This window comes from Ornithorhynchus anatinus, chromosome 13 (genome assembly GCF_004115215.2).
Source record: "Ornithorhynchus anatinus isolate Pmale09 chromosome 13, mOrnAna1.pri.v4, whole genome shotgun sequence".
In the NCBI taxonomy this organism is placed as follows: Eukaryota; Metazoa; Chordata; class Mammalia; order Monotremata; family Ornithorhynchidae; genus Ornithorhynchus; species Ornithorhynchus anatinus.
The window spans coordinates 24,660,796-24,890,766 of NC_041740.1; the positions used below are offsets into that span (position 1 = coordinate 24,660,796).

At 46.1% G+C, this 229,971-nt stretch overlaps 1 protein-coding gene, 1 long non-coding RNA gene, 2 other non-coding genes and 1 pseudogene across 6 annotated transcripts; 2 read left to right on the forward strand and 3 right to left on the reverse strand.

The window, feature by feature from the left end:
- Positions 1 to 9,308: 9,308 nt before the first annotated feature.
- On the reverse strand, positions 9,309 to 17,562 carry LOC114815941 (annotated as a pseudogene).
- A 257-nt stretch (positions 17,563 to 17,819) lies between these two features.
- Positions 17,820 to 74,910, forward strand: LOC114816269. The gene is made up of 3 exons (XR_003764032.1): positions 17,820 to 17,906; positions 18,298 to 18,455; positions 74,741 to 74,910. It is a non-coding gene; the product is annotated as an uncharacterized LOC114816269 (long non-coding RNA).
- Positions 23,737 to 183,483, reverse strand: LHFPL3 (LHFPL tetraspan subfamily member 3). Of its 3 annotated transcripts, none has more exons than XM_029078413.2 (4): positions 183,013 to 183,483; positions 72,400 to 72,636; positions 30,991 to 31,018; positions 23,737 to 24,678 (listed from the first exon to the last, which is right to left on the reverse strand). In XM_029078413.2, the coding sequence occupies exons 1-3, from the start codon at positions 183,416 to 183,418 to the stop codon at positions 31,002 to 31,004; spliced, it is 660 nt and encodes a 219-aa protein (XP_028934246.1). In that variant the 5' UTR covers positions 183,419 to 183,483; the 3' UTR covers positions 23,737 to 24,678; positions 30,991 to 31,001. The 3 variants fall into 3 exon arrangements, with proteins under 3 accessions (XP_028934246.1, XP_028934245.1, XP_028934247.1); XM_029078412.2 differs by having other exon boundaries at positions 30,971 to 31,018; XM_029078414.2 differs by lacking the exon at positions 30,991 to 31,018.
- On the reverse strand, positions 80,381 to 80,518 carry LOC114816285. The gene has a single exon (XR_003764050.1). It is a non-coding gene; the product is annotated as a small nucleolar RNA SNORA7 (small nucleolar RNA).
- A 29,086-nt stretch (positions 183,484 to 212,569) lies between the features above and the next one.
- LOC114816338 lies at positions 212,570 to 212,707 on the forward strand. The gene has a single exon (XR_003764101.1). It is a non-coding gene; the product is annotated as a small nucleolar RNA SNORA7 (small nucleolar RNA).
- Positions 212,708 to 229,971: the final 17,264 nt, after the last annotated feature.

Genomic DNA, 229,971 nt, shown 5'->3' on the forward strand with positions numbered 1-229,971 from the left:
AACACCGCAAAGGCAACCAAGACTGTCCGGTCCCTGGCCTCCCAGCGCCCTCTACCGGGTCCCCAACCCCCTCACACAACACAACACACACACACACACACACATTTTGCATTCCGACACAACTCATTTTGCACACACCCAGTCTCTCCCACAAGACTTTCACACCCATTATTGGCATAAGCCCACGTGCACGCATCCGGTTATCTTTGGTCCCCCCCCCTTTCTACACACACATACATCCCCCACACAGACACCCCCCCGCACACACACATCTGTGCACGCCCCCACCGATAAAGGAGGAGCACCGGGACCCTGCCGCCCCTTGCAAGGCAGGATGTAAACCACACACCAGGTTGTTGCTTCCACGCAGGCGCTCGGTGACTCAGAGGAACTCACAAGGGTGACATTGTGCATCCCTTTCTGGCCCCTTGACAGGTATTTTCCTCCTCGGGGACACCACATTTAGTCTCTTATTTACATAGAAACCCACACCTGTGTTTCCAAAGTGGCCAAAGAGTCCCAGGCCGCTCAGTACAGGCAGCTCCGTCCCTTTGCCCGTCGGTTTCTCGCCGACCGCTCGGACCAGCTGCAGATCGAGAGTCACCCAGAGGTCATCTAGTCCTGGGCCCAAATTCCTTCCGACAGAGGAAGCGTCAGAGGGCACGGGTTCTAATCCCAGCTCTACCACTTGTCTGCCGTGTGACCGAGGACAAGTCACTGCACTTACCTGGGCCTCAGTTCCCGCATCTGTAAACTGAGGACTGAGACTGTGAGCCCTATCTGGGATGGGGATTATATATCCAGTAGGATTTGCTAGTATCCACCCCAGTGCTTATTACAGTGCCTGGCACGGAGTAAGCACTTAACAAATACCATAATTATTATTACCAATCAATGGTATTTATTAAGCACCAATAATAATAACTGTGTTATTTGTTAAGCACCAGGTATGTGCCACGTGCTGCTCATTGTGGGCAGGGAATGTGCCTGCGTATTATTGCATTGTACTCTCTCAAGCGCTTAGTACAGTGCTCTGCACACGATATACACTCAATAAATACAATTGATTGAATGAATAAGGAAAGGGGACTGTGTCCAACCTGATTAGCTTAGATCTACCCCAGTGCTTAGAACAATACTTGAATACACAGCAAGCGCTTAACAAATGCCATCATTGTGAATATTATCATTAAGCACTGGGGTAGATACAAGGTGATTGGTTGGTCACAGTCCCTGTCTGACATGGGATTCCCAGTCTTCATCCCCATTTTACAGATGAGGTAACTGAGGCACAGAGAAGTGAAGTGACTTGCCCAAGATCACACAGCAGACAAGTGGTGGAGCTGAAATCAGAACCCAGGTCCGTCTGACTCCCAGGCCTACGCTCTATCTATTATAATAATGTTGGTATTGGTTAAGCGCTTACTATATGCAGAGCACTGTTCTAAGCGCTGGGGTGGACACAGGGGAATCAGGTTGTCCCACATGGGGCTCACAGTCTTAAACCCCCATTTTACAGATGAGGTAACTGAGGCACAGAGAAGTGAAGTGACTTGCCCACAGTCACACAGCTGACAAGTGGCAGAGCCGGGATTCGAACCTATGACCTCTGACTCCAAAGCCTGGGCTCTTGCCATTGAGCCATGCTGCTTCTCTGTTATGTGCAGGGCACTGTTCCAAGCACTTGGGAGAGTACAATAAAAGCCAAGCCACTTGCAGACTGGAAACCTTCCTCCTGCCCTGAGGTCAGACACTAGGCGATCTGGGTAAACTATTTCCATCTCCCGTAGCCCCTGAGGTCTAAAAGTCTCTTTTCTGCAGATTCTGAGGGCTCAGATCTTCTCCCAGGCACAGGATGCAGTGAGGGTCTTGGTTTGTTGTTTGTTCACGGCATTTATGAAGCGCTTACTATGTGTCGAGCACTGTACTAAGTGCTAGGGTAAATACAGGATCATCAGCTCAGCCATAGACTGTGAGCCCCATGTCGGTTGGGGACTAAGTAGGAGGGGGAACAGATATTGAATCCCCATTTTACGAACGAGGAGACTGGCGCCCAGAGAAGTTAAATGACTTGCCCCAAGTCATACAGCAGGCAGATCTCTAGGGGGCAGGGAATGTGTCTGTTTATTGTCTATATTGTACTCTGCCAAGCGCTTAGTACAGTGCTCAGTAATAATGTTGGTATTTGTTAAGCGCTTACTATGTGCCGAGCACTGTTCTAAGCGCTGGGGTAGACATAGGGGAATCAGGATGTCCCACGTGGGGCTCACAGTCTTAATCCCCATTTTACAGATGAGGGAACTGAGGCACAGAGAAGTTAAGTGACTTGCCCACAGTCACACAGCTGACAAGTGGCAGAGCTGGGATTCGAACTCATGAACCCTGACTCCAAAGCCCGCGCTCTTTCCACTGAGCCACGCTGCTTCTCCAAGTAGACAGTAAGCACTCAATAAATATGATTGAATGAATGAAAAGGTGGTGAAAATCGACCTTGAGGGACCCCCCAAGGCAGGCTGGGGAGATGGAGGAAGAAGAGAAACAGAGACAGAGACAGGGAGAGAGCGAGGCCGGGGCCGGGGAAGATGGGGGGGAGGGTTGTTGTTATTTGTCAAAGAGAACTGGACAGAGCCAAGAGGGGAAATGTTTTCCTGCTTCGCATAGGAAATAGGACAATGGGCATTAAGGTTGTTTATGAATAAATAAGAAAAGTGCAGTGTTCCTAGGAAGCCATGGGTTCACTGGCTACAAAAAAAGACCCATGAAAATATTGTAAAATGTGAAAATGTGAACACGCAGAGTGGCTTAGTGGAGAGGGGACGGGCCTGGGAGTCAGAAGGTGATGGGTTCTAATCCTGGCTCCTCCAAATCGCCTGCTTGTGACCTTGGGCAACTCACTTCATTTCTCTGTGCCTTAGTTACCTCATCTTTAAAATGAGGATTAAGACAGTGAGGTCCGTGTGAAAGATTAACTGTGCCCAACCTGATTACCTTGTATCTACCCAAGCACTTAGAACAGTACCTGGCCCCTAGTATGAGCTTAAGAAATACCATTAAAAAAAACACTGTGTGCAGTATGCTATACTGTGCTCTGGGAGAAAATGCAAAGGTGGGAATTGGACTTGTAGATTGTGAGCTTCATGAGGAACAGAGACTGAGTTTAAGTGGGGAGAAAGGATTGGAGACAGAATGGGAGTGATAAAACATTTAAAACATAACATAAACAAATAAACCAAATAGGTTCAAGTCTCCAGTGACGGAGGAATCCGAGAACACGTGAACTCCCTAATGTCACTAAAACTGGTTGAGATTTTGTCGGGTGAGAATGGGGGTGGGTGGCGAAGGTGGATGAGATTCTGAGGGCTGTGAGAGCAGAGCGGTGGTTAAGGAGAGAAATTGAAATCCCTCCTCTCTCCCCTTGCCACTCCCAAGCCGCTTCCTCCCATGCCCCTCACTCTGGGGTTAACCATCTATTTACTGGATGCCTGCCATTTTTGCAGAAATTCAGTTTTACATCCTCAGAAAAGACCCTGTATATGCACATTCACAATCTCTCTTTCTCTCTCTCTCACTCACACACACCTACACTCCTCCACAAAGCCACTCATACAAACACATGCCACAGAGCACCCTCTGCATCCTCCCCACTGGACCTCCACACTGCCCCCGACACAAACTTTTCTTCATGACACGGAAGATCCTCCATCCCAACCTATCTCCACCAGCCCAGAGGGACAGAGAGAAGCAGTCCCAACCCAGTGTCTCCCTGACAAAACCTCGGTAAGAATGGCCGCTGTTGCTGGAGCCCGTGCGTGCAGTGGCCATGGCGTGACCGTGGACTCTGAGCCGCCGGGAGCCTGAAATTCCGCTCCTCTAGCCACAGCACCCTACTGATTTTTGTTTCTATCTTGTGTATCGGTCCTTGTCTTTTATGTTGTCTTGGTGCTCTGTTGTTTCAACACTCCTTGTGGGTCTGACTCCAGGCCCCTCTCCCTTCTTAGAGTCTTATTCTCTGAGCCCCTTGAGGGGTAGTTACCGTGTCTGATTTCCACTGATGTATTCTTTCTCAGTGCTTAGGACAGTGCTCCGCACAAAGAAAGCACTTAATAAATACTAGTACAACTACATGAATGTGCACTCACACACTCCCATACGTCGACTCTTGTGCAGACTCCACCAACAAAGTTCTCTCCTCCCACACCCCAAAATATTATTGGGCATCTAAGGGCCAGGAGACCGGACCCTCCCAAAATACTTTTTTCTGGCATAAAGAATTCTAGAATAAAGATCCAGAGAATTTAAAACAATCTGTAAATGGCTTTATCTGCAGGGCAGATTTCCCTGGGTCATTTTAAGTGGGTTTGATGAAAAACTCCGATCTTGTGGAAGGAAAATGGGGGAACTTGAAGCAAAATTCTCTACTACAAAGGAGCCTTTGTGCTTCATTCATATATAATGAAATATTCATTTGCCCATTGCTGAATAGAAATTTGAATCTCATTTCCTTAGTTATACAAACTTAGGTTTGTCCAGAGATCCTTGCTCCAAAAATACCAGTCTTAAGGCAGGTTTAAAAATTAGGTTCTTAGGATGCAGAAATTTTCTGTGCATACGGGTTCCATAATCATTTCTGATCTTGCTGTCAGCAGTGGCTCACTGCGAGGAGGGCTCGGCAGGCCTTTCAGACGTGGGATGGGATCCCACCTGGAGCCCAGAAAATCCTCTACGCTATCTGTGAACCAACGATAAATTCCTCCTCCAAAGCCGAATAAAAAAATTTGCAAATAAAGTTAATAAGCCTTTAGGATGTAAAACAATATCTTGTTGTCAGATTATTCTGTGGTGTTCCCCATTGAGAAGAAAATGAGAAAAGCATCGCTGACATTCTTAATCATCTCATTAGGCTCAAAGGAGATCTAATTTACCTAGGACGCTTGTTTCAATGACTAAACTCATTTTCTTGGCTAGACAGTTGGGTTAGAGAGGCTTGGCATAAAGCGGTTGGCCAGGAGGAGATAAACAAGAAAAGTTTGCACATAAAACAAGGCAAGACAGTCACCCAAACCATGGCCAATCCCATACATGGCAAAACTGCTTACTTTTTTAAACAAACAAAAATCCAAATTCATATGTTCAACTATTTTTCCACAAGTCCATGTTGCTCCCCCGTTTGTGTTATTATTGGCAAATAGGGAATTATTCAGCTGCCAATAGAGATTGATTTTTTTTTTATTGTCCTGAAAGTAGCAGTGGGACAACAAGACCGAATGCTCAGGGGCTAGATGGAGTCTGAAGCCTGAACCTTGTCCTTAATCTCAATTTATTCTGAACTTCCCAAGTGCCTAGTACTCCCAGGCCTGGGCGCTAGCCACTATACCATGCTGCTTCTCAAATACAGTATAGATGGTAGATATGTTCTTTGCCTAGTGGATAGAGTACAGGCCTGAGAGTCAGAAAGACCCAAGTTCTCATGCCGGTTCTGCCACTTGTCTACTGTGTGACCTTGGGCAAGTCACTTCACTTCTCTGTGCCTCAGTTCCCTCATCTGTAAAATGGGGATTAAGACTGTGAGCCCCATGTGGGGCACGGCCTGGGTCCAACCTGCTTCGCTTGTAACTAACCCCAAAATTTAGAACAATGCCTGGCACATAGTAAGCACTTAACACATACCAGAAAAAAAAGGAGCTTCCTAGAGTCCTCTGTTACTGCTCCGGGTCTTTTTTTCTTATCATCATGAGAATCACAGTTTATTTCGACACCTTGGTGAGCTGAGGCCCTTCTGAGTCTGGATAGTGTAGTTGGACTCTTCTTATGGAGGGCAGCTGTTTACTCCGAATCACAGAGGAAACTAAACAAAACAAAAACGTTTTCCTTAATGTGCTTTCCGTGTTTGGTAATATTTGCAGTTCCCGAAACAGTTGTGGATAGGCTGAGCTGGCTGTTCCACGGAATTGCTCCCAACATCTGCAGTTTGGAGGGCGAGCGCCAGCAGCCACAGGATAATCGGATTGCCTGGTCAGGAGTCTCGGAACAGAGTGGGGAGGAGGGGCAACCAATCTGCAGTCAAACTTAAATCTTATCAGATGGGTTCTTGGTCAGGGCTTCCACACTGCCATTGGTGGTGAATCCGGGTGGGCCTGGGCCTGGGAGTCAGAAGGACCTGGGTTCTAATCCCAGCTCCGCCACTAGTCTGCTGTGTGACCTTGGCCAAGTCACTTCACTTCTCTGTACCTCAGTTCCCTCCTCTGTAAAATAGGGATGAAAACGATGCGCCCTATGTGGGACAAGGAAAGTGTCTAACCTTAATACCTTGTATCTACCCCAGTGCTTAGAACAGTGCCTGGCACATAGTAAGTGCTTAAAAAATACCACAATTATTTTCCTTTCTGGCCACGCAAGCCAGGGCTCTACAGGAGAAACTGGTGGTCTCGCCGATAAATTCAGGGGCCCACACTGATAATAATAATCATCATAATGATGGTATTTGTTAAGCGCTTACTATGTAATAATAATGGTGGTATTTGTTAAGCGCTTACTATGTACCAAGCACTGTTCTAAGCACTGGGGTAGATACAAGATAATCAGGTTATCCCATGTGGGGCTCACAGTCTTTAATTCCCATTTTTACTGATGAGGTAACTGAGGCACAGAGAAGTTAAGTGGCTTGCCCAAGGTCACACAGCAGACGAGTGGCAGAGCCGGGATTAGAATGCTTGTCCTCTGACTTCCAAGCCCGGGCTTTTTCCACTAAGCCATGCTGCTTGACACATACAATTACTATTATCATTTCCTCATCTGTCTCTGAGGTTGACCTCCAGTTTTCAGACATGGAGAGTGGGGCTCAGAGAGGTGAGGTGTTTTTTTCCAGAGTCCCAAAGCCTCCGAGGTGGGGGATCCTGGCTCCCAACGGAACGAAGCTCAGCCCCTCTGCGTTTCCAGCCCCCTCTCTTCAGGCCTGAATTAAACCCATCTGCTGGCTTTCTCCAGGAGGCCCTGCGTTTCTAATAATAATGACGATTGTGGTATTTGTGAAGTGCTTACTATATGCGAGACACCAAGCGCTGGGGTAGATGCAAGATAATCGGGTTGGAGACAGTCCCTGTCCCACATAGGGTTTACAGTCTTAATCCTCATTTTACAGATGAGGGAACTGAGGCCCAGAGAAGTCACCCAGGAGGCAAGTGGCGCAGCCGGGATTAGAACCCAGGTCCTTCTGGCTCCCAGGCCCAGGCTCTAGCCACGAAGCCTCGCTGCTGCCCTAACCCCGGCAGCGGGCTGCAAGCCGCCTGAGATGAAGTCCTGCGGTTTCCCGCCCCAGGGCTCCAGAGGCCTCCACTCAGCGAATCCAGGACGAACATGGACTCCTAAAGTGATGCCGGGGCTGGAAGGAGCCAAGTGTGCTACCCTGGCCCCGGGCCCACCGTCCACCCTCCCGTCCCCCACTCCTCTTCCTCTTCCTCTCCTCTCCCCTCCTCCCCGGACCGGGCCTCCTCTGGATTTCCAGGCCCTTCCCGTTGTCCGGAACGAGCCGGGCCGAGGGCCGTGTGCCAGACCTGCCCCCAAGGCTCCTGTTTTACAAGGTTCTGGCAGGAGCCGGGGAAACCTCCCTGCCTTCTGCGGTTTGGGGGCTCCGTTGCCACGGTTACCCCGGCCACGTTGCCGTGACACATTTCCTCTCTACGAGGCCGCGGCGGGGGCGGACAGGGAGGGGTGGCTAACCCGAACCGGCCAAGAGGCCTCCCCGGCCGGGCCTCCGCTCGGCTCCGCTCCGCTCAGCATTCCTCCACGAACATCCGGACGGGGGAATGACCCCTGGTATGCGGTCCCAGCCTCCCCCAAACCCGGCCCCTCCGGGGCCCAAGAAGGGGGGGTAACTCTGCCGCTTCTGAGATTTGGGAAATGGGGGCCCCAAAGTTGCTGTGGGAGGTTCTCTCCATCTTCCCAGCCCTGACAAATTTGCTCCACCGAATGAGGCGGGGGAACCGGGAGCTCCTGGAGCCGGGGAGGGAGGGATGGAGGTGCCCGGGACTCCCCGGCCCAACCAGGAAGGGGCCTTTGGCCGAGCCCGACTCTCCCTCCCAGGCCTGGCCGGGCCCTATCTTCCTACCCTGACCCCTCTTCCTCTGATCGAGGCCACTGGCCTCACCGGGCACAGAACCGAGGACGAGTCAGCTGGGTCGCGCTCCTGAGCACGGTGGGCTTTAGGGGAGGGGGAGGAGGGCAGCAGCTCCACTGCTGGCATGTCAAGGGCCGAACATGGCTGCTGCTGCCCTGCCTCTGCCCCTGCCTGCCCGAGGGAGGGGGGTACCCCACACACGAGGCCTTTGCTAGCGGACCTGGCCAACCCAGTGGAAAGGGCGCTTAGCCCATGTTTGGGGTGAAGGCGGGGGGTGCTGCAGGGGGCACAGACGGCATCACATTTCTTTCTTCTTCTTCTGCCTCCTCCAGCCTTGTCCCCCGGTTTCCCCAGTCCTGTGGTCCTGGTCAAGGGGCAGTGTCCAGGCAAGGCAGTTAATAAACTTCTCTGCCTCTCTCCCTCTTTCTGCCTCCCACCCGCTTCCTCCCCTCACGTAGTCTCTACTTTTCTCCCTCTCCCTTTCAGCCTACTCCTTCCCTGTATGTCTGTCCCGAGGTGACCCTGGGGTACCGACCATCTCAAGGTCAAATGCTATCTCGTGACCTCCTGAGCCAGCAGGCGGAACTCGGAAGTGAGGGTGGAATACCATCCCCACAACCCAAACGGCCAGATTGACAGTTCAAGCTGGGAATACAGAAGGTGCCCCTTGCCCCCGTGCCAATCAAATTAGGAATGCAGGAGGAGGGAGGGCAGAGATTGGATAAACTGAGGCCGGAAACTGGAATGGCCTAAGGGCATAGGTGATAAATACCTGCCGCCTCTAACCTTCTGTGCAGAGGAATGGGACTTGCAGATTCAATAGTATTTATTGAGCGCTTACTATGTGCAGAGCACTGTACTAAGCGCTTGGAATGTACAAATCGGCAACAGATAGAGACAGTCCCTGCCCATTGATGGGCTTACAGTCTAATCGGGGGAGACAGATGGACAAAAACAATACTAATAGTATTAACACGTGCGGAGCTATTGATAATGATAAGAGTGTTAGCAACTAATGATGGTAATAATAATACTGATAATAATAAGGATAATAGAATGGTTCCTCGGGGAGCCGTTGAGCAGAAGAAGGTCGGCTCCCAAGAGCCGAGAAGACAGATGAGCGTGGCCCATCCGTTGGACGCCTCCTCTCCGCCGAGCCCCGTCCCGAGGGCCGGGCCGGAGCGGGGCCAGACGGTCAGGTCCCCGTTTTACGGGGGACCGGGGCCTGGGCAGCGAGGCCACCGTGCCCGGGGGTGCCTGTTGGGGTGTGGACGGGGTCGGACTGAGGGCCCGCCAAGGGCCGGGCCCAGGCCCATCTCTCGTGGTGCTGTCCCCTCCCGGGCGGTCGGTACGGCGGTCCGCGCCCAGGAAGCGCTGGGGAAATCCGCCTGAAGGGCTGATGGAGGGCCCCCCCGCCTGGCAGACCCGGCCGCTCTTGCTTTGGGGGCTCCGCGGAGAAGAGGGGAGGGAAAGAGGTGGTCAAGCGGGCGCTACCTGCCCAGGTGAGGCTGGGCCCCCCGAACCCCAGGTATCTCTGGAGACACTCGATGCACTCGCCCTCCAGATAGCCTTTGTATCGCTTGGCGATGGTCCCGTCGGCCTCCCACTTGCGCTTAGTGTTGAGGGCCCCGGCGTCCGCCGCCGTCCAGCTCAGCTTGGCCTTGTCCAGCGCGATGTAGTCCCGCCCATCATAACCGTACTGCATGAACCCTTCGCCAGTGATGGTGTCCTCCCGCAGCTAGCAGCCATACAGCCCCTGAATGGTGTGAGACCCCTCCTTGCTCTGGTTGTAGTAGCGCATGATGTTCTGCAGGCCCACGCGGAAATTCTGCGCCCCGCTCCTGAAGATCTCTGTCTCCTGGTCCCAGTATTCCCGTCCTCCGTTGTCCCGGATCCACGGGGTCCGCGGCTCCGCCCGTCCCCGTCCCCCGTCGCCGGCGAACCTGACGAACTGCACGTGGTCCACGTAGCCCTCGGACGTGAACTCGGAGGCCCCGGGGCCAGGCCGGGTCACTCCGGTGGTGAAATAGTACAGCCGGCTGCAGGTCGCCTCTGTCCAGAGCGTGAGAAGGCCGCTCTGCCTGCACCGAGTGAGGAGCCGTGGGATGGGTGAGTGTACCGTCCTGCTGAGCACTCATGGGGTTGGAAGCCAGACGCTTCACCATGGGTATGTAATGCTTAAATGGATTTGATGTCTAAGTGGGTGCCTCCCCAGTGGGACGTGAACAGGGTGGGAGCTAGCCGCCTCACCAAGCGCGAGTAACACATAAGTGGGTAACGCATAACTGGGTTTAACGCATAACTGTATGTAACTCGTAAGTGTATGTAACTCATTAGTGTTTAACGCATAAGTGTATTTAACGCAAAGGTGGATTCCTCCTGGTTGGGGCGTGCACGTGGTGGGAACCAGCCGCCCCACCACGTTGTGAGTAAATCATAAGTGGGCCCCGGTACCCGCCCACACGCGAGTAACATACCAGTGTAATCCTCCCTTTAGGGAAGCTCTAACAAAGGGGAAACTTCCAAAAGGGGAAACTTTAACACCATATTTCTCCCAAAAGGGAAGGCCGATTTGTCGCGTCTAAATAATTAATTCAATTCGCCCACAGAATAAATTTTATACAAACTCAGGTTTTCTATTCCCGGCCTCTCTCTCTCTCGCTGTGCCGATTCTGAAAGAATCCGGCAACGGGTGACAATGTCCCTCTCCTTTTTCTTTCCCTCTCCTCTGTCCTTCTTTCTCTTTCCCTCTCCTCTTCGTCTCTCTCCTCTTTTCTCTTCTTCTCCTCTCCTCTCTCTCTTCCTCTCTCACTTCTATCCTCCTCCTCCTCCTCCCTTGTCCTCTATCCCTCTCCTTCTTTCTGCCTCTCCTCTCTCCCTCTCCCTCCCCTCCCTTGTTCTCTGCTCTTCTCCCTCTTCCTTCCTGTCTGCCTGCCTCCTTCCTTCTTCCTCTTCTTTCCCCCTCTCCCTCCCTTCTGTCTCGGCTTTGCTTTCTCTTCTCCCTCCCTTTTTTCTCCCCCCTCGCCCCCCGCTCCCCCACTCTTCTACTTTACCAATCTGCCACCCCCGCCAGATGCTAGAGGGAATTAACCCATTCTCAGGGACTCTCCCCTTCCTATCTGGAAAGCTGGGTGTTGGTGAGTCCTCTGAATTGTTTGGACTCCAAAGTGGCAGGATGGACCACCCCCCTCGCCATGACCTGGTAACAATGACTTGGCCCTCAGCCTATCTGCTTACTCTGCCTGCCAGACACTCTTGGATCAGGAATATGGCGCCAGCATGCCAAGACCCAGGCTTCACATCAGTTCTCAGGGGCCCTGCCCTTTCATTCATTCATTTAATCATATTTACTGAGCGCTTCCTGTGTGCAGACCACTGTACTAAGCGCTTGGGAGAGTTCAATATAAACAGTAAACAGACACATTCCCTGCCCACAAGCAGTCTTACAGTTGAGAGCAGCAGCATGAACTAGTGGCAAGAGCACGGGCTTGGGAGTCAGAGGATGTAAATTCAAATCCTGACTCCGCCACTTGTCGGCCGTGTGATCTTGGGAAAGTCACTTAACCTCTCTGTGCCTCAGTTCCCTCATCTGTAAAATGGGGATTAGGACTGTGAACCCCACATGGGACAGTCTGATTACCTTGTATCTACCCCAGCACTTACAGCAGTGTTTGGCACGTAATTAACACTTAACAAATACCATATTTCTTATTCTTATTATTAGAGAGGGAGACAGACATTAATAGTTTGCCTTTCCGCATGTAGGACATGTGCCTTGGAGTGGGAAACACGACTGGCAGGGGAAATTCAGTGTTAGTCGTCCCCCCCCAAGCCCCAGGCTCCGTTTCAGAAGGCCACATGAGGGATTTAGCTTCTGGATTTACAACCGGTCTCTGTCTAAGCTCCTGGGAGCAAGCAGTGTGGCCTACTGTAAAGAGCATGGGTCTGGGAGTCAGAGGACCAGCAGCTTGCCAACTGTGTCAATTCGAGCAAGTTACTGACTTCTCTATGCCTCTGTCTCCTCATTTGTAAAATGGGCATTAAATGCCTGTTCTCTCCCCGGCTTAGTCTGTGAGCCCACTTTAGGACAGGGCCTGAATCTGACTTTATTATCCGGCCTAGTGGATAGAAAACCAGCCTGGAAGTCAGAAGGACCTGGGTTCTAATCCCACCCTGTCACTTGTCTGCTTTGTGACTTTGGGCAAGTCACTTTACTTCTCTAGTCCTCAGTTCTCTCATCTGTAAAATGGGGATGAAGACTGTGACCCTCACGTGGGACAACCTGATTACCCTGTATCTCCCCCAGCGCTTAGAACAGTGCTCTGCACATAGTAAGCACTTAACAAACACCAACATTATTAGTAGTACAGGGTCCTGCACCCAGTAAGCGCCAATAAATATGAATGAATGCCTTGCACACAGTAAGCACTTGATCTGATTGCATGAATGAATGCCTGGCACGTAGTAAGTGCTTAACAAATGTCCTTTTTAATTTTTTTCTGCGTGGCCCACTGATTGATTATGGGTTAGACTGTAAGCCCGTCAATGGGCAGGGACCATCTCTGTTGCCAATTTGCCAATTCCAAGCACTTAGTACAGTGCTCTGCACATAGTAAGCGCTCAATAAATACTATTGAATGAATGAATGAACAAATGTCCTTTTTAAATTTTTCTGCGTGGCCCCCTGATCGATTATCAATTAGACTGTAAACCCGTCAACGGGCAGGGACCGTCTCTGTTGCCGATTGCCCCTTCCAAGCGCTTAGTACAGTGCTCTGCACATAGTAAGCACTCAATAAATACTATTGAATAAATGAATGAACAAATGTCCTTTTTAAATTTTTCTGCGTGGCCCCCTGATCGATTATCGATTAGACTGTAAACCCGTCAATGGGCAGGGACTGTCTCTGTTGCCGATTGCCCCTTCCAAACGCTTAGTACAGTGCGCTGCACATAGTAAGCACTCAATAAATACTATTGAATAAATGAATGAACAAATGTCCTTTTTAAATTTTTCTGCGTGGCCCCCTGATCGATTATCGATTAGACTGTAAACCCGTCAATGGGCAGGGACCGTCTCTGTTGCCGATTGCCCCTTCCAAGCGCTTAGTACAGTGCTCTGCACATAGTAAGCACTCAATAAATACTATTGAATAAATGAATGAACAAATGTCCTTTTTAAATTTTTCTGCGTGGCCCCCTGATCGATTATCGACTAGACTGTAAGCCCGTCAATGGGCAGGGCCCGTCTCTGTTGCCGATTTTCCCCTTCCAAGCGCTTAGTACAGTGCTCTGCACAGAGACAGCGCTCAATAAACACTATTGAATGAATGAATGATTAGTGTAGTTGTTGCTATGGGGACGGGTTGACCGGAAGCGCGGGAAGGCTCCCCGGAAGTGGGTCTGGGGGCGGGGGGGGGGGGCGGCCGCTCGCGCTGCCGCGCACTTCCGGTGGGGCGGCGGAAGTCGGCCCGTGGCGCTGAGGGCTGAGGGAGAGGGGCGTCGTGAGCGGGGGGCGCTCAGTCTAGCCACACCCAGACCCCCTCGGGCCCGGCCGCCCCTCAGACCCAGCTCACGGCCCAGTCTGTGAGGCCCTGGCGGGGCGGGGCTTGTCCCTTTCGGGTGCCGAATGGCCCTTTCCCAGCGCTTAGTACAGTCCAGTCACACAGGAAGCGCTCAATAAATACGATTGAATGAATGAATGAAGACATCTATGAATGAATACAGCTCTGTGACCGTGGGCAAGTCACTTCACTTCTCTGTGCCTCAGTTCCCTCCTCTGTAAAATGGGGATTAACGGTGAGCCTCAAGTGGGACAACCTGATGACCCTGGATCTCCCCCAGCGCTTAGAACGGTGCTCTGCACCTCGTAAGCGCTTAACAAATTCCAACGGTATTATCTCATTTATTTAATCAACTAAATTTATTGGATAATTTAAATAATAATTTAAATTGAATAATAATTTAACGATGATAATGTTGGTGTTTGTTAAGCGCTTACGAGGTGCAGAGCACCGTTCTAAGCGCTGGGGTAGGTACAGGGTCATGATGTAGATGAGGGAACTGAGGCACGGAGTTTATTAAATAGCAATACACCATTAAACATTAATCAATAAATATTAATTTAAGTGAATCAATTAAATTTATTTGATCAAATATTTTCAATTAAATAACAACAATAATAATAAAGTTGGTATTTGTGAAGTGCTTACTAGGTGCAGAGCAGTGTTCTAAGCGCTGGGGTAGATACAAGGTCATCAGGTTGTCCCACGTGGGGCTCACAGTTTTCATCCCCATTTTACAGAGGGGGGAACTGAAGCCCAGAGAAGTTAAGTGACTTGCCCCCAGTCACCCAGCTGACAAGTGGCAGAGCCAGGACTCGAACCCATGACCTCTGACTACCAAGCCCAGGCTCTTTCCATTGACCCACGCAGAGCACTGTACTAAACGCTGGGGTAGATACAGGGGAATGAGGTCGTCCCACGTGAGGCTCACAGTCTTCATCCCCATTTTACAGATGAGGGAACTGAGGCACAGAGAAGTGAAGTGACCTGCCCACAGTCACACAGCTGACCGGTGGCAGAGTCGGGATTCGAACCCATGACCTCTGACTCCCAAGCCCGGCTCTTTCCACTGAGCCACAATGCTTCTCTAATGTTGGTATTCGTTAAGCGCTTACTAGATGCAGAACACTGTTCTAAGCGCTGGGGGAGACACAGGGTCATCAGGTTGTCCCACGTGAGGCTCACAGTCTTCATCCCCATTTTACAGAGGGGGGAACTGAGGCACCGAGAAGTTAAGTGACTTGCCCACAGTCACACAGCTGACAAGTGGCAGAGCCGGGATTCGAACCCATGACCTCTGCCTCCCAAGCCCGGGCTCTTTCCACTGAGCCATGTTATATTAATGTCTGTCCCCCACCTCTAGACTGTGAGCTCGTTGTGGGTAGGGATGGTCACCGTTTATTGTTGTACTTCCCCTAGCGCTTAGTACAGTGCTCTGCACACATTAAACACGGGTTCTAATCCCTGCTCAGCGTGGCTCGGGAAAGAGCACGGGTTTAGGAGTCAGAGGTCATGGAGCGTGACTCAGTGGAAAGAACCCGGGCTTGGGAGGCAGAGGTCATGGGTTCGAATCCCGACTCTGCCGCTTGTCAGCTGACTGGGCAAGTCACTTCACTTCTCTGTGCCTCAATTCCCTCATCTGTAAAATGGGGATGAAGACTGTGCGCCTCCCGTGGGACGACCTGATCACCCTGTATCTACTCCAGCGCTTAGAACAGTGCTCAGCACATAGTAAGCGCTTAACAAATACCAACATCATCATTATTAATCCCGACTCGGCCACTTGTCTGCTGTGTGACTTTGGGCAAGTCACTTCACTTCTCTGTGCCTCAGTTCCCCCATCTGTAAAATGGGGATGAAGACTGTGAACCTCCCGTGGGACAACCTTTCATTCATTCATTCATTCAATAGTATTTATTGAGCGCTTACTATGTGCAGAGCACTGTACTAAGCGCTTGGGATGAACAAGTCGGCAACAGATAGAGACAGTCCCTGCCGTTTGACGGGTTTACAGTCTAATTACAGTCTAATTAAACAGTGCTCAGTACATAGTAAGCGTTTAACAAATACCAACGTCATTATTATTATTAATCCCGACTCCGTCACTTCTTCGCTGTGTGACTTTGGGCAAGTCACTTCACTTCTCTGTGCCTCAGTTCCCTCATCTGTGAAATGGGGATGAAGACTGTGAGCCTCCCGTTGGACAACCTGATGACCCTATATCTACCCCAGCGCTTAGAACAGTGCTTGCACATAGTAAACGCTTAACAAATACCAACATCATCATTATTATTAATCCCGACTCCGCCACTTGTCTGCTGTGTGACTTTGGGCAAGTCGCTTCACTTCTCTGTGCCTCAGTTCCCTCATCTGTAAAATGGGGATGAAGACTATGAGCCTCCCGTGGGATAACCTGCTTCCCCTGTATCTACCCCAGCGCTTAGAACAGTGCTCAGCACATAGTAAGCGCTTAACAAATACCAACATTATTATTCACTTCTCGGTGCCTCAGTTACCTCATCTGTAAAATGGGGATTAACTATGAGCCTCATGTGGGACAACCTGATTACCCTGTATCTACCCCAGCGCTTAGAACAGTGCTCAGCACATAGTAAGCGCTTAACAAATACCAACATTATTATTATTGCTATTATTATTATCATGAGCCGGGCCGTGGCTCGCTAGCGACGCCGCCTGGCCACCAGCCCTCATTGCGCAGCCGCGGTTCAGGGCCCGCCCTGAGGAGCCTCCTCGCCCCCCCGGTCCGTAACTCACTAGCGACACCGCCTGGCCATCAGCGCGTACTACGCCCCACCCGGAGAAACCCCCTCTCCCCCCTTACCCCCGTGTCCGCGGCTCACCAGCGACGCCTTCTGGCCACCGGCCCGCACTGCACAGGCGCGCTTCGCGGCCGGCTCGGAGAAGCCTCCTTTCCCAATCCGTGGCTCACCAGCGACACCGTCTGGCCAGCAGCCCGCACTGCGCAGCCGCCGTCCACGACCGGCTCGGAGACGCCCCGTCCGCCGCTCACTAGCGCCGCCGTCTGGCCATCAGCCCGCACTGCGCAGCCGCCGTCCACGGCCGGCTCGGAGGCGGCCCGTCCGCGGCTCACTAGCGACACCGTCTGGCCACCAGCCCGCACTGCGCAGCCGCTTCCAGTGGTTTTCCCGCAGTCAGTCAATCAATCACGCCTATTGAGCGCCTCCTGTGCGCACAGCACTGTATTAAGCGCTTGGGAGAGTACAATATAACAGGCACGTTCGTTGCCTATAACGCTTACAGTCTAGAGGGGGAGAGAGACATGACTAGAAATAAACTTACAGTGGTGTACATAAATGCTGTGGGGCTGAGGGGGGGGGTGAATAAAAGGAGCTAGTCAGAAGGGAGCGGAAGAAGAGGAAATGAGGGGTCAGTCAGGGAAGGCTTCTTGGCTTCAATAAGTCTTTGAATAATAATTATGGTATTTGTTGAACACTTACTATGTGCCAAGCACTCTATTAAGCGCTGAGTGGACACAAGCAAATCAGGTTGGACACAGTCCCTATCCCAAGTGGGGCTCCCAGTCTCGATCCCCATTGTACAGATGAGGTAACTGAAGCCCAGAGAAGTGAAGTGACTTACCCAAAGTCAAGGAAAACGCCAACATTAGAGGGCTGTGAGACAGGAAGGTTGTTGGTGCCGTCTACAGTGATGGGGGAGGACAGGGTTTGGGTGGGAAGATGAGGCGTTCTGTTTTGGACATGTTAAATGCGAGGTGACGGTGGGACATCCAAGTAGAGATATGTGGAAGGCAGGAGGAAATGCGAGACAGCAGAGAGGGAGAGAAATCAGGGCTGGACATGTCCATTTGGGCATTGACCTCATAGAAGTGCAGGTTGAAGCCATTGGAGCAAATGAGTTCTCCAAGGGAGCGGGTGTAGATGGAGAATAGAAGGGGACCAAGAACTGAACCTTGAGGGACCCCCACAGTTAGGGGGAAGGAGGCCTGTATCGGATGCACCTCTATTTAGGGAGCCAGAGGACCCCAAGATCAATAAAATTCAGGCTGAGGGCCCTCTCCTGCGCAGGCGCAGTGCATGGGCACCGCTAGCGCGCTCCACTGCGCATGTGCATGTCCCATAAAAAAGTCGCCTGCCGGACAAAGTCGAGGGCGGAGCAGGTCCTTTTCGCTAAATTCATTCAGTCGTATTTATTGAGCGCCCACTGTGTAATAAAAAGAGCTCAAGATGGTAAGTCCTTGTGCTGGCCAAAGGCTGGCTGTTGCCGAATTGTAATAATAATAATGTTGGTATTTGTTAAGCGCTTACTATGTGCAGAGCACTGTTCTAAGCGCTGGGGGAGACACAGGGGAATCAGGTTGTCCCACGTGGGGCTCACAGTCTTCATCCTCATTTTACAGATGAGGGAACTGAAGCACAGAGAAGTTAAGTGACTTGCCCACAGTCACACAGCTGAGAAGTGGCAGAGCAGAGGTTGTATATGCCAAGCGCTTAGTACGGTGCTCTGCACACAGCAAGCGCTCAGTAAATACGATCGAATGAAGAGGCTTCCCACCCAATCTCTTTTATATTTATTCTGCAGAAGAGCTGATGCTATTTTTATTTTCAATTTCCATTCTAGTTTGCTCTGCTGCCGGCCCCTCCCTCGGGAATAAAATTCTTGGAGGCTTCACGCTCTTAAGGCAGGGCAGCACGTGCATCCCAGTGCGTGCACCTCGCCAGCGAGCTCTACTGTACATGCTCCGTCGGTGGATACTGCTCCCAGAGACACTTTCAAAGGTACCTTATTTTGCAAACTTGAGACCACGGGTGCGTCGTGAAGCACAGCTCAAACTGTTAAGACCGTTTGTTTTGGCCAAAACCTCCCCACCCAACTCCGCGAGTTCGAATCTCCTTTATATTGACGGCATGTATTGTGATATATTGTGGGCAGGAATGTGTCTCTTGTTATTTTGTACTCTCCCAAACGCCTAGTAGTGCTTTGCGCATAGTAAGCGCTCAATAAAAATGAATGAATTAGCACTTTATTTCTTTCCATCCTAACTTGTTCTACTGCTGGATTGCCCCCCCCCCCCTTTTCCTTTCTACTTTCCTTCTTCCCACTCTCCCTCCAGCCCTTCCACCTCCGTCTCTATTTCTCTCTCTCTTTTTCCACTCTCAGAGAATCGAATTTGGAATGATTTTTCCTATTTAGGGGAAGCTGAAGTCTCGACTAAGAATAAAATTCTGCCAGGTGACACTCCTGTGCAAGCGCAGTGCCTGGACCCCCCCTAGTGCTCTCTACTGTGCATGCTCCTCCAGTAAACTCAAACCCACCTTTCCATTTTAGAGTTTTCTGTGCCTGGTAAAATCTAGGGCGAGGGACCAGCCTTGTTATTTATGCATAGCTCAAACTCCTCACCTCATATTTTGGCGAAAGCGAGTTGGAATCTCATTTACATTATTTCTACAGTAGGATGTGATAGTAAAATTTGTATTTCCTTCTCTGCTTGCCTGCATGGTTGCTGGGTTGGACTGGCTGGACTAGGCTAGCTGGATTACACTGGGCTGAAAGGCCAGTACTCGGCTGGGCTGGATGAACTGGGCTGGACTAACTGGACTGGGCTCAGTGGAAAGAGCACGGGCTTTGGAGTCAGGGCTCATGAGTTCGAATCCCAGCTCTGCCACTTGTCGGCTGTGTGACTGTGGGCAAGTCACTTAACTTCTCTGTGCCTCAGTTCCCTCATCTGTAAAATGGGGATTAAGATTGTGAGCCCCCCGTGGGACAACCTGATTCCCCTATGTCTACCCCAGCGCTTAGAACAGTGCTCGGCACATAGTAAGCGCTTAACAAATACCAATATTATTATTAGACTGGGCTGCTCTGGCTGGGCTGGCTACACTGGCCTGGGCCAGTTGGGCTGGGTTGGCAGGCCTGTACTTGGCTGGGCTGTCTAGGCCGGACTGTGCTGTCAGGACTCGGCTGAGCTGGATGGACTGGGTTGGGATGGTGCAGCTGAGCTGGGCTGAGCTAGGCTGCCTGGAATGGGCTGATTTGGCTAGACTCCGGAAGGCAAGGCTGGCTGGAGTGGGCTCGACCTTGCAGGCAAGACTGGGCTGGTGGAGTGAGCTGGGTTGGCTGTACTGGCCTGGGCTGGCTGGAGGGGCTGGGGAAGGGAGCAGGGAGGCAGAGAGCTATTTGGCAAAGAGCTAATCACAGAAAGCTGCTGGGGTGCAGAGAGCTGGGGAGGAGGGATCTGGGGGGGCAGAGAGCAGGGGGACAGAACAAAGGTATAGAGCACGAAGGTAGAGGACGGGGTGGAGAAAAGGGAAGCAGAGAACGGGGAGTAGAAAACAGGGGGGCACAGAGATGAGCGGCACAGAACAGGAGGGCAGTGAACTGCATCGGAGAGCCGGGGGCAGGGAGCTGAGGAGGAGAGACCTGAGCCGGTCGAAAGCTGAGGAGGAGAGCAGGGAGGCAGAGCAGAAGGGAAGAGAGTGGGGGGCAGAAACCGGGGCAGCAGAGAACCGAGGGGCAGAAAACTGAGGGCAGAGATCTGAAGAATCTAGAGCAGGGGGAAAAGAAAAATGGGGGGCAGAGAGATGGAAGCAGAGAGCTGGGGAGCAATGACCTGAGGGATTGGGGGGGGGAAGAGGAGGGGGAGCACAGAGCAGGGGGGAGGGAGCTGAGGGAGAGAGCAGGGTAAAAGAGAACCGAAGGGCAGGGAAGATGGGCAGAGAGAAAGGGGGACAGAGAAGAGGGAGCAGAGGACAGTGGTTAGAGAGCAGGGAGGCAGAGGACATGGGGAAGAGTATATTTATACTAATGTCTGTCTCCCCATCTAGACTGTAAGCTTATGGTGGGAGGGAATGTCTGTTTATTGTTATATTGTTAGTATTGTTATATTCAGACAGATAATTCCTCTCCCTCACTTAGAAGCCTTATTGAAGGCCCATCTCCTCCAGGAAGCCTTCCCTGACTGAGCCCTCCTCTTCTCTTCTCCCACTCTCTTCTGCATTGCTCATACTTGCTCCTTCATTCATCCTCGCTCCCTTCCCCCTGGCACAAATGTCATGGCATAGTGGCTAGAGCAAGGGCCACTATGCCATGGGTCAGAAGGTCAAGGGTTCTAATCCCAGCTCCACCACTTGTGCTCTTTGGCCTTGGGTAAGTCACTTGACTTCTCTGTGCCTCAGTTACCTCATCTGTAAAGTGGGGATTAAGACTGTGAGCCCTCTGTGGGAAAGGTACTATGCCCAACTCAATTTGCTCATATCCACCCAAGTGCTTAGTACAGTGCCTGGTATATAGTAAGTGCTTAATAAATGCCATAATTCGTATACTTATGATTATATCTATATATATCAGTTATTTATATGAGTGCTTACAGTGTATCAAGCCGTGTGCTAAGTACTTGGGAGAGTAAGAGTGTGGGCTTGGGAGTCAGAGGTCGTGAGTTCTAATCCTGGCTCCACCACTTGTCAGCTGTGTGACTTTGGGCAAGTCACTTAACTTCTCTGTGCCTCAGTTACCTCATCTATAAAATGGGGATTGACTGGAGCCCCTCGTGGGACACCCTGATTACCTTGTATCTACACCAGCACTTAGAACAGTACTTTGCACATAGTAAGCGCTTAAATACCATCATTATTGTTATTATTATTACAATATAACAGAGTTGGTAGACATCTTCCCTGCCCACAGGAACCATATGGGGGTAGGTTGGGACTGGATGCTTGTGGGTGAATGCGAGTCCCTACGGACTTGCTCTGCTCTAACTAGTCTCCCCCAAAGCACCCAGAAAGAATTAAGAGAACCCTGGGGCCCATTCCATTTCAGCTCCACACCACTACACTCTGCTCCAGTGCATTCCACTCCATCCTGGAACCATGGAGAGTCAACAAATTCCATATCAGTGCTTGGGAAACACACCTGCTCCTTCCTGCCCTTCCCCATGTGTGTGTATGTCAGAGCTGCCCGGTCATGGGAGACTGTGGAACGTTGGGCCGCTGAAATGTTGGAGTAGCTGGAATTCCAACTGGATATCGTCCGGGATGCCCTTCTCTCTCCTAAATGTGCAGGACGGTTATGTGGTTTGTGTCCAGTGGAGAAGAGGGAGAAGGAGAAGAAGCATGGCCTAGTGGAGAAAGCACGGGCCTGGAAGACAAAAGGACCTGGTTCTATTCCCGGCCCTGCCATTTGCCTGCTTGGGTGACCTTGGGCAAATCACTTTGCTTCTCTGTGCCTCAGGTACCTCACCTGTAAAATGGGGGTTAAGACTGTGAGCCCCATAGGATACGGGGGCTCTGTCCAAACTGATTAAATTATATCTACCCCAGCACTTAGTACAGTGCTTGGCACGTAGTAAGTGCTTAACAAATACCAAAAAGACAAGACAAGAGTCAGCCAGGAACCGAACTTAGCCCAGAGAAATGTGTGCCCCATGGAGGCTGCAGGGTCACCAGTGGAGAAGATGGCAGTCGCTTCTGGGCAGAGAAGTCTGTGAACTTCAGTGGAAACCAGTGATTGCTCAGTGGCAGAGAAGCTAGTGGAATCTAAGACTACAGTGATTTTGGAGGAGTGATATTTCTGCAGTCAAAGCAACCTCTCCTTGTTCCCAGAAACAAGTCAGAGAACTCACTCTCATTCTAAGTTTTTAAGTCCTACAAAACTTTCAGGTTGACCTTTATTAGGTGCCATAATACCAAGCATTCTTTTAGTAACAAAAACTTCTTTTTATTTTTATTTTTTTACAGAAAGTCAGGTATTCCAACAATTTTCTTTACATTTCCTGGACCTTAAAAAAAATTACACACAACATTTTGGACGCAGTACAATGGAACGGAATGGGAAAGGGGGTCACTTTTAAAAAGATAAAAACGGACTTCCATACTTCGTTGACATTTAACAATTTACAGATCTGGAACAGTTTGCTTTGTGTATGTACAAATGGTACACGTCACTGACCAATCTTCAGAGCCCAGGGGCCCGGGGGGTGGGGGCCAGGGTGGGGAGGTCCGTGAAATTAGATTAAGGTTTGAGGGCGACTGCTTTAGCGATCTGTCTAAAAGTGCCTTGACAATACCTAAAGTTTCATTGTTCTCATCGGGGAAATCATTTGATTTCTTTGTGCGTCTTCGCCGTTGGGCCCGTCTTGACAGTTGCCACCGGGAGAGGGATCTCCAGTTGGAACGGGAAGTTCCAGATTCAGTGGCGACGTGGGCCAAGGGGCTGGGATGGGGGAAGAAGGTGGTGCTAATCATTTGGGGATCAATCATGGTCCGGAGTGGAGCCGAGACCGGAAACCCCAACTGGTTGAAGGTGGACAGTGAAGGCATTGAATGATATTTAGAGGACAGAGAAAGCCAATTTCCCCACCTCCTTCCTGCGGATTGCTTTGCCTGCCTTTCTGGAGCATGTTTCGTCAATCTGGGGAGTCGGTTTTCCAACAGAAATGGCGGGAGGAGATAAGCATCGTCGGATGTGATCTGTCCGGCACTTCCAGCAACGATACTCTATTTCACTTTGCTCCGGGCCTTGACTTCGTATGCTTGGCCCCATGGGTAGGGGTCGGGAGATGGGACGACTGGATGATCAATGGGGATTTGCCGATTGGACGGCAGCCACCAGTGGGTTGAACGTGCAGGACCGTGTTTCTGACCCAGCCCCTTGGGCGGTTGGACGTGAGAATGGGGGCTTGAGGGGGTGTCTTGCAGGTTGTAGCTGGATTTCTCAGGGGGTGGGGTTTGGGAAGGAGAGAGGAGGAGCAGGAGGAAGGCAGAGAGAAGAAGGGATATTGGTAATAAGATTGGCTAATGGGACACTATCACCGCTCCACGTCAATGAAACACACCCGAATGTTCTGAAATGACCTTTCTAAGTACTCTGATCTATCCCTAAGGCTATGTAATTACGGATTCTCCTATGTTAGAAGTAGGCTTGTTCATTAGACTTTTTTTAATTAAAAAAAAAAGAAATGCTAGATTCAGGTCAAGATAAATATGAGCTGGGTACCCAGGAGTCACGTGAGAAACTCAGAGAGGTGAGATACCTACTTTTCATTGACTATGCATACCCTAGGAAGAAATAGAAAAGTGTTTATTTAACAGCAGCCTCTATATTACATCTGAGCATCTGAGGGTTAATGGGTTGTCTACATTCTCCAGAAATTCCTTGATCCGGTTGCTTGAAAGGTAGAGTTCTAGGTTGCCGTGTTGCTTGGAGGCTTGCTTGATTGTTCCAAAACACTTGCTTTCCGCAGAATCAGTCGATGGTATTTATTGAGCGCTTACTGTGTGCGGAGCTCTGCACTGAGCGCTTGGGAGAGTATGATGCAACAGAGTTGGCGGAAATGTTCCCCACCCACAGCGACCAGCTGAAGTATTGGAAGGTGTCAGAAAATTCCTCAGGATTAAGTTTGGCAGACGCGGACACCGTAAAAAGTTGGGAGCTTTACACTGGTTAACTGAATACTTAGAAGTAATTACACGGGGAAATGAACCAAGTGCAGAGATCGTGCTGGAAAAGAAAACATTCAGCTGTCTCACGAGACACTGTCTCTCTGTAAACGACACTATTTAGACAAGAGGGGTTTTCAACTGGCCGTCTTCAGGACGGTCCAAGTTTAAAGCTGTTGGTGTTTCGGTTTAATTAAAAAAGATGGTTTTACAAACCTCTTCGGTACGTATGTAGATTTTACACGTCATTCAAGCGACAACTACATCCCCCTTCCTAAATGTATTTCCCCCGTGTGACTTCTCATGCACTTCTCTGAAGATCTTACCCAATGACAGTCTCTAATGAGCTGGTGGTTTAAACCGCGATGGCGTTTCTATCTGGAAAAATCACTTGCCGACTCTGCCGGTTTAGATGGAGAGGGCGGGGGCCGGTGTTTTCCATGCGTCGGCGATCATCTCCGTCTGAGGTCCTCTCTCCCAAGCGCCTTGCCGTTGGATGTTGATGTACAAAAGCTGATACTCGTTTTGTTTTGTGCTCATTCTAGAGAATAGTGGCTTAGCAGAACTGTGTAAAAACAGAGAGAAGAGGTGTCACCGTTGACCAGAAAGATGCAGTGAGGACAATGAATGGCCAGCACGGGCTTGGGACTGATGGGTTTTTGGTGGGTTTTTTTTAAATGGTATTTGTTAAGCGTTTACTATGTGCCAGACACTGTTCTGAGCGCTGGGATAGATACAAAGTAATCACAGTCCCTGTCCCTCATGGGGCTCACAGATTTTACAGATGAGGTCACGGAGGCCCAGAGAAATGAAATGACTTGCCCAAAGTCACACAGCAGACAAGTAGCAGAGTCGGGATTAGAACCCACGTCCTTCTGACTCCCAGGCCTGTGTTCTATCCACTAGGCCACGCTGCTTATCACTTCTGGCTCCGCTGGTCAGCGGAGATGCACCTACTGTCTCCATTGGGGGAGGAGGTGGGGAAGGGAGGGGAGGGGAGGTAGAGTGGCATGAATTTTTCTTCCCACACGGGGTTGGAAGGATGTGGGGGAGAGGAGGGAGAGGTCAGGAGAAGGGAGGGAGGGAGGGAGGACGGAGGTGAGAAGGGAAGTGCCAGACCAGAAGCAGTTTTAACATCAGACTTTGACCACACCATCGATTTCCTCTACTCCCACTCCCTTCTGCATCACCCTTGAACTTGGATATCCACCCTTTGTTCACCCCTCTCTCAACCCCACAGCCCTTATGTCCCTATCTGTAATTTATTTATTGATATTAATGTCCGTCTCCTCCTCTAGACCATAAGCTCGCTATGGGCGGGGAATGTGCCCACCAATTCCTCCTCATTGTACCAATGCTCTGCACTTGGTTAGCGCTCAATTAATATTATCAACTGAGTCATTGTAGAGCAGTGCCCTGTGCAGCATTCCAAATGGTTTTGAGATTCTAGATTGCAAGGTCATTTCGAGACTGTAAGGTAATTGTGGGCTTGGATCCTGTCTACCGACTCTGTTGGTACTCTGGTTAAGTACTCTGCCAAGTGCTTAATACAGTGCTCTGCACACAGTAAGCGCTCAGTAAATAGCACTGTTGGATCGATGGATTGATCGATTGAGACCCGGACCTGTGAACCAGCACCTGGTGGGCTCCTTGAGCTTTTCTGTCGGCGTCACTTGCAGGCTACCGACAACATCCAGTGGCAAGGCAGGATCTGAGCAACAGAATCCTGGAGCAGAGCCAGCCTCTGGGCCTCAGCACAGCTTCTCTGGGGTGGAACATGTGAGGAGAATGGATGGCAATAAAGGCTAGAGAGAAGCAATGTGGTCTAGTAGGTAGAGCATGGGCTTGGTATAGAATCCCCATTTTATAGTTGAGGAAACTGAGGCACAGAACAGTTAAGTAACCTGCCCATGGTCACACATCAGACAAGTGGCAGAACTGGGATTAGAACCCAGGTCCTCTCACTCCCAAGTTCATGCTTTAACCACTGTTTCCTTTTGATGATGAAAAGAAGGAACTCTTTTCAAGATGCTGTTGACGATGATGATGATGTCAGTATGGGATCCTGGCTGGAATTCACCTGTCCTCACTATAACTTTTTCATTTGTTCTGGGCCCTGGTCGGTGATAAAGAACTGGGCATAAGGGAGATAATCTGAAAAGAAGAGTTGAGGCCAGAAAGTATTGGAGGGAATGTAGAGAAGCAGCATGGCCTAGTGGAAATTGAAAGACCTCGGGGTCAGAGGACCTGGGTTCTAATCCCGGTTCCGCCACTTTTCTGCTGTGTGACCTTGGGCAGGTCACTTCTCTGTGCCTCAGTTATCTCATCTGTAAAGTGGGGGTTGAGACTGTGAGCCCCATGTGGCATAGGGACTGTGTCCACCCCGATTTGCTTATATCCACCCCATTGCTTAGTACAGGTCTGGCACAAAGTAAGCGCTTAACAAATACCACAATTACTATTATTATTGTTAGAAAGACCTCCCATCCTGGTTGACCTCTGTGGGTTGGGATAATAATAATATTGAATAATAATGACAATACTTGTTAAGCTCTTACTCTGTGTCAAGCACTATTCTAAGCACTGGGGTAACTACAAGTTAATCAGGTTGGACACAGTCCCTCTCCCACATTGGGCTCACAGTCAAAGAAAGATTTTATCCCCATTTTACAGATGAGGAACTGAAGCCCAGAGAAGTGAAGTGACTTGCACAAGGTCACCCAGCAGACACGTGGAGGGTCAGGGATTAGAACCCTGGTCCTTCTGACTCCCAGGCCCGGGCTCTTTCCACTAGACCATGCTGCCTCTCCCAGTCTCAACATTCCAGACACCCTGGGAAACCACAGAGCCCTGTGCAAACCTTTGAGTCATTCACCCCCAACACACCAAATATCAAGTCTCGAGCTCGGGAACCTGATTATGCGCCTGGCACCACCATACCCAGACCCGGAGGCTGCGGACACCAGGCTTCATTTCCATTAATCAGCGAGGAAGAGCTCCCGTAAGGTTCCGTCGCTTGTACGAGGGCTCGCGTCTATTTTTAACACCGTCTGCCACGGGCACGGGTAAAAATAACCCTGCTTAGCATTTCATTGATCATGCACGCAGTTCAGGAAGGAAGCTCTGTTTAAGCTTCCTCCGAGAAGAAATCCCTTTTACGAGCTCAGACTGTTTCTGGGACCGCTTTAGTCTCTGTGTTAAAATGTCTTCCGTGATATAGTTCGCTGGTGCCTAGAGCTGCATCCAGAGAAGGGGAGGGAAAAATGTAGTCACCACTGTGACCAGTTTGAGAGTTGGACTGTGTTTGTTTGGAGAATGACTGGTTTTCCTGACCTCTGGTTTCTGTCCTGACTTTAAGTCCCCTGCAGGCCACAGACCCTGGCTAATTCTCACCAGTGTATTGTTCCCCAGGCCTTAAGTCCAGTGTTTTACACCTGGTAAGGGGCCAATTAATCAATCAGTGATGTTTATTGAGTGTTTCCCTCGTGCAGAACACTGTATTAAATGCCTGGGAGATTTTGTAGACTTGTTCCCAGCCCACGAGGAGCTTATAGTCTAGAAGGGAAGGCAGATATTAAAATAAATTATAGATATGTGCATAAGTGTGGTGGGACTGAGGATAGGGTGGCTATCAAGTGATTAAAGGGTATGTATCCAAGTGCATAGGGAGAGGGAGTAGGGGGAATGAGGGCTTCTTGGAGGAGATGTCATTTGAGGAAGGGTTTGAAAGGTAGGGAGAGTGGTGGTCTGTTGTGTATGAATAGGGTGGGACTACCAGGCCAAAGGGAGGATGTTGGCAAGGGGTTGGCAGTGAGCTAGAAGAGATAGAGGTACAAGCTGACATTAGAGGAGTGAACTGTGGAGGCTGGATCTGAGAGGTGAGGTAGGAGGGGAAGAGCTGACTGCTTTAAAGTCAATTGTGAAGAACTTCTGTTGGATGTGGAAGTGGATGGGCAGCCACTAGAGGTTCTTGAGAAGTGGGGAGGACTGAATGGTTTTTTAGAAAAAAGATCTGGGCAGCAGAGTGAAGTGGGGAGTGGGGACAGACAGGAGGCAGAGAGGTCAGCGAGAAGGTTGGTGCAGTAGTCAAGCTAGGTTAGAATAAGTGCTTGGATCAGTGTAGTAGAAGTTTGGATGGAGAGAAAAGGAAATGAATACTCGTTTCACTCCTCCTCCTCTTCCTCCTACAAATAGAAATTATGGTATTTGTTAAATGCTTACTATGTACCACGCACTGTTCTAAGCACTGGGGTAGATACAAGGTAATCAGGTTGGACACATTCCCTGTCCCACATAAGGCTCACATTCTTAATCCCCATTTTGCAGATGAGGTGATTGAGACACAGAAAAGTGAAGTGACTTGCCCAAGGTCACAGAACAGAGAAGTGGCAAAGCCAAGATTAGACCCCATGCCCTCTGACTCCCAAGCCCTTACTCTTGCCACTAGGCCATCTTGCTCCACTAGGCCATGCTGCTTCCTACTGTTTATTCCAGTTACCACATGGAACTCAGTTTTCCCATCAGGGAAATGGGACCATAGCACTTACCTGGAAAATAGGTTGCAGGCCATCAGATAGAGGATTGAGTGATACATGGAACCTTGGTTCTCCAATCTTTCAATTAACCATAATTATTGAGTGATTACGGTGTGCAGAGCACTATACTACGCACTTGGGAGAATACACTGTAACAGAGTTGATAATAATAATAATAATAATTATGGTACTTGTTAAGCGCTTTTTATGTGCCAGGCACTGTTCTAAGTGCTGGGATCGATACAAGTTAATCAGTTTGGACCCATCGCTTTCCCACATGGAGCTCACATTCTTAATCCCCATTTTAGAGATGAGGTAACTGAGGCCCAGAGAAGTTAAGCAATTTGCCCAAAGTCGCCTAGCAGATGTAGCGCAGTCAGGATTAGAACACAGGTCCTTCTGATTCTCAAGCCCATGCTCTATCTGTGAATCCACAAAGTTTCCTGCCCACAACAAATTTACAGTCTGGAAAGACTGATATCCAGATTAACATTCATTCATTCAATCGTGTTTATTGAGTGCTCACTGTTTGTAGAGTACTGTCTAAGCACTTGGGAGAGTACAATAGAACAATAAACAGACACATTCCCTCCCCACACTACTGGGTTGTACCTCAAATGGCTTTGAGGACCCTTGCAGTAGAGCTTCAAAGGCTACTATTGGCTGGAGAGGCCTTGGACACCCCAATAGTCTGGTGCCTGGGAACAGAATTCCTTGGTACTCGATCAATTAATCAATCAATCCATGGTATTTATTGTGTACTCACTGTGTGAACTAAATGATTGGGAGAGCACAGTGCAACCGAGTTGATAGACAAGATTCCTGTCCAAAAGGAAGCTTGCAGTTACAAGGAGTATGGACTGCCTGGAGGATTGAGGGTCCACATCAGCAGGAAATGTGTCAACTGATTGTTGGATTGTACTCTCCCAAGTTTTAGTACAGTGCTCTGGACACAGTAAGCGCTCAATAAATATGATTGAACGAACGAATCACGCCAAGCCAAGGGAAGAAAGAAGGTTGCAGTGGGGCCTCAGCTACTGGAGAGATCAAAAAAGCAGCCCACTGCTTGCTGGTCTAAAGAGGGTTGCCCGTTGCTCTAATCACCACTATTTCCCAGGGTGGAAGGGTTAGTCAACCAGTCAGTTATATTTATTGAGCACTTACTGTGTGCAGACCACAGTACTAAGTACCTGGGAGAGTACAGTAGAGCAGTATGAGAGACACATTCCCTGCCCACGGGCTTACAAAGATACTGCATGTCATCATTCTGGCTCAACCCCTCTGTCCAGGCAGCTCAGGAGTCTCCTCCACCCCAGTATTGGGTTCGGTTCCTCTTCAGCCCAGCACTTGGTAGACTTCTCCTCCCCCATTCCTGGATCCAGCCTTCTCCCTGCCCAGGACCCTGAACTGAAGCCCTTGATTTCCCTCTTCTTCCCTCACAGACAATATGACCTCCTGGTAATCCTACACACTGTGGTTTGGGGTTTCTCTCTCTTCTTGTGGGGGCTGCTTTGCTGCATGATAGCTCCTTGCCAGAACAATTACTTAATAATATTAATAATAATAATTGTGGCATTTGTTAAGTGCTTACTATGTGACAGGCACTGTACTAAACACTGGACGAGGAGGAGGAGAAAGGAGGAGGAGAAACAAGATTTCTCCCATTTTTCACTCTCTCTGCCCCAGCTCGACCCTCCATATCTCTCAGTAGTGGCCATTTTCTCAGTCTAGATCTTCTTTATGTCTTCTTCTTTCACAATCAGTGGATCTGCTCTTAGGTATTGTTGGCAAATACATGAATGAGTAGAGAAGAATAGAACCTTCCTTCTTGGCTCATCTTGCTCTCCCACTTGCTCGGCAGGATGGCATTTCCATACCCTCACCCCAGTACATCCCCGAAGAAGCTTCAAATGGCCCATCTGGGGCTGGGCACTCAGGATGCGAGCAACGGTCCCCTGTGTGAAGGCATCACCCCAGTGGGGGAAGTGGCCAGATTCTCAAAGCTGACCCCCGTGGGGTGTCGTGGGGACCTCCCACCTGCAGCTCCACAGAAATCCTGGGTGCAGCCCCCGAGAGAGAGGATCAGAACCCACCAGACTCTGCCACTCTCTGGCTGCTAGGTGGTGCTCACAATGGGCCTGGGGCCTGAATTGCAGACAGGTAACGGGAACGGAGATGAAAGGCCTACTCCCGCAAAGCGGCCGTTCATGCCAGCCAAGCGCCAGGGGCAGGATGGCGGGAGCGAAGCGGAAGGCATGCAGGCTGATGAGGCAGAAGCGCACACAACACGGCTCACCCACGGCGTGCCCCGCGCACACTTACGCTGTTCGGTCTCACGCTACCTTGGTTTGCGTTAAGCATTTCCGTCCTCTGAGCGGTTGCGAGGGAAAAACAGAAGGGTTAGGAGAAACCGAGTTCTAGCTCACCCATCATTGCCCATCAAACCCGGCCCCATCCTCAGAGGCTCCGTTCTCTGCGGGAGAGAATTCCCGGGGCCTGATCGGGGGGAGGGAGGGAGCGAGGCACAGAGGGACCAAGAAACCGATTCAGTAGCCATCCAGGATGCCCAGAAGAACAGGAGGGCAGGGCTAGCTGGGGTTCAGCGATAGTCATCGTCGGTAAAGTTCCCTTTTTCACACCCTTCCCCCTTCCTGGAACTCTCTGCCTTCACATCCAGCAGTCCACAGCCCTTCCCAGCTTCAAAGCCTTTCTGAAATAGCACTTCCTCGAGGAAGCCTTTCCTGATCGATTTCTCAAATATCTAACTGTTACTTCAGCGCTTCTGTGACATTTTTAACCACTTGTATGCTCACAACCTCCTCTGGCATTTATGGCCTTATTTTCTTACTCTATTAAGCACTAATTCATAAAACATAGCCCCCTTTCTGTCATCCTCCTATCTGTAAATTTTTTTTTGGGTCTATCTCCTGGCTAGTTTGCAAGCTCCTCGAAATCAAGGATCACATCTACTAACAGTTATTGCCATTGTTCTTGTCTGTCCATCTCCCCCGATTAGATTGTAAGCCCGTCACACGGCAGGGACTGTCTCTATCTGTTGCCGACCTGTTCATCCCAAGCGCTTAGTACAGTGCTCTGCACATAGTAAGCGCTCAATAAATACTATTGAATGAATAACAGTGTTTTACTTCCCCAAGCATTTTGTACAGTGTTCTATGCAATGCAGGGACTCAATCCGTCAGTGGCATTTGTTGAGAGCCCACTCTGTGCAGAGCACTGTACTAAGCGCTTGAGAGTACAATCTATCAGTATTAATAGTATTGATTATATGCCGATGATGTTCTCCCTGCATATCAGTGCACTGCAATAGCTGCACTGCATATCACTCCAGTGCAAGTCACACTGCACGTTACCCCAGAGTGATCTTTATGACCTTTGTGATGGTCATAAAGCAGGGTCTCTCCAGTGTGATAGCCCATACCGCCTGACACTCCAGTGTGATAGTCATAATGCAGGTCATCCCAGTGACTACTGTACCCTGCCACTGAGATCATCACAGAGAATAATAATTATTAATAATTATGGTATTTGTTAAGTGCTTATTATGTGCCAGGCACTCTTCTAAGCGCTGGGGTGGATACAGGGAAATTGGGTTGGACACAGACCCTGCCCTACATGGGGCTCACAGTCTCAATCCCCATTTTACAGGTGAGGTAACAAGCCCAGAGAAGTGAAATGATTTGCCCAAGGTCACACAGCAGACAAGTGGCAGAGCAGGGATTAGAACCCATGACCTTCTGATGCCCAGGTCCGTGCTCTCAGAGTGTTCGATAAATACTATTGCTTGACGGATTGTTACAGTAGTTCCACTGTCTCTGACTCCAGGGTGTGTCACCTGGCCTATCTCTCAGGGAAAATTGCCTTGTATACTCTCCAGGGACCCTGTAGTCTCACTGACTATTACCCAGTGTGGTGTAGTGGTTAGAGCACGGGCTTCAGAAGATCATGGGTTCTAATCCCGGCTCCGCCACATGTCTGCTGTGTGACTTTGGGCAAGTCACTTCACTTCTCCGGGCCTCAGTTACCTCATCAGTAAAATGGGGATTGATACTGTTAGCCCCGCATAGGGCAAGAACTGTGTCCAACCCGATTTGCTTGTATCCCCCCAGGGTTTAGTACAGTGCTTAGCACATAGTAAACGCTTAATGAATACCACTGTTGTTATCATTAGTCACTTTACATCCTTCTCGAGAGTGGTCAGGCTCGTGTCCTGTCCCATTTCCATCACTTCAGGGCAGAAGGGGATGACATGGTGGATAGAGCTCGGGTCTGAGAGTCAGAAGGTCATGAGTTCTAATTCGGCTCCACCACCTGTTTGCTGCGTGGCCCTGGGCAAATCACTTCACTTCTTTGGGCCTCAGTTCCCTCATCTATAAAATGGGGTTTGCGACTGTGAGCCCCACGTGGGACAGGTACTGTGTCTGATCTGATTCGCTTGTATCCACCCGGGCGCTCAGTACAGTACCTGGCACATAGTAAGTGCTTAACAAACACCACAATTATTATTATTATTATTATTATTACTATTAGTCATCTGGCATCAGAAGAGATCTGGGAGGGGAGGACAAATCCTAGCAAGCAGGGATTGCTGGGGAAAGACCACCGGGGGCCCGGGACCTGTCTTCAATCAATACATCAGTGGTACTCACTGAGCTCTTATTATGTGCAGAGCCCTGTACTAAGCGCTTGGGAGAGTACAGTGCAACAGAAGTAGTGGACATATTCACTGCCCATAACGAGCTCACAGTCTGGAGATGAACTTACAGTCTGCAGCCGAGTTTACAGCTTCCTCCCAGGGTCACACATCCCACCTCTTGCTGGCCTGAGAACCGCCACTGGACAGACTTACTTCATGGTATTTGTTAAGTGCTTACTATGTGCTAGGCACTGTACTAAGCACCGGGGTAGATACATGTCAGTCATTTGTATTTATTGAGCGCTTACATTGTGCAGAGCACCCTGCTAAGCACTTGAAAGAGGACAGGAGAACAACAAATAGGCATATTCCCTTCCCACAACAAATTTACAGTCTAGAGGGATTACAAACTAATCAGGATTAACACAGTCCCTGTCCCCCATAGAGTTCACAGTCTTAATCTCCATTTTACAGATGAGGTAATTGAGGCATAGAGAAGTGAAGTGGCTTGCCGAAGGTCACACAGCAGACAAGTGGCGGAGCGGGGTTTAGAACTAGGTTCTCTGATACCCAGGTTCGTGCTCGTTCCGCTAAGCTGCTTCCAACACAACTATCATTTTACTATAAAATGTGTCAGGGTGTCTACCATCGTGTTCGGGTTCTCTTAGCTCTTACACATTTTCCCCAGAGTACTTACTCTCAATGATAAAGGCTACTTTGACGGATCAATAAACAGATTTAGTTGCATCGGTTGAGCAAGCGGCCTATTTATAACACTCAAAGTAGAAAACCAGATGCGGTCGCTAGGCTTCCATTTGAGACGCTCAAACTTGATAGCTCAGCTGTCTCATTCATTAAAAAAAATTAATGAGTATATCCTACTCGATGAATATTTTCATTAAACAGAGCCCTAAGAATGTTATTTACTGTACTTGCCAACTTGCTTCCCAGGCGACGGAAGATGATCCTGGAAACTATTAGCCCTGACTGATGATACCAGCTGCCTTGTCCGGTGCAAGGTGCAGCAGTGAAATGAAAGAGAAGCAAAACTGAATTTTAATAAAAATGAGTCGAGAGGGTTTGCAGGGAGCCTGCCCTGCTGGATATTTTGATTTAATGTTATTTAGAGAACAATGTTTTAGAAGTGATTATTTAATCCTCCCAGCACCGTGGGAGACAGGGAAGAATTATTATCTTCATTTTACAAATGGGGAAACTAAGATCCAATGAGGTGAAATCAGTGGTTATGCAAGCCAGAGGCAGAGCCATGATTATTATGCTCACTGCACTGCTGCTCTCAGCTCCTTCTATGCTGCTGTCCCCTTTGCCGAGTACAAAACCCTCCTTTTTTATTGTATTTGTTAAATGCTTCCAATGGTTGAAACTCTGTAGTAAGTGCTGGGGTAGACACAAGGCAATGAGGTTGGACAGAGTCCCCGTCCCACAATAGGGTTCACAGTCTTAATCCTCATTTTACAGATGAAGGAACTGAGGCACAGGAAAGTTAAGTGACTTGCCCCAGATCATTCAGCAGACAACTGGTGGAGCTGGGATTAGACCCAGGTCCCCTCACTCCCGGGCCTATGCTCTTTTCACTAGGCCACACGGCCATCTGAGGACTGTTTCCCCTCTCTCCTCCGTCTCTCATTTCTTCCTTCCCTTTCTCCCTCTCATCCTCCCTCCTTCCTTCCCTCTTTTCTGCCTTCCCTATCTCCCACTCCTCTCCTGCCTTCAGTTCTTTCCCAAGACTTTTCTGTGTTGAGCAGAAAAGTGTCTCCGAACTCCTACTGCCTCCTCGGACTTCCACAGAATTTTCCAGTTTCATAGATACTGTAGATCTAGTAAATATGTACAGAATGGTACATCCCTCCAGACCGTAGGCTAGACAATGACGATGAAGACGATGCCAGTGATGGTGAGATTCCATCCACAAATATGAGTCTATCTCACTGCCTACCCTTTGCCCCCATCTTGCCTCTGCCCCGGAACTCCCTCCCCATTCACATCCAACAGACGATAGGTCTTCAAAGCCTTCTTAAAATCACCTCTCCTCCTAGGAGCCTTCCCCAACTAAGCTCTCATTCTGTGTCACCCTTACAATTGGATTTATACCCTTTATCTCACCCAACCCTCAGTCCCACAGCACTTACGTACATACCCCTAATTTATTTTAACGTCCATCTCCCCGTCTAGACTTTCAGCTCCTTGTAGGCAGGGAACGTGCCTTCGGACTCTGTTATAGTGACCTCTCCCAAGGACTTAGTAGTGTTTTGCACAACGTAAATACTCAGTGAATGCAATTGATTGGTATTAGTGAGGCTGAAAAGACCAAAATGGGAGTCAGAAGGACCTGGGTTCTAATCCCGCCTCCCCACCTGTCTGCTGCCTGACTTTGGGCAAGTCAATTAACTTCTCTGCCTAAGTTACCTCATCTGTAAAATGGTGATTAAGACTGTGAGCCCCATGTGGGACAGGGACTATGTCCAACCTGATTAGCTTGTATTCACCCCAGTGCTTTGTAGAGTGTCTGGCACATAGTAAGCGCCTAAGGTATTTGTTAGGTATTTGCCCATAAAAAAGGGCAAAAACCAGAAACTGCCTTTCAGTTTACTTGCCTGTGAACCTATATCTTTTCTGCTCTGATGGGTTGATCCTTCAGAGGGCCTGTTTCGTTTTCGAGCCTGTCTCTGAATATCCCAATTTTCCTAAAACCTCCGCCTCCAGGAGGGGAACTAATCTTCCAATTTCTGTTGGCCGAGGTGGGTCTCTCAACAGCACACCAACCGCTCAAAGGATTCATTCAGTTGAGTCCTTCTGCACAGATTGCCAGCTCCTGCTCTGGATAAGCATTAGTCAGTCCATCAATCAATAGTATTGACTGAGCACCTACTATGTGCAGAGCACTCAACTAACAACATTGGACTGTGCCTTTTCTAATCCCCTCAGGATTGTCCTGACCTGTTCCTTTGTTTTCAAGTTTCTGAATAGGTTTTCCCCTCCTCCATTATACCTATCTTTGGGGGCCTCATCGACCTGCCTCCGTTAGGGGCTGACTCCCATAGAATATCGATTTGCTTTCCAAGTACCTGGCTGTGTTTTCCTCCAGCTTTTTCTTCGTTTGAGAGAGGAGGTTCACTGAAGGAGACAGCGGGGAGGAAGGAAGACTGTGAGCCCTGTGTGGGACAGGGGATATGTCCAACCTGATTAGCTTGTCTCCACCCCAGTGCTTAGAACAGTGCTTGATACATAGTAAGTGCTTAACATACCATTAATATCGTTATTTATTGCTAATAATAATAATATCCTCCAGGTGTTTGATGTCCAACCAGGTGGAGGGCTTGGATTTGTCTTGGTGATCAATCTACCAGTCGATGGTTTTTATTGAGCGCTTACTGTGTGCAGAGGCCTCTCCTGTTCCTTCAGCGGAAGCCTTCATGGTATCAACCGATCCAGCGCTCAGCAGAGCGGCTGACAGAGGGGACCCGTTTCCCCCTCCCCACCAAGAGGCTTCACTGCCGGATGAGGATCTAATCAATAAGGTGCCGTGGCTCAGATCTGGACACAGTTTAGTGGCTACAGCATAGGCCTGGGAGTCAGAGAGACCTGGGTTCTAATACTGGCTCCACCACATGTCTACTGTGTGACTTTGGGAAAGTCACCTCACTTCTCTGATGAGGGCCTCAGTTACCTCATCTGTAAAATGGGGATTAAGACTGTGAGCCTTGTGGAACAGGGACTGTGTCCAGTCTAACTTGTCCAGTCTAATTTGAATCTACTCCAGTGCTTAGAATGGTGCTTGGCACATGGTAAGCGCTTTACAAGTACCATAATTATTATTATCTCTGCCGCCCTCTTCTTAGTCTGGGGCAGATGGCGGACCAACCCTGGACCTTCTGTCTGAGTGGACAAAATAATAATAATGAAGATGATGGTATTTGTTAAATGCTTACTGTGTGCCAAGCACTGTTCTAAGTGCTGGTGAAGATACAGGGTAATCAGGTTGTCCCGCATGGGGCTCACACTTTGAATCCCCATTTTACCGATGAGGTAACTGAGGCACAGACAAGTAAAGTGACTTGCTCAAGGTCACACAGCAGACAAGTGGCGGAGGTGGGATTAGAATCCACATCCTCTGACTCCTAAGCCCATGCTCTTTCCACTAAGCCACGGGAGATGGGAGCCAGATCAATTTTTCTCCCAGTGCTGGGTGGGCCAGTGCTTTTTTCTTCCGCTTTTTGGCATCGCAGAGATCTGTGAGGTGAAGAAGACGCCAATGATAGTCCCCTTGTCAGCCATTGGGGCCGTGGGGAGCCCCTCTTTATTTTATTTGGGGTGCGCTGTGATGGAGACAGTCGGATCCATGACGAGGGCCCGGGGCATCTGTTTCAGAGCCCAGGATCAGTAGATGAGCACTAATGCCTCAGATTTGTCCAAAATCTCAGACGAGGGTTTGACTGGTACAGGAAATGGCCGACAGGACCGGTGTTAAGGGCTTATTAGAGTAAGGAGCGCTTAGTACATTGCTTTGCACACAGTAAGCGCTCAATAAATATGATTGAATGAATAAAGAAATCCCCCTTTAAAACCCAAATGTCAGCCGATGTTGTTTACTTGTTTTGGGCCGTCCCTTTTTCTAAGCATCTTTCTTCCTGGAGAGTCACCTCCTGTTTAAGAGACGACTCCAGGTAGAACCGCCTCTTAAATCTCCTTTATTAAACTGATTAGTGTTGACTCCCTTCGGAGTTCTGAAACTTCTTCCCGTTGCTATAAAACCTGATTTCCAAAGCCGCTCCAGCGGCTTTAGCCCGAAGCAGACATTATCCTATAAATTACACTATAGATTTGCCCAGCATGGACTTAGGGACATTAAATATCCCATAAGTGCTTTAAAATTAATTTGATCTTGAATGGGTCTGGGTGTGAATGGGTTTCGACATAAGCCTTTCAATTTTACGCTCCACTTCAGAGCGTTTTCAGAGTGCAGACCGTAAATCAACGGTTTTAGGACCTGGCCACTCTGCCTCACAAAGAGATGTCGCTAGCGAACTAGAGAAAGGAAAAGCTTCAGGGAGCAGAATTTCCACTCTCTCCTGCCCCCTTGGCCCCTGGGGTTTGATATCCCTCTAAAGAGCCAGCCCGAAGCTTGGAAAAATTAGCTCGCTATGGGATGAGTTAATGAATAGTCACTGGCCTCTGCGGGAGACTTAGATGTGCTGAGTTCCAAGTCTGCTCTAAGAAACAAACTAGTTCCTGCAGGATTTCATCAAGTAGAAGGTAACTGATTTCTGAAAAGGATCAAGACTTTTATAAAGGAAATGAATATAATAATGGTATTTGTTAAGTGCTTAGGATGTGCCAATCTCAAAATACAATATAAACAGATTAGACAGCCCCTGTTCCACAAGGGGCTCACAGACTAAGTATCAATCAATCAGTTGTGTTTATTGAGTGCTTGTGCAGAGCACAGAATTAAGCACCTAGGAGAGTATAATATAATAGAGTTGCTAGACAAGTTGCCTGTCCCCAATAAGCTTACAGTCTAGAGAGGGAGAGAGACATCAGTATAAATAAATTACTAATATGTACATAAGTGCTATGGGGCAGAGGGGTAAATGAAGGATGCAAATAATAATAATAATAATGTTGGTATTTGTTAAGCGCTTACTATGTGCCGAGCACTGTTCTAAGCGCTGGGGTAGACATAGGGGAATCAGGTTGTCCCACGTGGGGCTCACAGTCTTAATCCCCATTTTACAGATGAGGGAACTGAGGCACAGAGAAGTTAAGTGACTTGCCCACAGTCACACAGCCAACAAGTGGCAGATCTGGGATTCGAACTCATGAGCCCTGACTCCAAAGCCCATGCTCTTTCCACTGAGCCACGCTGCTTCTCCTGTTCAAGGGCGTTGCAGTGATCCGCAGCTGAGTGAAGTAAGGATTGAAGTGTGGAAAGACAGGCAGGGAGGTCAACAAGGAGACTTGTGAACCTCACGTGGGACAGGGACTGTGTCCAGCCTGTTAAACTCGTATCTACCCTAGCGCTTAGAACAGTGCTTGACACACAGTAACACTTAACAAATACCGTAAAAAAAAGGGGTGCTGATGCAGTAATCAAAGTGGGAGAGGATAAGTGCCTGGATTAACAGGGTACCAGTCTGAATGGAAAGGAAAGGATGGATTTTAGCGGGTGTGAAGGTTGAACTGACAGGATTTGGTGACAGATTGAATATGTGAATAAATAGGAGGGAAAACAGATATTAAATTGCCATTTTACAGATAAGGAAACTGAGGTCCAGAGAAGTAAAATGACTTGCCCAAGATCACCCAGCAGGCAAATGGTGGAGCTGAGATTAGAACCCGGGTCCTCTGATTCCCAGGCCTGGGCTCTTTCCATTTGGCCACGTTGCTTCCCAAAGAGCTTGTACTCTAACGGGGGAGAGAAACATAAAAAATATTTAAATACTTCTCATAAGTATAAACTTCTCATAAAATGAGAAGCAGCGTGGCTTAGTGGATACAGCACGGGTCTGGAGGTCAGAAGGACCTAAGTTCTAATCCTGAGTCCACACCTGTCCACTGTGTGACCTTGGGCAAGTCACTTCACTTCTCTGGGTCTCAGTTACCTCATCTATAAAGTGGGGATTAAGAATGAGTGGGCCTGTGGGATGGGACGGTGTCCAACCTGATTAACTGGTATCTACCCCAGTGCCTGGCACATAGTAAGCACTTAACAAGTACCATAATTATTAATATGATTACTTCCAGCTGGACTGGTCACAATAATTGAATTAACTGCTCAGTATGGGAATATATAAATTCACCAGTGCTCGAGTGGGCTGGTGGATATGCACAGCTGAGGGTGCTGGGAGAATGATCAGAGAAGCTGTGTTGGAAGATCTCCCCCATAGGGTGAAAACAATGCAAAAGTAAGGACTGTGTCTTCTACTTTTATTGCATGTTTCCAGTTGTCTAGTACGGAGCAATCAGTCAATCAATGAAATTTATTGAGCGCTTACTGTGTGCAGAGCACTGTTCTAAGTGCTTGGGAGAGTACAGTACAACATCACGGGTAGACACGTTCTTTGCCCACAACAAACTTACCAGAGGACTCAGTAAATACTGACGTTGATGATCACGATGTCTGTTTATTGTTACATTGTACTCTTTCAAGCGCTTAGTACATTGTTCTGCACACAGTAAGCACTCAATAAATACAGTTGAATTGTGTGAATGAATGATGCTCTTGAAAATAATGATCTTATTTGCTGGCTTCTTCAGTGCTGTGTTCTGGGCAGGAATTAGGTGCAGTGAACTTATGCCTTAATGTTACTAAGCAGCAGTCTAGTGGAAAGAGCACAGGCCTAGGAGTCAGAAGGACCTGGGTTTTAAATCCAGCACTGCCACTTGTCTGCTGTGTGACCTTGGACTAGTTATTTAACTTCTGAGTCTCAGTTTTCTCATCTGTAAAATGGGGATTCAATACCTGTGCTCCCTTCTACTTAGACTGTGAGCCCCATGTGGACAGGGTCTGTGTCCAACCCTATTGTCTTGTATTTACCCCATGCTTAGAATAGTACTTGGCACACAGTAAGTGCTTAACAAATGCCAGCATTAAGGAGCTGTGCTTGGCAGGGATGTCATTGGCACTGAAATTTAAGGTGGCAGTTGAATTTAAGGTGAGAAACAGCATGGTCTAATGGATAGGGCACAGGCCTGAAAGTCAGAAGGACCTGGGTTCTAATCTTGACTCTGCCACTTGTCTACTGTGTGACCTTGGGCAAGCAACTTCACTTTTTTGTGCCTCAGTTATCTCATTTGTGAAATGGGGATTAAGACTGTGAGTAACATGTGGGACATGGTCTGTGTCCAAACTGATTACCTTGTATCTACCCCAGCACTTATTACAGTGCCTAGCACATAGTAAGCACTTAACAAATACCCTTAAACAAACCAACAAAAATATTTTATACTCTTGAACTGCCTTTGCTGTAATTTTGCATTCAGCACCGGGAGATCTCTAAAGAGATTGCTTTGGTTAAGATACAAGAAAATAGTACAGTAAGATTCTCCCATAGTGTAGATTTGAAATATTTCCTCTGTGCTTCCCCAAATGAAATTCTTGCTAACACATAACAACGAAGAGCAAACAAACTCTTGCAGGGATTTCTTTGGTTAAAACAAGCACAGAATTTCAGAAGCCCAGAGTTGTAAGGGGCCTGGAGGGGTTTAAGTATTCTATTTATTTATATATGATGCCTGTTTACTCATCTTGATGTTTGCCTTCCCACTTCTAGACTGTGAACCCGTTGAGGGCAGGGATTGTCTCTATTTGTTGCTGAATTGTACTTTCCAAGCACTTAGTACGTGCTCTGCACACAGTAAGCACTCAGTAAATACAACTGAATTAATGAATGAATTTAATGCCCAGAGCGTAATATAGTGCTCTGCACACAGTAAGATCTTAATAAATGCTGTTCTACTTCACCTAAGCCATCCAGTTAGCTATACAATCCCCAGAGCTGCCCTCGTTTCCTCTTCTCCCACTCCCTTCCACATCCTCCTTGCACTTAGATTTTCTCCCTTTATTCACCCCACCCTCAGCCCCACAGCACTTCTCCATAATTTATTTATTGATTTTAATGTCTTTCTCCCCCACTAGACTGTAAACTCACTGTGGGAAGAACCTACCACCTCTGTTATACTTTACTCTCATGAGTGCTTAGTACAGTCCCCTGCCCCCAGTAAACGCTGAATAAATGTGATTGATTGATCTGGGATGGATGGGAATCTGTTCTTATCAGAGATCTCCAGGATGGAGATTCCACAGATCTCTTGGGTAGCTCTTTTCTTGCCTTCAGTTACAAGATGGTATCACTAACAGGGAGATGGCACCCATGGAGGGAGGTGCACCCTGATAGTGCCTGTGGAAATAACGGTAATCCGCCCTTTTCTGCCCCCTTGCCATTCGGGGTGAACATTGCTCAGACACAGCATGGCCTAGTGGAAAGAGCACAGGCCTGGGAAACAGAGGACCCGGGTTCTAATGTCGACCCCATCACAGCGACTCAAGCATAGAACCCTCCTTTTTCCCCTTGCTTGTATCTGTGGTTCAACCTAATTCACAGGGGTTTCTCTAGCCAATAATAAAAATAATAATAATGATAATAATATTGGTATTGGTACGTGCTTACTATGTGCCAAGTACTGTTCTAAGCCCTCGGTCTCGCCTATCCCGCCGTCGACCCCTGGGCCACGTCCTCCCGCGGTCCTGGAACGCCCTCCCTCCTCACCTCCGCCAAACTGATTCTCTTTCCCTCTTCAAAACCCTACTTAAAACTCACCTCCTCCAAGAGGCCTTCCCAGACTGAGCTCCTCTTCTCCCTCTACTCCCTCTGCCACCCCTTTACCTCTCCGCAGCTAAACCCTCTTTTTCCCCTTTTCCCTCTGCTCCTCCACCTCTCCCTTCCCATCCCCACAGCACTGTACTCGTCCGCTCAACTGTATATATTTTCATTACCCTATTTATTTTGTTAATGAATTGTACATCGCCTTGATTCTATTTAATTGCCATTGTTTTTACGAGATGTTCTTCCCCTCGACTCTATTTATTGCCATTGTTCTTGTCTGTCCATCTCCCCCGATTAGACTGTAAGCCCGTCAAACGGCAGGGACTGTCTCTATCTGTTGCCGACTTATTCATCCCAAGTGCTTAGTACAGTGCTCTGCACATAGTAAGCGCTCAATAAATACTATTGAATGAATGAATGAATGAATGAATGAATAAGCATTGGTGTAGATTCAAGATCATTGGGTCCCACATGGGGATCACAGGCTAAGGAGAAGGGAGAACAGGGATTGAATCTCCATTTTGCAGATGAGGGAACTGAGGAACAGAGAAGGTAAGGGATTGCCCAAAGTCACCCAGCAGGTAACGGGCAGAGCGGGGATTAGAACCTAGGTCCTCTGACTCCCAGGCCCAGGCTCTTTCTACTAGGTCACGCTGCTTCTGTGACAGTCTGTGGTCCCAGAAAAGGACGTCCCCAAGACGTCCACAGTATCAGACCCAATGGGCTCCTCACCCTCACCCAAACTTTGAGTCTGACACCCAAGAGTGGCTTAAAAAGGGCTGGGTTTTTGTCACTCAAAGGGGACAAGGACCTTTATCTGCCTTATGCAGTCATAGTACCCTCAGCTTCAGGAGCAAAGTAAGCTTCCCTGGGCTTTTTGAATGTTCAAAATCACACTTTCTTCTGTATTATCATCATCATCAATTTTCTTAATTAATTGTGGTATTTAGGTGCATAATACATGCCAAGCACTGTAGTAAGCACTGGAGGGAGATACAAGATGATCGGGTACCACATGAAGCCCACAGTCTAAGTAGAAGGGCAAACAGGGATTGAATCCCCATTTTGCGGATGGGTGAACTGAGGCACAGAGAAGTTAAGTTATTTGCCCAAGGTCACCCAGCAGGGAGGTAAGTGGTGGAGAGGGGATTAGAACCTAGGTTCTCTGACTGTCAGGGCCATGCTCTTCCGACTAGACCATGCAGCTTCAATCAATCAGTGGTATTTATTGAGTGCTTACTGTGTGCAGAGCACTGTACTAAAAGCACTTGGGAGAGTACAGTACAGTGTTACCTGCCCACAATGAGCTTCCAGTCTAGAGAATTTGAGCAATCGCCTCTAATTGAATCCCAAAGGGACTGGGGAAGCTGGTCAGTATTCTCCCCACCAAAAACCTCACTCTCTTCTACTGTACGTCACTGCTTGGGATAAGTTACCTAAACCATCTGAAGGCTCAAATCGTTCAGAGAGGAAGAAAGACTTTTGTTTTTGCTAGGGAAAATAATGAAAAGCAAAATATTCTTTTAATAACTTTTCTTGCATAATTTCCAATACATTTGCAATTATGGATATGTAAATTGATGACCTGGCGCTCATTTGTCTTTTAAAATTAAAACATCACATCCTCTGGCAAACTGGGTTATCTTAATCAAAATGGAATCACATCTGCCTACATTTTCATTCTTAACTAAAAAAAGGACATTTCACAACCTGCTGAACTAGCTAGACTGGTAACAAACCAGAGACTCTGCCGTTGTCTGCCGAGTGACCTTTGGCAAATCACTTCATTTCTCTGTGCCTCAGTTTCCTCATCACAAAGATGGGGATGAAGACTGTGAGCCCCATGCAGGGTACAGACTGTGTCCAACCTTCTGTCTACCACAGCATTTAGTTAGTGCCTGGAACATAGAGGCACTTAGCAAATACCTTAAGAAAAAAAAAAAGCAGGTTTGGCTGAAAAAGCTTGCCCAATCTTGCTTGGGGTTCCCATTACCTGGTGTTGCAAGCCCAGAAGGATTCCCCCCAACTCTTTAGACTCCCAAAGATCTGGGCTCCACCCAATGAAAATCAAGCCACTCATGACCACTTCTTTTGACATAACTACTCAGAGTATTCATAGAGTAAACCACAGGTGATGCCTGCTAATCAGCTTCTAGCCAATTAGTACTCCTCTGTAGAGCCCCACCATTCTGTAGCAGTTGAAGGGTTAAAGGCACTTTGGAATGTTATCTGTAAATTGGCAAGGGCCCAGACTCCAGCCCCAGGAAGCCCCTTTATCTTAATGGAACTTAGTTCCATATCACATAATTAAATTGAGTTGAGTGGTGGCTTAGAGAGCAATTGTGATCTCACAGTCTTGCCTTTCCAGACAAGAGGCCCTCCCCCTCAAGCCCATCTTATCCTGGGGTACCTTGTTAATAATAATAATGATAATGATAACAATAGGGGTATTTGTGAAGCACTTACTATGCACCAGGCACTGTACTAAGCGCTGGGGTAGATACAAGGTAATCAGGTTGGACACAGTCCCTGTCCCACAAAGGGCTCACAGTCTTAATCTCCATTTTCTAGATAAGGTAACTGAGGCCCAGAGAAATGAAGTGACTTGCCCAAGGTCATATGGCAGACAAGTGGAGGAGCCAAGATTAGAACCCTGATCCTTCTGACTTCCAAGCCCATGCTCTATGCATCATGCCACACAGCTTCCAATCCCTTCCCCACCATGTCCTTCCCAGAGGAGCTGGCTGTTGAGAGAGGTCACTGTGGGAAGGGAAGCAGTGTGGCTTAGTAGAGACTAAAATTCCAGCTCCGCCACTCACCCACTTGGTGACCTTGGATAAATCATTGCTCTGGGTCTCAGTTTTCTCATCTGTAAAATGGAGATTTAATACTATTTCTCCCTCCTCCTTAGACTGTGAGCCCCATGTGGGACAGGAACTGTGACTTATCTGATGTAATGTACTACCCCAGCACTTAACACAGTGCTTGACATACCGATACTGTAATTATTATTATGGATGTTAGGAAACTTTAAGATTTTAAAGTGCCTGGGGCATTTGAGGTTGCCCTCCCCTGTGAGGCTTGTGTTAGGCCACTTAGTTCAGTGCTCTATACACAGTAAGCACCCAATAAATACCACTGATTGATTGATCGATCGATTTATGCCCAGGGGATTCTGCAGCTGCATTAGTGATGGTGGCTGAGGTCGGCAGGGGGAATGTGGCCTGTGGTCTCCTACCTGGGGTCTCCAAAACTTTAGGAGCTCTTCCCCAACTAAGCCCTCTCTTTCTTGCGGTTTTGAAATCCAAGGCTGTGGGAGAAAGTGAACATGCTTGGTGTCCATTCATGGCCTGAGAGTGGGTGTTCTGGGAAATCTCTTCAAGCACAATGAAAGTTGGAACTAACCCTCTATCTTCTGTGTCGCCCTTGCCTTGGATTTGTCCTCTTGAAGCCCTCGATACTCACCCTACCCTCAGGCCCACAGGGCTTATGTACAGATCCATAATTTATTTTAATGTCTGTGTCTCTGCTGTAAAATGTAAGCTCCCTGTGGGTAGGGAACATATCTACTGCCTCTGTTGTACTCTCCCAAGTGTTTAGTACAGAGCTTTGCATGTAATAAGCACTCAATAAATACCACTGATGATGTTGGGGCAGCATCCTGAACGGAGGCAGGGTCTGTCTGGATTTGGGTTTTTTTCCCCATGCTCAGATCTTCTGCGGAGAAGGGAGTCAGCTCTGCCACTTCTCTGCTGTATGACCTTGGGTGAGTCACTTTACTTCTCTGGACCTCAGTTACCTTATCAGTATCTACTCCAGAGCTTCATACAATGGAGAAGCAGCATGGCTCAGTGGAAAGAGCACAGGCTTTGGAGTCAGGGCTCATGAGTTTGAATCCCAGCTCTGCCACTTGTTGGCTGTGTGACTTTGGGCAAGTCACTTAACTTCTCTGTGCCTCAGTTCCCTCATCTGTAAAATGGGGATTAAGACTGTGAGCCCCACGTGGGACAACCTGATTCCCTTATGTCTACCCCAGCGCTTAGAACAGTGCTCGGCACATAGTAAGCGCTTAACAAATACCAACATTATTATTATTATTATAAGTGCATTAAAAAAAATAGGATGAAGAGCAGCAGGAGGGTGGGTTTCCAGACTTCTAGTTTGGTCAGTGGCGTAAGGATGAGATCTCCCCTCTAGATACCCTTCTAGACTGTGAGCCCGTTGTTGGGTAGGGATTGTCTCTGTTGCCGAATTGTACTTTCCAAGTGCTTAGTACAGTGCTCTGCACACAGTAAGCGCTCAATAAACACGAATGAATGAACGAATGAATACCCATCTCTCTCCTGCCATTTTGACCTGAAATGCCCGAAATGTGTGTTTGTGCAGTCGGTATAGCTCATTCTCTGTAACTGCCTATCTGTTCTGCTTTCTAGGAGAACTGAGATTAAGATCTGTCAGCTGCATTTATAAGGATCAAATAAAAGTGACATGAAATCAGATTAGGCACAATGGGAACAGTTCAGCGCTTTGTCAGATGCCTGAGATCGTGTGTAATAAAGGCTGCTGAGGGCAGCCATGTGAGAATGGCTCTCCACCCCTCCAGTGGCCAGCTGGGGCCAGGCCTCTGAGTAGGGGGTGGTCCAGCCAGAGGCGGGATAAAGACGCTGCTTCCAGACTCCTGTGGAATAGGGGGCCCTTCATCTGATCCCCTGATACCCTTTGGGGTAGTCGGGCCCTAGGCTGGTTTGTTGGCGATCGGTGATTGATATATGTATCCATCAGCAGCATTGTGTAGTGGCTTGGGCACAGGCTTGGGAGTCAGAAGGTCAGGGGTTCTAATCCTGACTCCGCCACTTATCTGCTGTGTGACCTTAGGCAAGTCACTTCACTTCTCTTTACACTTCTCTTGTCACTTCAATTTACAGTTACCTCATCTGTATAATGGGGATTGAGACTGTGAGTTCCCACCTGGAACAGGGACAGTGTCCAACCCAATTTGCTAGTATCCACTTCAGCGCTTAGTACAGTGCCTGGCACATAGGAAGCACTTAACAAATACCATCATTATTATCGTTATTATTATTAAAGCCACCCTGGCTCTCAGATTGCTCCTCTCCTCTGGACTCTGGGCTGCCTGAGCCTTGAGCCTTAAGTGTCTCCAGAGCCACTGGAGGATAGTCCTCTCTATGATCTAGCTTGGGATCACATCAGCCAACTCTGAGAAGCAGCATGGTGTAATGGATAGAAAACAGAATTCAGAGGTTTTATCCCGGCTCCACCACATGCCTGCTGTGTGACTTTGGGCAAGTCATTTCACTTCTCTGGGCCTCAGTTTCCTCATCTGTAAAATGGGAATTCAGTGCCCATTCTCCCTTCCCCTTAGTCTCGTATAGTCAGAGACTATGTCCGATCTCTTTCAACTGTAGGTATCCCAGTCCTTAGCACAGGGCTTGGCATATAATAAGCACTTAAATACCACAGAAGGCAGCCAGCTGGCTAGAGAGTCAAGGCTTCTTTGCTTATTTCAGGGGAAGCAGATTGATTGGGACTGAAAAGTGACTGAATTTTTTTTCCCGGTTTCCCAGCCTAAGGAGTCCTTCTCCCTCCCTGAAGATAGAGATTCCTCACTGTCAGCTTAATTGCCAGGTCAACTTGAAGAAAGTCTATGAAATAATTAACAGATTTTAGGGAGAGGTTTTATGTTAGTCTAATGAAAATGGGTCGCTTCGGAAGCTGTATCGATCGCTTTCTGGGCAAGAAGTCTCCAACAGGAAACAGAAGACTCACAGTGGGGAAATCTGCTGGAGGGCCAATGGATCACAAAGCCAGTGTCTCTGAACTCTGGTCTGCAGCGTGCTCTTAGGGTTATAACCTTCAGTCTTATAAGGGGGAAGAGATATCTGGAACTTTATTGTTTACTTTTCACATCACCCTTGAAATCTTCTGATCCCCAAACCATCTATGGTTTCGGCCCTGGCTAATTCAGCTTTTCCCGTCTGGACTTTAAAATACTAAAATAATCTCCCTACCCTCAAATCCTTATTAAAATCACATCTTCTCCAAGAGGCCTTTCCCACCTAAGCCCTTATTTTCCCTACTCTCTCTCCCTTCTGCGTCATCCTTGCACTTGGATTTGTTCCCTTTATTCACCTCACCCTCAACTCTACAGCACTTATGTACATAAGCGTAATTTATTTAATTCATATTAATGCCTGTCTCCCCCTCTAAACCATAAGCTCATGTGGGCAGGGACTGTGTCTACCCACTCAGTTATGTTGTACTCTCTCAAACACTTAGTACAGTATAGTACAGTGTAGTAAAGCCTACAGGACTGTAGGCTTTTTGAGGGCAGGGATCATGTCTACCAACTCTATTGTAGTGTACTCTCCCCCTGTACTGGCCCACCACGTTATCTTGCCTCCACGTTCATTCATTCATTCAATAGTATTTATTGAGCGCTTACTATGTGCAGAACACTGTATTAAGCACTTGGAATGTACAATTCAGCAACAGATAGAGACAATCCCTGCCCACTGACAGGCTTACAGTCTAATCAGGGAAGACAGACAAAAACAATAGCAATAAATAGAATCAAGGGGATGTACATCTCATTAGCATCAGCACTTAGTGCAGTGGTTGGCACATAGTAAATGCTTAGCATCTAAAAAAAATGAGCAAACCGAAAAACCCACTAGGTATAGTGTTGATTGATTGATGGGTGATTAGCTCTCAACATTGTGTGCATGAGAACAGGCAGCTTCTTCGATAATGCAGCACTAAAACCCAAACAGGTTTATGTTGCCAGATAATTTACTCCAGATTCCCTGATTGCATTCCAGCTGAAACATGTACTGAAAGCACGAGTTATGCCAGTCAATCAGTCAATCGTATTTATTAACCGCTTACTGTGTGCAGAGCACTGTACTAAGCGTATAGGAGAGTACAATATAACAATATGACAGGCACATTCCCTGCCCAAAACCAGCTTACAGTCTAGGGGGGAGGCAGACATTAATACAAATAAAATTACAGATACGTATATAAGTGTTGTGGGACTGGGAAGGGGGGATGAATAAAGGGAGCGAGTCAAGGTGGGGCAGAAGGGAGTGGGAGAAGAGTAAAGGAAGGCTTAGTCAGGGAAGGCTTCATGGAGGAGATGCGCCTTCAATAAGTCTTTGAAGTGGGGGAAAGTAACTGTCAGATATGAAGAGAGAGGGCATTCCAGGCCAAAGGCAGGATGTGGGCGAGTGGTCAGAGGTGAGACTGTATCTCTCTAGACTATAAGCTTGTTGTGGGCAGGCTATATGTCTGCTTATTGTTATACTGGACTCTCCCAAGCGTTTAGAATGATGCTCTACAAGCAGTAAGCGCTCAATAAATATGATTGATTGAGATAGACAAGCCCTAGGTACATTTAGAAGACTGGCATTAGAGGAGCAAATGTGCAGGCTGGGTTGTAGTCAGAGAGTAGTGGTGTGAGGAAGGATGGGGAAAGGTGATCAAGGGCTTTAAAGCCGATGATAAGGAGTTATGGTAGAACTGAGGGAATGAAGAAAGGGCAGAACATTCTCAGCCTGGAGCCAATGGGGTTCAGAGGATGGAAAGGTGGAACAAACCAAGATTGTATGTGTTGAGTGATGTATCCTGAACAGGATCTTTGAGCTCACCAAGTTACCTTAGAATAGGGCCTGGACCTGCAGGAAACTGGGAAAAGTTCCATAAGTTTCAGAACGAAGGAAGCACGAGGAGATTTTCAATATCTGAGCTAGCTTCCTCAGCGAAGGGAACGTGGCTTCTTTGTTTCTCATTTTCCGAGCTAATTTTTTCACCCCTGAAGTAATACATTTCTGACCTTGAATGGCCGGTGACTTTCAGATTGGTTCTGATTCGGCTGATTACGCTTGGAAAGCGCCTTGTCTAAGTAATTTGATTTTGTAATTCTGACCGGGGGAGCCCGAGGCCCAGTTCTGGGCTCTCGAGGGAGTTAAGTGCCCTTGGGAAAGTAAAGAATGACAGAAATCGCCCCTCTTCCCTTCACCTGGCCAACAGAAAGCTCCGTTCTGACAGAAGGAGGAATGAGGTCAGAGGAAAGGAGTCTAGCTCCTGTCTGGGCTACTTTCACTAGACTGTAAGTTCTCCCTCTAGACTGTAAACTCTTTGCAGGCAGGGATCATGCTTATTCATTCATTCATTCAGTAGTATTTATTGAGCACTTACTGTGTGCAAGAGCACTCTACTAAGCCCTTGGGAGAGTACAATATAACAATAAGCAGACACATTCCCTGCCCACAATGAGCTCACAGTCTAGAGGGGGAGACAGATATTAGTATCCATAAGTAAACAAATAAATAAATAATAGATATATAGATAAGTGCCATGGGGCTGGGAAGGGGGTTGGATGAAGCGAACAAATCAGGGCGATGCAGAAGGGAGTGGGAGAAGAGGAGAGGAGTGCTTAGTCGGGGACTTCTTGGAGGAGAAGTACCTTCAATAAGGCTTTGAAGGTGGGGACAGAGCAGTTGTCTGTCGGAGATGAGGACGGAGGGCATTCCAGGCCAGAGGCAGGACGTGTGTGAGAGTTCAGTGGTGAGATAGATGAGATCAAGGTACAGTGAGAAGGCTAGCATTAGAGGAATGAAGTGTGCGGGCTGGGTTGTACTGAGAGTGAGGTAGGAGGGGCAAGGTGATGGTGTGTTTTAAAGCCAGTGGTTAGGAGGTTTAGTTTTGCTTACAAACTCTATTGCATTGTGTTCTTTCAAGTGCTTAGTACATTGCTCCGCACAGAGCAAGCGCTAAATAAATACCACAGATGGATTGACTCACAACTTCCCACTGCTCTGTCCGGGCCCCCGATTCACTGGAATGGGGAGAAAACCCCAGCGAGACTTGTGAGAGAGGCAGTCAAGGCACCATGTAAACAGTCCTCAGTCATGAGACCCACTATCTAACAACTTGAGCGTACCATCTTTTTTTTCCCTTTGATATTTGTTAAGCACTTACTATGTGCCAGACACTGTACTAAGCACTGGGGTAGAAGCAAGCTAATCAGGTTGGGCACAGGTCCATGTCCCAAATGGGACTCACAGTCTTAATCCCCATTTTACAGATGAGGGAACTGAGACCCAGAGAAGTTAAGTGCTTTGCCTGAAATCAACCGGTGGAAAGTGGTGGAGCTGGGATTAGAACCCAGGTCCCATGTTGTATCTAGTAGGTTTATTTGAGTTGTCCAGGTGTGCTATTCCTCAGCACAAATTTTGACGGGCCCAGCAAAGCCTCTTGCAGGCTGTGACAACTGCTTTGTGGCCATGGGGAGATACAATCTCAGTGCTTTCCTTGCTTCATCACTGGACTCAAATCCTACAAAGCTTTCCCTCCCACTATGGAGGCAGAACTCTGACAACCTTTAGGGTTGAGCACACAGAACCTGAAAGGGAGAGGAGACAGTGGGCGGTGGGGCGTCTGGGAAAGGAATCAAGAAAAAGAAGAGGAGAGGAGAAAGGAGAGGGGAGAAGGAGGAACAGAGTGGGAAGGAGGGCGGGGAAAGTAAGGCTGATATGTGACAGTGGCCAAGCAGGGTCCATGGCTTTCTTGGACATATTTACTGATGTTTTTTCAGTATCGGCATTGGCTTTCATGCTGGCTGAAAGGCCCAGAGTATCACCACTATGACCGAAGGATTTTAACTTTTCCTCTGCCCCGTCCCTTTTCCCTCCAGCACCAGACTCCCCAGGAGCCATTTCTTCATCTCTCTTCTCTTTGAGCTCTCCTGTTGACTCCAGTTAGGTAGTTCAATTAATCCATAGACAGTATTTTTTGAGCACTTACTGTGTGCGGAGATAAGCACTTGGGAGAGTACAGTACAATAAGTAGACACAATCCCTGCTTTTTTATAGTGCTTGAGACTGGTTATTCTGTGCCAAGCATTGTGCTAGGCACTGGAGGGGATATGAGATGATTAGATCAGACACAGTCCCTGTCCCACACAGAACTCACAGCCTAAGAGTTAAGGAGAGCATACCTTATTCCCTTTTACAGGAAATAGAGACAAAGAAAATGTATTTTTTGAATACTTACTGTGTGCAGAGTACTGTACTAAGTGCTTGAATTAGCAGAGTCTAACTTTAAAAAAAATGCCAGATGCTTCTCTCTTTTTTCCGCTAAAACTTTGTCTCTTTCTCTCCCTCATTCAAGCAATCAATCAGTGATACTTACTGAACACTTACTGTGTGCAGCGTACCAAGTGCTTGGCAGTATACAATTCAACAGAGTTGGTAGACGTGTTCCCTGCTCACGAGGAGCTTACAGTCTTGAGGGGGAGACAGACATTGATATAAATACATTACCGATATGTGCATAAATGCTGTGGGGCTGAAGGTGGGGTGCATTTTTCTCCTTTGGCCTTTGATTCCCCCCCAACCCTAACCCCCTAACCCACTCTTCACTCTACCATTCCCTCTCCTCTGCCTGCCTCTCTCTAGCTGGCCTTTATAGTCAGGGCTGTTTTTTCAGTAATGTTCAAGTGAAAATCCCTGTCTGAAGTATTGCAAATTCCAAATGGGTGATTCAAGCAATAATAATAACAATGATTATTACAATAAAGAATATTGAGCCGGGAGCTGAACTCCACTCTGCATTGACTTTGAGTTAGATGCATTAGGTCCCTGGGAAATAAGAGCAAGAAAAAAAACAGAATGGAGGAGATTAAAGGTAAAGAGAAGTTTTGGTTTCTAGGAAATGAATTTCCACTGCCCCTCTAGGCACTCTTACTGTGATTCCCTATGCCTGAGACTGATAATTCTCGAATGGAAAATGTCTCACTTCTGCCTTCCGATGCTCAGCTTCCCTGAATGTCTAGCTTGATCAAACAAGAAGTATTATATCTCCGGGGAATTCTGTATTCTTTAGGAAAATAGGGAACTAACTGCTCCTCCAGAGTCCAGCTGCCTCTGTTTTCCCCTACTCCCTCTCCCTTCTGCATCACCTTTGATCTTGGATTTGTACCTTCTTTTCACGCTACAGGCAGCCCCTCAGCACTTACACACATATCCGTAATTTATCTTAATGTCTGTCTCCTGCTCTAGGCAGTAAGCTCTTTGTGGGCGGCAGATGTGTCTACCAAGTCTTTTCACTAGACCATGCTCCTTTCCAATATAACAAAGTATAGTACAGTACATTATAACAGAGTTGGAAGACACATTCTCTACCCACGAGGAGCTTTCAGCCTACTTGCTGACCTCCCTGCCTCCTGTCTCTCCCCACTCCAGTCCATATTTCACTCTGCTCCCAGGTTCATTTTTCTACAAAGATATTCAGTTCATGTTTCCTCACTCTTCAAGTACCACCAGTAGTTGCCCTTCCATCTTCACATCAAACAGAAACTCCTCACCATCAGCTTTAAGGTGCTCTAGCACCTTGCCCCCTCCTATCTTATCTCCCTGAAGTCCTGCTACAATGCAACACATTCATTTAGCTTCTCTAACACCAACCAACTCACTGCACCTAAATCTCATTTATCTCGCCACCAACCTCTCCCCCACATCCTACTTGTGGCCTAGAAATCCCTCCCAGTCGATTAGTACAGTGTCCTGCCCCTAGTAAGTGCCCTATAAATATAATTGATTGATCGATGCAGTAGTCAAGATGGGACAGGATAAGTGCTTGGATTAACATGATAGCAATTAGGATGGAGAAGGAATGGCAGATTTTAGCCATGTTTTGAAGGTGGAACCAACAGGATTTAGTGAGAGATTGAATATGTGGGTGGAATGAAAGAGATGAGTCGAGAACAATGCCAAGGTTATGGGCTTGTGAGATAGGAAGGATGGTGGTGCTGTCTACACTGATGGGAAAGTTGGGGGAAGACAGGGCTTGTGTGGGAAGATAAGGAGTTGTGTTTGTACATGTTAAGTTTGAAGTGTCATGGGCCATCCAAGTAGAGATATCCTGAAGGCAGGAGGAAATGAGAGGCTGCAGAGAGGGAGAGAGGTCAGGGCTGGAAATGGAGATTTGAGAATCATCCTCATAGAGATGGTAGTTGAAGCCTTGGGAGCGAATGAATTCTCCAATAGAATACACAACTCCCATTACAACCCGGCCCACATATTTCATCCCTTAACACCAAACTACTTACTGTACCTCAGTCTCGTTTCTCTAACATGATCTCTTGCTCACGCACCAGAACAATGCCATTGTCGCTTCAGGCACGGACTCTTGGGCTGATAGTGCCTCCAGAGAGTGCCTCGCACATAGTAAGTGCTTGTCAAGTACCACTATTATTATTAATTAAACAATCAATTGTATTTATTGAGTGCTTACTGTGCGCAGAGCACTGTACTGAGAACTTGGGCTTAGTACACTATAACAGCACAACAGAGTTGGCAGGCACTTTCCCTGCTCACAGCAAGCTTACAGGCTAGTGGAAAGTTTACCATTTCCACACCCAGCAAGAATATGCTCAAGGCAGGTTGCATGAAATGGGAAATACTCACAAGAACCGTATTTATTACGCACTTGCTATGTGCCAAGGATTGTACTAAGTGTTGGGGTAGATACAAAATAATCATGTCACACACAGTCCCTATCCCAAATGGGGCTTGCAGCTTATGTAGGAGGGAGAACCAGTACTGACTCCTCATTTTGCAGATGAGGGAACTGAGGCAAAGAGAAGCTAAGGACTTGCCTAAGGTCACACAGCAGGAAACTGGCAAACCCAGGATCAATCAATGGTAATCAATTCATCAATCAATGGTATTTATTGAGCACTTACTGGGTGAAGGCCACTTGGGACAACACAGTGCAACAGAGTTGGTAGATACATTCCCTGCCCACAAGGAGCTTACAGTCTCTTCCTTCATTCGATTGTACTTATTGAGCACTAACTGTGTGCAAAGCACTGTAATAAGTTCTTGGGAGGGTACAACACAACAACAAACAAACTCGCCCACACGAGTTTATAGTCCAGAGGGGGATTACAGCAGGCTTTGACTCCCAGGCCTGCGCTCTTCCCACTAGGCCACACTGTTTCTCATAGCACAAGACTTAGAGGAAGTTTGTGTGCAGGACCAAGACAGTTGTAAAGGACACAGTTTTTGAGCCTGAGAAAAGCTCCAGCATTGCCTGCAAATCCCAAGCAGGTGCTGGGGGAAGATGCTCTCTTCAAAAGCAAGGGAAGGTAGCAGCCTCCAGCTGCTCACTGCATTTCCTCTCCCCCGTGCTCCACTTGTCATGATTAAGGACCAGGGCACCCGAGGAGCCAAGCAGGGATTCTGATAAATGGGTTCCGTGGGGCTGTTGCTCTCTTCCCCTGACTCCTGTACAACCAATCCATCTTAAGCCCGGCCGGATCGAAGCTGGGGAGAAGCCACCTGAATCTGGGGGGAGTGTTGGGGCTTAGGATTTTACGTTGACACTTGTCCCATAGCATTTCCCAACATCAGCATCAGTAGCCTAGCATCAGCCCAGGTCGGGGAGAAGCAGAAATAATTACAATAATAATGATGGTATTTGTTAAACACTTACTATGTGCTGAGCACCATTCTAAGCACTGAGCACTGTTCTAAGCGCTGGAATGGGTGCCCTGGTATTGGGGTGCTAGCGTGTAGACCCAGAGAGGAATTTTAGTTACCACATCTGGATCTGCCCCTGTTCCCTCTACTATTCAGCAGTGATGTGGCTCAGTGGAAAGAGCATGGGCTTTGGAGTCAGAGGTCATGGGTTTGAATCCCGGCTCGGCCACTTGTCAGCTGTGTGACTTTGGTCAAGTCACTTAACTTCTCGGTGCCCAGTTACCTCATCTGTAAAATGGGGATTAAGACTGTGAGCCCCACGTGGAACAACCTGATTCCCCCGTGTCTACCCCAGCACTTAGAACAGTGCTCGGCACATAGTAAGCGCTTAACAAATACCAACATTATTATTATGTGCAGACTTGCACAGTGCTGTAGGGTCAGGGATTTGGAATGACCTCTGTATGGTGTCATACCGTTAAGCTGTGCCTTCGACATAACTCGTAATAAATTGTCATCATGTCAGGTGGAATGGTATGGGTTGGCACATTTTTAACTTCTGAATCTTCCTAAAATCTCAGGGCAGCAGTCTGTACCCAGTAGGTACCCAGGACAGTCTTCTCACTAGGCAATCTGACCAGGGAAAGCATGTGGGAGAAGTGCCTTAAAGGAGAGAAATGGGCTCTTAGTAGAGCAAAGCCCATTAGGATCTCTAAAGTCTAGGAAATGGGCTGGAATTCCTGGTTTCCATCTTGTCTGAGGTTTTGATAACTTCTATATTTTTCTTTAAATGGTATTTGTTAAGCATTTACTGTGTGCTAGGCACTCTGTTAAGCTCGGGGGTAGGTACAAGTTAATCTGGTTGGACACAGTCCCTGTCTCACAAAGAGTTCACTGTCTTAATCCCTGTTTACAGATGAGGTAACTGAAGCACAGAGAACGTCGGTATTTGTTAAACGCTTACTATGTGCAGAGCACTGTACTAAGCGCTGGGGTAGATACAGGATAATCGGGTTGTCCCACGTGAGGCTCACAGTCTTAATCCCCATTTTACAGATGAGGTAACTGAGACACAGAGAAGTGAAGTGACTTGCCCACGGTCACACAGCTGACAAGTGGCAGAGCAGGGATACGAACCCATGACCTCTGACTCCCAAAAGCCCGAGCTCTTTCCACTGAGCCATGCTGCTTCTCTAGCCACACTGCTTCTCTAGCCACGCTGCTACTCACCCAAGGTTGCAGAGCAGGCAAGTGGCGGAGCGGAATTAGAACCCAGATCCTTCTGACTCCCAGGCGTGTGCTCTAGCCACCAGGCCACCTGCTTCTCGAAAACGGATTTGGTCCCATGAATTTCAGGAGATTACAGGCAGGGAACGTGTCTGCTAATTCTGCTGTATTGTATTTTCCCAAGTGCTTAATACAATGCTCTGCAAATAGTCAGCATTCAATAAATATCACTGATTGATTATGACCTGGGTTTTTCCAAGGGCACAGAATTAGACACTCTTCTAAATCTACAAGTAGTTTTTGAACTGTTTCTCAGAGCTCAGTCAGGTTTTGTGTCTGTTTACTGTTATATTGTACTCTCCCAACCGCTTAGTATTGTGCTGTGCAGACAGTAAGCACTCAACAAATGTGATTGAATGAATGACACAGTATATTCCTACCCCTATTAAGCCCTCATTTCCCCTGTTCCCACCCCTTTCTACATTGCCTATGCACTTAAATCTGTCCCCTTTAAACATTTGATATCCACCCTAACTAAGCCCTGCTGCAGCTCTTATGCACATATCTATCATTTATTTATTTATATTAATGTCTGTCTCCCCCTTTAGGCTGTAATCTCCTTGTGGCCAGGGAACGCATCTCCCAACTCTGTTGTACTGTACTCTCCCAAGCACTTAGTACAGAGGATGCACAAGTAAGTGCTTGTTGTGGGCAGGGAATGTGTCCGTTAATTATCTCGTACTCTCCCAAGAGCTTAGAACAGTGCTCTGCACACAATAAGCACTCAGTGAATATGTTTGAATGAATAGATGAATGAGTGAGAAGTCTGCAGGCTCTTTGAGCCTAGGAATTAGCCTGTACCAACTCTATTGTACTGTACTCTCCCAAGTGCTTAGTACAATGCTCTGCACATAGCAAGTGCTCACTAAGTACCATTGATTGCTCCCATATTTCTCCAACACATCCACATGTTTTCTGAGTGGAAAAAAGAAGAGATTAACTCCTTCTCAGCATTGACAGTTTCTAAGATTTGCAGCAAAATGTTCTTGAGTCGCAACCCTGTTCCTGCTAGGGTGAAAAATTAATGAACGGTTTGCAAACTACAGTCATTCCTCTGATAGGTGACGGACACGTTAATTATACCGTATTTAGATTTCACGGTGGCATAACCCATTTTCTTTGTTCCTGCCAATTTTCCATGGATTCTCTGGCGGTTTTGAAACTATAGAAAAGCCATTGAGGAAAATAGAAAGATGCAAATGTTGAAGATTGGTTTGTTTGTAATCTCCCAAGAATTTAGTGCAGTGCTTTGCACACAGTAAGCCCTCAATAAATGTGATTGAATGACAATGAAAGTTGTTTTTTTTTTTAAATCTTATCTGCTCTGCCCATCGAAGTTCAGTAATAATACCTTACCAAACCTTGAATTGATACAGGGCATGTATTTTTCCAAAGCAATTTCACATCTGTGAGCTCATCTATCCTTAAATTATCCCGGTGAGGCAAGGATGATTAGTAGGACCAGAGAGGTTTAGTGATCTGCCTAAGGTCACACAGCAGGGCAGTGAGACTAAATCTGAGACTGAGACTGGCCCCACAGCACGTGGCCCCCAGACCTGGATTCTTCTCACTTGAACCACACTTATGGAGCAAGATAATCCACTCCAAGGTTTTTGGGTGTTTCAACAGTAAAACAATAAGGCCTGGTGGAAAGAGCAAAGGTCAGGAACTCAGTAGATCTGGGTTCTATTCCCAGCTTTATCACAGGTCTGCTAAGGAATCTTCTCTCTGTCCTCAATTTCCTCCTCTGCAAAATGGGGATCGAGTGCCTGCTTTCATTCATTCGTTCAGTTGTATTTATTGAGTGCTGTGTGCGAAACACTGTACTAAATGCTTGGGAGACTACAATGCAACAATAAACAGACACATTCCCTGCCCACAACAATCTTCCTCCCTTGTAGACTATGATCTCTGTGTGAAGACAGGGACTGTACCCATAATTATTATTATTATTATTATGACTATCATCATTTTTATTATTATTACCAAGCCCTGTACTAAGTCCTGGGGTAGATACAAGATAATCAGGTTGGACACAGTCCCTGTCCCAAATGGGGCTCACAGTCTGAGATAGAAGGGAGTATGCTTTAATCCTCATTCATTCATTCTTTCAATTTCATTTATTGAGCACCTACTGTGTGCAGAGCACTGTACTAAGCACCTGGGAGAGGACAATACAACAATAAACACACATATTCCTTGCCTATGATGAGCTACAGATGGGGAAACAAAGGCCCAGAGAAGTTAATTAACTTTCCCAAAGGCACACAGCAGACAAGTGGCAAAGCTGGGATTAGAATAATAATAATAATGATTGTGGTATTTGTTAAGCATTTACTATGTGCCACTTCCCTTCTCTCCTTCTATATTCTAGCCCACACACTCCGCTTCTCTGGTGCCAACCTTCTCACTGTGCCTTGTTCTTGCCTGTTCCGCCATCCACCCCTGGGCCACGTACTACCTCTGGCCTGGAATGCCCTCCCTCCTCAAATCCGCCAGACAATGACTCTTCCCCCCTTCAAAGCTCTACTGAAGTCACACTTCCTCCAAGAGGCCTCCGCAGACTAAGTCCCCCTTTTCCTCAGCTCCCCCTCCCTTCTGCTTCACCTCGACTCGCTCTCTTTGCCCTTCCGCCATCCCACAGCACTTATATTTCTATATGTATATATCTATAATTCTAATTATATTGATCCCCGTTTACTTGTTTTGATGTGCATATGTCTGTAGTTCTATTTCTTTATATTGATGTCTGTTTACTTGTTTTGATGTCTGTCACCACCCTTCTAGACTGTAAACCCAGTGTGGGCAGAGATTGTCTCTCCTTATTGCTGAATTGTACTTTCCAAGTGCTTAGTACAGTGCTGTGCACACAGTAAACGCTAGGATTGAAGGAGTGAATAAATGAATAAATGAATAAGCATTTGGGAGAATACAATATAAGAGATTTGGTAAGCAAGTTCCCTGCCCTGTTCTCTGCCCACAAGGAGCTCTGGAGAGGAGAGAGACATTAAAGTAAATTAGGGATGTTATCTTTAAGATAAATCAAGTTTCCCTTTAAGTTTTGGCCATTGCCTGGCTGTTTGCCACCACCCTGCTCCACGCCTTCCTCCTCCTCCTGCTCTCTAGTTCCTCCTTCAAAGGGGCTAGGCCTGGATCTCTACAGAAGCCTTAATTCATGGATTTGGGTGAGCACAATTCAGCAAGAAACCGCCTGAAGCCATTAATCCTCTGTGTAATTAGAAAACCCAGCAGTGGGAGAGAAGCCATCAAACAAACTAAAACAAACAACCTAAAACAAAAAAGAAACCCAAAGAGACAGCCACAGGCAGCAGCACAAGCAGAAGCCATCCTGAGCAGACCGTGGCAGTCTAATAATAATAATAGTAATAGTAATGATAAGAACAACAATAATAATTGTCGTATTTGTTCATCTATCAATCATGTTTATTAAGCACTTACTGTTTGCAGAGCCCTGCATTAAGCCCTGGGGTAGATACAAGATAAACTGGTCCCACATGGGGCTCACAGTCTAAATAGGAGGGAGAATGGGTATTGAGAAGCAGATATGGTGAAGCAGGAGAAGCAGTGTGCCCTAATGGATAGAGCCCAGGTCTGGAAAGGAACTGGATTCTAATCCAGCCTCCATCTTTTGTCAGCTGTGTGACCTTGGGCTAGTCCCTTCACTTCTGTAGTTTATTTATTTCTTTACATTAATGTCTGTCTCCCCCTTCTAGACTGTGAACCATTGTGGGCAGGGAATATGTCTGCCTCTCTCCACCCCTCTACCTACCCAGAATTTATGCTTGTTGTGGGCAGGGAATGTGTCTGTTTATTGTTGTATTGTACTCTCCCAAGCACTTGGTACAGTGCTTTGCACACTGTAAGCACTCAATAAATATGATTGAATGAATGAAATGAATGAACTTCTCTGGGCTTCAGTTACCTCATCTGTAAAATGAGGATTAAGATTATGAGCCCCAGGTGGGACAGGGACTGTATCCAACCTGATTATCTTGTACCTACCCCAGCATCTAGTAGAGTGCCTGGCACATAGTAAGTGCCTAAAAAATACCATTAAAAAGAAAAAGAATCCCCATTTTGCAGATGAGGGAACTGAGACACAGGAAAGTGAAGTGACTTGGCCAAGGTCACAGGGCAGGTATATAGTGAAGTCTTCTGACTCCTAGGCCCGTGCTCTTTCCACTAGGATACCAGAGCAGAGAAAGCTTGTGGGAAGGGAAAAGAGTTCCTTAAAGGCCACGACTTGAGGCATCTGCAATAAACCGGTCTCAAAGCAAGGAGATTTTTCTCCAATGTCACTGTCGAAGACAAATAACGTCCAGGTGCAGGAGGCCTAACGAAATCTGCATTTGGCTTTCCTTGATAAAAGCCTGCAGTTCAATTAAATATCACCCACCAGCCACTGCCTGTCACTGATAAGGACCAACGCTATCTTTAGATCAGCGAATCAATCTTTAGAGCTGGGTGGCACAATTTTCCACCATGGATAGTAAGAAGAATGACCTGTACTAGAGCTGCTGACTGCATTATAGCTTCATTACTGGTGTTTCACTCAGTCCTCGGGTGAGAGCAGGAAATTATGGAATGGCCTTCCCGCATTTCTGTCTCAGTTCCCACCTTGGCAGTCCTCTGATCCTTGAACTGGGATGGGGGTGGGGGATAAGGGGGATGGAGCCCCCTTTCCTAGCTTGTCTGACATTAGAACTTACAGTTTTTTTCACCTTGCTATCTGCTAGGCGGCTGATGGGCCTCAGTCAATCAATCAATCAACAAAATGTACTTGTTGACCACCTACTGTATGCAGAGCACTGTACTAAGCTTGGCACAGTGTTTGGCACATAATAAGCATTTAATAAATGCCTTATCATCAAGAGATTGTATTTATTGAGTGCTTACTGTGTGCAGAGCACTGTACTCAGCGCTTGGGAGAGACAGTATAACAGTTGCTAGACATGTACCCTGCCCACAATAAGCTGGCAGTCTAGAGGGGGAGACAGACATTAATAACAATAAATATATTTACATGAGATGAGGAAAGACTTGCAATGGGATTGTGGGTAAAAGTTTTTTACGATTGTTAAGGGTGTGGGGAGGCAGGGGCAGGAAAGCTATTTATTTCTTCCTTCATGGTCTTTGTTAAGCGCTTACTGTGTGTCACACCCCATCCCTAATTCCCTGGCAGGTGTCATTTCAGTGGCCAACACGTACTGAACACAGGCAGACTAAAGCTGGATGCTGCCTAAATCCACTTCCCTTTCTCACAGGGTGTTTGATAACCTTTCTGGTCCACAGGCAGCAATGCATTTCCCTAATGCTCGTGAGATGGGAAGCTGAGTGATCCATAACAGGGCGTTTCTTTCTGAATTCAAAGTTCATTGAATTGCGGGATCGCCAAGTCTAAACCACCGTCAACGTTTTTATAGAATCAAGCAGGCGACCTGCACCCAATATGCTTTAAATGCTGCCGCTGTTTGACATTTTTCCATGGAATTTTTATAGCCTTTGATAGATAGTCCCCTGAAACAGCCAGGGTTGGCTTAGAGAGCAAATGTAAAACAGGACTGAGAATTTCTGCGGTTCAACGGTGGTTGCTCAAATAAGGTATGGGGAAAGGAGGAAAGAGGAAGATCAGACAATCTGGAAGAGGATTCTCTCTCTCCGGCTTCTTTTTGCAAAAGAAAGGGTCGTCGGTTGCAATCAACCAAACTGTCGATGGTATTTATTGAGTGTTTCCTCTGTGCAGAACTCTGTACGGGGCTGTTGGGAGAGTTCCAATAGACTTAGGAGACCCAGTCCCTGAACTCAAGGACCTTACATTGCAGGGTACTATCAGAATATTGGAAGCAGTGTGGCCTAGTCGATAAAGCACGGGCCTGGGAGTCAGAGGACCTGGGTTCTAATCCCAGCTCTACCGCTTGTCTGCTGTGTGATCTGGGCAAGTTGCTTAACTTCTCTGTGCCTCGCAGAGAATGAATATGACTGAATGAATGAGTGAATTTATGTGCCTTCTAGAATGTAAGCTCGTTGTGGGCAGGAAATGTTTCTACCAACTCAGTTGTAGTGTACTCTCCAAAGCGCTTCGTACAGTGCGCTGCATACAGTAAGTGCTCAGTAAATACGATTGATTGATTGATTGACCAGGAAGGGAGTAGAAAGCAAAACAAAGAGTCTAGTTTTGCTCCTGGGAAACCCCTTGTAGTCCTGTGCCTGGGATACTGGGGATATTTTGGTCACTATATCTCCGGGAAGATAGAATGGGGCTGGAGAAGCATCAAAGAAGGGCAGCCTAGTTGTGCAGGAGGATGGAGAAGCTTGGGTTGAGGACAGAGTGAATTGACAGGGCTCTATCCTCTGGACCGGTGCGGACTGGTGGGGGAAAGGGTTAAAGGAAGAGTGTGGAGAAGGCGGGCCTAGAATGGTTGCTACCCAAATCCTGTGCCATTAGGATGAGGGATGAGAAGCGGTGTGATTTAGTGGATAGGGCATGGGGCTGGAAGTCAGAAGGACCTGGGTTCTAGTCCCAGCTCCCCATGTGTCTGCTGGGTGACCTTGGGCAAGTCACCTCACTTCTCTGGGCCTCAGTTACCTCGTGTAAAATGGGGATGAAGACTGTGAGCCCCATGTGGGACGGGGACTGTGTCCAATCTGACTAGCTTGTATCTACCCCAGTGCTCAGAACCGCGCTTAACAAATACTGTAATTATCATTATTGTTATTATTAACGTGATGCTCACTGCAAGGTCCCTAAACTCTGCCTCAGAGATGCGGCAAAGGAAACTGGACTCAGGTCCTTCCTGACAGCCACCCAACCCAAGCCATCCTAAGGAGCTGGCAGGGTGGAGGGGGTGGGATGGGGTGCTCCCTGGATTTTCAAACACTTGCACTGCTCCTCAGGCACTCACACCTCCGTCCCTTTCTCCCTGGCCCCCGGACATCCCCCGCCCCCACCCCCCCATCTCCAGGTTCCCCTGCTCTGCCCGCACTGCGGAATCGCCCCCATGGGCAGAAAGCGAGCCCAAAAGACGACAGAAGTGGCTTCTGGTGGGTTGCCATGGCAACCCCTGGATATCCTCCCCGAACGGCTCTGCGTGGCCTCCTCTGATCCGCTCACTGACCTCCCGGCCCGCCATCCCGGTGCCTGGAAGACCGGCCCTGGGCTGTGGTGGGCTGGTGAGCTCACAGTGGACTCTCCAAATAACTGATTTGGGGCCAAGCAAAACGCTTTGGAGGCGGCATATCTGCCCCCCCAAGTCCGCCCCTTCTGCTAGCTCAGCCTTGATAAAAGCACAGCTCCTCCAAGACGCCTTCCCCAACCAAGCCCCCATTTCCTCTTCTCCCACTCCCTTGGATCTGCTTGGATCTGCACCCTTTATTCACCCCTCCCTCAGCCCCACAGCACTTATGTTGATATCCTTAATTTATTTACTTATATTAATGTCGGTCTTCCCCTCTAGACTGTAAACTCACTGGGAGAAGGGACAGAGCCTGCCAACTCTGCTGTATTGAATTCTCCCCGGCGCTTAATATAGTGCTCTGCACACAGTAAGTGCTCAATAAATACAAACGATTGACTGATTGGACAACAGCCCTTGTTCTCTTCCTCGGTCCATTCTGTACGTCTGGGCTCTATCTAGCTACAGTGGTCCCTGAGGAAATAGTCTGCCTAGACCAGGGCTGGATCAGCTGCACATTTTTGTTTTCTTTAGAATTTATATTCTAAGGTAGATCTAAATTATAATCAATAATGATGGTATTTATTAAGCTATTCTTGGGTGTCAAGTCCTGGGGTAGCCTAGTGGAAAGAGCATGGGCCTAGGAGGCAGAGGACTTGGGTTCTAATCCCGGTTCCACCAGGTGTCTCCTGTGTGATCCCGGGCAAGTCACTTCACTTCTCTGGGCCTCAGTTACCTCATCTGTAAAATGGGGATTAAGACTGTGAGCCTGTAAGACCTTGTCCAACCTGATTACCTCTTATCTACCCCAGTGCTTAGAACAGTGCTTGGCCCAAACTAAGCAGGCAACAGAGGCCATTATTATTATGATGATCGGATCAGACACAGTCCCTGACCCAAGCTGGGCTCACAATCTAAGAGGTAGGGAGGGCAGGTATCTTCTCCCCATTTTACAAATGAGGTAACTGAGACCTTGTGGTGACTAGCCAAAAATCACTTAGCAGATCAGTGTCAGAGCCAGGTTTGTAACCTGAGTCTCCTGATTCCCAGACTTCTACTCTTTCCTCTAGGCCCTGACGAAATGGGAGAAAGAGCAGAAATGGGCATCTTCTTGTTCATTCATTCCTTCAATCGTATTTATTGAGCACTTACTGGGTGCAAAGCACTGTACTAAGTGCTTGGGGAGAACAAAACAACAATAAACAGACACATTCCTTACCTACAACGAGCTTACGGTCTAGAGGGGGTGACAGACCTTAATAGAAATAAATGAATAAATTACATCTTCTCATTATGGGCAGGGAACATGTCTGCCTACTCAGTTGTATTGTACTCTCCCAAACACTGAGTACAGTGCTCCACACATAGTAGGTGCTCAAAAAATACTATTGATGATGGTGATAGTGATCTTCCACCTGGGCCTCCGCCTGGCCGAGCTCTCCATTGGCCATCTGAATGTGGACTGCCCCCCCCCGGGGCAGAGGTCATTCCAATTATCCCTACTGGGATGACATAGTGGGAGCGAGCGTGGCAGCTCCATTGGAGGCTTGGTCCCAGGCTTTCCCGGAAGCTCTAACTGTCCACACTGGGCGGGAATAATCACAATGGAAAAATACCACCGTAAAAATGCGATAAGACTTTTCTTGCAGAATGGGCTCCGAGAATGAAACCTGAATCCCTTTCTGGGGGAGGATGGAAAGTCAGAGATAAATCTTTCTTATCAATGGTTCCTCTTGAGCGGAAAGAATTCAGAGAGGCAGTTGCTTTGTGCTGCCATCTTAATCCCATCTGGGCCAGGCTGGATTTCCCAGCCTTCGTTGAGCTGTTGCCTTGAAGCCTCAGTGCCAGAATTCAGGTCTAAAAAGGGCCTCGTTGGCCTGAGGTCCTGAGCTGGTTTTTATTTTTTTTAATGGTATTTGTTAAGCACTTAGAATGTGCCAGGCAAGTACTGTGTGCTAAGGTAGACACAAATTTATCAGGGTGGACACATCCCGTGTCCCCCATTGGGCTCAAAATTTTAATCCCCATTTTACAGATGAGGGAAATACGGCACAAAGAAGTTAAGTGACTTGCCCAATTTTATACAGCAGGCAAATGTTTCCCCTTTTCAAAGCCTTATTGAAGGCACATCTCTTCTAAGTGGCCTTCCCTGACTAAGCTCTTCCTTCCTCTTCTCCCACTCCTTTTGTCTCCCTGACTTGCTCCCTTTATTCGCTCCCCTTCCAGCCCCATAGCACTAATGTCCATATCTGTAATTTATTTATATTAACATCTGTCTCCCCCTCTAGACAAAAAGTTCATTGTGGGCAGGGACTATGTCTGTTAATTGTTGGATTGTACTCTCCCAAGTGCTTAGTACAGTGCTCTGCACACAGTAAGCGCTCAATAAATACTATCAACTGACTGACTGCTCATCAGTTCTCTTCACTGACAGCCTTGGGGGTTGTTCATTACAGTTGCACTAAGGGATTCATGGATGCTTCATTCAACATTGAGGCTTTGGATGCCTCCTCAAAGACACAGCTGCCCCTTCTAAAAAAAAAAAAATCCGACCAACCAGGGGTCTCACCCCCAAATAAAGTAGGGGGAAGGAGACCCGAGCTTGGAGGAGCAAGTTGCAGAAACACAAAGCAAGTGTTCAGTTAAAGTTGGAGCAGTCTGACTGCCACTCCAGCCTTGCTCTGAGCAGGGAAGTTTAATCGCTTGAATGAATCTGCTTTTCCCAAGACAGTGTTTTCTCATATACGGGCGCCGGCAATTTGATTGAGTCCTCTGAAACGTTTTCAAGCTGGGCTTCAGGATACCAGCCCTCTAAGGACAAGTGGGCTCTCGTTCTTCTTGCTTTACAATAGAAATTGAAAGGTTATTCCCTCAAGTGCTATCTGGCCAGTCTTGGATGACTTCAAACTCTGTTTCAGAGTAGAAGCCGACCACCAGGCACAATGTACTAGAGAGAGAAATTTCACCGAATCACCTGAGCTAAGAGATTCCAACAGCAGGCTTTCTTTCCACTTTTTTGGGCTGTTCTGAACAACAGTTTCCTGTTCTCACTGTCTAAGGATTGAGGCTGTCAGAGGTTTTTGTTTTAAGAACGAGACCTCGCTGGGAGGGCCTGGTGTCCTGAGGCCTCTGGAGAAAAAGCACATTAGAGTAAAAGAGGCCACTGCTATACTCATCTCTATGAGCCCACATGGGCTTCGTAGAGAAGCAGTGTGGTTTAGTGGATAGAGCATGGGCCTGGGAGTCAGAAGAACCTGGGATCTATTCTCAGCTCCACCACTTGTATGCTGTGTGACCTTGGGCAAGTCACTTCACTTCTCTGGGCCTCAGTTACTTCATTTGTAAAATGGGGAATAAGACTATGAACTCCTTGTGGAACAAGGACTGTGTCTACTCTGATTAACTTGGATATAGTGATAATAATGATAATGATGATGGTATTTGTTAAGCACTTACTATGTGCCAAGCACTGTTCTAAACGCTGGGGTAGATACAAGGTAGTCAGGTTGTCCCACTTAGGGCTCACAGTCTTCATCCCCCTTTTACAGATGAGGTAACTGAGGCATAGAGAAGTTAAGTGACTTGCCCAAAGTCACAAGCTGACAAGTGGCAGAGGTGGGATTAGAACCCAAGACCTCTGAATCTGAGTTGGATCTTACCCAAGCACTTAGAACAATGCCTGGCATATAGTAAGAGCTTAACAAATACCTTAAAAAAAACAGGGCTTGAACTATATCAGATGCCAAAGATCAGGAGCACTACCAGAAAAGCAGGATGCTGCTTTTAGAATATTTATTTTGTGGAACTTCTGGGGTAATATGTAGGGTCACTGAGGGACAGAGAGATTAAGTGACTCAGTAGAAAATTCATCAGCAGAGCTAAAATTGGAACGCCTAACTCTTTAGTTCCTGGTCTGAGGAGCAGTTGGGTCTCTCTCCCTCTCTCTCTGCATGGCTTTGCGGAAAAGAAACGGAGACTGGAAGTGGACAGGCAGGAATCATTCAGCCGATGAAGGGTTTGGGAAGATTTGACTTAGGAGAATGAGACCAGAAGTTAAATATGCACCTTTGGGGTTGGGGTGGGAAATCTGTGGTCTAAATGTATGTTTGTTCTATTCATTAAACTGGTCAGCCCAAATCAATACAGGTCAGGAAGAATGGGTTCAAACCCAAACATAGAAGAGCTCATTAGAGTATCTCTTTGGGCTAGGAACTGAATCTGAGGTCACTCCAGTTTGGGATCTAGAAGCGGTGGCCCTTAAGATGCTTGGAGTTCCCTGGTTAACTGAGTTTAAATTGGTTATAAAAATAACTCGGAGGCTCAGAAACCATTACCAGAAAATGTGATTAGATGTAGGGTGAGGAAATTAAAACAATTGCTGTTCTCTCTGATCACATCTCTCTCTTTCTCTCTCTCTCCATTTTCTCTCTCTGTGTTTTTCAATGCTTCGAGAAGGTGAATCTTCCTGTTGGGGCTTCAGGACTTCTGTGTTATTTTTGTAGCCAATTTAAACCCAGCGAACCGCGAATCTCATTAAATTTTCCACCGTCACTATTTCGGGTCGATACCAGTCTCCCTAACCGATAGGCTGAAATCCGAAATGAGAAATCTCTTTGCGCGGTAAGGGCTGGAACTCATAATAAACGCTAGTTGAGGCCCATTGAATTTTAAGGCATACATTTTCCAAATCTTCCCAGGGGTTTATTGCAGCCTGGCTTTGCCTGAGCCTCAGATCCTCCGACCCAGAAGTGAGGGCTGTGCTGGGTGGGGTGGGGGGTGCTTGGCCTGACACAGCAGAGGAAGAGGTACCCCTCCATCCTTGTCTGTGCCTGGGATCCTCTCTCTGTGTGGCCCCCAGACTTCAGCCAGGGCTGCCACAGGATCGGGGTGGGGCTGGATGGTGGGCAGCTAATGTTCTTGGGCTTGGCAAGAGCCCCCAGGTAGGGAGGAATCATGCCAGGCTGAACTGCCGTCACTGTGGGCATGGGATACCTCCAGGTGGGGCTCTCCCCTCCCCCTCCTTCTGCTCTGGCAAGGGCTGGGGGGCTGGGGAGAGCCTTACCTGGGGCTGGGGGATAATAATAGTAATAATAATAATAATTGTGGTATTTGTTAAGCGCTTACTATGTGTACTAAGCACTGGGGTGGATACAAACAAATCGAGTTGGACCCGGTCCGTGTCCCACATGGGGCTCACACTCTTAATCCCTATTTTCCAGATGAGGTAACTGAGGCACAGAGAAGTGAAATGACTTGCCCAAGGTCACATAGCAGACAAGTGGTGGAGCAGGGACCCACGACCTTCTGACTCCCAGGTCCGTGCTCTCTCCACTATGCATGCTGCCCAAAGCATCTCAGGTTTTGGTCTCCTTGTGAGACGGGGACATGTCTACCAACTCTGGTATTTGGTACTCTCCCAAGCGTTTACTGCAGTGCCCTGCACACAGTAAGCGCTTAGTAAACACCAGTGATTGATTGATTGATCCTGAGAGAAGCGTTCTTAGGAGGGTGAAGCTTCATGGCCAGGTGGTGGGAATTTGGAACCCCAGAAGTGCACTGACGGGTTAATTCACATAACTAATTAGCAGTAAGTCCCTGAACAGACAGCTATCCTGAGGAGTCTGAGAACATCATCCCAAGCAGTTCAGTCCAGAGCCCCATGTCAAAGTCAGTCAGTTGCATTTATTGAGCACATACTGTGAGCAGAGCACAGTATAACAATAAACAAACACTTTCCCTGCCCACACGAGCTTACAGTCTAAAGCAGGAGACAGACATTAATATAAAAGTCACAAGGCACAGCAGGTCAACAAGGAGACACCGCTTCCCATCTCCAAAATTCCAACCCAAGATCGGGGAAGCATCGTGGCCTAGTGGATTGAGCCCAGGCCTGGGAGTCAGAAGGATCTGGGTTCTAATCCCTGCTCAGCCACATGTCTGCTGTGTGACCTTGGGCAAGTTACTTCACTTTTCTGGGCCTCACTTACCTCATCCGTTAAAATGGAGGTGAAGACTGTGAGCCCCATGTGGTCCAGAGACTGAGTCCAACCTTATTATCTTATACCTGCCCCAGTGCTTAGAACTGCGCCTGGCTCATAGTAAGCGCTTAACAAATACTATTTAAAAAAATCCCCTGCTTCCAATCATCAGAGATTCCAGCTCTCCAACTGGAGCCTCTGGCCTATCCGGGGCAGGGACTCACTGCCCTCAAGGGTCTGACACATAGTAAGCACTTAACAAATACCATAAAATCAACAAAAATAAAACCCAAAATGAGGCAGGTTCCATCGGCCAGAACCCTGCATAAGCTACTGGCGCTCCAAGCTATCACATGCCTCCCCTGGGCCCCATTCTGGTAGCTCTGGAATAGCATCTTTCCTCCAGCTCACTGCCATGTCAGAGCTCTCTCTTGTGAGGACTGGCAGCTGCACAAGCCCCGGCTGGCTATAAATTGGAATTCAGTCAATCAGCCCATCATATTTATGGAGCCCTTAAGTGTTCAGAGCACTGTACTAAGCACTTGGGAGAGTACAATATAACCATAGACTAATTCTGGTTTTTGTCAAGCGCTTACTGTGTGCCAGGCAATGTACTAAGCACTGGGGTGGATACGATGATAATAATAATAATAATAATTGTGGTATTTGTTAAGTGCTTGCTATGTGCTAGGCACTGTACTAAACACTGGGGTGGATACAAGGAAATAGGGTTGGACACAGTCTGTGTGCCACAGGGGGCTCACAGTCTCAATCCCACATTTTACAGATGAGGTAACTGAGGCACAGAGAGGTGAAGTGACTTGCCCAAGGTCACACAGCAGACAAGTGGCAGAGCCAGGATTAGAATTCATTGGTTTTGGACACAGTCCCTGTCCCATATGGGGCTCACAGTCTCGGTGTCCCCATGACAGACACATTCCCTGCCCTCGACAAGCTAACAGCTTTTAGCAACCCCGAGATTTCTCCAGACCTCAGGGACTGTGATCAGGCCTCCAGTACGGTCACCAGTAGCTGGAGCCTGGCTAGCTTGGACAAAAGACCCAAGATGGGGGATTCCTGGGGAAAGCTGCTCTGAGTGAATCTGAAGTAGACAACCTAAATGAAGCAATGGACCTGGGAATTAACCAGGGTTCACCAACTGAGAAGCAGCATGACCTAGTGGGTAAAGCCCGGCCCTGGGAATCAGAAGGAACTCAGCTTCGCCCTTTGGGTGACCTTGGTCAAATCACTTCACTTCTTGGGGCCTCAACTGCCTTATCTGTATAATGGGGATTAAGATTGTGAGCCCCATGTGGGGCTAAGGGACTAAGTCCAACCTGATTAGCTTGTATCTGCCCCAGAATTTAGAACAGTGATTGGCACATAGTGAGCACTTAACAAATACCTTTGTGTTTTTTTAAAAAAAGTAGGACAGGGGACAAAGGAAACCAACCAACAGCAAAATGCCACCTTCCAGGGCTATGAGGCCTAATAAACTCATTGTGGGCAGGGAATGTGTCTGTTTATTGTTATACTGTACTCTTCCAAACACTTAGTACAGCACTGTGCACACAGGAAGTGCTCAATAAACACGATTGACTGACTGACTGGAGCACTGTTCGGCCTAGCCAGACCAGTTAAAATGGAACCAGGAAGTGCCTAACAGGGCAAACAGGTGACCTAAGGAGGTGCCCAGTGCTCTGTGGAGACTGCGGACAGGCAGCCTCTAAATCTTCCAGCTCGAGGTTTGTCGGGCTGTGGGATGGGGGTCCCTCAAGCCTTCTCACCTTTGTTTTCCGCCTTGAGCTCCTCCGCCATCAGGCCGTCCTGCCGGTTCCCAAGCACGAACGCCAAGAAGGAGAGGATCAGGGCATCCAGGATCCCGATGATGGCCAGGATGTAGGCCCAGCGAACCGAACAAGCCCCCAGCGTGTACTTGTCTGTCTTGTCACCGCACATCCGTCTGACCTCGGCGGAATCCCAGCCGACCGGAAAAATCATGCAGCCGAGCACCAGGCAGGCAGCTTGGGAGAGGAAGAGAATAATTATAAAAACAATTGTGGTATTTGTTAAGTGCTTACTGTATGCCAGGCACTGTTCTAAACGCCGGGGTGGGTAGAAGCAAATCGGGTTGGACACAGTCCTTGCCCACATGGGGCTCACAGTCTCACTCCTCATTTTACAGATGAGGTAACTGAAGCCCAGAGAAGTGAAGTGACTTGTCCAAGGTCACCCAGCAAACAAGAGGCAGAGCTGGGATTAAAACCCAGCTTCTTCTGATTTCCAGGCCCATGCTCTATCCACAAGGCCACGCTGCTTCTCAGTCCCCTTCTCTTGGAGGGTAGGGGGAGTCCAGATGTGAGATCTTTGCAATTCTAAATTTCCTGGGAGACCCTCCTCCTCCCCCCCGGGAGCCTATAATGGTCCAACTGAACCCCAGGCCCTAGGAAGATGGGATTCACCTGGGACCTTGGAAACGTGTCCTTGGTCCCAGGCCTGTGGCTTCCAGTTGGTGTGGAGTGGGGGTCGGAAGGGGAAGGCGGCTTCCTGAATCCCAAAGAGTTGCGCAGCCACAGAATGGGATGGTTGGAGTGATGCCCGAGAGTTTTTCCAGACATATCTTAATCCTTCCAAAGCCGATTAGAAGATTTTTCTCAGGATGAAAATTGCTTTTAGTTAACAGAAAAAAAAATTGATTTTTTTTTTTGCACTTAAGAGTAGAAATGATTTAAGAAAGAAAATTGACATTGTGGTGCCAACTGAACAAAACAGATGCTCGGGAAATGTGAGCTTTGATGTCTCCTTTAGCCCACATGGGGCACCTTCAAGAAAAGGCTGGATTATGATGACATTAGCACTCTCTCTCTCTCCTCCCTTCCCCTTTCCCCTCTTCCCCGCCTCCCCAGTCCCAGCAATGAGGGTGAGGATTTGGTTTGTAGACATGATAAAAGGGGAATTAGTTTCTGCTGCTAATACTAATAATACCGATTCTAATAATACTAATAATTGTGGTATTCGTTAAGCCTTACTTCGTGCCAAACATTGTACTAACCACTGGGGTAGATACAAGATGATGAGAATGGTATTTTGTCACCATTTTACTACCATTCAATCCAACAATCATTAATCAATGGTATTTATTGCGTGCTTACTGTGTGCATACAAGATGATGAGGACAGGTATTTCATCGCCATTTTACTACCATCCAATCCAACAGTCATCAATCATTGGTATTTATTGAGGCTTACTGTGTGCAGAGTACTGTACTGAGCGCTTGGGAGAGTATAATACCAAAGAGTTGGTAGAAATGCCATACCCACAACGAGTTTACCATCTAGTGCTGTTACTATAGCTCAGTGTCACTTCAGCCCAAAAGGATAGAGAATGTCTGTCTCTCTGTGCGTTTTTTCCCCATGATTCCCCATTGCTCCTGGAGAGTCCCTCGAGAGTTGTTCTGATTGGACAGGTACTTATCAACCTCTGTATCAAGCAAAAACTCCTCACTATTGGCTTCAAAGCTCTCCATCCCCTATGCCCCCTCCTACCTCACCTCTCTTCTCTCCATCTCCATCCCAGCCCGCACACTCCGCTCCTCTGCCACCACGAAAACCTCCTCATTGGGCCTCGTTCTCGCCTGTCGTGCCGTCCACCCCTAGTCCACACCCTACCTCTGGCCTGGAATATCCTCCCTCCTCACATCCGCCCAAACTACCACTCTTCCCCTCTTCAAAGCCCTACCAAAAGCTCACCTCCTCCAGGAGGCCTTCACAGACTAAGTCCTCCTTTTCCTCTGCTCCCCCTTCCCTCCCCATCGCCCCGACTTGTTCCCTCTGCTCTACCCCCCTCCCTGCTCCACAGCACTTGTGTATTTATGTACATATTTATAATTCGATCTGTTTTTAATAATATGTATATATCTATAATTCTTTGTATTTATAATGATGCTAATAATGCCTGTTTACTGGTTTTGACATCTGTCTCCCCCCTTCCTGACTGTGAGCCCACTGTGGGCAGGGATTGTCTCTATTTGTTGCTGAATTGTACTTCCCAAGCGCTTAGTCAGTGCTCTGCATACAGTACGTGCTCAATAAATATGATTGAATGAATGAATGCATCGTCTATTTCCAGGGTGAAGACTCTCCCAGCTATAAGCCATTTAGCAGTCAGGTGAGCTGTCACCTGCAACAGCCAGGACTCATCTGTCTCCAGGGAAGAGTCAGAGTTCAAGTGTCAGCTCCAAGAACATCCCAGCGTTCCTCGCTCCTGTCAGGATGCTTCCAGCTGGTTCACCTGAGAATTCCCATGTAAGTTTCCACCACCCACCTCTGTCTTGAAAATTATGGAATCTTATTCAGTGGTTGCTGGTGGATGAAGTTTGAGTTCCCTAATGCCTGTCACCTCTGCAACCTAACATGGTTTTATGGTTGAGAAGCAGTGTGGCCTAGGGGATAAAACCCAGGCCTGGGAGTCATATGGACCTGGGTTCTAATTCTGACTCCTCCACTCATCTGTTGTTTGTCCCTGGGCAAGTCACTTCACCTCCCTGTGCCTCAGTCCCGTCCTCCAGAGAATGGGGATTCAATACCTGTTCTCCCTCCTACTTAGACTTTGGGACCTGATTATCTTGTGTTGACCCCAGTGCTGAGTACAGTGCTTGGGACATAGTAAGCACTTAACAAATACCACAGTCATTATTATTATTATTATTAAGTGCCTGGCACATAGTTAGTGCTTAACAAATACCACTAAAAAAGAAAAAAGGAGTTTACAACTCAGAGGACTCTGGCCGCAGAGAACAAGTTATCTAGAAAGCTCTAGCTGGCTTGGGACTGGTGGTCTTGGACCCACGGCTAGCTGGCACTGGGGTGTCTGTGGGCAGGGTGCCCTTCTAGAGACGACTACTTACATTGTGCTGCACTCTCCCTAAAGTAAATTTGATTGATTAAGTTTAGCACAGTGCTTGGCACATAGTAAGCACTTAACAAGTAATAATAATAATGTTGGTATTTATTAAGCACTTACTATGTGCCGAGCACTGTTCTAAGCGCTGGGGTAGACACAGGGGAATCAGGTTGTCCCACGTGGGGCTCACAGTCTTAATCCCCATTTTACAGATGAGGGAACTGAGGCACCGAGAAGTTAAGTGACTTACCCACAGTCACACAGCCGACAAGTGGCAGATCTGGGATTCGAACTCATGAGCCCTGACTCCAAAGCCCGTAAGCCCGTGCTCTTTCCACTGAGCCACGCTGCTTCTCCCGTTATTCTATTAAGTGCTTACTATTGGCAGATCTGGGATTAGAACCCAGGTCTTCTGACTCCCAGGCCTGTGCTCTTCCCACACATTTGCAGTATGTCATTGCTTTGACCCTTTGAAATCTGAATTTGTTCTGACTTTCCTTATCCCTCTATCTACCTCAGTTTTATCCTTGAAACCTTCCCGTCCTCTTCTCCACCTAAGTGCTTAAAAATATTATTATTAGTATTAGCATTATCCTGCCTTGCTCTGGCAAGGCTTGAGGACATCCCAGGGGGTTGGAAGAACTCTGCCACTGGTAATAAATAACATAACCGCAGCAGAGCAATAGACCTTCGATAATGTATCGCTGCTTCCCGGCAATAAATTCTACGAGGAATGCTTCATGGGGAGGCAGCCTCCGATTTAAAAAATGACACCGCTTTCTCACCAAAGTTGATGCATCATTCTTTGAGCCGCGAGAGGCTGGGTGGAGTTGAATGCCAGGGTTCAGTTTACACATCAGAGAGGTGAGGATGATTTTGTGGTGGAGGGAGGGAGGGGAGAGGAGGATGTGTTTCTTTCTGTGAGACTTTAAAATCCATGACAATCCATCTGAGATTCACCCTTCCCCCAGGCCCCAGGACTCCCTATCTAATCCCTAAATCCCCTCTGGGCAGGGATTGTCAATACCTATTGTTTTGTAGTGTAATAATAATGAATAATTATTCGTTAAGCACTTACTATGTACCAAGGTATTTAAGTGCTTACTACAAGCCTGGCACTGTTCTAAGCACAGGGGTAGATACAAAGTTATGAGGTTTAGACACCATCCCTGTCATTCATTCATTCAGTGGTATTTTATTGAGTTCTTACTATGTACAGAACACTGTACTAAGTGCTTGGGAAAGTACAGGATAACAATAAGCAGTAACATTCTGAGCCCACAGCGAGCTCACAGTGTAGAGTGGGGGAGATGGACATCAATACAAATAAAATAAATTACAGAAATGAGCGTAAGTGCTTTGGGTCTGGGAGGGAGGAAGAGCCAAGGGATAAATAAAATGACAGATATGTACATAAAGTACTGTAGGGCTAGGAGGGGGGAAGAGCAAAGGGGGCAAGTCAGCTCTAGGCAAAAGGGAGTGGGATATGAGGGAAAGAGAGGCTTAGTCTGGGAAGGCTCACAGTCTAGGTTGCGGGAAGTATGATTTAATCCAAATTTTACAGATGAGGAAACTGAGACACAAAGAAGTGAAGCGACTTACCCAAAGTCACAGAGCAGATAAGTGGCAGAGCCTGGGATTAGATGCCAGGGCCTTCGACTCCCAGGCCTGAGCTCTTTCCCGTAGGCCACACTGCTTCTACTCTCCTAAACGCTTGGTTCAGTGCCCTGTACACACAGTAAGTTCTCAATAAATACCACTGGTGATGATTGATTTGATTCACTGATCCCACAGCTTCTGATGGGCGAGTCCCACTCACCCTGACTCTTTGTAGACTGCCTGGTCTCATAACCTCTTTTCTGGCCTGGCAAAAGTTCTGCTTGCAGGAAACCTCTGTTCTTCCTCACTGGGTGAAAGGTGGTCACTGAGGGGGCTGGTCTCGCTACTCTGCGTTTACTGGTTGGGTGCCGTCGGAGAGTGTGGACCAAACATCATCAACATCGTCATAAAAAAATAAGAGTATTTGTTCAGTGCTTCCTATATGTTGAATGCTGTGCTAAGCACTCGAGTAGATATAATGCAATCAGATAATAATAATAATTGTAGTATTTGTTAAATGCTTACCATGCGCCAGGCACTGTGCTAAGCTCTGGGGTGGATACAAGCTAATCGTGTTGAACGCAGTCCCTGCTCTGTGTGGGGCTCACATTCTCAAGCCCCATTTTACAGATGACGTAATTGAGGCACAGAGAAATGAAGTGACTTTCCCGAGGTCCCACAGCAGGTAAGTTGTGGACCTGGGATTAGAACCTCAGTTCTTCTGACTCCTAGGCCTGTGCCCCAGTGGGGCTTTCTAGTGCGATGAGAGTTTGGGCCAAATTTAGAAAATCAATCAATCAATAAATGGCATTTATAGAGTGCTTTCTGGGTGCAGAGCATTGTACTAAGAGTGCTTGGGAGAGTACAATATAACAGTGTCGGTAGACACATTCCACGCCCACTACGAGCTTCCTGTCGAGAGGGAGTTTACAGTCTGAAGACAGCTCCAGGCTCCCTGGGGAAAAGATGGCCAGAATTCCAGAGAGGGAGGGTGATTCCAGGACAGTTTGGGTCACCACTGGAGACCTCCTCCAGCCCATCCCTTGTCTTCACCAATGTGGAGCTCGTCCCCTCCCTCCACGCCTACACATTCAGGGGCACCCCTTCTCCTCCTTCCTCCGTCCCTGCCCCCCAATTACCGATTGCCAGAAAAGGCCTCACCCATACAGGGGAGGTGGGCATTTTCTGGAAACCTGGCAAGACTTACCCTCTCTAAAAGAAACCCAATATGGCACTGGCTGGGGGGCAAGCCCCCCAGTAAGACTCAACTTCCGATTAGACTGTAAGCCCGTCAAACGGCAGGGACTGTCTCTATCTGTTGCCAACTTGTTCATCCCAAGCGCTTAGTACAGTGCTCTGCACATAGTAAGCGCTCAATAAATACTATTGAATGAACTTCCCTAGGGGCCTTGTTTCCTTTCACTGAAGGCTCCTGTGTCCACTCCAAATACCTGGCATTAGAAGGAGCGGGCAGAAGTCAGAGCTAGGAAATCATGGGATTGAAGACTGTAAGCTCATCTCTAGTCTGTAAGCTTGTTGTGTGCACAGAATGTGTCTATTTATTGTCATATTGAACTCTTTAAGTATTTAGTACTGTGCTTTGCACACAGTCAGTACTCAATAAATACGATTGAATCAAAGAGCAGAGCAAGTGACGTAATAATAATGATAATCATGGTATTTATTAAGCGCTTATTAGGTGACGAGCATTTTTCTAAACACTGAGGTAGATGCAAGGTAATCAGGTTGGTCAGAGTCCATGTCCCACAGGGGGCTCCCAGTCGTAATCCCCATTTTCCAGATGGGGTAACTGAGGCACTGAAAAGCGAAGTGACTTGCCCAGGGTCATACAGCAGACAAGTGGTGGAGCCGGAATTAGAACCCATAACCTTCTGACTCCCAGGCCCTTGCTTTATCATGGTTTTGCAGAGACACTTGAAGTTGAAGCCACTTGAGAATTGATTCTGACCGACTCATTGTCTTTGTTCTTCCTAGCTGTACTTTGTTCTCATCTCCCCTAATTCATGCTGTTCCCTCAATTTGGAGCTCCCTTCCCTCCCCATATCAGACAGACCACAGCTCTCATTACATTCAAAGCCCTCCTGAAATCTCACCTCTTCCAATGTGCCTTCCTCAACTGATGTCCTGGCATTCTGATCCATAGCATCCTTTCAGACCAATTCTTGCAGTTATCAATTAATCAGTAGTATTAATTAAGTGCTTTCTGTTTTATTCCCTCTTTAGACAGAAAGTGGTTTGGAAACAGGGCATATCAAACAGTCGATCAATCAGTGGTTTATACTGAGCGTGAGCAGTGCACTATACTAAATGCTAGAGAGAGTACAATAGAGTAGGCTGACATGATCCCTGCCTTCAAGGAGCTTACAATCTAGCAGGCATCTCGAGCTGGCAAAAAATAAATTGCAGGTAGGGGAGATCACCGACTATTAGGATATGTACATGAGTGCTGTTGGGGATCAAAAGTACAGAACATAAATGCTTAGGTCGGGGAGGACTCAGGGAAAAGAGGGATAAAAGTCGGGGGAGGTGAGAGGTTAGTCAGGGAGGCCTTCTGAGAGGACCTGTGATTTTAGGAAAGCTTTGAAGATGGGGAGAGTGGTGGATTGTTGGATATGAAGAGGGAGGAAATTCCAGATGGGGGGAGGGTGTGAGTAAGGTTTGATGATGAGAAAGTGAGGTACACTGAATAGGTTGACATTAATAATAATAATAATAATAATGACAATATTTGTTAAGCGCTTACTATGTGCAGAGCACTGTTCTAAGCGCTGGGGGAGATACAGGGTAATCAGGTTGTCCAACGTGAGGCTCACAGCCTTCATCCCCATTTTTACAGATGAGGTAACTGAGGCACAGAGAAGTTACGTGACTTGCCCACAGTCACACAGCAGACCAGTGGCAGAGCCGGGATTCAAACCCGTGATCTCTGACTCGCAAGCCCGTGCTCTTTCCACTAAGCCATGCTGCTTCTCATTAGAAGAGCTCAGTTGTAGTGGAAGAGGAGCAAGCATAGGTCTTGCCTCGTCGTACGTTGTCGAGGCGTCTCCCACCCATAGCGACTGCATGGACACATCTCTCTCAGAATACCCCACCTCCATTTGCAGTCGTTCTGGTAATGGATTCATAGAGTTTTCTTGGTCAAAATACACAAGTAGTTTTTACCATTGCCTTCTTCTGCACTGTAAACTGGAGTCTCCGCCCTTAACTGTCTCCCATGCTGCTGATGCCCAATACAGATGAATTTTGACTTGTAGCCAATTACCTTCCCCTCGCTAGCCACAGTCCAAGCTAGGATTGGAATGGGTAGGCCTCTGCTTGTCTCTCCCTCCCATAGCCGAGACTGGCAGAGTCCTGGGAACTCTCCAAGTGCAACCTTGAGAGGGTCAAGGCCACCTTGCTTCCCTTTTTTCATGGCATCCCTCTCCAGGAAGTATCATCATCACCAGCACCACCATTACAGTCGTCACCGCCGCCATCACTCCCATCATCCCTACCGTCACCATCTTGATCATCATCCCCAACATCATCACCACCTTCATCCTCACTACCATTGTCATCATCTTGAACACCTTCACCACCTTCACCATCATCACCATCATCATCTTTATCATCATCACCGCCACCTACACCATCATCATTTCCAGTCAATCAATTGATGGTATCTGTTAAGCACTTCCCATGGGCAGAGCACTGTACTTAGCACTTGGGAGAGTAAAACTACAGTAGCGTTGGTAGACACGTACCCTGCCCACAAGGAACTTACAGTCTAGAATGGGAGACACACATTAATAGGAATAAATAAATTATGGATATGTACATAAGTGCTGTGGGGCTGAGCGTAGGATGAATATCAAGTGCTCAAATGATACAGACCACCGTAAACTATCACTACCTCCACCATCATCATCACAGTATTAATGGAGAGTCCTGGTAAAAGAGAACTACAGTGACTTTCTAGATTGTAAGCTCATTGTGGGCAGCAAATGTGTCTGCCAACTCTGTTGTATTGTACGCTCCCAAGTACTCTGTACAGTGCTCTGCAAATAGCTAAATAGCACTGATAGGTCGATTGACTGGTTGATGGCACTGACCGACTCTGGGTGCAGAGCACCGTACTAAGTGCCTAAGGCCTGTTCGCAAGCATAAGGCCTGACTCTGATCTTGAGGAATGTTAAAAATCAGGTCAAAACACTCAGCTCAATGGGACACTCAGGCTAAGACTTTCCAGTTGAATTCTCGCAAGAGAGTTTCAGAAAAATCTACTATAACTGCTTATAAGCAACAGGACCAGGCCCCCCAAAAGCACATTTTATCTCCCTTTGACAAGTAAATGACTTTAAATCATTCAACTTTACCTATAGCCATCCATCTTTAAAGAAGGGGGCATACATTTGAAGGGAAAACGTTCAAAAATAATGAAATTAGTGTGCAGGCATTTAGATGTAATTATCAAGCTGGCACACTACACATTTCAATTAGGCTTTTCATTATGATACAATTAGCTCAGCATTCACATTCCATTAAGGGTGACATAAGCTTTTCCTCTTTCTTGAGCTTTAACAGCCAAAGTCACTATCTGCACCTTCTTTTCCTCGTGATTCAGGTTGCCGGTTCAACCCTCAAAGAACTAAGGGACCTCAGAAGTAGAGATATCCATGATTTAACAGAGGATGCCTCTGTTGGTGTGATATGATCTCTTCGCGCTGAAATGACTAAAGTGAAATGGAAATGTGAAATGAGAAATAGCGTGGCCTAGTGGAAAGAATACGGGCTTAGGAATCAGGAAATCCGGGTCCTCTTTCTGTGCTCCCCACTTCATTCATTTATTTATTCAGTCGTATTTACTGAGTGCTTACTGTGTGCAGAGCACTGTACTCACGACTTGGGAGAGTAAAATACAACAGTAAACAGACACATTCCCATCCACAACAAGCTTACAGTCTAGAGGGGGAGACAGACAAAATAAATTTTAGAGTCAATTTTTTTCCCAGGCTGCTGTGGATTTTGGTTGAATGTTTTATTGTAATTAGAATGGGGATGTTTATCTAAGAACAGTGTTTTTCTAACCTTCAAGAGTAAGATCTAAACAGTACACAACAAGTCAGCAGTTGAACCCACCCGCTGAGTGAACTGATGGAAGCCATAAAAAAAATAAAGTCAACAAGTAATTATCGCCACATTGGCCACCCCCTATGGCGAGGATTTCAAAGAATAACTTTGTGCGAGGTATCAGAAGAACATCCTCTGCCTCTGTGGGTGGAAGAGTACCTTCCCACAAGAAAGTCACAGTAATAGTTGTAGTAATAGAATTTATTAAGCACGTTGCAAGGATAGAGCACAGTAGATAGAAGATAATCAGATTGGACACAGTCCTGTCCCTCATTTGGCTCAGAGAAGCAGCGTGGCCTAGAGGATAGAGCACAAGACTGGGAGTCATAGGAGGTGGGTTCTGATCCTGGCTCTGCCACTTGTCTGCTGTGTGACATTAGGCAAGTCACTTCACTTCTCTGGGCCTCAGTTACCTCATCTGCAAAATGGGGATTGAGTTTGCGCCCCATGTGGGACAGGGACTGTGTCCAACCTGATTTGCTGGTAATAATAATAATAATATTGGTATTTGTTAAGCACTTACTATGTGCAGAGCACTGTTCTAAGCCTGGGGGAGATACAGGGTCATCAGGTTGCCCCACGAGAGGCTCACAGTGTTAATCCCCATTTTACAGATGAGGTAACTGAGGCACAGAGAAGTTAAGTGACTTGCCCACAGTCACACAGCTGCCAAGTGGCAGAGCCGGTATTTGAACCCATGACCTCTGACTCCCACGCCTGCGCTCTTTCCACTGAGCCACACTGTTTGGTACCCACCCCAGTGCTTTGTACAGTACCTGGCACATTAGTAAGGTCTTAACAAGTTCCACAGTTATTATTATTGGTGCTGGGAAGACTTCCTTCAGCAGGGTCAAATTACTTCTGACGGAGTTAAGTATGGCTGGCTGGAGCAGGGGGAGATTTGGGGTGTACGTTTCTTGCGATCACCATAGGTATAGTAGTAGAGGACTGTCCTGAGTGTCTGTTGTGTGCAGAGCATTGTGCTCATTATCTGCTCTGTGCAGAGCTCTGTATTAAGTGCCTGCTGAGTGCAGAGCAATATATTGAACATCTACTGTGGGCAGCACACTGTACTGAGTGTCTGTTGTGTGCACTGTACTTACCGATCATCTACTATGTTCAGAGCACTCTGCCCACTGTGTGCAGAGCAGTGTACTGACCAACTACTGTAGGCAGAACAGTGTACTGAGTGGCTTTTGGGTGCAGAGCACTGTGCTTATCAATCAATCAATTGAGGGTATTTAGTGAGCCCTTACTTTGTACAGAGAACTGTATTAAGTGCTTGGAAGATCAACTGGTAAGAGCAGAGCTCTATAGTGAGTATCTGTTGTGTGCAGAGCAGTCTACTGATCTCATGGCTTAGTGGATAGTGCACAAGCCTGGAAGTCAGAAGGTCCTGGGTTTGAATCCTTATGCTGCCACATGTCTGTTGTATGACCTTGGTCAAGTCACTTCACTTCTCTGTGCCTCAGTTACCTCATCTGAAGAATGGGATTGAGACCATGAGCCCTGCAAGGGAAAAGGGACTGTGTCCAACCTGATTTGCTTGTATCCGCCCCAGCTCTTAGTATAGTGCCTGGCACATAGTAAGCGCTTAACAGATATTACAGTTATTATCCCTCTAGGCAGTGAGTTTGTCGTGGGCTGGGAATGCATCTGTTTGTTGTTGAATTCTCCCAAGTGCTTAGTGCAGTGCTTTGCGCACAGTAAGCGCTCAATAAATACGATTGAATGACTCTACTGTGGCAGAGCCGTCTACTGAGTGCCTGTAGTGTGCGGAGCCCCCAACTCGGGTTTCCCGAGACAAATCAAGTCAATCGCCACCCTCCAAGGTTACCCACTTCACCTTAAACCTGCCTGATAGATGAAACAGGGGCCACCTGAATTGGAAAATGATTTCAAACTACTCCAGTTTAATTAAATCCAGACTTTCACCATGGGTATGACTCTTAAATATTTATGGGAAAGCTTTTGTGCCTGTTCAAATTCAAATCTGTTTCTATTTTCCAGATATGTGAGTCATAATATTTAGCCTGAAATCCGACTTCGTTCATTCACAATAAAAGACCCGTCAAGGGAAATATTCTTAAAGGGATGGTGTGGAGGGAAATTATATCCTGAATTGTTAAACGCACCCGTCTCCGCCAGCCGGAGTCCATGGTGGCTGGCAAGCCTCTTCAAGCTTTTGTTTCCAATGAGCTCCAGCCCAGACTTAGTTCCCTCATGTGGTTTCTATAAGAGGTCAATCTGGGATCTGGAGGCTGGACCACTCGATAAACCAGCTTGATAATAATAATAATAATAGTAATAATAATAATTGTGGTATTTGTTAAGCGCTTACTCTGTGCCAGGCACCATACTAAGCACCAAGGTGGAGACAAGCAAAGTGGGTTGGACACAGTTCCCTGACCCATATGGGCTCATAATCTTAATCCCCATTCTTCAGAGGGAATTGAGGCCCCGAGAAGTGAAGCGACTTGCCCAAGGCCATTCAACGGAAAAGTGGTGGATCCGGGATTAGAACCTGGGACCTTCTGACTCCCAGGTCCATGCTCTTTTTAGATCCTGTATTTTAATTTTAATTGCCTAGTCTCCCTCCACCTCAATCAGCCATTGATTGATTGATTGATAAAGATATGGAAGTGTCCTGAGGGGTTGTGAGTACTTAAGTGCCTCTGACAGAAAACTCTCCCGCTTGGTCCTGGAGAAAAATGCCCACATTAATCGAGATCACAGGGACCTAGTAAGGCAGGACAGAGTTGAACATGGACACCCCTTACAATTTTCCTAGGAAATCCTGGAAACACTTGATTAAAAAGGAGGCCAGCTTTGAAACAACTCCCTGCATATAATTGGCTTCTGAAGCACACTTGAGGTTTAGACATTTGCTTTTCCTCTTTTGCTTTTCCTTCAAAGCTTTATTAAAATCACCGCTCCTCCAAGAGACCCTCCTCAGTTAAGCCCTCTTTTCCCCCATTCACTTATTTCTGCATCGCCTAAACCCTTACACCTGTACCCTCTAACCACTTGATACTCACTCCGCCCTCAGTCCATAACATTTATGTACCTAAGAAGCAGCATGGCCTAGTGGATACAGCATGGGCCTGGGAATCAGAGGCCCTGAGTTCTGATCCCGCTCCGCCACCTGTCTGCTGTGTGACCTTGGGCAAATCACTCAACTTCTCTGTGCCTCAATTACCTCACCCGAAAAATGAGGATTAAGACTGTGAGCCCCATGTAGGACAGAGACTGTGTCCAACCTGATTATCTTCTATCTGACCCAGCACTTAGTACAGTGCCTGGCACATAGTTAGCACTAAACAAATACTATTAAAAAATTAGCCATCTTACAACCTACCTTCTTGTTATGGGAGAAAAGTGGTTAGGTCTAGGGAAGGAGGGGATGCATATAAGGGCCTTGAGAAGTAGTTGTGGGCAGGGAATGTGTCTTCCAAGAGTTTAGTAGAGTGTTCCTCACACAGTAAGCGCTCAATAAATACCATTGACTGACTAGTCGGGTCAGGTAATAATTTCTGTCAGGCATACCAGCTTCCACGGTCTGGTTTACATCACCACACCGGCCCTTTCTTCTTTCACCCTACTACTACTAATAATATAATAACTGTGGCACACATTAGGCACTTACCATCTGCCAAGCACTGTGTTGATGGCCTCCTCTGACAGTTCCGGGGGCAAGCGATTTGCCCAAGGACACACAGCGGAAAGCGGCAGAACTGGGATTAGAACCTATATCCCCTGGGAAGTGGTTTTCCATGCTCTTTCCAATGGGCCACGTTGCTTCACCGTGTCCAGAAGGTTGAAGTGAATTTATGTTGGGTCTCCTTTGTGTGGGCAGTTTCCTGGTGTGGACATTACCCAGATCACTGAGGGCAGACTCATTTTCTAGCCCATTCCGATTGTGAAGCTTGAGGTGTTGCTAATTAGAGTCAGTGAAGCAAATTAGATTCCGTGTTGTGAATAAAAACCCCAGTTAATCACAGCCAGCCTCGGGAAGAAATGCGAAAGCTCACATATTTAAATAAGGTTTCAAAATATGTCCTTCGCTAGAAATGTGACAGGGAATGTTAAAGGGCTGTTATGGATTACGACATTGGGTCTTGAATTTTCAACTGTCCTCAAGGAGATTATATTCCAGCGGGGTAAGCAGGCCTAAAAGAAATAACCAGTAGGAAGATGTAATAGAGTATAAATTCTTTACTGATATATTAATGTCTGTTTCCCCCTCTAGACTGAAAGCTCGTTGTGGGCAGGGAATGTGTCTGACAACACTGTTGTATTCTCTCAAGCATATAGGACAGTGCTCTGAACCTAGTAAATGCTTAATTAATATAATTGCCTGATTGATGGCCGTGTTGGGAGGGGTTATGAATACTTAAGTGCTCACTAAAGTGGTGCACACAGTCGAAAGACAGAGAGATCCTTTCCACTGTATTTTATGGGTCAGTTCTGGTATTTTGGAAATAGATGAGGATGGAGATTATGGGCAAAAATGACTGAATTAAGAAGTTCTTAGCAGCTGCCCAATAGAGTCAAAGCTCTTTTTAATATGCCCCTAATACACACACTTTTTACTACTCTCTCTTCTTCAATGTCTTTTAAAATCACATCCCCTGTCAGTCAGTCATATTTACTGAATACTTATTATGTGCAGAGCACTGTTCTAAGCACTTGGGGGAATAAAATTAAGAATAAAGAGACACATTCCCTGCCCACAACGAACTTACAGTCTAGAGTGGGAAAGAAATAAATTAAAGAAATAAATTCCAGGAGGCCTTCTCTGATTGTTTCTAATCTCCCCACTTTATATTCCCAACTGTCATGTTAGCACTTCTGCTCCTGATCAGTAGTATTTACTGAGTGCTTGCCATGTGCGCAGCCTTGTACCAAGCACTTGGGAAAGTACAATACAGGAGTTGGTAGACACATTTCTTCCCTCCAGGGAGTTTACAGGCTACAGTGAGTGGTAGACATTAACATGAATTATAGAGAGGGGAAATAGTAAAGTATAAGAATATGGACATGTACTCCTCTAAGCACTTAACTATTTTCAAGCATCCTCCAACCCCAGAATGAATACATTCATATTCTTATACTGTATTAAATCCTCATATCTGAAATTTATTTTAGACTCTTACTCCCCCAACTAGATTGTTAGCTTCTCTAGACTCAACACTCATTGGTACTCTCCCAAGCACTTAGTATAGTGCTCTGCACACAGTTAAGTGCTCAATAAAAAAGCAGAGAAGCCATGTAACTTAGTGGATAGAGCACAGGCCTGGAATCAGAGGGATTTGGTCAGAAGGACCTGAATCAGAAGTGGCTCTGCCACTTGTCTGCTGTGTGACCTTGGGCAGGTCTACTTCACTTCTCGGTGCCTCAGTTACCTCACCTGTAATGTGGAGATTAAGACCGTGAGTCCCACGTGGGACATGGACTGTGTCCAAAATGATAATCCTGTATCTACCCCAGCACTTAATACAGCGTCTGACACATAGTAAGCGCTTAACAAATATAAAAATCAATACCACTGATTGATTGATTGAGGCCAGGTCAACTAATTCAACTGTTTTCTTCCAAGTGCTTACTACAGTGCTGTACACATTGTAGGTGCTCAATATATAGGATTGATTGAGGTCATTGCATTAGCATAAGGAGACAAGAGAGTCTTAATGCCAGGCATTACTTGCTGAGGGCACTTGGGCCTTAGTCCCCACTGGGCGTATGATCTCAAAAGTTCCTGAAAACATTTCAGAACTCACCTCTCCATCTTCAAGCAATTGTATTTATTGAGCACTTACTGTGTGCAGAGCAGTGTCCTAAGCGATTGGGAGAGTACGATAGTACAGATACATTCCCTGCCCACAATGAGCTTACAGTGTAGAGGGGAAGACAGACATGAACATAAATAAAAAAATTACAGACGTATGCATGTAAGTGCTGTAGGGCTGGGAGGGGGATGAATAAAGGGAGTGAGTCAGGGTGACGCAGAAGGGAGTGGGAGAAGAGGAAAGGAGGGCTTAGTCAGGGAAGGCTTCTTGGAGGAGATGTGCCTTCAATAAGGCTTTGAAGGGAAGGAGAGTAATTGTCTATTGGATATGAGGAGGGAGGGCATTCAAGGCCAGAGGCAGGATGTTGGCAAGAGGTCGGTGGCAAGATAGATGAAATCTATCCCCCGACCCCGCACTTCCATACTCGGATGACAGCAGCACCCCTCAGTTCTGAAATCGACTCTCCCCAAATACCTGATAGAAAATTCGAGTTTCCACCTCCCCGCCTCTCTTCGTCTGCTCGGTGGCCCCACTCTGATGAACACTGAGGTTGAAACCACAACCTAATTTTCCTCCCGACAAGCTCAGCCTGAAGTCATCATTGCAGTGATTACTTTGCACCAAACACTCCTATTGACCCAGTGCTGGAGACACCATTGATTCCATGTCCTTGGGGTTTAATAATGGGAGTCCACTCCCACCCCCCACACCCGAAATCAATTGATGCAGATTGCTGTTTACCGATGACTCTGAACCCAGGACTGCTGCCACGTAGAATTGCGGAGTGCTAGAGTACGACATCACCCCCGCATTTTTTCTCTGTGAATGTGGGCAGATGAGTTGTATAATTTGTGATATTCGTTCAGCGCTTATTATGTGCCGGGCACCTTTCTAAGCACTGGGATTACAAGCCTCCTGGGTTGGGCATGGTCCCTGTTCTACATTCACAGGCTGCAGGAAGACGGATGTGTTCCCTCATTCCCATCCTGGGGTCTCCCCACCCTGCCTGGAATTCCCATGGAAACGTAGTCCAGGGTCTAGAGGGGGCTATCTTGCAAGAGAGGTTATTAATATTAAGGATGGTATTTGTTATGTGCCAAGCACTAAAATTAGATTGAGAATATTCAGGTCGGGTATAGTCCCTGTCCCACATTGCTGGGGGGCGGGGCAGGGCGGAGAAGGGCGGGGGGGTGTCTGTTTCCTCATCTGTAAAATGAAAGAAAATATCTGTCTTCCTCCTACTTACACCCTAGGCCCATATGGGACAGGGACTGTGTAAAGCTGATTATCTTCTAACTAACCTATTGCTTAGTACAGTGCTTGACATCTTTCAGCCCACCTACTGGAAGAGGACAGATTTCCCATTTCCACCAGCCTTCTCCTCTCCCCTCATTTCTCAGCCCCACCTCCTGCGTAATCAGATCCCTGAATTTGGATTATCATTCTGGGCACTTTCTGCATTAATTCTCAACTGGCTGACCCTCTTCATCTGTAATTATTACCATGAAGGTTTGGAATATCATTAAATTCTTCTCACTGACTGCATTAACTTTAAAAGGTAATTTGATTAATTCTGCCAGCCACTGGTAGGGAGATTTAACACCTCGCAGAATTTGTGCATTATCAGTATTTTGCAGCCATGAGATCTGAAAGATAAATGCAAGCCCGGGAGACTAGATGAGAGAGCAGGGCTGTTTCACTGAAAGATTTTAAGTAATTTCGTTAAGCTTTAAAAACAGTGTTCTAAATTGTTTTTCTCGGAATTACAAACATATCATTCGTCAGTATTCCCCAGTAGCCCTGATCTAATCATTTGTCGTTGCTGTGGAACCCATGCATTGGTAGCACAAAGAAAAAGGGGCTTCACCTGGGAAAACGCTGGGACCTGGGACCAGCTAGAATTATCATCTGCCTGTTACTGAATAATAATAATAATAATGATAATCATAACAGTAATAATTATTATTATTGTATTTGTTAAGTGCTTACTCTTTTCCAGGCACTGTGATAAGGACTGGCGTAGATACAAGCAAATTGGGTTAGACGTAGCCCCTGTCCCACATGAGGTCACAGTCTTAATACCATTTTAAAGATAAGGGAACTCAGCCCAGAAAAGAGAAAAGACTTGCCCAAGATCGCACAGCAGACAAGTGGTGGAGCCGGGATGAGAACCCAAGTCCTTTTGACTTCCAGGCCCGGGCTCTATCCACTAGGCCACACTGCTTCTCATCGTGGCAGGCTCGTGCATCCTTTCCAGGGCCCTGGCTGTGGAGAGACTCTGGCTGACTTCCCCTACCCAAACACCCTGACTGCACACCTTTGCTCTCAACACAACTCACCCAAGCCTTTGGGCAAAATTGGCACCTGAGTTTCTGGGTGCATTTGGTGGTCCTATTTGGATCGAGTCTCTAATGACACCTTTTTTGTCTCAGATGGAGCCCAGTGCAGTTAGCCATGGGTATTTTTCTTGAAAAATGCATTCTTACAGGCCTGGAGCTTCCCCGGGAGGAGGGGGTGGAGGGAGCCCTTTGTCGTCGTGGTCGACCTTTTTTTGGTGGTTCGGTTTCTTTTCGGCCACGCAGTAGCTGCAAGCAAGAGCCAAGCTCTCTCTGCAGGACCTAATGCATTTCAATAAACTTGTCACTTTATCGAGGCTACGCTTGGGGAGTTTCGAAGACTTGTCTGTGCATTTCTAAAGCATAAATAATTGGAGGTACTTTCCTTCGATAAAGAACTATGTGAGTTTCTAAATCTCCCTTCCATCAGCCTGATGGATGTCGAGAGACATTCTCGTTTCCAGTTCTTCATACTTATCAATCCTTTAGGATTCCCCCAGTTTATTTTTCCACATGGGCACTGGTGGGGAAGGTGTCAGACTCTGAGGTAGATGGAAGAGGAGAAAGCAGGGTAGCCCTGTGTGGACAGAGGAGAGGAACGAGCAGGATTCCTAACTGTTTGGTCCAAGCTGGTTAATAATGATCATAATTGTGTATTTGTTAAGTAATTACTACGAGCCAAGCATTGTGCTTAACACTGGGGTAGATACAAGATAAATTAGGTCCCAGCTGGGGCTCAGAGTCTAAGTATCCACTCCTCATTTTACAGATGAGGAGACTGAGGTACAGAAAAGTTAAGTGACTTGCCTAGAGTCACAGAGCAGGTGAATGGCAGAACTCTGATCTCTCCCTGGGTGGTGGTTCTTGGGCTGTGATTCAGGGTCTCCCCATTTCCATAGCAACCCCCACTGATTTTTGTTTTGACCACCCCGCCCGCCAAAGTGGTCGCTCTAAGGGTAGCCTACGAATTGGACTTCAGATCTGAACTGATGTCCACAAAATTTCCATCACTGCTTTCTTTAGGAAGCAGAGTCACTTCGTGGAAAGAGCATGGGCCTGGGAGTCAGGGGAAATGTCTGGGTTCTAATGGCAGCTCTGATGCTTACCTGCTGTGTGACCTTGGGCAAATCACTTCACTTCTCTACGCCTTAACTTCCTCAACTGTGAAATGGGGATTCCACACCCATTGCCCCTCCTACTTAGACTGTGAGCCCCTATGTGGGACAGAGACTGTGTCAACCACATTAATTTATAGCAGGAGGCGGTGACAGAGTTTGAGGACTCTTCTCTCTTCCTTCTCTTTCCTTCCTCCACCTCCTCCCCTTTGCCCGTTTGCACTGCTCCACTAGCTCTGGGTGCCCCGGTTCCACAATGTGTCTGTTTATTGTTTCAGTGTACTCTCTCGAGCACTTAGTACGGTGCTGTGCACAGAGTAAGTGCTCAGTAAATACAATTGAATGAATGAATAGGTGGGCAGAATTTGCCTCCCGGTTCCCTGTCTTTAAATTCAACTCTGGCCTGAGGAGATGAATGGTGGATGGATAGAATCAAGCTGGAGTTACAGCCTGAAAAGGTGCCAGCCTCAAAGACAGAAAGGAATGGAATCTCACCACTCCCTGAGTCTATTAAAACTCTTGAACTGAATAAATCTCTGCCCATCGTAAGACCAACTCAATAGCCGCATCCCACATGCTCTCCAAATGAGATGAGATGGAGTTCCGCTCAGGGGTGGGGACTAGTAAAACTCTGTTTGGAGGCTGGAGGGAAGGAGCTCTGCTCTAGAACCGGGATGCTAGAGCTCTGTACGGGACCGAGATAGTGGCATTTTGTTCAGGGCCGGGATGATGAAGCCCTGTTAAGGGCTAGGAAGATGGTGCTCAGCTCTGGACCTGGATTCCCCTTGGCTCGCAGGGGAATGTGACAATGAAATTAAAGAGGAATTGCTCCCCCAGTTCTAGCTAGTGAGGATGCAAAGAATAGAACGGTCTCTAGAAGACACTTGCAGATGGGAGGCTTAATTTATAAACTACTAGTTTCCTGCAAACAGCTCTGGAAATGTGGTAGGGTACATATATTTATGTTGTTTCTACCCCCTCCTTGCGGAGCCTTTCCTCTTTAACTTATATTTGGTATACACAAAAAAGCATTTTCCTCTCTCTCTCCCTCGCACAGACACCTGCATTCACACACCCACACACGTGCACACACTGTCACACACACAAGACACACACAGAGAAACACATGTTCCAGTCAAATGAAAATCCTGGTTGCAGGGATTGCCACACTGGTAGTCTGAACCTCAGAATCCCATCATTTGATACCTGGGTGGGACCTGAAAAGTTATGGTAGAGGGAGAAGTGGTGATAATAATAGTTGTAGTACTCTACAGGAGAAGCAGCATGGCTCAGTGGAAAGAGCATGGGCTTTGGAGTCAGGGCTCATGAGTTTGAATCCCAGCTCTGCCACTTGTTGGCTGTGTGACTGTGGGCAAGTCACTTAACTTCTCTGTGCCTCAGTTCCCTCATCTGTAAAATGGGGATTAAGACTGTGAGCCCCACGTGGGACAACCTGATTCCCCTATGTCTACCCCAGCGCTTAAAACAGTGCTTGGCACATAGTAAGCGCTTAACAAATACCAACATTATTATTATTATTATTACTCATAAGAGTATTGACAGTAATATCAGTAGCAATATTAACATCAGTATTATTATTAGTATATCAATATGCAATATTAATAATATTATTAGTATATTAATTAGCTTAGTGGTCTGCAACGATCCAGCATCCTATTGGCCATAGGAGCAGCATGGCCTAGGCCTGGGAATCAGGTCATGGGTTCTAATCCCTGCTCCCCTCCATGTCTGCTGCGTGATCTTGGACAAGTCACTTCACTTCTCCGGGACTCAGTTCCCTCATCTGTAAAATGGGGATTAAGACTGTGAGCCCAATATGGGACAGGGACTGTGTCCAACCTATCTTGTATCTGCTCCAGCACTTAGGACAGTGCCTGGCACATAGTAAGGGCTCAAGAGATACCACAATAACAACAATAATAATCATAGTAGTAGAACAGTGGCAGATCTGGGTTTAGAAGCCAGGTCCTTCTGAATCCCAGGCCCGTGATCTATCCACGAGGCCCCACTGCTTCTCCGCTGATTGGTTGATGCCGCAGGGCCTGGTCTGCCATTTCATTAATTGCCACCATCACTGCCACCTCTCACTCCCACCCTTCTCCAAAGCCCTTCTCTCTAGCTGTACTTAGTACAATGTTCTGCACACAGTAAGTGCTCAATAAATACTACTGAATGAATGTGCCCAGCACTGTGCTATGCACTAGGGTAGATATCATGGCAATCAAGTTGGACACAGTTCCTGCCCCCCCGATGCTCTGTCCTAAGTGTATTCAAACCCGATGCAAGGGTGATTCAGAAGGGAAGAAAATAGGATGGGGAGAGGAGAGGCTAATCGGAGAAGGCTTCTGGGAGGAGATATAATTTTAGTAGGGCTTGAAAGATGGTGTAAGTGGTCTGTAGGATATGAAGGGGGAAGGAGTTTCAGGCAGGAGGGAGGATGTATGCAAGAGGCGGATGGTGCGAGAGATGAGTAGGGTGGTATCAGAGCAGTGAAGTTGGTGAACCGTGTATCAGAGATACAAGGAGCAAGGATATGTAAGGAGGAAAAAGGTGGCTAAGTGCCTCTGCTACCTCATCTGTAAAGTGGGGATAAGAACGTGAGCCTTATGTGGGACAGGGACTGTGTCCAACCTGATTAACTTGTTTCTACCCCGGCACCTAGAAAAGTGCTTGGGAAATAGAAAGCGCTGCACAAGTACAATGGTGATTATTATTATTGCTATGGCATCAACTCTGTCCTTGTCTTGCACACACTACCTCTTATTTACCTCCATTTTCAGGACTCAGTGAATGTCTGGAGACCACAGGGAGATCGGAAGAAGGGCTGGTGGAAAGGCATTCCCTTGTTTCCCATTGCATTCAGAGCTGCAAATGTTCTCAAGGTGGCAAGTGAGAGGAACAGCTGTCCGTACACCAAATTGTCATAGGTCGCATGCTCCAAAATCCCCCGGGAATCTTTCCCAAAATACCAACTCACGCCCCCCCGGAAGTTTGCGAGTTCTATCCTCCCACGGGGTGCTGGCATCCCAAATGCGGCGGTAGGCTCCAGGAAGCTCGAGTTCTGAGCCAAGTTTGGATGCTCAAGTTGGGGGTGGCAGCAGTATTTGTATTTGGCCCTGGCATAGCCCACAGCCTGGCTGCCCGCACGTGGGCGTGAGAATGAACACAGCCCTCTCGCTCCCCCGCGCCCCCTCGGCTGGCATGACGTCCCGACTGCAACCGCGGCCGGCAGAGAAAGGCTGTTTATTAACCCTGGTGTGGATTGGGCCCTCGTGATTCATGGGGTGGTCATTTGGGCCCCATTGGCATCATGGTGCCAGAACAGAGAGTCAGCCAGTCAACTGTATTTACTGAGCGCTTACTGTGTGCACCGCACTGTCATAGGCGCTTGGGAGCGTGCAGTATGATAGATACCTGCTCCTCAGGGGCAGGGGCCACATCTTTTGCTTCGATTATACGTTCCCTATCATCCAGTGTGGCTTAGCAGATAGAGCCTGGGCCTGGGAGTTAGAAAGTTATGGGTTCTAATCCTGGCTCTGCCACATGTCTGCTGTATGACCTTGGGCAAGTCACTTCACTCTGCTTCAGTTAGCTCATCTGTAAAATGGGGAATGAGACTGTGAGCCCCATGTGGGACAGGAACTATGTCCAACCCAATTTGCTTATATCCATCCCAGCGCTTAGTATAGTGCCTTGCACATAGTAAATGCAGAACAAATACCATAATAATAATAATAATCCAGTACAGTGCTCTGCACACAGTCCTCTCCACACAGCAGGTGCCTAATACAGTGCTCTGCATTAGTAGTTGCCAGGGAGATGCTTTGTTCACAGGAGGTGTTCATTATAGTGCTCTGCACACAGGATAGAGTTCCTCATAAGCAGGTGCTTAGCAGTGCATTGTTTACAGCAGGTGCTCAGTAACTGTTCCTCCTCCTGACTAACCAAGGGTTTATCAGGGTAGCCCACTGAGGGCTAAGAAAGGAGCACTGCTGGAAGCCGTCCCCATCCTACAGGGTTCATTAGAAACCCTCCTGGCCTATACTGGCCGGTAAGAAATCCCTAGACCAGTAAGGTAATTCAGAACAACAGGCCACCAATTTCAACTGTGCCAGAGAGCTGATTTATGAGTAATATTGAAGCTAAAAGCAGCTGCACTGGGCTGAGTGATGACTAATGGCGATCTATAAATACCTAGAAGGTGTAAACGGCAAGGAAAGAGGAGAATTATTTAGACCAATGCTGCCCGGAAATAGCGGAAGGAGGGAGGAAAGGGGCAGGGAGAGCTTAAGGTAGTGCTTGGCCCACGTTAAGTGCTCAGCTTGTCAGTGAATCTGGGTTTTTATGTTGGTATTTGTTAAGCACCTACTATGTACCAGACACTATCCTAAACTTTGGGGTAAATACAAGCTAATGGGGTAGATACACTTTGTGAGTCCCATGTGGGGCTCACGGATCTTAATTCCCATCTTACAGATAAGGTAATTGAGGCACAGAGAAATGAAGTGATTTGGCTAAGGTCACACAGCAACCAAGGGGCAGAGCCAGGATTAGCATCCAGGTCCTCTGACTCCCAGGCCCATCGATTAGACTGTAAGCCCATCAAAGGGCAGGGACTGTCACTATCTGCTACCAATTTGTACATTCCAAGCACTTAGTTCAGTGCTCTGCACATAGTAAGCGCTCAATAAATACTATTGAATGAATGAATGATCTATCCACTAGGCCATGCTGCTTCTCAGGAGGGGTTATCAATGTGGCCAATGGGAAGCACCAGAGCAGGATTCTACTAAATGCCTCACAGGACAGTAGTGGCTGTAAGAACCCAAGGCCAATCAACCAATGAGCCTCTTTTGTTTAGTTTTTATAAAAATGGTATTTGTAAAGCATTTTAACAACTTAATCAGGTTGGGCACAGTCCCTGTCCCATATGGGTCTCAAAGTCTTAATTCCCAATTTACAGATGAGATAACCGAGGCACAAAAAAGTGAAGTGAAGTGATTTTGCCCAAGGTCACACAACAGACAAGTAGCAGAGCTGGGATTAGAGCCCTGGTCCTTCTGAATCCCTGTGCTGTGTTCACTTCTCTGTTCAATTCAATTCAATTCAACACTTGGCCGGTGCTGCTTCTCGACATGGCCTAAACTTCAATCACTTGGAGAAGAAGCCATTTCAAGTGACCTCCACCCCCGGCTGACATGGAAGCACCCAGGTCTCTGCGTGGTTCGGTGCTGGAGATGGGAAATGGAGGCTGACCCCGGAGCCACAACCACCTCCGTTGCCCACCCGGTCGGGAAGCGTCTGCCTGAGAGGCCAGCCTCCCTCCATCAGCTGCGGATGGCAGGCCTGGAAGCTCCCAAATTAGGCCTCCAGTGAGTGGAGTGACAGATCGAGGGGCTCCTAGGATTTCCCACCTCAGCATTGTTAAAGCAGGTGGGAGGCAGCCACTAATTTACTGCCCAGAATATGTTGGCCATTGCCATCTGTGAATTCAAAGTGTTACATTCCACAAACCATGCTAGGCAAATGAATGAGTGGCTAGGGACTCCAAGCACCTCCGCATTTGGAAGAGTACAATAGAACAGAGTTGATAGATATATTACCTGCCCACAAGGAGCTGAGTTCAGGAGAAGCAGCATGGCCTAGTGGCAAAAGCACAGGCTTGGGAGTCAGAGGTCGTGTGTTCTAATCTCAGCATCACCACCTGCCTCCTGTGTAACCTTGGGCAAGTCACTTACCTTCTCTGTGCCTCATCTGTAAAATGGGGAGTAAGACTGTGAGCCCCACGTTGGACAACCTGATTACCTTGCATCTACCCCAGTGCTTAGAACAGTGTGTGGCACATAGTAAGCGCTTGACAAATGACATAATTATTGTTAGTACAGTGCTTAGTAAGTGCATAGTAAGACTTGACAAATACCATTATTATTATCGTTATTATTATTTTCCTTTAAATTTTTTTTAATCCATTTTACCTAATTAAGAGAGAAGCTTATTTCACACTGTCATGGTTGGCTAATTGTGACAATGACTGGTTTGGTTTAGCTGCGTCTATTCTAGACTTATTTGAACACATGATTTATTCCTTCCGCTTAGTCATCCATTCATTATCTGGGCTTCCTTTCCTTAGACATAATTTTAGGGATTCACCTCAGTCTCAGCCTTCTCTCAGGGGAGTTTCCGTTTCTCTCACCGATGAATCACGCGAGGATCCTTGCAGGAATCGGAAATCTTAGCCTGATCCTCTGGGATGGGAACCTCCCTCCATGCCCTGAGCTCCCCGCTTTCCGAAAAGGTCGTCCTCAGAGGAGTGGGGTGTGGAAGAGGTATGGAGGCATCATATTTGAGGCTCCCTTCCCTCTAAGGCCTTTCTTTCCAGCAAAATGGGATCCCCTGGCCCTCTCCTGGCTGATGCTGCTCCTTCCCATCATCCACTGCCCCTCCTCTTTAAAATTCCACCAGACGGTGGTACTCGCCTCATCTTTCTGACTGCTCCTACTCAAATTTATCTATTGCTTCCTCTTTCCTCATTCCCTAGCTGCTGGTGGGCAGCAAAGTCATCATCGTTGCGATGGGAGTTGACACACTCTCAAGGAGATAATCATAATGATGGTATTTGTTAAGTGCTTATTATGTGCCAAGCACTGTATTGAGCGCTGGAGTAGAAACAAGATAATCCGGTTGGACCCAGTCCCTGTCCCACATGGGGCTCAGAGTCTAAGTGGGAGGGAGAACACATATTGAATCCCATTTTGCAGATGAGGAAGTTGAGGCCCAGAGAAATTAAGTGACTTGCCTAAGGTCACATATTAGGCAAGTGGAGGAACCAGGATTAATACTCAGGTCCTCTGATTCCCAGGCCTGTGGTCTTTTGTCTAGGCCGCACCCCTTCCTATCTTTCAGCCACTGTCTCTTTGAGGATGACTTCCAAATCTCTCCCTTTAGCCCCAGTACTTCACCTCTGTAATCTTACATCTCCTCTCACTTCCAGAGTATCTCCATTTAGATATTCCATCAGGCACCTCAAACTCAATTTGGTTAAAACTCAGCTCATCTTCCCTCTTAAATCTCTTCCTCCTCCTGATACTGAGTCAGCATTCTCCTAGTCTCTAGCATCTCCCAATTTTGGTCTATATTTCCCTCACCTGCTTGGATTTTTTTTTTAAACATGCATGCATCTCTCCTCTCCTCAAAAGCCTTCAATGACTACCTATTTTCTTTTGCATCATAAAGTAACTCTTGATCATTGCCTTAAGGTTTCCCAGCAGCTCTCTTCCCCCACTTCAAACTAGCTCCCTCTCATTGCTCCACCCAAGCAAGCTTTCTAACTGTATCTTGCTCTCAATTGTCCTGACTCTAACCTTGTGCTCTCACTCTTTCCCCAGCCCAGAATTCCCTTCCGCTTCAAACCAACTAGATCACAACTCTCTGTATCTTTGTAGAACCTCCTAAAATCCTACCTCCTTTAGTTTTTTCCTTTGGTATTTGTTAAGCGCTTACTATCTACCAGGCACTGTACTAAGCCCTGGGGTATATACAAGCTAACCAGGTGGGACATAGTCCCTGTCCCACATGGGGTTCACAGTCTTTATCCCCAATTTACAGATGAGGTAAGAGAGATTAGAGAAGTGAAGTTACTTGCCTGAGGTCACACAGCAGACAAGTGGCTGAGCTGGGATTAGAACCCAGGTCCACTTGACTCCCGGGTCCAGGCTCTATCCACAAGGCCATGCTGCTTCTCCTCCAAGAAGCCTTTCCATTATTTCAAGTTCTGTCAGTCCAACAGCCAAGTTTAACACTAAGCCTGAGGTCAATAAAGAATAAAGGTCAATAGAGTGCCTACTGTGTGCCCAGCATATTTATTGAACTCTCACTGTGCTCCCTTTATTCACCCCCTCACAGCTTCAAAACATTTATGTACATATCAGTAATTTATATTTATATTAATGTCTGTATGTCCCCCTAGACTAAAAGCTCATAGTGGGTAGGGAATGCGTCTGTTATACTTGTATACAGTATTCTCCCAAGCCCTTAACACAGTGTTTTCTGCACAGGAAGTGCTCAATAAATACAATAGATTGTTGTATTGTGATCTCCCAATCCCTTAAATTCAAATGGGCACTTGGGAGAGAGCAATGCAGTAGAGTTGTTAGATGTGTTCCTTGCTCACAAGGAGGTACCTTATAGTCTAATGATGAATATTTAATTGTACATTGAATATTTCCTCCCTGACACCCTGACACTACCAATTATTCAGCCATCTAAGGATATTGTCTGAGTTAGACAGGCAGAAGCAACCAAGGCAAGCGCTTAGTACAGTGCCCTCCATACAGTGACAGCTCAATAAATATCATTGACTGATTGGGTTATGGTGCTGCAACACAGTACCGTTGCAATGCTGCAGTCGTTTTGTCCTGTGTTTAAATAAGAATTCCCTGTCTGTGCTTCACAATGCGCTGCAGCTCTGCCCACTGGTACTGTGCCCCCGGGGGAGGAAAAACAGCGCAAGTAACCCTGTGCCAAGCACTAGCACGTCCATCAATTCCTCAGTTCACTTTCTCAGGCCTGAAATAGCAAAACTGAGGTGCACCTGTTGTTCTCCACGGGAAACTTGTTATATCATTGTTCACCTTCCTGTTCTATTTGTCAGTCACTTACACTTGTCAGTCTCCCCCTTTAGGTTTTAAGTCCCCTGAGGTCAGGGGCTGGTTCTTTTCTTTCTGTTTTCTCCCAAGATCGTAGTATGCAGGTGCTCAATAAACACTACTGCCTGCTACCAGATTGGAATGAGGTCCTGGTTTTTAACCATCATGCCTTATCCCACGGCTCCAGATGAATTGAAACCTTCCCAGTGAATTGAGTTCAGCTCCTGCCTTAAAGGCAGGGGCCAGGTTGATTCGCCGCTAATCCAGAGGTGAGCAGAGGCTGTCTACCTCCTGCTCTCCATCCTTAGTCAGCCCCTGAATCTCTTTCCTGGCATGAGCTGCTTGAATGATTACAGGACTAGAGATGATATGTCCTGGAGAGAGATGACTTCTACGGCCTAGAGCAGCAAGGGGAGGAGGAGCAGGAGAAGAAGGGGAGAGAAGGAAATGATTCCAAATTTGTCTTCTTTTTCACACAGATCCAACTCCTCAGCAGAGGCCAGGTGGCCTCATGGGAAGAGTGCAATCCTGAGAGTTAAAGGATCTGGGTTCTAATTCCAAGTCCACCCCTTGCCTACAGTGTAACTTTGGGCAAGTCACTTAACTTCTCTGTGCCTCAGTTGCCTCACCTGTAAAATAGGGATTCAATACACATTCTGTCTTCCCCCTAGGCAATAAGCCCCATTTGGGACAGGGACTGCATCTGACCTGACTATTTTGCATCTACCCCAGTTCTTAGAACAGTGCTTGCTACCTAATAAACACTCAACAGCATTATTATTATTATTTCCTGCTGAGTGACCTTGGGCAAATTATTTAGTTTCTCTGTGTTTCAGTTTCCTCATCTGTGAAATGGGTATTAAACACCTGTTCCCCCATCTAGTTAGACTATGAGCACATAGGGGACAGGGATGGTGTTCAAACTGATTATCTTGTGTCGAGCCTGGTGCTTAATATGGCCCTTGGCACAAAGTAGGCACTTATCAAATGCCACAATTATTACTAGAAGTGCCCTCTTTTCATTTTGAGACCAGGGACACAAAAAGGGCAGGTATTTTATATGGAGGATGAGGTCTGGGAGGAGACTGGCCTCAAAGAGCTGACAGGCCAGTCGGTCTCCATTTTGGGTCTTCTTGCCTGGGTCTTCTCAGAGGCGTGGGATGAGGGAGGCTGGGAGTCTGGATCAGAAAAGGGCGGGGGGTATCATGCCCACCACCCCTTGGAACGGGAACCCCTGCTCCCAAGATCACGGTCATCAGTAGGAAAGCCTGAGACTGCTATGTTTTGAGCATGCACAAGAATCTCTACAAAGCAGAACTGAGCTCTGGTATTTTCATCCTTTAAATGTTCTTTGTTGGGGTGCCCAAATGGGAATGTTACCCCGAAGACAGTGAATTTGGGTGAAACTCCTACAGAAGAGAAGCAGTGTGGTCCAGTGGGATGGGAGCCTGGGAGTCAGAAGGACCTAAATTCTAATCCTGGCTCCTCCACTTGTCCGTGGTGTGACCTTGGGCAAGTCGGTTCAATTCTTTGTGCCTCAGTTTCCTCATCTATATAATGGGGATTAAGACCGTGAGCCTGATGACTGTGAGACTTTGGGAAAGGGACTATGTCCAACCTGATGATCTCATATCGACCTCAGCACTTAGTACAGTTCCCAGTACCTAGAAAGCATTTAACAGATGTCGTTAAAAAAAACAGGGAAAGTTGGACAACAGCAATGGCAACAAGCAGCCCCCGTAGGCTCGCCTGTCTCCTAGTGTGTGATGGCATGTCTGCTGTTTTGGGCCCGTGTCCCTGGGATCTGCATTTTAGGGATGGGATCGCATCTCAGTAGTTCGGTTGTTGCCATGGTTACCTTCCTACGGAGCCCCCGCAGGCCCAAGCGAAGATGGGAAGGAACAAAAGCACAAACATAGATTTACATATCAAAGCAAAAGTCTGGTGGGTCCAGCGGAAACAGTACTGGTTCAGTTTGGGGATGTGGAGATGGAACTGGGGTTAGAACCCAGGTCCTTCTGACTCCCAGGCCCGAGCTGTAGCCACTAGGTCACACTGCTTCCTGGAGTCTGGGGCGGCTGATGAGCTCCGAGAAGTCAGTCGGAGGAGGGCTTCCCGGAGCTGTAACCCAGGCCTGCCCAGAGCTCGGGCAGCCCTGTGTAGTGGGTGCACAATTTATGGTGAGAATTTTTTCTTGACTCCAGAAAGTGTGAAGAGGGAAAAGGTCAAAACTCAGAAGAAGGCTTTCAAGGTTCCCAAACACACTTCTATAAGCTTACTATGGTCAGAATAGTTGGGAAACTCCTCATAATTGGTTTTAAAGGACTTCACCATTGCCCCCTCCTACCTCAAGCAGCGTGGCTCGGTGGAAAGAGCACGGGCTTTGGAGTCAGAGGTCATGGGTTCAAATCCCAGCTCCGCCACTTGTCAGCTGTGTGACTGTGGGCACGTCACTTAACTTCTCTGTGCCTCAGTTACCTCATCTGCAAAATGGGGATTAAGACTGTGAGCCCCACGTGGGACAACCTGATTCCCCTGTGTCTACCCCAGCGCTTAGAACGGTGCTCTGCACATAGGAAGCGCTTCACAAATACCAACATTATAGAGAAGCAGCGTGGCGCAGTGGAAAGAGCACGGGCTTTGGAGTCAGGGCTCATGAGTTCGAATCCCAGCTCTGCCACTTGTCAGCTGTGTGACTGTGGGCAAGTCACTTAACTTCTCTGTGCCTCAGTTCCCTCATCTGTAAAATGGGGATTAAGTGTGAGCCCCACGTGGGACAACCTGATTCCCCTGTGTTTACCCCAGCGCTTAGAACAGTGCTCGGCACATAGTAAGCGCTTAACAAATACCAACATTATTACCTCACCTCGCTACTTTTCTCCTACAATTGCTCCTGTAATTCCAACCTTTTCACTGTACATCAGTCTTGCCTATCTCACCACTGACTCCTAGCCCTGCCTCTGGACTGGAATACCATCCCTCCTCAGATCCAACAATTACTCCCTGCCCCTTCAAAGCCTAATTGAAGGCACTTGATAAGAGAAGCAGCACGGTGTAGTGTAGAGAGCAAGGGCTGGGGAATCAGAAGGTCATGGGTTCTAATCCAGGCCCTGCCACTTGTCTCCTGTGACACTGAGCAATTCACTTCACCTCTCTGTGCCTCAGTTACCTCATCTGTAAAGTGGGGATTGAAACTGTGAGCCCCATGAGGGATAGGGGCTGTGTCCAACCCAATTTCCTTATATCTACTCCAGCGCCTAGTGCAGTGCCTTGCACAGAGTAAGCGCTTAACAAGTACCATAATAATTATTATTCTTATCTTCTCCAACAGGCCTTCCCAGACTAAGCTCCCCACTTTTCTCTTCTCCCACTCCCTCCTGCAACACCCTCACTTGCTCCTTTGTTCTTTCCCACCACCCAGCCTCACAGCACTTATATACATATCTGTCATTTTTTAAATTTATATTGATATCTGATGCCCCCCTCTAGACTGTAAGCTCATTGTGGGCAGGGAATTGCACTCTACCAGGTGCTTAGTACATGTTCTATACACAGTAAGCGCTCAATAAAATGAATAAATGAATGAAATGGAAAAAATGTTCCTCCTTTTTGGATAAAATCGCATAAGGTGACACCTGACTGCAATGCCAGAAGTGCCCTTTTGGGAGCACAGAGAGGCTGTTTTGGTTGTTTCACTGAAGATTGAGCATTCAACTGGTGGCAAGAAAGGACATTGAAAGTCATTTTTTTTTCTAAAGGTCTTTATCAAGTGCTTACTCTATGCTAGACACTGTACAAGGTTGGACACAGTCCATGTCCCACAGGGGACTTCCAGTCTTAATCCCCATATTACAGATATGTTAACTGAGGCCAAGAGAGATGAAGTGATTTGCCCAAGGTCACACAGCTGACAAGTGAGAGGATTAGAATCTGGGTCCTCTGACTCCCAGGGCTGTGCTCTTTCTACTAGGCCACACTGCTTCCCAACACAGTGTGAAAAGCCATTTGTGAAAGACCTCATGAAAACTCTCCAAATTCTGGGATCATGTCTTTTCTCCTTGTGAATATTTTCCAAATGCTCGGTACAGTGACAATGCTCTGCATTCAGTAGTCACCCAATTCAGCACTCTGCACAAAGTAGCTACTCCAGTCAGTGCTCAGCACACAATTGCTATTCCATACAGTGCTCTAATACAGTGTTCTGCATACAGTAGCTGCCTGGTAAAGTGCTTGGCACACGATAGACCCCCAGTACAGTGCTCTTCACACAGTAGATGCTCAGGTCAGTGCTCAGCACACTGTTGGCACTCAGTGCAGAGAAGCAGCATGGCCTAGTGGAGAGAACACAGGTCTGAGATTCAGAGGAGCTGAGTTCTAATTCCAGGCCTGCCACTTGCCTACTGCGTGAGCTTGGGCAAGTAGCTTAACAGTCCGGTGCTTCAGTTTCCTCATCTTTAAAATAGAGATTCAATACCTGTTCTTTCTCCTACTTAGACTGCAAAGGAAGCAATCTAAGAACACGGGCCTGGGGGTCAAAAGGACCTGTGTTCTAGTCCCAGCTCCGCCACAATACTCTCAGCCACTCGACAACAGTCAGCAAACTCGACAGTCAGCAAACGAGGGACCTTGGACAGGTCACTTCACTTCTCTGTGCCTCAATTACCTCATCCATAAAATAGGGATTAAGACTGTGAGCCCCAAGTGGGATGGGGACTGTACGTCCAATTTGTTTATTTTGTATCTACCCCAGTCCTTAGAACAGTGCCTGGCACATTCATTCATTCAATTGTACTTATTGAGTGCTGACTGTGTGCACAGCACTGTACTAAGTGCTTGGAATGTACAATTCAGCAACAGATAGAGGTAATCCCGGCCCCACAGCGGGCTTACAGCCTAAAAGGGGACACATGGTAATTGCATTACAAATACCATAAAGCAAAACCAAACAATAAGCCACATGTGGGATGGGAACCACGTCCAACCTGATTAACTTGCAACTTCCCTAGTGCTTAGTGCAATACTTGGCTTATAGTTCGTGTTTAACAAATGCCACAACTGCTGTTATACAGTGCTCGGCACACAACAGACAGTATAGTGCTCTGCACACAGAAGACAGTTAATTCTGCTGAGATTGAGACTCTTGGCATTCATCTTGGCATTGGAAAATCACACCTGAGATAAATTCCACAGACATCCACATCTACCTAGCTGGGGTAATCCATCAAAGGATAGACCAGAGTCACTGGGACATTACCAGGTTACTGGTTCAGAAGTGACCAGGGGGAGGAGAATTTTGGTTCCACCCCGTAGCACCTGGGTAAAGAGTGGGAAGATGCTCATTGGTCTGGTTTTTCCCCCTCCAAGCAGACAAACCTAACTTCTCTAGGCCTCAGTTACCTCAACTGTAAAATGGGGATTAAGTCTGGGAGCTCCACGTGGGACAGGGACTCTGTCCAACCCGATTAGCTTGTATCTACCCCAACCCTTAGAAGAGTGCCTGGCACATGGTAAGCACTTAACAAATACCATAAAAAGTGTCCCCCCAAACAAACAAAAAAAACCCCAGCCTACCCCAGGGAATGTGCTGCAAATGACCTCTCCCAGCAGAATCTAGGCTGGGAGGATTTCATTTGTGGTATTTGTTACGTGCTTATTATGTGCCAAGAATTAAGCAAGATAATCAGGTCCCACACAGGGCTCACAGTCTAACTAGGTGATAGAACAGATATTGAACCTCCATTTTGCAGATCAGGGAATTGAGGCCCAGAGAAGCGAAGTGACTTGCTCAAGGTCTCAAAGCAGACAAGCAACAGAGCCAGGCCTAGAACCCAGGTCTTCTGACTCCTGGGTCCGTGTTCTTTCCACTGGGCTCTTTCAACTGCTTCACCCAAGGCAGGCTCACTGGCCCTCAGGCTCAGGGCCTCAGCTACCCCATCTCCATCGAGACGAGAAAGCGTCATCTCCTTCATTGGTTTGGGATGGAAAAGCCATTGCGGTGAGAGGCTAATTGCTGATTTCCTAGACCAGCCACTGGTCCAAAGATAAAACAACTCAGTCTGTTCTGTTAATTTCTTTTTATTGTGGGGGTTTAGCTCTAACTAATGGTATTAATTACCTCAACCGTATTTCCACCAGAAAGCGCACCCAGGGGTACCTCTGTTACCAAGTACTGTTTGCCCTGGAGCTGAACAGAGCTCGCTGACTGAATTGCGGTGAATGAAGTATATTCCAGGAAGGCTTTTGCCAGTCTTGCTTAGTAGAAAGAGGAAAATTACACAACAGGGAAACAAAGAGCCCTAAAGTAGGCTGGGGAAGTCATTTCTCACTTCCTTTGTTCCTGCTACATTGCTTTTCATATAAAAAACAGAATCACTTTCACCCTTCCCTCCATCTGGAATTCCCTCCTGCTTCATATCTGCCAGGCCTTGTCCCTCTTCCTCACCTTCAAAGTCTCCTGTAAAGCCACCTCCTCCAGGAGGCCTTCCCTAATGAATCACCATCTCCCCTGGGTATTTCAGCCCAGCCACTTACAGGTATTCCATTCTCCTAAAACTCAGGGGTCAGACTCTTGCACAGAACCCCGTGTGAAGGAAACTATCCATGGTAATGCCCACCTCATACCCTAAGCCACGGCCCTACACCATCAAGCTGTTTTTCTTTCATCTCATCCCTCTAGACCATAAGCTTGTGTTCTCTGTCCACAACGGGTCTACCATCTCTGTTGTACTCTCCCAAGCACCTAGTTCAGTGCTCTGCTTGCAGTAAGCGCTCAGTAAATACCGTTAATAATATAATAATAATGGTTATGGTACTTATTAAGTGCTTACTATGTGCCAAGCACTGTTCATTCATTCATTCAATCGTATTTTTTGAGTGCTTACTGTATGCAGAGCACCATACTAAGCACTTGGGATAGTATAATGCAACAATAAACAGACACATTCCCTGCCCGCAATGAGTTTATAGCTTACTGTTCTAAGGGCTGGGGTGGATACAAATTAATCAGGTTGGATACAGTCCCTGTCCTGCACGGGGCTCACAGTCCTCATCTCCATTTTACAGATGAGGTAACTGAGGCCCAGAGAAGTGAAGTGACTTGCCCAAGGTTATTGATTGATCCTATCTGAATTCTCACAGAGGTGCATTGTCAGAAGAGCATTCCATAACTGTGTCCTCACCTTCCATTAACACTGTAAAGTGAAAACAGGTGTTTCAGCAGAACAGAATGTAGTTTTTCTATTTACTTTAATAGACAAGCTGCATGGCCTAGTGGAAGGAGCATAGCCCTGGGGGTCTGAAAGACCTGGATCCTGGCTCTGCCACTTGTCTGCTGTCTGACTTTGAGCAAATTACTTCACTTCTCTGTGCCTCTGTTAACTCATCTGTAAAATGGACTGTGTCCAACCTTGTATCTACCTCAGTAAGTGCTTAATATATACCATAAAAACCAGAATAAAAATAAATGGACTTTATTCATCTTGTTGTTATCAGTTGTGCTTCTGAATTTTTTTTCCTGCTCCCATGATATGTATACAAATTCTGCTGGCTTGCTTCTCATTAATTTAGGTGGGAATCGTGCTTTCTGCTTCTGTTATATGCTACCCAAAGCCCAGTACAGTGCTCTGCATACAGCCAAACCTTGATAAATACTAATGATTGTGCTTTTTGTGGATCTGAACAAGGCAAACTAAAATGCATTCCGATTATGTCAGAAATGTGGTTTTGAAACTTATTACTGGTTATTTGAGATTTTGAGCCCCCAAAGGGACAGGGAACCTGTTTAATTTCCACCCGTTTATTTTCTCCCAGTGCTCAGTACAGTGCTCTGCACACAGGAAGTGCTTAACCACTGTCTCGAGTTCCTCTCTTCCAGTTCTCTTCTTGACCCCCTCCAATCTGGCTTCCATCCCCTTCACTCCACAGAAACCTCCCTCTCAAAGGTCACAAATGATCTCCTTGCCAAATCAAACAGTCTCTACTCCATCCTAATCCTCCTGGACCTCTCAGCTGCCTTTGACACCGTTGACCACTGCCTTTCTCCTGGAAACGTTATCCAACATTGGTTTCACTGACACTGTCCTCTCCTGGTTCTTCTCTTCTCTCTCTGGCCACTCATTCTCAGTCTCTTTCACAGGCTCCTCCTCTGCCTTCCATCCTCTAACTGTGGAGTCCCTCAACGCTCAGTTCCAGATCCCCTTCTATTCTCCATCTACACCCACTCCTTTGGAGAACTCATTCACTCCTCGGGTTTCAACTACCACCTCTGTGCAGATTTCCAAATCTCCATCTGCAACACTGATCTCTCTCCCTCTCTGCAGTCTCACATTTATTTCCTCCTACCTTCAGGGCATCTTTACTTGGATGGCCACCCGACACCTCAAACTTAAACAAGTCCAAAACAGGGCTCCTTATCTGCCCACCCAAACCCTGATCTATCCATGATTTTCCTATCACTATAGACAGCACCACTATCTTTCCTGTTTCTCAAGCCCTTAACCTTGGAGTTATCCTTGACTCTTCTTTCTTTCAACCCAGATAATCAATCTATCATTAAATCCTGCCAGTTCCACCTTCACAACATCTACTCTGTCATCGTGATTACTCTTTCGGCTTCCTTGATGACCTCCCTGCCTCCTGTCTCTCTCCACCCTAGTCCATACTTCAATCTGCTTCCCAGGTCATTTTCCTACAAAAATGTTCAGTCCATGTTTCCCCACCAGTGGTTGCCTTTCCATCGCCACATCAAACAGAAACTCCTTTACCATCGGCTTTAAAGCACCCCTTGCCCCCTCCTACCCAACCTCGTGTCTCTCTTATTACAACCCGGTTCTCACACTTGACTCCTCTAATGTCAGCCTGCTCACTGTACCTTGATCTTGTCTACCTCCCCACGGAACTCTAGCCCATGTTCTACCTCTGGCCTGGCATCCCCTCCCTTTTCATCACTGACAATTGCTCTCTCCACCTTCAAAGACTTATTGAAGGCACATCTTCTCCAAGAGGCCTTCCCTGACTAAGCCCTCATTTCCTCTTTTCACTACCTTCTGCTTCACTCTGATTTGCTCCTCCCTGAGCCCCAAAGTACTTACGTCCATATCCTTAATTTATTTATTAATATTAATGTCTGTCTTCCCCTCTAGACTGTGAGCTCATTGTGGGCCGGAAACACATCCATCAACGTGGTTATATTGTACTCTCACAGCACTCTGCACACAGTAAGTGCTCAATAAATATGATCGATTGATTAATAAATACTCTACATGTACCACTATTTCTATTGGATATACCACTGGCTACAGCTTTCCTAAAGCAAACAGATTGCGAATATGACATGCCATGCAGGTGGGTGCTGAAGGTTGGGCTTGCTCTGCTTGCCTTTATATCCAGCAACAGACTTGGCTAAAGTGACCTTGGTTTCCACAGGGAGTAATGTGTTTAACGCTTCTTTGAGACAGTGATCACCTGTGTCCTTACAGGCTAATGGATATCCTGTAGTTTGGGGGATAGACCATAGGCCCGGGAGTCAGAAGGAACTGAGTTTTTAATCCTGGCTCTGTCGCTTGTCTGCTTAGCGACCTTTGGCAAGTCACTTAACTTCTCTGGGCCTCAGCGACCTCATCTGTAAAATGGGGATTAAGAGTGTGAGCCTCATGTGTCCAACCTGATTAACTTGTATCTACCTCAGTGTTTAGAACAGTGCTTGGCACATAGTAAGTGCTTAACAAGTACCATTATTATTATTATGTCTGTTCCGAACCTGCCATTTGTCTGCTGTGTGGCCTTGGCTAAGTCACTTTACTTCTCTGTGCCTCATTTACCTCATCTATAAAATAGGGATTGAGACTGTTGAGCCCCATGTGGGATAGGGACTATGTCCAACCCAATTTGTTTGTATCCACCCCAGCACTTAGTACAGTGTTTGGCACATAGCACTTAACAAATACCACAGTTATTATTATTATTGTGGCCACTACCACAGGTGTTTGGTTACCTGAAGGAATTCCCCCGCAAATATCCACAGGAGCCTTGCTTTGGGTAGGTGGCTAGCCCTCTAGACTGTAAGCTCATAGTGCAAAGGGAACGTGTCAGTTTATTGTTATATTGTACTCTCCAAGCTCTTAGTACAGTACTCTGGACACAGTAAACACCCAATAAATATGAGTGAATGAGTGAATGAATGACTAAGGTCATTGTGGGCAGAGAATGTGTCTGTTGTTGTAATGTATTCTCCCAAGCGCTTAGTACAGTACTCTGCCCACAGTAAGCACTCCAGATGTTCAGCGCGTCGATTGATTCTATCCATTTGCCCTCACGAGACATTTATGTTTCAGGCAGTGGACTTCGATTCTTGAATAGAATACCAGTATCCTGGGCCTGGAGTGTTTCCTTTTTCCTCTGAAACAAAATCCTTTGAAGACATCTCTCAAATGCTTCTACTCTGCCTGGAGGGTTTGTGTTGTTTGTGAAACCATTTTCTGATCTCAGAGTTGCCTATCAATCAGCCTTCCAGGGTTTCACTGCAGGGAAGAGTCTCCAAGAGAAGCAACATGGCTACAGAGAAGCAGTATGGTGTAGTGGATAGAGCACGGGACTGGGAGTCAGAAGGTCATGGCTAATCCCGGCTCTGCCCCTTGCCAGCTCTGTGACCTTGGGCAAGTCACTTCACTTCTCTGTGCTTCAGTTATCTCACCTGTAAAATAATAATAATAATGGTATTTGTTAAACACTTACTATGTGTCACACACTGTACTAAGCACTGGGATGGATACAGCAAATCAAGTTGGACACAGTCCCTGTCCCTTGTGGGGCTCACCATCTCAATCCCCATTTTACAGATGAGGTAACTGAGGCACAGAGAAGCAAAGTGACCTGCCTGAGGTCACACAGCAGACAAGTGGCAGAGGTGGGATTAGAGCCCATGACCTTCTGACTCCAAGGTCCCTGCTCTATTCACTATGCCATGCTGCTTCTCTGGTGAGACTGGGAGCCCCACGTGGGGCAGGGACTGTGTCCAACGTAATTTGCTTGTCACCATCCCAGTGCTCAGTATAGTGCTTGGCACACAGTAAGCACTTAATAAATACCATAGTTATTCTTTTAGAAGGCAATGATTCTGCTCCTCCAGGCATCTTTAGAAATCAGTGCTTTCTTCCTGGGTCTTCTTCCAATCCTCCCTAAAGACGTGAGATAACCTGGAGGGTTGGGGTGGGTGGGGGGGGTCTCTTGTCCCTAAGCTACTGGGGCTGGGAAGACTCCCCGTCTGTAAATGAGGGGTTCCAGGGTCCTGCAGGGAGGGCAGGGTGGGGAGAAGAGGAGGGAGCAGGGATTCTGCCTCTAGGAACTTTCAGGGAATATGTCATCAACTCAATCTCCCTGGTGGAGTCAGGCTGGATTCGCTGAGCATCTCTGGGAGGTAGCTTCTGGTTCATTGGCCACTTCACTTCTCTAATGCTAACCCCCTCACTGTACCTCCATTTCATCTGTCTCACCACTGACCCCTCGCTCACATCTTCCCTCTGGTCTGGCATGCCCTCCCTCTTCAAATCCAGCAGATAATTACTCTCCTTCCCCCTTCAAAACCTTAATGAAGGCACATCTCCTCCAAGAGGCTTTCCCTAACTAAGCCCCTACTTTCCTCTTCTCCCACTCCCTTCTGCGCCTCCCTGACTTGCTCCCTTTTATTCACCCCTATCTCAGCCCTATAGCACTTACGTCCACATCTGTAATTTATGAATTCTGTTAATGTCCATCTCCTCCTCCAGACTGTAAGCTTGTTGTGGGCAGGGAATGTGTCTGTTTATTGTTGTACTATATTCTCCCAAGTGCTTAGCCCAGTGCTCTGCACACAGTAAATGCTCAATAAATACGATTGAATGAATGAATGAATGAATGAATGGCATATACTCCTCCTTTGGTGTTAGTTTTCCAAATTAAGCACCAAAATCAAATTTTTAAATGTCTTTTATGTGCAGAGCACTCTTGTAACAGCTTGGGAGGGCACGCTACACATAAGCATTATTCCTGCCCTCAAGGGGTGTTTAACCCAGCATGGGAAACAGACATTAAACTAAATTACAGATGGGAGACTAGATTTCTGGACTATTATTAGTTCTGTCAAAGAATGTAGCTGATGATTATTTAAGGGGATGGAATTATTGAAGTCAGATTTATTAGGGATCACAATAGTCAAAAGCTGCACAAGTGGGGATAGTATGCAACTACTATGCCCAATTTTGCCTCATTGTATGCAAACAGGGAGAACCGATAAATCAAACAGCCCCAAGCTCTTACTTAAACATGGAATAACTTCGCTCTCCCATATGTCAGTCTTAAGAAGGTAGAAATGTCTCTGGGGAGTTGCAGAGGAGATAAGCAAGCTCCCTCCTCCGTCCTTTTCTGCCCACCCCCCCCATCCTCCTTTACCCTGTTCTCATGGCTTAGTGGATAGAGCACAGGTCTTGTAGTCAGAAGGACCTGGGTTCTGTTCCCAGCTCCTCCAAGTGACTGCTGTGTACCTTGGGCAAGTCACAACTTCTCTGTGCCTCAGTCACCTCATCTGTAAAATGGGGATTATGAGTGTGAGCCCCTTGAGGGAAAAGGACTGTGTCCAACCTGATTAACTTGTATCTACCCCAGTGCTTAGAACAGTGCTTGGCATAGAGTAAGTGCTTAACAAGTACCAATAATAATAATAATAATTATGCTCTTCCTGATTTTCCAGGCGAAGTAGGGATAAGCCTGCTCTAAGCCTCCCCTGACTTATTCCCACAGCAGCTATTCTAACTGGGTCATTGTCATTTACTTATATTACTGTACGCTTCCCCCTCTAAACTGAAAGGTAGTTGTGGGCAGGGAACATGTCAACCAATTCTGTTGTATTGTACTCTCCCAAGTGCTTAGTATAGTGCACTGTTAAACTGTATTCTCCCAAGCGCTTAGTATAGTGCTCTGCACACAGTAAGCACTCAATAAATACGACTGACTGACTGACTCTATGGAGACTGCATGCGTATGTATGCTGCCCGTGGGATGGGCAATATTCTCCTCCCCACCTCAGACGATGATGATGATGATTGTGGTATTTGTTAAGTGCTTACTAGGTACCAGGCACTGTTCTAAGCACTGGGATAGATACACGGTAATCAGGTTGGACACATCCCTGTCCCACATGGGGCTCAGTCTTAATCCCCATTTTTCAGATGAGGTAATTGAGGCCCAGAGAAGTGAAGTGATTTGCCCAAGGTCACAACGCAGACACGTGGCGGAGTGGGGATTGGAACCCACATCTTCTGACTCAGACCCATGCTCTTTCCACTAGGCCATGCTGTTTCTCACAAGCAGGCGGGCCATCACCCCATCCTGGCAATATTATGGCACAGTTAACTGTGAATGATATTTTCACAAACTCTTTACTATATAATAAAGCAGGGTTGTATGCAACTTTAACGGTGCTCCCTTTTAAACAACACTCCTTCTACTCATTTAAAAGTCATTAAAGCAGAGGAAGCATTCAGAGCAGTAAGCTGTAATTCTTGAGTCATTAGGGAATGGATAGTACCACAGAAATGCTAATGGGGTTTCTTTCATCTTAACATAACCTTCCTCGATCTGAAGTCATGGGCAAATAAAATGCTATTAAAACTTGGTGCTGTAGCCCAATTGCTCTGTGGATCACCAGGCCTTTTAATAATAATAATAATAATAATAATAATAATAATAATAATATTTGTTAAGCGCTTAGTAGGTATCAAGCACTGTACTGAGCACTGGGTAGGTACAAGATAATCAGGCCAGACACAGTATCTGTCCCACGTGGGGCTCCTAGTCTAAGGAAGAGGGAGACTCCATATTGAATCTCCATTCTGGGTGCAGGGTCAAGCATTTGGGAGAGTACAATATAACTGTCGCATTCCCGCCCATGACAAGCTTATAGTCTAGAGAGTTGCGTGGATGGTCAGGCCCGCAGATTCAGACATGGGAATTACAATCACAGGTGCCCAGTGGAGGACCATGGGGCTCAGGAGAACCCAGAGATGGGTGCAGGAAGGGTGGTGGGTGGGTGGGTGCTAAATCTCTGCTTCCAGCCAGGGGGCTGGGCTGGGCTGCGTTGAGCCATGGGCTACAGGGGGCAAAGCTAGGCAAGGAGACTTGGCCAATTTGGGCCTGGGAAAACCAGGAAAAGCCCAACCCAGCCCAGTGAACCCAGGGCAGTAAGAGCTAAAGGACGGGATGCAAGCCTGAGAGGTGGGAGAACTGCAACTCTTCAGATAGGGGAGGGAACTAGAGGAAACTGCGAGGAGAACAGATTTGATCAATCAATCAATGGTATTTAAGTGTGTGTTCATGTGTGTGTATGTGGGGGGGGCTGTCCTTCATAGTCTTCATAGTCAAGAAGAAAGCGAGCTGGGGAAAAGAGGGCTTAAAAAAGGAGGGACTCTTGGAAATGTGACCTTAATAATTTTTTTGACTCTGAAAACTATGAAGAACAGACACTTAAACACACACACACACACACACACACACACAATACAATGCAATACAACAGAGCACTTACAAAGTGAATGACCAGGAGCTGGTCATATAGTCTGGCTCAGAGCACACTTGGTACACAAGATGATGGTGGATTCCGTTCCTTAATGGGTTGTTTTTTTTTCAGACGCATAACTTTCTATTGAAGCAATTCAGAACAGCTTGCGGTGGTGAGCTATACAAAGAGGCAATCCTCCATCCAGCCATTAAGCCTGAATAAGCAATGCCCAAGCCTCACAATCCCATGTCCTTGGTGCATTCTGAAACTATGCTAGCCTCGTTCTCTCAGTCGAGTTGGTATTTATTCCCCCCCGTCGTCACAAAAGCCATTTTCTATTTCTGGGAAGAATTTTTTTCCACCATTCTTTGCCCACTGGTGAATAGAGGTGGGCTCCATTTTTATAATTACAGAGTGATGGGCTCACAATAAGGCATTTGTTGTCTTTCAGGAAGCTTGCTGGTCAAGGTTAGCTACCTAGCTGACAATGCCACTCACTGTGCCCGGGGAACTGATTACCGCTCACGCCCTTCTTGTGGCATGAGATGCCACGCAGGTTTCAATTTTGCTTAAAATGGTGAAGATCAGAAATCATTTAAGCATTCAACATTCCCATAGGCTACTCTGTTCATTTTGGCAACCATGATGTCGTTGGCTAGGCAGAGAGGCAGTGCGGCCAAATGGAAAGAGCATGGAAGTGGGAATCAGTTGACCGGGTCTGCCAGTGGCCTTCTGAGTGACTCTGGGCAAGGCAATTAATCTCCCCATGCCTCAGTTTTCCCTTCTGTAAAATGGGGAAGATACCTGATCTCCTTCTAGACTGTAAGTTCGTTATGGGCAGGGAACACGTCTGCCAACTCTGTTATGTTGTCCCAAGTGATTACTACAGTGCTCTGCACAAAGAAGCAGCGTGGCTCAGTGGAAAGAGCATGGGCTTTGGAGTCAGAGGTCATGAGTTCGAATCCTGGCTCTGCCACTTGTCAGCTGTGTGACTGTGGGCAAGTCACTTAACTTCTCTGTGCCTCAGTTACCTCATCTGTAAAATGGGGATTAACTGTGAGCCTCACGTGGGACACCCCGATCACCCTGTCTCTACCCTAGCGCTTAGAACAGTGCTCTGCACATAGTAAGCGCTTAACAAATACCAACATTATTACTATTATTAAAGTAAGTGCTCTATAGATACCTTTGATTATTATCTCTCTAGATTGTGAGCCTTGATAATAATTGGGGTAATCGTTAAGTACTTACTATATGTGAGACCCTGTACTAAGCCCTGGGGTATATACAAGGTAATTGGGTTGGACACAGTCCCTGTCCCACGTAGGGCTCAGAGTCTTAATTCCCATTTTCCAGATTAGGTAACTGAGGCCCAGAGAAGTGAAGTGACTTGCTGAGATCACACAGGAGAGAAGTGGCAGAGCTGGGATTAGAAGCCAGGTCCTTCTGACTCCTAGGCCCGTAGTCTATCCACTTGGCCATGCTCCTTGTCTATAAACTAGAAACTTCCTCCTCCCCAAGAGCCCCAGGAATCAAGCTCACAAGGGTGAAATGTTATCAGGCCACCTTCTCTTGGGCAGGCTACACCAATGTGACTCTGAGCTGCTTGTCCCAAAACAGAATCCCTATCCATGTTTGCTTGTTAAACAAAGACAGCTGATTAGCAAGAACTAGCTGCCCAAGCAAAAACCAAGGCTGTTTGCCATGAAGGCCTTTGCTATTAGTATGCACTGAAATCTGTTATTCATCTCCCTCAGGCACTAATACAAGGGAGTCTTGAGATGCAAAGCCCAGCTGGATTCTGTTTGGGTTTGAAGTAATCAATGGTATTTACTGAGCATTTATTGGATGCATAGCACTATAGGAAGTTCTTGGAAGAGTACAATACAAGAGTAGGAAGACACTGCCCCTGCCCACATCGAGTTTACAGTCTCCAGGCTAGGAGAGGTGACAGCATTTTCAAATGAAATGTTCTGGCTGCAGCAATTCAGATCAGTTTTACGGTGGTGAGCCAGGATGAGCTTCTAAGGGGCAGCTCCTTCAAAGCATTGGACAAAACAACAGAGACCCAATGTGGATTTACTGTGTACAAAAAGTGGCGTGGCCTAATGGATAGAGCCTGGGCTTGGGAGTCAGAAGGACCTGGGTTCTAAGCCCAGCTCCGCCACTTGCCTGCTGTGTGACCCTGGGCCAGTTGCTTCACTTCTCTGTGTCTCAGTCACCTCACCAAAAAATGGGGATTAAGATTGTGAGCCTTATGTGGGACATAGACTGTATCTACCCTAGCGCTTTGAACAGTGCCTGCCACATAGTAAGCACTTAACAAATACCACAAAAAAATTGCTCGATGAGGTTGTGACTACATCAAGTTAAAGGTCTTGGAGTGTATGTGTGTGTGTGTGTGTGTGTGTAGAATATAGGTGTGTTTATATATATATATACTCACACACATACATACACATATATTCTACAAGCACACACATAGTGCTGAGTCTTTGGGTCCCACATTGGGCTTTTTAGACACCTGGACATGCACACACATATAAGCTACATAGCTAAGTGGAAAGAGACTCAGGACACCTGTGTTGTAAGGACACCTATGTCCCATTCCCAGGTCTGCCTCTTGCCTGCTGTGTGATCTTGGGCAAGTCACTTAATACTCTCAGACTCAGTTTTTTCATCTGGAAAACAGGAATTAAATTCCAGTTCTCTCTCCCTCTTAGGCAGTAAGCCCCATGTGGGTCAGGGACTGTGTCTGATCTATAATAATAATAATAATGTTGGTATTTGTTAAGAGCTTATTATGTGCCGAGCACTGTTCTAAGCGCTGGGGTAGATACAGGGTGATCGGGGTGCCCCACGTGAGGCTCACAGTTAATCCCCATTTTACAGATGAGGTAACTGAGGCACAGAGAAGTTAAGTGACTTGCCCACAGTCACACAGCTGACAAGTGGCAGAGCTGGGATTCGAACTCATGACCTCTGACTCCCAAGCCCGTGCTCTTTCCACTGAGCCACGCTGCTTCACGCTGATCTGACTATAGTGTCTCCATCTCAGTGCTTTAGCATAGGGCTTGGGACAGGGTAAGTGCTTAACAAATGCCACCATTATTATCATGAGAGTCAGGACCAGCCCAAGGGGCACAGGTGGTGGTGCCAGGCTGGGTGGGTGGAGAGGTTAAGGACCAGGTGTTAAAACTCAAGGCACTCCTTCCTTTCTTTAAATCTCTCCAGCTCTCTCCCTTACTGATCACAATACTAAGGTGGGTATAATTCCAATACATTTAGTCATGCTTGTCTAAGGTCATACAGCAGGTAAATGGTGGAGGCGGGATTTGAACTCAGGTCCTTTGACTTTCAGGCCCAAGTTCTTTTCACTAAATTATGTTGTTATTAAGATGTCTGGATAATCAGTAAATCACAACCATCTCTTCAGGACTGTAAGTTTGTTGTGGGCAGGGAAAGTTTCTTTTTATTGTTGTGCTGTATTCTCCCAAGTGTTTAGTATACTGCTCTGCACATAGTAAGTGCTCAGTAAATATGAATGAATGGTATTTATTGAGTGCTTACTGCATTCAGAGTCCTATACTATGGGTTTGGGTGTTTCTGGTTCTCACGCCCTTCATTCCAAATTCCTTGCTCCCTGTGAGGAAAGCCAATCCTGTTCAGATCTCTTCCCTTCCCACCTCCCCAACCTCCTCTCACCCCTCCAGATTAAACATTAACCCAGTTTAATGGGTGTTAAATCAGCCTATTCAAAATGGCATCATCTTTTTGCACTGCTGGGAGAGTTAGTACTTACCTTTCTGGATAATTTGCAACATGGTAATGGAAACTATTTGTCATAGGCTGATAATTCATGCTAGGCTCTGAGAAACCACAGGCATTCTTATGGCCTCATCCATTCTTATTACAGTTTAGAAAACTAAATTAATCCAAAGTTTGGGAGTATCAGAGTGGTGAGCAGATGTACTTAAAAGACACTTAAGAAAGTAATCACTAGGGAGTTGCTGTTTGTTCTCATGAAGAAAAAGCCAGTGTCTTATACAAAGGCAAGATTCACCTTTTCTAATTTATTAGCTTTCATTGTAGTGAATAGGTCCTTTTTTCAGTGGCAACAGACTTTAATTCTGCCACCAAGTTCTGCTACCAAGGCACTTCACTATCTGATGATGCACAGATGGCTAAAATAATAGAAAATGGACTCAAAAAAGCCTGCATGACCTTTGGGGATTGAAAAACAGAATGTAGCATTAGGTTTCAGACCAAGGGAAGGTCCATGCAATTGTGGCCATTTGAATATTCTATATGGCTATTAAACTTGCTACAACTACAGAAAGGCACATCTGGTTCTTCAAGCAGTTTCCTGAGTGACAGCTTGGAGCTACGCTTCATAGCAGTGACAGGACTATTAAAAGGAAATCCTTGAACCCATTCAGGTACCTGTACTGAAGTAATAGCCATCTATTCATTCAATTGTATTTATTGAACACATAAATGTGCTGTACTAAGCACTTGGGAGAGTACAATATGACAATAAACAGACACATTCCCTGCCCACAATGATCTTACAGTTTAGAGGGAAAGACAGACATTAATAGAAACAAAATACAGATAAGTGCTGGGAGTGGGAACAATAATGTTGGTATGTGTTAAGTGCTTACTATGTACCAAGCACTCTTCTAAGCCCTGGGGTAGATATAACGTTGTCCCACTTGGGGCTCACAGTCTTCATCCCCATTTTACAGATGAGGTAACTGAGGCACAGAGAAATTAAGTGACTGGCCCAAGGTCACACAGCTGAGAAGTGGTGGAGTCAGGATTAGAATCCATGACCTCTGACTCCCAAGCCTGGGGCCTTTCCACTGTGTGGTACAGAATGTAGTGAGAGAAGAGGAAAGGAGGGCTTAGTCAGGGAAGGCTTCTTGGAGGAGATGTGCCTTTTATTAGGCTTTGAAGATAGAGAGCTCAGAAACAACTCAGCAGTGCAGTGGGAAATCTGGGATTGCCTCCAAGGGAAAGGTATTTTTTCTGCATGTAGCCATCCTCAGGGAGAGGGGCTGGGATCATTTCCTGTCCCCAAAAAACTGAAAAACTGTCTTTCTATCCCTCCTCAGTCACCTGGCCTGCCTTGCCCTTCCAGGTTCAAAGCAGCTGGGGATTGGGGTGATGGAAGACTGGGGCGGATAGGAGACTGGGAGGCCAGAAAGCCAGGAGCCTGGAAGTCTGAGGAGCTAGGAGGCTGAGAGCACACAGTAAGCGCTCAGTAAATAAGACGGACTGACTGAGAGATGTATCCAGGGAGTTGCTCTGGGTCAGAAATGACTTGACAGCATAAGACAAGACTGACTAAACCCCAAGGGAAGGATCAATAGCAGGGGGAGGTGGGTTAGCAGCTGTGAGATTTTCACTAAGGAACTACTGAAGGACCAGTAGTTTTCCTCAGGCCACATGACCTTCCGGGACTTAAAGACCACCAATTCCCAAGGTGGGGCCTTCAGGGAATTCCCTAATGAGTCTGATCACCCACCATCCAGGGGTGCTCACACTACAGAGGGTGTGGATAGCTTTATAAAATACCCTTCACTCGGGATGGGGAAAGAATGGGAGGGTGAGTGGAGGGAGAGGGTGCCTGAGCGGGAAAAACAGTGAGCCCCACCGCTGTCACCCCATTCTCCCTTGGCTTTCACCCCTCTGAAGGATAGAGTCGAACTCAACAAAATCATTTCCTCGGGCTAGAAGTGGATCCTCTCGGATGATCAGAAATGGCCCTATCTCAATTTGAATCTGAAATGAGTTTTCGCAGAGGAGATTAACTCCCATCTGCAGGGCCCATGGCCCCTAGGCGGTCCAGCCCACATTCTGAACACATCTCCCTTCAGGGCTCTCACAACCCAGCCAGAAAACCAATTCTAGGTTTGAACATTCAAAGGAAACTTTCAGCTGGGGCCAAGAAATCTTAAGGAGTTTTTTTTCTTTCGGTTTAGATTAAAAAACAAAATCACACCATTTTCCTTCCAGTCCCAAGAATGGAAGCTAATGGTTTCCGAGCCTCCTTGGATTTTGGCCGCAGCGGTATTTCTACTAATGATCCATGGAGACTGCTCGTTATGACAGTATCAGAGACAGAGACGCTAACACCCCAGCCAAGTGACTGGGGCTTTTGAAATACCTCACGTTGCCGTAATGGTTGTTGGAGACGGTTTGGAACTGTGCAGGGCAAGGAATTAGCCGGAATCTGTGGATTGACAGGCTATCGACTGAATAGCAACCATTTTTCAGGAAAATGACTAAATAAGTATTTTCTTGATGAACGGTAATGTAACGGCTCTAAAGGAGGCATTTTACTCTATTGGCTAAATAGCGTGTGTTTACAAAAATGGGGTAATTATCGAGGCGTCATTATACAGCCCCCTGTGTGTCTGCCAAAGCACCAGGAGAACCTGCGGAGGCTGGGGGAAGTTCTTGGGATTTGGCTCCGTTACATCGAACTCTGGCAGCCCCGCGGTCTCACATGCGTCCTCTGTTCATTGACAGAGTGAAAGAAAAGAGACAGTGAACTTCTATGTGGACATCTTAAGAGTTCCTTCCATTTTGATGAAACAGAGACAGATATGTGTTTGCTGAATTTGCATTTGGGTCCATAAAGGCCTCTTTGGTGTATCTGTGCTGTGCTTAGGATGCTGGGAGCCAGGCATGTGACTTAGAGATTGAACATAATAATAATCCTTGTATTTGTACTATGTACTATTTGTACTACCACGCACTGTGCTAAGCGCTGGGGAGATACGGGGTAATCAGGTCGGGCACAGCCCCTGTCCCACATGGGGCTCACAGTTTAAGGGGGAGGGACAACAGGGATCGAAGCCACGAGAAGCAGCATGGCTTAATGGAAAGAGCATGGGCTTGGGAGTCAGAGATCATGGGTTCTAATCCTGGCAATGCCACTTGTCAGCAGTTTGACTTTGGGCAAGTCACTTAACTTCTCTGTGCTTCAGTTACCTCATCTGTAAAATGAGGATTAAGACTGTGAACCCCATGTGGGACAACCTGATAACATTGTATCTACCCCAGGCTTAGAACAGTGCTTAACTAATACCATTATTATTATTATTTTACAGATGAAGAAACTGAGGCAGAGAGAAGTGAAGTGAAATGAAGAGAAGTGCAACAACAGGCAAACGTTGGAGCTGGGGTAAGAACTCAAGTCCCCTGACTCTCAGATGCTCTTTCCAGTAGTCCACAGTGCTTTCTGGACAGAAAGAAAAATAGTTTGGTTTTGAAATGAGCGATGGAGAAGTTTCCCAAGGGAAAAGACCAGAACAACCTACTTTGAAAGTGCTTCTTTCCCTAAACAAAAAGCAAATTCCTACCAGGGCTTCGAGCCTAGAGTATGAATGGAAGAGAAGAGAGAAGAGAGAGAGAAAAGGGAGACTGGGAACAGGCTGGAGAGAATGCTGAGTGTTTAATTGTAGAGGCACGTTTCCATTCAATCAAGTCGGCTAGCAGCGAGATTCCCAGGCCAAGATGTAGGAAGGAGAAAGCAAGGTTAAAAACATGGGTCTGTTGTCACACTATACAGCAGCTGCTAGGAAATTGTCAACACAGTCACTCAATCAGTGGCATTTGAGTGCTGATTGTATGCAGAGCACTGAACTAAACGCTAGGAGAAGAAACAGTGTGGCTTAGTGGATAAGCCTGGGCCTGGGAATCAGAAGGACCAGGTTTTCAAACCCGACCCTGCCACTTGTCCTCCGTGTGACCTTGGGGAAGTCACTTCACTTCTCTATGTCTCAATTCCCTCATCTGGAAAATTGGGATTAGAATGTAAACCCAATGTCAGACAGATAAGTGCTCTCCCTCACTTCAAAGCCTTATTGAAGGCTCAACTCCTCCAAGAAGCCTTCCCTGACTAAGCCTTTCTTTCCTCTTCTCCCATTCCCTTCTGCACTGCTCTTACTTGCTCCTTCATTTACTCTCCCTCTCATCCCCACAGCCCAAATATATATATATATCTTTATAGTAATGTCTGTTTCTCCCTTAGTCTGTGAGCTTGTTGTGGGCAGGGAATGTGTCTGTTTGTTGTTAAACTGTACTCTCCCAAGCACTTAGTGCAGTTCTTAGCATGCAGTAAGCACTCAATAAATACGATTGAATGGATGAATATGGGATATGGGCTGCATCCATCCTGATTGTCCTATATCTAGCTCGGTGCTTAGTAGAATGCCTGGTACATAGTGAGCATTTAACAAATACCATTAAAGGAAAAAAAAAGAAGCAGCTTCAGGCAGGGCCCAGGGCAACAGGATGGCAGTGCCCTGTGCTCTTAGCCCACATGGCCTGGCCATGGAGACCAGAAGGGTGAAGAGGTCTAAGAGCCAACTAACTCCGTTCTCCCACCTCTCCACCGAGGCTGCATTCAAAAATGAGACTATGCAAAATATACCTTGGCTCAATCAACCAGTCTTGTAGAGAAAAGGGAGGCAGTGTGGCTTAGTGGAAAGAGCACAGGCTTGGGAATCCTTATTTCACCACATGTCTGCTGTGTGAACTTGGGTAAGTCACTTAACTTCTCAGTTATCTCATCTGTAAAATGGAAATAAAATCCTACTCCTTCCTATTGTGAGCATCATGTGGGTCAGGGACTGTGTATAATCTGATTAACTTGTATCTACCCCAGTGCTTAGAACAGGGTTTGGCTCATAGTAAGTGCTTAGCAAGCACCATCGTCATCATCATTCCCAGGCCCCAGGGCCAAGTGTTACTGTACTCTCCCAAGTGCTTAATACCGTGCAGTGCACAAAGCAAGTGCTCAATAAATACCATTGATTGATGATTTTTTGAGAAAACTATAGGTGAGGTCCATATATGTACACACGTGGACACGTGCACCGCCTCCCCCCGCTCCCAAAGTGTGGCCTAAGAGGAAAAGGTATGAATGCTGGGACAACAGGGAAAGGGAAAAGGAAGACAGAGTTTTAAGAATCAAGTAGTCCTTTAATAAGGGGGTGGGGGGAGATGGGGGCAATAGAAGGTGGTGGAGAGAAAAGAGAGATTTTCTTCTCTTTACATCAATCAATCATTTATTGAGAGCTTACTGTATGCAGAGCACTATACTAAATGCTTGGGAGAGTACAATATAGCAAGAGTTGGTGGACACATTCTCTACCCATATGAACTTAAAGTCCAAAGGGGGAGGTGGATATTAAATTACGGATATATACGGAAGCTGAGGGGCTGAGGGAGGGGTGAATAAAGGGAGCAAATCCAAGTGCAAGGGTGATGCAAAAGAGAGCAGGAGAAGAGGAAATGAGGTCTTAGTCAGGGGAGGCCTCTCTAAACTGTAAGCCTGTTTCAGAACAGGGGATGTGTCTATTGCTGTACTCTCCCAAACAATTAGTGCAGTGCTTTGCAAACAGAAAGCACTCAAATGTGATTGAATGAATGAATGTGCCTTCAGTAAGACTTTGAAGGTGGGGAAAATGACTGTCTGGTGTATATGATGAGGGAGGACATTCTAGGCCAGAAGTAGCATGGTTCAGTGGAAAGAGCACAGGCTTGGGAGTCAGAGGTCATGGGTTCTAATCCCGGCTCTGCTGCTTGTCAGCTGTGTGACCTTGGGCAAGTCATTTAACTTCTCTGGTCCTCAGTTACCTCATCTGTAAAATGGGGATTAAGACTGTGAGCCCCACGTGGGACAACCTGATTGCCTTGTATCTACCCCAGCGCTTAGAACAGTGCTTGGCACATAATAAGCGCTTAACACATGCCGACATTATTATTATTATTATTATTAAGTAGGATGTGGGCCAGCGGTCGGCAGCAAGATAGACGAGATTGAAGTATGTGTAACCGAAAGCCCAAACTCCCTTGTACAGGACAACGTTACTTATGTGATCCCTAGAAAGCAAAGCTCAGAGATCGTAACTCCACCACCAAGGACAACAAGTAAAAGATATTTAACATGGCCCCAGGAAACAGTCACTGCACACACTCTGAATTCTCAGTATCAGTGGGAAAAAAAAATCCACATTACTCCAATGCAGGCAGAAAGAGCCAGCTCCCAAACTGTAATTTATTGGTCTGGTGCTCTGGTCCTAGGCTTAGTTGTCTGCACAGATGTGTTTTTTTAAAACAGTTTTCTCCTATTACTTATAAACACCACTCTGATAAAACTGGAAGATCTTTTTTTTAAGGGACTAGCTGTTATCTTCGAATCATTGCCAGAGTTTTAAGGTCCCCTTCTCCATGGCTCTAACTGGGGTAGATACAAGTTAATCAGATTGGACACAGTCCCTGTCTCACAGGATGCTCACAGTAGGAAGGAGTAGGATTTTATCTCCATTTTACAGATGAGATAACTGAGAGTTCCACTTGCTTTCCTCCCCGCTCCCTCACCCACTCCCATAACCCACGTATTGTGGGAACAGACTCCAAATCCTATTATTAGACTACTGAAGAATTAAATCAGATGAAGACCAAATTACTTCCTGGGTACATCATTTCTGGGTGGGAGGGAGCCTTATAACAAGGGATTGAAAACCTGGAAAAAAAATGCGCTCACTTGGGCTGGAGTTGAGGTTGATTTTGCTACATTACAACCCACCCTGCAAATCTGATAATAATAATGGTCCTTGTTAAGCAATTACTGTGTGCCAGGCAAGCTAGTAAGTGCTGGAATAGATACAAGCTAATCAGGTTGGACACCGATAGCCTCAGTCTTTTGTGGGGCTCACAGTCTTAATCCCCATTTTACAGATGAGGAAGTTTTTTACAGATTTTTTACAGATTTTACAGATGGGGAAGTTAGGTGACCTACTTAGGTCACAGAGCAGACAAGTGGTGGAGCTGAAATTAAAACCCACATCCTCTGGCTTTCGGGCCTGTGATTTAGCCACTAGGCCACAGGGCTTCCCTGACTTTCTCCTGGTAACAGGGATATTAACCCTTGGGGCACTCGGAAGGGATGGGCAACCCAGCAGAACAGTGAAATATGAGAATAAGCACAAAAACCCTTCCATTTGAAGCCTCGGATTGAACTGAACCTTTATTGGCAGTCCTGCCCAAGTGAAAATTTGCTTGCAGTAAAGTCACCATGAGAGTAAGAAATATCTCCACCAGGTGACATCTTTGGCCTCTACTGTGAGAGCTGTCTGGGTCATCAGAAATTTCAAAGCTGCCTCCCTGGGGTTCCATGGTCTGTGTGTTCGCTGCAATTACCGGGGTTATTTATAGCCCTGGATCTTTCCAAAGAAATAGTCACTATTCAGGGGATCTCTTGAAGGCTGTAAATCCCTCCCCAACCCCAGTTCTGACTAAACTCTGAAATACCCACCCACCATGAGAACAGCGGGGGTTTCTGAAGAAGATATAGGAGATGGAGAAAGAAGAGAATAGGAGGGAGGAAGGTGAGGAGGAGCAGCACAGGAGTTGGAGCCGGAAGACAAGAGAGACAAGGAAAGAAGGGGCTTAGGGAAGGCCTCTTGGAGGAGATCTGCCTTCAATAAGGCTTTGAAGGTTGGGGGCAGTCAGTGTCTGTTGGGTTTAAAGTGGGAGGGCATTCCAAGCCAGGGGCAGGACATGGGTGAGGGGTCAGCAACGGGTTGGACGGAGAGATGGCGAGACAGATTTCATGCCTCTTACCAGTGGTTGGCTACCAAAATCTGTGATGAGGTGCTCTCATTAATTGCTAAAACCAAAGGCAGAGGGTCCCTTTCCCATCATACTATTCTCCATTCATTAATTCAATCGTATTTATTAAGAGCTTACTGTGTGCGGTGCACTGTACTAAGCACTTGGGAAAGTACAGTACAGGAAGACAGAGTGACAGTCCCTGCCAACAATGAGTTCACAGTTCAGAAGGAGGGAAACAGACATCAATATAAATAGACATTGATATAAATAAATAAAATTACATATCTATACATAAGTGCTGTGGGGTGGGGAGAAGGGGAAAGAGCAAAGGGAGCAAGGCAGGGTGACGCAGAACAGTGGGAGATGAAGAAAAGTGGGGTTTAGTCTGGGAAAGCCTCGGAGGAGAGGCATCTTCCAGGTCTTCCCTGTACTCCCCTCAAAGCGCCTGGCATCTTGGATTCTGCCTAGACCCTCCCCAAGCCCAACTCTGCCTGTCCACCCATCTGCATTCGAGTCTTGGTTCCAGTTCTAAGTCTCAAGTGCTTACTATGGGCCAGGTACTGAACTAAGCTCTGGGGTAAATACAAGCTAATCAGGCTGGATACAGCCCCATCCCATCTGGAGTTCACAGTCTTAATCCCCATTTACAGTGCTCGGCACAGAGTAAGCGCTCAATAAATACAATTGAGTGAATTAATTTTACAGATGAGGTAAAGTCAGTGAGACACATTCACTTCAGATCATTAAAATTCAAGCTTCGGGTGTCAGGCAACAAACCACACAGAAACACAATCAAATGAAAAAGGGGGTGAACCAAAATATATAAAACAAATCCAGGAAGAAAGATGCGTGCCGACAGAAATTCAGTGACTGGGGAAAATTGTATCTTTAGGCAAAGCTTCCAGAAGGAGCAAATGAAAAGAAGAAATAGGTTCTTCCATCTAAGGCAAGAATCTCTGACTGGGTACACTCCCATAAGCATATAAATCCAGGAAATACGTTTGTGGAAATAGTTTGAGTGTCCAGGGAGAGGGACAAGCAGGAAGAAAAAGATGAGCCATTGACGGCAGAATGAGTCTGAAAATGACTCTGTCTTTAAAACCACAGCAGCCCGGAGATGAAAAGCTGTGTTTGTATTTACACCTCTGATAATTTAAGGGAAATGCAATTGCCCTCCCAGATTCATAATGTTATCCAGGGATAAATAGGGGAAATCTGAAGCAAAGATGAGGACTAGTTTGATGAAAATTTGAAAAGGGATTACCCTCTCTACAGATAAAGTATCAAATAAGGTTAATTAACCTGGGATCCAAATGAGGCAATTTAGCTTGTACTGTTGGAAGTGACTAGCATACACAGTGTTGACAGTCTTTTGCTCTGCCCGCGATCAATCAGTGGTACTTTTATTGAGCACTTACTGTGTGCAGAGGACTGTACTAAGCACTTGGGAGAATACAGTACCACAGAGTTGGGAGATATGTTCCCTGCCAGAAGGAGCTTGCAGTTTAGAGGGGGAGCTAGATGTTAAAATAAACTGTGGCTATGTGCATAAAACCAGCCTAACCAACTCTGCTGCTAAAACCCAGTACTGAACCAGGGGCAGGGTGATATTGTTAAGTGCTATGTGTCAAGCACTGTTCTAAGCGCCGGGCTAGATACAAACTAATCAGGTTGGACACAGTCCCTGTCCCACATAGATCTCCCAGTCTTCATTCTCATTTTACAGATAACTGAGGCACGGAGAAGTGAAGTAATTTGCCCCAGGTTCCAAGGCAGACAACTGGTGGAGTTAGGGTTAGAACCCAGGTCCTTCTGACTCCCAGACCCTTGCTGCAACCATACATGGTTTAGCTGGAGCGAACTGGTTTGGGCTGATTTTCTCTTCCTAATCCAAGTTATTTATCCGGCACATCTCCGGACAGAGACGTCTCTCCTGCCGGTGTTGCGGCTGCCATCCCCAGGTGGAGAAACCACCCTCGCGCTCGGCTCGGCTCGCTGCCCTGCTGCCCGGCTTATCGGCTGCCTGGCTCCTCTGAGAGAGAGCCCCTCTGTGCTGCCATGAAAGGCTGCCCTGTTCCAGCTCCCTCTCAGAGGTGACCGCCGCCTTTGTGAGATACCGCAGGTGGCCCTCAGGCTCCCGGGCACCCCTGGCAGCCGCCGGATGGGCCCCCTCCTCTCCTCGGGGACACCGGAGGCTGCGCTGTGGTGAAGGGCAGCTCCTTTCTCTCAGGACACCTGTCCTGTCCCAAGGCCAAGAGGACAGGCGGACTGACAGGAAGCCAAATTGGAAGAGGTCGCCGCCCCCTGCCTTTGGAGAGGGGGCAAGCATTCAGGGGTGGGCGGCCGAACCTCCCTGCCGGCCCTGCCCTCGGCCTCATCGTCCCCTCTGACTCAATCAAGCAAGGAGCGGTGTGATCTAGTGGGTAGATCACGGGCCTCGGAGAGGGACAGACTTGGGTTCTAATTCCAGCTCTGCCAGTTGCTCGCTGTGTGACTTTGGGTAAATCGCTTCACTGCCTGTGCCTCGGTTTCCTCAACTGTAAAATGGTGATTCAATCTCTGTTCTCCCTCCTACTCAGACTGTGTGTGGGACAGGGACTTTGTCCCACCTAATTAACTCGTACCTACTCCAGTGTTTAGAACAGTGTTTGATATGCAGTAAGGGCTAAATAAATACTATAAAGAGAAAAATATCAATTAATCCTATTTATTGAGTGCTTACTGTGTGCAGAGACTGTACTAAGCGGTTGGGAGAGTACAGTGTAACAGAATTGGGAGACACATTCACAGTGAGCTCTTAAATATCAAGAGAAAAATATCAATCAATCATTTATAAATAATAATGATAATTGTGATATTTGTTAAGCGCTTACAATGTGCCCATGTACTAAGTGCTGGGGTGGATACAAGCAAATAGGGTTAGACACAGTTTCTGTCCCACGTGGGGCTTACTGTCTCAATCCCCATTTTACAGATGAGGAAACTGAGGCCCAGAGAAGTGACGTGACTTGCTCAAAGTTACACAGCAGACATGTGGTGGAGCTGGGATTAGTACCCATGACCTTCCGACTCCCAGGCCTGTGCTCTATCCACTATGCCATGAGTGCTTACTGTGTGCAGAGCACTGTACTAAGTGGTTAGGAGAGTACAATGTAACCGAGTTGGGAGACGCGTTCCCTGCCCACAGCGAACTCCTTTCTGTTTTCCTCGCCCATCCTTGCCACGGTTACATCCTGCATACGATTGTCTCCGCAAGTTCAGAAATTTACTCCACCAGATCATTTTTAGCCCCCACTTTTTTTTGAATAAAGTCCCTGGCATCTCCTAGTGGCAACTGTGATTTTTCCACCCCATCTACTGTCTCCCAGTCACTCTGTCTTCTACCTCACCTCCACTGGGGTCAGGTTGTTTGGAGGTCCTTGGCCTCACATTCTATCCCTGACAGGCCCCTACAACTGCAGAGCCCAAGTCCTGCCCCGCTTTCCCCACACCTCTAGAGAAACACTGTGGCCTAGTAGATAGAGCACAGTGCTGAGAATCAGAAGGACATGGGTTCTAGTCCAGGCTCTGCCGCTTGGGCAAGTCACTTCACTTCTCTAGGCCTCAGTTACCTCATCTGAAAAATGGGGATTCAGACTGGGAGCCCCATTTGGGACAGGTACTGTGTCCAACCTATTAGCTTGTATCTACCCCAGTGCTGGAAATAGTGCCTGCCACACAGTAAGCATTTTACAAATACCATTAAAAAAAGGTGGATAAAAAAGTGGAAGTGGAATAGAAACTATGTAATTATGGAGAACATGGAGGATTTTCTGTCACGTAAATGGGGAGAGGACTGGAAAAGGAAGAGAATCAGAGAAATCTAGTCTTCCGTTCTGTCTCTTCTTCCAATTGATCAATCAAACAAGTGGTGGAATTTATTGCGTGTTTACCATGTATACTGTACTAAATGTCTGTGCGAGTACAATAAAGTAGAATAGGTAGGGATGATCCCTGCTTATGAGTTTACAGAGTAGAGGGGGAGTCAGACATTAAACGAAATTACAGAGCAATGTATGTACATAAGCCTTATTGAAGGCACGTATCCTCCAAGAAGCTGTCATTTACATTTTTCCCACTCCCTTCTGTGTCACCCTGATTTGCTCCCTTTATTCACCATCACCCCCCTCCAGCCTCACAGCATTTATGTGCATATTTGTAATTTCTTTCCATTTATATCTGTCTTCCCTTCTAGACTGAAGCTCGTTGTGGGCAGTGAATGTGTCTTTAATATTGTTAGATTGTACTCTCCCAAGCACTTAATACAGTGCTCTGCTCACAGTAAGTGCTCAATAAATGTGAATGATTGATAAAGACTATGGGTTATTATGAAAATCAAAACACTTAAGGAGTACAGACTCATAACGGTTTTTTATGGCATTTGTTAACACCAGGCATTGTTCTAAGCACTGGGGTAGATATAAGGAAATCAGGTTGGACACAGTCCATGTCCCACATGGGGCTCACAGTCTTAATCCCCATTTTACAGATGAGGTAACTGAGCACAGGGATGTGAAGTGACTTGCCCAAGATCACACAGCAGACAAGTGCTGGAGCTGGGATTAGAACCCAGGTTCTTCTGACTCCCAGGAACCTGCCCTGTCCACTAGTTCTTGCTGCTTCTCATGTTCATGAGATCTACTGAGGGTGTTGGTGCAAACAACGTTTTTCCCCAAGTCATCCTTTTATCTCTTAGTCATTTGCATCGAGCCAATTTTGGTGACTTCTTTGGCTGTGCCCAGTGTCTTGACAGCTGCCCAGAATACAGCATCATGGAGAAATGCCCATTTGCTGTGCATGATGGGGATTGGAAGTTTTCTAACTCCCAGGTCTGCTCTGTTTCCACTAAGCTGAGCTACTTCAATACATCATAGCTGCATTCAGAATATTTTGCAGGTGAAAGAAGGTGCTTGATGCTTTCATTCAGGAAAAATGGTTGGCCAATCCCAAGCAGTCTGCCTGAGGAAACTATCCCAACTCTGGAATTGAAATTGCCATGACACTGAATCCTTCTGATACTGGTTCTCCTGTCATGAGCTTGTCTCAATCTTGGGGGGAAGCGTTCTTTATCTCCTCCGCAGTCGTCCAGTATGACAATTACTCTCCACACCGTCAAAGCCTTATTGAAGGCACATTTCCTCCAAGAGGTCTTCCTTGACTAAACCCTTCTTTCCTCTTCTGCCACGCCCTTCTATGTTGCCCTGACTTGCTCCCTTTATTCATCCTCCCTCCTAGCCCCACAGCACTTATGTACATACCTATCATTTATTTATATTAATGTCTGTCTTCCTGCATTAGACTGTAAGTTCGCTGTGGGCAGGGAATGTGTCTGTTGTTATATTGAACTCTCCCAAGGCCTTGGTACAGTTCTCTGCACACAGTAAGTGCTCAATAAATGCGACTGATTGACAGACTGACCGGAAGCAGAGCCTACTCTCTGCTGTTGATGGCGAAAGCACTTTGGTTTAAGAGGCAGGTGTTGCATTACCAGTCGGTCACTCTTTTTTTTTTATGGTATTTGTTAAATGCTTACTATGTGCTAGGCAAGGAGCACATCTTCCAACACCGTTGTACTGCACTCCTCCCTAGAGGTTAGTAAAAATAATAATAATAATAATGGTACTTGTTAAGTGCTTACAGTGTGCCAAGCACTATTCTAAACACTGGGGTAGATACAACTCAAGCAGGTTGGACACAGTCCCTGTCCCACATGGGGGTCACACTCTTAATCCCCATTTTACAGAGGCTCAGGGAAATGAAATAATAATAATGGTATTTGTTAAGCATTTACTATGCGCCAAGTTCGGTTCTAAGCGCTGATGACTTGCCCAAGGTTGCCCAGCAGACATGTGGCAGAGCCGGGATTAGAACCTGGGTCCTTCTGACTCCCAGGCCTGTGATCTATCCACTAAGCCACGCTGCTTCTCAGGGGCGCTCAATAAATACCACTCTTTGATTGGCTAATTAGAGTGCAGATATGAAAGTACAGTCACAGTTTAGTCTGTTGTCTGTCTCCTAGGTAGAAAAAGCCCCCCCTTCAGGAAACCCAATGGAACTTTAGCCCCGTCTCGCTGGGACCCACTGTGCCTTCGAAGCAACACCCACTGCCTACCAAAATCACACCATCTCTCCCTTTCCTTTATTTACTGAAAAAAAAAAATCAATTGTAAACATCAATTACAAGAATAGGTAATCTCTGTGGCATATCATAAAGTGTCTAGACTGCCGATCTCTATACTAGACCGTGAGCCCATTGTTGGGTAGGGATTGTCTCTATTGCCAAATTGTACTTTCCAAGCACTTAGTACAGTGCTCTGCACACAGTAAGTGCTCAATAAATATGATTGAATGAATATTAGCTCTGTCTTGGTGCAAGAACAGAAGGTAATACTACAATCAGTCATATTTATTGAGTGCTTACTGTGTGCAGACCACTGCACTAAGCACTTGGGAGAGTACACTATAAGAGAGTTGGTAGACACGTCCCCTTCCCACAATGAATTTACAGCCTTCAACAGTAATATGTATTATCAGTGAAGCAGCATGTGCTACTGGCTAGAGCACGGGCCTGGGAATCAGAATGACTGTGGCTCTAATTCCAACTCCATGATGTGTCTGCTGCATGACCTTGGACAAGTCACTTCTGTCTCTGAGCCTCAGTTCCCTCATCTGTAAAATGGGGATTGAGACTGTGAGCCCCAGGTGGGACAGGGACAGTGTCCAACCTGATTAACTTGTACCTACCCTAGTGCTTAGAACAGTGCCTGGCACATAGTAAATGCTCAACAAATACCATTAAAAAAAAAATCCTAGCCTAGTTTAATTTCAAGGCAGTTGGACTGTATCTTCTCCCCATCTCTCTCTTCCTCTCAGATTCTCTCTCGAAATGTGGATCTAAACTGTCTACCAAGAATAAGAATTATTACTAAACATTGAATTAAGAAATGATTAAAAAAGTTTAAACTTTCACCTCTGGTTTGCATCTAATTTAAATTCATTTCTAGAATTCTACACAGCTGAATGCAAACCAGGACACATAGCCGGCTAAAAACAATTATGTGTTGAATGAAAGAGTTTCATGTGTTCAAAACGCTACTGATTATGCGTGCAAAGTGCAGTAACATTTCCAAAATGTGGATAAAAATGAGATAACAGAAATAATGAAAATTTAGTGGCATGTTTGAAATGCAAGGCTCATCGCTATTTTAAAACCGATTCAGATTGCTCGCTGAAATTACACACAATATGAGCAATTTCTGGGAAAATGAGTCACAAATGAAATCATGCCACCCATTGCTTTAGCAGAGGAACAAATCCAAACTGGGTAATAGAAGTAATGAAAATTTGGAATTAAAATAATGAAAATTTAAAGCAAACTTTTAAACATCATTTCCTAATTCGGTGTTGAGCCACCTATTTATTAGGCTTCTTTTTTTTTTCCTCCAGGAGCATCAGACAGGGCTTTTGAAGTTAAAAAGCTTGGGTTGGTTCCCCAAACCACAGGGAAGGGAGGACATCGAAGAGAGGCAGATGCCACTCATGTTCCAAGCTGAGTGGTGCTAGTGATTGTTTTTGATGAAAACTCTCTGAGGAGGGGAGAGTGACAACGCGGGGGTGTGCTTTTGTGTGCATTACCTGCAGATGATGAGTTGATTCATCTTTGGAATGGGTAAGCAGTGTGGCTTGGTGAAAAGAGCACAGAACTAGGAGTAAGGAAACCTGGTTTCCTCCACTTGCCTGTTGAGTGACGTAGGGCCAGTCACTTGATGTTTCAGTGCCTCAGTTTCCTCATCTGTAAAATGGGGATAAAATATCTGTTCTCCCTCCCCCTTGGAGTGTGAGTCCCGGGTGAGATAGGAGCTGTCTCTGAGCTGATTGTTGACTGCTTCTGACAGTTATAAGTGCTTAGTACAGTGCTTTGCATGAAGTAAGTGCTCAATAAATACGATTGAGTGAATGCATGCATTAGGAGGCAGCATGGCTTAGTGGAAAGAGCACAGGCTTGGGAGTCAGAGGTCGTGGATTCCAATCCCGGCTCTGCCGCTGTTGAGTTATGAGACTTTGGGCAAGTCACTTAACTTCTCTGGGCCTCAGTTACCTCATTTGTAAAATGGGAATTGAGACTGTGAGCCCCACATGGGACAACAACCTGATAACCTTGTATCTACCCCAGTGGTTAGAACAGTGCTTGGCCCATAGTAAACGCTTAACATAATTATCATTATTATTATTATCAGAACGTTGGATTCGAATGTCGGTTCTTTCAGAAAGGTTCTCCCCTTGTGGCATCAGGGGAGAACTCAGCCCTGCCAGTGAGGCCAGCAAAAGGTGAGCCGGTCCCTGAAGCTAGCCCAACCCCCATCCTGCCTCTGCCCCGATTCTGCCAAGGTCACTGAGTCCTTGCTTTCGCCAGGCTCTGGGCCGGGCATAAATCTAAAAGCGTAAGCAGATCCTTCGGTGGATTCACGTTCTCAGCCACAGCTGCACATTTACAAATGGCTCCGTTTGTTCCCTCCTTTTTCAGAAGACAAAACCCCCTAATGAATTGCATGTGGTGTCTTGGCAGCGTACTTCATGTCATGGTGGTGGTGGCGATCCTCATGGAGCTCCAGACTTACCACAGGGCTCACGCTGCTGAGAAACAGCGTGGAGAGAAAAGCAGCGTGCCCTAGTAGATAGAGCCCGGGCCCGGGAGTCAGAAGGATCTGGGTTCTAATCCCGAATCCACTGTCTGTCTGCTCTATGACCTTGGGCAAATCACTTCCCTTCCCTGGGCCTCAGTTACCTCAACTGAGATTAAGACTGCGAGCCCCTTGTGGGACAGGGACTGTGTCCAACCCGATTTGCTTATATCCACCCCAGAGCTTAGTTCAGCCTGGCACATAGAAAGTGCTTAACAAATACCAGGATTATGATTACTGCAGGGTGGCCTTTATCCTCGGAGTGGCCGCACTTAATGGAAAAGTTCACCCTCTGGGTGGTGGTGAGGTGTACGACAGTCCTGGCCACACCGTGTGCTTACGTGGTGCTGGTGTGTTTGCCGTCGGCTGCCCCGCTGCTGTGTTTCGATTCTTATGTTTTTGTCTCACAATTCTCTTGAAACTTTAGCTCCAACAACAGCCAATCCTTTCTGGATCACAGGGCCTAAGGCCGATGTGTCTGCTTTGGTCATCTCCCAGCTTTCTGGATCACAGGGAGTAAGGCTTGATCTCGCAGGACAGCTGAGTGGGTTGGGCAAAGTCTCAATGCCAAAAAATAGACTTCATTTATTTTTGGTCTGTCTTGCCATTTTAGGTGGAGTATAGATCACAAGTGATGTTGTTGGGGCTGCTCACGAGCAAAGTGTGGTGTTCCGGTAAATCAGTCGTGTGTTTGTGGTTAAGGGTCAGAATAGTGCTGGGGGGAATTCCCTGGGTTACACTCCCTTGCCCTGAACCCCAGAAGTCCTGCTCCTTTGAGCAGAACTCCTCCCGAAAGTCACCATCCCCCCACATCCAAGAGAAGCAGAGTGAAAGAGAATGGGCCTAGGAGTCAGAGGACCTGGGTTCCAAGCCCGGCTCCATTGATTATCTCCTGTATGACCTTGGGCAAGTCAATTTATTTCTCTGTGCCTCAATTCCCTCATCTGCAAAATAGGGATTCAATCCCTGTTCTCCCACCTACTTAGGCTGTGGACCTCATGTGTGACCTGATTACCTTGCATCTACCCCAGTGCTTAGTACAGTGCTTGGCACATAATGAGCGCTTAACATACCACAACTATTTTTATTATCCAAGAGCTTCCCTATCTGAAGGAACCTGGACAATAATTTTGGTCCTCTCTCTTTTTTTCTTCCTGAAATTTTGGGTGGTTTGAAATGTCATTGGCCCATGTTCCTCCCTGAGGTAAAATATAAAAATGCAGCTCGAGTCAAGTGGTGCTCAACACTTTCTTCATCACGCCTTCCCCCTTTCTTCATTTCCTGCTCATCAGGGTTTGCGATTAATAGATTTGATTGCACAAAACACAAGTCACCTTGTGCCTGAGTCATGGGGAAATTCCTTTTTCAGCAAAGTTATAAAACAGTGAAACGAAAGGCTTCAAACAAAATGTTCCATCTCCCCGCAGCCTTACCCTTTTTACATAAGACTGCACAATGCCATTTCTGGATCAATTCCACCATCTGTCCAGCTCAGGACTCTGCCCCTCACAGTGACACCAGGACATTCAGAGGAGCTTGGAGCTTGTACATTCCCAAGTGCTTAGTACTGTGCTCAACAGTAAGTGCTCAATAAGTACCTCTCCCAAACACTCACCCTTAGTCTGAGATTAAGCAGATTAGAGAAGCTCTGTGGCCCAGTGGAAAGTCAACAAGCCTGGGAGTCAGAGGACCAGGGTTCTAATCCTGTCTCTGCCATATGCCGGCTGTGTGAATTTAGGCAAGCCACTTCAGTTTTCTGTGCCTCAATTACCTCATCTGTGAAATGGAGATTCAATGCCTGTTCTCCCTACTTAAGAATAATACTAACTGTGGTGTTTGTTAAGGGCTTACTATATGCCAGGCACTGTACTAAGCCCTGAGGTCGATACAAGCAAATTGGGTTGGACACAGTCCCTGTCCCACATGGGGCTCATAGTCTCAACCCTCATTTTACAGATGAGATCACTACTTAGAATGTGAGCCCCATATGGAACCTATCTTTTATCTACCTGAGTGCATAGTACAGTGCTTGGCACAAGAGTTTAACAAGGACCACAGTTATTAATATTGGCTAGAGAAACCCCTGTGAACTAAGATGAACCATAGATACCACCTGAGCCAAATGGCGAGTTTCATCGATGACATATTTGGCTTGGGCTTTTGGTAGTGGGGAAATGAGGGTGATCAAATCCAGGCCTATGGGTAATGGAGACCAAAGAGACCCTAGGCAGAAGGGAATGCATGCAGGGCCAGGTCCTTCATGGCCACAAGTTTGGGTGCGATCAGCTGCAGTTAGGCGACACTGCAACCACAACCAAAAAAAATTGACAAGTGCCAAGGGGCTACTGTCCTCTCTTAACCTCTGGCCCAAACTCCTAACCATACTGTAACTCCTCCCTTGGTTGACGTTGTGAGGTTCCGTGTTCAACTGTTTTACCCCAAATTAAACCAGAGTTTAGTGGTGTTTGACATTATGGAAAAAAACTCTATGGACTCACTACCGGAACGATTGCAGATGGAGGTGGGGTGTTCTGGGAGGGATGTGTCCATGGAGTCGCTATGGGTCAGAGATGCCTCGACAGCATAAGACTAGACAATATAGGTCCATATAGGAATTTTATGTTATTTTCCCAGGAGGTCTGGAAGTGCTCTTAATTTAGAGCATTAAAGTCTAAGAGGCAATTTTCCCCAGGATACGGTCATTCATGAAACAGCCGGATTTCCAAAGCACACAACCCGGTGTATCACAGTGTATGAGAAGTAGCGTGGCCTAGTAGAAATAACATGGGCTTGGGAGTCAGAGGTCGTGGGTTCTAATCTTGGCTCTGTCTCTTGTCAGCTGTGTGACTTTGGGCAAGTCACTTAACTTCTCTGTGTCTCAATTAACTCGTCTGTAAAATGGGGATTAAAACTGTGAGCCCTGCTAGGGATAACCTGATAACCTTGTATCCTCCCCCAGCGCTTAGAACAGTGCTTGGTACATAGTAAGTGCTTAACAAATATCAACATTATTATTATACTTTCAGAGGCCAAAAGATAGTTTTGCGCATGTGCAGGAAATACAATTAAAGAAACCTTCTCCAAATTTTGTTTTGTTTCCTGTTTCCAAGGGGGAAAGGAGCAAAGAGATGGACTCTCTCGGTGGTGCTCTGCACAGCTCAAATCATACTCTGGGGCTGTTCATTTTTTTCATTCGTTCAATCATATTTACTGTGTGCAGAACACTATAATAAGCACTTGGGAGAGTACAATATAACAATAAACAGACACATTCTCTGCCCAGATACATAGTAAGTGCTAAATACCACTAAAAAAAAAGTCCTCCGTCTCACAGGCCCGTGATCCTTCCACTAGGCCAAACTGCTTCTTTTGGAAAGGGTAAGGCTATGCCAATATGATTAGACGGTCACTGGAACTAAGGCCAGGGTTCTAGCCCAGAGCATAACCCACAGCCACTAAATAACCAACTTTGCCCTCCGGCCCCAGTCATATCCTCTTTCACCTAATAAGCCACGGACCAAGGATCATGGCTAAGTACCTTCAGCCTCTCCGAAATAAGCCTCCATGTTCCAAATACGACTCACGATTCCACGAGTTACATTTCCAACTAAATAATTTCATGTTGAGCTTCACAACACCCTGTTTCCTCTAAAAAACTAGGCTCGTTTTTCTGAAAATCATTCAGGATTGCACCAAGCCCGCCAGCCTTAGTCATTTTGCCTCTCTGATCGTGTCTTTCTTCAATTGTCTTATACCGCATTGCTAATTTCCTATTTAGCAGCTTCCTGGTTGACTTATTAAGACAGTTTGGTGATTATCTTCTTGCAATACATATTCATCATTGTTGGATTAAATACGGTCTGCACATATCATCCCCACTGCAGTGAGATTGGGCAGTATTTATGCCATTTGTATGAGTTCATTCTGACTCTCTTTAAATAAGGTCTGGCTAAAGTCATCAATATTTTTGGTGTACATTTTAATGATGATAATCATTTTGATTTGCTGATGACGGTTCCTGTTAGTCACTAAGTGGTCTGTTCCGGCACTGGTCTATGAGCATAATTCATAGACAAGAATGGAGAAGGGATTTCAGCCCTTCTTAGAAAAGTGGAGAGGCCTAATAGGAAGAGAAGGGGCCTGGGAGTCAGAAGGACTTGGGTTCTAATCCCAGTTCCACCACTTGTCTGCTGTGCGAACTGGGGCAAGTCACTTCATTTCTCTGGGCCTCAGCTGCCTCGTCCGTAAAATGGGAATTAAGACTGTGAACCCCACTGTGTCCAATCTGATTAGCCTGTATCAGCCTCAGTGCTAAGTATAGTGCCTTGTACATAGTAATGCTTAACAAGTATCATTATTTATTTATTTATAATAATGTTTGTCTCCCCCTCTAGCCTGTGAATTCATTGGGGGCAGGGAATGTGTCTGTTTTTATATTGTACTCCTCCAAGTGCTTGCACACAGTAAGCACTCAATAAATACAGTTGAGTGAATGAATGAATTATTTAAAAAAAGCAGCGAGTTTCAGACCATTCATTGATAACACTCCAGTGTGCTAGACAGCCCAATTTGGAGGTGCCAGCGTGGCTCATTGGAAAGAGCACGGGCTTTGGAGTCAGGGCTCATGAGTTCGAATCCCAGCTCTACCACTTGTCAGCTGTGTGACTGTGGGCAAGTCACTTAACTTCTCTGTGCCTCAGTTCCCTCATCTGTAAAATGGGGATTAAGACTGTGAGCCCCATGTGGGACAACCTGATTCCCCTGTGTCTACCCCAGCACTTAGAACAGTGCTCGGCACATAGTAAGCGCTTAACAAATACCAACATTATTATTATTATTATTATTCTTAGATCTGGGGGATCCCTTTCCTGAAGCTCTGTCAGTCAGCAGCTCCCCCTGCCCTCCCTGGGGGTGAAAGGTTCTTTGTCCTGCATGGATCTAGGAGCGCTTTTGCACTGCCTTCTCTAGACTGTGAGCTCATTATTGGCAGGGAATGCTAATTCTTTTGTATGTTACTCTCCAAAGCACTTAGTACAGTACTCTGCACCTAGGAAGCACTCAACAAATACCACTGATTGATTGATTCTACTGCGTCCACAGAGACTTCGTAGAGATGGTCAGGAAGCATTTGACCTAGAGAGGGGACCAGGGACTGAGGACCATCAAGAATCCCCAAACCCCAGATGAGATGCACAGTAATAATTTTTGTATTTGCCAAATGCTTACCATATTCAGGATCTCTATTAAATGATACAGTAAATACAAGAAATTAATGTCAAACTCAGTCCCTATCCCACAAGAACTCACAGTTTAAGTAAGAGAGAGACCTGGTTTTGAATCCCCATTTTTACAGATGAGGAAATTTAGGTCCAGAGGAGTGAAGTGACTTCCCCAAGGTTGCGCAGCAGATGAGTGGCAGAGATGGGATTAGAACCCAGGTCCTTTGACTCTCCAGGCCTGCATTTTCTGGACCAGGCCTCTCTGCTCCGGGCTTCCAAAGGATGCCCACTGAGAACTGCCACCTCACCAACTCTAGGGGTATTTCAGGGGCCTAGATCTGGTGAGGAGAAGAGGGACGGTGTGTGAGACTCCAGGGGCTGGAGTCTGTGCTAATGAGGCCCTGGCTAGTCCATGAGGAGCATTTCATTTCCATCTAGAAGGGGGCTAAAAGTCATAGGCTTTCCATGCCAACGCTGTCCTGCTAATGAGGAGATAGGCAATGGAGTCTTGGGAAGGGGGCGAGAAGAAAGGAGACAGAGAGGAAGAAAGGGAGAGAGAGAAAACTTAAGTGATGGGCTTTCCTTGCCAACACTGCCCTGTAATGAGGAGCTAGTCAATGGGGAGTGAGGTGGTAATGGAGGGAAAGAAGGAGGGAAAGAGACGGTGGGAGAGAAATAGAGAGAGGGAAAAGGGAGAGAGGGAGAGAGAGCACACACAAGAGAGCTGGCTGGCCTCCACTCGTACAGTATTAATTTATCAGGAAAAGGGATCTCAAATGCCATGTTTTTGCTTCCACTTGAAGCTTCTTTGGTAGTAAAATGCCTTTGGAATTCTGAAAAATCCTAAGGCCTAAAATTGTAGAGCACTGTAAGGCAGTATAGTGCTATCAAAATGCCAAACCAGGTAAAGAAAGGGAGTCAAAAGCTTCTGAAATTCTCACCAGTGGCTTTTCTGATACACAGCATCTTATATTCATGGAAAGCATCCCCCTGTAGTCTATAAGCTCCTTGTGTTCAGGGAGCATGTCTATGAAGTTAGTCAGTCATATTTATTGAGTGCTTACTGTGTGCAGAGCAGTGTAATAAGTGGTGGGAAGAGTACAATACAAAGACACCCACCTATCCAAGTGCTTAGTACAGTGCCCTACACACAGTCAGCACTCAATATATAACATTGATTGATGATTGATTTCTTTCCCCCCAGAATTAGAGTAAAGTTTGAGAGCCAGAGCAGACAATGGCCAGGGAGCAGTTAAAAGTATGTGTGTTGGGGGGGGTGTCTCAGCAGAGGGTTCGGAAAGATTGATGGATCAATTGATTAATAGTTTCTGCCCCCCCAGAAACCGGAGCTAAAGGAACATAGTATGAGCAAACATGCTTGGAGGACAGACAGCAATTAAGAGGGGAGTCACCTTCCTTTAGCAGAGGCCTCAGAAAAATTATGATATCTAGATGTCACATCACTAACTGTGTGGAGGAAGGCAAAGAGCTGAGGCCACTGAACTGCAGAGGGAATTTCACAGGATTGAAGGAATGTCAAGAGGGCATTAATTTTTCCTGTTACCCTTTCACTTGGATCCAGTTCATCCTCAGAAGCCTCATTTTCACATACGAGCCCTTCTCACTCTGAAGACCTTTTAGCTAGTAAGTCAGATAACAATTGATTTTAATAGTCTCTACAAATTGAACACCGAATTGCAAACATTGAACAATTGAAAGAAGATTGGTGAGCCGCAAAGCAAATGTTTTCATCAAACCCCTCTAAAAGATGATGGGAAAATGACTAACTCATAACTAGCCAGAACAGGCGGAAATCTGCATTAGAAGATCAAACAAAACTGCTTATAGGTTTGATTTGTTGATTAAGCCTACCTAGGGCCTTTTGTTTTCATTCCTGAGACCTTTCCCTCATGGTTCAGTGATTGAGAGCATATTTACACACTTCATCCTGGATTCCTGGACTGTTATACTTACTGTCATTATTTCACTCTAAGGGAAATATGTGAGTAGTCCCTCATTAGCAATCCCCCCATCCAGCCCCATTACTTTTTTTTAATGGTATTTGTTAATCGCTTTCTATGTGCCAGACACTGTACTTAGTGCTGGGGTAATTAAGAGATCATCAGGTTGGACACAGTCCATGTCATTCATTCATTCAATCATATTTATTGAGCATTTACTGTATGCAATGACCCACATGGAGTCACAGTGTTAACCCCCACTTTGTAAATGAGGGAACAGAGGCATAGAAAAGTGAAGTGACTTGCCCAGGGTCATGTGGCAGACAAGTGACGAAGCTGGGATTAGAACCCATGTCCTTCAGACTCCCAGACCTACGCTCTATTCACTAGACCACTCTGCTTCTTAATTGTTGTTCCTGAGCTGTTGAAGAATTACACAAATAATACAAAACTGTCCTCCCTCCTACTTACACTGTGAGCCCCATGCGGGACAGGGACTGTGTCTGCCCTAATTCACTTGTATCTACCCAAGCACTTAGAATGGTGTTCAATAAATATCATTAATTTATAGATTGGCAGATAGTAAGAGCTTCTCAAATGCCATACAAAAAATAATTGGTTATTACTTTAAACCCTAAAATAGCAAGGGGTGGGGGAGGGGGTAGGGGAGAGAGATGCGTGGGGGAAAGAGAGAGAAATGCGTAGAGGGAGAGAGAGGGAAGGAGCAAAGGAGGGAGGGGCAAGGGAGAGTGGAGTCTAGTACAGTGTTTGATATTCAGGAGGGATTCACTAGTGACACTGTTAAAACTGTTGAGTCACTGCTGAATGACTTGTTGCTCGTTTTGCTCAATCAGTGGTATTCTCAGAAATGAACCCCACTGCTAATCAATCTTAACCACTTAGTACAGTGCTCTGCATGCAGTAAGAGCTCAATAAATACCATTGGTTGATGAAGCACTTGACAGTCACCTCACCCTCAGCCTCACAGCACTTATGTACATATCAATAATTTATTTTCATTGATGTCTGTTTCCCCTTTAGACTCTAAACTCTTTGTGGGCAGGAGAATGCATCTACCAACTCTTTTGTATAGTACTTTCCCAAGTGCTTAGTACAGTTCTCTGCATACATTAAGTGCTCAATAAGTATGATCACTTGATTGATTTCTCAACACACAGGAAGCGCTCAATAAATACCATAAGTACTATTGATTGATTCTCTCCTCCAAGAGGCCTTCCCTGATTCATCCTCTCACCCTATTTCTTCTTCACCCACTGCTTAAGCACTTCCCAGTCACCTAAGCACTTGGGTACTTTGACCCTCCACCATCACTGCACTTATAGGCATATATTTTCTCTCTATTACTTTCTTCTACCTGTATTTCCTACTTGTATCGGTTTCCCTGGCTAGACTATAAACTCCTTGAAGGTAGGGACTGTGCTCCCCTACTCTATCGTACTCTCCCAAATGCTTAATACAATGCTCTGCATGCAGCAAACATTTAACAAATGCTACTGATTTGATTTGTTGGCTTTTTCTTTCAATCTTTCAATAGTGTTTAGTGAGCACTTACTCTGTACTAAGTGCTTGGGAGAGTACACTAGGGTACAATCCCCTAAATGCCTTTCATTTTGTGGGGGATTCTTCTCCAGATTCTGGCCATCTTCTACTGGTTTCTCTCATCCAGGACAAACTCCATTTGACCACCAGTCCGCTTGATGAAGAGCACAGGAGTCAGAATTTAGCCCTTACCACCAATTCCTATTTATCTCCCTCAGTCTTCTGGAAGATTCCAACTCTTCCCAGATTTAGTTACTGCAGAACACCTGACGCTCAGCGCCTGTGTCCCTGCCCCCATCCCGGCTGCATGCTTTTTGTTTTTGATGCCCATCCACCTCAAAGATTACAAATATTTTTCTTCTCTACTGATCTTTGTCCTTTCTACTTAGCAAATGTTAATTATTTTCCGGTGCTTTGAGCAGCGCTGAAATTGATTTGCCTGTTTTGTTTAACAACAGAGTCGGCCTCACTATGATGCCAACTATATTTTCTCCAACCCTAACAATTAGCGGGCAAACAGCTTAGGGGCTAGAGTGATTGCGAGCTGCTGTCTGGAAAGTGTACATAATAATAACAATAATAATAATAATGATAGTATTTGTCAAGCGCTTACTATATGCCAGGCATGGTACGAAGCACTGGGGTGAATACAAGCAAATCGGGTTGGATACCGTCCCTGTCCCACATGGAGCTCACAGTCTCAATCCCCATTTCACAAATGAGGTAACTGAGGCACAGAGAAGCAAAGTGACTTGCCCAAAGTCACACAGCAGACAAGTAGCAGAGTTGGGATTGATTCCCAGGCCCGTGCTCAGTCCAATATGCCATGCTGCTCCCATGATGCTAAGGAAGAAGCGAGAAAAACCGAAGAGAAAAAGAATAATGACTTTGGTAAGGAGAGTAGAATTCAGCAAACCTTCGGGAATTGAGTAGGATCAAGGATGAGGGAAGAAAGTCTGGGAGAGCCGGGAGTGTCAGGAACTCTGAATGTTCTCTAAGAAAGCATGAGAGCAACAAAGGGTATGGTCACTCAGTAGCACAGACCATCTCACCCGGGAGAATTCTGTGAGGTAACTGGACATGCTTCCAGCTTACTTGAAGGAACACTGGAGTTGATATGACTTCCTTCCCTCTCATCATGCTCTCTGCCCCCTGAAACCCAGCAGAGCCCCGCATTCTGGCAGGGGGTTTCCTAGTTCATCTCTGTGGCCCTTTTAGAATTTGAAAAAAAAAGCCACTTGTTTGTGCCGCAGCCTGAGAGCTCTCTAAGTTCTGCCGCAACATTCTTCATGCTTTCTGCTCTGCCTCCTTCACTGTGCTCTGTTTTTCCATGCTAATTATCTTGATTTTTAGAGTAGCCTTTTATTTTCAATTATTTTGATTCTCCCACTTGTGGGGTTTCTAGTCACCTAATCCAATGAACTCATTCTACAAAACAGGAAAATCAAAATGTCCCCGTCGTACCTCTGTCCCCAGTCCACTCGGCTGCTAGATGAAATCTGACAGTGGTAAAGGTGGACACTGCTCCAGAAGGGAGGGGCGAGGTGGGAGATGGGAGAGAGATGGAGGGAGAGCAGAGAGATGGAAGGAGGGTAGAGAGATGGTGGAGAGAAGGGAGAATTATTTTATATTGTACTCTCCGCCCAATAAATACAGTTGATTAATTGATTGAGCCCCTACTTTGGACAGAGCACTGTACTACACTCTTGGGAGAGTACAGTGGTGGGAAAAGACAGAGTTCCTCCCTTCAAGGATCTTGTAATCTCTCTGGAAAGACAGACAGATGCAAATCATCCGCCGTTAGTGGAAGCAAGAGGAAGGACAAAGAGAGAGCTGGTAAAGACAAGTGTATGAAAGGTGAATAGATGGATCAGTGAGTGAATAATAGAGTACGTAAATCAGTCTATCTATAATTGTGACAGGGTGCTATATATATATATTCATAAGAGCTAAGGGTGCTGTTGGAATGACACGATCCACACTTATCCCACCTCGACTACTGCACCTGCATCCTGTATTCTAATCCCGGCTCCGCTGCATGTCTGCTGTGTGACCTTCGGCAAATCACCTCACTTCTCTGGGCCTCAGTTACCTTATCTGTAAAATGGGGATTAAGCGGGTGAGCCCCATGTGGGACAGGGACTGTGTCCAACCCGATTACCTATATCTACCCCAGTGCTTAGAACAGTGCTTGGAACTTAATAAGTACTTAACAAGTACCATAATTATCATTATTATTATTTATCCTCGCTGACTTCCCTCCTTTGGATCTCTCCCCACCCCATTCCACACTTCGCTCTCCTGCCGGGATCATTTTTCTACAAAAATGTTCAGTTCACGTCTCCCCACTCCTCAAGAACCTCCATTAGTTGCCCATCCACCTCCACATCAAACAGCAACTCCTTCCCACTGGCTTTAAAGCCCTCACTCAGCTTGCCCCCTTCTACCTCATCTCACTGATCTCCTACAACAGCCTAGCCCAAATGTTTCACTTCTCCAGTGTCAGCTTGTTCACTTTATCTTGATCTTGTCTATCTTACTGCTGACCCCTTGCTTCCCTTTGGGTGTGTGTGTGTGAATGTAGTCAATCAATCAATCATATTTATTGAGTGCTTAATATGTGTAGAACTCTATACTAAGCAGTTGGCAGGTACGATCCCTGCCCACAACAAACTTACAGACTAGTAGGGGAGAGAGAAGTTGATATAGATGAATAAATTATTGATGTGTTGTGGGGCTGAGGTTGAGGTGAATAAAGGCAACAAATCCAAGTGCAAAGTGTAGTGGGTGCTTTTTTATAGTATTTGTTAAATGCTTACTATGTGTCAAAGACTGTTCTAAGCGCTGGGGTAGATACAATTCATTTAGGTTGGACGCAGTCCCTGTCTCGCTTGGGGCTCACAGTCTAAGTAGAAGGAAGAACAGGAGAACTATGTGGGGTGTGTGTGTGTGTGTGTGTGTGTGTGTGTGTGTGTGTGTTTGTGTGTTTAAATATATGTATTTCGCTTTCCACGTACCCTTGTCAGCTTTCTGAGCATATTTGTCAGAACTCTGAATCAATAAGAATTGTAGCACTTCTGTTATGGGATTCCTTTGAGGAAAGTAAACGTCGTAGTTATTATTAAGTTATTAAATGTCATCCCAGTTGTCATTTTTCATCTGATCTAAAAAACAGTCACATGGCTGTCAGCCAAGTTTGATTTTGGCCCCGTGGAATCTGTTGCTGGATGAGGGACAGGGCGGCAACAGTGGAGGGAAACCGTGAGAAGGAGTGTGGCCTTGTGGAAAGAGCATGGGCCTGGGATTCAGAAGGACCTGAGTTCTAATCCCGGCTCCAACATTTATCTCCTGTGTGACCTTGCGTAAGTCACTTCACTTCTCTGGGCCTCAGTTATCTCATCTGCAAAATGGGGATTAGTACTGTGAGCCCCATGTGGGACAGAGACTGTGTCCAATCTGATTAATTTGTATCTACCCCAGTGGTTAGAACAGTGCTTGGCACATAATAAGCACTTCAATAAGCATTGTTATTATTATTATTATTATTATCATCAACAATAACCTCAAGAAGGTCCAGGGACACATTGCTTCCCTCAGCCCAACCAATACATGCTCTAAACCATGGCTAAAATCGGACAGGTCGGCAATGGGGAGCATTTGGATATGGCAGAGTTATCGATCGATTGATCAATCAATAGTCAATCAGCTGTCAATCAATAGAAAGCAGCATGAGCATGGAAAGAGGATGGGTCTGGGAGTCAGAGGCCCTGGGGTCTTATTGGTGGTATTTTGTTGAGGGCTTACTGTGTGCCGAACACCGTAGTAAGCACTTGGGAGAGTAGAGAAGTATTGAGTTGGTAGACAGGTACCCTACCCACAAGGAGTTTACAGTCTCTGTGGCTGTCAGAGGAATATATGTGTGTGTTGGTATGTATAGGAGGGTTTGTAGGTGATTCTAATTGTGGCTCCATCACTTGTCTGTTGTGTGACCTTGGGAAAGTCACTTCACTTCTCTGGGCCTCAGTTGCCTCACCTGTAAAATGGGGACTAAGACTGTGAGCCCCTTGTGGGACAACCCAATTACCTTGTATCTACCCCAGCACTTAGTAAAGTGCTTGGAACATAGTAAAGCACTTAACAAATAGCATAAAAAAAAAAAGAATGAGGTGGGTGAAGTGTTATTTTGTCTCAGCATCTCTGCTCTCTCTCTCTCTCTCTAATTCTCCTATCTCTGTCTCTCCATCTCTCTCAATTTCTAGCACCTTTTCCCGCCTCCGTCTCTATCTCTTCATTTAGGATTCCTGCTCACTCCCCCAACCCCCCCACCCCAAACCCCTCTGGAAGGATTGCCCGACAACTCTGGATCGACAATACATTATCAATGATCTTTCTATTCACAATTTCTTTTCCTTCTGTTCTATTTAGTAATAACAAATGAGAGTGTTGATGATTTTTACAGAGGATACATTAGTCATTTTTCTGCTTTGTTGGAGTGTGGCCTCTGTCTTGATGCATAAACCACAAATATAACCCTTCTACCAGTCGATGTTTGACTTGCTGGCTACCGGGGACCTGGGAGAAAATACGCAGGACCAGAAGAGAGGAGGGGCAATGAGAGGGAGACAGAGAGGGATGTGTTCATCGTCAATGTGGAGCACATAGTTTGTGCAGCGCACTGTATTAAGTGCTCGGGAGAGTACAGTACAAGAGTTGGTATACACATTCCTTGCCCACAGCCAAGCTTACAGTCTAGAGGGAGAGGCCGATGTTAACATGAATAAATCATTCGTAATATACAGTTTTAGAAGGGGAGCTGCCATCTGGTTTGTGGAACAACAGGAGGGAAGGGGAGAGTCATTGTGCCTTTGGACTTCACTGGGATTTTCCACTTGACTATGCAAAAGTGGATTAAAACACCTTTAAACAAATGACCGAGTCAAGGGATCACTCTTGGGATGAAGTGCTCACTCAGGCAGGATGATGCCCAGCCCAACTTTACAAAGTCTGGGGGTACAGTGTCATGGGTGTGGGTTCAGTGTGGCATAGTGGATAGATTCCGGGCCTGGGAGTCAGAGGTCCTGGGTTCTTATCCCTGCTCTGCCACTTGTCAGCTGTATGACTTTGGGTAAGTCACTTCACTTCTTCGTGCCTCAGTGAAATGGGGATTAAAACTGTGAGCCCCACGTGGAACAGCCTTATTATACTGTATCTACCCCAGTGCCTAGAAAAGTACTTGGCACATAGTAAGCACTTAACAAATACTATTATTATCACCCTGATTATCTTGTATTTACCCTAGTTCTTAGAACCATTCTTGGCAGATAGTAAGCACTTAACGAATAACATTAAGAGAAAAAAAGTGTAGATATATGAGGAGAATGGATGATAATAGGATACAGTGACCGCTGCCATATGATGAGCTGAGACTGAGAAACAGCAGGAAGGATGAGGACTCCTTTTTAAAAAAAAACAACAAACAGGCCAACAGAGCCTCAGAAGAGGCTGTGTCCCAGCTGAAAACTGAGAATGATTACCTGCCACAGATAGATCAGCATGGGTGGGAAGGGGATGTGGCTACCAACTCTGTTATACTGTACTCTCCAAGTGCTTTGCACCCACTAAGTGCTCAGTAAATACCATTGATTACTTGAATGACTGGGGCAACACTGCTCCAGGGAACTGTTGCTCCCTTCCAGCTCTGCTTTTTCTTAAAAATTATATTTCCTAAGCATTTTCTTGGTGCCAGTTATTGGGGTAGATACGATATTGGGAAGCAGCATGGCCTGGTGGATAAAATACGGGCCAGGGAGCCAGAGGACCTGGGTTCTAATACCTGCTCTGCCACTTGCCTGCTTTGTGACCTTGGGCAAGTCAATTCACTTCTCTGTTCCTCAGTTACCTCATCTGTAAAATGGGGATAAGTATGTGAGCCCCATGGGGGCAGGGACTGGGTTCTACTTGATTAACTTGTATCATCCCCAGCACTTAGAACAGTGCTTAGCACATAGTAAGTCCTTAACAATAACATCATTATTATTATTATTCTCTGTGCCTGTTTCCTCAACTGCAGAATTCCTCAACCGCAATACCTGTTCCCCCTCCTACTTGGATTGTGAGCCCCATGTAGGACAGGGACTGTAACCAGCCTGATGAACTTGTATCTACCCCAGTGCTTAGAACAATGTTTGACACATAGTAAGTGCTTAACAAATACCATTAAATATATATATATAAACATATTGGATACAGTTCATGTCCCACCTGGGGTTCACGGTCTAAGAGATAGGAAAAGTGAGTACCTTATCCTTATTCTACAGATTAGGTAACCGAGACTCAAAGAGACTCAGGTTAAGTGATTGGCCCAAGGTCTCACAGCAGGCCAGTGGTAGAGCTGGGACCCATGACTTTCTGACTACCAGGCCGGTTGAGCACTTACTACATGCAGAGCACTGTACTAAGCGCCTGGGAGAGTACAAGACACAGAGTTAGCAGACATAATTCTATGCCATGAAGTGGGGAGTGTGTGATCCTAGCAGGACCGAAGAAGTGAATATTTGCCAGGTAACTCCTCCTGAACCCCCCTCTGCACTCAGAGGGTTTCCTGCCTGCGGATCTGAGTCTCAGTTAGGGCAGGGACTTGGTCCAATCTGCTTATGGTGTGCCTAGCCCAGTGCTTTGCACAGTGCTTGGCACATGGTAAGCATTTATCAAATAACACGATGATGATGATGATGATGATTATAATAAAGTCAGCATTGACATCACTTTTGGGACCACAAGCCAGCAACATCTTGTACGCCTGGAAATTACTCTTCTCAAGGTCTTGCATGTTTTTAATATTTCACACATTCTGACTGTCTTTCAAATCGGGATTTTGAGGAAAGTGGTATTGATTCCTTTTTTTCTGGAGAGAAGGCAGGGCTTAATTTGCAGTGAAAGTGCCAGGGCTATGAACTGCCAATTCCAGAGGTGCCAGGGCTATGAACTGGCAAGCCCCAGCATAAATTAAGCATTAGTCCCTGCTCCCTAACCCCACCCTGCCAGGCCCAGATAGTAAAGGGATAATTTAGAGCCCCCACAGGGAACTTGAGTCTGGTGATGGGACACCTCTCTCAGTTCAGGAATCCGTAAGTTGGGCTGCGACATTGTCTTGCTGCAGTTTGAATCTTTTACCCAGATCAAAGAACTTGCCAGATGGCCAGAGCTGTGTTGGAACGTTTTATTTTTCCTTTTCATAAGTGAAATGAGGTTAGGAGCTGCCAATCCAGAGATGTTGGGGCATATATTAAGCACTGATGAGGAAATTGAGGCCCATAGGGGCTCAGAGAGAGGTTAAGTGCTTTGCCCAAGGTCACACAGCAGGGACAGAAGTTCTTATTTCTAGGGCTTGGTGGGAATGGTTAGGGCTGGCCCTGAGGGAGAGAGAGGGAGTTTAAAGGAAGTAACTTCTGCACGTAAATCTCTCACCCTCTTCTTCGCTCCTTTTCCCCACCCCCAGTCCTGGCAGACCTGGGCCCACCTTGGGGACCAGGCTGTGTATCAAGACTGTCTCTGGGGAGGGCTCCTGCAAGGATGAGATATGGCCTCGTGGACTGGCTTGGGATATGGATATGGCCTAGTGGATATGGCCTGGGCCTGAGACTCAGAAGGACCTGGGTTCTATCCCCGCCTCCTCCACTTATCTGCTGGGTGACCTTGGGTAAGTCACTTAACTTCTCTGAGCCTCAGTTATCTCATCTGTAAAATGGGGATTAAGATTGTGAGCTCCATGTGGGACAGGGACCCTGTCCAACTTGACCAGCTTGTATCTCTCCTAGTGCTTAGAACAGTGCTTGACACATAGTGAGTGCTGAACAAATACCATCATTATTAACATTATTATTATTAATTCAGAGAGGGTAAGGGGAGGCAGACTGTCTCCCACACTGATTTTATATGATTTTTCACATTCCCAGTTTGTCTGCCTGACTTAAGCTGCACCTAAACCTTGGGGCCTCATAGAAAACTGCTTTGAGTTTTGCCAAAAATGACCTCTTAAATTCCCCCTCCCCACCAGAACTGGCCTCTACAGCTAAAACTTTTCTGACTGGTCAAGGCTTCCTCAACTTCAGTTTTAATAATTATGGGATTTGTTAAGCACTTAGTATGTGCCAAGCGCTGTTCTAAACATTGGGGTAGATACAAGGTAATCAGGTTGGACAGAGTCCCTGTCCCAAATGGAACTCACAGTATTAAGCCCCATTTTACAGTTGAGGGAACTGAGACACAGACAAGTGAAGTGACTTTTCCAAGGTTGCACAGTAGATATGTAGCAGAGCTGGGATTAGAATCCACGTCCTCTGACTCCCAGGCCCATGCTCTTTCCATTAGGCCATGCTGTTTGAGCTTAGACTGTTTTTAGGTCCTGGGTTTTCTTAATCAGTTCATCAGTTGATGATATTCACTATGTGTGGAACACTGTACTAATCACATAGAAGCATACAGTAGAGTAAGTAGACACAGTACTAGTTGCTGGAGAAAGACAGAAGAAATGACATGATTCCTGCCCTTGTGAAGCACACTGAATGATGGCAAAGACAAGTGGACATAAATTGATGAAGATACAATAGTCAAAAAAAGTGCAGGAGTGGGTAAAAATTATAGACAGATGAATAAATGACTGATATATAGTTGTCCTACAGATGTGAAATGGGCAACATTGGCGAAGTTCACTTCTGAGCTTTTGTATTCTGTAGTAGTAATAATAACAATAATGATGGTATTTGTTAAGCCCTTACTATGTGGCAAGCATTGTTCTAAGCGCTGGGGTAGATTCAAGGTAATCAGGTTGTCCCATGTGGGGTTCGCACTCTTAATCCCCATTTTACAGATGAGGTAACACAGGCACAGAGAAGTTAAAGTGGCTTGCCCAAAGTCACACAACTGATAAATGGGGGAGTAGGGATTAGAACCCATGACCTCTGACTCCCAAGCCCGTGCTCTTAAGCAAAGCAGCATGGCTTAGTGGAGAAATCCCAGACCCGGAAGTCAGAAGGACCTGAGTTCTAATCCCCACTCTACCACTTGTCTGTTGGGTGACTTTGGGCAAGCACTTCACTTCTCTGTGCCTCAGTTCCCTCATCTGTAAAATGAAGAGGTAGACTATAATCCTCATGTGGGACAGGGACTGTGTCCAACTTGATTAGCTTGGATCTACCCCAGTGCTTAGTACCATGCCTGCCACATCGTAAGCACTTAACAAGCACCACTAAAAAAAAAGAAGAAAGAAAAGAAAAGTTGGGAATGTTAAAATAGTCCATCCCTAACTATGAGGATAGGTGTCGAAGAGAGTAACCAGCATCCTGTTCCTTTTAGTATCAGGGTGCCACTGTCAGAGATGGAATCCTGGGATAAACAGCAATTGTGTACATATCTGTCATTTTATTTATTTATATTAATGCTTGTCTCCCTCTCTAGACTGTAAGCTCATTGTGGGCAGGGAAAGTATCTGTTATATTGTACTCTCCCAAGTGCATAGTATGGTGCTCTGCACACAGTAAACCCTCTAGACTGTAAACTCATTGTGGGCAGGGAATGTGCCTATTTATTGTCCTGTACTCTCCCAAGCGCTTAGTACAGTGCTCTGCCCACAGTAAATGCTCAATAAATATGACTGAATGAATGAATGAGTGAATAAATATGATTGACTGACTGACCATGGGCCTGTCTGAGTAATGGCTTTACTTATGTCAGAGATCAAATGAGAACGAAATCAGTAGTGGGTCTCCATGGATAAGTGTATTCTGGGCCCGACCCTGCAAAGAGTCCATCTAAGGCCCTGTGCTAATCTTAACATTCGACATTATTAAGGGAAGCAGCGAGGCCTAGTGGAAAGAACCTAAGCCAGGTCAGAAGGCCCTGGGTTCTAATTCTGCTCTGCCATTTGTCTGCTGTGTGCTCCTGGGCAAGTCACTTCACTTCTCTGGGTCTCAGTTCCCTCATCTGTAAAATAGGGATTAAGACTGAGAGCTTCAAGTAGGACACAGATGGTACCCAACCTGATTGGTTTGTATCTACCCCAGTGCTTAGCACAGTGCTTGGCACATATTAAATGCTTAACAAGTATCATGAAAAAAAATCAATGCCCCCTGAAAGGTCAGATCAGTGGTCCTCACAGCTTAGTATTCTATCTCTGGAAGTAGCCCGAAGGAGGAAGCTTGCAGTAGCAGAAGAGCATGGGCCTGGGAGTCAGAAGGTCATATGTTCTAATCCTGGCTCTGTTACTTGTCTGTATGACCTTGGGCAAGTCACTTCACTTCCCTGTTCCTCAGTTTCCTCACATGTAAAATGGGGATTGAGACTGTGAGCCCATGTAAGGCAGGGACTATGCCCAACCCAATCTGCTTGTATCCCTCCCTGTTCTTTGTACAGTGCCTGACATACAGTAAGCACTTAACAAATACCATAGTTATTATTACTATTACTATAGCTGCCCTCCTGGACTTTCATTCTCATGGTTTGGGGATGCACTCTCTAATATTGTTATAATTATTATTATTAATTATGTTAATGGGGATTGCCCATGGCATCCAAGACCCACACTAGGGAGTTGCATCATATCACCAGTCCTGTTTTCAAGTCCATCCCAGCACCTCTGCCCGAGGGACAGCATTTGAGACATTGCCACCCCTCCAGCCTACCCCTTCCCCTCCCCTGCCCTGTAAATCTTCAGCAGGGTGACCAGACTGGCTGGCGGCAGATAAAGGGAGATGGGGGGCAAGGGCGGAAGAGACGGGTCCACCATTCCTGGGCAAAGGCTCGCAACCAGGTCAAATTTCAGGAGCGGCTCTCAGGACACGGAGATAAGGGCCCATTCTCACCCCCTAGTTTCCTCTTTGACTGTCTCTATCCTGAGGTTTCTCAGGTGGGCCGAATTAGAATCAAAAAGCCCCAACCAGCAATCCTCCTCTCATTAGCAGGGATAGAGAGACAGACCCAGCCCGTGCTGGTAAAGTACAAGTGGAATCGGTGACGTGGGCACAGCTGGGCTTGCCCCGTGCAGAGGTGGCGAGGGTTGAAGATGATTAGGCCTGTTGGAATCGCCAGGTGGGTTTCGCTAGACAATTACTTTTAAAGGTTGACCTGTATTCATTGAAGCAAAACAGAAAATGGACTTGTAATAACTGCCGCTTCAAAGTCTGAGCTCTTTGATGGCTTATCTGAACCTCAGCTACCGAGCTAAATGTGCCATCTGATGTTCCCAGATATATTTTTATTTGTCTATTCAATTATTCCTCCAGCTCACTCTTCCTGATCCATTTATACTACTTTCTACTGTATCCCTTACCATCATCTTCAAAGCACTTAATCATCTCGCCCCCTCCTACCTTACCATGCTGCTTTCCTATTGCTACCCAGCCTGCTCTCTTTACTCCTCTAACACCAAACTACTCACTGTATCTAGATAATAATAATTAATTATGGTATTTGTTAAACACTTGCTATATGCCAGCCACTGTACCACGCGTTGAGGTGGATACAAGCCAAGGGTTGGACACAGTCCCTGTCTCACATGGGGCTCATGGTCTTAATATCTCATCTATCTATCCACTGACCCCTTGTCTTTGTCCTCTCTCTGGCCTGGAGCTCATTTTTCGTTCATACACGACAGACCACCACTTTCCCCACCGGGATAGGCAGGTCAACTTCAAGACTCCAAGACCCACTACTGTAGGCTGCGCAGCTGAAGTGGGTCCTCGGGTTTGGATAGTCTAAAAGCTGTGTGGTCTAGTGGAAAAAGCACGGGCCTGGGAGTTTGAGGATGTGGATTCTAATCCTGGCTCTGCCACATGCCTGCTGAGTGACCTTGGCCAAGTCGCTTCACTTCTCTGGGCCTCAGTTCCCACATCTGTAAAATGGGGATGGAGACTGTGAGTCCCATGTGGGACAGGGACTGTGTGCAATCTGATTACTTTGTATCTACCCCAGTGCTTAGAACTGTATCTGGTACATAGTAAGCACTTAACAAATGCCACAATTATTTTTATTTTTATTACGTTGTTGTCAGCAGCCCGGCCAAAGAGGTTTATTAGCTGATAGAAACCCTTGTATCCTTCCCGATGACGCCAGAGTGAAGCATGTGCCGAGTCCACCAAGTGATATAGTTCACTAGTGCCCATCTGGACTCTGTAACTCTCTGTGTAATATGACAGGTACCCAAATAGAGCCAAGATCCTTTCTAACGTAAAGATGAAACACATCGAATCTGCTCCCTTGAATTACAACTGATTAAGATGACACATGCATTCTATATCTTCCTGGATTATCGAGAGGGCAGGTCACTGTAACACATTGCTAAAGACTATAATTGGTTTGGATTTTCTCCTCCAGTGTTGGCCAGCATCTTAGCCCCACTTTTCCTCATCTCCCACTCCCTTCTGCGTCACCCCGAGTTGCTCCCTTTGCTCTTCCCTCCCACCCAGTCCCATAGCACTTCTGTATATACTTGCAATTTATTTATTTGTATTGATGTCTGTCTCCCCCTCTCTAGACTGTGAGCTCACTGTGGGCAGGGACTGTCAGTCTTCATTGTTGTACTGTACGTTCCCAAGCTCTAAATACAGTGCTCTGCACACAGTCAGCGCTTAATAAATATGATTGAATGAATGAATGAATGAACGAACGAATGAACCGTTCACATTAAATGGTCCAGACGTGTCACTAGGAACAGCCTTTGTGGGGAGAAAATGGAGGTTTCCTCTGTACGATGCTGATATTTTTCACTCCACTGTGTTTGGCTGTCAGAAAGCTAATTTTCCTAATTGAATTGCTGACAGACAGATGTTTGCCCACCTGCCTGGGGCTAGTGATGATTTATAAGGAGTCTGTAGAAAAGGGGGCTTGTTTTATTTATCTTAGCATACAGCTGGTCTGTACCCTAACAGGTAGCTGGGCTAGCATAGTTAGATATTTATCAGAGAGTCTGAAATAAATTATTCTAAACCATTCACTACATGACATTTGCTATGACCTAGGGAAGCAGCATAACCTAGTGGAAAGAGTATGAGCCTGGGAGTCAGAGCACTTGTATGCTCTGTGTGACCTTGGGCAAATCACTTCACTTCTTTGTGCCTCTTTTTCCTCATCTATAAAATTGGGATTAAGTCCTACTCCATCCTACTTAGACTGTGAGCCCCATGTGGGACAGGGACTGTGTCAAACTAAATTGTTTGTTTGCTGGTAATTGTTAAGCACTCACTATGTGGCAAACGGTAGGTACAAGTCAATTAGGTTGAACACAGTCCTTGAGCCATATGGGGCTCACAGTCTTAAGTAGGAGGGAGAACAGGTATTGAATCCCTACTTTACAGTTGAGATAACCGAGACCCAAGGTCACACAGCAAGCATTTGGCAGAGCTGGAATTAGAACCCAGGTCCTCTGTCTCCCAGGTCCATGATCTTTCCACTAGGTCACATTCCTTCTCTAAATTACCATGAATACCATGATGTCCCTTGGACCCAAAAGAGACCAGATCCTGTGTATCTGCCCCAACTCTTAGTACAGTAAGTTATAGTGTACTCTCCCAACTGCTTAGTACAGTGTTTTGCACATAGTAAGCACTCAATAAATATGATTGCATGAATACAGCACAGTACCACAATTATTAAATCACGATCTGACATAATGGGCAACCCTCTTGGGGTACAGAGTGAGCTTGCCCTACTCACAGTGATCTCCAGTGTTCATGACAATTCCAAGACATTTCCTTTTCACAAAAATGGTCACCGGTCACAGACCAATGGTCACAGAAAAACTCCCAGCTAGAATTATGGATCACAATGAACGTGGAGCCCAGCTGCGCCTCGAGCCACAGAAGGCAATGGCCTGTCTCCTGAAAGACGGTTACTGTCTGCCTATCCGTCATCACTGAGGCTGTTTCAAGATCTCCCGGCCTACTCCTTTCTGACCGGAAAAGCTTCTTAGCTGAAGCAGAGTTCCTCTGTGAGGTTAGAAACAGACCAGATCTGCCATCAGCTCGCTGCCTAACATCCACTCGGTGTGTTTATTTTTTTTAATGGCGTTTGTTAAGCACTTACTCTGTGTCAAACACTGTTCTAAGTGCTGGTGTAGGCACACGCTGAAAAGCAGTGTGGTCTAGTGGGTAGGGCACGGACCTGGGAGTCAGAAGGACCTGGGCTCTTATCCTGGCTCTGCCACCTGTCTGCTGTGTGATCTTGGGCAAGTCACTTCACTTCTCTGGGCCTCAGTTACCTCATTTGTAAATGGGGATTAAGACGGTGAGTCCCATGTGGGACAGGGATTATGTCCAACCTGATTTGCTTGTATTTATCCCAGTGCTTAGTATAGTTGCCTGGCAAATACCATAAAAAAAAACCTATAAAAAAACAGTCTTTCCCTTTCCTGGACCAGTTGGGGCTCTACTTTATGAAAGGTAATCTGTGAAATATGAGTTTATTTGCCATTCCTTGCCTGGAGCAGAGTCCTGGGAGAGTCAGAGGGCTGAAGCCGGGTACTAACAGAAAAGACAGTTCTGAAGAACTGAAGAAACAATATGGTCTAGTGGATAGAGCACAGGCCTGAAAGTAAGAAGGACCTGCATTCTAATCCTGGCTCTGCCACTTGTTTGCAATGTGACCTTGGGCAAGTCACTTTACTTCTCTGGGCCTCAGTTCCCTCATCTGTAAAATGGAGACCAATAATAATAATGATGATGGTATTTGTTAAGCGCTTACTATGTGCCAAGCACTGTTCTAAACTCTGAGCTCGAGACTGTGAGCACCATGTGGGACAGGGACTGTGTCCCACCTGATTTGCTTATATCCACCCTGGTGCTTAGTACAGTGCCTGGCACATAATAAGTGCTTAACAAATACCATAATCATTTGCTGCCTTGGGGGAGATGAAGCATTACCCTTTTGACCCTCCCCTACCTACCCTCTCATCCAAGCACCATGCTATCAGCTGTCTTAAACCCAACATAGTTTGAGGAGATCCTCTGGACAGAGCATTGATTTCGCTTATAGATTTCTATTGATTCTCGGTGGGATGCTAATCGGTGTTGCTGTGAAGTTCCAAAGATAGTGATGCTTAAAAGGGTGATGCTTTCCTAAATAGCAGAGGCTGTTACATGTGAAATTCCCACAAGATTGATTTTTGGAAAAAAGCTGTAATTTTCCATTTGTTTTTGAACACTCTGTCCTATGGAAGAGCGAGTTGAGGAGCAGCAGGGAGAGAAAAGTACCAGGCTAGAGGCAGGACGTGGGCCAGAGGTCGGCGGTGTGATAGACGAGATGGAGGTACAGTGAGTAGGTCTTCATTAGAGGAGCGAAGTGTGTGGGCAGGGTTGTAGTAGGAGAGCAGTGCGGTGAGGTAGGCGGGGACAAGGCAATTGACTGCTTTAACGCCATGGGTGCAAAGTTTCTGTTTGACACGGAGTTGGATGGGCAACCACAGGAGGTTCTGGAGGAGTGGGGAAACATGGCCTGAATGTTTTTGTAAAAAAATGATTGGGGCAGCAGAGTGAACTGGAGTGGGGAGAGAAAGGAGGATGGGAGGTCAGCAAGGAGGCTGATAGAGTAATCAGTAAGGGGCGGGATAGGCTAAGTGCTTGGATTAAAGTGGTAGCAGTTGGGGTGGAGAGGAAAGGGTGGATTTTAGCGATGTTGTGAAGGTCTACCCTATCTCTCTATCTATCTTTCTATCTGTCCTGTGTGCACAGTGTGTCTGGGACTGTGGATCCCCCACTGGCCTGTGAAGCAGCGTGGCTTAATGGCGTTTTGGAACTATTGCTCATGAATTTATTGAAACCTTTCTTGAACCTTCTACTTTACCTCCAGCGTCCCTAAGTTTCCCGTGGAAAATTACATTATTAGATTTTGACCTTTACAGAGACTAAAGAAGACAGCATTGCCCGGAGCTTCTGAGTCTGGTCCAATCCTATCATTCATTCATGCAGTCGTATTTACTGAGTGCTTACTGTGGGCAGAGCACTGTACTAAGCACTTGGGAAGTACAATTCAGCAACAAATCTATCCTCCTTTAGTCTTCACTGTGCTAAAATATAATCTGAAAAGAAGGGAGAATAGATATTTAATCCCCTTTTTGCAGATGAGGAAACTGAGGCAGAGAAATTAAACAACTCTCCAAGGTCACATAGACAAGTGGTGGAGTTGGGATTAGAACTCAGGTTTCCTGATTCTATGCCTTATTCTCTTTCTACTCGGCCACACTGCTTCCACCATGATTAATGACTGTTTTGGGCCTCCCAGACACCGAATCTCCAAGTGGTGATGCCCCAAATTCATGCCAGAGTGGGACGTTTACACCATAGTCTCAAAAAATTCTCAGGGAGAAGAGGAGGAAGGGGCTGGGAAAAGAGCAGCTGAAGAGCAGGAGAAGAAAGAAGCTTAGTACCCAAGGAGCCGAAAGAGAACACACAGAATCTGCCCATCAGATTGTGAATTTTTTTTCACAACCCGAACTTAAAAGGGTAAATGCCAATTCAGGTGCACAGTTGTGCTTCAAAGCTTCCTTGGCTCTCCACCTTCAAACTATAAATTCCAAGAAAAAATACAGGTTTAGAAGTGAGCTGTCAGTACAGAGGCTAGGCCCAGGATATAAGGGAAAGTTGAACCAAGCCTACCCACCCTCTAGTTTTTCTACTAGTCCTCCTCCTCCTCTTATTCCTCTTTTTTTATGGGATTTGTTAAGCACTTTCTGTGTCAGGCACTGTACTAAGTGCTGGGGTAGTTACAAACTAATCAGGTTGGACACAGTCCACATGGGGCTCACAGTCTTAAGCTCCATTTTACAGATGAGGACACTGAGACCCAGAAAAATGAAGTGACTTGCCCAAGGTCACACAGCAAACAAGTGGCAGAGCTGGAATCAGAACCCTGGTCGTCTGACTCCCAGTTCCATGCTCTTTCCAATAGGCCTCACTGCTTCTCTTTCTCCTCTTCTTTTTCCTCCTCCCTTTATAACTTGTCCTCCCCCTTAGTGCCTACCTTTCTCCTCCTAGTCCTCCTTTCCTCCTCTTCTTAATTATTTGCCTCTTCCTCCTCCTTCCCCTTCTCTTCCTCCCCTTACTCCTCGTCCTTCTCCTCCTCCTCATACTTGTCCACCCCTCAATGCTTATTTTCCTCCTCCTTCTAGCCCTTGTTTTCCTCCTCTTCTTCATTCTCCTCTTCCTCTTTTTCCTCCTCCTCCTCCTGTGCTCTATCCATTAGGCCTCACTGCAGAGCCTTGCGTTTCCTCCCAGTTTCCTGTGAAAATGGGCCTTGCTTTCCAGTCATGGCACAGCCTGATGGTAGCTGAGACTGAGGAAGTTGGACACTTAAAAACAAAAACAATGGCTCCAAATGACTGACTATAACGGTATCCCATGCCATATCCCTACCAGACTGGGGATGGACCAAACACTCAAGCAATTGTATTTATTGAGTGCTTACTAAGTACAGAGCACTGTACTAAGTGCTTGGGAGAGTACAATATAACAGAATTAGGAGACACAGTCTCTGCCCAGTCCAGAAGGGAAGACAGACATTAATGGACTTTCTTGACTAAGCTGCCCTCCTTTCTCTCCTCCCACTCCCTCCTGTGTCACCCTGACATGCTCCTTTTATTCATCCCCCCACCCAGCCTCCCAGCACTTACATCCATATTTGTCATTTATTTATTTATATTAATATCTGTCTCCCCCTCTAGATGGTAAGTTCATGGTGGGCAAGGAATGTGACTGTTCATTGTTATATTGTACTCTTCCAAGTGCTTAGTAAAGTGCTCTGCACACAGTAAACCCTCAATAAATACATTTGAAAGAACAAATGACTTGGTAATTTACAATAGATAATTTAAAGATATGATATATAATTTGAAGACCAGATGAAAAAACCTGATTGTCCATCTTAAAACTGAATAGCCATATCATTAGCGAAGCAGCGTGGCCTAGTGGATAGAACACAAGCCTGGGAGTCAGAAGGACTTGGGTTCTAATCCCTGCTCCGCCACTTGTCTGCTGTGTTACCTTGGGCAAATCGCTCAGTAGTATTTATTGAGTGCTTACTATGTGCAGAGCACTGTACTAAGCGCTTCAGTTTCCTCACCTGTGAAATGGAGATTAAGACTGAATTCTATGAGGGATGGGGACTGCGTCCAACCCGATTTTGCTTGTACCCACTTCAGTGTCAGGTACACAGTAAGCAATTAAGAAATACCCCAATTTTTATCATCATCGTTATTATATGATTGTATCTAACACAAATGGTAAACATCAATGGGTGATGATGAAGATGAGGATGAATCACTATACTCAAAAAACCTTTTCTTCCCATCCCTCATGCTCTTTCCCCTCTGTCCCTATCCCTTCCACTACCCCCAACAGAGGGAGTTGGTTCCTTATTTCAGGCTCCAAAGCCCCGGCTGAGAAAATTAGTCCGTTGCAGTCCTCCCAGGATCACCCTTTCCTTCCGTGATTACTTTCTTCGCATAACCCGTTTCCCCATCTGGATGGAATCTGCTATCTTTATTCATACACGAATGAATAATTTAGCACTTTATCTAGTGGGAACACAGAATCAAACCTAAGCTTCAGGAAACATAAATGAAAAAGACTACTGTCATTTGATAAAAAAGACACGTTTTAAATTTCAAGAAAAGTGGAATCCCTGGCATTTGCTTCTGTTCCCCAGCGATCTGCCACCCAATCCTGCCTCAGGGCCCTTAGCTCCATTTTGATGTTTCCCACAACACTGCAGTGTTGAATGCCAGACCCGCCAATATCAACTGCAGCTGTATTTCTTCTAAATCCTCACAGCGACACTCGTAACCTCCTACTGCAGCGCTCGATGGGCACCAGCTCTGTGGTCAATTACATTTATTCCCCGTTGGCTTCTGGGGTGTTCTTTCAATCAATCGATGGTATTTATTGAGAGCTTACTGTGTGCAGAGCACTGTACTAAGCGCTTGGGAGAGTGCAATCCAGCAGAGTTGTTAGACATGGTCTCTGCCCTCATTGAGCTTATGGTCCAGAGGAGGAGATAGACATTAAAATAAATTACAGATATCAATCATTGATATTTACGGAGCGCTTACTGTGTACACAGTAAGGATGTGAGTTGTAATCCTGGCTCCGCCACTTGTCTGCTGCATGGCCTTGGGCAAGTCACTTCCCTTCTCTGGGCCTCAGTTTCTCCAACTGTAAAATGGGGATTCAAAACCTGTTTTCCCTCCCAATTAGACTGTGAACCCCCAAGTGGGACAGGGACAGTGCCCATCTTGATTAACTGTGTCTACCCAAGCACTTAGAATAAAATTATGATATTTTTAAGCACTTACTATGTGCTGGGCACTGTACTAAGCACTGGGGTGGATACAAGCAAATCGGGTTGAACAGAGGCCTTATCCTACGTGGGGCACACAGTCTCAATCCCCATTTTCCAGATAGGATTGCCTCTGTTGCTGAATTGTACTTTCCAAGTGCTTAGTACAGTGTTCTGCACACAGTAAGCGCTCAATAAATACGATTGAATGACTGAATGAATAAGATAACTAAGACCCAGAGAAGTGAAGTGACTTGCACAAGAACACACAGCAGACAAGTGGCTTAACGGGGAATAGAATGCATTACCTTCCGCCTCCCAGGCCCGTGCTCTATCCGCTATCCCGTGCTGTTTTCCCAGTAGATGTGCGGTAAAGTCTTCTGTACACAGAAGACATTCCGTACAGTCTTCTGCACTCAGTTGATGCACAACAATAGTCACCTCTAGACTTCCCTTTCCCTCTGCTCCTCCCCCTCTTCCTTCCCCTCCCCTCAGCACTGTGCTCGTCTGCTCAATTGTATATATTTCTTATTACCCTATTTATTTTATTATTGAGATGTACATCACCTTGATTCTGTTTATTGCTTTTGTTTTAATGAGATGTTCATCCCCTTGATTCTATTTATTACTGTTGTTTTTGTCTGTCTCCCCCGATTAGACTGTAAGCCCGGCAGTGGGCAGGGACTGTCTCTGTTGCCGATTTGTACATTCCAAGCGCTCAGTACAGTGCTCTGCACATAGTAAGTGCTCAATAAATACGAATGAATGAATGAATGAATGAATGAATGACTGTGAGCTTGTTATGGGCAAGAATGTATTTGTTTGTTCTTCTAGAGTACTCTCCCAAGCGCTTAGTACAGTGCTTTGCACACAGTAAGCACTCAATAAATATGAATGAATGAATGAATAGATTTGCAGTCCAGCCCTCTGCACACAGGAGATACGCATTACAGCCTTCGGCACACTAGGAGCTCCATAAAACACTGTTGCTGCCGCTAATAAAATCTCCCTTCAGGGAGCGGTCTGGCAATTCTTCCAGTTACTCTGCATCTAGAAAAAGCTGGCTATCGAAGAAGCCTACTGTTGGAAGTAGCCTGTTGCTGGCAGAGCCTCTTCCCTTTCAGTCAGGCCATCCCCCTGTTCACATCCCACTTGTTTGAATCCGCTCCTCCCAGCGGCTTCAGTGGCTTCAGAGCCTCAGTGTTCTGTATGCTCAGTTTCTTCAGGTGGAAAATGATGATTCAAATACCTGTTCTCCTTCTCCCTTTGGTGATGAGGCCAGGGGGCCGGGGCCAGGGGTGAACAGTGATTGTGTCTAATCTGATGGGGCCTGCCCCAGAATTTAGCACAGTGTTTGATACATAGTATTCGCTCAACAAATATAACAGTTATCACTGAAGGAATTAAAAAAAATTTGTTATTTGTTAAGTGCCAAGTAGAGTTCTAAGTGCTGGAGCAGATACAAGGTAACCAGGTTGGACACAGTCCCTATCCCAGAGGGGGCTCACAGTCTCAATCCCCATTTTACAGATGAGGTAACTGAGGCACAGATAAATTAAGTGACTTGCCCAAGGTCACAAAGCGGATAAGTGGTAGAGTGGGGATTAGAACCCATGACTTCTGACTCCCAAGCCTGTGCTCTTGCCACTAGACCACATTAGATGTCATGCTTGGTAAATTTCTGGATACTGTTCTGTCTCAGCTCCCACACAGGATTCAAAATCTGATGGATACCAAGAAGCCTGGGAGAAAATGATGCAAATACAGAGGTCTACTCCAAATGACGAGCTCTGAAGTAACTGTTAACGCAGAAAGCAGGAGACTAGCTACCGTTAGCCTAAAAACATCCCTCTCCCCTGACACGGCAGGAATCCCATGTCAACTAGCCAGTGATCTGAGTCGACTGTTAATGCTGCTGTTTAATAAAATAGCCGTTACCATAGCAGCCTGACATCACCGATTACAATAACGCAAAGACAAAGAGAAACACTGCTCTGTGTCACCTAGCAATATCACAGAGGGGGTTTCTAGGAGAATTTGTAAACGTGAGAAAAGATTCATTTTCCAAAACTCTATTTTTCCAGCTTCAGTTCTGCTTTATAATCACTCTCTTTGGTTCCAGGCAACAATTTGCTCTTCTCTGAAGGATCACTTATCAAAAGAAAACATACAAAGGAAAGAGACAATGTTACAGGCCCCTTTAAGGTTTGGAAAGTATTGGTGAGGAGGCATGAGGTATCTCTCAAGACACCATTTTATTGAGAATGACCAATTTGATGGTTTCTTGCAGGATGCTCAAATTAATGATTTCTTTTTATTTTTCTTAATGGTATTTGTTAAGTGCTCACTATGATTCAGGTGCTGTATTTTGTGCTGGGGTAGATACAAGCTAATCAGATTGGACACAGTCCACATCGCAGATGGGATTTAGTCTTAATCTCCATTTTACAGATGAGGTACCTGAGGGACAAGAAGTGTAGTGACTTGCCCTAGGTCACCCAGAAGACATGTGACAGAGCCAGTATTAGAACCCAGGTGTCTCTTACTTCCAGGCCTGTGCTGTATCCATTAGACCATGCTACTTCTCCTGAACTCAGCTTCTTGTGGGCAGGGAATATACCTATCTACTGTTCTCTAGTACTCTCCTAAGGGGTTAGTACAATACTCTGCACATAAGTGCTCAATAATAAATGTGGTATTTGTTAAGCACTTACAGTGGATCTAACAGTGTGCACAGCACTGGGGTGATAACAACAACAATAATAATAATAATAATGGTATCTATCCAGCACTTACTATGTGCCAAGCAATGTACCAAGATCTGGGTTAGATATAAGATCATCAGATCCCTCATGGGGCTCGTAGCCTAGAAGGGCAACATGTATTCAGTCCCCGTGATGCAGATGAGGAAACTGAGGCAAAGAGAAATTCAGTGACTTGACCAAGTTCACACAGCAGGCAAGTGGCAGCCAGGTTCAGAACCCAGGTCCTCTGACTCCCAGACCTGTGGTCTTTCCATTAGGCCATGCTCAATGAATGCGACTGATTGAAATACAGTTGATTAAAGAAAGTGTCCCTTTTTACAAAACCCAAACCAAATCAAGCAGAATATAGTTGGGACCCTGGAAATCTATCTAACCAGTCATCCATCTTTGTCTCTCCCCTCCTCCTCTTATTATTATTATTATCCCACCCTGTGTCCCCCTCTGATAAGGACACCCAGAAAATGCTTTGCAAGTAGATGGGAGGGAATTTTCCTCCTTAAGACAGTTCCGGATTTCCACATTAAAAAGAAAAATGACATTGTATATAGGTTTGGAATGAGAATAGCATTCAGCTCTGATTTTGCTCTCAGAGCTGAGAAGTATCCTACTTTTTGAATAAATCCTTGATTATTAAAAGGATCATCTGGGGGAGACCTCCTGCAAGTGTAGAAGAAAGTTGCATTTCTAAAAATCAATTCTGCAGTGATATCCAAAGAAAGATGGAAGCAATTGTCAAATTAATGTACATTAACGATCACCCTCCCTACAACTTCCTTACCTCGGTCCTGAGTCTAAAAATGTATTAAATTCAATCCGCTCTGTCAATACAATATTAAGAGTTCCCAAGGCAATGCTAATGTGTTTTTATCGAACAGCAATGCGATGTTTATTCTGTTTGGGATTTACTGTTTAGCCCTTGAAGTCACTGACTTTTACCGTACCTTAGTGTCTGACAGGGTTGCAAGGGGAGAGGAAGCTGGGGGAGCTGAGTTTTCGGAATGGAAGTTTAAGAAACTTTTCACATTGAGTTAGCGAGAAAGATTTTGTGCTCTTTGCAGGCTGGTTGGTTCCTTAGAACATGTTCCTTTCCCTAACCCCACCCGAAGACTCTTAATTAGAAGCAGCATCAGAAGGAGCTGGGTTCTAATTCCCGCTCTGCCACTTCATTCTTTCAATAGTATTTATTTAGCACTTATTGTGTGCAAAACACTGTACTATGTGTTTAGGAGAATACAGTATCACAATAAACAGATTCCCTACCCACAATGAGCTTACAGTCTAGAGATGAGCTTACTTGTCTGCCATATGACCTTGGACAAGTCACATCTCTTCTCTGTGCCTCAATTCCTTCACTTGTAAAATTGGGATTAAGACTGTGAGCCCAAAGTGGGATGTGGACTCTATCCTTGTATCCAGCCCAGGGCTTAGTATGGTGCTTGGCACATAGTAAGCACTCAACAAATACCATAAAAAATGATGTCTTGCTCACTCTCATCTTGGAGTTGAAATGATGTTGGATGGAGATTGGCTGTGTTTACAAAAGCAGTCGCAGTTTATAAAACCTGGGTTCTAAACCTGGCTGCCACTTACCTTCTTTGTGAACTTGGTCAAGTCACTGAATTTCTCTTTGCCTCAGTTCCCTCTTCTGCATAATGGGGATTGAATACATATTCTCCCTTCTATTTAGTTTGTGAGCCCCTTGAGGGATCTGATGATCTGGTATCTAACCCAGCGCTGGGTTATCAGCGGTTGCTCCTCAATCAATCAATCTAAGGCATTTATTGAGCACTTACTTTATGCAGAGCACTGTACTAAGTGCTTGGTAGAGTATGGCATAATCAAGTTGGTAGACACATTCCCTGCCCACAAGGAGTGTTCAGTCTAGAGGGTTCTAAACTCACCAACTCTAAAAGCTCACTCTCCGACCATGACCTCCTCCCTTGCCTTTTCACCCTCACATTTCCTTCCCCACAAAACTGCTCTCTCCTCCCACAGTGACTTCTGATCTCTAACCCCCCCCCCCCTCCACTTATCCATTTCCCATCTGAACTCCCTTCCACAGCTCACCTTTCCTGATGCACACAAATCCACAATCTCAACTTGGCTCTCGGCCAAACTCAACCTTCTCCCACCTCTGTCACTTTATCCATCTCCCACCCTCTCAACAACCAACCTGGCACTTTTATTTCCATTCCACGCTTTTCTCCACCTCCTCACTTTTGCATTACCCCTACACTTTTGCACCACCTCTGCAGTTTTGCACCACCTCCTCTCATTTGCACTACCTTTAAACTCTTGCACCACCTCTGCACTTTTCCACTTACAGCCATTCATGCGCTTATCTATTTTCCCTCTCATTTTCCTCTCTGTAATTATTTTGTGTCTCCACCAAATAGATGGATCATGTCTTCTAACTCTCTTAGCCTCCCAAGTACTCAGTTCAGTGCTTGGTACACAGTAGGGACTCAGTAAACACTGTTGGCTGATTGATAGGTAAATGCTTAACTTTCAAAGTGTTACCTTTCACATCTCATTCAACAAAAGGCACTTTGTGCTAACATACTCAAAATCTGTCATCTACACTAAAAAGACCTAACATTATCTAATGCAACATTGAAGACAGGCAAAGGTTGAGAAGACGAGGAAGGGAAGTGTTTAAGGCAAAGTGAATTTTCAGCATATCTTAAAGTGAGAGGGCATTGTGAGAAATTATTATTCTCACAATTTAATTCTCGCAATTTAATAGCGTGTTCTTAAGGGAGCTCTGAAAGAAGAGCATTGCAACAGGGAATAGTCGTATATATGTATATGTACATGCTGATTATGGACATATACAAGTACGCTTGTATGTTTGCGTAGTGAGTGTGTGTTTATGCGTGTATAGTATGAATGTATATATGTATATGCTGATTATGGGTATACACATGTATACTTGTATGTATGTGTAATGAGTGTGTGTTTATGCATATATTGTATGCATGTGCATGTGCACAGGCATATATACGTCATTCATTTTCAAAAGATGTCATTGGAAGTGAGATATATTCACGTAAGCATGGGCACATGATCAACCTTCCATTCCACACATCTGGCTGTCAAAATCATCTCCTTAAATCACCATCCAGCACTTTTCCCATCCTACAAAGCCCCCTTCAACAGCTACCTCATTTCCTCATTGAGTAAATGGAAAGCTTTTTTTTTAAGGTATTCATTAAGCAGTTAATATGGGCCAGGCAGTGTACTAAGTGCTGAGGTAGATACAAGCTAATCAGGTTGGACACAGTCCCTGTCTCACATGGGGCTCACAGTCTTAATCCCCATTTTGTAGATGAGATAACTGAGGCCCAGAAAAGTGAAGTGACTTGCCCAGGGTCACCAGGGTCACACCGCAGACAAGTGGCGGAGCTGAGATTAGGACCCATGACCTTCTGACTCCCAGGCCTGGGCTCTTTCCACTTGGATACCCTCCTTTTCATGATCTGGGAGGTTCCCATTCCGTCTGCCCAAGGTCCCACAGCATTCAGGTGGTGGAGCTGGAATTCGAACTCAGGGCTGTGCTCTTTCCACTAGGCCATGCTGCGTCTACTGAGTTTAGTCTTGAAGCTCCTTGGAGTAGAACAGATATCAGTAGAATGGAAGAATGCTGTTTTGGAGTTGACTTCCGAGTCATGGTCCCTACTCTATCATACATGTTGGTTTGAAGGAAATTGATTCAATGGTTAATTTGTCATTTTTTACAACTGCTTCTTCTGATAATGGGGAACCGTTCCGTTTCCCAGGCAGCCACCTCCTGGTCTTCCCAGCCTCTCTAGCAAGAAGACCTAACCATCAGTGGCCTCAACTTCAAAAATCAGTTTGTCTGATGTCTGTCTGTCTCCCTTCTCTTGCCGCTCCGTATTTGTGAATCATAGCTGCGGGGAGAAGCGAGCTGGTTTACAGAACTGAGTTGAGATATTTGTCTGTCCAGAAGCCGGGACCTTATGTTCTCACTGTATTCTTGCACTGATTTTGCCATGCTTTGGCAACTTCAGATCTGAATGGAAACATTAAGGAAGCAGGAGCGGATCTCTTTGGAAAGCCCCCAAAAGGAACAGAAATTCTCATTTTACCGAGCAACCAAATCTACATAAATTTCCCCTCAAGCTAGAAACTGGAGAATTTTCATTAGCTCGACATTAGCTGAAGGAAACTACAGTGAAGATGTAGAGTTAAATGTATTTAGGGAGATAATATTTAGTGAGGTGGCAGCTTTAGATAGACGCATCATTATATATAAAACTTGGCCCAATTATATGCTGTTGCTACTCCATCTTGCTTTTGATGACTAAATGGAAGGAATTTGAGCATTGTTTGACCACATTCCCCAATAACTCTGAGATTGTCCTCAATTATTTAAAGGATTCGAAACCACAGTGGCAAAAACTACACTGTGGTCAGGTCTTCTGGAGCAAAATGAAGGGAAGAAATGAGGTAATTTTCTAGACAAGCTGTAAAACACCCACTGTCATCTATATCATCCTGATCACTTAGACTGGTGAACCCCATGTGGGTTTTCTACAAAAACATTTAGGAAATGCCACCCCGCTTCTCAAAAAACTTCAGTGGTTGCCCATCCATCTCCGTATCAAACAAAAACACCTCACCATTGGCTTTAAAGCAGTCTGTCACCTTGCCCCCTCCTGCCTCACCTTACTTTTCTTCTACAATCCAGCCCGCACACTTTGCTCCTCTAGTGCTAACCTTCCTGTGCCTCGATCTCGCCTGTCTCGCCACCAACCCCTGGCTCACATCCTGCCACTGGTCTTGAATGCTTTCCCTTCTCAGATCCGACAGACAGTTACTCTCCCCTCTCGTTCAAAGTCTTATTGAAGGCACATCCCCTCCAAGAGGCCTTCCCATACTAAGCCTCACTTTTCCTCATCTCCTACACACTTCTGCCTCACCCTGACTTGCTCCCTTTGCTCTTCACCCCTTGCAGCCCCACAGCACTTATGTACATATCTGTCATTTTATTTATTCGTATTGATGTCTGTCTCCCCACCTCTAAACTGTAAGCTCATTGTGGGCAGGGAATGTCACAGTTTATTGTTGTATTGTACTTTCCCAAGTGCTTAGAACAGTGCTCTGCACACAGTAAGCGCTCAATAAATATGATTGAATGAATGAATGAATGACAGGGAATGTGTTCAACCTGATGAACTTGTACCGACCCCAGTGCTTGAAACTTTGCTTGACACATAGTAAGTGCTTAACAAATACCACAACGATTACAAAAACCATCCATAATTGTTATCACTGGAGTCAAAGTAGGGTTTTTGACCTTTTTCCTACATGTGTCATATCAATCGTAGTGTGAAGCCTCAGATTAAGAATTTGGGAGAGTAATAATGATAATAACAATAATTGTGGTATTTAAGTGTTTACCATGTACCAAGCACTGTACTAACTGCCAGGGGTATCTTCTCAAGGTCTCCAGAATTCACCCCTTCCTCTTCCAACCAAATTGCTACTATGCTAAATGGTTGTCCTGTCTCAACTACTGCATCAGTCTCCTTGCTGACCTCCCTGCCACCAGCCTCTCCCCTCTGCAGTCCATACGTCACTCTGCTGCCCGGATCATTTTTTCTAAAATGATATTCAGTCCATGAGTCCCCACGCCTCAAAAATGTCCAAGGGTTGGCCATCTATCTCCGAGTGAAAGAGAAACTCCTCACCATTGGCTTTGACTCCTCGATCAGCTCTCCCCCTCCTATCTAACCTCACTCTTTTCCTCATACAACCTAGCCTGCACGCTTTGTTCTTCTACCCGAGCTCTTTCCACTCATCCATGCTGCGTCATCGTTCCTACAGCCCTGCTTGGAGCCATCGAGCATCAGCTAGAGAAGGGAAAGGCAACCTTTGTTTATTACTTGCAGAAGAGCTCAACAAGTTGAAAACTTTTTTGTTTTTTTAATGTTATTTGCCAAGTGACTACTATGTATCAAGCACTGTTCTCAGCACTGGGGTAGATAGAAGATAATCAGGTAGGATCAAGTCCCTGTCCCGCTTATGGCTTGCAGTCTAAGGGCACAGTGGGCCATGAAATTTATTGTCCCTCAACATATGGCATGTGACATCATTCTATCACTATCATTATGAGAAGCAGCATGGCTTAGTGGAAAGAACCCGGGCTTGGGAGTCAGAGGTCGTGGGTTCTAATCCCAGTTCCACCACTTGTCAGCTGTGTGACTTTGGTCGAGTCGCTTAATTTCTCTGTGCCTCAGTTACCTCATCTGTAAAATAGGAATTAAGACTTTGAGCCCCACATGGGACAAGCTGATGACCTTGTATCTAGTCCAGCACTTAGAACAGTGCTTGGCATGTAGTAAGCACTTAACAAATGCCATCATTATTATTATTATCACGCAGCGTGATGATGTTCATGCTCCATGTGGATGTTTCATAGCAACAGCTGTCGCTGCCAGCAGGGATGGGAAAGGAAAGGAAGGAGGAGGAGGGAAGAAAAAGAGGATGAAGTAGAAGAAAAGAAAATGGTAGGGGAAGGGAAGACGAAAAAAAGAGAAGCAGCATTGTTTAGTGGATGGAGCAAGGGCCTGTGAGTCAGAAGCATCTGGGTTCTAATCCCGGCTCTGCCGCTTACCTGCTGGGTGACCTTGGGCAAGTCACTTCACCTCTCTGTAGACTCTAGCCTGTAAGCTGGTTATGGGCAGGAAAAATGTCTACCAACTCTGTTATATTGTACGCTCCTAAGCTCTTAGTACATATGCTCTGCACACAGTAAGTGCTTAATAAATGATTGATTGATTCTCTGGGCCTCAGTTACCTCATCTGTAAAATGGGGATTGAGACTCTGAGCCCTCTGCGATAAGTGCTCATGGGACCCAGCAGAGTGGCTGAATTCGTCCTCCGTCCGCTGCCACTATCGTTGTACACACTGCCTGACACTTAACAACCAACCCGGGGGCTCCTCTTGGCCCCTGACACGGTGGGTAGGCTGGTGGCAACTTCCTTCCCGGTCTGGCTTGGTTAGCCCGCCTCACTGCTGTTGCCGCCGCTTGCCGTGGGTGGCCAGAGATGGCGGCCCAGGAGGCCGGACTACACGGGTGGCTGGTGGGAAGAGGGATGAGAGTGTCTTGAGCTTCCCCTGCCACATCTTGGCTCCTCCTCAGCCTCTTTCTGGCTCAGTGGGGCAGGGCGGTCCAGAGGCTTCCAGCCTAGCTTAGCTTCTTGCTGTGGAGACCCTGTGGGAGCCTCTGCTCGAGACTGTAAGCTCATTCTGGGCAGAGAATGTGTCTGCTATATTGTCATCTCGTACCCTCCCAAGCGCTTAGTTCAGTGCTCTGCCCATGGTAAGCGCTCAATAAATATGATTGACTGACTGACATACAGTTAGCACTCAATAAATTCGACTGACTGACTGATCCCACGAAAAGCCAAATGAAGCTCATCAGCCCCAGAGTTCCCCACCCTCGACAGAAGGACGTAGTCACGGTTACAAACCATTTATTCCGGCTCGCCCTTTGCTCTGTAACATTTCCTCATCCGAGTTTGAATAAGCTTCTAGAATGTGTCAAAGAGATGCTCAGTGGAATATATCAGATGCCTAACAAAAGTAAACAAAATTCCAAAATCTGCACCTGGATTTTCAAGAAGAAAATTAAGAAGCAGGGTTTTTGGGAGTTTTTTGGTTTCTTCTTTTGCTTAGTGTCTTTTTCATGCTGGGTTGTTTCAAGCCTTCTGCATATTATCTGCCACCCAGGATTAAAGCGTATTTTTTCCATTGAACACTTCGTTCACGGTGTTCGTTATAGTTTTTTTTTTAAAGGATTTTAACTGTAAATTTTCCATCTCGGTAATTGGAATTTGTTTAGCGTTTCTAACAGTGATACTAAGTTTAGCTATGCACTCTGTCCAACTGCCAATGTATTTCTACCAACGCTCTTAGCCATTGATGTTATCAACTTCTGCGGACTTTTCTGTCTCAGATTTCCTCTGTGTCTTTCCTATTCCACTCCACCTTAGCTGAGAAGATCTTTGTGTTGTATTTCTTTTTCACCTCATTCTCCCGTGACCCTGTCGTTCTTCACAGGACCTTGTTTGGTTTGGCTGCTTTTCAAATATTGGGCCCATTGTCGGGCTGGACTACAAATGTCCCAATCCAATACTGCAGGCTGGCTTTTTGTATCTTTCCTTTATCAAATTCATTGCTGTTCTTCGCTCAGCTCAGAAAACTCACATTTTAAAGAAAGCCCACAGGCTATAAACACATGCCATTGGATATGATGATACAAAATGGGATTAGATAGCGGTTCTTTCTCCCTCTTACACCATGAGCCCCAGTGATTTAATCATATTGAACCCTACTCCAGCACTTCACACATACATCCTTGACCCATACACTAAACCCACACTTGGTACATAATAAGTGCTTTCACAAATACCACTTTTAATATTATTACCTCTCTGATCATTTAATCAATCTTTGCCATATACAACCTCTCCCCATTCTTCCTCATTTCTTTCTCTTCAATCTTAATGAGGAGGAGGGGACTTCAATGTCTTGGTCTTTCCTTATGATCAATTAAAAATCCCATTTTTTTGTAGGGAAGAATTCAGATTCATCAGTGTAGGTGCGAGCCATAAAATTCTACTGTGGAAACAGTCTCAGCCAATCCTTTCATTCGTTCCATATCCAAAATTGAGATTCTTGCCGGGCCTTTATTATCCCTTACCCTCTTTTCCCACCAGGACGACCCAAAAACCTTTCCCTGCCTGGTTCATCTCCATTCACTATTTGACGACAGGCATCGGGTCACAGTCTACAATGAAAAATCTGTTCCTATTTCCTTTTCCCATCAGAAGTTCTGCTCACTCAGAAACGTAACATTCCGACCCTTGGGATCGCGGTTTATCGGGTCATCATCTTGTGCTAATTAAAGCTGAATGACAAAAGTACTAGTGTCGCCGCTGCAATCTTAGTGTTTTGTGTAAGTTTGAGAGTTTTTTTTAAAGAAAAGGATTGTAGAAGCACCTTGCTAACACTGTAGTAGAGGAATAGTCTGTTAAATGTACAAGCTTCGTTGCACAAAAATCCACTCTATGTGTTTTATGGAGACTGTTATTTTTCACAGATGTTCACTTTGAAGTTGTTCTGTGTAACAAAATTGTTTGTTTTGACATAAATTAATATATTTTCCAACATCTCTTCAACTGGCACATCACTTTTGACATTTCTTTTAAGAAAACGTAAATGTATAAGTTGCTAATTTCAAAGCCTTCCCTTGTAAATCCAGCTTGCTGCACAGAAAACACCATATGAACCTTAAGACGGTCATGCACGAAATGGATCTTTTTTCAGCAAGGTCATCCTGCTCTCTTCTGTGGCGCAATACAGTCATATTAAAACCAGAACTTGGAATAGAAAGGTTGTTTGGGAGGGAGTTTGGGGAGAGGGGGTGTATTCCTAAGAGGTACAAGGAAGGTAATTTGGGAGGGGGCTTGGGGAATGGTGTGGACTCCTTAGCCGGACACCCACGAGAGGATGTTCTCTGAGTTTGACCGCTCATAGAAATCCAGAGCTTCTAGAAGAAAACCATATAGTAAAGGTAAACAAATAATTCAAAAGAGTCCCAAACCATGCCAGAAGCATGCAGCAAGAATAAAAGGTCATCGCCAGGTTAGAGGTAGACTCTCTTGTCAGTGACTGGGAAGACAGGGGACACCGGGCCTGTGCCCCGGTTCTTGCCCTGGTTCTGCCCTTTGCCTGATGTATGACCTTGGGTAAGTCACCTCTTTGTGCCTCAGTTTCCACATCTGTAAAATGGGGATTAAACACTTGCTCTCCCTCTCCCTTGACCATGAGTCCCGTGTGGGCCTGAGCCTGTGTCCACTCTGATTATCTTGTGTCCACATTGGCCCTTACCACAGTCCTTGGTACACGGAAAGTGCTTAACAAATACCATCAGTCTTATTAAAGTTGGACGCCCTGGCTTAAGGGTGCACAGGTGTTGAGCATTCTGTGAGAGCCATGGCAAGTCAAGACAAAAAAAACGCTACTTTCTTCCCTCTTCGGCATCCCGCTTCAATCCCAATCATGTAACAAAAGGCACTGCTTTGGGCTGAGAAATGGAGTTAGAGGCAGCAGTGTGTTTTATTGCACGCTGATGATTGTCAGCCTTAAATCTCATTTTCCCCCGAATGACTCATGACTGGCTACATCGGGGTCATCGGCGGAAGCGAATGGACTTCAGCTAAAAGCTGTCGAGACAGATGGAAGCTGGAAGGAGAGAGAAAGCAGCTAGAATGAACCGCCAGTGAAAGACTCAGCTCCTCAGCTTCACTCTGCCTTTAGCACCCCTGGGATGCTGGCCGGGAAGTGACCCCAGCTTCCTTCTGTATCCTCTGCATTCATCTTTAGGACCACCCCTCTTTCTTTCTTTCTTTCTTTTTTGTCAAGTGGCATTTGTTAAGCGCTTACTGTATACCAGGCTCTGTATTGCATGCTGGGGCAGTTACAAGCTAATCAAGTTGGACACAGTCCTTGTCCCTCATGGGCACATAGCCTTAACCCTCATTTTACAGGTGAGGTAACTGAGGCATGGGGAAATGACTTGCCCAAGGTCACAGCAGGCAAGTGGTGGAGATGGGATTAGAACCCAGACCTTTCTGACTCCCAGGCCTGCGCTCTATCCACCAGGCCACACTGCTTCTCAAGTGTCAATTCCTTCACTTTTCAGCCTGTACCTAGGGGTACACCCATGTGTTCACCTGGGACTTCTGCAAAACATCAGCCGTCAGAGAGCTGCAGCAGGGCCTAGTGGAAAGAGCACGAGCTCTGCCACTTGCCGGCTTTGTTACCTTAGGCAAGTCACTTGACTTGTCTGGACCTAAGTTTTCTCATCTGTAAAGTGGTGATTACGTGCCTTTCTTCCCTCCGCTAAAGACTGTGAGTCCCATAGGGTACCGGGACTGGTCTGATTTTGAATCTACTCCAGGGTTTGGTACATAGTAAGTGTAACCCCTACGAGGGGCAGGAGCCGTGTCTAATTCCCTCCTGTGTCCTCTTTCCCGGTGCTTAGTAAAGTGCTCTGTGCAAAGAAAGCGCTTAATAAGTGCTACTACTGCTTTAATACTAATACTGTTTATCATTTTTTGCTGCTTGAAAGGTTACACAGAGCAGGCTTTCACTTGTTTTTCTTTTCTTGAATGGTATTTGTTAAGCGCTTACTATGTGCCAATCGCTGTACTAAGCACTGGGGTAGATACAAGTAAATGAGGTTGGACAAGGTCCATTTCCCATGTGGACTTTTCATCAGTTCTTTTTACATGAATTCAAACTGGCATATTCCTTATACTCTGAAAAACTGGATTTACTTTACAGATTTCAACAGTCATATGTACTATCAGAGAAGCAGCATGGCCTAGTGCATAGAGCACGGGCCCGGGATTCAGAAAGATCTGAACTGTAATCCTGGCTCTGCCATTTGTCAGCGGTGTGACTTCGGGCAAATCCCTTCACTTCTCTGGGCCTTAGTCACCCCATCTGTAAAATGGGGATTACGACTCTCAGACCCATGTGAGATGGGGACCATGTTCAACCTGATTTGTTTTTCTCTACACCAGTGCTTGGTTCAGTGCCTGGCACGTAGTAAGTGCTTAAAAATTCGACCATTATTATTATTATTAGATTTGTTTTACATTGCCTTTTCTCAAAATGCACCTGGATAGCAAAGGATTTCTGTATTTGTTCAGTGCTAATTTAAGGCACGGCATATTACAAAACACAGATTGACACTCAGCAGCTCCCTGATTTCAACTGGCATAAAGGACCAACTTCATTCCGTAGGGTTTCATGATCTGTTGTCCAAGAGTTGCTGAGGTGAACTAGGTTTCTTCCTCCCTTATCCAGTAGCAGTTATTGTATTTATTAAGTGCTTACTTTGTGCAGGTGCACTAAGCGCTGGGGAAAACTACACAGAAGAAAATGAAACACCATCTCTGTCCCTCAGGGGGCTCAAAACCTAAGAATAAGGGAGGGAAAAAGTCCTGGACAACAGACACATAAGGAAGACGGAAACTTTAAAAATACCAAAACAATATAAAAGACAATGACGATGATACAATAAGAGGGATCGATCAATAATATTTATTAAGTATTTACTGTGCTCAAAGCCGTCTGTACTCAGCGCTTGGGAGAGTACAACAGAGTAAATACGATTCCTGACCTCCATGAACTGACAATGAACTTACAATGAAATTACAACTATGAGGAAGCAACCAAGTTAAAAGTTAGTAGTCACTGTGGTATTTGTTAAGTGCTTACTATGTGCCAAGGACTGTACTAAGGACTGAGGTAGAGACAAGATAATCAGTTCAGACACGGTCCACGTGGGCTTCACCATCTAAGGAAGAATCAGTCAGTCGATTAATCAACTGTATTTTTTTGAGTGCTTACTGTGTGCAGAGCACTGTACTAAGTGCTTTGAAGAGTACACTGTAGTACAGTTGGTAGGCACGTTCCCTGTCCGGATAGATACAGAAGTGCTACCAGGAGGGTGTGGGGGGAAACACGCAAGTGCCTCGTGATCGAGGCACAGTGAGGAGGTTGGCTCTAGAGGAGCAAAGTGTGCAGGCTGGGTTGTAGAAGTTTGTAGGAGGTGAGGTAGGAGGGGCCAAGGTGGCAGACTGCTTTAAAGCCAATGGTGAGGAGTTTTTATTAGGGCTTAGTGGATAGGGCACGGGCCTGGAGTCAGAAAGACCTAGGTTCTAATGCTGGCTCCACCACTTGTCTGCTGTTTGATCACTGTCCTATCTCCCCGCCGACCCCTAGCCCACATCCTGCCTCTGGCCTGGAGCGCCCTCCCTCTTTATGTCCAACAGACCATTCCTCTCCCCCTCTTCAGCGCCTTATTGAAGGCCCATCTCCTCCAAGAGGCCTTCCCTGACTAAGCCCTACCTTTCCTCCTCTCCCACTCCCTTCTGCCACCCTGACTTGTTGTTCCCTTTGTTCTTCCCCTCTCCCCTAGCACTCATTTACATATCTGTTATTTATGTGTATTCGTGTCTGTCTCCCTTCCCCTCCCGCCTTCAGACTGTAAGCTCTTTGTGGGCAGGGAATGTGTCTGGTTATTGTTGTACTGTACTCTCCCAAGCGCTTAGTACAGTGCTCTGCAACAGTAAGAGCTCAATAAGTACGATCGAATGAATGAATGAACTATACCATGCTGCTTCTCGTTCACAGCAGAGAGCTGTAAAAGTTCTCTTCTAAACTCAATGCTGAATGTACTGTTGCATATATAGGCTCTTTAGACGGCAGCATGTCGTGATTTATAGCAGCTCTACTAGAAAGAGCTCTGGTGATTAATAACTGTGCTTTTTTTTAAAAGCGCTTACTATGTGTCAAGCATGGGTCTCTAAGTGCTGAGGAAGATATAAAGTCATCAGGTTGGCCACAGCCCCTGTCCCACACAGGGCTCACAGTCTAAGTAGGAGGGAGAAAGGGTATTGAATCCCCATTTTATAGAGGAGGGAAGGGAGGCACAGAGAAGTGAGGTGACTTGCCCAAGATTAAAGAGCAGGCACGTGGCAGAGCCAGGATCAGAACCCACGTCCTCTGACTTTGGGGCTCCGTGCTCTTTCCACTTGGCCAAGCTGCTTTTCTAATACACAAGGAGATAGGTGGATTTCCGGGGAAACGACGCATTTCCAAAATGCTTAATGAAGAACCACAGGTTAACGTGGATGAATTTCGGCCGGAAGGAGCCTAAGGAGTGTTTAGGATTGTAAAGCAGCGTAGTTTCAGACTACGGGGTTTTGAAGCCAGTTCGTAAATATAGAACATTTCTTGCACGATATAATTAAGTCTACAAAATGGAAAACCATTTCAAAAGCAGCCATCGTTAGTGAATATGCTTTCAGAAATCTTCACTAACAAAACAAAGCAAATTCCATTATATCTGTCCTCGATTTGGTGAGTTTTGGGATCATAAATCAAGAGTAGGCCTTCGCTGATATCACCCAACTCTTAAATGAGATTCATTTCTGATGGAAAAAAAATGTGTTTTAAAAAAACAAAGTTTATGAGTGGATAGGGCATCCCCAAATAACTGCTGGAGACCTACACGGATACGACCTCTACATCTCCATAGGTGAATTAAGCCTCCTACAACCCCCTTTTAGTAATGAAGACCTCAGAACGTTTCATATAAGAGAATGAGAAAGAAGAAAAGTAGACATCATTTTCTTCAGGTTTGGCACAGAGTACACTCATTCGAAATTCTAGAGGGCTTTTTTAGGTTTCTACCCCACCTAGAATTTTACATTTTCTTTACGACTCTGTGAACTACTGAGGCAGTTCCCAAAGCACCCAGAATAACGAGTGAGGAAAACAAGGAGAAATAATACAGTTCTACGGTGATCCCAGCTGGTTACAACCGAAAAGCTGTGAACTTTTTCCAAAGCTGTCTTCCCTATCTAGAGTCGAAATAGGTTTTTTTTTTCTTTTTCTGCTACAAAACCTCTCGGAGCATGAAATCTGTAAGGACATGCAGCTGAGGCACCTCTCATCGGAAAAGTTCCAGGCTTCCGGCTGAATGAGATGGCTGAGTGTGAGCTGAATCACCAAGTCTAAATAGGTCAGATAACACAGAAAAATTAGACTAGCAGCCCAGGGTCAAACCTTCCCCCAAATGCCTTGCATCATGTGTGCTTTTTCTCTACAGGACCAAATGGGGGGGAGCCGGGGGGAAACCAGTCCTGGGAGTGTTTCCATAATGTAGCCATTTCTGAAGCTCTATTTTTCTATCAGAAATAGAAGCGGAACAGTGCGGCTTATCCATTGACAGTGGATCGGCTATGGAATCGGAGAGGGAAGAAAGACGAAAAGGTAAATGGGGCAGAGGGGACAGATGAGCGTTGACTCGCTTGCCCATGTTCCATACTTGGGGCCTGAGGAACTTCTGCAGGCCGATCCCTACCGACTTTACAGGACGGAAGCAGAAAATGACTTCCACAGATTCCTACCTCCGCCGGGATTCCCCTTTCCAGTGCCAAACCGATCCTCTAAGAAGACGTAGTGCCAAACCCCTCTGCGGTCAGCTCGACAGGCAGAAGGAGATACATAACCTAACGTCTTGCCAGCTCTAAAAACCCACTCTGTGTGCACCCTCTTAGCCTGCCCAGAGGGCATTTTCTTTTCCTGAAGGAAACACCTTGGAAGCTGTCCACCAAAATCCATCCCTTCCTGACACTCTCAGCTGCCCCTTCCCCTTCCCCGGTCCTAATCTGGAGGCGACCCACCTTCGGCAGGCCTGATTGGGAGAAGCCACTTAGTTAGGGCCTCACTAGCTGTCAGAGGGGTTAGAGGAAGAGAAGAGAGGAGGGGAGGAAGGGGAGAAGCCAGGAGTGCTACAGTGGGGAGGCGAGGACCCGGAGAGACTCAGGCAGAGAGCGAAAGCGAGGCAGCCCCCCCCCCCCGCCCCCCCTACACTTCTACTCTTTTCAAAGTGACTAAGAAATCACTTTTCCCTGGGGCTAGAAATTGCTCTGATGGTGGAATTGTATTTTTCATGTCTCCCTCCCCCCCCCCCCCGCCTCCTGCCTCCCATGAATTAGCAGAGAATCTTCCAGGGGGTGGCACAGAGTGGCACAGATCCTGTCTCCCCGATGTCTTTCCACAGCCAGATGGGGAAGAAAAGTGACCATTCCCCCTCCCCTTTGCTCTGACCCCAGCTGACCCCTGGCCACCGGGGGACCACCAAGGAGCTCAGTCTTTTCCCTAGAAAATGCAGGAAAAGGGAACGGAGCTGGAATTTGTCTTCCAGCTGGATGAAGGGGGAGGGAGGGAGAGGGGAATAAACCCACCAGACCCAATCCCCTGCTCTGGGCAGGAAAGAGCAGCGGCCAGCCTGCCAGAGGGAGGAGGAGATAGAGAGGAGGGAAAGGAGCATCTCCAGGACCACTCCACTTGCCATCTTTTCCCACAAGCCCCTTCCAGCTCCCCCAGATTTGGTCCCTGCCTCTCCTCTCCGGTTGCACCCCGACAATTCCTTCCAGCTACGGTCCAGGGGGCACGTTGGTCCAGTGGGGGGCCTAGTGGGGAAGGACCAGCCCCCCGCAATCCCCCAAATTAAGTTTCCACGCATGCACACGCATCCACCCCATTTGGGGAGGGGTCCTGGAGCCCGTAAAAGGACCAACCTTCCTCCCCTCCCCTCTCATCCCCCAGATTAAGTTTCCATGCACGCAGAGGTATCGACCCCATTTGGGCGGCAGCCCCCAACTCCCTCCCACTGGGCTCCAGCCCACTGATCCTCCACTGTGCCCCCATCCCTGCAGCCCTGCCCCGGTCTCCTGGCTCCCCCTCATCCTTCCCAGCTTCCAGCTCCCCCCAGCCAAAAGAGCTGGGGGGGGGGTTTCCCCTCCCCGTCTCCAGCCCCCAACTCCTCCCTCCCCCAGCCTCCAGCACCCCACTTCTCCCTTCCCCTGACCCTCCCCCTTCCAGGCCTCCAATCCCTCCCTCCCCCTGACCCTTCCCCAGCCTCTAGCCCCCCACTCCCCCTTCCCCCAGCCTCCAGCCCCCAAACACCTCCCTCCCCCGACCTTCCCCCAGCCTTCAGCTCCCCACTCCCCCTTCCTCCAACCTCCAGCCCCACCAGTCTCTCCCTCCCCCTGCTTCCAGGCCCCCAATGCCACCCTCCCCTGACCCTCCCCCAGCTTCCAGGCCCCCAGTACCTCCTTCCACTGACCCTCCCCCAGCCTCCAGCTCCCAATACCTCCCTCCCTTGACTGACCCTCCCCCAGCCTCCAGCTCATCAACTCTCCCCCAGCCTCCAGCCCCACCAGCCTCTCCCTCCCCCAGACCCTCCCCCAGCCTCCAACCCCTCCACCCTCTCCCAGCCTCCAGCCTCCCCATCCCTGCCTCCCCCTGCCCCTCCTCCAGCCTCCAGGCCCCCATCCCTCCCTCCCCCGACCCTCCTCCAGCCTCCAGCCCCTCCACCCTCTCCCAGCCTCCAGCCTCCCCATCTCTCCCTCCCCCTGCCCCTCCTCCAGCCTCCGGGCCCCCCATCCCTCCCTGCCCCTGCCCCTGCCCCTGCCCCTGCCCCTGCCCCAGCCTGCAGCCCCCCAGCGCCTCCCTCCCCCCGGCCCCTCTCCCCGCACCGGAGGTGAGCTGCATCCAGGCGCAGATCTTGTAGACGGTGGCCGTGTTGCAGAAGAAGAAGAGGGCGAAGCAGGCGATGCAGGCGACGGTGAGCATCATGGAGAGGCCGATGAAGAAGGAGGCGGCCTGGAAGGCGGCGGAGGGCAGGGTGGCCAGGTCGGCGAAGCTCCCGCGGCAGGTCAGCTCCCGGCCCGGCCCGCCGCCGCCCACGCAGTAGTGGAAGAGCCCGAAGTAGCCGGCCTGCGGCGTGTCCACCCCGTCCCCGATCCAGTAGGGCTGGATGAAGCACACCACGTTGACGATGGCGAAGCAGATGGTGAAGATGGCCCACAGCACCCCGATGGCCCGAGAGTTCCGCACATAGTTGCTGTGGTAGAGCCGGGCGGCCTCCTGGGCGGGCAGCATCGCGGACGCCGGACACTCTCCCTCTCCGCCTCCGGACGCCAGCCTTCTTCTTCTCCTCCTCCTCCTCCTCCTCCCCTCCCTCCTCCCTCCTCCTCCTCCTCCCGCCCCGCCCCCTCCCCCACATCCACACGCCCCTTTCCCCCTTTCCCGCCCCCCCCCACGCACGCACCTGTAGTGTCCTCCCCACCCCCAGCGTTTACTCCAGGGCTCCGCACACTGAACCCACCCACGGGTCCTCTGAGCTCCCCCAAACGGGGGCCACCCCCCGGGGGGGACCCAGGCGTCCCTGTCCTCGCCCGGAGCGCTCCCACACCCCCCCACCACCTCCCTCCAGGAACCTCGGCTGCCCACAAGTAAGCACCCAATAAATGCGATCGAATACTACTACTACTACTAATGATGATGATGATATTCGTTTAAGCACTCACTATGGGCCATTCATTCACTCCTGCAATCTTATTTAGGGAGCGCCTACTGTGTGCGGAGCACTGTACTAACCGCTGGGGTGCATAACGACCAATGGGGTTGGAATGAGTGAATGAAGAAGGAGCTGACTTCAACGGTGAGCCCGTCGTTGGTCAGGGATTGTCTCTATCTGTTGCCGAATTGTACATTCCAAGCACTTAGTACGGTGCTCTGCACATAGTAAGCGCTCAGTAAATACTATTGAATGAATCTCCTCCCTCCCCACCTTCCTTCTAGACTGTGAGCCCTTTGTTGGGGAGGGATTGGCTCCATTTGTTGCTGAATTGTACTCTCCGAGTGCTTAGTACAGTGTTCTTCACCCTGTAACCGCTCAACAGATACGATTGACTGACTGATTGAATGAATGAATAAGAGCCTTCAAGGTGGGTAGAAGAATGTTCCTTTCGGTGTGATGGGGGAGAGAGGGCCAGGCCGCAGCAGTTTGGTGGGGAGAGGGATGAGAATGGAAATCAAAGTGTACAGATGCGAGAAGGTCAATGATTTCATAATATTGAAGGTATCTGTTAAGCGGTTACCATGTGCCAAGCCCTGTTCTTAAGCCCTGGGGTAGATTCGAGGTAATCAGGTTATACCACGTGGGGTTCACAGTCTTCATCCCCATTTTACAGATGAGGGAACTGAAACCCTGAGAAGCTAAGTGGCTCGCCCAAGGTCGCACAGCCGACGAGTGGCAGAGCTGACATTGGAACCGACTTCCTCCGACTCCCAAGCGCGGGCTCTTTCCAATAAGCCTCGCTGCTTCTCTACATAAATACATGATGGGTATGTAAATAAGTGCTGTGGGGCTGGGTTGGTGGGGGGGTGCTCTGCGCACAGTAAGCACCCAAAAAATACCATTAACTGACTGACTGACTAGTGAATAAAGTGAGTAAGTCAGGGCGACACAGAAAGGAGTGGGAAAAGAGAAAAGGAGGGCTTAGTCAGGGAAGGCTTCTTGGAGGAGGTATGTCTTCAATAAGTCTTTGAAGAGGGGGAGAATCATTGTCTGTCGGATTTGAGGAGGGACGGCGTTCCTAGGCCAGAGGTGAGACTTGCGCGAGAGGTCTGTGACGAGATCGCTTAGAACAGTGCTTCAGCACTTAGAACAGTTCTTGGCACATAGTAATCGCTTAACAAATACCATTATTAATATAATCATTATAATTATTATAGATGAGCTGGAGGTACAATGAATAGGTTAGAAGCAGCATGGCTCAGTGGAAAGAGCCCGGGCTTTGGAGTCAGAGATCATGGGTTTGAATCCCGGCTTGGCCACTTGTCAGCTGTGTGACTTTGGGCAAGTCACTTAACTTCTCGGTGCCTCAGTTACCTCATCTGTAAAATGGGGATTAAGACTGTGAGCCCCACGTGGGAGAACCTGATTCCCCTGTGTCTACCCCAGCGCTCAGAACAGTGCTCGGCACATAGTAAGTGCTTAACAAATACCAACATTATTAATAGGTTAGCATTAGAGGAACAAAGTGTGCGGACTGGGTTGGAGTAGGAGATTTAGTGAAGTGAGGTAGGAGGGGGCAAGGGGATTGAAGGCTTTAAAGCCGACGGTGGTGAGGAGTTTTTGATGCTGAAGTGGATGGGCAACCACTGGAGGTTCTTGAGGAGTGGGGAAACATGGACTGGGGCAGGGGCTGGGGCTGGAGCAGTGGATGGGGCTGGGAGTGAGGAAGGAGCCGGGGAGCGAGGAGGGGCGGAGCCAGGAGCAGGGACAGAACAGTAGATGGGATAATAATAATGATGATGGTATTTGTTAAGTGCTTACTATGTGCCAGACACTGTACTAAGCCCTGGGTAGAATGGGGTCACAGCGGCATGGGGTGTGGGGTTGGAGACATGTTGGGGAAGCCCGCTGTGGGCAGGGAATGTGTCGGGTTTTTGGTCTATCGTACTCTCCCAGGCATTTGGTAAAATGCTGTGCACAAAGTAAGCGCCCGATAAATACGATCGAATGAATGAATAAGGACCTGATTTCAGAAGGGCTTTCGAGGTGGGTAGAGGAACGTTCTTCTTGGTTATGATGGTGGAGGGAGCGCCAGGCGGGAGGGGGTGACAACCAAGGGGTTGGTGGGGAGAGGGAAGAGAACAGAAATCCAAGTGTACAAAGGTGAGAAGGAGAATGATTTCTTAGACCTGTGTGTGAGATTAAAAAGATCGGGGTCATTGAGGACCACAAGCCCAGGAAGCCTCAGAAATAAAAGTAGGGGTGAAAGAACAACCACAAAAACGTGATGCCAATAAGAGAACAGAAGTGTGGACTCTCAAATTTTAAGCTCTTGTGGGCAGGGGACATATCTCCTAAGTCTGTTGTACTGTACTCTCCCAAGTGCTTAGTACAGTGACCTCCACCCAGAAAGTGCTCAATAAATATCACTGACAGGTTAATTGATGGGTGAAGAAACCAGGGAACACTGCCATCATGTCTACAACGGGTGGATGTCACAGTTAGTGAAGCATCATCCTCCATCCCTGAGTACCCCGCTAGTAATACTTTATGGACCACTTGTTTCTAAATTTATCTAAAGCCTTCTTGAAACAACTGATATTTTAGGCTGCCCAATTTACTCTGGTCACAAATTCATATCCCCTTCTGGGGGAAATGGTGTGTATTTTTGCTGGTTTTCAGACTTCTGCCCTCAAGCTTCATTCATAGTGTGCGGGGGACTGGGTCAATCACAGTTCTCCGTTTGCCCCGTCATTCTTTTCTGGTATCTGTGAAGGGCTTACTATGTGCCAGGCACTGTACTGAGCACCGAAGGGGGTATGTGATGATCGGGTTGGTCACAGTCCCTGTCCCACGTGGAGCTCAGAGTCTTAGTCCCCATTTTGCAGATGAAGTAACTGAGGACCCCGAGAAGTAATGTGACTTGCCCAAGGTCATACAGCAGACAAGCGGCGGAGCCGAGATTAGACCTCAGTCCTTTCGACTCCCCTCTCAGACTCTTTAACCTAGCCTCCAACAGAAACCGCTCGGTCCCACTGATCATTTTGGTTGCCTTTCTCTGTACTTTTCCCCAGCAATGTCATGCCCTTCAGAGGACTCCCGGTTGCAGATGTACTGTGGTTTTTATACAGTGGTAAAAAACTGTGCCTTGCATTTTGTTTTCTATGGCCTTTCTACGGTTATTATGGAGAGGAGAATGACAAATCGTTCTCCATGTCCACAGAAGACAGAGAAGAATAAACAACCCGAAATTGCAATCTGAGAGATTTAGATCAGATATGACTAGGTAGTTTGATATCTCTGAAGATTGTTTGACATTGGAATGGATAACCAAGGGAGATTGCAAAATCTCCAGGGGAGTCTTTAAAAATAAAATAAGTTGTAAGGTCCTTGGCTAGACTGAAAACTCCTCGAGGGCAGGGATTATGTCTTTTTACTCTATTTACTCTCCCAAATGCTTGGTACTGTAGGCGCTCAGAAAATATTATTGGATGATCGAGAGATGTTCCTTTCTAGAATGAGGTGAAAGTGGTCCTACCTGAACACAAGGGAATGTATGAGATGCTAAAGCAATTAATCAGTCCTATCCGTGGACTGCTTCCTGAGTACTGAGCCCTGTACCGAGCCCTTGGTCTTCCTACCTTGTTGACCCTTTGAGGACCTTTAGGTATTTCTCCTCACTCTGTCACCTGGGAAGAAAGACAAATTTGCGTCTGGGAGGGAGAAGAAGACAGTGATAGGATAATAATGTTGGTATTTGTTAAGCGCTTACTATGTGCCAAGCACTGTTCTAAGCGCTGGCAAGACCATCTCTGGGTCAGGCAGTTTTCCTTTCATTCATTCATTCATTCAGTCGCATTTATTGAGCGTTTACTGTGTGCAGAGCACTAGACTAAATGCCCGGGAGAATAGAAAATAATAGACACAGTCCCAGCCCACAGCAAGCTCAGCATCTAGAAGGGGAGACAGACATTAATATAAATAAATAAACTATAGATATGTGCATAAGTACTGTGAGGCTGGGAGGGAGGACGCATAAAGAGAGAGAGTCAGGGCGATGCAGGAGGGAGTGGGAGAAGAGGAAAGGAGGGCTTAGTCAGGGAAGGCCTCTTGGAGGAGATGCCCCTTCAGTAAAGGCTTTGAAAGTGGGGAGAGAAATCGTCTGTCGGTCAGCAATCAATTAATTGATCATATTTACTGAGCGCTTACCGTGTGCAGAGCACGGTACTAAGTGTTTGAGAGAGTACAATGAAACACTATAACAGACACATTCCCCGCCCACAACGAGTTTAAGGAGAAAACCCGCTCTTTTTTCCAAAACATAATCCCTGATGCTGTGCGTTTTCTAACAATGCCAACAGGGCCCAATGCCTTTTCAGGCAAACCAAAGGATACTGGCAGACAGTTTGTGATCTCCTCATATTTAGGGATGGTTTGGCAGCTTCCTTGGGCCACTGCGGATGGGAACTGGTGTCACTGGTGTTCAGACTTGCTTCCAGATAGGCTGGGGAGTCTGCCTGAGTGGCAGCTGCTGAGGAGGAGTGGGTCGGTCCCCCTGCACCACCGGCCGCTCTTACTCTGGGGCCTGCCCTGAGCTTGCCAGGCCAGCAGTGGGGGAAGGTGGGCAGACAGGGATTGCGATCAGGAAATTGCCCAATCTTTTCCTTCATGCTGATCTCAGAGGATGGGTTCTGGGGTAGCTCTAAGAGGGCTCTGAGTTGGCCCTGAGGTAGCTCTGAGGTAGCTCCGAGGTGGCTCTGAGGTGGCCCTGAAGTATCTTTTGCGATCCAGGGTTCCAATGATAATAATAATAAATAATTATGGTACTTAAGTGTTCTCTATGTGCCAAGCATTGTTCTAAGCACTGGCATAGATACAAGTTAATCAGGTTGGACACAGTCCCTCTCCCATATGGAGCTCACACTCTTAATCCCCATTTTTCAGGTGATGGAACTGGGGCACAGAGAAGTGAAGTGACTTGTCCAAAGTCACACAACAGGCAAGTGGAGAAGCTGGGATCAGAACCCAGGTCCTTCTGACTTCCAGGCCCATGCTTTGTTCCACTAGGCCAGGCTGATTTCTGGAAACACCGAGATCATGGAAACCCAACTAATAATAATAATCATGCTATTTGGTAAGCGATTACTGTGTGCCAGGCTCTGTACTAACCACTGGGGTGGATACAAGCAAATCGGGTTGGACACGGTCCCTGTCCCAAGTAGGGGCTCACAGTCTCGATCCCCATTTTACAGATGAGGTCACTGGACCTGGCAAGCAGAGGTAGGGTGGAGGTAGAGAAAAATCCACTCCTCTCTTTCCCACTAATCTGTTGGTCTTCCAAGGTAATGGTCAATTAATCAATCATATTTATTGAGTGCTTCCTGGGTGCAGAGCACTCTACTGAGCACTCGGGCGGGGGACAGAGATGGTAGACATGTTCTCTGCCCACAGAGATCTTGGTCCAATAATAATAACAATAATAATACTAATATTAATAATAATGACATTTATTAGTGCCTACGATGTGCCAGACATGTACTAAGCGCTGAGGTAGATAAAAGTTAATCAGGTTGGACACAGTCCATGTCCCACATGGGCCCCACAGTCCTAATCCCATATGGCCTAATCCCTCAATTCTGCTGGGCATCCGACATCTTCGACAAGAGACTGTATCAACGAAATGGCATTGTGGGCGGGGAATGTGTCTACCAACTCTGTTGTATTGCGTGTACTCTCCCAAACGCTTAGTACAGTGCTCGGCAACAGAGTCAGCACTCGGTAAATGCCATTGATGAGGATGAAGACAATTGGACAATTGCGGGGAGAAGGTGGTCCTCTGTAGAACTTGACCTCAAACTGAGGGTTTGCCGCCTGACTACTCTGACCCATTCAACATTAGCGATGAGGGATTGAAAGAGGACCACTAGCCACCCCCCCACCCCCCACCCTCACCCTAGTCTATTTTCCTGCAAGGCTGCGTTACCCTCTTGGCCTTCTTCTGCTCTAGCACCCCTCACGGGAGGATGAAAAAAGAACCACTGGCCCATCCCACCCAGATTCATCCCAGGCAGGGCTATGTTAGTCTCTCAGGCTTCTTCTGCTCCTCTAGACTATAAGCTCATCCTCAAGGCTGTAAACTCACTGTGAGCTGGCAATGTGTCTGTCCTATTGTTATATCGCACTCTTCCGTGAGCTTAGTACAGTGCTCTGCATACTGTAAGCACTCAGTAAATACGACTGAATGATTGAATGAACTGTCTGATACCCGTCGTGGGAGGATGGAAAAAGAATCATTAGCCCATCCCATCCAATCCCAGCCCAAGCTAGGTTACTCTCTTGGGCTTCTTGTCTCTCTGACACCCCCCACAAGAGGGTTCTTCCAACTCCTTTCAGAGACCATCTCCCATGCTGGCACCCAGGGAATACCATTCCTGGGAACAGGCCCAACATTCTGCCCCTTGTTGGATCCCACCACTACTGGTTCTGTTTCCCCATTCCACATGAAGCAACTGTGAATACTCTTCAGAGTATTCACAGTGTTCTAATGACTGAAACACTATCATGTTGGTCTCAGCCAAACTCTACCCCTGTATTTCTTAAACTGACTACAGACCTACTTGTCAGTCTGGCTCCTTATAAAACCCTCTTCAATTCCTCTTTCTAGTACAATGACCCCAGAGAATAGAACGGAACAGACAAACTCTCCGATGTACTTTGGGAAAACCCAGAACCCAAAACTCAGAAGTCTGATGTGTGATAATATCATCACCCTTTCCTCTCATAAACCCCCAAATATGATGTGATCTTTGGCTCCCCTTTCTTTCATTTGCCTCCCAAATTAAAGTACTACCATTTCATTTTGTGGATCTGCCCCTCCCTCTCTATCCTCACACACCTCCTAGGGACAAATTTTCATTGCCTCCAAACCCGGTTTACCTGAATAGCCTCCTTACTGACTTCCCTGCCTTCCTTTGTTCAGTCTGTCCTTTATTCAGCTGCTGACTCCCAATCCCATGCTCTTTCCACTAGGCCATACTACTTATCAATGGACATAAATCCTTGGGGACTGGGGAGGGGTTAGAGTGGGGTGAGTATCGAAATGCTTAGCAGGCACACCCTAATATATAAGGGTTTGATGGAGGGGAACGAAAGAATGCCGGCCCCACCCAAGGGTCTTCAAAGGAGAAAGGTCCCTAATCACCAGGACTCCCTCCATCCTGGGTCCTGACCCTTGTCCCATTGGCTGCCTGTGGATGCAGGGAAATTAGTGGGGATTCCCCAAAGAGGAACATAAACCGGCTAGAGTTGATCTGGACCTGCCTTGCTTTAATAAGGCTTCAACCTGCCTTTGACACGGCTTGTTGAAGGAGAAAATTTGCCACTGTGGACATGGATAGTTTGGAGAGGGAGAGGGGAACACTCAGGATAGAGAGGACAAGGAGAAAACTGATCTTTCATTATCTCTCACTAGAAGAAGAGTTTCACTCTCCCCATTTTTTCCCCAGTGAAACCTTATTCAAAATTCTGGTTCTCCATTTTTTTAGCTGAAAAGATTCACATGCTGATAAAATGGCCCAAGAGAAGCTGGGCCCATAATGGATTTCTTCAGTAGGCAGTATACAGAGACGATATATTATCTTGTCTGGCTGGGAATGGTGTTATCAGAAATGTCAACCATTTAGTGAACAAAAATTTCCAGGGGGGGAGGATGGGGTCACTTAGTCCCACATGACTTGGAAAACCCTAAATGAGGAACAGTCTGAATGTTTAATCCATTTCATGGTATGTGGTGTTAATGTCATTTTTCTGAGTATAAATCAGCATGTGTAGAGATATGGCTAGACATGCAGGTAAGTGACTTTCAGGATTCAAAGATAATGCGAGTTTTGGTGAGAACTTATCAGTTTACGCATCTGACTGCTAAGTATGATATGTAATCAATCCCTTCTGCATTGTGGGTGGGTAATGTTTCACCTTTCTTATGCTGTAGCATTTGCTATCCACAGTCCCTTCCTCTTCGTGGTGCAAATTTCCCACATCCTTTACTCTAAGAGTCACCTTATTTCTAATTGCTACAGACCAGGCTGATCTTTCTGCTGCTCCTGTCATCCAGCTGTCTGTAACCCTGTGCCATTATCCACACTTTACTTCACAATGTCTTTAAACCATGACTCTGTTTACCATCCCCTCACTTCAGTTCCTTTACTGTAGTATTTTGTTCTGCTCTTACTATATATTAAGCACTGTGCTAAGCACAGGGTAGACGTAAGTTCATCAGGTTGGACACGGTTCACCATCTAAATGGGAGGGAGGAAGATTTAATCCCCATTTTCCAGAAGAGGTAACTGAGGCCTAGAGAAGTGAAGTGACTTAATCCCACATCACTCACAGTGGGCAAGTGGCAGAGCTGGAATTAGAATCCAGGTCCTCTGAACCCCAGGCCCATGCTCTTTTCACTAGGCCATGCTGCTTCAGTTCACCATAAAGTGGGTGATGGGTTAGTCTGCTGTCATCCATTCTCACACCGAATCCCACCCAGTGAAGATGGGAAGCAGCGTGGCTCAGTGGAAAGAGCATGGGCTTGGGAGTCAGAGGTCATGAGTTTGAATCCCGGCTCTTCCACTTGTCAGCTGTGTGACTGTGGGCAAGTCACTTAACTTCTCTGTGCCTCAGTACTCATCTGTAAAATGGGGATTAACTGTGAGCCTCACGTGGGACAACCTGATTATCCTGTATCTACCCCAGCGCTTAGAACAGTGCTCTGCACATAATAAGCGCTTAACAAATACCAACATTATTATTAAGGTGCATGGTGTAGACAGTCAATCATATTTATTGAGGGCTTACTGTGTTCAGAGCACTGTACGAAGCACCTGGGCGAGTACCATATTATTGAGGGCTTACTGTGTTCAGAGCACTGTACTAAGCACCTGGGCGAGTACCATATAACATAAACAGACACTTTCCCTGCCCACAACGAGCTTAGGGTAGCAAGCACTGTTGAAGCGAGCATTGCTGATGGATTGACCGCATCCAAGGACCTGACTATTTATGACCTTGTCATAAATATGGCTCGGAGGTGGCACTGATAGAACGATTCTGGAAATTGCCTATGACAAACTTGGTCAGTTCATGAGTCACAGGTGTGTAGAAGTCTGGGCGCTACCGTTGATCTTGAGACTTTCAGTATGGTCTGTTGTCTGATGTCACACTCTGTCAGGGAACAACCTGAAGGAGATGCTGCCTTCCACAAATGACTAGAGGAGGCAGGAGGTAGGGAGGTGGATCGGGTGACTTCCTGAAGCTCCCTCCTGTTCTACATTTTTATGAATTTCCTTAGATGGACGATTGCCACTGGATCCCTGATTCTGGTCCCTGAATGTCTGAAGGCATTTCAGACTGAGAAGGAGTGTGGCCTAGCAGAAGGACCGTAGGCCTGGGAGGCAGAAGACCTGGGTTCAAATGCTGTCTCTGCCACTTGTCTGCCATGTGGCCTTGGGTAAGTCATGTAGCTTCTTGGTGCCTCCCTTTCCTCAGCTGTAAAATGAGGATTAAATACCTGTCCTCTCTCCCCTAGGACTCTGAGCCCCATGTGGGACAGAGACTCTGTCCAACTTGATTAGCCTATATCTACCCCAGAGCTCAGTAGAATGCCTGGCACACAGTAAGCACTTAACAAATATCACCGGTGTCAAACCGGACGGATAGCCATCCTGGGGGAGACAAGCGCTGTGGTGATTTCTGGGTCACAGGGGGTGAGATCCAGTGGGTGAGAAGTTAAAATGAGGCCCAGTTGAAAAGCGGGTGGATTGCTGATGTGAAGCGGGAAAAAGCGGCTGTGAGGCAGACGCCATTTTACCAGCGTGAGAAGGTCGGAGGGATTGTCGCTCTGCTCCCGCTCATTTCAGAACTCACGTTTGTTTCTGAGGCAGGAGATTAAATTGTAAATATTGTGGTTTGAAATTTCTAAACCATCTGCGGCGTGATCCTTACTCCCTAGAGCCAGGGAAGCTGAAAGAGCCAGGAGAGTCTGGGAGGCCAGGGGCTCCATGTGCAGTGTGCTTGTCACCATGGCAACGGCCTCCGCCATGAGCCGCTGCTGTCGTTCAAGAGGCACACAAAAAGTCTTTAACTTTTCCGTTTTTCTTCTTATTCCTGTCGATTTTTGCCTCCTTGCCCCAGTAAACTAGCCAAGCTAGAAGGAAGGTGGTGTTCGTAGTTTGGGAATGAGGAGGCCTTATGTACCCTGCTTTAGGAGACTCAGGTTTTAGAAAGAAAGACAGGAAAAAGACGACTTGAGGAATTGTTTTCCATTTAAATGTAATGCGTGTCACAGTAGATTCCCATATAACACAGTTTACTCTCCATCAGCACTGCTTATAACTTCCTGGAGATTGGATGATTGCTTGAAATTGACACAGCATTTAATGTACTCCTTGCAGTCAGAGAAATTCTTCAGGGTTTCTGGGGATATCCTTTCTAATGCCAAATAGATGTTTTTTTCACAAGTTGGCAGTAGGCAGGGGATGATATGCCTTTTCGCAGTTCAAGCAGCGGTCCCCCAAATCACTCGCATGTCCCCTCAAAATACTAGAATTTTGCAAAGGTTAAGTCTGGTGGTCCCTAAGAGGAAGGATCGCCCACATCGTTCACGTAGAGTCAGTTTCAACAGTCATTTCCTTCCTCAGCCAGCTTGTTTCAATAATTGAGATAAAAATAATGATCATGGTATTTGTTAAGTGCTTACTGTGTGCCAAGCACTGTCCCAAACATGGGGATAGATACAAGGTAATCAGGTCCCACATGGTTCACAGTCTAAAGAGAAGGGAGAACACGTACTGAATCCCTACTTTGTAGACGAGGAAACTAAGGAATATAGAAGTGAAGTGACCTGCCCAAGGGCGCACAGCAGACAAGTGGCGGAGTTGGGATTAGAACTCAGGTCCTCTGACTCCCAGGTATGTGCTATTTCCTCTAGACCTCGCTGTTACTCACAGAACAAAAATAGGGAGCTTCTCTCTCCTGTACTCTATCTAAGCTGGAAGACTAAGTATGTTTGGGGTGTGTCCTCTGCCTTAAAGGCACTTGACTGAGAGATACGTGTCTTCTAGAAGCTGCTGGTGGTCTTAAAATTGCATTCACTGCGCTACTTAGTGGTTCACCAATGACATTTGCCAGTGTTTGATATCTTCAGAATGCTATAGAGTTTGGGAAGGATGAGGTGGACTGGTAATCATAATATACTACTATTACTATGAATAATAATAATAGATTGTGAACTCATTGTGGACATGGAATGCTGTTTATTGTTATATTGCACTCTCCCAAGCACTTAGTACAGTGCTTTGCACACAGTAAGTGCTCAGTAAATACAATGTGAGCCCCATGTGGGACAGGGACTGTGTCCAACCCGATTAAATTGTATCTATCCCAGTGCTTAGAACAGTGCTTGACCCATAGTAAGTGCTTAACAAATGCCGTTATTATTATTATTGTTATTTTATGGCCTCTTGGAGGAGATGTGCCTTCAATAAGGTTTTGAAGGTGGGGATAGTGTCTGTCTGATTTAAACGGGGAGGGAGTTCCAGGCCAGAGGCAGGTCTTAGGCGAGAGGTCAGTAGCAAGATAGACGAGATCGAGGTATAGTGAGTAGGTTGACATTAGAGGAGCGCAGCATGTGGCCTGGGTTGTAGTAGATCAGGGAGATGAGGTAGGAAGGGGCAAGGTGATTGAATGCTTCAAAGCCGACGGTAAGGAGTTTCTATTTGATGCCGAGGTGGATGGGCAACCCCTGGAGGTTCTTGAGGAGTGGGGAAACGTGGACCAAAGATTTTTGTAGAAAAATGGTCCGGGCAGCAGAGTGAAGTATGGATGGGAGTTGGGAGGGGCAGGAGGCAGGGAGGTCAACAGTAAGGTTGATGCAGTAATGCATTGTTGGAACCACATAAACACATGGATTCAGTCCACTGTGGTTGGTATGCTGCCTGGCAGGAAAATGTTCAGGATCTTTTGCCGTAATACAGTGGCATCAGGATCCTCTGAAAGAACAGTAGCTCTAGAAAATAGAACATGATTTAAACAACTCTTAGGGGACGGCAAGGGATCCCAGTAGTGGACCCAGCAATCAATCAATCAATCATTCATTCATTTATTCAATCGTATTTATTAAATGCTTACTCTGTGTAAAACTTGGGAGAGTACAGTATTACAATAAGCAGACACATTCCCTGCCCACAACAAGCTTACAGTCTACCGGGGGAGACAGATACTGACAAATAAATCATTTATAATATATAATTTAAAGGTATCTACAGATATGTAAAGATATATATAGATCTATCTATCTATCTATCTATCTATCTATCTATCTATCTATCTATCTAAGGATGTATCAGATTAGATCCATTGAATACCTACTTCAGTATTCAGTTCCAAACAGTAGGGTCAAGATGCTTGGAAGAACTGTGGGATGACTGTCCTCCTGGATGTCCATCTCAATGGTTCAGATGGCCCATCTAACATCCCCAACTCTTCCTTCTACATCTCTAAACTTTCCCTCTAAGAAACCATTATGGACTACTCATCCATTTATAATTTTTGTTTCCCTCCCTCATTCCTTTTTTTTTGTATTTGTTAAGCACTTAACTATGTGCCAGGCACTGTACTATGCGCTAGGGTTGATCCTAGCTAATCAGGTTGGAAACAGTCCATGTCCCATATGGAGCCCACAGTCTTAATCCCCATTCTACAGATGAGGGAACTGAGGCCCAGAGAAGTGAAGTGATTTGCCCAAGGTCACACAGAAGGCCAGTGGCAGAGTCAGGATTAGAACCCAATCCTTCTGACTCCCAGGCCTATGCCTATCCACTAGGCCATGCTGCTGAGTAAACTAGTTTATTTCAAGAGTGGCCCAGAGTTTGCTGAGCTTCATGAAAGAGTAAATGGTTCAAGATGGGCTCGTGAGCAAGAAGGCTAAAAAAAGGACAAAAGAGTTGTCCATCATCCACTGCAGCACCGAAACCAGTTATAGCCTCTTTAGCTTCTCTTCTGAAGGTAAAATATCACCTCAACTGCACAGACTCTTCCCAGGAACTCTATTGTCCAAATTTTTTTTTATCATTTTGCCACTCTCCTTAGAACCTTGTCTAAATTTACTTTTATAAGCCTGGGTTTTGAAACAAAACCTTTTGTTAGTGGAAAATGGATTTTCACATTATTCTAAGAAATTAGGTTTCAAGTTTAACACCGATCTTACTTTTTCAGCTGAAGGAAAGTCTTCCCATATTCTAAAGTCCGATCTGAGTCTTGAAACTTCCATTCAGTGGATGAATTTTAATCAGATGCTGTTTGGGGGAATCAACCAAATTGTTCTGTGCTCTTTCTCCTCAGTGATTGCAGCAACCATTAGCTAACAGGCATGATCCCCACAACTTTCTGATACTAATCACTGATGCAGCAGGAAAATTAAAAGAGTTCTGGTATAATGAGGAGTTACCCAAATTGAAGTTGTCAAGCAAAAATATCCATGTTCAACTCGGCTCCATTAAAAAAAAAACACAAAAGAAAAACTGATTATCTGCCAAGTGGAAAAGAATGAAATCATTGAGGGAATAGCATATTTTCATGCTTGTAAGAGATGCTTATGAAGAACTGTCAGCAAAAGTAATGAAAACTGAAAGAAAACAATTAAACTTCAGGATCTCCTTGCATGGTATGAATAGGCTCAGTTTAGCCTTCAAGGGAATTTAGCAGCCACAGTCTCCATTTGACCCTGACAGACAGCCCTCCATTTCTCCTGGAGATAATAATTATGGTCTATTAAGTGCTTACTATGTAAGTACTGGGGAAGATATAAGATAATCAGGTGGGATGCAGTCCCTGTCCCACATGAGGCTCACAGTCTAAGTAGCAGTAAGATTTAAGTAGCGTGGTCATGTGGCCTAGTGGATAGAGCACGGGCCTGGGATTTAGAAGGTGCTGGATTCTATTCCAGAAATAAAGTAGACAGACATAAAATAGTCTACAGATTTGTAGAAGTCATCAAATAGTAAAGTGTGCAAAATGATAGATACAGCACTGCAGTGAGACATAATGAAGGCCAAAGTGGTGAGAAGATAGTAATTCTGGTATTTGTTAAGTGCTGTACTAAGTGCTGTGGTAGATATAAACAAATTGTGTTGGACATAGTCCTTGTTCCACTTGGAGCTCGCAGTCTCAATCCCCATTTTCCAGATGAGGGAACTGAGGCACAGAGAAGTGAAGTGACTGGCCCAAGGTCACACAGACAAATGATGGAGGCAGGATTAGAACCCATGACCTTCTGTCTCTCAGGACTGTGCTCTTATCGACTGCACCATGCCGATGTGACCTGTAGGTTGGGAGGTAGAGAGACTGTCACCTGAGGAGAAGAAAAATTTACCAAGGAAAATCTTCTCGGCAAGGTGGAATTACACAGATGTTTTGAAGAAGGGGAGAACTGCGATTGTGGTCAGTTTAAAAGGGGAGTCCCAGGCAGTGGTCTACACCTGCTGCCTCCACTTTCTCTTCTCCAATTCTCCCCTTGACCCCCTCCAATCTGGCTTCCATCCCTTTCACTCCACCAGAACTGCCCACTGGAAGGTCACCAATGACCTCCTTCTTGCCAAATCCGATGACCTCTACTCCATGCTAATCCTCCTTGACCTCTCAGCTGCCTTCAACACTGTGGACCACCCCCTTCTCCTGGACACATTATCCAATCTCGGCTTTGCTGATGCTTCCTCTCCTGGTTCTGCTCTTATCTCTCTGGCCATTCATTCTCAATCTTTTTCATGGGCTCCTCCCCTCCCTCCACCCCTGCACCTGCGTGAGTCCCTCAAATCTCACTTCTGGGTGGTCTCCTTTTCTCCATGTACACCCACTCCCTTGGAAAACTCATTTGCTCCCATGGCTTCAACTGCCATCTCTATATAGATGATTCCCAAATCTGCATCTCCAGCCCTGATCTCTCTCCTTCTCTGTAGTCTCATATTTCCTCCTGCCGTCCAAATGTCTCTACTTGGATGTCCTGCCAACACCTCCAATTTAACATGTCCAACATAGAACACCTCATATCACTCTCCAACTCTGCCCTCTTCCTGACTTTCCCATCACTTTAGACAGCAACACCCATCCTCGCTGTCTCATGAGCCCGAAACCTCAGTGTTATCCTCGGCTCATCTCTCATTCAACCCACATATATAATCTGCCATCAAATCCTGTCAGTTCAACCTTCACAACATTGCTAAAATCCACCCTTTCCAATCCAACCCAATTGCTACTGTGTTAATCCAAGCATTTATCCTGTGCCGCCTTGATTACTTCAACAGCCTTCTTGCTGACCTCCCTGCCTTCTGGCTCGCCCCACTCTAGCCCATACTTCCTGCTGCTGACTGGATCATTTTCCTACAGTGACATTCAGTCCACGTTTCCTGACTCCTCAAGAACCTCCAGTGGTTGCCCATCTACCTCAGCATCAAACAGAAACTCCTTTCAGTGAAGAGACTTTAAAGAACTTAATCTCTTTGCCCATTCCTATCTTACCTCACTGATTTCCTATGCTCATTTTGCTCTTTTAATGCCAATCTACACGCTGTAGCTCGATCTCATCTTCTCACCACTGACCCCTAACCCTCTTCCTGCCTCTGGCCTGGAACTCCCTCCTGCTTCATACTGGACAGATGATCACGCTCCCCAGCTTCAAAGCCTTATTAATATCACATCTCTTCCAAGAGGTCTTCCCCAACTAACCCCCAATTTCCTCTTCTCGCACGCCTTTCTGCCCTGCCCTAGCATTTAGATTTGCACCCTTTATTCACCCCACCCTTGGTCCCATGCTACTTTTTTTTCTTTCAATGGTATTTGTTAAGCACTTACTATGTGTCAGGCTAAGACCTGGAGTAGATACAAGCTAATTAGGTTGGATGTAGTCCATACCCTACCTGGACTCGCAGTCCTAATCCCCATTTTATGGATGATTGGGATACAGAGAAGTTAAGCGACTTGCCCAAGGTTGCACAGCAGAAGAGTGGCAGGATCAGGATTAGAACTCAGGTCCTTCTGACTCCCAGGCCTATACTGTATCCATTAGACCAGGCTGTTTTCTATGGACTTATGTAGGTGTCCATAACTAATCATTTATATTAATGCCTGTCTCCCTCTCTAGACTGTAAGCTCACTGTAATCAAGGAATGGGTCTACCTATTCTGTTATATTGTACTCTCCCATGCACTTAGCACAGAGTAATCATTCCATAAATGTGATTGATTCATTGATGATTTTGCTTTTGAAACTCTGCTTTGAGCTCAATTTTAAACGCATGACTTCCTGAGAACCTGGCCCTAGAAAAATTAAAATATTTCAGAAAATGGACTAAATCTCCATTTATGAGATGTTAAGAAGGAAATGTGAACGAGAACATGTAGTCAGGGGATTATATAATTTACCCGTCTTCTCTTTGTGTATTATTTCCTTAATTACTGCATTGTACTGCAGCATTAGTCCAAGGTTTTTGAGACAAGTGGTACTGAAGGATTAACGGGATGAAGGCCTGGCCTCTGTGGAGGTGGAGAGGCTGAAGACACAGATTCTGCTGCCACACATCAGCCCTCAGCATGGCAGAAGAGACCCTGAAGTTCCATTTTTCCTCTTTGAAACTAGGATGCAACCACCTTTGGCTTTTCATTTGGCAGAATGGCTTTGTAGTCTGACTACTGTTACCTTATATTTACAAGAGGTCATTGCTATCATAAATGAATTAAGGATGTAGGTGGCTAATTGTTGGCAAAAAAGAAATTTACCTAGTGACAGTCTGAGTAAAATGGTGTATGACATTTCAGTATGTTATGGGGAAGTAGCATCCACTGGCCTGGCTAGATTGTAAATTTCTTGACGGCAGGGATCATGTCCACTCATTTTCTTGTACTCTACAAAGTGTTCAGTAAAGTGCTCTGCCCTGAGTAATAATGATAATGATAATTGTGGTATTTTTAAGCACTTACTATGTGTCAGGCACTGTACTAAGCCCTGGGGTAGATACAGTTCCTGTCCTACATTGGGCTCACCGTCTTAATCACATTTTACACATGAGGTAACTGAGGCCCATAGAAGTGAAGTGACTTGCCTAAGGTTACGCAGCAGACAAGCAGCAGAGCCGGGATTAGAACTCAGTCCTTCTGACTCCCAGGCCTAAACATTCTATAAATAATCAAAAAATTGATCAGAGAAGCTTCTACACAAGGACTGCCTGAAATGATTTTTCATTTTGGATAGGTGAGGTCTAAGACAGGGGTACGATTGAAATTTGCAAAATGTACAGGTTGAGAGCGTGGAATTGCCATTTGTAAAATCCAGGGCCACCAGGATGAGGGGATGGGAGCCGGAATGTGTGCTAGATGGGGAACAAACATGAGGAAGAACTCCACACTGCCGGTGATCAGAACATGGCATGGAGCTTAGCCCACAGAGGATGCTGCGGAGTCTGAGCACTGCAGTCATTTTGAGAGATGTCTGAGATGCCTAAAGGAAAAGTTAGGGTTGCAGAGAGAAAGTCAGAGATGTTAGATGGCTCAGTCTTAATCATTAGAGAAGCAACGTTGCCTAGTGGATAGAGCTCGGGCCTGGGAGTCAGAGAGACCTGGGTTCTAATCCTGGCTCCGCCACTTGTCTGCTGTGATCTTGGGCAGGTCACTTCACTCCTCTGGGCCTCAGTTACCTCATCTGTAAAATGTGGATTAGAACTGTGAGCCCCACGTGGGACTACCTGATAACCTTGTATTTATCCCAGTGCTTTCAACAGTGCTTGGCATATAGTAAGTGCTTAACAGATGCCTTCATTATTAAATGCCACAATTATTATTATTATTATTAGAATAGTTGTCTCTCTTAGAGTAACTACATAGGGACGGATAGACCACTGAACTCATCCAGCATAACATTTCTTTTATTTTTATGATTAGGTGAGACTGAGATAAAATGTAGAGAAATGAATCATGAAGCATCATATAATCTGGTATGGCCTAGTGGAATAAACATGGTCCTGGGAGTCAGGGAGACCTGGGTTCTGATCCTGGCTGGGCCTCTTGCCTACTTTGTGACCTTGGACAAGCCACTTAACCTTTCTGGGACTCAGCTTCTTCATCTGTAAAGTGTAGTTTCAATACCTGTTCTCCTTCTAAGTAGACTCTGAGCCCCATTTGGGATGGGGACAGTATCCAACCTTATTATCTTGTCTCTACCCCAGGACTTGGTACAGTGCTTGGCACATATTACGCTCTTAACAAAATGCTACAATTATGAATTATTAAGTGCATTTTTTCTGATTTAGGTTACCTAGAACTCCTGAATTTTTAAATAAGTGAACCTTAATTATTATAGAAAAAGCATTCCTACTCATCCTATTCATTTTAAATCAACCCTTATCAAACTATCCCCCATCCATGGCCCTGGGACAGTAAAAATACTTAGGTTTTCCAGTTTAACCCAGCTTTCCCAAACATCCTGGCAAAACGTGTTGGCACCAGAATTGTATCTTTTGTAGTTCTGTACCGAGGCTGATATCTGTGTGGGAAACAGGAACAGCAGATTCTGGTTGGGATCGGTGCCCATGGTGACCGATGAATGGAAACATTTGGCGGGGAAATCCCGGGCTCTACCTCGAGACTCGGGACTGGCACAGAAAAGTCATCTTTTCCCAGGTCCGAGATCTTTCCACTCGGCCAGGCTGCTTCTTTGAGTAGGAAAGGTAACCTTGATGCCAAAGCCACTTCTATTTGGGGAAACTGCATTATGCATCTCTCGATTGCTCTGAGGGCTAAAATTGGAAATGGAATTCTTCATTTCCTGTCACTAAAGGCTGCTGTTGCAACACTGCCATGAGGTGTTAATATGAGCTGTTAACCTCTCACCCACGACTTGACTCTGGAGTGGAAGGCCCTCCCCCTTCACATCCGACAGGTGATCACTCTCCCCACCTTCAAAGCCTTACTGAAGGTACATCTCCTCCAAGAGGCCTTCCCCGACTAAACCCTCATTTCTCTTCTCTCACTTTCCTCTGCTTCATCCTTGTACTTGGAATTCACCCCTCCCAGCCCCACAGCACTTATGTACATATCCGTAATTTATTAATTTATATTAATGTCTGTCTCCCCCTCTAGAGTGCAAGCTCTCTGTGGGAGGGAACAAGTGTACTAACTCTGTTCTATTGTACTCTCCCACGCACTTAGTACAGTGCTGTGCACACAGTAAGCACTCAATAAATTCAACTGATTGATTGATTGATGAACAAAATACAAGACATTATTGGAGAGAAAGTCAGGGACATAAGGTAGTAAATTAGGGCTGTTAAATGGTCCTTTCTTAATCAGTAGGATGCGTGTGTGGAAAGGGTATCCATTACCTGTTTTCTCTAAGTAGCCTGTTGCCGTTGCCCCAGTCGGAAATAGAGAACTCAACTGGATGGATCTTTGGTTTGATCTAAGAATGGCATTGCTTTTCTTCTTATTTAAGTAACCAATATTGCCACATCCTCCTCTCTCAGTCTTAGTAATTGATCTCCTCCGTCGATAGCCATACTGAAGGTCTAAAGTGGATTTTTCCAGATGAAATATTGGCACTGTGTGCTTGGCTTGCCCGGTTTGGCTAGTGTAAACGATGGATTCATTTCATTCTAATGTGCTGCTTCCCTGGCTACCTCTCAGGCCTGGTACTTGACAGTTCTGTCTCTATGCCAGACACCATTTATTGTGATAGAGACCTGCCCACTGGCTCCTGGGAAATAATATGGCACTTTTCGTACAGTTCCTAGGAGAGCGGGAGCTACAGAATCCGGGCTTTGGGAACACGTGCTATCCTCTCGCTAATCAAAGAAGCAGCACAGCCTAGTGGCAAGAGTACAGGCTTGGGAGTCAGAGGATGTGGGTTCTAATCCCAGCTCTGCCACTTGTCTGCTGTGTGACCTTGGGGAAGTCACTTTACTTCTCTGTGCCTCCGTTATCTCATCTGTAAAATGGGGATTACAACTGTGAGCCCCCTGTGGAACAGGGACTGTGTCCAAACCGATTTGCTTGTATCCATCCCAGAGCTTAGTACAGTGCCTGGTACGAAGTAAGCACTTAACAAATGCCATAATAATAATAATTATTATCATATCTGGGCTATTTTAGGCCACAAGGATCAGGAAGGAAAGGTACAAGAATTCCTTTTCACTGGCCCGCCACAAATTCTCTCCTTATGTCTCGTGGGCCCTTAACTAACTGCAAGCTTTATCCAGAACCTCATTCTTATTTGTACTTGTTGATAAATCCCAAATAAGGGCACCAACTAAAACAAGTGTTTAGATTCCTGCTCCCTTAGGTGCAGCAAGCAGGAACCTGGAATGAACACTTATAATTGCAGTGCATTTACAATGGAGTTCATCCATCACTGACCTTCTATACTTAACCAGTGCCATTACTTAAGGCTTTCCAACTTTAAGTGCTTGTGAACATTCTTCTGTGTAGACAAATAGCCTACCTAATCATTTTCCTCCATCAACGTTATTGCTTTTAGCATTTAACCAGTAATGCATAATAGAAAATAGTAAAAGTAGGAATAAAAGCATGAGTGTTTTGCTAACAAATATCGTCATTATCATTATTATTATTATTATTATTATTTAAACACCCCCGGGGAGACTTACAGTCATCCTATCATCACGATCCACAGAAGGCAGACGGTTTCTTAACACTGCCACCTACTGTGTCAGACATGAATTGCAAGAAGGATCATCCAAATACTGTCGTCTTCACTTCTAGTGCCCCTGTTTTTTATTTTGCTCTTCATTTTATTCTATTTTATCCCCTGTCCTATCTTATTTCTCATGTTTCCCCACACTTGCGGTGGGCCTACAACCTGAGGCAGATGCCAGCCTCACTGACATCATTCCCGGGGGTATTTATGGAGTGCTTACTCTATTTAGAGCTCTCATCTAAGATCGTGGGAGAGTACAATACAGTAGTCGGTAGTCACGTTCCCTGTCCACAGTGAGCTTGTAGTGTAGAGGGAGAAACAGACATTAATATAAATAATGTATTTCTACATAGGCCACCTGAAAAGCGGCACGGCCTAGTGGATCGAGCACGGCTTGGGAGACTGGATTCTAATCCTGGCTCTGCCACTTGTCTGCAATGCCAGCTTGGGCAAACCAGTTAGCTTGTCTGTGTCTCAATTACCTCATCTGAAAATGGGGATTAAGAACGTGAGCACCATGGAGGACATGGACTGTGTCCAACCTGGGAGTCAGAAGGTCATGAGATCTAATTCTGGCTCAGCCATTTGTTTGTTGTGTGACCCTGGACAAGTCACTTCACTTCTCTGGGACTCGGTTACTTCATCTATAAAATGGGGATTGAGACCGTGAGTCCCTTGTGGTATAGGGACTGTGTCCAACCCCATTCGCTTGTATCCACACCAACGCTTAGTACATTAATTGGTAAGCATTTAACAAATACCACAATTAGCTTGTATCTCCTCCATCAAGGAGTACAGTGCCTGGCACATAGTAAGCGCTTAATGAAATACCTTATGAGAATAGTAATTGAAATTCAGAATTGATTAGGATTTAGGTGATGAGATGATTACAATCTCAACATAAGGTTGTCTTGGGATACAAGAAGGCCAGTCTGTTTTAGAAGAGGAAAATGGTCCCCTTAACCCCTTTTTTCTGAAAGAGGCCAAATGCTGTTGTCAGTCACCGATGAGAATCGTCTTGTGCAGTAACAAAACTGTGTTTATCGGGGAAGATATAAAGGTGACAGAGAGACTGTTGACATGTCAATCTAGTTTACAAGGTACTTGAAAGGAAGTAAAGCAGTAATAAGGTATGAAATTAGTTCTTCTCCAACCATATTATTTGGGGAAATAAAACTTTACCTTTTAAGAGTGAGGGAAAACTCCCTGACTCTTAGAGCAGTTTTCAAGTCTTGCTTGACGGAATGGTTTGACAAATAAATGTTTATGAGAGGATTGTCTTTTGACCCTGTGCCACTTTCATATCCCGAGTCAGACAATAAAAAGAATGTGCGTTCTGTGTTAAACCTCCATCTTGCTGGGGAAATGCTTAAAGAGCCGTGGTCATTTTGATCTGTTTGCCTTTCAGTGAAGTTTGATCTTTTTTCAGCTTGCATTGATTTTTCAGTTATTGTCTGGTGATACACAATACAGATGACACAATTCAGTTTCCACATTGGCAAGCACCACAGATAAGAAAGATCAATATCCCGATGGCTGCATGCATCAGAATCTTGAAGTCTTAATGCTGAGATGTGATCTTCAACAGGCTTGCCATTTAGAACGTGTCCCGTGTAACAGATTTCCTACCCAACTGAATTCCTAAATTCTGATGGTCCTCAGCAAAAGCTGGCTCAGTCAAAAACAATCTTTTCTCTGTGTATCCTCAACATTTTTATGGTTATTTAATTGTACATTCAATTCTGCATCAATTTGTCAATAATTATGTTGGTATTTGTTAAGCGCTTACTATGTGCCGAGCACTGTTCTAAGCGCTGGGGTAGACACAGGGGAATCAGGTTGTCCCACGTGGGGCTCACAGTTTTAATCCCCATTTTACAGATGAGGTAACTGAGCCACCGAGAAGTTAAGTGACTTGCCCTAAGTCACACAGCTGACAAGTGGCCAAGCCGGGATTCAAACCCATGACCTCTGACTCCAAAGCCCGTGCTCTTTCCACTGAGCCATGCTGCTTCTACAGTGGTTATTAAGCAAAGAGCAAAGTATTGCTCTGGGTACAGAGCAATAGAAGTAACTATGGCTGTCTCCACCCCCCTAGACTCTAAGATCATTATGGGCAGGGAACGTGTCAGTTTATTATTGTATTCTAGTCTCCCAAGTGCTTAGTATAGTGCTCCACACAAGGTAAGTGCTCAATAAATATGATTGAATGAATGAATAAATAATTGTGGTATCTGTTAAGTGCTTACTTTGTGCCAGGCACTGTTCTAAACACTGAGGTGGATACAAGCAAATCGAGTTGTACACAGTCCCTGTCCCACATGGGGCTCACAGTCTTAATCCCCATTTTCCAGATGAGGGACCCAAGGCACAGAGAAGTGAAGTTACCTGCCCAAGGTCGCACAACAGACAAGTGGAGGAGCCAGGATTAGAACCCACATCCTTCTGACTCCCAGGTCCATTCTCTATCCACGAAGTCATACTGCTAAATAATCTTACTTGTCAAGTAGTAGACATGCTTACTGCCCGCGAGGATCTTAGTCTCTAACGGAGAAGATAGACACTAGAATAAATTACAGGCGAGGGGAAGGAATAAAGTTTCAAGTTGGCTATATCAGTGCAGTGAGAGTTTGTGACTACACAGGAAGCTACCTAAATGAAGCCGGAAGATTCCCTCTTGCCAGAGAAGCAGTGTGGCCTAGTGGATAGAGCACGGGTCTGGAAGACAGAGTCAATCAATAAGTCATTTATTGAGGACTTACTGTGTGCAGAACACTTTACTAAGTGCTTGGGAGAATACAATACAACAGACACATTCCCAGCCCACAATGAGCTTACAGTCCAGAATGGGGGCCAGACATTAATAAAATAAATAAATGATAGACCTGGACATAAGTGCTGTGGGGCTGGGAGGGGGGAATAAATAAAGGGAGCAAGTCAGGGTGACGCAGAAGGAAGTGGGAAAAGAGGAAAGGAGGGCTCAGTCAGGGAAGGCCTCTTGGAGGAGATGTACCTTCAATTAGGGTCTGAAGGTGGTAAGGGTAAGTGTCTGCCGGCTATGAAGAAGGAGGTTCCAGACCAGAGAGTAATTCACTCTGCGGAAGCTCGGTTCTGTTGATATGGGAGAGTAATACCATATTTGCTGGTAGCTCACAGTGCAAGTAAAAACAGCATGCCTAGTGGATAGAGCATGGGCCTGAGAGTCAGAAGGACCTGGGTCACACAGCAGGCAAGAGGCAGAGCTGGGATTAGAACCCAGGTCTTTCTGCCTCCCTGGCCTGTGCTCTATCCAGTAAGCCGCACTGCTTCTTATCAGATAAATGGCCCTTTCAGGGATCGAACCCACGACCTTGGCGTGAATGGCACCACGCTCTGAGTTTACCGACCTGCCCCATTTATTCCATCACACTGAATGAGAGGTACAAATACTGCAAAATACGTAGCATGCAGTTGAATTATGTTGAAGAGAAAAAATATAATCACCATGTAAAAAAAATTTCTGATGCAAACTATTATTCTGAGTGCAGAGTGGCAATCGTTTCATTACCCAGTATTTTATGGTGTAATCATATTCCTGGGCCATAATATTACCGTAGCTATAATAATCAGTGATATTTTATTACTAGATGATGCACATTACAAATAATAATTGCTACAGCGAGTCCTTCATGGGCTGTCCCTTCTGGTCACCGTGCTTCTGGCATTACAAGGAAGACCTTTGGTTGAAGTGTGTATTATCTAGGCATATAATAGACCTGGGTAGTGAAATTTTAATTCTCTCCAGGAACCTCAGTACTTATTTTATAATAATACCCTTCTTTTTCTGATGAATGGAAAAGGTAGACGCAAATTACCTTGGAAGCAAAAGATCAATTTTACTGGCTGTATTATAGGAAAATTTCCAGTCTTCAACTTCATCTTGGGCAATATAGAGAGGAATTGTTTTCATCAATTTGAAAGGAAAAAAAAGTCTAATGGTGGGCAAAATGGTTGAACTGTGAAATGAACTGTGATTCAGAAGTCTTCAGGTAGTGGACTGACAGGAAAATGTAGCAATTGAGAAGATTAAAAAAAAATCTATCAATGACTAGAATGTGACATATAAAAATAATAATAATAACAATAATGGTATCCGTTAAGCACTTATTATGTGCCAAGCACTGTTCTAAGAGCTGGGGTAGGTACAAGTTAATCAGGTTGCCCCCATGTGGGGCTCACAGTCTTCTTCCCCATTTTACTGAGGAGGTCATTGAGGCACAGAGAAGCTAAGTGACTTGCTCAAAGTCACACAGCTGACAAGTGGCAGAGGCGATATTAGAACCCATGACCTCTGACTCCCAAGCCGATGCTCTTTCCACTAAACCATGCTGCTTCTCATAGAAAGGGCGATGATCGGATTTCAAGTAGTGCCTTATAAAGTACTGTGTCCCACTTGATTAGCTTGTATCTATCCCAGTGCTTAATACAGTGTCTGGCATATAGTAAGCACTTATAAAATACCTTTTTTTTTAAAAAAAGGGCCAGAGTGGATCTGAAAGATGCAGCTTGCTTGAAACCAAGCTAAATGTATGGAGCTCCCAAATGAAGGAGTGAGAGCCTGATGGGAACCAAAATGATAAGCACCTTTATTCTATGAAGATTGACACATCATATCAGATGAAAATGAAAAGAGTTGGACCAAGCAAGATCCAACTAGATCTTAAAGTGAAATGGCAAAGGCTGGGGATGTCATGAAGTAGTGTTGTTTTTATCATTTATCCCCTTTATTGGCAGGGTGTGGTTTGGAAAATATTCAAATCTACGTGGAAGGCAGAACTATGTCCAAAATAAATGGAAGGCACAACAATGACCAAAATAAATGGAAGGAATAGGAAGCTTATTCCAGTAAACCTTTCTTTTCTGGGGACTTTATTAAACAGAGACCCCTTGTACTCCATCACCTTGGCCTCTTCCTATTTTACCTCGCGGATTTCCTACTACAACCCAGCAAGCTTCCTTCGCTTCTCTAATGGCAACCTACTCATTGAAGCTCGAGCTTGTCTCTGTGTCACCATCAGTGCCTTGCCCATGTCATGCCTCTTGCCTGGAACTCCCTCCCTCTTCATATCTGACAACTGATTACTCTCTTCACCTTCAAAGCTTTATTAAAATCACATCTCCAAAAGACCTTCCCTGACTAAACCCTCCTTTCCCCTTCTCCCTCTCCCTTCTGAATCACCCTTGCACTCTGGTTTGTACCTTTTATTCACTCCACCCTCAGCCCCACAGCACAGCTGTAATTTATTTTAATGTCTCCCACTCCAGACTGTAAATTCCCCGTGGGCAGGGAATGTGTCTATCAACGCTGTTCTACTGTAATAATAATAATAGTAATAATAATAATGTTAGTATTTGTTAAGCACTTACTATGTGCAGAGCACTGTTCTAAGCACTGCGGTAGATACAGGGTAATCAGGTTGTCCCACATGAGGCTCACAGTTAATCCCCATTTTACAGATGAGGTAACTGAGGCACAGAGAAGTTAAGTGACTTGCCCACAGTCACACAGCTGAAAAGTGGCAGAGTGGGGATACAAACCCATAGCCTCTGACTCCCAAGCCCGGTCTCTTTCCACTGAGCCACACTGCTTCCCCTACTCTCCCAAATGCTTACTACAGTGCTCTGCACATGGTAAGCACTTAATAAATACCACTGATTGATTGATTCCATACTACCGCATTCTGAAAGACCAAATCTCCCAAAATGCCCTGAAATTGTTATAATGGGAGAGCAGGTACACCTGGCCACTAGGATGAGAAGCAGCATGACATTGTGGATACAGCACGGGCCTGGGAATCAGAAGGTCATGGGTTCTAATCCCTGCTCCACCACTTGTCTGCTGTGTAACCTTGGACAAGTCACTTTACTTCTCTGTGCCTCAGTTACCTCATCTGTAAAATGGGGATTGAGCCCCACATGAGACAGGAACTTTGTCCAACCTGCTTTGCTTGAATCCATCCTAGTGCTCAGTACATTGACTGGCACATAGTAAGTGCTTAACAAGTACCATAATAATAATAGGAGTCTGGGTGAAGCTCTGTCAGCATGACAGAACTTTTAGTCAGAAGACTAGTTTGGGAGGAATGAAAAGAGCTAGATGGGAAACAACAAGAGCTGAGATCAGAAAGGTAAACTGAGATGAGTTGGTGGACTGCCTTTAAGCTGATTGTGAGAAGGTTTTGTCAGATACAGAGGGACCCAGGAAGCTAGTTGAGGGCTTTGAGAAGAGATGTGGGCCAAGCAATAATTCAAGATGATGATAAAAATAATTGCGGTAAGCAGTTTGTTAAGCACTGCTCTAAGAGCTGGGGTGATACAAGGTAATCAGGTTAGACACAGTCCGGTCCCACATAGGGCTCATGGTCTTAATTCCCATTTTACAGATTGGGGAATTGAAGCACAGAGAAGCTAAGTGACTTTCCCAAGTCACACAGCAGACAAATGGCAGAGCTGGGATTAGGACTCTCTTAATTTCTTGCTGAATTATACTTTTCAAGCGCTTAGTACATGAAGTGCTCAGTAAATACGATTGAATGCCTGAATGAACCCAGTACCTTCTGACTGCCAGTTCTGTGCTCTATCCACTAAGCCTTGTCAGCCAATCAGTCAATCAGTTATATTTACTGAGCACTTACTGTGTGCAGACCACTGTGCTAAGTCCTTGGAAGAGTACAATGTAACAATAAACAGATACATTCCCTGCCCACAACAAGGTTTGTGTAAAAAATAGGTTAGAGAGGCTGGAGGGAAGGAGGCCACTGAGGGGACTGTGATATGCCCAGAGGTTGTTCCAGGGTTTGAGTGGAGAGAAAGGGACCGATCTGGGAGGCATTGTGCAGGAAGATCCCAGGACTTGACACAAGACACAGAGTGGCCTAATGGACAGAGCACGGGCCTGGGAGTCAGAAGGACCCTGGCTCTAATTCCGGCTCCAACCACTTGTCCGCTGTGTGACCTGAGTAAGTCATTTTACTTTTCTGTGACTCAGTTATCTCATCTGAAAAGTGGGGATTAAGACTGTGAGGCTCATGTGAGACATGGAGTGTGTCCAACCCGATTTCCTTGTATCCACCCCAGCGTTTAGAACAGTGCCTGGCACATACTAAGTGCTTAACAAATAACTCTATTATTTATTATTAGATTGGATGTGAGAGTGGATGTGAAAGGCAGAGAGGAGTTGAGGAGGACACTGAGGTTACAGGTTTCTGGGACAAGGAAAATGGTGGCGCTATCAACTGCGATGGGGAAGGTAGGCAGAGGAGTGGGTTTAAGGGGAAGGAAATGTAGTTCTGTTTTAGACATTATGAGTTTGAGGGGTTGGCAGGACATCCAAGTGGAAGAGGGGCTTTCCCCGTCTTCTTCATTCCCTCCTCGCTGACCTGTAAAACTATTTAAGCCCCAGCACACCCACTTAGGTACAAGAAAGTTTTCCTAATTATTGAATCATAAGAACTACATTTAGCCTTTCTTCCCCCTTTGTTTTTCTCTCTCCATTTTAAATAAGAATTCCTCGGTCTTTGACTTCTGTGGATGACTTGAAAATGCCTGGAGTGACTGCCTTTTTTAACTCCTCCACCGTTAGCCAAAATACTCCCTAACATCCTTTTAACCTAGTTACATTTTCTAAGTAACACGCTTCCAGAATAAGTAATATATAACCAGGGCATTTCGGGACCAACAGCTAGGTCTTGCACCAAAGCTGAAATAAATGCTGTAGGAAAATATCCTTTTGAAGACCGAGCAGAACTATTAAAGGGTTAGTTACGGAGGCTGGTTTAGGGTCCTGAGAGTGTGAGAAAGCCCCGCTTTGGCCATGTTCTAATCCTGGGACGATGATGAGCCCCGGAGTTTTTGAGCCTTTTTGACTCCTCTTTTCCTTCTAATAATAATAATAATAATAATAATGGTGGTACTATAATAATAAGGGTACTTGGAAAGCACTTACTAACCTCTCAGGATAGCACCTGGAGAGTTTCCAGTACTCTACCAGTCTCAGCTACAGGAGGGAGAGTCAAGCAGAGGCCTACCCATTCCATTCCTAAAATGGCCAGTGGCTCGCGAGTGGAAGGCAATCTGCTAAAAGTCAAAATTCACCTGTTCTGGACAGCAGCGGCATGGGAGAAAGTTGAGGATGGAGACTCTAGTTTACTGTGTGGAAGAAGGCAATTGTAAAATACTTCGATATTTTTACCAAGAAAACTCTCTGGATCCACTAACAGAACGATTGCAAATGGAGGTGGGGCGTTCTGGGAAAGACATGTCCATGGAGTCGCTGTGGGTCAGAGATGACTCAACAGCATAAGACAAGACAAGATTAAGTGCTTACTAAGTGCCAACCACTGTTTTAAGATCTGGGGTAGATACAAGTTAATCAGGTTTCAAATGGGGCTCAAAGTCTAAGTAGGAGAGAGAACAGGAATTGAATCCTCATTTTCCAGATGAGCATAGTGGGCACGGAGAAGCAAAGTGATATGCCCAAGGTCACACAGCAGGCAAATAGCAGAGACTGGATTAGAACCCAGGTCTTCTGACTCCCAGGCCTATGTTCTTTCCACTAGGACTCACTGCTACCCAGTGGCATATTTGATACCGTGGGGTTTGGGTGTCGAATATGGGGGAACTATGAGAAGATTCATTCATTCAATCGTATTTATTGAGCGCTTACTGTGTGCAGAGCACTGTACTAAGCGCTTAACAGGGCAGAGTGGAGAGCGTGACCTGGCATACAGGTGCAGAAGAGAAATGCTAGATATAAAATCCAGCTGGCAGAGAGCTTCAAGCTCACAGAAAGAGTTTCATTTTGACCAGAGAAGCTGCACGACTTATCTTCGGTGTGACTTTTGGCAAGTCTCTTAACTTCTCTGGACCTCAGTTCCCTCATCTGTAAAATGGGGATTAAGAGTGTGATACCCAAGTGGGGCATGGACTGGATCCATCCTTTTTAGCTTGTATCTACCCCAGCACTTAGAACAGTCCTGGGCACGTAGTAAGAGCCAAGAAATAGCATAATTATCATTATTATTATCTGAGCTGTGTCTTGGAGCCACCAAAGGCTGTCGAGGAGAGGAATGATGTGAGTGGATCGATCGGCCCTGGAGACAGTTGATTTATGCCATTTCTTGGAGTCCAAGGTAGGAAGAACCTGCAAGGCAGGGAAATCAGTAATGAGGCTGTTGTGGTCATCAAGCCTGGAAGTTCATAAACCCAAACATCCATCACTATGGTAGCGATTCATTCCTGAAAACTCCAGCCTGCCTGAGAAGGGAATTCCCCGGAATCAGTGTGGCCTTGTGGCCATGAGGAGATAACCACCTCTGCTGCCTGGCCTACCACGAAATTTCCGTCTCAGTGACTTGCCCTTCCCCTACCCAGAGGGCTACAAGGTCATCCAACGGAATGGAACAGAATGGGAATCCATTCATTCATTCAATCAGTCCTGCATATTGAGCACTTATTATGTGCAGATCACTCTACTAAGTGCTTGGGAGACCCATTCCCTGCCCACAACGAGTTTACGGTCTAGAGGGGGAAGCAGTGTGGCCTTGTGGGAAGTAATGTGTTCTAATGGGAAGCAGTGAGGCGTAGTGGAAAGAGCATGGGCCTGGGAGTCGCAAGGCCTGGGTTCTAATTCTGACTCTGCCACTTGTCTGATCTTTCAAAGCATTTTGTACATATCTGTAATGTATTCATTTATATTAGTATCTGTCTCTCTCTCTCTAGACTGTAAGCTCGTCGTGGAAAGGAAATGTGTCTATTATATTATATTGTAATCTCCCAAGCACTTAGTACAGGGTTCTGTACAAAGTGAGCATTCACTAAGTGTGATTGACTGACTACTACTGACCTTGACCAAGTCACTTCCCTTCTCAGTGCCTCAGTTCCCTCATCTATAAAATGGGAATTCAGTATCTGTTCTCCCTCCTACTCAGACTGTGACCCCCATGTGGGAGCCCTTGAATATCTGGAATCTATCCCAGTCTTTAGTACAGTGTCTGGGACACAGTAAGTGCTTAACAACTATTTTTATTAATTCCAGCCCTGACTGAAGCAGCCCGTCAGAGAGGGGAGGGGGTCCAGAGGTGGAGGCCGTCTTATCCATGAGTATCGCCTCTCTGTGTTTAGTACAGTGCCCTGCCCAGAGTAACAACTAAACAAATACAGTTTATGAGTGGATTGACCGATTGACATGGTGGCGAAACGGCTTTGCCAGTCCAAGCCCCTCTCTGAGCTCCAGCCGGCTCTGCCATATGAATCTGAGGGCTGGAAATCTGTTCGCCAAACAAGCATATGCCTCCGTGTTATTTGATGAAATGTGGGATGCTGCACATTGTGAAGTTCATAATTACACATGTTTTTAAACAAAATATTTGAGTTAAATAATTGACAACATACCAAGTTAGAATCCTTTTCAAAACTACTCTTCCAAAGCGCTTAGTACAGTGCTCTACACAGAGTAAATGCTCAATAAATACCATTGATTGACTGTTTGAAAATAGTCCAGGCATTGTTGGCCAAGCCACGGAAGAAGCCCCACTAGACTGTAAGCTCCTAGAGGGTAGGGATTGTGTTTATCAACTCTACTGTACTCTCCCAAGTGCTTAGTACAGTGTTCTGCACACAATAAGTACTCAATAAATACCACTGATTGGTGGATTGACTGATTAAGAGAGATCAGAGCATTGATGAAGGAAAAAAAACCAAGGCTCTGAGTAGCTGGCGGCGTTGGGGTAATGGAAATGCTGCTGATGATTCATGTTTATTATCAACAATAATAATAGTAATATTTTTAAGGCTAATACAGCTGTATGTTATTTAAAGGGACCATCATAATCCTAGTTTTGATCTGTGATGTTACTTTAGAATACTACTATACTGATAGAATAAAAACAGCATGGCTCAGTGGGAAGACCACAGGCCTGGGAGTCAGAGGACCTGGTTCTAATTCCAGCTTGGCCAAATTCATTCAATAGTATTTATTGAGCACTTACTATGTGCAGAGCACTGTACTAAGCACTTGGAATTTGACTTCTCTGTGCCTCAGTTCCCTCATCTGTAAAACGGGGATGAAGACTGTGAGCCCTAGATGGGACATGGGCTGTATCCAATCTGATTAGCTTGTATCTACCCTAGCATTTAGTACAGTGCCCAGCACATATTAAGCCCTTAACAAATACCATTAAAAAAAAGACCTCATTTTCAAGTGCTTAGTTCAGTACTCTGCACAGAGTAGGTGGTCTATAAATACCTTGATTGGTTTTGTCACAGAACCCAGAAAAACTCATTTATGCCCAGTCTTCCCAACTGTAATATTTGCAGTTTATATTAAACATAACCCCACTATTGTCACTGCAGCTTTTCTACGAGTCTCTATTTGCAGATTCTTAATTATAACAAATGGTATTTTTGTAGATCTCTTGTGGTAAATGGAAAAAACCTTTCCTTGCAGTCTTGAAATCCTAAACTGCTAATAGTCTCTCCAGCGCTTTGAACTAAGCTCCATTTACTTAACGTTTAAAACCACAAACCCACACTATGAATGCAGAGTTAGAGCTCTGGAGCTTTTCTTCCCATTGGCTCCACTCCTGAACAGAGCTTTGGTGCGGTGATATCTGGTGCCTACTTCCTTGAGATCATGGGAGTGAGGTACCTGAGGGGGCTTTCTGGGCAGAGCTTGCTCAATTCACATCTCCGTCAAGACCCCGGTGAATCTCTTCACGTCTTATGCGGCCCCAAATGGTGACTTTCCCACCTGTTAGCTCTTCGAAACCTGTCTCCCACCCAGTCATTATCATCCCTACAATCCCGGCCTCTTTTACACCCCCACATTCCAAAAGTAGGCAACTCTGGTGGCGATTGTGATAAGGACGACAAAATGGGAACCGGCGAGCCTTTACAGTGGTAAGGGCTTCATTAGAGAGGAACGTAATCATGGATGTGTTCAAATCAGTCAATGACATTTATTGAGCACTTACTGTGTGCAAAGCACTGTACTAAGCACTGGGGAGAGTACGATGCAACAGAGTAGATAAATGCATTCCCTGCCCTCAATGAGCTTGCTGTCATTTTTCCCCTCCTTCCTCTTCTCCCACTCCCTTCTGCTCGCTCTTTCTCCCTTTACCATGTCCCCCTCCCAGCCCCATAGTACTAAACGTACATATCTGTCATTTATTCATTCATATAATAATGATGGTATTTGTTGAGTGCTTACTATGTGCCAAGCACTGTTCTTGTCTGCCTCCCCCTCTAGACTGTCAGCTTGCTGTGGGCAGGGAATGTGTCTGTTTCGTACTCTCCTAAGCGCTTAGTACAGAGCTCTGCACCCAGTGAGCTCTCAGTAAATAAGATTAAATGAATCAATGAATCACTGTTACTTGTAATTCCAAGTTTACTTGGAATATTTGTACCAAACCACAATTTTGGAATTCTAAATCAAACCCAGATCCTGATTTGGTGACTGCTGTATGGTATTTTCTGAAGTCCTTTAGCCCATCTCTGCCTGGGCTCACAAATCTCTTTCTCTTGGTTTACCTAATCCTTACACCCTAAATGTGAAATCCAGAAAAAGGGAGCTTTAGATCAATTGAACTGCATTTCTTTTTCCTTGGTGTTACCACAGGACAGAGAAATCATTTTAACAGTGTAATGGAAAAAAAAGCCAAAACTGTTTTTCTTTCTTTAGCATCTATCTCGACCAGGCTGAGTGTGCGAGCGAGTCCACTTTCTGTATTAAAAGACCAAATTCCCAGGCCTGGCCCCGTAGTCAGTTATTCTAGCCATGCTTCTTCATTAGAATTCAGCATGCCATTCCAGGTTCCCATAAATCTCTGCCGGATGCTGGCAGCCTGCCACATCAAACCGCTTCTTCTTTTTACAGAATAAATGATAAAGCATGTGTCCCTTCAAAAATCCCCTCAGAAAATATAATTTGATCTCATGTAAGCTTTCACAGGAGTAAGGTTTTTCATTTTCTAAATTAGGATGGAGTAAAACATCCTGACTCTGGGATTATTCATCTACTTGCTGTTTAGACTGATAAACTAGATTTATTCAAGACCAGAGAATGGATTGTAGCTGCAATCTTTGTCTCAACTCAGGATCCTGCAAAAATGTTTCTTCTCCTGATCCTGTTGTTTCCCAGGCATGTGAGAGAGCATAATTAATATCGGGTTCGGAATCCCAGAGGGACATTATTATAGCTTTAATTAGAACCATCTAATTAATGCACAAAGATCTGCTCTGTTCTCTGTTCTTTTACTGCTCTTTTAAGGTGGTTGGTCATCCGGATTTCAGCTGGGCTGTCCGGTTTTCAGTGGGCACGTGCCCTCTGTAGGCTGAACAGAAACAGCGTGGCCTGGTGGCTAGAGCAAAGGCTTGGGAGTCGGAAGGACCTGGGTTTTAATCCCAGCTCCGCCACTTGTCGACTGTGGGAACTTGGGCAAGTCACATCACTTCCCTGTGCCTTAGTTACTCTCATCTGCAAAATAATACTTATGGTATCTGTAAAGTGTATCTGTACTATGTGCTAGGCACTTTATTAAGCACTGGGGTGGATACAAGCTCAGAGTCTCAATCCCCATTTTACAGATGAGGTAACTGAGGCACAGAGAAATGAAGTGCCTCTCCTAAGGCCACCCAGCAGACACATGGCAGAGCCTCAGTGTCCTTCTGACTCCCGGACTGTGCTTTATCCACTGGACAATGCTGCTGCCCGTGAACCCCATGTGAGACATGGACTGGGTCCAACCCGATTAGCTTGTATCTACCTCAGCACTTGTAAAAGTCCCTGGCACATAATAAGCACTTAACAAATACCATAAACAACAACAGCATGGAACCAGATGCCTTTAAGTCTGTCTTAATGTGTCTAGCGCCAAACTCTCCCTCCGCTATGACCTTTAATCCTGAATTCGGTGTCTCAGGCAAGGTGCTGGTCTTCATAAGGGCCTAGGAGAGGAATTACAAGAACTTGGGGGTGATCTGTGGGTGTCGGGAGCCCTCAGAGAAGCGCTCAAGTGCTGGGATGCTACTTGATGAATCGGATGGCTGTGTGACATCATCACATCACGCCGTAGGCAGGTGTACTGTGAGTAATGTGAAGAGGCTTCTTGGGCTCCCGTTATTCACGAGAGCTGTCAGAGGTCGGTCACCTTATGATCTTCTCCTTCTGACAACATCTTTTCCCAGATGGTTGTAAAGGGAAGTTCCCCGAATGGCAGATTGCAGAGTCTTCTCACATTAGGAAGCTCCAAATACCCACCACACTTGTCCATAGCCACCTCACTGTTTTGACTCTACTAACCTTTTCCGGTTGATGGTTGCTCCAGCACCAACTGTGTGAGGTGTCACTAGATGAGACATATTTTGTATTTCTCTAATTACGGAACTATCTTGAACATGACAGTCACTGCCTGTAATTATCCACATCAGTTTCCTCAGAATTTTTTTTTTTCCTCCAAAAACATGAAATATACTATCAGGGTTGACAGCTTGGTCTAAGATTGAACAAAAAACCTGACAGTTTTCCCCAGCTTAAAAATTGTCTCTTTTCTCACCTCTTTCATCCCACCTGCCCTTCCCCTACCCTGGCCAACCTGCACCTCATCCCTCCAGGACAACTTGTCTCAGTGCCCAGCCCTGTTTAGAGAGTCAGAGCCCTCTTACCCAGAGCTCTGTGCCTATTTCTTTTTTAAGTGATATTTCTTACACTCCTACTAGGTGTCAATCCCTGTTCTTAGAGAAGCACCGTGGCTTAGTGGATAGAGCATGGGCCTGGGAGTCAGAAAGACCTGGGTTCTAATCCTGTCTCCACGTGTCTGCTATATGACTTTGGTCAAGTCACTTCACTTCTTTAGGCCTCAGATACCTCATCTATAAAAAGGGGGATTAAGAGTGTGAGCCCTACATGGGACAGGGACCGTGTCCAATCTGATTAACTTGTATTTACCCCAGTGCTTAGAACAGTGCTTGACAATATAGTAAGCACTTAACAAGTACCATTATTATTATTCTAAGTGCTGGGGTGGATATAGGTTAATCAGGTCAGACGTAGGCCCTGCCCCACATGGGGCTCACAGTTAAGTAGGAGGGAGAACAGGTATCAAATCCCCATTTTACAGTTGAGAAAATTGAGGTACAGAGAAGTTAAGTGACTTGCTCAAGGTCACACAACAGACAAGTGGCAGATCCGGGATTAGAACCCAGGTCGTCTGTCTCGCAGGCTCGTGCTTTATCCACTAGACCATGCTGCTTTGTTCTTCTGTCCCAGAGGCTCATCGGAGGCTATCCCTACATTCAGTCTGAATTAGTCATGAGAGGAGACTGAGTAGGGAAACCTACTGACACAGTAGTTTCTGAGACAAAGGATTTTGGTCTGCCTGTCTCCACAGCTTTTCTTTAAGAATTCATTAACAGACTGGGCAGGATATGCGAAGAGAAAAATCCACAAATGGTTGGGCTTGTGACTGTTATGTCCAGTGTAGCTTTTGTGGAAGAATTAAAAATAGTAATGGTATCTGTTAAGCACTTACTCTGTTTCAAGTACTGTTCTAAGCACTGGAGTAGATACAAACTAATCAAGTTGGACCCAGTCCCTGTCCCATGTGGGGCTCACAGTCTTAATCCCCATTTTACAGATAAGGGAACTGAGGTGCAGGGAAACTAAGTGACTTGCCGAAGGTAAAACAGGAAACATGTGGTGGCACTGGGATTAGAACCTGGTCTTCTGACTCCCCAGGCCCATGCTTTAACCATTAGGCCATGCTGCTTTGTGTCTTGTCGGCTGGGAATGAACCACTAAAAACAACTGAGGAATTATTTGGTGGAGTTGGATGATCTCGGCAAAGCAGGTTTGGTGAATATTCCTGCCAGACTCCGTGGGACAGGTTTCATATGGTGACTTTCAGATGTGAAAGCAGATTTCAAGAATTCATGAAAGAATGTGAACCTCAAAAATCACATGATATGTTAAAGAAGAAGATTCAAGCATGATTACAAAGAATGTTTGTTGGTCTAGTGTATTCTACAAACCACTTTCTCTAGCAAAAGGAGCATTACCAGCCTTGATTCAATAACAGGGAGGATAACAAGCAACAGAGACTTTTTTTTAAAAAAAATTGTATTTGAAAAGCATTTACGTGCCAAGCACTATTCTAAATGGTGGGGCAGATACGAGGTAATCAGGTTGGACACAGTCCTTGTCCCACAAAGGGCTCACAGTCTAAATTTGAGGAAGGAGGATTTAATCCCCATTCATCAGACGAGGTGACTGAGGTACAGAGAAGTTAAATGACTTGTCCAGGATCACAGAGCAGGCAAATGGTGGAAACTTGGAATGGAGTCAGTCTTCTAGCAATCAATCACACCATAAATTGCATTTATTGAGCACTTATGGTGTTCAGAGCATTGTACTAAGCACTTGGGAGAGTACAGTAACGACGTAACAGAGTTGGTAGACATGTTCCCTGCCCACATGCTCAATACCACATAATTTTGTTGGGTGGGACATGTGCTTTAGTGGATAGAGCATGGGCCTGGGAGTCCAAAGGATTTGGGTTCTAATCCCGGCTCCTCCACTTGTCGGCTGAACACCCTTGGGCAAATCGTTTCACTTCTCCATGCCTGTTACCTCATCTGTAAAATGGGGATTCCCTGCCCACAATTAGCTTACAGTCTAGAGAGTCTAGAGAATTCCTGAAACTCTCCCCTATACATGAATCCTGGGTGTCGAAGGAGATCAGTTAAATGGATAGTTCAGGATGGGGATAACTAGATGATCAAAAAATTATTTCCAAAAATTGGGGGAGGGAAAAAGGGAAACAAAATTTGTTGCACCTCCATTGTCCATTTTGTTAAACAACATCTTGGTTAAAACTGTAGGCACCTTTTCCATCAATACATCAAATTTATTGAACATCTACTGTGTGCAGAACACTAGACTGAATACTTGAGACAGTTCAATGGAGATAAATGATCTTACAGTCTAACAAAGTGTAGGATACAGAGAGAAGGGAGAAAAGAATGGAAAGATGAATACGTGGATGAGGAAGTGTTTAAAAAGAAGAGTTTATGAGGCAGTATTTATAGACGTGTTTCAAATGGTGTGAGTGCATAAGTGTTGAGATGATGTGAAAAAGCTCAGGTGGAGGTTGGGAGATTATGACTTGAGGAGAAGAAAATGAATTGGAGAAGACTCCTAGAGAAGAAGGTTTTCAGAAGAGCTTTGAAGATGAACAGAGTTGGCGTTTGGTGGATTTAAGATTTGAGAAGCAGCATGACCCAGGAGCATGGGCCTGGGATCAGAAGCATCTGGGTTCTAATCCTGCCTCTTTTGCATATAAGGAGGAGAAAAATATAAAAATATGCAAAATTTGTGCTGCTTTTTCATGGGGAAAAAAGTGTAGTTTGAGAGCTAAGGGAAGTAATTTCCCCCAAATTAAATGGTCTATAAAATGTGTAGCTAGGCAAAAAAAAGGAATAAGAACAACTAAGGCCCCAAACCAGACTATATATGTCATATAGCTAGAAAATGGATCAGGGCTATTGGTGAAAAAGTTTCCTTTAATGAGATAAATGAAGACGATAGCATTTCTGTTAAGGGTACCATATCAAAACATATTTCCAGAATATTTACTAACATAAATTTTACATGTTCTGTCATGTTTTCTCTTCACTGAGACACTATTTTTGACTTAGTATCCATTTAATTCTTGTGCCATTTGCTTAGTAGTAGTAGAAATAGTAGAGTAAGATTTTCCCAATCTTCATAACCTCAAGTAGTAGTATGTCTTTTTAAATGTGTGTTAATTAACAGTAATGTGAATTTTCTATAGAAATGCAATTTTGAAAGCTTAAAAAGAAGTTAAGTGAAAATAATCTCTTGCTGTGGAAAAATTAACCCAATTGTTTTTCCATCTTATATTGATTTAATTTCATTCTTCTATTGAATTTTTTATATTTTGCTATACAAATCATTTGTGGTTATCTTTTGATTATGTATCTTTATTCCTTCTCTTTCATCCCTGGTGTCTTATATTAAAAATGCATCTACTTCACTGTAGCTTCAGGAAATCAATCTAAATTTATGGGCCTTTCAAAAGTTTTGTCATTCAAAATGTCCAACAGTTAGTACAAGGTCTGGCTTAACAGATACCATAAAAAAATGCTATTGCATACACCTTCTCACAGATGTTAACTACCAAATGGTGAGCTATTTCCTAAGAAGCTGAAGTGTCTCATATAAGACATCTATATAAGAGAAGCAGCTTGGCCTCGTGGATAGAGCATGGGCCTGGGAGTCAGAAGGACCTGGGTTCTAATCCCAGTTTTGCCATTTGTCTGCTGTGACCTTGGGCAAGCCACTTTACTTCTTTGTGCCTCAGTCACCTCATCTGTAAAATGGTGATTAAGACTGTGAGCCCCATGTGGGACAGGGACTGTGTCCAACCTGATTAGCTTGTATCTTCCCCAGTGCTTAGTAAGCCTGTCACACAGTAAGCATGTAACAAATACCATAAGAAATGATAAAGTCAAGATTTAGAATGAACTAAGTGGAAAAAATATTTACCCTTTTGTCAACCTGAAATAAAGGTTTGCATATCTGGTGGGATTAGGAATAACCTGTGACTGAAGTGAATAACTAGGAATAACTGTGGGGGGACTAGGAATAACCTGTGCCTGGGATTAAGGGTTTAGTTCAGGGCTTTGCACACAGTAAGTGCTCAATAAATACAACTGAATGAATGAAGTGGTGGGGAACAGGAAATGGCAAAGTTGTTGGACCATTTCTGTGAAAGAAAAGAGGAAGTGGGATAATAATAATAATAATAATAATAATGTTGGTATTTAAGCATTTACTATGTGCAGAGCACTATTCTAAGCACTGGGATGGTTTATCCACCTCACCTCCCCACCCACCCAAAGACTGCTGGGAAGTGTTGTGGCCCAGGGTAATGTAAACCACTCCACCCCCCCCCCCCCTTTTAAACGGAGTGGGATGGTTTCTGGCCTCCCACCTCAGCTTGCCTGTGGCAGCCCAGGGAAGAACAAGTGACTTAAATTGAAGTTAATTCAAGAGATCTGGTTTGACCCATGGTTTGGACATCCGAGATCATGCTTAAATTGAAATAGGTGTGAAAACAAAAATCACATAAGATGAGGTAATAATAATTATGGTACTTGCTAAGTGCTTACTATGTGCCAAACACTGTTCTAAGCACTGGGGTAGCTCAAATTAATCAGATTGGACACAGTCCCTGCCCCACATAGGGCTCATAGTCTTAATTCCCATTTTACAGGTGAGGCAACTGAAGCCCAGAGAAGTGAAGTGACTTGCCCAAGTTCACAGAGCAGATAAGTGGAGGAGCGGGGTTTAGAGCCCAGGTCCTTCTGACTCTCAGGTCTGTGATTTATCCACCAGGTCATACTGCTCCCGATAAAGGACATGCTTTTCACCGGGAATTAATCTTCAAGTTTATCTGACCTCTATTCTGATTGTCAGGAAATCTTGAGAACTCAAGACCCTTTCCCCCAATTCTGATTTGATTAAAAAGAATTGAAGGGTAAGTATAAAATTGAGAAATAACACTCAAGGGTTATTCTGATAGCTGTTACCATCTATTGTACTTTAATGTAAACATTTTTTACTTTCTAGTGCAACTTGGCTATTTTTGCTACAGTTGATGAGATGAGATTAATACTATGCAGTTCAGACTCAGTAAATTGTCATAAAGATCAAGAAAACTATTATTTTAGCCAAATACCATAAGAGAAGTCATTAAAACACCGGGGTCATTAGTTACAAACATCTAGCCTTGCCAAAACATTAAATTATTTGGTTACTTGCTTCTAAGCCTCAAATGTCACAACACCTGCTGACATAATGGGCCAAAATTGCTTTTCAGTTTCAAATGTCACCAAAAGTGGAAGTCTTTGAGAATAAAAGCGCATAAATAGGGGAGGCAAACTCTTTAATGACAGCCATTTTCAAGGGCAGTTGGTCTGTTATTGAGGATAAAAGCAAGAGATGGAAAACCCTGCTAAGGGGCAAATACTGAGAACTTGCCTGAATTCTTGACTTAATTTATTCAATAAATATATAAATCATTTTAAAGCCTGGAGAAAAGAAAATCAATACTGAGACAGAAAAGAGGAGAATATTTTCTTTGGAATCTCTCCACATTCATCTGTAAACTCCTCGAGAGCAGGGGAGAGATCTTTTCCCTTTTTTTATTGTACTCTCCTAAGGGCCTAGATCATTGTTCTCTATAGAGTGGGAATGTGGCTTAGTTGAATAGAGCATGGACGTTGGAGTCAGAAGGACCTGGGTTCTGATCCTGGCTCCATCACAAATCTTCACTGTGGCCTTGGTCGAGTCACTTAACTTCTCTGGGCCTCGGTTACCTTCTCTTTAAAATGGGGATTAAGAGCACGAGCCCTATGGGGGACAGGGACTGTGTCCAACCTGATTAACTTGTTTCTACCCCATTGCTTAGAACAGTGTTTGGCACAAAGTAAGTGCTTAACGAGTACCATCATTATTATTATTACTAGTGGTAGTAGTAGTAGTAAATACAGTTAAAAACCATATTGGATAAAGATATTCTTTCTCAACATGAAGGAGTAAAGACCTTTCAAGAAGATTCCAGAGGTAGAAGCCCACAAGTTCCCAGGCAGGGTTAGACTCCCGCCTCAAGGCAGGTTGGATGATTTGTCCTGGTTCCAAGACCCAATAGGTGGGGGCTCTGAGGTGGGGACTTTAAAGTATGGGACCTTGAGGAGGGGGGGTTTCCATGCCCATCGAAGGAAGGGCTGCAAAATGGCCTATTTTTGCGTAAATGTGGGCCACACTACATTTGCATAAAGAAGAGCTGGACTGTTGCTTATGAACAGGTTAGTTTGGGAGCCAACTTTGCAACATTAAGCCAAACTTGCTGATGAAAGACAGCTAATAAAGGAAAGTTCCACTTTTTTTAATGATACTTGTTAAGCACTTACTATGTGCCAGGCACTGTACTAAGTGCTGGGCTAGATCCAAGCTGATCAGGTTGAACAAAGTCCCTGTCCCACGTGGGGCTCACATTATCGTTCCCCATTTTACAGATGAGGTAACTAAGGCCCAGAGCAGTGAAGTGACTTGGCCAAGATCACCCAGAAGACAGGTAGCAGATCTGATTAGATTAGTCAGCTCCTCTGACTCCCCTGCCCGTGCTCTTTCCACTAGCCCTCACTGCCTCTCCCAAGCCAAGTGCCTTCTAAGCCATTTGTTGTGATGTTATGGTACTGCTACCAAACTCATCTATCCCCTCTCACCAAACCACGTCTTCCTGAAATGCCCACATTCAGACTGACTCCCTCTTTGCTTCCTCAACTCTCAAAGGATGGCACAGGGCAGATATCGTGTGTGGCACCATAAAGGTTGAGCTCAAGGGTATCCATCATACCTCCTAATTTTGGGAAAGGGCACTTGCCAGGAGACTGTGAGATAGTGCTTTAATTACCTTTAATTGAACAAATGAAATAAAATGCAGGTTTAATTCCAGTTGCTTTTGTGAGAAGAATACAGTCAAGAAAAGGCTAAAGAGCTGACCTTCTGGGGGGTTATTCCAGTGACAATGAAGGAGAGTGACTTTGTAATTCATTTCCTTTAGCTCGTTGTGGGCAGAGAATGTGTCTGTTACATTGCACTCTCTCAAGTGCTTAGTACAGTGATCTGCACACAGTAAGCACTCAATAATTACGATTGACTGACTGACCCTGAAATTCTTACTACAAAACACACTTGTCCTAACTGTAGACATAGACTACCTTTAAATTGCTCAAGAATAGACCATTAAATAATAGGAAATGGAAATATTTTGTATATTTTACCTGGGCAATGCTTTTTACTTGTTACTATGCAAGTTAGAAGATGAAATAGTAGATCCACTCTCATAGCACTTGGAAAATAAGAAATTTTCCAATAAAACCAATATATCTTTAAATTTGAAGTGATGAAATCAACTTGATATTTGATGATGTAATATACCCTTGCATCGTTGTTATTTTATATGCACCTACTTCCACCTCAAGCAAACTTGATAAAATGATCAGCAGCGCATAACAAGATGATATAAATATATGTAAGATATTTTGGTATCAGTAAATTTCCACACTCAAGACACAAATAAACACTGTCAATGTTTATGGAGAGTGTCATAAAAAGATGTAAATTGAAATGAATCATGTTGCAAACACTTTGCTGTAGAGCACGAATGCGATCATTAGCAACTGAAGCTTGTGACTTTTGATTTTAGTGTGATAATGAGAACGAAAATAAGTTTGTAAATCTACGCAAGCAGCGGGTGCCTCGGTGGATGGCTTCCTTTTTATAACTGAGAATTTCTGCATGGTTGATGTGGTCAGGGAATGTGTCCATTTATTGTTATAGTATACTCTCAGCACTTAGTAGAGTGCTCTGCATCCAGTAAGCGCTCAATAAATATGACTGAATGAACGAATGGGGGTCAGGAAACTCCCATATCACTACACCATCAGTGCCACCTATGAAAACCATCACAAATCAGTTTTTCATCTCTCACTCAGGCTCAAGGGAGATCATCAATCAATGGTGTTATTGAACGCTTACGGTGTGCAGGGCATGATACTAAGTGCTCAGGAGAATATAATACATCTGATTTGGTAGATTTGTTCCCTGCCCACAAGGAACTTACATTCTAGAGAGGGAGACAGCCATAATGAGCTTACAGTCTAAAGGGGGAGACAGACATTAATATGAATAAATGACAGATGATCACACATCACCATTTAAAACATGAAGAAACTGAATCCTGGATGAATGAAATATTTTATCACAGCAACTTCGTGACAGAATCATGATTGGAGTGAACAATTCTTAATCCCCACATCTGTAATTTTTAATACAGATTTAATTGTAATAATTAAACAATTAGAAAGTTTGCTGGCTATTTCTAGTTGTAGGAGTAGCATGGAAGATTTAATGACCTAATCAAGCACATTTTTTACATTTCCAATTTTTTTTATGGTATTTGTTAAGTGCTTATCATGTGCCAGGCACTGTTCTAAGAACTGGGGTAGGTACAAGTTAATCAGGTTGGATTCAGTCCCTGTCCCACATTGATTCAATCCTTCATTCAATCATATTTATTGAGCACATTTACGGAGTCAATAAATCTAAGATGGAGTGCAGCCGCCATTCAGCTTGAAGATGGAGGATCTTCTCTTTACACATAGGCGTCAGCTCCCAAATGGGGCTCCTGCTGATGGAATTCACCGTCCACGTCCCACAGTCCATGTCCCACATGGGGCTCACTATATTAATCCCCATTTTACAGATGACGTAGCTGAGAAGTGAAGTGACCTGCACAAGGTCACACAACAGACAAGTGGCAGAGCAGGTATTATAACACAAGACCTCTGACTCCCAGGCCTGGACTCTTTCCACTAGGCCATGCTGTTTCCCCTTACTTGAGAACTTAACTCACTGGTGAGCCAGTACCAAGAGGGAGAAAATGTGAGGCAAATATATTGTTATTATGGTATTTGTTAAGTGCTTACTATGTGCCAGGCTTAGCACTTAACTAAGCACTGAGGTGGGTACAAGCAATTAATTTGGACACAGTGCCTGTCCCACCTGGAGCTCACAATCTCAATCCCCATTTTACAGATGAGGCCCAGAAAAGTGAAGTGACTTGCCCAAGGTCACGCAACAGACAAAGCAAAACAAATCCTCTATGCCTTGCTGCTTCTCTATGTATGAATTGGAAGGTTGAGGTGAGGTGAGTTGAAAGAAGGAGAGGTGAAGAAACTTTAAGGGAGAACTCATAGGGAGTTTTAAACGTGTTAGAGGTAGCTCATAGGGAGTTTTATAGTGCAAGGTTGCACAAAAAGGGCTTTATTACAGTTAATGTTTTAAGAAGTATCTCTTAGGCACTTTTAGCATTTGAAGGGAAGAGACTGAGCTTAGTGCCAGGAACTGATGGAAAGGCTAATGTTGGATCTTTGCTGACATGTCTGCCAGAGGTATCTGAAGTGTCCCGACAGGAATTAGATCCTGTGGTCAGAGCTCCAAAGATGACTGAACAAAGAGCTCACCCCCTCAGTAAGGTCTGATAGTCAAAGGAATGGAAAAGAGCTAAGGGCAGACACTTCTCAGGAGGTCTGTGGAATTTCTCTGGGGAGTTTCTTGTGGAAATGGGATCATTCCCTCTGTACTTTGGTCGTGGCTTGTTGTGGGCAGGGATGGTGTCTGTTTATTGATGAATTGTACTCTCCCAGGTGTCTAGTGCAGTGCTGTGCACACAGTAGGCACTCAACAAATATGACTGACTGAATGAAAAGTATCCATAAAGCTTGAGCTTCTCTATCTTGAATGTGCACATCTAAACTGTGTTGTTTTAGAAGAGGTAGTGCTCCATCTCTGGTACATTCATCAATATCTGGGGGTGTCTTCAGGGATATGGGAGTGTGGAGAGGATCCCGAGGGGAAGAACCACTTAAAAGGAAATACACCCCTAAGAGACATAAGGCCATTTTCCAGCTGGGGGAACAAAGGAGTGTCCTTTCCCGAAGGACTGGTTCTAGCATGAGGAATGGGTCTATTAACTTTGCTGAATTGTAGTCTCCCAAGCATTTAATCCAGGGTTCCACACACAGAAAGCACTCAATACATTCCATTCATGGATTAATCGACGGCTCTCAGTCAGGGAAGCTTGGTTTAGTGACACCAGGGAATCAGGACGTTTGTGTATGTTGTGTGTGTGTGTGAGAGAGGATGTCCAGACTGGACCAGGCAGTCACCAAAGGAGGAGGGAGATGATTTAGAGGAGGGTCTTATGCCGCTCTTCTTCCCCATTGTTTTGGAGGAATTTAGGAGAGATAGCAGGAGAAATTTCCTCAGGCACACACACATATAACTTTGGAGTTCTCATCGTCATGCCCTGGGAATTTCAGGATGAAGGGGGCTGTCTGATGGATCGGATAAAGTATGAGAAGCAGCATGTTCCAGTGGATAATGCCCAAGCCCGGGTGTCAGAGGACCTGGGTTCTAATCTCAGGTCCATCATTTGCCTTCCGTGTGATGTTGGGCAAGTCACTGCACTTCTCTGGGCCTCAGTTACCTCATCTGTAAAATGGAGATTAAAATGGTGAGCCCTGTATAGGTCATGGACTGTGTCCAACCTGATGATCTTTTATCTACTCCAGCGCCAAGTACAGCGCCTGGCAGAGTAAGTGCTTAACAAATACCATTAAGATTGTCTTGTATCTATTCCAGTGTTTAGGAGAGTGTTTGGCACTTAGTAAGCATTTAACAAATACCACAATTATTATTTTT

Bases quoted from the DNA above. Each gene is read 5' to 3' on its own strand.
- LHFPL3 (XM_029078414.2), bottom strand. From the start codon at position 183,418: ATGCTGCCCGCCCAGGAGGCCGCCCGGCTCTACCACAGCAACTATGTG. The intron at 72,637-183,012 runs GTGCGGGGAGAG...TCCTCTCCCAAG, and splicing joins CTGGATGCAGCTCACCTCCG to CTGCCTGCCTGGTGCTCGGC. The intron at 24,679-72,399 runs GTGAGAAGGCTT...GTTTTTACACAG, and splicing joins GCTCAAGGCGGAAAACAAAG to TTCTGCTAAGCCACTATTCT.